General features: G+C 44.1%; 5 protein-coding genes across 13 annotated transcripts in view; 1 reads left to right on the top strand and 4 right to left on the bottom strand.

Annotated features, from left to right (window-relative positions):
• Positions 1–38,921, bottom strand: part of LOC112222231 (serine/threonine-protein kinase WNK2) — a 62,714-nt gene extending 23,793 nt beyond the window's left edge. For 2 of the 6 annotated variants that reach the window (XM_042304004.1, XM_042304005.1), the window contains exons 1-10: positions 38,639–38,920; positions 32,293–33,078; positions 15,082–15,254; positions 14,527–14,747; positions 14,246–14,403; positions 5,843–5,931; positions 5,087–5,306; positions 1,071–1,341; positions 714–829; positions 1–301 (exon numbers count right to left, since the gene is read on the bottom strand). The exon at positions 1–301 is cut by the window's left edge and continues 641 nt beyond it. In XM_042304004.1, coding sequence (XP_042159938.1) covers positions 1–301; positions 714–829; positions 1,071–1,341; positions 5,087–5,306; positions 5,843–5,931; positions 14,246–14,403; positions 14,527–14,747; positions 15,082–15,254; positions 32,293–32,922 — 2,179 coding nt within the window. In that variant the 5' untranslated portion in view covers positions 32,923–33,078; positions 38,639–38,920. Of the gene's footprint in view, positions 302–713; positions 830–1,070; positions 1,342–5,086; positions 5,307–5,842; positions 5,932–14,245; positions 14,404–14,526; positions 14,748–15,081; positions 15,255–32,292; positions 33,079–38,638 lie in introns of all 6 variants that reach the window. The other 4 variants (XM_042304006.1, XM_024384943.2, XM_024384940.2 and 1 more) reach the window with 3 other exon arrangements.
• Positions 38,922–42,617: 3,696 nt separating this feature from the next.
• On the top strand, positions 42,618–65,511 carry LOC112222230 (ninjurin-1-like). The gene is made up of 3 exons (XM_024384939.2): positions 42,618–42,763; positions 59,799–60,042; positions 63,173–65,511. Exons 1-3 carry the CDS (start codon positions 42,722–42,724, stop codon positions 63,313–63,315), a joined length of 429 nt encoding a protein of 142 aa, XP_024240707.1. The 5' UTR covers positions 42,618–42,721; the 3' UTR covers positions 63,316–65,511.
• Positions 65,512–66,170: 659 nt separating this feature from the next.
• Positions 66,171–70,559, bottom strand: LOC112222229 (caspase recruitment domain-containing protein 19). 4 transcript variants are annotated; one of them, XM_024384935.2, is made up of 6 exons: positions 70,389–70,558; positions 68,826–68,995; positions 68,350–68,509; positions 68,074–68,142; positions 67,360–67,425; positions 66,171–67,023 (listed from the first exon to the last, which is right to left on the bottom strand). In XM_024384935.2, exons 1-6 carry the CDS (start codon positions 70,393–70,395, stop codon positions 66,911–66,913), a joined length of 585 nt encoding a protein of 194 aa, XP_024240703.1. In that variant the 5' UTR covers positions 70,396–70,558; the 3' UTR covers positions 66,171–66,910. The 4 variants fall into 4 exon arrangements, with proteins under 4 accessions (XP_024240703.1, XP_024240704.1, XP_024240705.1 ...); XM_024384936.2 differs by having other exon boundaries at positions 68,838–68,995; positions 70,389–70,550; XM_024384937.2 differs by lacking the exon at positions 68,074–68,142 and having other exon boundaries at positions 70,389–70,559.
• Positions 70,560–81,258: 10,699 nt separating this feature from the next.
• Positions 81,259–90,615, bottom strand: LOC112222228. The gene is made up of 5 exons (XM_024384933.2): positions 90,072–90,615; positions 87,963–88,151; positions 83,084–83,231; positions 82,670–82,834; positions 81,259–82,574 (listed from the first exon to the last, which is right to left on the bottom strand). Exons 1-5 carry the CDS (start codon positions 90,157–90,159, stop codon positions 82,220–82,222), a joined length of 945 nt encoding a protein of 314 aa, XP_024240701.1. The 5' UTR covers positions 90,160–90,615; the 3' UTR covers positions 81,259–82,219.
• A 44,520-nt stretch (positions 90,616–135,135) lies between these two features.
• On the bottom strand, positions 135,136–270,868 carry fgd (faciogenital dysplasia). The gene is made up of 19 exons (XM_042304003.1): positions 270,526–270,868; positions 171,898–172,062; positions 167,745–167,946; positions 164,743–165,388; positions 157,822–157,911; positions 155,636–155,772; positions 149,827–149,983; positions 149,382–149,520; positions 148,606–148,664; positions 147,387–147,533; positions 145,499–145,603; positions 145,276–145,355; positions 145,070–145,100; positions 143,236–143,340; positions 141,143–141,196; positions 140,360–140,461; positions 140,077–140,211; positions 138,866–139,012; positions 135,136–136,767 (listed from the first exon to the last, which is right to left on the bottom strand). The coding sequence occupies exons 1-19, from the start codon at positions 270,548–270,550 to the stop codon at positions 136,522–136,524; spliced, it is 2,772 nt and encodes a 923-aa protein (XP_042159937.1). The 5' UTR covers positions 270,551–270,868; the 3' UTR covers positions 135,136–136,521.
• Positions 270,869–288,358: the final 17,490 nt, after the last annotated feature.

The raw sequence follows: 288,358 nt of genomic DNA, 5'->3' as shown, positions 1-288,358 counted from the left end.
GGGTGCAGTCCTCTGCCTCGGAGCGGAACTCAGATGGGCTGCTCTCTGTTTGGTTGTCTGGTGATGTGGGGGCAGGACTGGCAGCTCTCGGTGGGCTGCAGGGCCCAGAGGTCAGAGGTTGCAGGAGCATATGAAGAGTGACGTTGTTGCCCCTTAGAGTGTCAATGACAGAGGCACTCCCTCTCCTTGCCCCTGCTCCTACCCCCACTCGGAGCTCTGGCCCGAGTGCTCCTTTCCACCCCTCGCTCTTTTCACAGGAGCGGGGGCGTGCTGAAGCCAAATACAGACCACTGCGTTGATGCTGAGCCCATACAGGGACCCACGGGCAAAACATGTTACTCAAAACACAATCAAAAACAGATTGAAGAAATTCGACAAATTCACAATAAAAAAAAAACATGAAAATGGAATAGGGTGGAGATTAATTGGAGAATTCTGAGCAAATGAGCTGCAGTGACTCTTTAGGTTGGGCATAAACATAAATGTACCTATGTTATTACATTTGTAATAAAATGAGGATCCAAATGTGTGTGAGCATATGCCACATATGTGATGGGTATTACTGTGCAAATGAGGATGTACTTTATGTGCACGTGCTCAGTGTGTAGAGTGTATGTATGGTATGTCCTGTGTGTGTATTAGTGGGGTACATTTATGTTAATGACCCTGTGTATAGTGCACGTGCCCTAGGTGCGAGTGTGTGTGGTACAGACCTGCTGCGTTGCCTTGGTGATGGGCTCCACTAGGGACTGGTAGAGGACATTGTGTTGGCTGCTGTGGGAGTCAGAGTACACAGCGGAGCCCAGGCCGCTGTCAAACGTACTGTCTGCTACAGACATACAAAGATTGGGGGTTAGTCTTTACACACAAAGGAGACTGAGCGAGAGAGTTTACTCAGACACAAACAAGCACTAACCACCGTATAATAGAAACTACTGTCAAAGATTAATTCCACCACGTGCCACAAAGAGCACGGTGTCAAGTGTATGTGACAGTGGGAGGTGTAAGTCTTGTGGGGTTTCACTCGTTGCATGTCATTCCGCATGATCTGTGTGTCAGTGGTGTCTCACATGTGACAGAGGTGGCACTGGCTGGAAGGTTACACAGCCTGGCGTGCTGGTCTGCCTCTGGCTCCAGCAGAGGGGACTGTACTGCCTGTGTAGCTCCAGCAGAGGCCCCCTGGGCCGGGGCTGACTGGGCCCCGAGTCCTGCCTCTCCTATGTCCACTGGGGGTCCTGCCAATACGGACCTCTCTCTCCTCCATTTGATCAGCGCTACACGGTCTCGGATAGACTTCCCCACGATCTTAGCATCACTCTCATGGAAGAACCCAGATTCCACCTATCGGGGAGAGGAGTGTAGGAAGAAGAGTATTTTTAGAGTCAATGTGTTAGAGGAAGAGTTGAGAAAACAGGAGAGAGATGGGAGGAGGGAGCAGGAAAGGGAAGAGTTGGAGAATCTATTGTGAGGAAGGGGGGTTTAAAAAATAAAAATATATATATATATATATATTTTTTTTAAAATACTGTCAGCAGCTGGGTTCAGAGGATTCAGGCAAAATAGTCTGCCTCTGTGTAGAATACAGGACAGGTGCATTTAAACCAGGGGGTAGGCAACTAGACTCAGCCACGGGCCGATTTTTATTGGAGAAAATATTTGTGGGGCTAGAACATAATTATAATTTGTACACTGCAAATTGACCACAACCCAAACAGTAGTACTGCGCGATTAACCGAAATGTCAGTTATTTTTCACACAATTGACTAACATTGTTTTTTTTCTTCCCTTCTGTTCGCTCAATACACAGTTTCTCTTAGAGATAAATTCAATCAAGCACAAACTGCGATGTAGTAGGAAAATGTGGCAACTAAATACAAAGGCTATAATCCATTGCGCGCCTACTTGTCCAGTCTGGATTTCTTTTACGCCTCCTACGTAAAAGACAGAAGAATGCACGAATGAAAGAGAACCCACGAAGCAACTGCTCTCTACGTGAAAATACATGATCTAAGTGATTGATAGTTGGTATTCAGTCATAAAAGGTTGCCTTATTTACTCTGAAGAACTACTAAAATAGTGATTTTGTCAGACAGCAGCTCTACAGAGATGAGATGACTTGGAAAGAAATAAGTCTTAAAATAAACAAATGTAATAATATACACAACTGAAATATTTGAAAGTAATGTGAATAAATAGTAAATAGGTAGTAACAGGCAGTTATTCTGTGTTGTTTACAGCATTCAACTCACATAACACATAGCATTGCATGTTAATTTATTGGGATACTTGGGAACAGATTTCCTAAAAGTTTTTGATGTTATAATTTACTAAAAACTTTGTGGTGGCCCAAGGGCCACCTGTTGCCAACCTTGTATTTAGACCAGGGAAGATATGGAAGGCTAAAATAAGGAGTTTTTTTTTTTAGGCGGTTTGGAATTAAATGACTCATTAATAGGAATCATGGCCTGCCATAAAATGTTTCAAAAAGCTTTCTGTTTTGGCACAGGCGGGCAAATGGATTTATTTTATTGAGTACGAGTCCCATATCTTTAACACGATCATTTTGCTTTTAAGACCTTTGTTCACAGTAATTTAAGATGAAGTAATTTAATCAACACAACTGAATAAAACCTGACATAAACCATGTCCTGAATAAGAAACCAAAAGGAGCTCTGAGTAGCAGAGTGCATGACCGGAGACAAGAGCCCCGTTGATAAACTACATCTCCCATGATGCCCGTCTGTAGAGAAATTAGTCATCGTAGGGTGACAAGGGGTGATTGGAGATTGAGGATGCACCGTCTGCATGCTCCATGTGCTGTGGGCCACATTCTCCCCCTCTCCTCCAAAACGACCATTACAGCTAGACCATAATTCCCCCAGCATGGGGAGATGTCAGGATAGAGGGAGGCAAGCAGGTCAGCTTGCTGTCTGACAAAATAATCGATGGCCCTGATTCTCAGTAACACTAAGCACTGCAGCCAGACCCATTCACAACGGAAATGAACACTCACGACAGCCTGGCCCGTTGACAAAAGGACAGCTTAACAAACTGAACACACACAAAACTATGGTCAAGCGCACACACACAAACCCAAGCCTGTCCCAAACACAAATAGCCTACAGGGTCAAATAAACACTATAGAATCTATTCACAGCATAAAAACACCAGAAACTCATGAGCTCACTAATACAAACACAGACAACCATAAAATGAAGGTCACCCAGACATGGTCAAACAATGACAATGATTAGTGGCTGTTCTTCCTGACTTGATAGAATAGACCGTGATGCTGAGGCACGAGAAGAGCGATTCAAACCAGGCACATCTCTGGTGACCATCACAATGAGATATGAAGAATACAAACGAAGAGAAGTCTGCTCATGGCCGTTTTGAACAGTCGCTACACAACATAAGAGGACAAACAGATGGAGTTAATCCAGGCCAAAATAAAGACAACACTTCTTCCTTTTATACAATTAACACCACAGACAGGTGTACATGACCAAAAGTTTGTGGACACCTGCTTGTCAAACATCTAATTCCAAAATGAGGTTGAAAGCAACAACCAATGACGGTGCCACGTTGAAAAACACTGAGCTCATCAGTAAAGCATTCTAATGCCAATGTTTGTCATGTTTGCATGGCTGTGTGCTTGATTCTACACATCTGTCAGAAATGGGTGTGACAAACTGCCGAATCCACTACTCTTTTGCACTTCATAACCCTCTGCCATCTGCAAGCGTCCAGTGAGACTATTTCTAGTTTCACTACAGAGGCAGTGTTTTATCCCAGTGCTCCTCAACCTGGTATAAAGCCCATACCTGCTTTCACTTAAACAGCTTGAACAAAGTCTGAAATAAGTTAGATGTTGGGTCTGAGAACAATCTATAGGAGAAAACAGTAGCTAGGTCCATCAGAAATGTAAAACCACACCAAGAGCCTGAGCACTCTAATGTTATCACTGGGTTAATTAAGTACAGAGAGAAATATGCTACCTCTCTGGCCCAGTGTTTTGTCACAAGGCATGACCAGGTCTTATCTGATGGTGGAAAAAAAGAAAAAAAGACAACTCCTGGAAGTACAAATCGTATCACTGCCAATCTGCATGAGGGCACATTCCCTGATGAGATCAGAGCACTGTTGGCACACTGTCTACCTGGACTCAACAGACCTCTGCTGCCCTCCACGACAAGTAACCCAACACAGACCTCTGCTGCCCTCCACGACAAGTAACCCAACACAGACCTCTGCTGCCCTCCACGACAAGTAACCCAACACAGACCTCTGCTGCCCTCCACGACAAGTAACCCAACACAGACCTCTGCTGCCCTCCACGACAAGTAACCCAACACAGACCTCTGCTGCCCTCCACGACAAGTAACCCAACACAGACCTCTGCTGCCCTCCACGACAAGTAACCCAACACAGACCTCTGCTGCCCTCCACGACAAGTAACCCAACACAGACCTCTGCTGCCCTCCACGACAAGTAACCCAACACAGACCTCTGCTGCCCTCCACGACAAGTAACCCAACACAGACCTCTGCTGCCCTCCACGACAAGTAACCCAACACAGACCTCTGCTGCCCTCCACGACAAGTAACCCAACACAGACCTCTGCTGCCCTCCACGACAAGTAACCCAACACAGACCTCTGCTGCCCTCCACGACAAGTAACCCAACACAGACCTCTGCTGCCCTCCACGACAAGTAACCCAACACAGACCTCTGCTGCCCTCCACGACAAGTAACCCAACACAGACCTCTGCTGCCCTCCACGACAAGTAACCCAACACAGACCTCTGCTGCCCTCCACGACAAGTAACCCAACACAGACCTCTGCTGCCCTCCACGACAAGTAACCCAACACAGACCTCTGCTGCCCTCCACGACAAGTAACCCAACATGGTTACATTTGATAAATAATGACAACCACACAGACTTGAGAAATATTGTGATGAGGTTCAAAGAATCAGAAATTCTAAAATATATTTTTATGCAGGTCAAATTCATACTCTACCTTGGATTGTCTGTTCAACCAGTCTAACACTATAATACACACGTCTTCAACCATCCATCTTACCATCTCTTGGGCTACGCCCTCTGGTGTCTCTTTCTCCAGTTCAAAGGTGAACTCAATTGCGCCACTCTCCTTGTACTTCCCCTTCAGCTTCTTGGGGTCTTCCACCCACAGTTTCAGGGCGATAGCTTCCTTCTTCCCATCATCATCCTCTGCCAGCTCCACCCGCACCCCTGTGTCCTCTGCAAAGAAGGCATGGTTCAGCAGGTCCTTTATAGAGTACCTGGGAGAAAGGAACAAGAAAAACAACCTTCACCACTGTGATAACATGGCTCCAACTGATCTTCTGTTGTCATTTCAGAGATTAGGCCAACATTAAATAAATGAGACGAAAGTCAGTCTGAAAGTACAAAGTGACTCAATAGTTATGTCATGCACGAGCTGAAAAACAGACTCCGCTGGGCACCAATGTTTTCAGTGTTTCCGTCTGTACACAGCCATAAGAACAGGATAAGCCCTTATCTAAGAGTACCCTCCATTTATTAGCTGCCAGGACAAGGACAGAGAGCACAGCACACAACCTCAGTATGAAAACCTGAAAAAAAGGGGGTTCTAAGGGATATTTTCTCCTCCGTATCAAACCAATTATTCAACTTAGCAGAGGACACCCTACAGATCGGGAGGGTAGATTGCAATGTTGTTGAGAGCACTGACTATCATCGCTGTGGTGATAGGACGTGGGCAGGATGATGCGAGGTGCGGAGGGACGGCAGGGCACCTTGGGGGCCCTGTGGCCGAGAGGCGGGTACAGTCACTCACCGCTCCTCTTTCTTTTGGCAGATGCACTCGCCAATAATCTCCTTGATTTCAGGATCCACAACCTTGTTGAAGCTGGCAGGCTTCACTCCCTGAGAACAGAGAAAGGAAAACAAATCATTCAGAGGGAAGGCCAGACTCGGTGAGTAAGTATTGTGGGGGAAAAAACAAAGGGTAAAAACAGAGCGAGATGGCCACATATTATCATGCTGTTCTGGTGACTATGACCAAAGGTTATATGGTTTCCAAATGTGGTCTTAGTTTGCACACCTCATTTTAAGTTATTGCATCCTGACTTTGGGAGTTTTCTTGATATGGAGACATGCACAAAACGAGTCCTTAAAAACCTACATCACATTTCAGGTGTCATCTATATCACTTGTCAGATCGTTAATGTTTTAATCAAGACCCTTTCCGCAACTATATGGACAAAAATAAAAATGTATTTTCAGGAACTGGCACATTCATACAGATGCAAATATGTACTGCATGTAGTCTGGTTTATAGCTAGAGGTTTCCCTTTGATAAAGGAGCTATAAATAACCTTCTCTGGTCTCTCCAGGGCACTGATATGCATAGAGTAAAGAAGACAGTGAAACACTGCCTCTTCCAGAAAGAGGGAGTTGTGTGTTTAATAGCAGGTGGATATAGCCTGGTAACGTGGTAGCCTGGTCCCAGATATGTATAGTGCATTCAGACCCCTTCCCGCTTTCAACATTGTTAAGTTACAGCCTTATTCTAAAATGGATTAACTTATTTTCCCCTCAACCTACACATAATACCCCAGAATGACAAATCAAAAACTTTTTTAGAAATATTTGCAAATGCATTAAATAAAAATAAAATGTCACATTTGCATAAGTATTCAGATCCTTTACTCAGAATTTGTTGAAGCACCTTTGGCAGCGATTACAGCCGAGTCTTCTTGGGTAGGACGCTACAAGCTTGGCAATCCTCAAGCTCTGTCAGGTTGGATGGGGAGCGTCACTGCACAGCTATATTCAGGTCTCTTGAGAGATGTTCGATCGGGTTCAAATCCAGGCTCTGGCTGGGCCACTCAGGGACATCCAGAGACTTGTCCCGAAGCCACTCCTGCATTGTATTGGCTGTGTGCTTAGGGTTGTTGTCCTGTTGTAAGATGAACCTTCGCCCCAGTCTGAGGTACTGAGCACTGGAGCAGGTTATCAAGGATCTCTGTACTTTTCTCGGTTCATCTTTCCCTCAATCCTGACTAGTCTCCCAGTCCCTGCCACTGAAAAGCATCCCCTCAGAATGATGCTGCCACCATGCTTGACCATATGAATAGTGTCAGGTTTCCTCCAGACATGACACTTGGCATTCAGGCCAAAGGAGTTCAATCCTGGTTTCATCAGACCAGAGAATCTTGTTCCTCGTGGTCAGAGTCCTTTAGGTGCATTTTGGCAAACTGACATAAGCAGGCTGTTATGTGCCTTTAATGAGGAGTGGCATCCATCTGGACACTACCATAAAAGGCCTGATTGGTGGATGCTGCAGAGATGGTTGTCCTAGAAGTTCCTCCCGTCTCCTCAGAGGAACTGAGCTCTGTCAGAGTGACCATTGGGTTCTTGGTCACCTCCCTGAACAAGGCTCTTCTCCCCCGATTTCTCAGTTTGGCCAGCTCTAGGAAGAGTCTTGGTGATTCCAAACTTCTTCCATTTAAGAATGGAGGCCACTGTGTTCTTGGGGACCTTCAATTCTTCCTCAAATCTTTGCCGACACAATTCTGTTGTTTCGGAGCTCTACGGAGAATACCTTCAACCGCATGGCTTTGTTTTTGCTCTGACATGCACGGTCAACTGTGGGATCTTATATAGACAGGTGTGAGCATTTCCAAATCAGTTGAATATATCACAGATGGACTCCAATCAAGTTGTAGAAACAGCAAGGATGCTCAATGGAAACACGATGCACCTGAGCTCAATTTCAAGTCTCATAGCAAAGGGTCTGATTACTTACGTAAATAACTCAAGTCTGTTTGATATATTCAATACATTTGCAAAAAAATATTTAAATCAATTTTAGAAGGCTGTAACGTAGAGAAAAGTGGACTGAAAACTTTGACGGCAGTGTATATGCCTTAGCCAACTGCTCTGACTATCTTCAGCATAGGCATGTGCTTTAGAGACACGTCCTCTGATTATCATTGATAAGGCTAGTCAGACGTCAGCTAAAGCACAGATCTGAAACCAGGATAAGGTGAGTCACTCCATTCCAGCAGTGCCTGCCAAGTTTAAAGAGCGCAAAATCAATACCCGTCATCAAATATATCATGACTCCAAACCCACCCCCATCTAAAAACAGTTTGCTGCATGTGTTCTTCCTCACTGGCATATAGTGGAATACACCCTCAAGGCTGGATCTGTGAAGAACTGCTGGGGGTTCTAGATGGGGCTGCGGCGGTCACGGAATTTAGTCAGACAGTTATTTGCTTGACAATCACCGCCAGTCAAGGTAACTGGCCGTTAATTAACAAACACATTCAGCATCTCCTGGCTTGCACACATAGCGTACAAGCCCAATGAAGACCTTTGGATTTAAACTTTTTACATAGTATGAAGAATACAATTGAACAAAGCAGAAAAATATAAAAAGGATACTTTCCTCAAATCAAATTGTATTTGTCACATGCGCAGAATACAACAGGTATAGAACTTTCTGTGAAATGCTTACTTACAAGGCCTTAACCAACCATGCAGTTCAACAATAACAAGGCTATACACAGGGGGTACCAAGTCAATGTGCGGGGGTACAGGTTGGTCGAGGTCATTCAATGGACTATGCATAGATAACAGAAAGTAGAAGCAGTGAAAAAACAAAGCTTGGGGGGGTCAATGTAAATAGTCCAGGTGGCCATTTGATTAATTGTACAGCAGTCATATGGCTTGGGGGTAGTAGCTCTAAAAGGAGCCTTTTAGTCCACCTAGTATATAGGTCCTGGATGTCAGGAAGCTTGGCCCCAGTGATGTACTGGGTCGTACGCACTACCCTCTGTAGCGCCTTACGGTCAGATGCCGAGCAGTTGCCATACCAGGCGGTGATGCAACTGGTCAGAATGCCATCGATGGTGCAGCTGAAGAACTTTGAGGATCTGGGGACCCAAGACAAATCTTTTCATTCTCCTGAGGAGGAAAAAGGTGTTTTAGTGCCCTCTTCACAACAGTCTTGGGGTGTTTGGACCATGATAGTTTGTTGGTGATATACACCAAGGAACTTGAAACCCTCGTCCCGCTCCACTTCAGTCCCATCGATGTGAATGGATGCGTGTTCAGCCCTCCTTTTCCTGTAGTCCACGATCAGCTACTTTGTCTTGTTCACATTGAGAGGTTGTTGTCCTGATACTACACTGCCAGGTCTCTGACCTCCCTATAGACTGTCGCATCATTGTCGGTGATCAGGCCTAACACTGTTGTGTCATCAGCAAACTTAATGGTGTTGGAGTCGTGCTTGTCCACGCAGTCTTGGGATAAACAGGGAGTACAGGAGGGGACTAAGCATGCACCCCAGACGGGCCCCAGTGTTGAGGATAAGTACGGTGGATGTGTTCTTACCTACCCTTACCGCCTGGGGTCGGCCCGTAAGGAGGTCCAGAATCTAATTGCGGAGGGAGTCCCAGGGGCTTTAGCGTAGTGATGAGCTTTGTGGGCACTGGTGTTGAACACTGAGCTGCAGTCAATGAATAACACTCACATAGGTGTTCCTTTTGTCCAGGTGGAAAAGGGCAGTGTGGACTGCGATTGAGATGGCATCATCTGTGGATCTGTTGGGGCGGTATGCGAATTGGAGTGGGTCTAGGGTTTCTGGCATGATGGTGTTGATGTGAGCCATGACCAGCCTACCAAAGTATTTGAGGGAGTGCGCACAAACCTTGGCCTATATGTTTTGATTTTTAATATATTCTAAAAAGATACATGGATGCGATTAATTATAGTTTGAAAAAAGTTGCATGAAAGGCAGGAGCTCTGCTTTGTTTCTTGTGCAGGCTGTGAATCAGTCTCTCATTCACAATTTGACAAGCACTTGATAATGCTTCGAATTTCCCAGCAGCATCCCCATTGTGTGGCCTAATGCTCCTTAAAACAAATCCATGCCTTTTGTGGCTGTTGTGCCCTTGGGCTGCATATAATAATTTGAATTCCCTTCTCCTTTATCTATAGTTAAAGCTGTGGTATATCAGAACTTAAACCATGGGTATGACAACAAAAAATGCACTGGTAACCAGTTTATAATAGCAATAAGGCACCCCGGGGGTTTGTGGTATATGGCCAACGAATGTATCCAGGCTCTCAGTGTTGAATCATGCTTAAGAGCCCTTAGCCGTGGCATACTGGCCATATACCATACCTTCTTGTGCCCTATTGCTTAATCATAGCAGTCAAACAAGTTTAGTCAACATCCATTGATAGAAAATATAATTTGCCCTTAAACTCAGAATTTTCCCTTGCGACATATTCAAATAATTTTATTACAACGTCATAGCTCTCAATAATTCTTATTTTGAGGGAAACCAATTCTTTCGTCTAATGTCGTTACAAGTTCCTTGATTGTCAAGATAACGTTATGAAAAAGGTTGTGTAAATATGGCAACGTTTTGGGGAAAATAAAATTGTGCTAGTCCTTAATTTAGTTATGTTTTTATTTGTAATAATAAAAAGATATATTCCACTGTAACATTCAAATCAAATCAAATTTTATTTGTCACATACACATGGTTAGCAGATGTTAATGCGAGTGTAGCGAAATGCTTGTGCTTCTAGTTCCGACAATGCAGTAATAACGAGCAAGTAATCTAACTAACAATTCCAAAAAAACTACTGTCTTATACACAGTGTAAGGGGATAAAGAATATGTACATAAGGATATATGAATGAGTGATGGTACAGAGCAGCATAGGCAAGATACAGTAGATGATATCGAGTACAGTATATACATATGAGATAAGTATGTAAACCAAGTGGCATAGTTAAAGTGGCTAGTGATACATGTATTACATAAGGATGCAGTCGATGATATAGAGTACAGTATCAACGTATGCATATGAGATGAACAATGTAGGGTAAGTAACATTATATAAGGTAGCATTGTTTAAAGTGGCTAGTGATATATTTACATAATTTCCCATCAATTCCCATGATTAAAGTGGCTGGAGTAGAGTCAGTGTCATTGACAGTGTGTTGGCAGTAGCCACTCAATGTTAGTGGTGGCTGTTTAACAGTCTGATGGCCTTGAGATAGAAGCTGTTTTTCAGTCTCTCGGTCCCAGCTTTGATGCACCTGTACTGACCTCGCCTTCTGGATGACAGCGGGGTGAACAGGCAGTGGCTCGGGTGGTTGATGTCCTTGATGATCTTTATGGCCTTCCTGTAGCATCGGGTGGTGTAGGTGTCCTGGAGGGCAGGTAGTTTGCCCCCGGTGATGCGTTGTGCAGACCTCACTACCCTCTGGAGAGCCTTACGGTTGAGGGCGGTGCAGTTGCCATACCAGGCGGTGATACAGCCCGCCAGGATGCTCTCGATTGTGCATCTGTAGAAGTTTGTGAGTGCTTTTGGTGACAAGCCGAATTTCTTCAGCCTCCTGAGGTTGAAGAGGCGCTGCTGCGCCTTCCTCACGATGCTGTCTGTGTGAGTGGACCAATTCAGTTTGTCTGTGATGTGTATGCCGAGGAACTTAAAACTTGCTACCCTCTCCACTACTGTTCCATCGATGTGGATGGGGGTGTTCCCTCTGCTGTTTCCTGAAGTCCACAATCATCTCCTTAGTTTTGTTGACGTTGAGTGTGAGGTTATTTTCCTGACACCACACTCCGAGGGCCCTCACCTCCTCCCTGTAGGCCGTCTCGTCGTTGTTGGTAATCAAGCCTACCACTGTTGTGTCGTCCGCAAACTTGATGATTGAGTTGGAGGCGTGCATGGCCACGCAGTCGTGGGTGAACAGGGAGTACAGGAGGGGGCTCAGAACGCACCCTTGTGGGGCCCCAGTGTTGAGGATCAGCGGGGAGGAGATGTTGTTGCCTACCCTCACCACCTGGGGGCGGCCCGTCAGGAAGTCCAGTACCCAGTTGCACAGGGCGGGGTCGAGACCCAGGGTCTCGAGCTTGATGACGAGCTTGGAGGGTACTATGGTGTTGAATGCCGAGCTGTAGTCGATGAACAGCATTCTCACATAGGTATTCCTCTTGTCCAGATGGGTTAGGGCAGTGTGCAGTGTGGTTGAGATTGCATCGTCTGTGGACCTATTTGGGCGGTAAGCAAATTGGAGTGGGTCAAGGGTGTCAGGTAGGGTGGAGGTGATATGGTCCTTGACTAGTCTCTCAAAGCACTTCATGATGACGGATGTGAGTGCTACGGGCGGTAGTCGTTTAGCTCAGTTACCTTAGCTTTCTTGGGAACAGGAACAATGGTGGCCCTCTTGAAGCATGTGGGAACAGCAGACTGGTATAGGGATTGGTTGAATATGTCCGTAAACACACCGGCCAGCTGGTCTGCGCATGCTCTGAGGGCGCGGCTGGGGATGCCGTCTGGGCCTGCAGCCTTGCGAGGGTTAACACGTTTAAATGTCTTACTCACTTCGGCTGCAGTGAAGGAGAGACCGCATGATTCCGTTGCAGGCCGTGTCAGTGGCACTGTATTGTCCTCAAAGCGGGCAAAAAGTTATTTAGTCTGCCTGGGAGCAAGACATCCTGGTCCGTGACTGGGCTGGGTTTCTTCCTGTAGTCCGTGATTGACTGTAGACCCTGCCACATACCTCTTGTGTCTGAGCCGTTGAATTGAGATTCTACTTTGTCTCTGTACTGGCGCTTAGCTTGTTTGATAGCCTTGCGGAGGGAATAGTTGCACTGTTTGTATTCAGTCATGTTACCAGACACCTTGCCCTGATTAAAAGCAGTGGTTCGTGCCTTCAGTTTCACACGAATGCTGCCATCAATCCACGGTTTCTGGTTAGGGAATGTTTTAATCGTTGCTATGGGAACGACATCTTCAACGCACGTTCTAATGAACTCGCACACCGTATCAGCGTATTCGTCAATGTTGTTGTCTGACGCAATACGAAACATCTCCCAGTCCACGTGATGGAAGCAGTCTTGGAGTGTGGAGTCAGCTTGGTCAGACCAGCGTTGGACAGACCTCAGCGTGGGAGCTTCTTGTTTTAGTTTCTGTCTGTAGGCAGGGATCAACAAAATGGAGTCGTGGTCAGCTTTTCCGAAAGGGGGCGGGGCAGGGCCTTATATGCGTCGCGGAAGTTAGAGTAACAATGATCCAGGGTCTTTCCACCCCTGGTTGCGCAATCAATATGCTGATAAAATTTAGGGAGTCTTGTTTTCAGATTAGCCTTGTTAAAATCCCCAGCTACAATGAATGCAGCCTCCGGATAAATCGTTTCCAGTTTGCAGAGAGTTAAATAAAGTTCGTTCAGAGCCATCGATGTGTCTGCTTGGGGGATATATACGGCTGTGATTATAATCGAAGAGAATTCTCTTGGTAGATAATGCGGTCTACATTTGATTGTGAGGAATTCTAAATCAGGTGAACAGAAGGATTTGAGTTCCTGTATGTTTCCTTCATCACACCATGTCACGTTGGCCATAAGACATACGCCCCCGCCCCTCTTCTTACCAGAGAGATGTTTGTTTCTGTCGGCGCGATGCGTGGAGAAACCCGCTGGCTGCACCGCTTCGGATTGCGTCTCTCCAGTTAGCCATGTTTCCGTGAAGCAGAGAACGTTACAGTCTCTGATGTCCCTCTGGAATGCTACCCTTGCTCGGATTTCATCAACCTTGTTGTCAAGAGACTGGACATTGGCAAGAAGAATGCTGGGGAGTGGTGCACGATGTGCCCGTCTCCGGAGTCTGACCAGAAGACCGCTTCGTTTCCCTCTTTTTCTGAGTCGTTTTTTTTTTTGGTCGCTGCATGTAATCCACTCGGTTACACTGGTTGTAAGGCAGAACTCAGGATCCGCATCGCGAAAAACATATTCTTGGTCGTACTGATGGTGAGTTGACGCTGATCTTATATTCAGTAGTTCTTCTCGGGTGTATGTAAAGAAACCTAAGATGACCTGGGGTACTAGTGTAAGAAATAACACGTAAAAAAACAAAAAACTGCATAGTTTCCTAGGAACGCGAGCGAGGCGGCCATCTCTGTCGGCGCCGGAAGTCGGAAGTCTCTAAAAGGTATTTTGTGTACATTGTTGACAAAACATGAAAATTAAACACATTTTAATACTACTTTGTAACAAAATGTGAAAACCAAGGGATCTGAATAATTTTTCAAGGCATTGTATGTGTCTGCCATTCATAGTAGTCACAGGGCCACAATTTTTGTGTCTACCCTAGTTGTGAGAGTGTTACCTCTATAGCTGAATTGGTGTACATGTTAAAATGTGGACTCACGCTGGTAACTTTGCGATAGATCTGTGCAGCATTCTGGCACTCCGAGTAGGGGTACTCTGAGGTGGCCATCTCCAGCATACACATCCCAAAGGCATAGACGTCCACTGCCTCGTCATAGTGCTCCTCATACATCTCTGGGGCCATGAACTCTGGGGTGCCTGGGAGGACATGGGTCAAAGGTTAGAAAGGAGGACACTATTAGAATCTGTTGTCCATTTGAGAAAGACTAATAAACGACGAGACACCATGTGTTACTGATGCAGTCAGGTTGGATCTCCTACCTATGACACTCTTGGCGAAGGAGGCCCTCTTGAGCGTGGCCAGGCCCAGGTCTCCTATCTTTACGGAGCCGGTGGGGCCCGTGATGAAGATGTTGTCACACTTCAGGTCCCTGTGGATGATAGGAGGGTCCCGGGTGTGGAGGAAGTGGAGGCCCTTTAGGATCTGTCTACACCAACTCCTTAAGACCTTGGGTTTCATCACCTTGAAGCGCTTCAGATACCTACAGGAGGGAAGGACATCAGTATCACCACCCATACATTCTACAGTCTTGGGATTGATAATCAACTCAAAAAATTTTAACTTGGGGCTAACTTGGAGCAACTATTAAATGTGCATATCACCCCTTGCCTCTTTTTGCAGTACTAGGGATAAAAACAAAAGAGTCATCTGATCAATGATAAATAATACTCCAGCACACGTTGACTGGTTTGTTGGGGGGAATGCATTACAAAAAATATTTGTGTGTTGCGTTTATGAATAGATGCAGCCCAGTTACAGCCTGTTCCGTTAACCATCATCTCTCCCATCTCCAGCAAGTCTGACAGCACACTCACGTTTTGAGTGTTCCGGAGGTCATGAGCTCCGTCACCAGGACAATGCACTTCTTCCCTTTGAGGGGTGACTCCCAAAAGTCATAGAAGCGGACAATGTTGGGGTGCTGCAGCCCCTTCAGCATCTCGGCCTCCTCCTTAAACCGCTGACGCTCCACTTTGGTCAGCTTACGGTCCTGAGGGAGGGGAAGGAAGGCGACAGAGGTCAAATCCAGGCAATGTGGCCAGGAGATCAAAGAAAATATGTCTGTTTGAACCTTGGTAATTTCCAATGTTCTTCACAATCAAACGTTACAACACTATACAAACTGTGGACAGATCATGTGAAATGAAGAGGTAATTAACAGAGCATTTCCAGAGGGACCTATACGCAGGATGGGAGAGTGGGCCTACAGTATGTGCAGGAAGCGCTTCCCTTGCTCCGTCCGTTTGGTATGTCTGAGCACCATATTCAGCTCACTAATTGAAAAACAAGTTTGACCCAGCTGGTCACCCCAGGGCAATGACTACTTTGGGCAGTGAGGACCAGTACGGGAAAATGAAAGTTAATTACAATTATATATTTTACGGGGACTGAAGGCTGCCAGGCTTGCTAGGACAGACCAGATACAACTTCAATTAGCACTAAGGTGTGAAGCAAGAAGTGTCGAGGCCGTCGGGCCCAACAAGTGGTAGGAGTCTCTCACAACTTGCCCCACCCAAATTCAGAGGCCTTTGAAGTCCCCTTCTGTTGTTCAGAGACCATTCACTGGCATTTTCTACAAGAAATCTGCCTCCAGAAATAAAAGCTTCTCCCAAGTGGATGTCACACCTACTCCCGTTGCCTACTGCTTGGATTCCACCAGGCGATCTGTTCCGTCTGCCCTGGTCTGGCTCCCCGTCTGGTACAGGTACACACATTTAGCGGCTAATATGTTCTTTACCATTTGGGCATCAGATTTGCCACCAAAGCTCCTTATAGGACACATCACTGCACTCTACAGTCATAGCCAAAAGTTGAGAATGACAAATATTACATTTTCAAAAACTCTGCTGCCTCAGTTTGTATATTGGCAATTTGCATATACTCCAGAATGTTATGAAGAATGATCAGATGAATTGCAATTAATTACAAAGTCCCTCTTTGCCATTCAAATTTACTGAATCCCAAAAAATAATTTCCACTGTATTTCAGCCCTGCCACAAAAGGACCAGCCGACATCATGGCAGGGGGATTCTCTTGTTAACACAGGTGTGAATGTTGACGAGGACAAGGCTGGAGATCACTCTAATGCTGATTGAGTTCGAAAAACAGACTGGAAGCTTCAAAAGGAGGGTGGTGCTTAGAATCATTGTTCTTCCTCTGTCAATCATGGTTACCTGCAACAAAACATGTGCCGTCATCATTGCTTTACACAAAATGGGCTTCACAGGCAAGGATATTGCTGCCAGTAAGATTACACCTAAAAATCACCCATTTATTGGATCATCAAGAAGGTCAAAGAGCTGTTCAATTGTTGTGAAGGCGGCTTCAGGGCGCCCAAGAAAGTCCAGCAAGCGCCAAGACTGTCTCCTAAAGTTGATTCAGCTGCGGGATCGGGGCACCACCAGTACAGAGCTTGCTCAGGAATGGCAGCAGGCAGGTGTGAATGCATCTGCACGCACAGTGATGGAGGATGGCCTGGCAGCAAAGAAGCCACTTCTCTCCAGGAAAAACATCAGGGACAGACTGATATTCTGCAAAAGGTACAGGGATTGGACTGCAGCAAACTTTGGAAATTAATATTGGTGTCATTCTCAAAACCTTTGGCCACGACTGTATACTCCTCTGTAAACCCGTCATAAGACACACTGGTTGATGCTTATTTATAAAAACCCTCTTAGGCCTCACTCCCCCCTATATGAGATATCTACTGCAGCCCTCATCCTCCAGATACAACATCCGTTCTGCCAGTCACATTCTGTTAAAGGTCCCTAAAGCACACACATCTCTGGGTCGCTCGTCTTTTCAGTTCGCTGCAGCTAGTGACTGGAACGAGCTGCAACAAAACTGTCTTTGGACAGTTCTCAATCATGGATACTCTTACTGGCCTTCTTGCCCTTTGTGCTGTTGTCTGTGCCCAATAATGTTTGTACACGTTGTGCTGCTGCCATGTGTTGTCATCTTAGGTCTCTTTATGTAGTGTTGTTTAGTCTCATCATGATGTGCGTTTTGTCCTATATTTTAATCCCAGCCCCCATCCCCGTAGGAGGCCTTTTGGTAGGCCGTCATTGTAAATAAGAATTTGTTCTTAACTGACTTGGCTAGATAAATAAAAATGGTCGTGGAGAATATGGGGTGTAAACATAGCTCAAACAGACACTTACTGAAGTAAACCACATGGTACTTTGCAGCAGGAGCAAAGGCTCTTTCAGTGCGCGTGTCAGTGTGAGAGTGCAGTGCATGGTGTTGAAGTGATAGATACCACTGGGTCAGGGACAACAGACTCTTAGACACCATAGAGCTCTATTGAAAGCACACATTCTATGAGCTAAGGCTGTGACTAGTGTTGTCATGATACCAGTATCATACTTGGATGGAAGGAAGCAAAGGAAACCCAACATAAAGCAGACTGAATGAGAAGAAAAAAATGTTATAGAAAAAAATATATTTTTTTTTTAAAGAGCCTTGTTGTCACCCAGAGCCACATGTTTATTTTGGAAGCTAAAGCACACCATTTGACAAAAGTAGGCTTTAAAAAACAGAAAAAAGAACAGAGTTTAGTTTAAAACATTTTGCCAAGGAATAATTGTTATCATAGTCATGCTAGTTGTGACCCCCCCACCAGGGGTGAGGATCTGATGTCCCTGGGGGACACACATGCAGACACATCCCACTGCAGGGGAGAGAAAACATTAAATCAATATCTTCCCTCTTTCTCCCACCCCCGCTCCATTCCATTTACACCTCTGCTCCCCCATTGTCATCAACCACTCTTTTCTACTCCCATCACCTAAGCTCCCCTCATCTTCTCCATCCTTTTCTGTTCTCTATGCATCCTTCCCCATCTGCGCACCACAGAAAAAGTAGCACCAGTAGGTCTGTTGGGTTCCTGAGTGTGACGCTTTGCTTTCCCTTTAGAACACAGTGAGAGTAGTCACCCAACCCAGCGCCACACAGAGAAGCAGACCCCATTAACGATAAGATCTGATGAACATAAAACCAAGAGATCAAAATCCATTCAATTATTCAACCTACGGATTGGAAATTGGAGAGAGTGAGAACAGCGATGAGGAATTCAATGAGTGAGCGTGAGAATAGTAAAACAAAGTGAAGATTAATTTTAAACAGAGGCTGTGTGTGAGTGAGAAAAACAGAGGGTATTTTAGTAGGCCTCAGATACAATATCACACTCAATGAGGGGGACTGATCTGGAGGAGTGTGTGTCAAGTATTATTAGTCGTATGTATGGGATACACACACCGTCCAAAGAAATGCTTACTTGCAGGGTCCTTCAACAATGCAAAACAATAAATAATACAAACAAAAGTAGATGGCTCAGAATAGAGATTTTAGCATATGTACAATACAGGAAGGCACAAATTCTAGTCCAATAATTACACATGTTTTGGGGAACAGTGGATTGGGAGGCAAGTGTTTAAATTGTGCAGTGTGTGTGGGGGGTGTTTCACTGCACTCTGAAGTCCAATAAATAATTGACAGTTGCAGAGAGGCTGAGCTGTACTATGGTGGGCGGCAGGGGATGGGCTGAGTGGGGCTGTCCTCAAATGCTGCTGCACAGGTGGATCCCTGTACACTATATCCCCCTCCTTGAATGACTACCTCATCTCTGTATGCAACACATCATCTGTAAGGACCATCAGTCGAGCAGTGAATTTCAAAACACAGATGCAACCAGACCATGGTGGTTTTCCAATGCCTTGCAAAGAGGGGCAGCTATTGGTAGACAGGGTAAAGAAAAAGAGCAAACATTAAATCGCTCTTTGATCACGGTGAAGTTATTATTTACACTTTGGATGATGTATCAATCCACCCAGCCATTAAAAGATACAGGCGTATTTCCTCATTTAATTGCCGGAGAGGAAGGAAACCGCTCAGGGATTTCACCATGAGACCAATGGTGACTAAACACTTAGTTTTCTCCTATCACACTCATTAAACTCTGAGGATGGCTCAACATTGCAGTTACTCCACAATACTAACCTAAATGACAGAGTGAAAAAGTAGTAACCCTGTACAGAATACAAATATTGTTTGCATTAAGGGACTAAAGTAAAAGTGCAAAAAAAAGTGCCAAAGAAATTAAGATTATGTCCTGAATACAAAGCGTTATGCTTTGGGAAACTCCAACACAGAGTAACACTTCATATTTTCAAGGATGGTGGTGGCTGCATCATGTTATGGGTATGCTGGTCATCAGCAAGGACTAGGGAGTGCTTTTGGGGGGGATAAAAAATTTTTTTTTTTAAATATAGCTAAGCACAGGCAAAATCCTAGAGGAAAACATGGTTCAGTCTGCTTTCAAAAAGACACTGGGAGACAAATTCAGCTTTCAACACAAGGCCAAATATACACAGGAGTTGCTTACCAAGAGATATTGAATGTTCCTGAATAGCCTAGTTACAGTTGACTATGTCAAGACTTGAAAATGGTTGCCATGATCAACTTGACAGAGCTTGGAGAATTTAAATAATAATAATGCACAAATATTGTACAATCGAAGCATGCAAAGCTCTTCGAGACTTACCCAGAAAAACTCAGCTGTAGCTGCTGCCAAAGGTGATTCTATCACATATTGACTTAGGGGTGTGAATACTTATGTAATTTAACACATTTGCAAATATTTCAAAAAACATGTTTAGTTGGTGTAGATTGTTGAGAAAAACAACCAATTTAAATCAATTTTGTATTCAGGCTTTAAACAGAAATGTGGAGTAAGTCTCAATGGGTGTGAATACTTTCAAGGCACTGTACATCCTAAAAACCAAAGTGTTATTTTTGTTTTAATAGGGCTGTAGCAGTCCCTGAAATTGTATTGTAACCAATGTATCCATGAATTAAACTCAAATTCTGCCATTTTCAAATAGCTGTGCTGTAAACATTGTGTACATGCATTGAGATCACACACACACACACGTGTGAGACCCAGCTAATGTAGCAATCTTCCAGAACAGGCTGTAGAGTAGCCCAGAGCGAGCCAGGCAGAGTTGAAGGCACACAGAGCCATCCCATCGGGCCATGCGCCCTCTGAGCTTTAACTCTATTCGTACAAGATTGTAGGTGCGACTGTCCTCACTCATGAAACAATCTCACCTGGCATCCCAGAAGTAGGTGAAACATAGTTATACTATCAGTATAACTACAGAGCCCTAACATAATGCCTTAAAACTAAATCACCACCAGCTTAACCAGGCCAATGTCCAGTGCTTCATGTCTAACAATTCCTTTGATTGGATAAAGTTCTGTTACCACTCAAGTCTTATGAACGCAAACACATAACCATGGCTGGGTCACTACACATAATATGGCCCATTCACAAACAAAAGTTCAGAATGGTAGTGGCAAACATGAAAAGATCACCTGATGTGTCGCTTGAGCAGCATGACAGGAAGCAATTATTAGTGACCCATCTGAGTCAAAGATCGGAGAAACTGGAATTACACAGACAGAGGGGATGCTGGAACGAGAGACGCTCTAAAGATCCATGAGAAACAGTCCTCGTGAAAACCGTAACCATTCCAGTAGTCTCCTAGGCTTTCTGTTCAAGAACAGGACACAAAAAAAAAAAAAAAAACACACCAGAGCTTTCCAGCGGTCGTTAGTTTTCCAAAGGTTACCGACACCAAAGGGATTTTTCCACCACTGAATGGATGTTAAAATCTATTTTATGCCTTTGAGGACCTGAACAACAAAAAGCCAATTTGGCTTCAATGTTGTTTCGTGTGTTCCAAGTGGTCATTTCGTTAAGAGACCAAGTTAAAGTTAATCAATAGCTGTCCTAGTCCAGCTGGACAAAGACCAGGCCTGCGCTTTGAGCCTGACCAGGCCTGCGCTTTGAGCCTGACCAGGCCTGCGCTTTGAGCCTGACCAATGTGTTTTGAAGTAGGAACTAAAAACACTGGTGGGAGAAAGTAGTCTGTAGTTTCTAGTGGCTTCCAGCATGTCATTCCATTGATTAGACCACCACAGGGTCAGTGAGGGTAAAAAGGTTAACAGCCTTTATCATTGCCAATATTCTTGTGTGACCTACACAATTTTTTATGTATCAAATTTAAACTGCTTCGTCCAGGACATAGCTGGATAAATGAAGTCTTAGTTTAAATCAATTGAACCAAAGCAGAAGAGGGCAGTAAGGAATAAACTAAAGCATCATTGCAGGGCCTAACAGGGTTAGTGGCAGGCAGCCAGGATTATCCAACCATTGAAAGTCATATCTAACCCAGGAAGAGGGCTGTCTGTGGGGGTGGACTCAGTCAGCGATGGGCCTTGGCAGTCTCGCTGGAGGATCCATAATCGGAAAAAATATCCACACGGTGTTCAGATGATGCGCATGCGTGCACACACACAGTGAATGATGGCTTGCTGTGGCAGAATGACCTTAATCCTGCCATGGGGCTGCTGGAAAAACATGAGTTGTGTATTAAAAGGACTCCCCTACAACTTTAATCATGCACACTTCTTAACAGACGCAGTCACACACACCAATTGCTCTGTGAAGGCAATAGAAAAAAAATACACTTTTATTTATCAAGATGGATCCATTCCATTTCACAACAGCAATGTGAAGAATCTAACCTGAACAAGACAGGAATGAAGATAAAAAATTAAAAAAATAGCACAACAGTTGAGACAGACCTCCAGAAAACCCAATACGTTCCAACATTCAAAGCACATTTCTAGTTCACTAATAATGATCTAGCCTGCAGCTCATTCCGATGTAAAACATTAGCTACTAAACTCAAAGACAAGTAGATATTTTTTCAAAGGAGTTGATGGCACAGATGTTATTCACCAGTCTTGTTATGCTGCCACTCAGGAGAAGAGACAAGGAAGCCACTGCTACTTGACAATTAGGACACAAGCCTATTACACATCCCAACATCAATACCCTACATTACCATTAATCATAGGGATAGGCCTACTCCTGGGCCAGCTAGGAGTCATTCACATTTTAATTAGGATCCCCATAACGTCAGCTCATCTTCCTGGGGTCCAACACAGAATTTAAAAGACAACCAATTACATTAAGACATTACACACATTTAACAAGTAGACAATTAAAATTCCTGGGGGAAAAAAAAAAAAGAGGTAATACATTAAACATTCGTGGGATTAGTATCTGTCCAATCATATAATATAGTAAGACTACATCCGCCCCTGCAGTCTGTCCCATCAGTCATCCAGTGCAGAAAGTTTTGGCCGGCAACAGCGTACCTGTCATCTGTTACCATGGAGCTGGGCTGAGGGCTACTTATAATTGACACACTGGCATCTAGGGTGGCCCGGTGAATTATTAAATTCAGGGGTGAGATGGTGAGACTGACTACAGCAACAGTAAAAGGCCAGGAGAGGAGGAGTGTGCACATCCAAACATACAAGGGCACACCTGTCCTTTTAAAATGATGAAAGATGGGCCGATGCAAGTACACAAAACCAACCTGAGCCCAAATACTGATTAAAAACACTGACCATTGTCAGTCCAATGACGTGCCAGCTACTCTACCGGATGTGTGTGAGGGGCTGTGGCGAAAGTGTGTATAGCCTGGACTATGACACAGCCCTCCCAATAAGCCTCTCCAGTCACAGACTAAATGTGGAGGCTGGCAAAAAAGTACTGCCTTTGACACACAGCTGAACATTGGTGATAATAAGCTTTTACCCCCACACTAATGCTGCTTATGTAATGAGCTCGGCAATGACAGGGTCGCACGAGGAAATTCTGCCTGATTAGAGCGGTGTCAGAGAGAAAGAATGTGTCTGACAGCTTACAGTGCCTGTGACAGACAGCGAGAAATGAGGGAGCGTAACAGAGTGGGGGAAAAAAAGGCTGGTAATACACCAAGCTGAGGACAACGGGGTCATGTGGCCTAGAGGGGAAGAGCCATGTTGCCATCAGTGTTTGGACAGGATCAGAGAAAAGGGCCGATCAGAGCCTCAGACGGTCAGTCTCTACAGTACAGAACAGGGGCTTCCTCTCCATCCACCATGGGAGGATTAGAGCCAAATGGACAAGAGGGCAGCAGGCCTTAGAGAACCAAATTAGCCTGCTGCACTCCCACCCTCTCCACTGCTAAGCAGCAACTGCTGGACAGTTTGCCCCGTTTTGAACAATTCCATTGGTTCTAGGTGCTACTTCTGGTCACTTGGGCACTGGGCAAGCCATATGCACCCGTTTAGAACAGGACGGCGTAATGCACCCACCTCAAAGGGTTAAATACTGATGGGGGTGGGGACCCGAGTTCTGTAGCTGACTGAACCACTGACTGACAGGGGCAGATGATCCTGCCCATGGGGTTCTGTTTCTCCATGGTGCTCAGCAGCCTGCTCATGTTTTTTTACCTTTATTTAACCAGACAAGTCAGTTAAGAACATTCTTATTTTCAATGACGGCCTAGGAACAGTGGGTTAACTGCCTGTTCAGGGGCAGAACGACAGATTTGAACCTTGTCAGCTCGGGGATTTGAACTTGCAACCTTCCGGTTACTAGCCCAATGCTCTAACCACTAGGCTACTCTGCCGCCCCAAATGTTTCTTTAATAAAGACAACACCAGCAACAAAGCCGACTGTGCCACTGCCAATCCACCAGACAGTGGGGGTGCATGAGCCAGATATCTGGATGTGTACAGCCGTACATCATAGCATGTTCCAGCTGGTGTTGACATCCTTAAGTTAACTACCTGTGAGTGTGTTTTGGTTAACATGGAATAACTGAGGCACCACGAAACCCGGTGATGAGGCCTTAGCTCCAACTATCTGTTCAGGGTCAGCTCAACTCTCAGGTAGGAGGATACTCGGCCTACAAAGAGAATATGAACCATCTGAAAATCAGTCACAGTATGACAGGGGACACTCAGAGGTCTTGGACACCACTTCCAGGTCAGTCCTCTTGAGACCAAGCTTGCGTCCAAATTACAGTACCATAAGGTCTGGAAAGGTTTTCACCGTAGAGTCAGCATCTGTCAAGACCTTTCAGATGCTGAAGCCTTGAAGAAGAAAAAATAAAATAAAAACAAAAACAAACAAGCGAGCAATTATTCAGTATGATTGCCTGTCCTCCTGGTCTGAGGGTGTCAGAGCACTACTGGGGCTTTAGGGACCTAAGCTGAACCGGAAGTCTAACTCACCCCCTTGACAATTTTATTGCCTGCTGCAGTGAAGCGGCACAGAGCCAGAGAGACAGGCTTGACGCAACAACACTGTCTAACACACACAATTAATGAACAGCCCAACTCTGTTGCCCCCAACCATTAGAGGTTTCAGCTAAATATTTCTCATGGTGATTACCCTGAATGGTCTTTATGAATTACCCAATAAAAACTACCGGTAGTTGGGGGAAAAAAACAATACATGTTAGAAGTATCGGAGCCTTGCACATCTGGATTGTACAATATTTGCACATCATTTTTTAAATTCTTCAAGCTGTCAAGTTGGTTGTTGATAATTGCTAGACATCCAAGTCTTGCAATAGATTCAAGTAGATTTAAGTCAAAACTGTAGCTAGGTCACTCAGGAACATTCAATGTTGTCTTGGTAAGCAACTTCAGTGTATATTTGGCCTTGTTTTAGGTTATTGTCCTGCTGAAAGGTAAATGTCTCCCAGCGTCTGTTGGAAAGCAGACTGAACTAGGTTCACCTGTTCTTAGCTCTATTCCATTTATTTTTATCCTAAAGAAACTCCTTAGTGCTTACCAATGACAAGCATACCCATCACATGATGCAGCCACCACGCTTGAAAATATAGAGAGTGGTACTCAGTAATGTTTTGTATTGACCCCAAATATAACAGGACAAAGGGAATTGCTTTGACAATTGCTTTTGCAGTATTAAGTGCCTTATTGCAAACAGGATGCATGTCAAGAGGTGTGAATACTTTCCAAAGGCATTGTATGCTGTTAGGTAAAATGACTTAATGAGCAGCAGTAGCCATAAGCAAAGCAACCCTTGCCCTCATACCAGGCCTGACAGTTGGAGACTCTTACACAGCACAATAGGGAGTGTGGAGGAAAATGCATTACATCATGTCTTGTGCTCTCAATGATGCCTCAAATTGTGAGAGTGGATTAACAGTCATACTGTATTGCACTGTAACACTGAACACAACTGTAGGGTCTAGGCCTACTTTGAACACTATTGTGGCACAGTCCTCTTCTATAGGGTTGTTTTAGTTTTCAATGTGCTTGAGGTAGGGCAGGCGAGTGGTCTGTGGGAGCCTGTGGTCAACAGGTAGGCCTATGATGTGGAATGGAGTTTCGATAAATGATCTGAGAGGAGTTTTGCAATGGAGAGGGTTAAAGGGATACAAGATTCTAGCATTTAAGCCCTTGTTCTTCTTACCCAGAGTCAGATGAACTTCATTTCATGAATCTGCGTGCAATAAGGAGGACGTTTGTTTTCCTTCACAAAGAACACATTTCAGCAGAAAATAGCTTAATTAATCATCAGTTAACAGAAGTGCAACACTATTTGGCTAGGAGCCACACAAGTAAATGAGCTTACAATGAAAAAGCATGGTATTTGCTGCAAAAACAATGCTTGGCCATCATATTTCTAATGTTGATCATAGAAATAATGTGTAGCCAGCTACATTGCCTAATGTTTTGCTTGAAGTTAACATTGCATTTTACCTGTGAAAAGACTGCCTGTTCATGAATTCTCATCCGAGTGGAGAAGTACAACTGTGTCTGATGCCAAACAGAAAATAAATAAATATCTTAGTGCGTTGTTTGTAAATGCAGATCTAAAAAGCTTATGAGTTCTGTGTTAGAGATCCCTGAAACTTACCCCACTAAAACCAGATAAAGTACATAGAAAATACATATTTTATCATCTTTGAGAACTAACAAATCAGCAAAATAAATGCTAGAGAGTTAGGGAGAATTGGAAAATTTAAAAAAGTGAATAGAGCAGTATTGATTTTGTTATTATTGCAACATTTTCTCTTAGAGCCATAACAAAATGTGTAGAATGAGGACATTTGATTTTTTATGTTGGCATTGCAGGAAATTGCCCCCCCCCCCAAAAAAAGTTTAAAAATCTACACCAGCCAAGATGGGAGGGGGGGGGGGGTAAAGAAGCAAATAAGTGTTTGCCTCCTGAACAAGTAGGCCAGTGATGGCTGCCATTTTGTTGGCGTCAGCCAGACCAGCACTCGTCCACAAGCTGGTTTTGACAGGCTAGACAGGCTTTGTCTCACAGTCGAGTTGCATTGTTCAGATGGTATTTCCACCACAAAAATCAGTCACACATCCTGAGGTAGGGGAGGGAGAGAGGGAAGAAGACCGGTGCTCAGGTGCTCCAGGCTCTCTGATAGCAAATACAGTGCATTCGGAAAGTATTCAGACCATGACATTTTCCACATTCCGTTATGTTACAGCCTTGTTCTAAAAAGGGATTACCCCCCCCCCCTCCTCCCTTCCACAAGCTTCCCACAATAAGTTGGGTGAATTTTGCCCATTCCTCCTGACAGAGCTGGTGTAACTGAGTCAGGTTTGTAGGCCTCCTTGCTCGCACACATTTTTTTTTCTCTCTATTTCTGACTTGTGTAACTCTTCTACTAGGCTGGTTACTGTTTGTAACGATTTGTCTGCTGGGCTATGTTCTCAAATAATTGACGGTATGCTTTCGCCGTAAAGCATTTTTGAAAACTGACAGTTGTTAGGTTTAAAGATTAACTTCTTGTGAATCCATGTAAAATAGTTGTCTTTTCTGAATTTTTATAATGAGTATTTCTGTATTTGGCGCTCTGCAATCTCACTGGATGTTGGCCAGGTGGGACACTAGCGTCCCACATACCCTAGAGAGATTAACTTCCTGACAGATGTCTTGATGTTGCTTCAATATATCCACATCATTTTACTCCTCATGATGCCAACTGTTTTGCAAAGTGCACTAGTCCCTCCTGCAGCAAAGCACCTCCGCAAACATGATGCTGCCACCCCCCCATGCTTCACGATTGGGTGTTCTTCGGCTTGCAAGCAGCCCCGTTTTTCCTCCAAACATAACGATGGTCAAATAGTTCTATTTTTGTTTCATCAGACCAGAGGAAGTTTCTCCAAAAAGTACGATCTTTGTCCCCATGTGCATTTGAAAACCGTAGTCTGGTTCTTATGGCAGTTATGGAGCAATGGCTTCCTCCTTGCTGAGTGGCCTTTCAGGTCATGTCGTAATAGGAATAATTTTACTGTGGATATAGGTACTTTTGTACCCGTTTCCTCCAGCATCTTCACAAGGTCCTTTGCTGTTCTGGGATTGATTTGCACTTTTCGCACCAAAGTACGTTCATCTCTAGGAGACAGAACGTGTCTCCTTCCTGAGCGGTATGACGGCAGCGTGGTCCCATGGTGTTTATACTTGCGTACTATTGTTTGTACAGATGAATGTGGTACCTTCAGGCGTTTGGAAATTGCTCCCAAGGATGAACCAGTCTACCATTTTTTTTCCCCTGAGGTCTTGGCTGATTTTATTTTCCCATTATGTCGTTCTGCCCCTGAACAAGGCAGTTAACCCACTGTTCCCAGGCAGTCATTGAAAATAAGAATGTGTTCTTAACTGACTTGCCTGGTTAAATAAAGGTTAAAAAAATAAAAGGCACAGAGTTTGAAGGTAAGCCTTGACATACATCCACAGGTACATTTCCAATTGCCTCAATTAGCCCATCAGAAACTTCTAAAGCCATGACATCATTTTCTGGAATTTTCCAAGCTGTTTAAAGGCAGTCATTTTAGAGTGTTTAAACATCTGACCCACTGGAATTGTGATAGTGAACTTTAAGTGAAATAATCTGTCAGTAAACAATTGTTGGAAAAATGACTTGTCATGCACAAAGTAGATTTCCTAACCGACTTGCAGAAACTATAGTTTGTTAACAAGAAATGTGTGGAGTGGTTGAAAAACGAGTTAATGACGCCAACCTAAGTGGATGTAAACTTCCAACTTCAACTGTGTGTATAACATTTCTAAAAACCTGTTTTCGGTTGTGTTATTATGGGGTATTGTGTGTAGATTGCGGAGGATTATATATATTTATTTTTGTATATAAAAAATAAAAACATTTAAATCCATTTTAGAACAAGGCTGTAACGTAACAAAAAATGTGGAAAAAGTCAAGGGGTCTGAATACTTTCCCAAGGCGATGTACATGTATAACCTTTGTGGTAAAAACTCAGGATCCGACAGTAGCTGTCAGAGAGAACGACTCCAGGTCTGTGATACGGTTGGCCCACTAACAAAACTTCTGTCAGTGACTAGGCCTACCATTTCTTTACACCTGCTAGGCTTTGTCAGTTTCACCATTTCATACATATGACAAGGACTAACTCTGTCATGAACTAGTCAAGGCCTTTTCTACAGTTCACACACTGCCTTTGTGCCTTGGTCACAGTTCACATTCTAGCTACAGCTACCCCCGAGCATAGCCTGGTCCTGTATGTTCTTTAGACAACAGGACACCTGTAACGGGCTTGGCCCACTTCACCATGGCTTTGTGACAAAGGAGCTCTGACATGCTGGAGGACACAGCCACTGACTAGGCCCTGTTAGAGCCATTGTGTACCTCTCTCACTGCCCCATGGGCTGTGACCAATAACAAACTTGGAAAAATAAAACAAAGGTGTCTAACTTGTAAATTGCAGTGCACACACACACTACACAAACCACTAAGTACCTTATTGTATTTGTTTTCAATTAAAAATGGTCAAAAAACAAAAATTTCTTAGTAAAAGAGCAATTTCTCAAACAAGAATTTGCCTAGGAATTCCTGGGAGTGGAAAACTACAAACTAGCCGATATTGGCAGAGAGATTTAGAACTCTTTCTTATTGGTCAATTAACAAACGTACCACCTGGTGGTCACCAGGCAGGCCAAAACTCCATCCCAGCAAAACATTTTATGCCAACTTTTCAGACTGCTTACCCCTAAAGGGCATTATCATTTTCACACTATTATTCCAAGTGTATTTATATACATGTTCACACTTTGAAGGCACTGGGCCTTTAACAATAGGCCTCAATCCAAAACAGGAAGTCCAGACTTTTGGTCAGAGTATGCTCAACGCCCAGTAGAACTGGTTACAGAAGGGTGTGCAGTTACTGTCCTTATCTCAGCGAGAGCAAGTTTCATTCCACTGCCATGGTGTCAGCACAATCACTGCATTCAGAAGCACAACAGCAGATTTTATCTGCAGAGCAGCATGCACCCTGCCAAGTACCAGCACACACTCAACCCTGTATGTGCGCAAGACCTGATTACACACCATCTTAAAACAGAACTGAGCTAGTGTGAGTCAGAACCAAAGAACTTCCAAGAGTGAGTGACAGACCTTGATGATTAGTAGCCGAGTAAAGAGTCCGACAACGAAAATGAGACTTTACAATTTACATACATTAACATGTAGGATGCGTATGTGTGCGCCTCAGGTACACATACATGTGTGAGAATGGAATTTCTCCCTTATCAGCACCCGTCCCTCTGCCATCTGTGTGGTGCCAGGGCAGACAGAGAAAGTGATGTAGATAGAGGCAGAGACTGAGTAAGTGAGACAAGCCTGAGAGAAGAGAGCAAGAGAGAGTAAGTGAGGGGGAAAAAGACCAACAGGGAGAGATAGCACAGGACCAGATTAAACTTCCAGGCAGAAGGGCCACATGACCGACACAGGGCGGGAAACAGTGGAAAATCACTGAGACGTTCCCCTCTTTCTATCCCAAACAAGAAATGCTCCAGCAACATTCGCATAGCACCACAGAGTACACTGAACAACCCAGGGCTGGCACCACCCACGTGCCCGGTTGAGGGCCAAATGTGCACACTGATTAACGTGCACAGTAGCTGAGCCTACCATGCACTGCTGTTGAGGGTGAATGAGGCGTCGGGGTGACGGCAGGGTAGAGGGCATTTTTTCTCATTAAACTCGAGGCTTGTCTGGGCCCTTCAGACAGTGAGCTGTAAAACAGGCCCTTTATAGGCCATCCGGGCACTTTCATCCCTAGTACCCAGCATTACTGTAAATGCTGCTGAATCGAACTTAGCTAGTAGACTGTATTGCAGCACAGTCTAAGTGGATCCATGTTCAATTTCACATGCCTGTCCATAATTAGATTACACAGAGACACCCACCCACATTAGGTGCTATATCCCTCAAACTCCACTCTGGATCTGGAAGCCAGATCCACTGCATGTTTTCCCATTGTTCCCCTCTAACCAGGAACTGATTTAGACCTGGGACTCCATCAAGTACAACAAAAAACCAGCAGGCGCCGGACCTCGTAGGGTAAAAGTTCAGCACCGCTGTCCTATAGGATGCATGCAACACTGCCATTTCCAATGACTTAAGGCACCAACATGTGACTCAATCAACAGGGCCACCTCAAGCTCTAATCAATGCTTCTAATAAATTAGGCTAAAAGTCCTAGGGAAGAACCAGAAAGCATCAGCGTTCTGATGAAAACCATTGAGCAGGGCAGTATTTCTGTCAACAATGCCATTTATGAGGAACAATCTGTTAAAACCGACAATACAATAGTACAATAGGCCTACATAGAGAATTGAGGAAGAAAATGGTAGTGGGAAAATGGAACCTTGAATGGTGGTTTGTGTTTTTATAGCAAACTGCCCACTAGAGGGAGTGTTTCCACACATCTATGGGAAAACAGTAGGCAATAGAATTAATGATTTACTGTTCGACATCCGGTGTCCAATTATGGGTCATACTTTGCTTGTTTGAGTAGATATTGGCTTCCTCTATTCCATGATCACCTATATGGCATCATCATCCCAGTGAAAAGAGGAATCTGTCTCTCAGGGCCAAGCGTGTCATTGCTTGAACAATGCTGAATGTCCCTTCTCTGAATAGGAGGGAGACACACAGCTACACTCCTGAGATTTCACTTCTGGGCTAACTTTTCATGATCCCATGAGGTAGGCCAAGCAAGCAACATTATCTCACTCACACCTGAAAGAGCTTCAAGGCCACAGGGCCACCACACCGCTCCCAGCATGCATCAGCACGTTTCAGCTGCTTCCTGTCAGCAGCCCTCCTGTTGCACAGCAGGGGATTTACCCCGTATCTGCATACTGCTGGGACAAAACTCGCAAGCACTCTACCCTATACTGTCTGACTGCTTAAATACAGCCCAATATGGAAATTCTTCTTTTAGTGTTATATGAAATTTTATTCGCATATAGGCTATCTAGCACACAGGCACATTTGTATTGTTATATGGGTTTGTTTGGGTCTGCACTAGGGACACTAGGTCCATGAGGAGCCTAGTCATGGTTACTGACGGTCATTCATTTAAAACCACGCTTCCTGTGAGAGAGAGTAGTGAAGTCTGCAGCACGGGATTGAGGTCAGAAATAATTAGTTTGTGATTTTCCAGTGTCTAACACACTTAGATCAGTTAGGGTCTTGTTGAAACAAGGAGAGACTAAGAATAGAGTAAGTGTAGCCTACAAAGGCCTCTTGGTCAATGGCAGTGACAAATGCTTGTCAATCCTACAGACCTCTTATAACCATTTAAAATTGAGTGGAAACCCATTTACAACTTAGTAGATTCCCATTCCCTATAGTAGTCTAGCTGATTGACAGCTCCCCGTAGACAACACCATTATGCTGTCATGAGGTGTGAACATTCACTGACAGCATAAGAGAGAGGACTGTGAGAGCCATGCATCAGCACTCTAATGGAAATCACTCTGTGAAACCAACCAGTCGAGCAGGACACCCATATCAGAGAGAGCCAGAGGACTCACTCACAGAGGCATGTTGATACAATATGTGATGATGTTTCATAGCAGGCCTTTAGGAAAAATAGACTGAAGTGCATTGAAACTTCCCAATCTATAGTTGTCCAAATTAAACCCATAGCTGCATTACTATAAAAAAATGTTTTAAATGTATTAAAAGTTTGAGCAGATCGAATAAGTCTTCTTATTCACAACAAACTGCAGTGAAGTGCTTGAGCATCAGGACACTATGGTAAAAAAAATATTTAAAAAAAAAAGAGGTACAGCATCTTACCTGAAGTTCACACCAGGCAACTTCCACCCAGGTGTCAGTATCCAGACCTTTATAGACAGTCTTGAAGGACCCTCTCCCGAGCTCGATATCGAACTTGAGAAACCGTCCCCCAGGGGACGTGGAAACAGCTTTCATCTCAGCCTCTTCCTCCTCGCTAGCAGTTCTGACAGTGTTTTTACTGCCGTCGGTGGATGTAACATTCAATTTATCCACAGTCTTCTCCTTCTCATCAGCGCTGGCGCTCTCTGTGGCGCTGTCTTTCTTCCCCCCTTGACTCTCGGGACTGGAGCTCTCCTGTGGCCCCAACCGAGCCCCCCGTGTCCTGTCAACTATCGTGCGCAGGCTTACGTTGAGGATTTTACTCCGGTTGTCACATTCTGGCACCTCAAAGGCCTGCTCATCAGAGTCTGAGAACCACAAACTTCTCCTGATGAATCTTTGGCGCACGATCCGCTGATAATTCGATGGAGGATATGCACTTGGGTCGCTCCCACCTCTCACGACTGTCGAAGTGTCCATATTAGTGAAGTCTCCGTCTCTGATAGTCTCATACATATTTATGTTGAGTTCACATTGTGAATTGGGAAGAGATGGGTATTTAAATCCATCGGGCTCGGCACCCGATTCCATGGCGATTTAATTGTTGAGTCACTGACGTTTCCAGATGATTGCCATGGCTATTCCCAAAGTGAAGATGGAGTGGGGGCCGAATATCTGCAGCACACGCCCGGTGACAATTCTTCAGCATGGGGGTATCAACGGAACGATGTCAGTGTGCACATCAATCTAAACAGAAGCACAAAAAAATGTTTTAAAAACAGAGTGTTGAAAGATTTTAAAAAGGAGTGGAAGCCGAAAACATTAACATGGACTTGCAAAGTTTATTTCTCAAAATATATAAACCAAATCTGGTTGTTTTCTGCTTCCTGGCTCAGTCATACTGACATAGGAATAACTAGCAAAAGTTTGAGAAATTAAAAATGCCAGAGAGGAAAGATGACACTGAAAAACAAATGGTTGTAAAAGCTGGCTGAAAGGATGTATCTAGCCAGATAGCTATTTAATGAACGTAATTTACAGCATTTAGCAGGTGAACATAAAATAAAGAGCTAGCAAGCATTTGGCTAAATAAACAACCTGGACTTAAGGGTAGATGTAACATAGTAGACAAATATGCGCCACTACAATTTGTATGATATGATAATTTTTACATATTAAAATTTGTGGCTAAAATAGTTACAGGGTTAGGGGACGGTCTAGTAGTTGCAAAGTATCAAGACAAAAAAAGTTAAGTAGTTGCAAGCTGCAAATTAGCAAACATTCTAAAGTAGTCTGTGACCACGTTTACATGCACACCAATATCCCATTATTATACTCAAGTATTTACAATAACCGGGATACAAGCTTTGAGTTATGAAAAACCTGGATAAGACCCCTGGGATATGCTGATCTAAGACCGGATACTGTGGCACGTAAACATCTTATCCCGTTTACTGTTGTTTTTAAAAAGGTCTGCGCAGGCTCAGTTTCCCATATCATGGGGTGTTGTGTGAAGTCCATAATTTGCCTACTATAATTAATTTACATTTCTGCCATGTCGTATGCCATATTATAATTTCCGACATTTGGTAGGCCATTTGTCTGTCAACTATAGTTTGATACATGCAGCTTCTCTGTCATAACTTCTTTCCCCAGAAGACTAAATAAAGTGCTCACCAGAATAAGGTCTTAAGTCAATAGAATGAATGCATTGGTAATCTTGTTAACACTTGTAAAATTGTCTGTTTTGTTTAGGGAACAGGGAGAAAAAGGCAATAACTCCAGAACAATGGTAAAATTAGTCCTGTGCAAAACGTCAGTTTCACCGGTTAAGGAAATTAAAATGTGAAAAACGACAACACGTTTCTGATAAGACCTGTTTGTCTTGGGTGCATATTTTGATTGGTTGAAACATGAAAGTATTCCAACCCCTTTCCACATTGTTACGTTGCAGCCTTATTCTAGAATGGATTAAATACATGTTTTTCCTTCCTTAATCTACACACATAATGACAAAGCAAAAACAGGTTGACATTTTTGCTAATTTATTACAAATAAAAAAACAACTATTCAGAGCCTTTGCTATGGAGACTTTAAATTTAGCTCTGGTGCATCCCGTTTCCAATGAGCATCCTTGAGCTTTTTCTACAACTTGAGTGGAGTCCACCTGTGGACTAAATTGATTGGACATGATTTGAAGAGGCTCACACCCGTCTACACAAGGTCCCACAGTTGACAGTTCATGTCAGAACAAAAACCAAACCACGAGGTTGAAGGAGTTGTCCGTAGAGCTCTAAGACAAGATTGTGTCGAAGGAAAATATCTGGGGAAGGGTAGCAAAACATAACTGCAGCATTGAAGGTCTCCGAGAACAGTGGCCTCCATCATTCTCAAATGGAAGAAGTTTGGAACAGCCAAGACTCTTCCTTCAGCTGGCCACCCAGCCAAACTGAGCAATCAGGGGAGAAGGGCCTTGGTCAGGGAGGTGACCAAGAACCCGATCATCAGTCTGACAGAGCTCTAGAGTTCCTCTGGGGAGATGGGAGAACCTTCGAAGGACAACCATCCCTGAAGCACTCCACCAGTCAGGCCTTTATGGTAGAGTGGCTAGACGGAAGCCACATTACAGCCTGCATGCAGTTTTCCAAAAGGCACCTAAAGGACTCAGACCATGAGAAACAAGATTATCTGGTCTGATGAAACCAAGATTGAGCTCTTTGGCCTGAATGCCAAGCGTCACATCTGGAGGAAACCTGGCACCATCCCTACGGTGAAGCATGGTGGTGGCAGCATCATGCTATGGGGATGTTTTTCAGAGGCAGGGACTGGGAAAATAGCCAGGACAGAGGGAAAGATTAACAGAGCAAAGTACTTAGAGATCCTTGATAAAAACCTGCACCAGAGCACTCAGGACCTCCGACTGGGGAAAAGGTTCACCTTCCACAGGACAATGACCATGAAAATAGCTGTGCAGCGACACTCCCCATCCAACCTAAGAGGTGGAGAGGATCTGCAGAGAAGAATGGGAGAAACTCCCCAAATACAGGTGTGCCAAGCCTGTAGCGTCATACCAGCGAAAAATCAAGGCTGTCGTCGCAGCCAAAGGTGCTTCAAAAAATATTGAGTAAATGTTTGTTTTTTTATACATTTGCAACATTTTCTATGCCTGCTTGTTGTTTTTTAACCTTTAGTTAACTAGGCAAGTCAGTTAACAAATTCTTATTTTCAATGACGGCCTAGGAACAGGGGTTAACTGCCTGTTCAGGGGAAGAACGACAGATTTGTACCTTGTCAGCTTGGGGGTTTGAACTTGCAACCTTCTGGTTACTAGTCCAACGCTCTAACCACTAGGCTACCCTGCCGCTTTGTCATTATGGGGTATTGTGTTTATTGATGAGGAAAAACATTTAATACCTTTTAGAATAAGGCTGTAACATAACACATTTGGAAAAAGGGGTCTGAATACTTTCCCAAATGCACTGTACATACCACACAAGGGTTTCTTTATTTTTACATTGTAGAATAAACTATGAAATCATGTAGTAACCAAGTGTTAGAATGCCAAGAGTGTGCAAAGCGCGCAACCAGCTTCATGAGGTAGTCACCTGGAATGCATTTCAATTAACAGGTGTGCCTTGTTAAAAGTTCATTTGTGGAATTCCCTTCCTTCTTAATGCATTTGAGCCAAATCAGTTGTGTTGTGACAAGGTAGAGGTGGTATACAGAAGATATTCCTATTTGGTAAAGGACCAAGTCCATATTAAGGCAAGAACAGCTCAAATAAGCAAAAGACAGTCCATTATTACTTTAAGACATGAAGGTCAGTCAATCCAGAACATTAAGAACTTTGAAAGTGTCTTCAAGTGCAGTCGCAAAAACCATCAAGCGCTATGAAACTGGCTCTCATGAGGACCGCCACAGGAAATGAAGTCCCAGAGTTACCTCTGCTGCAGAGGATAAGTTCATGCGAGTTACCAGCCTCAGAAATTGCAGCACAAATAAAATGGCTCAGAGTTCAAGTAAAACATAGATCTCAACATCAACTGTTCACAGGAGACAGCATGAAACAGGCTTTCATGGTCGAATTGCTGCAAAGTAACCACCACTAAAGGACACCAATAAGAGACTTGCTTGGGCCAAGAAACACACGCAATGGACATCAGACTGGTGGAAATTGGTCCTTTGGTCTCAGTCCAAACTTGAGATTTTTGGTTCCAACCGCCATGTCTTTGAGCCGCAGAGTAGGTGAACGGATGATCTCTGCATGTGTGGTTCCCACCATGAAGCATGGAGGTGGTGTGATGGTGCTTTGCTGGTGACGCGGTCTGATTTATTTAGAATTCAAGGTGCACACTAACCAGCATGGCTACCACAGCGATACGCCATACCATCTGGTTTGCGCTTAGTGGGACTATCATTTGTTTTTCAACAGGACAATGACCCAACACACCTCCAGGCTGTGTAAGGGCTATTTGACCAAGAGGAGAGTGATTGAATGCTGCGTCAGATGACTTAGCCTCCACAATCACACAACCTCAATCCAATTGAGATAGTTTGGGATGAGTTGGACCGCAGAGTGAAGGAAAAGCAGCCAAGCGCTCAGCATGTGGCAACACCTTCAAGACTGTTGGAAAAGCATTCGAGGTGAAGTTGGTTGAGAGAATGCCAAGAGTGTGCAAAGCTGTCAAGGCAAAGGGTGGCTACTTTGAATCTAAAATATATTTGTGTGTTTCACACTTTTGGTTGCTACATGATTCCATGTGTGTTATTTCATAACTTTGATGTCTTCACTATTATGCTACAATGTAGGGGGAGGGGGCCTTGAATGAGCACGTGTCCACCCACAATGGTCTGGGGCTGTTTTTCATGGTTAGGGAAATCTTAACGCTACAGCATAATGACATTCTAGACGATTCTGTGCTTTCAACTTTGTGGCAACAGATTAGTGAAGCTCTTTCCTGTTTAAGCATGACAATGCCCCCATCCACAAAGCGAGGTCCATACAGAAATGGTTTGTCGAGATCGGTGTGGAAGAACTTGACTGGCCTGCAGAGCCCTGACCTCAACCCCATCAAACACCTTTGGGATGAATTGGAACGCTGACCGCAGGCCAAGCCTAATCGCCCAACATCAGTGCCTGACCTCATTAATGCTTGTGGCTGAATGGAAGCAAGTCATGGCAGCAATGTTCCAATATCTAGTGGAAAGCCTTCCCAGAAGAGCAAAGGCTGTTATAGCAGCAAGGGGGGAGGGACTTCATATTAATGTTCATTATTTTGGAATGAGATGTTGAATGAGCAGGTTTCCACATACTTCTGGTCATGTGCTGTACTGTCTGCTTGCATAACAGTGTCAAAGATAAACACATTACACGCATTCTCAAGAGACGCTGAAAGAAATTACTCCACTCCTGTGGAGACAAAATTAACTTGTATAATTTCACTGCAAGAAATGCATAGTTGTGCAGGAATTATTTTACATGTGAGAAGTTGTAGTCCTACAGTCAGTGTCCATATTTCAGTTACTACTTCTATTTAACCCATATTAACTTAAATTAGGAATATTCTGTTTATTCATGGATACAGGGTCACTCATGAGCAGAATATCAAAAGGTGCATTTAAACAGATGATCCCGAATAATACCTTAAGTGGGATATGAGATACTATCCAGAACTGTACACATGTAAACGTGGTCTGTGAGGAGAGTTGAACACACAACCTATGGGATGCTAGACATTTGTTATAGGCCCACCTGTCCAACCACCCTTCCCTTCATTTTGGCTTAAGTAGCTTATCTTTTGTAACCATACCAAACACCACATCATACAAATTGAGTGTTCAGGGTTTTCGTTTACCATGTTACGTGTAGTCTTAGAGACCAGGCTTAAATCAAATGTAGCCTGATAAGATTCACATCAGCAAGAGCTTGTGAAATAATTGACAATGTGATCTGGTTAGTTATGTTTTCTCAACGGGTAGCTACCGAACACCCACTCAAAATGTTATTACATTCGTGGTAATTTGTTTGGAGCCTAACGTAACTCGATTGAGCAGGCAATGAAGCTGGCTGATGCTAGCTAGCCGGCTGATGATGCTAGCTAGCCGACTGATGCTAAGCCCCAAATGAAACAACGTTGAACCCAATGACAGTATATAGGAAGGTTGAACCACGACGAGACAGCAAAACGAGAACAGTTTATCGGTTTATCCACAATTGCTTATTTTCGTTCCATATAGCTGTTAGGTCCAAGCCGTAAATAATTATAAACGAGAAAACTGTTGCCAATTCGGACGGAATGTCACCAACCTTGCTTCCCGGCCTCGACTCATCCGATGTGGGAAATACGCGTGCCGTTGATCTTTCTGCAGCTTACCTGCGCGAGTGTCTGTCATACGACTTTCAGATGCGATGAATCTTCAAGAGTTGTAATGCTGATGTCCATAGTGTCCGGGTAAATATCCTCAGTATTTAACTTGAAACGTTAATAGGTCGTCAGTGTTTCCCATCACAAAATAAATCAGCCCGGTAAATGCAACTACTGTCTACTGCTGCGAGGTCCCCTTTTTACAGGTTCCACGCCCATTGTAATGACTGGAGGGCCACCCAATTAAAGCGCACGTTTAGCTTGCGACAACAGAGGAGGCGATACGTGTTGACCCAGCCCATTTGCTTTGTCCACCAGTGAAACGGTATATCCCGCAACAACAACAACAAAAATACCCACATTGGCTATGGAAGTTGTTCAAAAAAGCTACTTCTTTAGACGTTTTTATTTGATTTAACCCTTATTTTGCCCTTAACCAACACTTAAACATCCTATGGCGTTCTGCATTAGCATCGAACAGCCCCCGTGATATGCAGCTTTTCAGGGAAGCTAGAAACCATTATACACAGGCAGTTAGAAAGGCCAAGGCTAGCTTTTTCAAGCAGAAATTTGCTTCCTGCAACACTAACTCAAAAAAGTTCTGGGACACTGTAAAGTCCATGTATAAGAACACCTCCTCCCAGCTGCTCACTGCACTGAAGATAGGAAACACTGTCACCACTGATAAATCCACTATACTTGAGAATTTCAATAAGCATTTTTCTACAGCTGGCCATGCTTTCCACCTGGCTACCCCTACCCTGGTCAATAGCACTGCACCCACCACAGCAACTCGCCCAAGCCTTCCCCATTTCTCCTTCTCCCAAATCCAGTCAGCTGATGTTCTGAAAGAGCTGGAAAATCTGAACCCCTACAAACCAGCCGGGCTAGACAATCTGGACTCTTTCTTTCTAAAATTATCTGCCGAAATTGTTGCCACCCCTATTACTAGCCTGTTCAACCTCTCTTTCGTGTCGTCTGAGATTCCCAAGGATTGGAAAGCAGCTGCGGTCATCCCCCTCTTCAAAGGGGGGGACACTCTTGACCCAAACTGCTACAGGCCTATATCTATCCTACCCTGCAGCTCTTGCTGCTGGTGAGTCTCTGATCCACCTCTACGCAGACGACACCATTCTGTATACTTCTGGCCCTTCTTTGGACACTGTGTTAACAACCCTCCAGACAAGCTACAATGCCATACAACTCTCCTTCCGTGGCCTTCAATTGCTCTTAAATACAAGTAAAACTAAATTGATGCTCTTCAACCGATCGCTGCCTGCATCTGCCCGCCTGTCCAACATCACTACTCTGGACGGCTCTGACTTAGAATACGTGGACAACTACAAATACCTAGGTGTCTGGTTAGACTATAAACTCTCCTTCCAGACCCACATCAAACATCTCCAATCCAAAGTTAAATCTAGAATTGGCTTCCTATTTCGCAACAAAGCATCCTTCACTTATGCTGCCAAACATACCCTTGTAAAACTGACCATCCTACCAATCCTCGACTTCGGCGATGTCATTTACAAAATAGCCTCCAATACCCTACTCAACAAATTGGATGCAGTCTATCACAGTGCCATCCGTTTTGTCACCAAAGCCCCATATACTACCCACCCTTGCGACCTGTACGCTCTCGTTGGCTGGCCCTCGCTTCATACTCATCGTCAAACCCACTGGCTCCATGTCATCTACAAGACCCTGCTAGGTTAAAGTCCACCCTTATCTCAGCTCGCTGGTCACCATAGCATCACCCACCTGTAGCCGGCGCTCCAGCAGGTATATCTCTCTGGTCACCCCCAAAACCAATTCTTTCTTTGGCCGCCTCTCCTACCAGTTCTCTGCTGCCAATGACTGGAACGAACTACAAAAATCTCTGAAACTGGAAACACTTATCTCCCTCACTAGCTTTAAGCACCAGTTGTTAGAGCAGCTCACAGATTACTGCACCTGTACATAGCCCACCTATAATTTAGCCCAAACAACTACCTCTTTCCCTACTGTATTTATTTTATTTATTTATTTTGCTCCTTTGCACCCCATTATTTTTATTTCTACTTTGCACATTCTTCCACTGCAAATCTACCATTCCAGTGTTTTACTTGCTATATTGTATTTACTTTGCCACCATGGCCTTTTTTTTCCCTTTACCTCCCTTTTCTCACCTCATTTGCTCACATCGTATATAGACTTGTTTCTACTGTATTATTGACTGTATGTTTGTTTTACTCCATGTGTAACTCTGTGTCGTTGTATGTGTCGAACTGCTTTGCTTTATCTTGGCCAGGTCGCAATTGTAAATGAGAACTTGTTCTCAACTTGCCTACCTGGTTAAATAAAGGTGAAATAAATGTTTAAAATGTAAAAAATTACCAGGTAAATTGACTGAGAAAACATTCTCATGTACAGCAACGACCAGGGGAATAGTTACAGGGGAAAGGAGGGGGGATGAATGAGACAAGCTAAACTGGGTATGGCCATGATGGTATGAAGGCCAGATTGGGAATTTAGCCAGGACACCTGGGTTAACACACCTACTCTTACGATAAGTGCCATGGGATCTTTAGTGACCACAGAGAGTCAGGACACAGGTTTAACGTCTCATCTGAAAAACTGATCACATGGCATTCAATTTATTTTGAGCTATATGGGCAGGAGACTATTAATTTTGATTAAAGACAGCTATTTCCTATGAAATGATCTGGTCTACATCTCTACCTATGACCATATTGTTGTCCTGCCTGAGCATGCAAAATGTAAAGAGTAATTTTGGGTGTCAGGGAAGTATGGGAGTAAAAAATAAATATTTTTATTTAGGAATGTAGTGGAGTAAAAGTGTGTGTGTGTTTGTGTGTGTGTGTGTGTGTGAGAGAGAGAGAGAGAGAGAGAGAGAGAGAGAGGTAGAGAGTGAACAGCAAAATGCAAAAAAACTGCCTCCCATAGCCTTCCTTGAGTCACCACTTCCCTCTTGAGTCAACTGACTGACAGAACTGTGGATAGGATGAAAGATTAATGATGAAATCTGATTACCCTAATCCATATAATAAGTGATGTTCTTTTGTAAAACTGTGAGTCCCTCCCAGCATTGTAGCTAAATGAAATGTACACCTTATCATTCCTTGGCTTGGCGTTGGCTCAAGATAACTACAAAGCAAATAGGTTACTGTAGATGCGTCACCACCACACACAAGGGAACCTCAAACTCCAGATTTGTAAATAAAAAAAACAAGAGAGGGCCAAACAGACATGTATATATTGAATATGCATACTTGAAAACAAAATATGGTTGAAAACAGTCTTCTATTAAGTTTTCTAGACAGTCTTTGTATAATCCACTCTTCTGGACACAGAAGTGACCAGAGGGAGGCATACTTTCCACTGAACCCTACACTAAAAGAAAGACCTGCAAGAGTGCACCCTGTGCATGAATTGCAGTAGGCCCATCTATGATAACAAACAGAGCAAAACAAATGAGTGCCTTTCTCATTGTGAAAATCATTAACCTAACCTGCAAAAAGACAATCCACTCAACTGTCCTCTGATCCAGGTTACCCTGTAGATATGATTAATTAATAATTAAATCATTAATTTGAGTTCCCTGCTCTAACTAATATTACATACATCTTTGTTTGTATAATTAATTGATATATAAAAAAAAATGTACTAGCATGATCATAAATATACACCCAGGCCTATGTTTCAATAATAATGTATTTTATTTGTAGACAACAACCCTGGACTTTGGTCTTCAAATGTGGTATTTTCAATCTATGTAGCTATGCCAGAGCAACTTTTGGTCCCCAGGCAAGCTATTATTATGGGGTGTATAATACTAGGATACATACAGCAGGATTTATGCAGTTGATCCAAATCGGGAAATTGATCCATCCCCCATTCCACAGCGCGCGCGACCCAAGAGCTCACTTTCCTTCGCGGAGCAGACAAGTTGGTTCCACATTTTTTAATGTGAAACAAAACTTGCATCTTGTTTTTGTTTTTTTACCCCTGACATTGCCATCAATATGGAAATGAACGGCAGCGCTGACAGAGAAAATGGAGGGGGGGTAAGTGATGATCTGTAGTTGCAACCTAGTTAGCATCAAAGTAACAAGTTATCTCACTTCCAAGAGAGGTAATGGACTGGCAGCAATGTTGCCATTGCCATCCACATTAGCCACTGTCGCCCGTTTAGCTAGGCTAACAAACCTGCCAATGTAGGCCTAACAATATAACTAACAATATAATAATGTTTGTAGACACAAAATACACTTTTACTGAAGCACACAATATTTCTTATTATAGTTTCCCTAAATTTAATAGCGGCTAGTCAGCTAATCTTGCTCTAAAATTGGTTACCATGGTGCCAGTGTGAGTTTATAGGCTGCTGCGCTTAAAGAGGCAGAGGCTGTGAGATCCCTCACAGACAACTGCATCACCTTTCATTCTTGGGATGTAAGCATCGAAGGCGATGCCATGATATGAAGAAGAAAAACACAACATTGTAGCTTAACTAAATATTTTATCAACACAAAACAACCTGTTGTAATATCGTGCACCATAATGTTCTCTACATTTCTTTGTGTCCAAAAGATCTCCACCAATTAATCCTTATTTGGAACCATATTGGATGCATTTTAAGAAATTTTCATTTTTTACAACCTTTTATAACACCATTTTACAATACCCTTTTATAGCACAGAGATTAGATACATAACAGCATTAAAATCTAACTAGTAAGCAACACATTTTCAGTTTAGAAACGTTTTGGAGGGCACCCCACAATGTAACCTTGGCTATTGTCATAATAAAAAATGATTATAATCCTTGTTAGAAGAGCCCTTTAGTGCTTAGGATAGATTGTGTAGGTGAGGTTAGTCAGTTGAAATGATGATTTTGTTTTGGGACAGTCTACGGATCAGATCAAGACTTGGCCTTTCCTGAAATGGCTGACATCTTTTGGCCAGGTCTCCGGTGAAAGTCTGCATCCTTTGAGGAGTTGTGCCTCTATGCACCTAAGTGGCCCAGTGAATAATGAATGCCCTTTGTGTTGGATCCCTGGCACGATGTTCCAATAAGAAACAGTTTCCTTTCTTTCATCACACATCCAGTTTTAGTGGAAATAATTCTAAAGGGCTTGGTGTACGCATTTTGCTTAATGCATTTATGCTATTGATATGATGGTGCTCAATCAAATACTTTCATTAGCAATTTTGTGTTAACTAGACCCCTGTAAAGTGTTTTTAATGACATTGTGTGTTCCCATTTCCCCAGTTATTGGGAGGTAGTTTAGTGCTACTTATAAAGCAATAACACTTTACAGAGGGAGGAAATGAGCTTCATTGTGTCATCCCAACAGCCTGTCCCTGTCCCCCAAATAGCTCCTTTAAATTTCATAGAGAGAGAGATAGAGTGTGCGCATGCGTGCATGCGTGCTTGCCAGTATGTCTAGCTACTGTCCTGAGACTGTCACAGTTGAGTCACGGAGGACAGAATATTGATATCTTTACACTCGATTCAATGTGCAATTGGTGTCATTTACAAGATGTCTCCCCACAGTGAGAGTGAATAATGCCTCATGGATGCTGTGTAAATTGCTTTCTGTCCTCTCAGAGGACTTTATTTAATTTGCACTGCCTGAGCTCAAATCCGAGCCTGGAGATCCGCAGAACTACTATGTTTATTTTCTACCTGGTAGTTAATCGACTGATAAATGTTCTTGATTAGGCATAGCCAGTGGCGATTTTAGCATGTCGATCTTGGTGGAACAAACAAAAACATTTTTGGGGGGATGCATGCCAACAAAGCCACTAAACAATACATTAACTGCACTATAACGGTGACAAACGGTGCCCACAAACTGTTAGGGCCTACATAAAGCTGTCCCAACAGCAGAGCTTTCTTTTCAGGGCCATGGAGTGAATCCTTACCACCACTACAACTTGCTATCAGGGAGCCTTGTCTGGCAGCTAAACAGTTCATTCAGCCTCATTTACTGATTTAAAAAAAACATAGCTGATATGACTGACTTGCGTAAACAAATGTGGTTTCTACTGACAATTAAGATGTACAAACTATGGCATAAGGGAACAATGAGCGGATAGGAGGCAAGCCGTCATTTCGATTAAGACATTAATGAACGAGCTAAGATGGACGTAGTCAATATAACTGTTTGTAAATCACTTTTGAAATGTACAGCAACAGAATTTAGAACATGGGCCATTCTTACAGTATTCTCCCTGTACACCAAGCCAAAACCATAGGATAAATAAAGGGGGCATATAAGTAGACAATGAAAGCTCTTACAATATTCGATGATGACTTTTGTCTAAAACAGGCTGTAGGCTACATGTGCACCACCAAGTCAGAACAGTAGGCTAAATTATGAAGGGGTTAAGGGACCAAATTATTAGGGTGAGGCACATGGGCTACTAACAGCTTACTACACAACATACACTTAGTATTCATTTCTTAGCTACAGTATACATATCTCCCTGGCATATTACATTATTTATGCAGCAGCATACAATACATTTTTGGACTCACCGTTGTGCTGTGCTCACTTGAACAGGAAGGTCCTTCTTGTGGGCAAATTTTGTCATGTAACTTTGTCATCGAAGTCTGGCATTCTCTGGATTTATGGTGCTTTCAAGACAACTAGGAACTCTGACAAAAATAAGGTTGAATCATGACGTCAGTGAGCTTCAGGTCGGAGATCTAGAAAGAGGTCCGGGTTCCCAACTTGGAATTCCGAGTTGGATGACTGTTCAAAATGTATGTCCCAGTCGGAGCACATTTTTTTCAGAGTTCCCAGTTGTCTCGAACTCACTGAAGTTAGAGATTTCCCAGTTCTGAGTTTCCAGTTGTTTTGAATGCAGCAGAAGTCATACTTGATTGTATGTATTCAACTTTTTCTAGCCCATGGTGTTGTGTGTGAATGTTTATCCTTTTAAGCTTGGAAAAGAGACCCTTAAACCCAGACTTGGACCACACCCCCTCTCCACCAAATAGAAGGCAGGGGAAGCAAAATAGTGATTGCTTTGCATCGCTTGCAGTTAGCCACTGATTCCTTCCAAACCACTCATTGTTGAATTTGCGAATTCCAACTTGTTGCGTAATGTTTATGTCCATTGTCTGATGAGCACTGATACGTTTTATCTATAATTTCTCTTCATATGATAAGGATTTGCCAGTAGATTGTTGATGATGACTGCTTGTCTAGCTTGCTAGTTAAGATTTTGAAGGTATGACGTTGACATGATCAGTCCAATCAAAGCTACAGTAGATATAACGGGCACTGATAATGTAAATCTATGGCAGCACCCAAGGGGGCTTGAACTTCCTAGCTCTCCCTGTAGATTTTGCGGTGACGTAGTGTCCCCATGAGTGATAGAACACTGAGCCAATCACTGCGCAACTAGAGAAGATAAAACATTTTTTTTACATTGTTTGCAAACTGATATGTGACACGTATTAATGCCAAAATAACATGCAAAACAGGCACATGAAAAAACATACACACACATATGTATGTATACACACACATATGTATATATATATATATATATATATATATATATATATATATATATATATATATATATATATATATATATATATATATATATGTATGTGTATATATATATATATATATATATATATATATATATATATATATATATATATATGTGTATATACAGTGGGGCAAAAAAGTATTTAGTCAGCCACCAATTGTGCAAGTTTTCCCACTTAAAAAGATGAGAAAGGCCTGTAATTTTCATCATAGGTACACTTCAACTATGACATACAAAATGAGGAAAAAATCCAGAAAATCACATTGTAGGATTTTTAATGAATTTATTTGCAAATTATGGTGGAAAATAAGTATTTGGTCACCTACAAACAAGCAAGATTTCTGGCTCTCACAGACCTGTAACTTCTTCTTTAAGAGGCTCCTCTGTCCTTCACTCGTTACCTGTATTAATGGCACCTGTTTGAACTTGTTATCAGTATAAAAGACACCTGTCCACAACCTCAAACAGTCACACTCCAAACTCCACTATGGCCAAGACCAAAGAGCTGTCAAAGGACACCAGAAACAAAATTGTAGACCTGCACCAGGCTGGGAAGACTGAATCTGCAATAGGTAAGCAGCTTGGTTTGAAGAAATCAACTGTGGGAGCAATTATTAGGAAATGGAAGACATACAAGACCACTGATAATCTCCCTCGATCTGGGGCTCCACGCAAGATCTCACCAAGTGGGGTCAAAATGATCACAAGAACGGTGAGCAAAAATCCCAGAACCACACGGGGGGGCCTAGTGAATGACCTGCAGAGAGCTGGGACCAAAGTAACAAAGCCTACCATCAGTAACACACTACGCCGCCAGGGACTCAAATCCTGCAGTGCCAGACGTGTCCCCCTGCTTAAGCCAGTACATGTCCAGGCCCGTCTGAAGTTTGCTAGAGAGCATTTGGATGATCCAGAAGAAGATTGGGAGAATGTCAAATGGTCAGATGAAACCAAAATATAACTTTTTGGTAAAAACTCAACTCGTCGTGTTTGGAGGACAAAGAATGCTGAGTTGCATCCAAAGAACACCATACCTACTGTGAAGCATGGGGGTGGAAACATCATGCTTTGGGGCTGTTTTTCTGCAAAGGGACCAGGACGACTGATCCGTGTAAAGGAAAGAATGAATGGGGCCATGTGTCGTGAGATTTTGAGTGAAAACCTCCTTCCATCAGCAAGGGCATTGAAGATGAAACGTGGCTGGGTCTTTCAGCATGACAATGATCCCAAACACACCGCCCGGGCAACGAAGGAGTGGCTTAGTAAGAAGCATTTCAAGGCCCTGGAGTGGCCTAGCCAGTCTCCAGATCTCAACCCCATAGACAATCTTTGGAGGGAGTTGAAAGTCCATGTTGCCCAGCAACAGCCCCAAAACATCACTGCTCTAGAGGATATCTGCATGGAGGAATGGGCCAAAATACCAGCAACAGTGTGTGAAAACCTTGTGAAGACTTACAGAAAACGTTTGACCTCTGTCATTGCCAACAAAGGGTATATAACAAAGTATTGAGATAAACTTTTGTTATCAGGTCGTCTACAAGTGATTTGGCACCAGGTTCTCCACAAACATGCGGTGCGCATCAGGAGAGGGGCTGCAACTCATTCGGCCGCACCCCGACCCTGTCATGAACGGCTCTACTCACCAGCCAAAAGAGGCAGGCTATCCCGGGCCAACCGAAGCTCCACGGCGCTACGGTATCATTATGTTTAGGGGCGGCAGTGTATCCTAGTGGTTAGAGCGTTGGACTAGGAACCGGAAGGTTGCAAGTTCAAACCCCCGAGCTGACAAGGTACGAATCTTACGTTCTGCCCCTGAACAGGCAGTTAACCCACTGTTCCTAGGCTGGCATTGAAAATAAGAATTTGTTCTTAACTGACTTGCCTAGTTAAATGAAGGTTAAAAAAATTGACCAAATACTTATTTTCCACCATAATTTGCAAATAAATTCATAAAAAATCCTACAATGTGATTTTCTGGATTTTTTTGTCTTGTTTTGTCTGTCATAGTTGAAGTGTACCTATGATGAAAATTACAGGCCTCTCTCATCTTTTTAAGTGGGAGAACTTGCACAATTCGTGGCTGACTAAATACTTATTTGCCCCACTGTGTATATATATATATGTATGTATGTATGTATGTATGTGTATATATATATATATATATATATATCCAATATATATATACATACATACAGTGGCTTGCGAAAGTATTCACCCTCCTTGGCATTTTTCCTATTTTGTAGCCTTACAACCTGGAATTAAAATTGATTTTTGGGGGATTTGTATCATTTGATTTACACAACATGCCTACCACTTTGAAAAGGCAACATATTTTTTTATTGTGAAACAAACAAGAAATAAGACCCCAAAAATTAAATATTGAGCGTGCATAACCATGCACCCCCTCAAAGTCAATACTTTATAGAGCCACCTTTTGCAGCAATTACAGCTGCAAGTCTCTTGGGGTATGTCTCTATACGCTTGGCACATCTAGTCACTAAGATTTTTGCCCATTCTTCAAGACAAAACTGCTCCAACTCCTTCAAGTTGGATGGGTTCTGCTGGTGTACAACAATCTTTAAGTCATACCACAGATTCTCAATTGGATTCAGGTCTGGCCTTTGATTAGGCCATTCCAAGACATTTAAATGTTTCCCCTTAAACCACTCGAGTGTTTCTTTAGCAGTATGCTTAGGGTCATTGTCCTGCTGGAAGGTGAACCTCCGTCCCAGTCTCAAATCTGGAAGACTGAAACAGGTTTCCCCCAAGAATTTCCTTGTATTTAGCACCATCCATCATTCATTCAATTCTGACCAGTGTCCCAGTCCCTGCCGATGAAAAACATCCCCACAGCATGATGCTGCCACCACCATGCTTCACTGTGGGGATAATGTTCTCTGGGCGATGAGAGGTGTTGGGTTTGTGCCAGACATAGCGTTTTCCTTGGTGGCCAAAAGCTACATTTTAGCCTCATCTGACCAGAGTACCTTCTTCCATATGTTTGGGGAGTCTCCAACATGCCTTTTTGGCACACACCAAACGTGTTTGCTTAGTTTTTTCTTTAAGCAATGGCTTTTTTCTGGCCACTCTTCCGTAAAGCCCAGCTCCGTAGATTGTATGGCTTAAAGTGGCCCTATGGACAGATACACCAATCTCCGCTGTGGAGATTTGCGGCTCCTTCGGGGTTACCTTTGGTCTCTTTGTTGCCTCTGATTAATGCCCGCCTTGCCTGGTCCATGAGTTTTGGTGGGCGGCCCTCTCTTGACAGGTTTGTTGTGGTGCCATATTCTTTCCATTTTTTAATAATGGATTTAATGGTGCTCCGTGGGATGATCAACGTTTCGGATATTTTTGGACATTTGTCATTTCACTTCACCAATTTGGACTATGGTAAACCAACAGTGCTGCGAAGCCTTGAAGGCCGGATTTAATAATGGGAGCTACAGGCTATAGGTTACAGGCTAGGTTGGTTGCATTGTATTGCCATTGTATTGTAGGTAAGCTACAGTATACTGTGCTTTGGAATAGCAGTGTTTGCATATGTTTCCGGTGGGATGTTAAACTAAAAGCCCTTCAGAGAACCATGAAAATGAAATACAGTTGTGTCGATCCCTGGGCTGGACACAGGCCAGTCTCTGAGGTGAGCAGAGGAGACTGATGGGACATGATGGATGGAGAACACAGAAGTGCTGATGCGGAGAGATAGAGAGGCAAAGAGTGACACACATCCTGTAGCAGCATCCTCTTCATTTAAAACCCAACCACGCATCCTGCAAGTCAAGCAAGAACAGAATAAAATACATGCTGATGATAAATGCAACTTGGTCTGCATAAACGCTACACTCTGTTATCTTATATTCTTATAAGGCTGGAATTTTCAGGATGTCGCCTAGTCTGGTTGCCATTCTTTTTCCTGCCAATGCAGTTGGCTAAAGAGACAGAATTGTAACCATAGTGTACAGTACGTATCCCAGAGTGTCCCTTTTGTATAGCCTAGAGCCCAACCTGCCCCTCAGTCTACTAGGGAATAGCAGACTAGCACCACAACTGTCTGGCAGCTTAGAAAAACCCCTTTCACAGATGAAAACAGCGAGAGTAGGCATAGCTGTTCATTGATGCTGGCCTGGGGTTAAATGAGTTCACTTCTCACACAGTGGATTATTTTAGTCAGAGTCAGCCCAAAGTGAGGATGAGCTTAAAGTCTGTGAAAGTCTATGTGCTTGTATGGTAAATATCAACAGCCTAGTCTGGGTACCCAGATGAAGGAAAATGCATGTTTTTTGACTAATTATACATTTTCACAACAATAGTGTAGTATTCACAACTGTGACTTGTCTTCATCAGGCTTCCCTAAGGTGAGCTGAATTACCATGCCTTCAGGCAGAGACTGACAACATTGGTGCGGTAACCCCCGAGAACATTGTGTGAAAGCTTGATCTACAGTGAAGACAATGCATGTTTTTAGATGAGACGATTCATCTATTTTCACAAAAATAGTGTCATTCACAACTGTAATTGTTCTTCTTCATCTGGCTTCACTAAGCTGAGAACATTGTGTAGAAAATGTTTTGGAGTCTGTGAAAGCTTGTACTTACTTGAACTGAATAGAAGCACTTTCAATGGGAGTTTGAGGTTGGGGGGAGGGGGGTCCTACCAGAGTGCTGCAAGCCAGGCACTGCTGCCAATATTTACTAGGACCAGATGGATTCTGTGGGGCTTTTTCAATGCCCCTGTAAATGTAAAGAAAATACAGACAAACTACAGAATCAATCAAACAAAAGTGAGACATATAGGCTACTAGGCTATACTAACAGATGTGGCATGTCAATGATAGCCAGAAGAGTTGGCTAAAGTATAGGCTACAGATCTGGGACCAGGCTACCTCAGCACATAGGCTAGCTGTCTTCCAGGTAGATCAGGTAACTGTGCTGTAACGGACTAGAGCATAGGAAACAGTTATGACAGTTATCACTAGGGACTGCTTGGGCTGCAGTCAGTGACACATTTAATTCACACCTACTGTAGTGGGTTGGGCAGGTGGTGTTGAGAGGTATGCAGACAGAGAGTGACAACATATGATTTCCTTTGAGCGTTATTACTCAACTACGTGGGCAGCTATCTCCAGCTATTCTAAATGACTGCTGCAGCGACCTTCTACACTCTCTCAGTTTCTCTCCCTCTCTCTCTCTCCCTCGCTCTCCCGCTCTCTCACTCCCTCGCTTTCGCTCTCTCTCTACCCCTCTCTCAATTCAATTCAATTCAATTCAAGGGCTTTATTGGCATGGGAAACATGTGTTAACATTGCCAAAGCAAGTGAGGTAGATAATATATAAAGTGAATATATAAAGTGAAATAAACAATCAAAATTAACAGTAAACATTACACATACTGAAGTTTCAAAACAATAAAGACATTACAAATGTCATATTAGATATATACAGTGTTTTAACAATGTACAAATGGTTAAAGGACACAAGATAAAATAAATAAGCATAAATATGGGTTGTATTTACAATGGTGTTTGTTCTTCACTGGTTGCCCTTTTCTCGTGGCAACAGGTCACAAATCTTGCTGCTGTGATGGCACACTGGAATTTCACCCAGTAGATATGGCAGTTTATCAAAATTGGATTTGTTTTCGAATTCTTTGTGGATCTGTGTAATCTGAGGGAAATATGTCTCTCTAATATGGTCATACATTGGGCAGGAGGTTAGGAAGTGCAGCTCAGTTTCCACCTCATTTTGTGGGCAGTGAGCACATAGCCTGTCTTCTCTTGAGAGCCATGTCTGCCTACGGCGGCCTTTCTCAATAGCAAGGCTATGCTCACTGAGTCTGTACATAGTCAAAGCTTTCTTTCATTTTGGGTCAGTCAAAGTGGTCAAATATTCTGCCGCTGTGTACTCTCTGTTTAGGGCCAAATAGCATTCTAGTTTGCTCTGTTTTTTTGTTAATTCTTTCCAATGTGTCAAGTAATTATCTTTTTGTTTTCTCATGATTTGGTTGGGTCTAATTGTGCTGCTGTCCTGGGGCTCTGTAGGGTGTGTTTGTGTTTGTGAACAGAACCCTCTCTCCCTCTCTCTCGGGCTAAGACAGCTGTGTATATAGGCCTAGGCAATAAACACACAGTTGAGTCTGGTCAAAGGCAGGATGTGGGGATTGTTCTCTAAGGTCTAATGACTGAAGAATTATGCTTAATATTGTCACATCCTGTCACTGAAAGATCTGGGCTTTGAGACCAACATGTTACAGGGACGTGTTTTGTTCAGAGGTGGAGGGAGCACTTGGTTTTGTTGATGAGTGGAGAGTGGATGACAATTAACTGTACATTAACTGTACATTTATAGATTTTCTTTAATTGATTATGCTGCCAAACATACCCTCGTAAAGCTGACTATCCTACCGATCCTTGACTTCGACGATGTAATTTACAAAATAGCCTCCAACACACTCAGCAAATTGAATGCAGTCTATCACATTGCCATCCTTTATGTCACCAAAGCCCCATATACTACCCACCACTGTGACCTGTATACTCTCGTTAGCTGGTCCTCGCTACATATTCGTTGCCAAACCCACTGGCTCCAGGTAATCTATAAGTCTTTGCTAGGTAAAGCTCCACCTTATCTCAGCTTACTGGTCACCATAGCAACACCCACCCGTAGCAAACACTCCAGCAGGTATTTTTCACTGGTCATCTCCAAAGCCAACACCTACTTTGGCCACCTTTCCTTCCAGTTCTCTGCTGTCAATGACTGGAACAAATTGCAAAAATCACTGAAGTTGGAGACTTATATCTCCCTCACTAACTTTAAGCATCAGCTGTCAGAGCAGCTTACGGATCGCTGCAGCTGTACATAGCCCATCTGTAAATAGCCCATTCAACCAAGTACCTACCTCATCCCCATATTTGTTTTTGTTTTTCTGCTCTTTTGCATACCAGTATTTCTACTTGCATATCCTCATCTGCACATCTACAGTGGGGCAAAAAAGTATTTAGTCAGCCACCAATTGTGCAAGTTTTCCCACTTAAAAATATGAGAGAGGCCTGTAATTTTCATCATAGGTACACTTCAACTATGACAGACAAAATGAGAAAAAAAATCCAGAAAATCACATTGTAGGATTTTTAATGAATTTATTTGCAAACTATGGTGGAAAATAAGTATTTGGTCAATAACAAAAGTTTATCTCAATACTTTGTTATATACCCTTTGTTGTCAATGACAGAGGTCAAACGTTTTCTGTAAGTCTTCACAAGGTTTTCACACACTGTTGCTGGTATTTTGGCCCATTCCTCCATGCAGATATCCTCTAGAGCAGTGATGTTTTGGGGCTGTTGCTGGGCAACACGGACTTTCAACTCCCTCCAAAGATTTTCTATGGGGTTGAGATCTGGAGACTGGCTAGGCCACTCCAGGACCTTGAAATGCTTCTTACGAAGCCACTCCTTCGTTGCCCGGGCAGTGTGTTTGGGATCATTGTCATGCTGAAAGACCCAGCCACGTTTCATCTTCAATGCCCTTGCTGATGGAAGGAGGTTTTCACTCAAAATCTCACGATACTTGGCCCCATTCATTCTTTCCTTTACAAGGATCAGTCATCCTGGTCCCTTTGCAGAAAAACAGCCCCAAAGCATGATGTTTCCACCCCCATGCTTCACAGTAGGTATGGTGTTCTTTGGATGCAACTCAGCATTCTTTGTCCTCCAAACACGACGAGTTGAGTTTATACCAAAACGTTATATTTTGGTTTCATCTGACCATATAACATTCTCCCAATCTTCTTCTGGATCATCCAAATGCTCTCTAGCAAACTTCAGACGGGCCTGGACATGTACTGGCTTAAGCAGGGGGACACGTCTTGCACTGCAGGATTTGAGTCCCTGGTGGCGTAGCGTGTTACTGATGGTAGGCTTTGTTACTTTGGGCCCAGCTCTCTGCAGGTCATTCACTAGATCCCCCCGTGTGGTTCTGGGATTTTTGCTCACCATTTTTGTGATCATTTTGACCCCACGGGGTGAGATCTTGCGTGGAGCCCCAGATCGAGGGAGATTATCAGTGGTCTTGTATGTCTTCCATTTCCTAATAATTGCTCCCACAGTTGATTTCTTCAAACCAAGCTGCTTACCTATTGCAGATTCAGTCTTCCCAGCCTGGTGCAGGTCTACAATTTTGTTTCTGGTGTCCTTTGACAGCTCTTTGGTCTTGGCCATAGTGGAGTTTGGAGTGTGACTGTTTGAGGTTGTGGACAGGTGTCTTTTATACTGATAACAAGTTCAAACAGGTGCCATTAATACAGGTAACGAGTGGCGGACAGAGGAGCCTCTTAATGAATAAGTTACAGGTCTGTGAGAGCCAGAAATCTTGCTTGTTTGTAGGTGACCAAATACTTATTTTCCACCATAATTTGCAAATAAATTCATTAAAAATCCTACAATGTGATTTTCTGGATTTTTTTTCTTATTTTGTCTGTCATAGTTGAAGTGTACCTATGATGAAAATTACAGGCCTCTCTCATCTTTTTAAGTGGGAGAACTTGCACAATTGGTGGCTGACTAAATATTTTTTTGCCCCACTGTATCACTCCAGTGTTAATTGCTAAATTGTAATTACTTCACCACTATAGCCTATTTATTGCCTTTACCTCCTTTCTTCATTTCCACACACTGTATACAGATTTTTCTATTGTGTTATTGACTATACGTTTGTTTATCCCATATATACTCTGTGTTGTTGTTTTTGTCACACTGCTTTGCTTTATCTTGGCCAGGTCACAGTTGTAAATGAGAACTTGTTCTCTACTGGCCTATCTGGTTAAATAAAGGTGAAATAAAAAATATATTATATCATGGATGCTGCACTGAATCTCTGTGCACTTCTTACATTTACAATAAAGGCTTTTTTTAAAATATATATATATATCCCTTTGTTTTCTCTATGTCTTTCCCTTATACAGGGATTGTTGAGCTGAATAATTCATAGTAACAAAATAGTGGATCGTCCGTTTTTTGGTCAGGCAGAATAACAATGGACCTACAGAGTGATTGACTAACACTGCCTCTCCAGTAGAGAACGTCAGCGCAATCATATGCTAATACATGCTTTGTTCGTTTATACTTTTCAATCGAGAGTTCTATTCAAATACAGAACTGTGTCAGTCAGTCGGTTGCTTTCTGTACTTTTAATAAAAAGTGAAGTATATGTGTGTGTGTGTGTGGGGTGTGTGTGTGTGCACGTGTGTGTGTGTGTGTGTGCGGGGTGTGCACTTGTTTTGGGACCTATGCCATTGCTTATGCTCAATCATGCCAAATTACCACTATCATTCTGTTGTGTCAGCCAGCAATGAAGAAATTGAATGAGGCAGGTTTCCCAGACTGCAGTGTCAGTCAGTCCTATGGATAGCCTACACCTTCAGAACCTGTGGTCTCACATAAGACCTATTGATTAAGGCATAAGGGCTGTCCTTGAATGCCCTCAGTGGGTTCAGTGTGTGAGAAGAGAGCAGGTGACCCTGGCAGGTTGTGACAGTGACACAGAGATCACTGTGTTTCGCTCAAGTATTTGGTATTCATTAGAATCCACATTTAAAATGCCACACATAGGCTACATACATACAATATTCAGGTCTAATACATTTTTTATTTAACTAGGCAAGTCAGTTAAGAACAATTGACGCCCTACCCCAGCCAAACCCTAACCCGGATGACGTTGGGCCAATTGTGCACCGCCTTATGGGACTCCCAATCACAGCCAGTTGTGATACAGCCTGGAATCGAACCAGGGTCTGTAGAGACACCTCTTACACTGAGATGCAGTGTCTTAGACCACTGTGCCACTCGGGAGCCCACTGTACATAGTACAGTGCAAATTACAATGCAAGATATAGAAAATGGCTGTGTCTCTTCACAGTCCCCTTTGTGCAGTAAGGTGTTATTTTATCTGTTTGCGTGTCTTCTGTTTTACCGATGAGTATCTGTCACTTATCACAAGGACACAAGTGTGACGTCAGTTCTTTAGGAACACAGAGGGCATGTTTTTAAGAGTTGTTTAGTTTGTGTGACCTTGCAATTCTTAGTGCACTAACTCTATAAAGGCTCACAGTCTGGGTTTAATATGTCTATTCAGGATTGATTCAATAGTACATCCTGATGGGAAGGATCCTGATCCAGATATTTTGTGAACATTGCACAGATGTGCAGCACAGTAGGAGCCATGCCATAAATATAGGTCAGGCCACACCCCAAAAAGCACAGGGGTACTTAAGATATTTAAATGCATCTAGCCGGGTACAGTTTCCTCACATAATTGTAAAGCTCATCATATAGCCTAACCACCTCAACATTTAAGGGATATTGGGTGGCTAATCAACACACCAGCTACTGCAGAGAACACACCCATCTCTCTCTCTCGGGTTACTGCACCAACGTTGCCAGTTTCTTCCTGAAGGCATGGTAATTCAGCTCAGCTCTGTGGTAAATTAGAGGGTTCTGTTCTCCCCTTCCTAAAACAGAACCTCTGACTGTCTCTCTCTGCTGTAAAGCCTACCGCCCCTCTCATCCACTGTCTCTATTCCTGGAACAGAGGGAAGGAAGGAAGATTGTCTGTACACAGCACTGTGACACAGCACTGACAATTTAACAGCCAGTCTTCCACAGCTGTTGGAGAGAGGGGGGATACATGCATCCAATGGTTCAATGTCATTGAATGGTTGTTAATGCATTGGAGATGGTTTAGCATGACTTCAAGTTCACTTTCCTCAGGAGGCCTAGTTGTTCAGTCATTGCAAAACATTTAGTCAGCAGCACTTTAAAGATGGAATCCGCATTAGGGGAACAGCGCCATTGTCCACCCCAGCAGCTTTCATCTAGTTTTTGTTCTGTGGACTTATCAGAGGTGTGGTGCATCGAGCAGTGTGATAAAAAAAAACGCAGTGTATATTCTGCTGTTCTATCTCCAGGCAATGATGGCCAAGGGGGAAAAAACGTTGTTCGTTGTTTGCAGTAACTGCTTTGTTGTTGTAGCATCCCAAACGGATGTGGCAGTTTCACCATGAAGGATTCCAGCTTTAAGATCAGGGGCCTCATTTAACAACCGTGCGTAAATGTGTCACGCCCTGGTCTAAGTATTTTGTGTTTTTCTTCATGTATTGGGTCAGGCCAGGGTGTGGCATGGGGTTTTTGTTTGTGGTGTGTTTTGTCTTGGGGTTTTGGTGTGTATGTATCGGGATTGTAGCTAGTGGGGTTATCTAGCAAAGTCTATGGCTGTCTGGAGTGGTTCTCAATCAGAGACAGGTGTTTATCGTTGTCTCTGATTGGGAACCATATTTAGGCAGCCATATTCTTTGAGTTTGTCGTTGGGTGATTCTGTTACGGCTTTCTAGGTGTGAAGGAGAGTCGGACCAAAATGCAGCGTGTAGATTGCGATCCATGTTTAATGACAAACACACTAAACACAAACACTACAAAACAATAAACGTAACGAAAACCGAAACAGCCTATACTTGTGTAAACTAACACAGAACAAGGACATCAGGACAATCACCCACGACAAACTCAAAGAATATGGCTGCCTAAATATGGTTCCCAATCAGAGACAACGATAAACACCTGCCTCTGATTGAGAACCACTCCAGACAGCCATAGACTTTGCTAGATAACCCCACTAGCTACAATCCCAATACATACACACCAAAACCCCAAGACAAAACACACCACAAACAAAAACCCCATGCCACACCCTGGCCTGACCCAATACATGAAGAAAAACACAAAATACTTAGACCAGGGCGTGACAAAATGTTGTACTAAATTCTGGCGTACATGGAGATTCTATGATTTGCGTGCGCAACAAATTATTGGGATTTATCAAAACTGTCGCACGCATCATATACTGTATGAATGTTTTCAATGAATAATCCGACCATAATATATTTGTGGGCTCGTGAACGAGCGCTACAACCCCGCCTGGAAAACGCCCTCCATTCACTATTTTAAGGTAACATAACGCCCTCATTTGCTGTATGATTTGGAGGTGTTGGAACTTGACAATGATCATTAAAAAAATATATATCGCAATGGCAAATGTCATCAGATTCCTGTAGAGGCGTGGGCAGAATGCTTTAATCTTTTGCAGGATTTTTTAAAAAAATGTCACGTGTAGCGAGTGCCAAACACTGGCTGCGCATTCTGCAAGATTGATTGACCTTTCGAACAATTTCTAAGTAAATGCTACTACAGCCACCACGTCTATACAAAATACAAATTCCTGTTCAATATTTAGTTTATCAATAGATTGTATTTCTATCTCCTGCCTTGGTATATAGGCTCTGAGATTAAATAGGCTATTATGTTCCGCTCCTATCGCACAGCAATACTGTAGCCTACAGTCTGTTTACTGTCGCGCATAGGTACCAACTGCAAATGCATATGTTTTATCACTAGGCAAACGAGTTAATGTTTTTATTAGCCTACCATTATTATAATTCCTGTGCATCAAACATCTTCATGTACACCTAAAGAACAATATTTGCTTGCAATGCAGTTGGTCAACTTGTGTGCGTGCACACATGGTCTGAGATTTGCGTGGAGAAGCGCACACTTTCCTGTCAAGTTCAAAATGGATAAATACCAACCTTTTGGGAAAACTGATGCACGTATTTTTTGTGCGCACGCACTTTGATAACTGAGGCCCCTGAACAGAATTCGGTGGGAGCTGAATGGGACGTAGTCATCAGAGCAGTCCTGAACTCCCCATATGCCCAGCTATCTAACATCATCAGCCATAGAGGAATCAATACCTGGAGGAACTGATTCATTTAATCATACATCCTTCATTCATCTGAGACATATAATATGGCTTTAATGTATTCATTATTCATTTTATGACATATACAAAAATATGATGCATTCGCATTCAGTAGGCTACTTAAATTATCAGGTTGACAAAGTTAATGTACAGTTCCCACACAGGGCAGGAACAAAGTAGCAGTATCCCTTCACGACCAGAGATCCCTGTCCTGAAGTGTCCTCGACCTGCACCTGGTGTTTGTTCCTCTGTCCCGGAAAGTCCTCACTAACCCCACAGCCACAGTATTGGGCCACTAGAGTGTGTTTGTAAACATAGACAGGTTTGCAATGTAAACATACAGATAGCATTCAGTGTAACTAGGTGAAGGGGTGTAGGTGCGTAGTGTGTTTGTCGGGGGTGGGGGGATACCCGCAGAGATGAGCTCATAGTCTGGGACTTAGCCAAGGTGTGTGTGTGTTCGCCTGCACTTAATGGGAGTGTTTGTTTACTAACATGGATGTTTTTTTTCATAATGCCTTTACTGTTATAATATGATAGATATGATAGTGGTGCATATGATAACAGCATTATCATATGCAAGCTAAACTTCCACCTAAAATGCAAGTCTAAATCATAAATTGATGTCAATGGGAGGTTTATGTGAAAATGTGCGTTATGTGCATGTTCTTCAACAATATAACCAGGTATCTGATTGTATTGTTGGCATGTGTTTGTTTCTCCAGGTCCCCCATACAGGTGTCTGGCATGGTGGCAGCCCCTCTGCTCTCCTGAACATGAACCACTATGCCAATAAGAAGAGTGCAGCAGAGAGCATGCTGGACGTAGCCCTGCTCATGGCCAACGCTTCCCAGCTGAAGGCTGTCCTGGAGCAGGGGCCAGACTTCTCCTTGTACACTCCCCTCATCACTCTCATCAGCATCTCCCTCAGCCTGCAGGTCACTGTGGGGGTCCTCCTCATCTTCATCGGTGAGGATAACAACATTGTATCTCTGGAGGACATTTTTACAAGAAGCATATTGAATGCAACAGTTTTGCATTTGCATCAAATAGGCCTACATTAGACAGTTGCATTCTAAACCTGCATAATGATTGCTGTATTATGGACTCTTTTGACACTAGCCCCGCTATCTAAATGGAGCCACTTTTATTTTTTTATCTTTATTTTACTAGGCAAGTCAGTTAAGAACAAATTCTTATTTTCTATGACAGCGGGTTAACTGCCTGTTCAGGGGCAGAACAACAGATTTGTACCTTGTCAGCTCGGGGATTCGAACTTGCAATCTTTCAGTTACTAGTCCAACTCTCTAACCACTAGGCTATCCTGCCGCTTGTGTCTCTCAATCTTCATAAGCCTTTTGTGTCTCATCTTCATCAGAGAACATGTGTTTTATAACTTCCTCCTCCCTCAACACTTTGTGTTGACCTTAACTGAGGACGACCTCATACCTATCAAGTCCAATGTTTCCTGACATACAACCAATTACCTACTGCAGCGTTGCTGAGGTGCTGTAGCCATGGCAACTAGGCATGTGACCAGGTGTGTGTGTGTGTGAGCGCGTGTGGATGTGTTTAACCATTCTTGTGGGAACCAGAAGTCCCACAAGAATAGTAAACAAACAAATATTTGACCAACTGGGAACATTTTGTTGGTTCCCACAAGGTCATATGCTATGCTGTTGAAGATTGAATTCTTCAGGTGTGACCATACAGGCTGACAGTGACCTTGATCTTCAGCACTGGACAGAGACTGCTCTTCATCATGTCTACATCACAGAGACTGCTCTTCATCATGTCTACATCACATAGAATGCTCTTCATCATGTCTACATCATAGAGACTACTCTTCATCATATTTACATTACAGAGACTACTCTTCATCATGTCTACATCACTGCCTTCACATTTGCTCCCATGATTTCTGCACCATGTCACTCTGATTTAAATTGTATTTTCTTGTGAAACCAGATAGTTAATGAATGGTGCAGGTCACATCACTGTAATTCATCTATTACAGTCCCCAGTAGGAAAACACTTAGTATTTCCAGCCCATATGTTTTTAACCACTCTCTCTCTGAATGAACACTCATTCACTAAGTCACAAGGCTTTACTTTTCCACTAGTGAACTCCATTTGAAGGGATCATGCACTGAACCTGCATGTCAGAGCCATCACACTCTCCCTGTTTCTCTCACCCCTCCCTCTTCTCCCCATTGACCGTTGCTCAACCCATACCTCCACTCCCCCATCCTCCCATTCTCTCTTGTTCCTCCCCAAACCCCCCCTCTCCCTTCTCCACCTTCCATATCTCCTCTACTATTCCCTTCGCCCTGCTTTTCGCCCTCTCTCCTCTCTTCTTCACCCATAATGCATCTGCTCTTCATTCAAAACCTGTGACCCTAGAACCTCGCCTCCCCTTTCCCCCTCTACCCCCACTTTTCTCCCATTCTCTTTCCCTCTGACCCCCCTGTCTTTGACCATTCGAACTGACTGTTCAAACAACTAACACACAGCTCAGACACCCATACCCCACCAAACATGCCACCAGGGGTCTCTTCACAGTCCCTAAGTCCAGAACAGACTCTGGGAAGCACAACGTACTGCATAGTGCCATGACTACATGGAACTCTGTTCCACATCAAGTAACTCAAGCAAGCAGTAAAATCGGATTTAAAAAACTGATAAAACAACACCTCACGTCACAACACGGACTGTTAAGAGACACACGCATTCGCACAAACACTCTAACACATGCACTGTACACACACACACACACACACACACACATTGTGGTGTTGTATTATTGTAGTATTGTACATTTTATATTGTACATTTGTTATAATAGATAAATAATGTAGTCATGTCTTGTATGATGTATAGTTTTATTTATGATGTAGGCTGTTGTTTTGTTGTGATGCAATTGTTTTATTCTTGTTTGGACCCCAGGAAGAGTAGCTGCTGCCTTGGCTAATGGGAGTTCTATTAAATACTCAATTGGTGGTGTGTGCTGTGAATGCCTTACATACCATCCCCCCTGGCCTGGGCCAGACACACACAACCAGAGACACAGGCAGGGTTTCTCACAACGTTTAACATCTTCTAATCTGCCCCCCACACACATGCACACCACAGGAGGTTGGTGGCACCTTAATTGGGGACGATGGGCTCGTGGTAATGGTTGGATCGGAATAAGTGGAATTGTATCAAATACATCAAATACATGGTTTCCAGTAGGTTGATACCATTCCATTAGCTCCGTTCCAGACATTACTATGAGCCGTCCTCCCCTCAACAGCCTCCTGTGGTACACAAGCACATAACATTATCAGAACATCTACATCCACTACACACATATTCATAGATGCCATTAACCATGCCCCTCTGTAAAAGAATAGACGTAGCTCTTTCCAGCAGTCAAATGATCAAATCGCCCTCTAGTGGTCTCCTGGGTGGAACGTTATTCATATTTTTCATCATTTCATAATTAATAAACATTAAAAAAACATTTAAACAACAAAAATCTGGTGTTCTATGTCAAACGCTTTTGTTATATCTCAGTCTTCTGTGATGCATATAAAGCTTAATATTGGGATGCAAACTCAAAATTTAATACATTTCAACTCTATATCTGACATGGTACAGCCCATAACCATGTGTGTGAGGTGTACAGTATGTGTTTGTTTCAAAGTAGATTTGTTTAAGACTACCAAGAAATACTGTGTGACCCTGATTTTAGCCCACTGCAGTGTTAAGCTATTCTTTTTGTTCTTTATACTCACTGTGTCCTGGTCACACATATGTTTCCTCTGAGCTGAGCAGCAGAGAGTTGGCAGAGTTCAGTCCGGGGTACATGAGGACCAGGCCTGAGAGACACTTATACAGAGCACCGAGCACAAAGCAGTATGTCACTATGGATTGGCTCCAGTCCCGGGCTAGCCGCTATCACTCAATCAGGATTATACTTTTTATGTGTGTGTAGAGTTATCTGTGTGTATGTGTGAGAGAGGGAGTCTATGTTTGCATACGTGTGTGTTTGCGAGTGCATGCTGTGAGTGTTTGTAAAGCTCATCTGTACCAATTTCCCCTGTTCTCTCCACAGTGCGGTGGAACCTGAATGACCAGAGTAAACACTTCAGGCTGAATGTAATGGAGAACCTGGCCACAGGCCTCGTCTTCGTCATCGTAGTAGTCAACGTCTTCATCACTGCCTTTGGAGTACAGAAACCCAATCAGAAAGCCTGACCAGGACACAGAAATGCATCACCACCCCCTTAGGTACACACACACTTTCTCTCTTCTCCCCTCTCTCAAACTCAAACAGGAATTGTTTGTACTTTCCCCCAATAGTTTGTCCATGACTCAGCAGCTGTCCTGTTCTCCGTATCTCCTGACCTTCCTAAACGCCCATGCTCCCCCAACCTGACCCATAAATACGCACTGTTCCAGGACTCGACAGAAACTTCCACTAGAAAACACCCCCCAACAAAACTCAACTACTGTCTTTTTACCAGTCCAGAACCCCTTTGTCCCGATGAGAGAGAGGTTTGCTTTCATAAACAACACTGTGTGTTTGTGTAGGAGACCAACAGGAAAACAGAGACAACAGCCAGGGATCATGTGACCTCCGTGTCTGCCTCCTGCCCTGTACTGTAGTTATCCCCAGCAAGCAAGCACACACACTTTCCCTATCTCTCGCTCACTCTCACACACAAATACTCCAAGCCACAGCATTGAGGAAGGCTGAGCACCAAATGTAAATTTTTTATCACATTTATGAGGTGAAAGGAGGACGTCATGGGTCTTGCTCAGACAGCCTGGGCCACTGTGCCTGAAGGGTCTGAAGAGCACATGTATGGAAAAAGAGTCTGTGCCTCACTCTCAAAACATAGAGAACACATTCATTCAGCTTGTGTCGTAGTCTCGTAGTATGCTGCATTTACTGCATTTAAATAGAACAAATCGTTGCAGCATTGAGCAGCAGTTGATGTGAAACTTGATCAATAAAAGAGCTAGCATTGCACTACATCAAGGATCTGCAATATCCCGGCTAGATGTGCCACTGATAATCTTGTCTCAGACCAAGACACATAGAAGAGCTGTGAGAAGAGTGCATGGTTATTTTGGCTGTGTAGTGACTCACTATCATCAGATGCAGATAGAGAAAGAACTGCTCATTAAAGCTGAGGCCTTGATTAGACTCAGTACTGTTACCGCATACACAATTAACATCTCACTTTCTCAGACTCTGTACATCCTTGTACCATTCCGTCTCCAGTATTGAATACACAGCTCATGGTGAAGAATTTCATTGGTTAGCTTAATGTAATAGAAATAGCTAAAAAAAATAATCTAGTTTGACGGTTCTGTTCTTACCGCTGAAAATAAGGTCATATGGCATTGTAATCCTAGGTTTGGCAGGGACTCTCATAACTACTATTGTAGCTTGATGGAGTCTGAGGGAACATGACATCATAAACTAATGATACATTCCCCTTTCTTTCTCATAGCTTCCATTGCTAACCATGGAATCACACAGACAGACCATGATCCAGATAGTGACACACAAATCCACTAACCAGGACAATAGACAGATCTATAAACATTTTGTATATCTATTGCCCTCATGCACTGTATCTGGCTCTAACTCAGTGTAATACCCCTGAGTTGGTTGGAGGAGTCTGGAATGAAAAGAACTTCTGAAGGATTTCATATTCAGATGCGCTTCATCATCATCATGGCTGCAGATCATTCTAAGTGGGATTAATAGCTGTCTGTCTGTTGGGACTGGGAGTACTGGGATTCAAACAGAACAATCACTCTAGTGACACCCTCCCCACTCCCTCACCCCTCCAATCCGCCACTCACCCCTCCTCCCCATCTGCTCTTTGATCTGGGTCTCCCTACAGACAGAAACAGATATAGAAACACACAGCTCACTGAAGCAAAGCTACTGAGAATAGACACCAGGACTCTTAACTGCCACAGAGAATCATCATCTACCAGACGTCACTCATCATCTATCTTACTGTAACCAGTAAGGGTACTAGAGAAGATTCCATAGAGAAATACACATGTTCACTTGAACTGCAGAATAGTAACCACACCTGTCGTGTAAAGCTGCTATGGCACTTGTGATCATCTTCATAGCAGCTCATTTCATAACCTCTTATCTGGCCTGCAGATGTCTCTGGGCTAGGTCATGAGTGCCCTCTAGTGGTATTTTTGGTGCTATTGCAATGATGTGAGATCTTTGTATTACATTGTCAGGTTACCACTCTCACAGATACGTCCTGCTCTGGTAATAAATGAACATCCAAAAAGCACCATACTGCCTGAAGAAGTGCTACTGGCTTCTGTAATGTGTAAGTATTTAATTTAATTTTAATTTTACCTTTATTTAACCAGGCAAGTCAGTTAAGAACACATTCTTATTTTCAATGACGGCCTGGGAACAGTGGGTTAACTGCCTGTTCACGGGCAGAACGACAGATTTGTACCTTGTCAGCTCAGGGGTTTGAACTCACAACCTTCCGGTTACTAGTCCAACACTCTAACCACTAGGCTACAAATGTTATTTGTGTAAACCAATCATATTTTTTTGTGATGTTTGTATTGTTTCCCACCCCTGATTTACTCCTAAACAAGTCACACCAAAATGAAATGTTAAAAAGGACAGCTGTTAGTAACACTAGCAATGAAATGTTTAAAAGGACAGCTGTTACTAACATTAGCAATGTTTTAGCATGTGTGTACAGGTATGTGCACTAGTCTATTCTTGTTTTTTTTCCAGAACATTCTACATGCCTAATTATGAAATGTATTTTTCTTAAATAGAATAGTTATTCTTTATTTGTCCTATTTCACACGTGTACATGTGTGTATTAATATGCATGTGTGAATTGGATATGTGTTTTTTTTTTTTGCATTTCCCACTCTCCCCGAGACATCCCGGAGAGTGGGGTCACGGAATTTGCCTGATCTTTGCTTCAACTTTTTTTTCCTCTTAAACTGGTGCAACTATCAATACGCAACCAAACACTTTCCAGTATTATAGCACATTCACATTTCTTCCCATCAAAAGAAAACAACATTCAACATAATAATTCTGTTAGTTTATTATGGTGATATTCCTCAGTTCTCTGTTAACAATGGGATAGAAACAAGCTGTAATTGTCAGTCTCTCAGTGCAACTACATGTGAAGACATGCAGGGGGTAGTGTAAGGTTGACTTGGAGACTGTGAATAAGCTGTTGATTGTCAATCACAGTGTTAGAAGGCACTGAGCGGTGAAAATGGATGTGTTGCTAAGGACACTCAGAAACTGTAGCATGTAAATGTAGTATGACAACACAGTGACAACATTCAAACAACAGACTGGTTAGGCTTTCAGTCTTTCACTTCAAACTGGGTTACAGTGCAGACTTACAGTCTCCCTCCACTCCTGATGTTTAAAAGTCATCCATTCCCTCAGTAAAAAGGCCCTCCATTTGGACTGAGCTGTAGAACTTCAAATGAAATATTTAAGGACTTTCAAGTTAGCCCAGAATTAAAGGTTCAGATTAAGTTAACCAGGGCATTTTGGTTCCCTGTGATGTTTAATAAAGCCTATATGACACTCTTACAAAGAGCACGGAGGCACTATGTTTGATTATACAAAGACATATTCAATGAATAAGTCAAATTTTCATTTAAAAATGCAGGGGTACTGTTGAAATACAATACTACTTACAAGTATGTACAAATATATTTTTTAAATAGCACCATTTTAGTTCCCCATGCAGGTAAATGTTTGGCATTGCAAAGATAATTGTTTTAGCATTTCCCACTGAATATGGCCTTATTGAATTTTGGATCCGTCCTTGGCGTGGGCTAGGAGAACCTCACTGGTCCCTCTGCCCAGTCCCAGCACTGAGAAGCTCAGAAATGGACCAGTAGCACTCAAATTACCCTCTGTTGGACAGAGACAGAGGGAAAGGAAGTGAGGAATAGAGGAGAGGAGGAATGGAGAGACGGGAAGAAAGAAATGGAGAAAAATGGATAAACGTGAATGACAGCGAGAGCATGACAGGTCAAGTATAAAAGTATTGGGGAATAAAAGTGGAGAGAGGGAGGGTGGGTGAATACATCGATGACACAAGGGCATGAAATGTTAAAACATAAAGACACAACCTTCTTTTCCTTCCATAATTACCAAATCAGTGAACGTCATTGCGCAGTGAACATCTACTTCTAAGGTATTTTTAATCATTCCATGAGAAACCTTTTCTTCCTGAATGAAGGACTTACCTCCATAATAATAGAGCAGAGCTAAGCCCACTGCAAGGCTAAAGCAACTCAGGAAGAACAGAGGTCCTGCAGAGAGAGAGGAGAGATAGTATGCATCGTCTTGATGAGGGGGCACTGGACCGTGTAAATGGTAAGACAATCCAATAACATGGTAGACAGACAAACAGAGACAAGCAGGCATCATCATACTATGATGATACCATCATGATGTTATACCCATGGCTTCCTCTAAAGAAAATATATCTACCTCGACCATGTGATCGGTAGTTGCTGGTTCATTAGAACTGTTCATTGACCTACTGTAAGCATAACAAAGTATTCAAAGGAATTAGGATAGAGGTTGTTTTGTGGGCGTGTGAGTGACACGTGAGCTGGTCTGACCTATAAAAGCAGAGAACTGGGGCTGTTCACACTGAATGGAGGTTACTAAATGGCCACATGATGCTTAGCTGAGGTTATGGAGGTGACAGGGATGGATGCAAAACAAATCTTAGGTTGGATGCTTGACTGAGCTAAAAAAAAAAATGTGCTTAACCTACTCATAAGAAGCAACAGTTCCACAAAATTCTATTCCAAACAGGTCAAATTCGTTCAACTTTGAAGAAGAAATATACTATACAGTTGTTCCCTAACATTTGCATTCTGAAGGAACTGTCAACTTGTATCCAGTCAAGTCGTTAGTTATCGTTAGCACTAGTGTAATATTGGATTTACCCCTGTCATTAAGTACATATCTCTCCATGCGGCAGGCCACAGTGTTAGTCCCCATTGGGTCTGCAGGCTCTAGAACAGAGACACACGGAACACTGTTAGTCAGTCTCCACAGCATCACACACAGACACACAAATTGGCAAACATCTGTAAATAGGAAACTGACAGTGAAAGAGACAGATATAGAAACACACAGAGAAAGAGAGAGAGAGAAACGACCGGTATACAGACAGACGGACACACACAGCAAGAGATCAGTAAATCTCCTCAGTGCTGTACCTCTTCTGCGGCTGACTCTGGTAGGCAGGTTGAAATAGACATTATAGGCGTGGATCTGAAGCCCCCTGTAGAACTCATGACACGCCACCTCTCCCTTCCCCTGCAGGTGCACCAGCAGCTCAGCCAATCGCACCACAGTGGGCACACTCAGGTTCCTGAACTGGAGCAGAATTAGACAAGCATCCAATCACAAGTGTCCACACAGCTGCCTTATGCCCAATTATCCATAGTGCATTCATGGATCTATATGGATCTAATAAGTACTTCATCCTGACTGTTATTGTCAATTATTCCCTAGAATCACAAAATACTACACAACACATTTCAAAAACAGAATAATTGAAAATTGCATGACCATTTGTGGCTGAAAAAGTAGAGGCCTGGATGGTGAGGGTTCCCTGGTGAGAGTAGTGATGTAAAGCTGTGTGTACCCTGTAGTGAAGTACTCAATCCCTTCAGACAGTTAGCATACTCACTAGGCTACTTACCCTCTGGGCCTCCTTGTCAGTCAGTATCTGAGGGTAGGTCCTGTTGAGCTGCAGCACCAGCTTGTCCACCAGCTCAGTGTGCATCCTCTGGTCTGAACACAGGAACTGGGAGTCTCTCTGCAGCTGCACATGGTAGCCGTCTGAGCATGACCAGGGAGCTAGGGAATACAGGAGATAAGGCACAAATAAATACACACTTTAATGAAACTATTTATTTATTTAGTTTTACAATGTATAGCAAACATAGGACTTTTTTTTCAGAAGCACATAAATGGTCTCTTGCAACAAAATTTTTTATTTATTTAATTTAACCAGGAAGGGCTCATTGAGATTTAAAATCTCTTTTTCAAGAGCTTCCTGACCAAGATAGGCAGCACCAAGTCATTACAAAAATTACAGACAAACAACATGAACAACTACAAGTAATATAGTAAAAACCATAGAATTCACAAGAGTATAACAAAATCAAAAACAGCAAGTTAAAAACATTGACAGGTCAGGGAATCAGTCTCAAGATCATTCATCAGTGATTTAAAAATACCAATCGGGACAAGTTCTTCCAGTTTAAAAGTATTTTGTAAGGCGTTCCAAGACGATGGCGCAGAGTACTTAAAAGCCCTTTTACCAAATTCAGTTCGGACATTTGGAACAGTTAGCAGGATAAAGTCCAGCGAACGAAGAGAGTACCCACCCCATTTCTGAACAATAAAAATGGCCAAATAAAAAGGTAGTAAACCCAAAATGGCTTTGTAAATAAAAGTATACCAGTAACTGAGCCTACGAGTGACTAGAGGAGAAGGCCAGCCAACCCTGGTATACAAAGTGCAGTGGTGCGTAAGGGTTTTACAGTTTAAAATAAATCTCAAATAGAGTGAACAACGCACACCCCTACATGCTTTAACTGAACTAGTGTCACAGGTCAGATTAAAGAGGCAGGTCTAATTGTAACTCTGAATACTTGGCACTGAACAGCACTGTTGGCTGTCTACACTACAGTCTATTCTGTAAACCATGGTTGTAGGCATTAGTCCTTCAAGAGGAAATAAGGGTTAAGAGGTTTAGTGTCCCTTTTTTAGAAACATGAATTGATCTTGCCACGCAAGGGGCACACTGCGTTAGTGAAGATGCACCATGCAAAAGAGAAAGTGTTTACATTCTGTATTTACGCTCGTTGGTTACAGTGTTGCATGCATGGTAACATTAGTTGAAGCATTGCTCGCATAACCCTTGGTACAAAGTATCAAATTGCTATTGGCATATACAGAATATTAATGTATGTTATTGCGAGGTCTACTCAAATGTAAATCATATTTACAGTGTTTGTGATAAGTGTAGGTCAAATGTTGGTAAAAATAACCAAGTAAAATACGACCAATAGTCTACTCTATCTTGATTTGTTATTGAGATTGAGAAGGTCAGCAACAGCCAGCCACCAGGTCGTGGCGGCGACGCGACATGGTGGCGATAGTGAGTGGCAGATTGTCCTCTGCTGCGCATGATTCACACATAACCAAAGCAAAAGCCCCAAAAGATTTATTCAAATTCACTAACCTGCCATGGAAGATAACGGAGATAAGGCTTGAGGCTTCCCCCTTTTCGACCGATGACTACCTGTTAGCTAACTTCCTGCTCTCCCTACTTTGACGCTCTTCCCATGTTGACACCACAACCGGCCGTGCTCTGTAGCCTTGTGCACGAAGGACTATTAAAGAGTGGCGTCACTGACTGATAAATGTACCAGAATAGTTAAATGTCTAAGCTACTATTAAATAACGTGTACCTACACTGTTATTACGCGGCGGCCTACCTACCAATGTAACTCATTTATTTAACATTTTCCATACAAACCAAGCCAACAATAGCAAACAAAACCAACAATATTTTCCATACAGACAAAACCAACAATAACACACACTGTACAGTACCAGTCAAATGTTTGAACACAACTACTCAATCAAGGGTTTTTATTTATTTTTACTATTTTCTACATTGTAGAATAATATTGAAAACGTCAAAACTATGAAATTACACATATGGAATAATGTAGTAACCAAACAAGTGTTAAACAAATCAAAATATATTTTATATTTCAGATTCTTCAAAGTAGCCACCATTTGTCTGGATGACAGCTTTGCACACTCTTGGCATTCTCTCAACCAGCTTCATGAGGTAGTCACCTGGATGCATTTCAATTAACAGGTGTGCCTTGTTAAAAGCTAATTTGTGGAATTTCTTACCTTCTTAATGCGTTTGAGCCAATCAGTTGTGTTGTGACATGGTAGGGGTGGTATTCCAAAGATAGCCCTATTTGGCAAAAGACCAAGTCCATATTATGGCAAGAACAGCTCAAATAAGCCATGAGAAATTACAGTACATCATTACTTTAAGACATGAAGGTCAGTCAATCTGGAAAATGTCAAGGACTTTGAAAGTTTCAAGTGGAGTCGCAAAAACCATCAAGCACTAGGATGAAACTGTCTCTCATGAGGACCACCACAGGAAAGGAAGACCCAGAGTTACCTCTGCTGCAGAGGATATGTTCATTATATTATTTATTTATTTCACCTTTATTTAACCAGGTAGGCTAGTTGAGAACAAGTTCTCATTTGCAACTGCGACCTGGCCAAGATAAAGCATAGCAGTGTGAACAGACAACACAGAGTTACACATGGAGTAAACAATTAACAAGTCAATAACACAGTAGAAAAAAAGAGAGTCTATATACATTGTGTGCAAAAGGCATGAGGAGGTAGGCGAATAATTACAATTTTGCAGATTAACACTGGAGTGATAAATGATCAGATGGTCATGTACAGGTAGAGATATTGGTGTGCAAAAGAGCAGAAAAGTAAATAAATATAAACAGTATGGGGATGAGGTAGGTAAAATTGAGTGGGCTATTTACCGATAGACTATGTACAGCTGCAGCGATCGGTTAGCTGCTCAGATAGCAGATGTTTGAAGTTGGTGAGGGAGGTAAAAGTCTCCAACTTCAGTGATTTTTGCAATTCGTTCCAGTCACAGGCAGCAGAGAACTGGAACGAAAGGCAGCCAAATGAGGTGTTGGCTTTAGGGATGATCAGTGAGATACACCTGCTGGAGCGCGTGCTACGGGTGGGTGTTGCCATCGTGACCAGTGAACTGAGATAAGGCGGAGCTTTACCTAGCATGGACTTGTAGATGACCTGGAGCCAGTGGGTCTGGCAACGAATATATAGCGAGGGCCAGCCGACTAGAGCATACAGGTCGCAGTGGTGGGTGGTATAAGGTGCTTTAGTAACAAAACGGATGGCACTGTGATAAACTGCATCCAGTTTGCTGAGTAGAGTATTGAAAGCTATTTTGTAGATGACATCGCCGAAGTCGAGGATCGGTAGGATAGTCAGTTTTACGAGGGTAAGTTTGGCGGCGTGAGTGAAGGAGGCTTTGTTGCGGAATAGAAAGCTGATTCTAGATTTGATTTTAGATTGGAGATGTTTGATATGAGTCTGGAAGGAGAGTTTACAGTCTAGCCAGACACCTAGTTACTTATAGATGTCCACATATTCTAGGTCGGAACCATCCAGGGTGGTGATGCTAGTCGGGCGTGCGGGTGCAGGCAGCGAACGGTTGAAAAGCATGCATTTGGTTTTACTAGCGTTTAAGAGCTGTTGGAGGCCACGGAAGGAGTGTTGTATGGCATTGAAGCTCGTTTGGAGGTTAGATAGCACAGTGTCCAAGGACGGGCCGGAAGTATACAGAATGGTGTCGTCTGTGTAGAGGTGGATCAGGGAATCGCCCGCAGCAAGAGCAACGTCATTGATATATACAGAGAAAAGAGTCGGCCCGAGAATTGAACCCTTTGGCACCCCCATAGAGACTGCCAGAGGACCGGACAGCATGCCCTCCGATTTGACACACTGAACTCTGTCTGCAAAGTAGTTGGTGAACCAGGCAAGGCAGTCATTAGAAAAACCGAGGCTACTGAGTCTGCCGATAAGAATATGGTGATTGACAGAGTCGAAAGCCTTGGCAAGGTCGATGAAGACGGCTGCACAGTACTGTCTTTTATCGATGGCGGAGCTGTTGGCCGAGGTTGGAGTAGCCAGGAGTAGCCAGGAGGAAAGCATTAGGGTTACCAGCCTCAAAAATTGCAGCTCAAGTAAATGCTTCACAGTGTTCAAGTGTGTTCAAGTGTTCAAGTAACAGACAGTGTTCAAGTAACAGACACATCTCAACATCAACTGTTTAGAGGAGATTGAATGAATCAGGCCTTCATGGTCAAATTGCTGAAAAGAAACCCCTACTAAAGGACACCAATAATAAGAAAAGACTTGCTTGGGCCAGGAAACACATTTTGGTTTTTGGTTGCAACAGCTTTTTTTGTGTGAGACGCAGAGTATGTGAACGGATGATCTCCTCATGTGTGGTTCCCACCGTGAAGCATGGAGGAAGGGGTGTGATGGTGTGAGGGTGCTTTGGTGACACTGACAGTGATTTCTTTAGATTTCTTGGCACACTTAACCAGCATGGCTACCACATCACTCTGCAGCGATACACCATCCCATCTCGTTTGCGCTTAGTGGGGATATCATTTGTTTTTCAACAGGACAAAGACCCAACACACCTCCAGGCTGTGTAAGGGCTATTTGACCAAGAAGGAGAGTGATGGAGTAAGGCATCAGATGACCTGGCCTCCACAATCACCCGAACTCAACCAAACTGAGATGGTTTGTGATAAGTTGGACCGCAGAGTGAAGGAAAAGCAGCCAACAATTGCTCAGCATATGTGGGAACTCCTTCAAGACTGTTGGACAAACATTCCAGGTGAAGCTGGTTGAGAGAATGCCAAGCGTGTGCAATGCTGTCATCAAGGCAAAGGGTGGCTACTTTGAAGAATCTAAGTTATAAAATATATTCAGATTTGTTGAACACTTTTTTGGTTACTACATGATTCCATATGTGATATTTCATAGTTTTGATGTCTACACTATTTTTCTACAATGTAGAAAATAGTAAAAATCAAGAAAAACCCTTGAATGAGTAGGTGCTCTAAAACTTTTGACCGGTAGTGTGTGTGTGTGTATATATATCAGGAATCAAGGTAAGACCCAGATGCAGACTGTCGAAGTAACACTGTTTATTGTAACAAACAGGGGTGGGCAAAGACAGGTCAAGGTAGGCAGGGGTCAAAAATCCAGGGTAAGGCAAAGGTACAGGACGGCAGGCAGGCTCAGGGTCAGGCGGGCGGGTACAGGGTCAGGACAGGCAAAGGTCAAAACCGGGAGGACTAGCAAAGAGAGGCTGGGAAACGATAGGAGCTGACAGGAAAGGTAAGCTTGAGCGAACAAGACAAACTGGCCACAAACAGACAGAGAACACAAGTATAAAAACACAGGGGATAATAGGGAAGAAGGGCGACACCTGGAGGGGGGTGGAGGCAAGCACAAGGACAGGTGAAGCAGATCAGGGCGTGACAGTACCCCCCTCCCCCCTTAGGGATGCCTGGGCGTATACCTGGTTGACTGGGGTTCCGGCAGGGGGAGGTTTGCAAAAGGGCCGGGTCCAAGATGTCTTTAGCGGGAACCCAGCACCTCTACTCCGGGACATAACCTTCCCAGTCAACCAGATACTGGAAACCCCTGCCCCATGGTCGAACCCTCAGGAGGCGTCTCACCGTGTACGCTGGCTGGCACTCGATGACACGGGGGGAAGGATGGGCCTAGAAACAGAAGACATGGGTTAGTCAGACATGGTTTTGACTCTAGACACAGAAATGGTAGGAAAAATACGGAGGATACAGGGCAACAGAGGATGAACAGCAGAGAGGCTAATGATCTTGAACCGGGGGACAGGTCTCGGCTTCCGGGGGTGTAGCAGCGTGCCAGTGCCTCAGCCCTATGGCGACGTGTCAGTGCCTCAGACTTGACCTTCTTGGATACTGGTCGGTGCTGCAGAAGCGAAGTGGACCGGGCCTTACTGAACCCCTCCCGGAGGTCCTGGTACTCTGTGGAGCTGGCGGAGAGGTCCAGGGCAATTTCCAAGCCCCCCGGAAGACATCCCGGGGCAGGCAGAGCTGACTTCAGGCAATGAGTGTGGCAGGACGGGCTACAGCCCACGATGGCACCTGTAGCCCTGTCAATGGAGGGATTGTGTCACTGGAGCCAAGAGAATCCCAATACCACAGGGACCTGCGGAGACTCAACTGGCAGGAATTGGATAGCTTCGCTGTTGTTCCCCGACCCTCGTAGGCTGATGGGGTGGTCTGGTGGTTGACCCGGCCTATAGAGCGCCCATCCAGCACTCTAACACCCATGGGAATGGAGAGGGGTTGAGTGGGGATGCCCAGCTCTGACACCAGGGTAATGTCCATGAGACTCACATCGGCCCCCGAGTCGATCAGTACCTGGAGAGACTTGGACTGGTCGCCCCACAGCATGGGGCATAGAGAGGGGGGCGAGTAAGGAGACAATAACAATTATCTTTCAGACCCACCAGTGTACTCACTCCAACAAATGAGCTAGCTCTCTTGAAGGGAAAAGTAGACACAAAATGACCGGCAGAACTGCAATACAGACAACTCTGGGTCTCAAGTCTGCGTACGCGTTCGGCTGGAGACAGCCCTTCCGAGCTGCATCAGCTCGGGAAGAGGTGAATCGGCAGTCTCCGGAGGTTCTTGGAAGGACTCGGGTAAACACAGATGCTTTGGGGAATGTAGACGCCAGGGACTTCTGGAGTTTATCAGCAGCAAGTTGGGATCCCCGAGTGAGTGACTGGGACCGCAATCGGACCTCTTGTCCTCCTACATTCCCGTAGCCGACCATCGATCCGGATGGTTAAAGCGATGACTGAGTCGAGATGCATCGGAAGTTCTTGGGCTGCCAGCTCATCCTTTACCTCCTCTGATAATCAATGCAGGATTGTGTCGAACAGTGCTTCCGGGTTCCAGGTACCCTCCGCTGCTAGCGTGCGGAACTCCACCGCATAGTCTGCCACACTGAGGGTGTCCTGCCGAAGCTGGAGTAACTTCCGGGCAGCCTGTCTCAATGTTAACAGTGAAGTGGCGACTCCAGGATGCTGGCCTTCTAGGCAGAGTTCCTTTGTCTAGAGTTCATCTGTCCAGTGTCTGTGTTCTTTCTTAATCTTTTCTTTTTATTGGCCAGTCTGAGATATGGCTTCTTCTTTGCAACTCTGCCGAGAAGGCCAGTATCCCAGAGACGCCTCTTCACTGTTGACGTTGAGACTGGTGTTTTGCAGGTACTATTTAATGAAGCTGCCAGTTGAGGACTTGTGAGTCGTCTGTTTCTCAAACTAGACACTCTAGTGTACTTGTCCTCTTGCTCAGTTGTGCACCGGGGCCTCCCACTCCTCTTTCTATTCTGGTTAGACCCAGTTTGCGCTGTTCTGTGAAGGGAGTAGTACACAGAGTTGTACGAGATCTTCAGTTTCTTGGCATTTTCTGGCATGGAATAGCCTTAATTTCTCTGAACAAGAATAGACTGATGAGTGTCAGAAGAAAGTCTTTGTTTCTGGCCATTTTGAGCCTGTAATCGAACCCACAAATGCTGATGCTCCAGATACTCAACTAGTCTAAAGAAGGCCAGTTTTATTGCTTCTTTAATCAGAACAACAGTTTTCCTTGGATTAGGTAACACAACGTGCCATTGGAACACAGGAGTGATGGTTGCTGATAATGGGCCTCCGTAGATATTCTCTGCTTATGTAGATATTCCATAAAAAGCTGCCTTTCCCACCTACAATAGTTACTTACAACATAAAAAATGTTTACACTTTATTTGTGATCAATTTGATGTTATTTTAACAGACAAAAAATGTGCCTTTCTTTCAAAAACAAGGACATTTCTCAGTGACCCCAAACTTTTGAACGGTAGTGTACAGTTGAAGTCGGAAGTTTACATGCACTTAGGTTGGAGTCATTAAAACTAGTTTTTCAACCACTCCACAAATTTCTTGTAAACTAACTATAGTTTTGGCAATCTACTTTGTGCATGACACAAGTCATTTTTCCAACAATTGTTTACAGACAGATTATTTCACTTATAATTCACTGTATCACAATTCCAGTGGGTCGTCATACCGCTCAGGAAGGAGACGAGTTCTGTCTCCTAGAGATGAACGAACTTTGGTGCGAAAAGTGCTAATCAATCCCAGAACAACAGCAAAGGACCTTGTGAAGATGCTGGAGGAAACAAGCACAAAAGTATCTATATCCACAGTAAAACGAGTCCTATATCGACATAACCTGAAAGGCTGCTCAGCAAGGAAGAAGCCACTGCTCCAAAACCGCCATAAAAAAGCCAGACTACGGGCTTGCAACTGCACATGGGGACAAAGATCATACTTTTTAGAGAAATGTCCTCTGGTCTGATGTAACAAAAATACAAAAATATAACTGTTTGGCCATAATGACCATCATTATGTTTGGAGGAAAAAGGGGGAGGCTTGCAAGCCGAAGAACCCCATCCCAACCGTGAAGCACGGGGGTGGCAGCATCATGTTGTGGGGGTGCTTTGCTGCAGGAGGGACTGCTGCACATCACAAAATTGATGGCATCATGAGGTGGGAAAATCATGTGGATATATTGAAGCAACATCTCAAGACACCAGTCAGGAAGTTAAAGCTTGGTTGCAAATGGGTCTTCCAACTGGACAATGACCCCAAGCATACTTCCAAAGTTGTGGCAAAATGGCCAACAAAGTCAAGGTATTGGAGTGGCCATCACAAAGCACTGACCCCAATCCTATAGAAATTGTGTGGGCATAACTGAAAAAGTGTGTGCGGGCAAGGAGGCCTACAAACCTGACTCAGTTACACCAGCTCTGTCAGGAGGAATGGGCCAGAATTCACCCAACTTATTGTAGGAAGCTTGTGGAAGGCTACCCAAAATGTTTGATTCAAGTTAAACAATTTAAAGGCAATGCAACCAAATACTAATTGAGTGTATGTAAACTTCTGACCCACTGGGAATGTGATGAAAGAAATAAAAACTGAAATAAATCATTCTCTCTATTATTATTCTGACATTTCACATTCTTAAAATAAAGTGGTGATCCTAGCTGACCTAAGACAGTGAATTTTTACTAGCATTAAATGTCAGGAATTGTGAAAAACTGAGTTGAAATGTATTTGGCTAAGGTGTATGTAAACTGTATAGTGTGTGTGTGTGTTATTGTTGGTTTTGTCTATATGGAAAATGTTAAATAATAACATGAATATATCTATAACATGAGTATATATATAAAAGATATATAAATTGAACAAAAATGTAAATGCAACATGCAAAAATTTCAATGATTTTACTGAGTTACAGTTCATATAAGGAAATCAGTCAATTGACAGAAATAAATTAGTCCCTAATCTATTGATTTCACATGACTGGGAAAACAGATATGCATATGGTGATCACAGATACCTTAACAAATAAGGTAGGGGCGTGGATCAGAAAACCAATCGGTATCTGGTGTGGCCATCATTTGCCGCATGCAGTGTGACACATCCCCTTGCGTAGAGTTGATCAGGCTGTTGATTGTGGCCTGTGGAAAGTTGTCTACTCCTCTACAATGGCTGTGCGGAATTGCTGGATATTGGTGGGACCTGGAACATGCTGGTCACCCTAAAGTCTTGCTGCCGTGCATGTTTGCTACTATCAGTGTTGACCTTGCCTATAGTAAACTCAGCAAAAAAAGAAACGTCCCTTTTTCAGGACCCTGTCTTTCAAAGATAATTAGTAAAAATCCAAATAACTTCACAGATCTTCTTTGTAAAGGGTTTAAACACGGTGTCCCATGCTTGTTCAATGAACCATAAACAGTTGATAAACATACACCTGTGGAACGGTCGTTGAGACACTAACAGCTTACAGACAGTACGAAATAAGGTCGCAGTTCTGAAAACTTAGGTCACTAAAGAGGCCTTTGTACTGACTCTGAAAAACATCAAAAGAAAGATGCCCAGCGTCCCTGCTCATCTGCGTGAACGTGCCTTAGGCATGCTGCAAGGAGGCATGAGGACTGCAGATGTGGCCAGGGCAATAAATTGCAATGTCCGTACTGTGAGACGCCTAAGACAGTGCTATAGGGAGACAGGACGGACAGTTGATCGTCCTCGCAGTGGCAGACCACGTGTAACAACACCTGCACAGGATCGGTACCTCCGAACATCACACCTGCGGGACAGGTACAGGATGGTAACAACAACTGCCCGAGTTACACCAGGGATGCACATTCCCTGCTCAGACTGTCCGCAATAGGCTGAAAGAGGCTGGGCTGAGGGCCTGTAGGCCTGTTGTAAGGCAGGTCCTCACCAGACATCACCGGCAACAACGTCGCCTATGGGCACAAACCCAACGTCGCTGGACCAGACAGGACTGGAAAAAAGTGCTCTTCACTGACGAGTCGCAGTTTTGTTTCACCAGGGGTGATGGTTGGATTTGCGTTTATTGTTGAAGGAATGAGCATTACACCGAGGCCTGTACTCTGGAGAGGGATCGATTTGGAGGTGGAGGGCCCGTCATGGTCTGGGGTGGTGTGTGATAGCATCATCGGACTGAGCTTGTTGTCATTGCAGGCAATCTCAACGCTGTGCGTTACAAGGAAGACATCCTCCTCCCTCATGTGGTCATCCTGACATGACCCTCCAGTATGACAATGCCACCAGCCATACTGCTCGTTCTGTGCGTGATTTCCTGCAAGACAGGAATGTCAGTGTTCTGCCATGGCCAGCGATGAGCCCGGATCTCAATCCCATTGAGCACGTCTGGGTCCTGTTGGATCAGATTGTGAGGGCTAGGGCCATTCCCCCCAGAAATGTCTGGGAACTTGCAGGTGCCTTCGTGGAAGAGTGGGGTAACATCTCACAGCAAGAACTGGCAAATCTGTTGCAGTCCACGAGGAGGAGATGCACTGCAGGCAGTACCTAATGCAGCTGGTGGCCACACCAGATACTGACTGTTAATTTTGATTTTGACCCCCAATTTGTTCAGCAACACATTATTCCATTTCTGTTAGTCACATGTCTGTGGAACTTGTTCAGATTATGTCTCAGTTGTTGAATCTTGTTATGTTCATACATATATTTACACATGTTAAGTTTGCTGAAAATTAATGCAGTTGACAGTGAGAGGACGTTTATTTTTTTGCTGAGTTCATATGTATCTTATTTTTGTATTTTTTCAGGAGCTAACATGGAGTATGAGTTTTTCCAGCTTACTAATGTCAGATTCCTCCTTATAAAAGGAAATTGAATTGGGGGCGGCAGGGTAGCCTAGTGGTTAGAGCGTTGGACTAGTAACCAGAAGGTTGTAAGTTCAAACCCCTGAGCTGACAAGGTACAAATCTGTCATTCTGCCCCTGAACAGGCAGTTAACCCACTGTTCCTAGGCTGACTTGCCTAGATAAATAAAGGTAAAAAAAAAATAAAAAAAAATTGATGAAGCTGAATGAAGAAAACAGGAACATTTTGTCTGGTAAACTATATTATTGTTGCAATTGCAGGAAAGATTAAGGGAACCATCATAAAACAAATCATTCAATGTAGTAATTCCAGCTTTGTACCAATTCTCAAAACCACTGTCTGTATATGATGAGGAAAGAAGGGATTGTTAACAATCGGAGCGCAGAATTAGTATCTACATGTCATATGACAAGCTGCTTTTGCAGTATTCCAATTATTTCATGGTGTTCGTGAAATTCTCCTTTATGTTTTAATGGCACCCATGTTAGTATAGTATTGAGTCTTGAATCCCTCAAAAATACCAAGCTTGTCTCATAGACTAGAGGTAACATAGTAAACGAAAATCCAGAACACTTAAATGAGTATGTTATGTTTGGTATGTGAAGGGTGGATGGGTGGGCATATAATGAAAATGTCTATATAATGCAAATGTCTAGCAACCAAAAGGTTGTGTGTTTAAAACTCATCATGGACAACTTTATCATTTTAGCTAATTATCAACTTTGCAACTACTTACAACTTTTTAGCTACTTTGCAACTACCTAGCATGTGTTAGCTAACCCTTCCCCTGACTTTTAATATAACTCCTAACCCCTAGCCTAGCTAACGTTGCCACCTAGGTAACGTTAGCCACAACAAATTGGAATTCATAACATATTGCAAATTTGTAACATATCATACAAATTTCAATCCAAAATGGATGATGGATATCCACAAATTACTACATTCCATACCAAACGTAACATATCATATCAGATTATTATTATTTTATTTTTATTTTTTACATCTACCCCTGAGTCCAGGTTGAAAATACAGTCTTTTCAATAATTGGTTATTTTATTAATGGCAAACCACTCATCCTAACTCGGTGGTGGCTGACATCAAATGTAGGCTACTATTTAGGTCGGATTCTATTTCTTTGGCAAAACTCCCTTATAATCGTATTCCTAACTGATGACAGCACAAGTTCAAGAATGTAGAATTTATTAAATGATTCATTGTCAATCCATCTGCAGTGGGACTTGCACAACTTGCATAATGTACCATCAATGTCAGTATCAGTTGGGTAAAGGAATATAAAAAAGCTTCAGAAAATTCCCTTTTCATTCCAATAGTACAGAATAACATTTAACAGTTATTTGTACCATGAAGTACCATCACATACTATACACAACAGGATTGGGAATTGTAGCCCTACACATGCTATCCCTGGATCCAACAAAGCAGTAGCATCAAACCTAAAAATGCAGAATACTGTACAACATTTTAAGGATTCTTTCCAGAAGCAGAATTACTAGATTTCATAACTCAGAGATACAGGATATTTCCGAACTGAACATGTTTACTACTGTACATTTCCCGGAAGAACACAGTGAAATCAATCAGTAACAATAAGTGATTCCTATGGAATAATGAATGTCCTCACCAACTCTCGGCTTCTGGCAGTGTCTAGAGGGATAGGGTCTGCGTTTAAGGCACATTTCTGATGCAACCTAAAAATGCTGCTTTGTCACTGAATGGTCTACCGCTACTGGCGTGCTGGATTGAATCCCCGAGCCGACAAGGTAAAAATATGTCATTCTGCCCTTGAGCAAGGTAATTAATCCTAATTGCTCCAGGGTTGCTGTCAATAATGGCTGATCGCCTGGCTGTGACCCCACTCTCCAAGGGTGTCTCAGGGGGAGTGGGATATGCAAAAAATACATTTCCATTTCACACCTCACACTTGTACAGGTTACCCACTTGTACATACAGTAAAACAGGACTATATGAGCGCCACCTAATTATTCAGTCATTGGTGCCTGGTTGATAATGACATAGGCATGGTCCCCATTGAGGTGGTCCTCTCCCTTTTGGATCCAGTTTCTTGATTGATGTTCAGTTTATCCATGCCCATGTGGTCTATGTCCAGTCACTTCCTGGTTGTGACCTCACACGGATATGACCCGTATGGGGCGCTCCTGGGCACTCCACTCCTCCAGAAGTGGAGTGCTCACCACGGACACACTGCCCTCCTGTCCTACATACAGTCTGGCCAAGCCTGAGCCAGGGGGTACCTCTGGGTTCCGGTACCCCACGGTCCGAGTTGAACCTGGATACTGGGGTGGGATGGGGTTTTGAAGTAGGCCTGGATTGTTTGGTTGACCTGGGGTGCGGTACAGGCCTGAGTTGTGCAGAAGAATGGGCTGGTCGTAGCCTCTGCAGGGGAGAGGAGCTGAGTTGAGGGCTGGGCCAAAGGTGGAGGCTGGGGCTGGACCAGTCAGAGCATAGGGGTACTGATGGCACCTGTGGAGAGGACAGAGACAGCGACATTGAGCTTCTCAAGGCAAACTCACAGACACAAACATACAGAAGACACACACACACACACACACACACACCAGCTGGGTCTCCTTTGGTCACACATTGAAGGGTCCTGTTGGTCCCATTGTCGCAGTGTCTTCTCCTGGGTGTTGTTGTTGTTGTTTCTGCCCTTGTGGTCATAGTGAGAGGCCCTGTTCTCCTCCTGCTCCGCTCGCTCTGGCTGGAGCCACAGATCCGTCTCCCTGGCAATGCAAAAAATCTCAATATCCGTATCAATCCCTATAGTGCAGTACTCAACCACATGGGATAATTTATGGCTCTACATCTTTTATCGCACCTCCTGACATCTTACATGCTTTGTCTCACCTTTCCTGCCTCCTCTTTTCCTCTCCTCTCATCGCGTCATTCCCTTACCTCTTCTCCTTTCATTCCTCTTCTGACTCTTCTTCCCATCTCCCCCTATAATTTATACTTCTCTCCTCTCCTCTCACCTCTCCTCCTTTTTCCTTTCCTCCTCCTTGACACAGTCGAGCAGACAGCAGGTGATGAAGGCCATGGACATGAGCAGGATGATGGCACAGCTAATGATAGAGGACACCACTGCCACACTGAACCCAAAGTCATCCGACATGGACAACGCTGGGAGAGGGAGGGAAAAAACATTTTAAAAAATCAATCAATCTATTTAGGAAATCTGCCTACAGAAAGTGATGGCTATATCATATATTTGAATGCCTTTTTCACTGTATTACATTCAGCTAGAATAGACAAGTGGTCTTTCTGTTCTTTAAATGTTCCCAGAATGTTTCATTAGGTTGTGGGAACAGTCTGGTGGGAACATCTTTTACTGATTTAAAGGTCCAATACAGACATTTTTATCTCAATTTAAAATAATTTCTGGGTAACAAAGTACCTTACTGTGATAGTTTTCAATTAAAATTGTTTAAAAAAAACAGCTATATCATTACAGTGTTACAAGTACACGGCATATGAAGAGAATGGGAACATTTTAATAATTCAGAAATAGTTCTATGTCCTGACCATAATTAGACTGAAACCCCCCACAATAACACAGATATCCCCTGGTGGTGCAGAAGGTTAATGATCTGGCTGCAAGCTAAAGATTGTAGGTTCAATCCCACATGTTCTTTAATCATGTTGCTTTTGAAAACCGCTGTGAAATAGGATCTACTGAAGGAGAGGATGTTTTTTGTTTGTCCATATTTACAGTGCTTTGGGAAGCATCAGACCCCTTGACTTTTTCCACATTTCGCTAAGTTACAGCCTTGTTCTAAAATTGATTAAATAGTATTTTTTTCTTAACAATCTACACACAGTAACCCATAAAGACAAACCGAAAACAGGTTTTTAGAAATGTTGCTATGAGCCTCGAAATTAAGCTCAGGTGCATCCTGTTTCCATTGATCATCCTTGAGATGTTTCTACAACTTGATTGGAGTCCACCTGTGGTAAATTCTATTGATTGGACATGATTTGGAAAGGCTCACACCTGTCTATATAAGGTCCCACAGTTGACAGTGCTTGTCAGAGCAAAAACCAAGCCAATGATGTTGAAGGAGTTCTCCGTAAAGCTCCGAGACAGGATTGTGTCGAGGTACAGATCTGGGGAAGGGTACCAAAAAATGTCTGCAGCATTGAAAGTCCCCAAGAACACCGTGGCACCCCAAGACAAAAGGGGTCTGAATACTTTCCGAAGCACTGAATAAATCCAGTCTGAAATCCAGAACTTAAAACATTTTGTAAAAATGTACTGTCCAGTTGTGCTGACACTCAATATAATGCATGCGATATAATTCCTACTTTAAGATGATTTGAAAAGACAATCTGAAAATTCCTACTTTCATCTGAAAAGCAAAAGTGATCCTCATCACTCATAGCCTTGTAAATATGGGCATATAAAGAGTATGGGTGAAGTGATGGTGTAATGGATCTCGTCCTCTTCTGAGGAGGAGTAGTGAAAAGGATCGGAGGACCAAAACGCAGCGTGGTAAGTGTTCATGATGTAATATTTAATGAATCAAACTGAACACTGAACTACAAAAACAATAAAGTGAACGAACGAAAACCGAAACAGTCCTGTCTGGCGACATACACAAAGACAGAAAATAATCAACCACGAAACACAGGTGGAAAAAGGCTACCTAAGTATGATTCTCAATCAGAGACAACTAATGACACCTGCCTCTGATTGAGAACCATACTAGGCCGAACACAGAAACCAACATAGAAAAACAAACATAGACTGCCCACCCCAACTCACAACCTGACCATACTAAAACAAAGACAAAACAAAGGAACTAAGGTCAGAACGTGACAGATGGTGAATAACCCAGTGGCCAGTATTTCCCTGGGTTAGCTATGTCTAAGAAGGTTAAAAAGGAAGCATGGAATTCCTGATTGCCAAACGGCTATATACTGAAAAAATAAGAAATAAAAGAGCTTCACTGGTGGAGCAGAAGATAAATTGAAACCCCACAAGGGCTGACTGTAAACACATTGAAAAAATAGATGGTTCTGTTTGTATGAGTACATGCTGTTTAAGTGTCCTCTGAATGAAATAATGTGCAGATTGTAAACATATGAATTTTGAAAAATATGTTTATGATGAAATGCTGTTCAAATGTGTGTCACTATATCGGCAACAACACCGTCCTCAATGTGAATTGCCATTAAATCTGGAGAGGAAAATAATTGGGATGCATTCCAATCTGCTTTAAGGAGCTTTAAGGATATTGTGTGAACGTCAATGGAATATTATGTTAAACCTAAAACAAATATGCTATGAACGTTGTAAAAATGAACTTATTTCATTCTAACAACATTAAGGCAATATCCTGTGCAACCTAATTTAAACATTGCATGAATGTCATCACAACTAAGCATATTTTGTGTTTTGGGAACTTTTCTCTTATACCATACCCACACTGTTCCCACAACCTAATTAAATGTTCTGGGAACCTTTAAAGAACTCAGAAAGGCTATTCTGCCAACATTCTTGCAACATCAAAGGAATGTTTTGTTCTCCCTGATACAAACATGATCTAAATGTCAGCACATCTGGACAGTTGTAGTGTTTTGTGCTCCCTGATACAAACATGATCTAAATGTCAGCACATCTGGACAGTTGTAGTGTTTTGTGCTCCCTGATACAAACATGATCTAAATGTCAGCACATCTGGACAGTTGTAGTGTTTTGTGCTCCCTGATACAAACATGATCTAAATGTCAGCACATCTGGACAGTTGTAGTGTTTTGTGCTCCCTGATACAAACATGATCTAAATGTCAGCACATCTGGACAGTTGTAGTGTTTTGTGCTCCCTGATACAAACATGATCTAAATGTCAGCACATCTGGACAGTTGTAGTGTTTTGTGCTCTCTGATACAAACATGATCTAAATGTCAGCACATCTGGACAGTTGTAGTGTTTTATGCTCCCTGATACAAACATGATCTAAATGTCAGCACATCTGGACAGTTGTAGTGTTTTGTGCTCCCTGATACAAACATGATCTAAATGTCAGCACAACTGGACAGTTGGAGTGTTTTGGGAACCTGCCTCTTGACATTTCCCCACAATGTTCCTACAACCTAACGAACTGGATGGTTTTTGTGTTTTGGGAAGATATCTCTCACCAGACGGTTCCCACAACCTAATGTCACATTGTGGGAACCTTTAAAGAACAGACAAAATATTGTTTTTGTAAAATCAGATGAATGTTTTTTTGCATCCTAAAATAAACTTTGTAGAATAATCTGCACAACTGGACAGTTTTTGTGTTTTAGGAACATATATTTTATGATGTCCCCACAATGTTCCCACTAGACTGTTCCCACAACCTTATGAAACATTCTGGGAACCTTTAAATAACCTTCAAAGAACAAATGTGTTCTAGGAATGGTCTTGCAACATTATGTGAATGTTTTAATCAAACATTCTATAATCATCAACACGATTGGACAGTTTTTGTGTTATGAATGTTCTTGGAACTATCACTGAACCAATTCTGGTTTGCTGGGGATCTCCAATATATTCCTCTATATTCCTCTTCTTCAGAATAATGAAGAGACTGACAAGCAGGCAGACACAGCTCTGGGGGTGTTTGCAATCCCTGCACTTTTTCCACTCAATGCATTCTGAATCTTTTAATTTACTCCACACACACAGAGAGACACACACTGTCCTAAGAGGACAACTTTCATTTTCACAGTAGAGTTGAGCCTGGCTCATCCATAATGTATGACTGAAGTGACGGCTGTCTCCACATGCTCTCAGCCATTGATTGGCCAGAGTCAGGCAGACAGGGTGAGAGGGACAAACCTGACAGTCTCCCATTTGGCTTTCTGGTCCTCATCAAATACAAATATGCTTTACATAAGAGGATTAGAAATATGAAAATAATGTCTAGGAATATTTCAAGAACAAACTTAACAGGCACTGTACTGATGCTGTTTCCTTTGATTGCTGTCTTTTTAAAAGATTTGGATTAAATCAAATCAAACTATATTGACAACCAAATTGACAACCAAATACAATGTAATATCACAAAATGATCTTACATTTGAAATCAACCAGAGCTTGAAACCCTATGCCTATTGCATTGTCTATTTTTAGTTGAATTCTAGGTTGAATTGAAACTATAGCTGTTGATAACATTGTAAATGCTATATAGGGCTAAAAGGCATCATTGATGATCTATGAGTGATAAAGGATGGCCACATTTTATTTGCTCCGTTAAACTACTTACTTCGATAGCAACAATGAAGCTACACTGAGTGTACAAAACATTAAGAACACCTTCCTAATATCCTTCTTTAACCTGTCTCCTGTCCTTCATCTACACTGATTAAAGTGGGTTTAACAAGTGGCATCAATAAGGGGATCATAGCTTTCACCTGGATTCACCTGATCAGTCTATGTCATAGAAAACTGGTCATTCTCATGATGGCACATTGGTAATAGTCAGTGACAAATATCATAGCTGGCTGGGCTTGGTTAAAACCCTGGATGGGAGACCAAATGGTAGCTATAGATAGATATATTCTCCAGTAGTAGGGTCTGCCCAGCATGTTTTTTTCTGATATTGGATATCCTTCTGAAGATCTGAAGTTGTTTTAAAGGTACAAATTCAACATATTTTAGAGAAGATCTGTCTACGTTGAAATTTGGTTACCATGACGACATAATTCTGTGGTAGAAGTTTCACCCTAATAACAACAGTTGATGACTTTTTTTCAAATCCAATGTATTTTCAAAGTAGATTCCACGTCACAATACATTAACAAATGATGTTGATCCAGCCAGCTTGTGCCCAGTGGGTAAGTATCCTCTCAGCCTTAGATACATACGTTTACACCAGGGAGAACCTCCTGACCACTGGGTGCTGTTGCTGCCCCAGACGCAGGACACCTCACTGCCCCCAACCAGATGGTGTCTGGACGGGCACTGCAAGGTGATCACCGTTCCCACATTGGTGCCATTCCCCTGGATAATCCTCTGGGTCCCCAGCGCAGGCAGAGGCATTGGGGTACACTGGCCTGGAGGGGGAGAACGGAGATGGTCACTATAGTATATCCAGCCATATGTAAGCAGAAGAGAACACTACTTTACAGAACATGGCACTACAGAACACTCTGCATAGAAGCCCTGTAGGGGGCTGCCCAGCATTGTGACAACAACAAAAACACCCCATCTGCAACCCTGCGCTTTGCTCTATCTAATGATGATTGTCTCAAAGCAGGAAAGATGATACATGATTAAACAAAAGGCCTGATAGCTTGGCAGAAACTCAGGACCCATCTGGAGCCATGTTAAACAGCTGGTTATCAGGCTCTGTTTTACACACTGAAATATGACTATTCACAGAATGATAGTACATTCTCTGTTTACATTATCACCTTATAACCTTAGGTATAATGGAAATGTCATTGAGGAAAATTGTCTGTGAAATCATGTAGGCCTATTACGATTGAGGACAAATTGATGTATTGTCTCTTTGCCACCACAAGAGGTCCTACATGTTCGAGAAATCATGTCTGAACTCTTCAACGGTATCTGAAAGAGGGACCGAGTTCATTTAGATAAAGTTTGAAATAGCGTTAGTAAATCTAAAACGTCGGAGTATTCCTTTGAATGAATGCTAGTGAGAGAGAGAGAGAGAGAGAGAGATAGAGAGAGAGACCGAGAGAGAGAGAGAGAGACCGAGAGAGAGAGAGAGAAAGAGAGAGAGAGAGAGAGAGAGAGAGAGAGAAAGAGAGAGAGAGAGAGAGAGAGAGAGAGAGAGAGAGAGAGAGAGAGAGAAAGAGAGAGAGAGAGAGAGAGAGAGAGAAAGAGAGAGATAGAGAGAGAGACCGAGAGAGAGAGAGAGAGAAAGAGAGAGAGAGAAAGAGAGAGAGAGAGAGAGAGAGAGAGAGAGAGAGAGAGAGAGAGAGAGAGAGAGAGAGAGAGAGAGAGAGAGAGAGAGAGAGAAAGAGAGTGAGAGTGAGGGGAGAGAGAGAGAGAGAGAGAGAGAGAGAGAAAGAGAGAGAGATGAGTGAGAGAGAGAGAGAGAGAGAGAGAGAAAGAGAGAGAGAGAGAGAGAGAGAGAGAGAGAGAGAGAGAGAGAGACCGAGAGAGACCGAGAGAGACCGAGAGAGTCAGCAAGCAAGAGAGTTATATTGCTGACTGAGTATTGGGTGTTAGGCAAATTCATAAACCATCATTTATGATAGACAGCGCTGTGTGTGTATGTGTGCGCGCGTGTGGGTGGGTGTATACGTGTGTGTGCGCGAGCGTGGGTGTGTGCATGCCTGTGGGTGTGTTAGCGTGTGTGTGCATGTGTGTGTAATTGTGTATGTGTTCAAAAGTGTAGACTGTACATCTGATATCTCAGTACAGCCGCAGTGTTAGTTGATGTGAAACTAAGAATCCTGCCATTCTGAAAGCCACCTGCAGCTTCTCAGACCATGTGATCTATAGGAACACACTCTCACTTCCTCTTTAGATTGTTTCGCCCTTTTAGGTATTACTGCACTGTTCGAGCTAGAAACACAAGCATTTCGCTGAACCTGGGAAAACATCTGTAAATCTGTGTAGCGACTAATAAACTTTGACTTGATTTGAAGCCATAGCCTATGGCTTTCATTCTTTGTTGTCATGATACTTTGTAGGCCTAAACAAATTATGCGTAGCTTTTAGAAAGTAATGTAGTTATGCTGCTTTGTAAATAATTGAGCATTACAGACACAGTACATCATATACATTTGTTTATATATGTGTGTGTGTCTTTGAATGCATTTTCTCCTAAAAAATGACATGTTGGCAGGTCCACTCTGTGATGGTGTACGCACACACAGTTTGCAGCTATACATGGTTCATGTGCATTAAAAAAAATCATAATGCCTCCAATAAAGCTCTAATTTCAGCCACTGCACGAATGACATGACACCTATGCCCATCTTGGATAGAATCTCGCTTACCTGTATAATTACGGCCGCCACGGATTCCGTTTTCGGTTGAATAAATATTTCTGGAAACATCAACCACCGAAGCTGTAACCGTTGACATGTCGGATGTAGATCTACCCAACCCTCGACAACCCCTGCAGGACGCGCGTAAAAACGAAAAGGAGGCCCACAGGATGATGCTCCAGTAGCCTAGAGCTGGAGAATTGCGGTGACTGTGCTGGATTGTGTTCGCGCTCCGTCTCACCGGCTGTTGGTGCTCAAGCGTTAGCTTCTCTCTTTTCAGGGCGCATACTGTAGTTCTCTGGCCACCAATCCAGCAGTGTGTGTTGTTTGGTCTGTCGGCACGGCTTGTCTCGCTGCGCTCTGACAATGCACTGACTGTGCCGAGCTAAAATCCGACCTTCTTTCTGTGAGAAATTCTGCAATACTATTCGGTGTGTTTGTCAGAATGTCACTACCTTCACTTGGCTCACTCGATGTCACGGTTATAGGCGTGTTGTCCGGGAAAGTTTCAGTTCTCAAATCAGTCTGAAGTCCGATATGTGTTTGTGGCCTCAGCATTATACAGATTGCAGATCAGCTCATGAGTAACGGGGAGGTGAAGAGTAGAAATATTTGAAATATCAATGTATCATAAGGGACCAACTTTTTTTTTTTTTAAATATCCATGTCTCTCATACAGTTTGTTGATTACACATTATCTACGGAAGCTCTCGTGGGCAGCAAGTATGAGACGCCGCAGAGAAGCGGTATTTGGACATGCATCGGCGAGAGACGTGCTTTGATAATGTAACATATATATTACAGAATGAAATTAGGAATTTTCATGCGAGAGGGAGACAGACAGGAGTCAGGGTTTTTGGTTTCACGGGATTGAGACTGGATAGGAAAATAGCCTAGACTGAGAAGATGTATTCCCCAAGTACATTTACACATGCTCAGAGTTTTACTTGGTGGTATGGTGTTGCTAGTGAAAGACATTTGAGACATACAGAGAACTGAGTTTAAACACGTTTACATACATTATTTCTGAGTTGTTAACAGACTTCATATCTGTGACAGAGATGCCTATGTATTGAATTGTGTATAGGCCTGTCAAACACACACACACAAATAGCAACACGCATTATTATTTTTTTAGGTTTATTAAACAGCATTCGTGTCTCGTGTGCAGTCCGTTAATGTGAATTGTGCGTGTGTTTTGAATTTATGGCGACTTTGTGTGAAGTAAATACCTTCCATGCAGCAAAGGCTTCCATGCAGCAACCTGTTTGGATAGTGTGCTATTTACATTTGGATCATCTGCTGCTGTGCATGTTGTGGATTCTGTCGATTTGCATTAGTGCGACATTCAGGATTTTAAAAAATCAAGGTCAGTGAAATCTGAGATTCCCTAAAAGCAGGCCACTTCGATACAGCTATGACTGGAAGTGATTTTTTTCAAGGCAGATTAGGAGAATCTACACAGCAGGTTAGGCTATTTAACTAGCAAGTTAAGATAATAAGGTTAAGATCAAATCCAATTTTATTGGCCACATACATGTGTTTAGCAGATGTTATTGCAGGCGTAGCGAAATGCTTGTGCTTCTAGCTCCAACAGTGCAGTAATATTTAACAATTAATATCTAACAATTTCACAACAAATACCCAAAATACACGTAAATCTAAGTGAGGAATGGATTAAGAATATATATACATATATGTCAGAGCAGCATTGGAGTAAGATACAGTGACATAGTCTAGAGTACAGTATATACATATGAGATGGGTGATGCAATATTTACAAACAATTAAAGTGACTAAGATACCATAGAATAGTATAGAGTACAGTTTATACATATGAGATGAGTAATGCAAGAAAAGGAGGAGACATTATTAAAGTGACTAGTATTTCATTTCCTTAAAGTGGCCTGTGATTCCTAATCTATGTCTATAGGCAGCAGCCCCTGATGTTTGTTTTGCAGTCTGATGACCATGCGTTGGGCGGAACGCACCACCCTCTGGAGAGCTTTGCGGTTGTGGGCGGTGCAGTTGCCGTACCAGGTGGTGATACAGCCCGACAGGATGTTCTCAATTGTGCATCTGTAAAAGTTCACGAGGGTTTTAGGCGTTAAGACAAATTTCTTTAGCCTCCTGAGGTTGAAGAGGGGCTGTTGCGCCTTCTTCACCACACTGTCTTTGTGAGTGGACCATTTCAGTTTGTCAGTAATGTGTATGCCAAGGAACTTGAAGCTTTCCACCTTCTCCCCTGTGGTCCCATTGATGTGGATAGGGGGGTGCTCCCTCTGCTGTTTCCTGAAGTTCACAATCATCTCCTTAGTTTTGTTGACGTTGAGTAAGAGGTTATTTACCTGGCACCACACTCCCAGAGCCCTCACCTCCTCCCTGTAGGCTGTCTCATCTTTGTTGGAAATCAAGCCTACTAATGTTGTGTCATCGGCAACCTCGATGATTGAGTTGGTGGCGTGGTTGGCCACGCAGTCATGAGTGAACAGGGAGTACAGGAGGGGGCTGAGCACGTACCCTTCTGGAGCCCCATTGTTGAGGATCAGCGAAGAGGAGGTGTTGTTTTCTACATTCACCACCTGGAGGCGGCCCGTCAGGAAGTCCAGGACCCAGTCGCACAGGGTGGGGTTCAGACCCAGGGCCTTGCGCTTGTTGATGAGCTTGGAGGGTACTATGGTGCTGAATGCTGAGCTCTAGTCAATGAACAGCATTCTTACATAGGTATGCCTCTTGTCCAGATGGGACAGGGCAGTGTGCTGTGTGATGGCAATTGGATTGTCTGTGGATCTATTGGGGCGGTAAGAAAATTGAAGAGGGTCTAGGGTGGCAGGTAAGGTGGAGGTGATATGATCCTTGACTAGTCTCTCAAAGCACTTCATGACGACAGAGGTGAGTGCTACAGGGCGATAGTCATTTAGTTCAATTACCTTTGCTTTCTTAGGTACAGGGACAATGGTGGCCATCTTGAAGCATGTAGGGACAACAGACTGGGATAGGGAGAGATTGAATATATCTGTGAACACACCAGCCAGCTGGTCTGCACTGCTCTAAGGACACGGCTAGGTATATCATCTGGACCGGCAGCCTTGCGAGGGTAAATACGCTTAAACGTCTTACTCACATCAACCACGGAGAAAGAGAGCCCACAGTCCTTTGTAGCGGGCCGCGTCGTTGACACTGTATTATCCTCAAAGCGAGCGAAGAAGGTGTTCAGCCTGTCCGGAAGCAAGATGTTGGTGTCTGCGACGTGGCTGGTTTTCGTTTTATAATCCGTAATTGTCTGTAGACCCTGCCACATATGTCTCGTGTCTGAGCCGTTGAACTGGGACTCAACTTTGTCTCTATACTGACGTTTAGCCTGCTTGATTGCTTTGCGGAGGGAATAACTACCCTGTTTGTATTCTTCTGTATTCTCAGTCTTCTTGCCCTGGTTAAATGTGGTGGTTCGTGCTTTCAGTTTTGCGCAAATTGTAATGAATACGAGGGAGACAGAGAGCTGGTTTCAAGCGCAGAGTGCAGCAGGTGTTTAATGAAAGGGACCATAGGAGGAGGCAGGTAGCTGGGTCCAGGGGCAGGCAGAAGGTCATACACGGTAGGTCCAAAAATGGCAACAGTACAGACAGAGAATAGGCAAAAGGTGTCATGAGTGAGGGTTGCAAAAACTATCATACACGGGAGGAGAGAAGAACGGGAAATAACAGAGCTCCGAAAAAGTGTATCTCAAAACAAACAATACCTTACAGTGATGGGGTGCAAGGAACTGAACTAAATAGTGTGGGATGATGCAGGTGTGTGAACAGGTGATTAGAATTCCGGTGATTGGGATCTGGAGAGTGAGCTTGAAAGTGGGCTGTTTTCCGAGGATCTAAATGTTTGGGAGTGTGAGTTGGACGCAGACGTTACACAAATGCTCCGATCTATCCACGGTTTTTGGTTTGGGTAGGTTTTAATAGTCACAGTGGGTACAGCATCTCCAATGCACTTCCTAATAAACCCATTCACTGTATAAGTATATCTGTCGATATTATTTTCTGAAGCTACTCTGAACAAATCCCAGTCCTCGTGATCAAAACAATCTTGAAGTGTGGATTCCGATTGGTCAGACCAGTGTTGAATAGTCCTCACCACGGGTGCTCCCGGTTTGAGCTTCTTTCTAATGGAGGGGAGGAGCAAGATGGAATCGTGGTCCGATTTTCGTAATGGAGGGTGGGGGAAAGCCTTTATATGCATTCTGGAACGTAGTATAGCAATGATCCAGGGTTTTAGCAGGACGAGTACAGCAATCAATATGTTGATAGAATTTCGGGAGCCTTTTCTTCAAATTTGCATTGTTAAAATCCCCAGCTAATAAATCCCCAGTAATAAATACAGCCTCAGGATATGTGGTTTCCAGTTTGCATAAAGTCCAGTGAAGTTCTTTGAGGGCCGTCGTGGTATCCGGGTGGATATAGACCACTGTGGCTATTATTGACGAAAATTCTCTTGGGAGATAGAGTTAGCGAAAATGCACACCTAACCTTCTACGAATAGTCACTTCAGGTCCTAGCTGTATCAAAGTGGCGTGTTTTTAGGGAGTCCCAGTGAAATATATCAGAAGGGCAAGTGTTTCATGGGATTATTTAAAATACTCATAAAAATAATCCTCTTCCATCCAATTAACGTCCAAGGCGTCCATCTCATTTCCTAATTAAAGGAGTCTGTTTTTCCTTTTCCCCCTTTCTTGCCTCGGCAGATTGTTTTGATGTGTCAATTCAATTGGTTTAATGGTAAACCATCTAATTGGTCCTGGGCTGGTATTAATCATTTAGCTCAAGAGCAATGCCCTGCTCACATCATAGAGGGACCCACACACCAGTTCTGACTGTTACGGAGACTAGTTGATAGGTATTCGACTAGCCAGACTGTTCCCCGGACTCCACGTGTAGGGATTTGTACAATGCTTAACAAGGCTATTGAACTTGACATTGGTGTCTGTCTTTATTCCTTTATCTAACATATCATACAGAAACATGGTATTAGAAGTGGCTCGGAAAACACACTTTGTTATTTTTGTAGCTAAATACAGTATAGGCGCAGTTACGTTCCATATGCGAACACACGCCGTTTCCTACTCATAACACTGATCAACTCATTGTTAGCTGGCTAGCTAGCATCACTACCTACCTCGATGACTGAAGGCAAATAAATCTCCTATTCCATTGCTATGGCAGTGAACATTCCGCCACCAAATCCCATGGTTCTCACAGGGGACTGGAATACTAATTGGGACAACTTCAGGGATGAATTCGAGGACTATGCGCTGGTGACCGGCCTACATGAGAAACCCAACGAGGTACAAGCGGCAACTCTGAGGAGTTTAATGGGCAGCAAATGCAGGTATATCTACCAGCACAATCTCATCCTCACAGCACGACATCAGTGTGATGCAAAGGCTATATTGGATGCATTGGAGAATTACTTCAAACCTGCCAGAAACTGCATTTATGAGCGGTTCGTTTTCGGAAGCTGCAAACAGGAAGACGGTGAGTCAGTACACAACTTTGTAACCCGTTTGAGAGAAAAATCCACCACTTGTGAATACGGGGGATTGAAACGGGGGATTTCTCTCCAAGGTGGCATAGCAGTCCAGACGTCTTTTGTCCTCGTCTTGTCGTGTCCTGTATATATATATATTTACAACTTTTTTCACATACATTTTATTTTTATTTTCCATCAACTCATCTTCAAAACACTCTCCTGCAACCCGCCTCACCAATTTATATTTATAAAAAAGTATTATTTACCTCAAATCTGTAATCCTCCAAGAAGCTAGCCAGAAACTCCAAGAAGCTAGCCTGAAACTAGCCAGGAGCTAATCGGTAGCTAGTTCAGAAGCTAGTTAGCTTCTTTACTGGCAAATCGTTAGTATTCAGCTAACCACGGTTTGTGGTCATCAGCTATCCTTTAGCTCGAAAATCTATCGCCAGTTCTGTACGGCGCAGCGCGGCTCGGAATGGAACGGAACATACCGGACCAATTTTTCTCTCCATGTCCCTGGATTTCGACTGCTCTCTGGACATTCATACCCGGATCTCACAGCTAGCTAGCTGCTATCCGTGTGACTATCGGCCTTCGTCGATTCCGGAGCAAACATCAATTATTCCGGAGCTAGCCAGCTCTGTCAATCACTCCTGAGTTCCATCAATCACTCCTGGGCTGCAGTCACCTATCCGGACCCGTTTTACTGCCTACGCGGAGCCCCACCGGGCCTTCACAACTGGACTGCCGACGTTATCTACCCGAAGGAGATCCGGCTGGCTCCTCCGTCGCGACGTTACCTGAACGCCCATCTGCGGCCTGCTAACCGTTAGCTGTCTTACCGGCTGCTATCTGAATAGACAATCGGACAATTTATTTATTTTTATTATTATTATGTTTTCTTCTTGGGCCTCTATAACTATATCTATTGTTTTTATTTTTGTTGTTGTTGTGTGATTTGGATTAATCCCCTCTACCACACGGAACCCCACTAATCTACTGACGGAACGCAAGAGGTGGCTAACAACAGACCTCCATCCTATGCTAGCTTGCTACCGATGGCCTGGCTAGCTGTCTAAATCGCTGTGACCCCCAACCAACCTCTCCACTCACTGGACCCTTTTGATCACTCGACTAAGCATGCCTCTCCTTAATGTCAATATGTCTTGTCCATTGCTGTTCTGGTTAGTGTTTATTGGCTTATTTCACTGTAGAGCCTCTAGTCCTGCTCACTATACCTTATCCAACCTATTAGTTCCACCACCCACACATGCAATGACATCTCCTGGTTTCAATTATGTTTCTAGAGACAATATCTCTCTCTTCATCACTCAATACCTAGGTTTACCTCCACTGTATTCACATACTACCATACCTTTGTCTGTACATTATACCTTGATGCTATTTTACCGCCCCCAGAAACCTCCTTTTACTCTATGTTCCAGACGTTCTAGACAACCAATTCTCATAGCTTTTAGCCGTACCCTTATTCTACTCCTCCTATGTTCCTCTGGCGATGTAGAGGTGAATCCAGGCCCTGCAGTGCCTAGCTCCACTCCTATTCCCCAGGCGCTCTCTTTTGACGACTTCTGTAACCGTAATAGCCTTGGTTTCATGCATGTTAACATTAGAAGCCTCCTCCCTAAGTTTGTTCTATTCACTGCTTTAGCACACTCTGCCAACCCGGATGTTCTAGCTGTGTCTGAATCCTGGCTTAGGAAGACCACCAAAAATTCAGAAATTTTAATTCCAAACTACAACATTTTCAGACAAGATAGAACTGCCAAAGGGGGCGGTGTTGCAATCTACTGCAAAGATAGCCTGCAGAGTTCTGTCCTACTATCCAGGTCTGTACCCAAACAATTTGAACTTCTACTTTTAAAAATCCACCTCTCTAAAAACAAGTCTCTCACCGTTGCCGCCTGCTATAGACCACCCTCTGCCCCCAGCTGTGCTCTGGACACCATATGTGAACTGATTGCCCCCATCTATCTTCAGAGTTCGTGCTGCTAGGCGACCTAAACTGGAACATGCTTAACACCCCAGCCATCCTACAATCTAAACTTGATGCCCTCAATCTCACACAAATTATCAATGAACCTACCAGGTACCTCCCCAAAGCCTTAAACACGGGCACCCTCATAGATATCATCCTAACCAACTTCCCCTCTAAATACACCTCTGCTGTCTTCAACCAAGATCTCAGCGATCACTGCCTCATTGCCTGCATCTGTAATGGGTCAGCGGTCAAACGACCTCCACTCATCACTGTAAAACGCTCCCTGAAACACTTCTGCGAGCAGGCCTTTCTAATCGACCTGGCCGGGGTATCCTGGAAGGATATTGATCTCATCCCGTCAGTAGAGGATGCCTGGATATTTTTTTAAATGCCTTCCTAACCATCTTAAATAAACATGCCCCATTCAAGAAATTTAGAACCAGGAACAGATATAGCCCTTGGTTCTCCCCAGACCTGACTGCCCTTAACCAACACAAAAACATCCTATGGCGTTCTGCATTGAGCATCGAACAGCCCCGTGATATGCAGCTGTTCAGGGAAGCTAGAAACCATTATACACAGGCAGTTAGAAAAGCCAAGGCTAGCTTTTTCAAGCAGAAATTTGCTTCCTGCAACACTAACTCAAAAAGTTCTGGGACACTGTAAAGTCCATGGAGAATAAGAACACCTCCTCCCAGCTGCCCACTGCACTGAAGATAGGAAACACTGTCACCACTGATAAATCCACCATAATTGAGAATTTCAATAAGCATTTTTCTACGGCTGGCCATGCTTTCCACCTGGCTACTCCTACCCCGGTCAACAGCACTGCACCCCCAACAGCAACTCGCCCAAGCCTTCCCCATTTCTCCTTCTCCCAAATCCATTCAGCTGATGTTCTGAAAGAGCTGCAAAATCTGGACCCCTACAAATCAGCCAGGCTAGACAATCTGGACCCTTTCTTTCTAAAATTATCTGCCGAAATTGTTGCCACCCCTATTACTAGCCTGTTCAACCTCTCTTTCGTGTCGTCTGAGATTCCCAAAGATTGGAAAGCAGCTGCGGTCATCCCCCTCTTCAAAGGGGGGGACACTCTTGACCCAAACTGCTACAGACCTATATCTATCCTACCGTGCCTTTCTAAGGTCTTCGAAAGCCAAGTCAACAAACAGATTACCGACCATTTCGAATCTCACCATACCTTCTCTGCTATGCAATCTGGTTTCAGAGCTGGTCATGGGTGCACCTCAGCCACGCTCAAGGTCCTAAACGATATCTTAACCACCATCGATAAGAAACATTACTGTGCAGCTGTATTCATTGATCTGGCCAAGGCTTTCGACTCTGTCAATCACCACATCCTCATCGGCAGACTCGACAGCCTTGGTTTCTCAAATGATTGCCTCGCCTGGTTCACCAACTACTTCTCTGATAGAGTTCAGTGTGTCAAATCGGAGGGTCTGCTGTCCGGACCTCTGGCAGTCTCTATGGGGGTGCCACAGGGTTCAATTCTTGGACCGACTCTCTTCTCTGTATACATCAATGAGGTCGCTCTTGCTGCTGGTGAGTCTCTGATCCACCTCTACGCAGACGACACCATTCTGTATACTTCCGGCCCTTCTTTGGACACTGTGTAAACAACCCTCCAGGCAAGCTTCAATGCCATACAACTCTCCTTCCGTGGCCTCCAATTGCTCTTAAATACAAGTAAAACTAAATGCATGCTCTTTAACCGATCGCTACCTGCACCTAACCGCCTGTCCAACATCACTACTCTGGACGGCTCTGACTTAGAATACGTGGACAACTACAAATACTTAGGTGTCCGGTTAGACTGTAAACTCTCCTTCCAGACCCATATCAAACATCTCCAATCCAAAGTTAAATCTAGAATTGGCTTCCTATTTCGCAACAAAGCATCCTTCACTCATGCTGCCAAACATACCCTTGTAAAACTGACCATCCTACCAATCCTCGACTTTGGCGATGTCATTTACAAAATAGCCTCCAATACCCTACTCAACAAATTGGATGCAGTCTATCACAGTGCAATCCGTTTTGTCACCAAAGCCCCATATACTACCCACCATTGCGACCTGTACGCTCTCGTTGGCTGGCCCTCGCTTCATACTCGTCGCCAAACCCACTGGCTCCATGTCATCTACAAGACCCTGCTAGGTAAAGTCCCCCTTATCTCAGCTCGCTGGTCACCATAGCATCTCCCACCTGTAGCACACGCTCCGGCAGGTATATCTCTCTAGTCACCCCCAAAACCAATTCTTTCTTTGGCCGCCTCTCCTTCCAGTTCTCTGCTGCCAATGACTGGAACGAACTACAAAAATCTCTGAAACTGGAAACACTTATCTCCCTCACTAGCTTTAAGCACCAACTGTCAGAGCAGCTCACAGATTACTGCACCTGTACATAGCCCACCTATAATTTAGCCCAAACAACTACCTCTTTCCCAACTGTATTTAATTTTAATTTATTTATTTATTTTGCTCCTTTGCACCCCATTATTTTTATTTCTACTTTGCACATTCTTCCATTGCAAAACTACCATTCCAGTGTTTTACTTGCTATATTGTATTTACTTTGCCACCATGGCCTTTTTTTGCCTTTACCTCCCTTCTCACCTCATTTGCTCACATTGTATATAGACTTGTTTATACTGTATTATTGACTGTTTGTTTGTTTTACTCCATGTGTAACTCTGTGTCGTTGTATCTGTCGAACTGCTTTGCTTTATCTTGGCCAGGTCGCAATTGTAAATGAGAACTTGTTCTCAACTTGCCTACCTGGTTAAATAAAGGTAAAATAAATAAAATAAATAAAAAAATATGAATTGATTCGAGACAAAATAGTACTGGGAATTGCAAATAAGGATACGCGTCAGCGTCTACTGAGAGAGAGAGGCTTAACATTAGTAACTGCCATTGAAATGTGCCGCACTGCTGAAGTCACTGACATGAAAATGAGAGCAATGGAAATCGAAACCCCACGCTCCAACATTGATACTGTTCACGCTGTTGCTAGGCAGACATTCAGACAAAACCAATCGAGGCAGAGTAATTCACCACGAATGGTGAACACAGAGAGCCCCGTAGCATGTAAATACTGTGGGAATACACACACACACGTGGCAAAGAGCACTGCCCTGCCTACGGAAAACTATGCAGAGCTTGTGGAACTAATAATCACTTTGCAAAAGTGTCTCAAAAGCAAAAGAAGGGTGAGTGAGGGCAAGATTCACTGTGTTGATGATGTCACTCAATGTCCAGAGCGTAACAGTGAAAGTGACATTTACATGCATGAATCCATTGGGGCTGTACACTCTAGACGGAAGAAATTGTTTGTGACACTACGATTACACAACAAGCAACAACAATGTCAACTGGATTCCGATGCTACATGCAACGTAATGAGCTACAAAGACAAAATCAATCTGGCATCTGACACACATCTATTGCCCAGCGATACTAGACTAAAGCTGTACTCAGGCGAGCTAATGAGCTCTCTGGGCACCTTTGAGACCGAATGTGTTATTCGGGGACGCAAACACAAGCTAGAGTTTGAGATTGTGAAAACCAACATCCTCTCCTCTCAGGCTCTACATGCGAATGGCTGGGACTGATGCAGTTCACTGTACCAAATGACCTGCACATTGTGGAGCATGTCCAGCATGGACCCCTGTCCAAAGAACAACAACTCAGCAGATATGACGATGTTTTCAACATGCCCGTTGAATCTGTGCCTGGGGAGGTACACTTTGAAGTGGTTGAGAGCATCACTCCAGTCCAGTGTGCTCCTCACAATGTGCCCATTGCAATGAAAGTGGCTGTGAAGGCCCAGCTGGACAAGTATGAGGCCGATGGCCACATGACATCTGTGACTGAACCAACTGACTGGATCAGTAATATGGTCATAGTGAGAAAAAAAACAGAGAAGCTGAGGGTCTGCATCAACCCAAAGCATCTGAACCAAGCACTGAAACGATCCCACTACATCATGCCGACACTAGAGGATGTCCTCTATAAGCTTCCCAAGGCCAGGATTTTCACCTTGGTGGATGCCCGAGATGCATTCCTTCAATGCAAGCTGGACGAAGAAAGCAGCTTCATGACTACCTTCTGGACCCCCTGGGGTCGGAAACGCTGACTCAAGCTCCCGTTTGGTGTCTCAGTGGCGCCTGAGGTATACCAACGCAAGCAGCACGAGTTACTAGCTGGGCTCAAGGGCATTGAACCCATCGCCGATGATGTCCTGATCGTAGGCTGTGGTGACACAGATGAAGAAGCAGAACACGACCACAATGTGAAGCTCCTGGCACTGATGGAGTGCTGCCAATCAGTCAAGCTTCGTCTTGGCTTGAAGAAGCTGCAGTTCAAGGTGAAAGACGTCCACTTCCATGGCCACATTCTCTCGGCAAAAGGCCTGAAGCCGGACCCAGACAATGTCCGAGCGATCCGCGACATGCCAAACCCGTCTGATGCAAAAGGAGTACAGCGTCTCATCGGCTTTGCAAACTATCTTGCAAAGTTCATGCCACACCTATCAGCAGTCTGTGAGCCTCTGCACCGGTTGCTGGACAAAGACACACCATGGCACTGGCTTCCCAAGCAGGAGGCCGCAGTGCAGGAGATGAAATCTCTGGCATCATCCATGCCAGTGTTGTGCTACTACGACGTCACGAAGCCTGTCACAATCCAGAGCAACCCCAGCCAAAGGCGACTTGGATGCTGCCTTATGCAGGAAGGCCAGCCCGTTGCGTTTGCCTCGTGAGCGCTCACCCCTACCGAACAAAACTATGTACAAATTGAGAAAGAGTGCCTCAGCATTGTCTTCTCCTTCTCCTGATTCCATCACTACTTATATGGTCGAGAGCTGGTCACCTCTGAAACTGACCACAAGCCACTCATTGCCATATTCAGTAAACCTCTCCTCAACGCGCCCAAGAGGCTTCAAAGCATGCTCCTGACTCTGCAAAACTACAGCCTGAAGGTCATTGAGCAGGGCAACAGCACACACTGAGCAGGGCAACAGCACAATGTACAGGCAGAGGCACTGTCTATCAGCAGCAGGCCATCTGTTCACTACAGCAGGAACAACAAGATGTTCAACAGATCAATCAGGCAGACTACTTAAACGTCACAGATCACCGCCTAGCCCAGATCAGGTAACACACTGACAAGGACGGACACCTACTGTCAATGAAGTCCATGGCTCTCGCAGGTTGGCCGTACCTGAAAGAGGAGACACCTTTCACAGTGAGAGAATACTGGACCTTTCGAGATGAGATCAGCATGCAAAATGGCGTCTTGTTCAGAGGTCAGAATCCCCATTATCCCCAAATCACTACGTCCAGAGATGCTTACCCCCATACACTCCAGTCACGTTGGAGGTGACGCATGCTATCGCCAGGCTCGTGAAACATTATACTGGCCAAACATGCAAGCAGAAATTAAAGACTTTTTCAGCAACTGTACCACATGCAACGAGTACGCTCATGAACAGCAAAAGGAAACCATATTGTCACACAAACTGCCCACAAGGGCCTGGCAAATAGTCAGCATGGGCTTATTCAGCCACAGACAAAAGGACTATCTTCTCATCGTTGATCACTACTCTGACTTTTGGGAAATTGAACTGCTGCCTGACTTGTCTGCAGAGACGGTTATAAAGCTCTGCAAGGCGCAGTTTGCAAGGCAAGGTCAGCATGACAAGGTAGTCACGGACAATGGCCCACAATTCATTGCACAGTTCAAGCGTTTCGCCTCAGAATGGGAGTTTGACCACTTGACCTCCTCTTCAAGACACCCAAAAGCAAATGGCAAGGCAGCTGTCAAGATTGCAAAAAACCTGTTAAGCAGGGCCTTGCGCGAAAGCAACGACCCATGGAGAGCGATCTTACAGTGGAGGAACACACCCACCGAAAACATGGATAGCAGCCCAGCACAACGCCTTCTGTCCAGACATCTGAAGACTACCATCCCCGTAGCTGGTTGGGTTGGTTGGGTTGCGTCATGGTTGGCATCACGGACAAACTGCATCACAGAAAGCCGCTCGCTAAGTGCTTCTATGACCGGACTGCTCGAGACCTACCAGAGCTGGAGGTGGGTGAAACGATAAGGATGAAGCCACTGCCGGGAGACCACACAGGACTTTGGAGGCTTGGCACATGCATACAGAGAGTAGCACTACGTTATTACCTGATGGATGTTGGTGGCTCCCTCTATTGTCGGGTGGATCTGCGCGTAGCAGAGCAGACAAACCAGAACACGCCATACACTCACCTAGATGAGCTGGATCACAGTCCAGGCCTAAGGGTAAGGGGTGCAGAATTGAGACATGAGCCAACTGAAGGTGAGGCTTCTACCCCACCAAGCTCTCCAGCTCGTGGCCCTAATCCTACCCCTGTCAGAGCCAATACTTACTCACGGGTGGGTCGGCTGTGCAAGCCACCGGACAGGCTTAATCTGTAAGCAAGAGACTTGTCCTCTGTTTTTTATTTTTTTATTTGACCCCCTTTTTCGTAGTATCCAACTGTTAGTAGCTACTATCTTGTCTCATCGCTACACCTCCCGTACGGGCTCGGGATAGACGAAGGTCGAAACCCAACCAAGCCGCACTGATTCTTAACACAGCGCGCATCCAACCCGGAAGCCAGCCGCACCAATGTGTCGGAGGAAACACCGTGCCCCTGGCAACCTTGGTTAGCGTGCACTGCGCCCGGCCCCCCACAGGAGTCGCTGGTGCGCGATGAGCCAAGGATACCCCTACCGGCCAAACCCTCCCTAACCCGGAAGACGCTAGGCCAATTGTGCGTCGCCCCACGGACCTCCCGGGCGCGGCCGGTTACGACAGAGCCTGGGCACGAACCCAGAGTCTCTGGTGGCACAGCTGGCGCTGCAGTACAGTACAAGGCTATTGAACTTAACATTGGTGTCTGTCTTTATTCCTTTATCTAACATATCATACAGAAACAAGGACTTCATTACAAAATGAGAAGCCAGGGTTGCCAACTGAAAATAATACATTTTGAGAACAAAGTTATACTGTAGGTCAACAGACAGTCAAGTTTTCCTTGGAAATAAACTCCAAAGGGTGGAGAAAGTTTTGATCCTCAGGGAACAGACAGATGCAGAAAACTTGATTTGAGAATCAGACACAACAACAAGTAGCTCACATAAAGTACTTGCCCACAAACATACAATCATCAATTTGTACAGACAGACCCAGACAGTCACACAGCCTTTTAGAAACTTCTAAGTGTTTATTATGCAGAAACCACAGTGATAAGGCACACCTTGCCCCTTTTCTCTATTGACTCCTGGTCATTGTGAATGCAGGGTGGGTATGGGCCTGCTCTGCTCTGCTTGATAAGTCTTCAGACTTGCACACCCCCTTTCACCTGAGGTACACCAGACACCACCCCAGACACCACACACACACACACACACACTCTGATTCATTGAATTAACAACTCAAGAATTTTAAAGAGTCACTTGTCAGTGGTCACCCATGGATTGAGTAGAGTTAAAGTATGCTGCCCAGCAGCACAATGCGTCTCTCTGTGGGCGAGAGGCAACCCCAGCCCTGGGCTATATAGACCTACTAGATGAGAGGAGACTGTCTTTACTTTCTTTCTCCAACTATTGCAGAGGTGGGCAGTAAAATAAAGTAATTGTGTGAGTCAACAGAGCAGCCTGTTCTTATAGACTAGATGTAACATAGTAAACGTAATTCTGGGACACTCAAAATAGTATGATATGTTACGTTTGGTATGGTTAAATAAGACAGAAGGTTACGTAAGGCAAAAATGAAAGTAGGGTTATTGGTCAGGGTGGATGGGTGGGCGTATCATGAAAAACTCAAAACTCTGGCAACCTAAAGGTTGCATGTTCAAATCTCATCACAGACCACTTTTGCTAATCAGGTACTTTGCAACTACTTAACATGTTAGCTAACCCTTCCCCTAGCCTTAACTCTTTAACTTAACTACTAACCTTAACCCTAACCCCTAGCTTAGCTAACATTAGCCACCTAGCTGACATTAGCATTAGACACCTAGCCACCTAGCTAACATTAGCCACAGAAAATTGGAATTCGTAACATATCATACTGTATGTTTTGCAAATTCGAAACATGTTGTACAAATTGCAATTCGTTACATATTGTACGAATTGCAATTTGTAACATATCAAACAAATTGTAATTCGTAACATATACGAAATGGATGATGGACATCCACAAATCAATACATACCATATGAAACGTAACATATCATACTAATTGGAGTATATCGGATTTACATTTATTATGTTACCCCTGTCTACCCCTGAGTCCAGGTTGAACAGAGAGATGGATCATATGTCTCTGAGGAGAGTGTTTTTATTGCTTTTGGATCGAATGAGGACAACTCTGTTGAAAGGAAGAAGATAAGTAGTAGAAAGGATTTCGAAGAGATGATCTCAGACATTCTAATCACAAAACCGGGGCATTCTAACTTCCTCATTTTTACACATAGATACAGTCCTAGAGATAGTGTAACTCAAGAAAGACACCTGGCTCACATGCTGTTGGTAATAAATGGTGGGATATTTCCCAGAGGATTGGTGAAATGGGATCGAAAAGAAAATGGGAGCTGAACGTTATACTGTGCTGACGCTCAAAGTGAATCCCCTAAAAGAAACATTAACAATACAGAAATGCAGCTAATCAATACATCTGCTGTTTATTGTTAATTGAAGTCCTTTAGCTTGGTTTACTTTTCCTCACCCAGCTGGAAATAATTGACACGTGGCAAGGTGTATGTGTGTTTGTTAGTGTGCAGAGCTTGACGGAGCACAAACGGACATACACACACATGCACACACAAACACACTCACACACACACACTGGTGACCCTCGGTACAGCTCTGGAGTTATCCTCTCCAGTGTTGGAGAAGGTTGCCACAGCAACAGTGGATTTGTTCTGGCGTGGTTTCTGTCCTCACAGTTTGGGCTCCCAGCATCATCCATCCAGTCATATCCTCCTCTGATCTATCCATCCTTATATCCTGCTCTGAACCACGAGGGCTCAATACAGCACAGCAGGGGAACAGAGCAGCAGAGGAGGAACCAATAACTTCCAATGAAATCAATACAGTTAGTTCTACGGTATCAACATGTTAGCCCCTAAAAAGGGACCAGCTCCCTAGCTTGAAATAGTTGTGATGACTTATTCTTATATTTTGGTAACAGCTCTCGGCTGTGCTTCCCTTGGTAGTCTGTAACAGTTTGCAAGCCCTGCCACATCCGACGAGCGTTGGAGCCGGTGTAGTGCGATTCGATCTTAGTCCTGTATTGACTCTTTGCTTGTTTGATGGTTCGTCGGAAGGCATAGCGAGATTTCTTATAAGCTTCCGGGTTAGAGTCCTGCTCCTTGAAAGCAGCGGCTCAGTGCGGATGTTGCCTGTAATCCATGGCTTCTGGTTGGGGTATGTACGTACAGTCACTGTGGGGATGATGTCATCGATACACTTATTGATGAAGTCAGTGACTGATGTGGTGTACTCCTCAATGCCATCAGAAGAATCCTGGAACATATTCCAGTCTGTGCTACCAAAACAGTCCTGTAGCTTAGCATCTGCTTCATCTGACCACTTTTTTATTAACCGAGTCACTGGTGCTTCCTGCTTTAATTTTTGCTTGTAAACAGGAATCAGGAAGATAGAATTATGGTCAGATTTGCCAAATGGAGGGCGAGGGAGGGCTTTGTATGTGTCTCTGTGTGTGGAGTAAAGGTGGTCTAGAGTTTTTTTCCCCTCTGGTTGCACATTTAACATGCTGATAGAAATTTGGTAAAACAGATTTAAGTTTCCCTGCATTAAAGTCCATGGCCACTAGAAGCGCCACCTCTGGATGAGTGTTTTCCTGTTTGCTTATGGCGGAATACAGCTCATTGAGTGCGGTCTTAGTGCCAGCATCAGTTTACGGTGGTATGTAAACACCTACGAAAAATATAGATGAGGTCTACAGCTTATCATGAGATACTCTACCTCAGGTGAGCAAAACCTTGAGACTTCCTTAGATATTGTGCACCAACTGTTGTTTACATATTTGCATAGTCCACCATCTCTTGTCTTACCAGACACCGCTGTTCTATCCTGCTGATACAGCGTATAACTAGCCAGCTGTCTGCTGATAATGTTGTCGTTCAGCCACGATTTTGTGAAGCATAAGATTTTACAGCTTTTAATGGCCCGTTGGTAGTTTAATCTTCCTCGTAGGTCATTGATTTTATTTTCCAATGATTGCACGTTAGTTAGTAGAACGGAGGGCGGGGGGGGTTTATTCGATCACCTACGAATTCTCAGAAGGCAGCTTGACCTCTGTCCTCTTTTTCTCCGTCATCTCTTCATGCAAATAACAGGGATTTGGGCCTGTTCCCGGGAAAGCAGTATGTCATTCACGTCGGGCTCATCGGACTCATAAAAGGAAAAAAAGCTTCTGCCAGTTCATGGTGAGTAATCGCTGTTCTGATGTCCAGGTGTTATTTTCGGTCATAAGAGACGGTAGCAGCAACATTATGTACAAAATAAGTTAAAAACAACTAGGCGGCACACAGGGAGTAGGAGGAGCCTGGGTGGAGGGGGAGTGAAGGTGCCCTTTCCAATGTGTCCTTCTGTACGTTTCTCTCCCTGTTAGGGGTGTGTCTCTGTTTCTCTGTTACATATAGGCTAATAGATGAGAATACACTACTGAATGGGTTTTCAAATTTGGATGTCGACTCAAGGTCCTGAAGCAGCACTGATGGTTCGCTTTCAGTCAGTCAACTTTGGTACAACATACTATGGACAACACTCTCAGTTGAAGGAAATACAATCACGCTTTCCACTGGTGATAAATGTGAGGCTTGGTGAGATTTTACTCCCCCCCCTTACTGAGATTTACTGTCAGGGCCCAGGTCTGGCAGAATATCCGCAGAAGATCTAAATGCTGCTGTAAGCCCACCTTGGCTGGTGACAGAATCACCAGATCATCAGCAAACAGTAGACATTTGACTTCAGATTCTAGAAGGGTGAGGCTGGGTGCTGCAGACTTTTCTAGTGCCTTCGCCAATTTGTTGATATTTTTGTTGAAGTGGGTGGGGCTTAAGGTGCATCCCTGTCTCACACCACTGCCCTGTGGGAAGAAATGTGTGTTTTTTGCCTATTTTAACCGCACACTTGTTGTTTGTGTCCATGGATTTTATAATGTCTTATATTTTTCCCCAAACACCACTTTCCATCAATTTGTATAGCAGACCCTCATGCCAAATTGAGTCTAAAGCTTTTTTGAAATCAACAAAGCATGAGACGACTTTGCCATTGTTTTGGTTTGTTTGTTTGTCAATTAGGGTGTGCAGGGTGAATACGTGGTCTGTCGTATGATAATTTGGTAAAAGGACAATTTGACATTTGCTCAGTACATTGTTTTCACTGAGGAAATTAATGAGTCTGCTGTTAATGATGATGCAGAGGATTTTCCCAAGGTTGCTATTGACGCATATCCCACTGTAGTTATTGTGGTCAAATTTGTCTCCACTTGTGTATTGGAGTGATCAGTCCTTGTTTCCAAATATTGGGGAAGATGCCAGAGCTAAGGATGATGTTAAAGAGTTTTAGTATAGTCATTTGGAATTTGTTGTCTGTATATTTTATCATTTCATTGAGGATACCATCAACACCACAGGCTTTTTTGGGTTGGAGGGTTTTTATTTTGTCCTGTAGTTTATTCAAGGTAATTGGAGAATCCAGTTGGTTCTGGTAGTCTTTAAAAGTTGATTCTAAGATTTGTATTTGATCATGTATATGTTTCTGCTGTTTGTTCTTTGTTTTAGTGGTTTACCCATACATCTCCATTTTGGATAGATAATTCTTTGTGTTGTTGTTTGTTTAGTGTTTTCCAATTTTCCCAGAAGTAGTTAGAGTCTATGGATTCTTCAATTACATTGAGCTAATTTCTGACGTGCTGTTCCTTCTTTTTCCGTAGTTTATGCCTGTATTGTTTTAGTGATTCACAATAGTGAAGGCGTAGACTCAGATTTTCTGGGTCTCTATGTTTTTGGTTGGACAGGTTTCTCAATTTCTTTCTTAGGTTTTTGCATTCTTCATCAAACCATGTGTCATTGTTGTTCCTTTTCTTCGGTTTTCTGTTTGACATTTTTAAATTTGATAGGGAAGCTGTAAGATCAAATATACTGTTAAGATTTTCTACTGCCAAGTTTACACCTTCACTATTACAGTGGAACATCTATAGCATTTCTTAATACTACTCAATTCCTTTGGCTTTGATGCCTCATTATTAACAATTGCTCTGTTCAAGTAGACTCTGATTTTGCTGTGGTCTGATAGGGGTGTCAGTGGGCTGACTGTGAACGCTCTGAGGTCAGTGATAAAGTAGTCTACAGTACTACTGCCAAGAGATGAGCTATAGGTGTACCTACCATAGGAGTCCCCTTGAAGCCTACCATTGACTATGCACATACCCAGCGTGCGACAGAGCTGCAGGAGATGTCACCCGTTTTTTTGGTTATGTTGTCATAGTTGTGCCTAAGGGGGCATATAGGGGAAGGAATGCTGTCACCTCCAGGCACGTGTTTGTCCCCCTGTGTGCTGAGGGTGTCAGGTTATTGTCTGGTTCTTGCGTGTAAGTCGCCACACACTAGTACATGTCCCTGGTCCTGGAAATGATTGATTTCCCCCTCCAGGATGGAGAAGCTGTCTTCATTAAAGTATGGGGATTCTAGTGGGGGGATATAGGTAGCACACAGGAGGACATTTTTCTGTGTTAAGATCATTTACTTTTGAATTTCTAGCCAAATGTAGAATGTTCCTGTTTTGATTAATTTAATGGAGTTAGTTAGGTCTGCTCTATACCAAATTAGCAACCCCCCTGAGTCCCTTACCTGTTTCACACCTGGTAGTTTGGTGGATGGGACTATCAGCTCCCTGTAACCTAGAGGGCAACCAGTGGGTCCGTCTCCTCTATACCATGTTTCTTTTAGGATGACAATGTCTGTATTTCCGATTTCTTTGATGAAGTACAGGTTCCTGCTCTTTAGGCCAAAGGCAGTTGACCTCAGGCCTTGGATATTCCAGGATGAGATAATGAAGGCTTTGTGTTCCATAAAGTGTCCAATGTTGTTGGTCATGTTGTTTGGCCTCAGGCCAGTAAGTGTGAGCAGAGCCTACTGAGCATCTGGTACATGCCATTGGCTTGGGCTAGTGTAAGAGTGGGAGTTGGGCCTGTTTGCCTACTCACGGCCTGGGTGTATGTGTGACTTCCATGTTGAGGCCCTCTTTGCGGGGGTGTGGTGCATGGGGTGGGCAGGAGGGGCATAGGTCTGATCTGAGGGGGCCTAAATGGGGTGTGGGCATGGTTGGGGTGGGGGTGTGGATGTGGCTGGTGGTGTTGTGGTCTGGATGTAGGTCCTGTTGGCGTGGGTCCTCTATGTGTAGGTTCCACCTGGGAGGGGTGTCTATTGATCTGTTGCTCATGTGTGAAGTTTTGGGGCTGTGTTTCAGAGCGATGTCCTTGTTCCTGCTGGTCCGGGCGAAGGTGGGCACTGCTGCCTTGTATAGGTGGACCTGGTCATAAAGGCTGTTCAAGTCCAGGATAGATCTGGTCATAAAGGCTGTTCAAGTACAGGATGGACCTGGTCATAAAGGCTGTTCAAGTCCAGGGTGGAGTGGTGGGCCAGGTAAACACTTGGTTTTGAGGCACAGCCACAGGAAATACTTGTGTTTACCTGCTGTATGGTAGCAGGGTGGAAGTATTTTCGTGGGTGGATATAACCACTTGTGCAATGGGGAAAGTAGAAGAAGCTTTTTCTATCACTCCCTTCAGTGCTGTGGCCACTCTTTCCTGCTGTGCTCTCTGCCTGTGTGTAGTATTATGTGGCTAGGTGAACCTAGTTGGTCCTCAGACAGAAGGTCTAGGGTGCGCTGGGTGTTTGGGCACCAGAGTTTAGACACACTGTGTTAGGGAAAAAGTTTTTTTTCTTGTATATATAAGGAGTGTATGTCCTCAGTGGGTGTGGGGGGGTTGTCAGGAGGGCTATCAGGGTGGCTGACAGGGGGGCGGTTCTCAGAGGGGGTGAGATACCCTGGGATTGGGGTTCATAATTTGTCTGTCCCGCTGTGATGTCGACATGGTCAGGGTCTGGGGTGGACTGTTCTGCTGTGGTGTCGAGACTTTTGTCGGGAGCTGAGGTGGGCTATTCTGCTGGCTTCTCTGCAGGGATGGCCTACTCTCTAGTGGGTTGTTCTCTGTCACACGCCATCCCCTACACCCTCTCCTCCAGCATTGTGATCCTCTCCTCTAGTGCTCCTGCTTTTTCTCCTGTTGAAGTTGTCTCACCACAGTGCACAGTGCAGTGCATTGAAATAAAGGATCTATTTCCCCACCTGGAGGTAAGGCATCTGGATCTGGTTAAGGGGGTGTTGTTGTGCTGGTCTGTTGTCTGGGTCTGTGCTGACTGGAGTGTAATCACCTGCTGTTCCAGCTCCACCTGCCTTACCTCCAGGTGGGTAAATAGATCCTTTATTTCAATGAGGGAGTAGGACTATGTGCTGGGATGTTGACTTTCCGCTTGGGGTTGCTCGTCTGTGGGGTTATATAATTAATAGGTCTGGTCTGTACCGCTCGGGGTTGGGGTATCTTTCCCAAGGGAGAGCTTCTCCTGCTGAGCTAATTCTTTGATTAGGTGAAAGTGTTTGGGGTTACCCTATACCAATACTGTTCCAGACTTTTATGTTAGCTGACTCAAAGTCCTCGTTGTCTAGAATCCTGAGTTTCCACCCCTCGGTAATACCCCCCCCCCCCCTCTTAACAGAGGGGTAGTGTGCTAATATAGCACTGTGCCATGCCAGGGGATGGTCTGTGTGGAAGATGAGTTTGCTGATGTTCCTATTTTTATAATAGTCAGCAAAAAGTGTCTCTTGATTTTCTATAAGGAGCTTCATTTTGTGCTCTTTTTGTGTCTTATCATTCTTTACATACACAGGGTACTGTATTTGAATGACCTCTGAACAGCGGGAGGCAGCTTCTAAGGCCTCTCCATTTGGTTGGAGTAGACAGTACGACTCTCCTGCCATTGTTGGGCTAAAGGGCTTTGACAGCTCTCACTTGACACGTCACTGCTAATTGAAGTGGTATCAAGCTTGGCAGCCTTAATTTAGCGTTCAGTCCTTATAAAGTAATGTAATATATTTTTCTTCTTGGCTTTTGAAAATAAAATATAGCTTCAGACTAAACATTACTCACTCAGTTCCAGGTTGGATGGTGTTTTCAGGTTCTGTTGTTTTCCAGAGCATTTGCTGTATAGCTTTGGAAAAATAACATTTGGTAGTTGTACTCCTTCCAGGTGATTCCGTAATTCCGTCCAAAATCAGGTTGAAGGATTTGAGTTTTGATTTGGAGTGAAGGTTATGTTGTAGAGGGTAGCATCCTGTATATGTCCTGGTGACATAGTGAAGGTTATGTTGTAGAGGGTAGCATCCTGTATATGTCCTGGTGACATAGTGAAGGTTATGTTGTAGAGGGTAGCATCCTGTATGTGTCCTGGTGACATAGTGAAGGTTATGTTGTAGAGGGTAGCATCCTGTATATGTCCTGGTGACATAGTGAAGGTTATGTTGTAGAGGGTAGCATCCTGTATGTGTCCTGGTGACATAGTGAAGGTTATGTTGTAGAGGGTAGCATCCTGTATGTGTCCTGGTGACATAGTGAAGGTTATGTTGTAGAGGGTAGCATCCTGTATATGTCCTGGTGACATAGTGAAGGTTATGTTGTAGAGGGTAGCATCCTGTATGTGTCCTGGTGACATAGTGAAGGTTATGTTGTAGAGGGTAGCATCCTGTATATGTCCTGGTGACATAGTGAAGGTTATGTTGTAGAGGGTAGCATCCTGTATATGTCCTGGTGACATAGTGAAGGTTATGTTGTAAAAATGTGTCCTGGTGACCAAGTTTAAATCCTGTATGTGTCCTGGTGACATAGTTTTTAAGGGTAGCATCCATGCTGAAAAAGGGTGCTCCTGTATGTGTCCTGGTGACATAGTGAAGGTTATGTTGTAGAGGGTAGCATCCTGTATATGTCCCTGACAAAAAATCCAAGTTTAAATCTATATTTTTTAAGTACATGCTGAAAAATGCTCATGACCTCTCTCTCTCTCTCTCTCTCTCTCTCTCTCTCTCTCTCAGGAACATCCCATTCCAAAATCATGTGCATTAATATGGAGTTGGTCCCCCCTTTGATGCTATAACAGCCTCCACTCTTCTGGGGAAGGCTTTCAGTCAAGTTTTTCATCGACTGTGGGGCTATGCACGCTCCACTAGATGTTGGAACATTGCTGCGATGGGGTTGTCGGGGGACAACCTCTGCAAGTTTGCAGACAACACACAGCCTACAAGGAGGAGGTGAGAGCAACGTCAACAAAACTAAGGAGATGATCATGGACTTCAGGTACAGTTGCATCAAAGCTGGGACCGAGAGACTGAAAAACAGCTTCTATCTTAAGGCCACCAGACTGCTAAACAGCAATCACTAACTCAGAGAGACTGCTGCCTACATTGAGACCCAATCACTGGCCACTTTAATGCAACTCTAAATAATGCCACTTTAATAATGTTTACATATCTTACATTACTCATATCACATGTACAGTGTATACTGTATTTTATACCATCTATTGCACCTTGCCTATGCCGCTTGGCCATCACTCTTCAATTGACTTACAAGTACATATTCTCATTCACCCCTTTAGATTTGTGTGTATTAGGTAGTTGTTGGGGAATTGTTAGATTACTTGTTAGATATTACTGCACTGTCGGAACTAAAAGCACAAGCATTTCGCAAACACTCGCATTATCATCTGCTAACCATGTGTACGTGACAAATAAAATTTGATTTTTAAAATTTAGAAACAGGAAAGGGCCATCTAGAATGTCATTGTATGCTGTAGTGTTAAAATGTATCTTCACTGGAACTAAGGGACCTAGCCTGAACCATGACAAACAGCCCCAGACCATTATTCCTCCTCCACCAAAATGTACAGTTGCAATATGCATTCGGGCAGGTAGCGTTCTCCTGGCATTTGCCAAACTCAGATTTGTGAGTCGGACTGCCAGATGGTGAAGCATGATTCATCACTCCAGAGAACGTGTTTCCACTGCTCCAGAGTCCAATGGCAGCGAGCTTTACACCACTCTAGCCGACGCTTGGCATTGCACATGGTGATCTTAGCCATGTGTACGGCTACTCGGCCATGGAAACCCATTTCATGAAGTTCCTGATGAAAAATGATTGTGCTGACGATGCTTCCAGAGGCAGTTTGGAACTCAGTAGTGAGTGTTGCAACCGAAGACAATTTTTACGGGTTACGCACTTCAGCACTTGGCAATCACGTTCTGTGAACTTGTGTGGCCTACCACTTCTTGGCTGAGCCGTTGTTGCTCCTAGACCTTTCCACTTCACAATAACAGCACTTACAGTTGACCGGGGTAACTCTAGCAGGGCAGAAATTTGACGAATTGACTTGTTGGAAAGGTGGCATCCTATGACGATGCCACGTTGAAAGTCACTGAGCTCTTCAGTAAGGCCATTCTACTGCCAATGTTTGTGTATGGAGATTGTATGGCTGTGTGCTCGATTTTATACACCTGTCAGCAATGGGTGTGGCTGGAATTGCCGAATCCACTAATTTGAAGGGGTGTCCACAGACTTTTGTACATATAGTGTATTTCCGTTTTCGCCTCCTCTTTTTGCTTCTGAAGAGCAACAGAGGTTACGTGCCCTGTGTCCGGTGTGAGCTTTATGCACATACATTGAATAGACCCGGGATATCTGACCTTTGTGACTAGCTTTTTGTCTGTTTTGCTAATATCCAGCTTACAGTAGGGTGCTCCTTAAACAACCTCTTTCCCACTGGAGTGTGGAGGCTAGCTCCCTGTCATATAGAAGCATGGGGTAAGGTAGAAAACTGTGTATTAAGCATTTTAGGGGCATAGGAAATAAGAATTTCTAGTGTTGTAAATGAAAAGGCATGGAGAACAGTGTTTGTAGATTAGCTTCACATTCATAAGGACATGGTAAAAACCGCTGAGCTGATGCATACAATAGTTGTGGAGATGATTGATATGCTTTATGAAGGTGTTCATCAAACAGCCCTATGAGGGAAATCTTGAGTCTGCACACATACAGTCGTGGCCAAAAGTTTTGAGAATGACACAAATATTAATTTCCACAAAGTTTGCTACTTCAGTGTCTTTAGATATTTTTGTCAGATGTTACTATGGAATAATGAAGTATAATTACAAGCATTTCATAAGTGTCAAAGGCTTTTATTGACAATTACATGAAGTTGATGCAAAGAGTCAATATTTGCAGTGTTGACCCTTCTTTTTCAAGACCTCTGCAATCCACCCTGGCATTCTGTCAATTAACTTCTGGGCCACATCCTGACTGATGGCAGCCCATTCTGCATAATCAGTGCTTGGAGTTTGTCTGAATTTTGGGGTTTTTGTTTGTCCACCCAATCCTAGTCCAGGATTGACCACAAATTCTCAATGGGATTAAGGTCTGGGGAGTTTCCTGGTCATGGACCCAAAATATCGATATTTTGTTCCCCGAGCCTCTTAGTTATCACTTTTGCCTTATGGCAAGGTGCTCCATCATGCTGTAAAAGGCATTGTTTGTCACCAAACTGTTCCTGGGTGGTTGGGAGAAGTTGCTCTCGGAGGATGTGTTGGTACCGTTCTTTATTCATGGCTGTGTTCTTAGGCAAAATTGTGAGTGAGCCCACTCCCTTACCTGAGAAGCAACCCCACACATGAATAGTCTCAGGATTCTTTACTGTTGGCATGACACAGGACTGATGATAGCGCTCACTTGGTCTTCTCCGGACAAGCTTTTTTTCCGGTTGCACCAAAGAATCGGAAAGGGGATTCATCAGAGAAAAGGACTTTACCCCAGTCCTCAGCAGTCCAATCCCTGTACCTTTTGCAGAATATCAGTCTGTCCCTGATGTTTTTCCTGGAGAGAAGTGGATTCTTTGCTGCCCTTCTTGACACCAGGCTATCCTCCAAAAGTCCTCGCCTCACTGTGCGTGCAGATGCACTCACACCTGCCTGCTGCCTTTCCTGAGCAAGCTCTGTACTGGTGGTGCCCCGATCCCACAGCTGAATCAACTTTAGGAGACGGTCCTGGCGCTTGCTGGACTTTCTTGGGCGCCCTGAAGCCTTCTTCACAACAATTGAACTGCTCTCCTTGAAGTTCTTGATGATCCGATTAATGATTGATTTAGGTGCAATCTTACTGGCAGCAATGTCCTTTTCCCTTTTAGTGCAAAGCAATGGTGACAGCACGTCTTTCCTTGCAGTTAACCATGGTTGACAGTGGAAGAACAATGATTCCAAGCACCACCCTCATTTTGAAGCTTCCAGTCTGTTTTTCGAACTCAATCAGCATGGCAGAGTGATCTCCAGCCTTGTCCTCATCAACGCTCACACCTGTGTTAACAAGAGAATCACTGACATGATGTCAGCTGGTCCTTTTGTGGCAGGGCTGAAATGCAGTGTAAATGTTTTTGGGGGATTCAGTTCATTTGCATGGCAAAGAGGGACTTTGCAATTAATTGCAATTCATCTGATCACTCTTCATAACATTCTGGAGTATATGCAAATTGCCATCATGCAAACTGAGGCAGCAGACTTTGTGAAAATTAATATTTGTCTCATTCTCAAAACTTTTGGCCACGACTGTACATGCATGGAAGAACACACACACACGCTTATTATTAATCAGCCTCATGCTATTGATATACGCTAATGTTGTGAGGCAGAGCATGTTGTGTGCCTGGTTTTGTCTCAGCAGGACTGTTGTGATAACATTTAACATGAGGTTACTGGAAACAAGGGTCATACGATACAATACAGGCCAATGGCAAAGACAGGGCTGGGACTTAGTTTCCAGAATGACCAATTTGAAGACGTGTTAGTCTCAGGATAGGGATGGATTGTGGAGGAGAAACAGTGAAACTGTTACTATAGTAAATACTTCAGTATCACGGACTAACAGCTACATTAGCTATCAGGCTCCCTTAATCACTTCAGAGGCATTTTGTAAGTGAGAGAAGTGATGAAGATGGATGGAAAGTGAGATACAGAGAGAGAGATAGGGAGAAAGAGAGAGACAGACAGACAGAGAGAGAGATAGGGAGAAAGAGAGAGACAGACAGAGAGAGATAGGGAGAAAGAGAGAGACAGACAGAGAGAGAGAGCGCGCGCGCAAGAGAGAGAGCAGATTCTGATACGCCACTAACAAGTGCACTTACCAGGATAAATTCCTCTTTCACTAAGAGCGTTTGTACCTGCTCTCTGATTGTTTTGGGGAACAATAGTAGATGCTTCTGCTGGGAACTTCTCTCTCTTCTTCTCTGGCAGTTTGCCAGCTGCTGTGTGTCTGAAGAACTCCCTGACCAGTGTCTTGAGTTGCCATGGTGATATGACTGCTTCTGTTGAATAGCTCTGAGACATGAAGGTGAGACATAATAATGTTGTTTGAGCAAGAGGGACTGTTCAATAACTCTTTATTACTTATTTTATCCAACTTCTCTCCCTCTTCGATCCATTCACCAGAAAAAAAAATATAAACACTATTGTACAAAAGTCTGGGGTCACTTAGAAATGTCATGAAATGAATGAATAGGAAATATAGTCAAGACGTTGACAAGGTTATACATAATTATTTTTATTTAAATAACAATTGTGTCCTTCAAACTTTGCTTTCGTCAAAGAATCCTCCATTTACAGCAATTACAGCCTTGCAGGCCTTTGGCATTCTAGTTGTCAATTTGTTGAGGTAATCTGAAGAGATTTCACCCCATGCTTCCTGAAGCACCCCCCACAAATTGGATTGGCTTGATGGGCACTTCTTACTTACGCTGCTCCCACAACAGCTCAATATGGTTGAGATCCGGTGACTGTGCTGGCCACTCCATCATAGACAGAATACCAGCTGACTGCTTTTTCCCTAAATAGTTCTTGCATAGTTTGGAACTGTGCTTTGGGTCATTGTCCTGTTGTAGGAGGAAATTGGCTCCAATTAAACGCCATCCACAGGGTATGGCATGGTGTTGCAAAATGGAGTGATAGCCTTCCATCTCCAAGATCCCCTTTACCCTGTACAAATCTCCCACTTGACCACCACCAAAGCACCCCCAGACCATCACCCCCAGACCATCACATTGCCTCCACCACTCCACCACTCCTCCAGCATATTTTCATTTTTTCTGCGGCTCACGAATGTTCTTCTTTGTGATCCGAACACCTCAAACTTAGATTTGTCTGTCCATAACACTTTTTTCCAATCTTCCTCTGTCCAGTGTCTGTGTTCTTTTGCCCGTCTTAATCTTTTATTTTTATTGGCCAGTCTGAGATATGGCTTTTTCTTTGCAACTCTGCCTAGAAGGCCAGCATCCCGGAGTCACCTCTTCACTGTTGATGTTGAGACTGGTGTTTTGTGGGTACTATTTAATGAATCTGCCAGTTGAGGACTTGTGAGGCATCTGTTTCTCAAACTAGACACTCTAATGTACTTGTCCTCCTGCTCAGTTGTGCAACTGATTGGAAAGCTGCTGCGGTCAACCCATCTTCGAAGGGGGAGACACTTTAGACCCAAACTGCTACAGACCGATATCTATCCTACCCTGCCTTTCTAAGGTCTTCAAAAGCTAAGTTAACAAACAGATCACCGACCATTTTGAATCCCACCGTACCTTCTCCGCTAATCAATCTGGTTTCAGAGCTGGTCATGGGTGCACCTCAGCCACGCTCAAGGTAATAAACGATATCATAACTGCCATCGATAAGAGACAATACTGTGCAGCCGTATTCATCGACCTGGCCAAGGCTTTCGACTCTGTCAATCATCACATTCTTATCGGCAGACTCAACAGCCTTGGTTTCTCAAATGACTGCCTCGCCTGGTTCACCAACTACTTCTCTGATAGAGTTCAGTGTGTCAAATTGGAGGGCCTGTTGTCCGGACCTCTAGCAGTCTCTACAGGGTTCAATTCTCAGGCTGATTCTCTTCTCTGTACATGTCAATGATGTCGCTCTTGTTGCTGGTGATTCTCTGACCCACCTCTACACAGACAACACCATTCTGTATACTTCTGGCCCTTCTTTGGACGCTGTGCTAACTAACCTCCAGACAAGCTTCAATGCCATACAATTCTCCTTCCGTGGCCTCCAACTGCTCTTGAATGCAAGTAAAACTAAATGCATGCTCTTCAACCATCGCTGCCCACACCTGCCCGCCCGTCCAGCATCACTACTCTGGATGGTTCTGACCTAGAATATGTGAACAACTACAAATACCTTGGTGTCTGGTTAGACTGTAAACTCTCCTTCCAGATCCACATTAAGCATCACCAATCCAAAATTAAATCTAGAATTGGCTTCCAATTTGCAACAAAGCATCCTTCACTCATGCTGCCAAACCTACCCTCGTTGTAACGGATGTCGTCGGGAGAAAGAAAGGAGGACCAAAGCGCAGCGTGGTACGTGTTCATGATGATGTTTAATTAAAACTCAGAACACTAAACAATAAATGACAACGTGAATTTACAAAACCGAAACAGTACCGTGTGGCCCAAACACTCACACGGAAACAAACACCCACAAACCAAAAGTGAAACCCAGGCTACCTAGGTATGATACTCAATCAGGGACAACAATTGACAGCTGCCTCCGATTGAGAACCATACTAGGCCGAACTCAAAAACCAATATAGAAAAACAAACATAGACTGCCCCAACTCACACCCTGACCATACTAAAACAAAGACAAAAACAAAGGAACTAAGGTCAGAACGTGACACTCGTAAAACTGACTATCCTACTGATCCTTGACTTCGGCGATGTCATTTACAAAATAGACTCCAACACTCTACTCAGGAAATTGGATGCAGTCTATCATAGTGCTATCCATTTTGTCACCAAAGCCCCATATACTACCCACCACTGCAACCTGTACGCTCTCGTTGGCTGGCCCTCGCTTCATACTCATTGCCAAACGCACAGGCTCCAGGTCATCGACAAGTCTTTGCTAGGTAAAGACCCGCCTTATCTCAGTTCACTGGTCACCATAGCAGCACACACCCACAGCACGCGCTCCAGCAGGTATATTTCACTGGTCATCCCCAAAGCCAACTCTTTGGCCGCCTTTTCTTCCAGTTCTCTGCTGCCAATGACTGGAACGAACTGCAAAAATCACTGAAGCTGGAGACTCATATCTCCCTCACTAACTTCAAGCACCAGCTATCAGAGCAGCTCACAGATCATTGCACCTGTACATAGCCCATCTGTAAATAGCCCATCCAACTACCTCATCCCCATACTGTATTTATGTATTTATTTTGCTCCTTTGCACCCCAGTATCTCTACTTGCACATTCATCTTCTGCACATCTATCACTCCAGTGTTTAATTGCTGTATCGTAATTTCCTTGCCACTATGGCCTATTTTATTGCCTTTCCTCCCTTATCTTACCTCATTTGCACACACTGTATATATACTTTTCTACTGTATTATTGACTGTATGTTTGTTTATTCCATGTGTAACTCTGTGTAGTTGTATGTGTCAAACTGCTTTGCTTTACCTTGGCCAGGTCGCAGTTGTAAATGAGAACTTGCTCTCAACTAGCCTACCTGGTTAAATTTGTAAAATACATTTTTTAATAAAAATGCTCCAGATACTCAACTAGTCTAAAGAAGGCCAGTTTTATTGCTTATTTAACCAGAACAGCAGTTTTCAGCTGTGCTAACATAATTGCAAAAAGGTTTTCTAATGATAAATTAGCCTTGGATTAGCTAACACAACGTGCCATTGGAACACAGGAGTGATGGTTGCTGATAACAGGCCTCTGTACGCCATTGTAGATATTCCATAACAAATCTGCCATTTCCAGCTACAATAGTTATTTACAACATAAAAAAATGTTTACACTGTATATCTGATCAAATTTATGTTATTTTAATGGACAGAAAATGTGCTTTTCTTTCAAAAACAAGGACATTTCAAAGTGACCCCAAACTTTTGAACGGTAGTGTATATAGTACCAGTCAAAAGTTCGGACACACCTACTCATTCAAGGGTTTTTCTTTATTTTTTTATATTTTCTACATTGTAGAATAATAGTGAAGACATCAAAACTATGAAATAACACATGGAATCATGTCGTAACCAAAAAAGTGTTAAACAAATCATACTACATTTTATATTTGAGATTCTTCAAAGTAGCCACCCTGAATACTTTCAGAATGCACTGTATGTCAGATAATCAGCACGGTTCATTTATTTATTACATATCAGTATGAGAAATGTATACATTCACTACTGTAAATTGTTCTGGATAAGAGCGTCTGCTAAATGACAAAATTGTCAAATGTAAAAATGTATCAACTGGGTGATGATGGCCGGGAAAGTTTCACTATCTGCTTGTCTTGTGTTATATTCTCGCTCACCAGATGTGTTCTGTCTACATTCTGTATCTTCAAGCAAAGTTATTCACAGGTACATTTTTACAGCGGGGAGTTTGAGTGTGTGTGTGTAGTGTGTGTGTGTGTGTGTGTGTGTGTGTGTGTGTGTGTGTGTGTGTGTGTGTGTGTGTGTGTGTGTGTGTGTGTGTGTGTGTGTGTGTGTGTGTGTGTGTGTGTGTGTGTGTGTGTGTGTGTGTGTGTGTGTGTGTGTGTGTGTGTGTGTGTGTGTGTGTGTGTGTGTGTGTGCGCGCATGCATTTTCTGTCTGTGCACTGTGCAGTAAGCAGGTTGTTTTCAGGTGAAAAACTCTTAGGGGGAGGCTGAAATTGGTTGACAGATGCCTTAATGTCCCATGAAATTGCTCTGGTTCTGTCCTGATAAATGTCTCCCCTTTACCGGGGTAGCTTTTTAAGTCTTAGGGTGTAGAAAGACACACACGGCCAATTTATCTTTCTTTAGTTGGAGAAATTGAATCTGTTCTAGTTCAATGGGCAGAAAAAACACTGGTTACTCTCTGAAACACACTCCCACCAGAGGAGGCTGGTGGGAGGAGCTATAGGAGGATGGCCTCATTGTAATGTCTGGAACGATTTAAATGGAACGGTATGGAACACATCAAACACATGGAAACCACGTTTCACTCCGTTCCATTTATACCATTCCAGCCATTACAATGAGCCTGTCCTCCTATAGCTGCTCCCACCAGCCTCCTCTGACTCACACTGTTAAATTAAATGGACCTCACACATCATTATTACATTCAGCTTAATAGATTTTAATTAGCACAAACTGATGCAATGTTAAGCCTCCTGCTTCAGGCTGTGAGTCTGCAGATGGGAATACATGAGCCGTGGGATGGTGTTGTATTGTGTCATTATGTTACCATCTAGTAAATGTCCCATGTATATTCAAACACAGGACCTATTTTTCAGGCCTCGAGGTCAAAGCTTGTGATTCCCAGATCTGAAAGCGGTGAGCTAGGCTTTAGCTGTTGAAAGTCTGCTTAGATTAAAACTGGCATCAGGGAAAAGACTAAATCAGTGCAGATGTACAGTAGGATCTTAATTTGACCTATATTGTCACAGCAAAATAATCCTGCAGCAACAGGATTTGAACGTTTAGTCCATAATGTTGCTTGATCCGGGGTTAGGTTATTAGCTGGTCAAAATGAGGCTACATGAAAAGTGGAATACTGTTAATATAACCATGTGTTGATGAGGGTTTTCAGTGAATTTATGTCAGTCACAAAGCTCATCTGCATTGCCTGCAGTGCACAAAAACTCTCAGCAACAAAAGAGTAATCAAATTAAGATCCTATGTATTTATGTCTGATAAATAAGAGATGAACCAGTCCAGTTCTATGATTAGGGTTTATACTGTACATGGTCAAATCTGTTTTTGTGTAAAGGCAAATCGCCTGTGAAGCTTTGTCATAGGGAGAGTCCCTAGTGACACATTAGAACAGAGAATAAAGTTTTTTTTACACCATACAGGAAATCATGATTGGAACCTAGACTGCTTCATTTACATCTCAGCATACGTTGCCACAAAAATAACAGGAAATAACTGGTTTTGTGTCTGGTATGGACTCTGACATGGCACACACACAGCTGGTAAGAGGGTTACGCTCCAATGGCCTTTCATAGCATCTGCCATTTTCATCTGCTGTGTTCGGAGAATGAGAAACATCCAGTCCACACTGCAACTCTGCAGCCCAGTACACTGCTCAGTGTGTAATAATACTGCTTGGCATGGCATGGGGAGATATTTCACAGCAGGATTAAGGCTGTGTGAAAATGTGTGTTCTTTGACCCTACTTAAAGCAGTTCTATATTGAGTTGCTGGCAATGACAGCAGCTATGTTGGACCTAGTCTTTTGTGTTGATGAGAGCAGGTTTGTGGCCTTGATGAATGAAGCCATTAGGACCAGCCTTGGGGATCCTGGTAGAGGCCAAACTAACACACTGTATGGTACGGTTCCACTGCCCCCTTGGTGGACTGTACACAGTGAAACTGGGTTAGGGACTCTGTCCAACTGGTACCATTTTCTAATGTACACTCACAAGCATGTGTGCACACACTCATTTTATAAGCCAGTCAGCTGGTTCCTACAGGGAGCAGGAGGGAAAGGATCAGTATAGATGTAGGATCTTAATTTGAGCCAGTGTCCTACAGCAGGAATTAAATCCTGCAGCAACAGGAAATGTTAATTATTATGACATTTTTGTATGAGTTGATACATTTTTTGTTGGGGAAAATCAAGTCTGAAATTTAAAAGTGAAAATTACAGACTTCAGAAGACTTTTTTAAACCTCAAATACACTATATGTCCTGCATTGCGGGAAAGTTATCCTGCAACAAGGTGATCAAATTAGACCCTACATCTATATGAAAAAGTAGCATCCCTAATACTCCAAAACAATTATGCAATTATGAATAATTATGGAAACAGCTTTGCTGGCCTACTTCCAAAGCCCCAGCCTCTAGATCCTTGAAATGGCCTTTTTTGCCTGGGGAGATAGACAGCTCGAAATCTGGCTTTACAAAAACTACCAACTCATAAATGAAAAAAAGTGTGAAATGTGAGATGTCTTTTGAAGGCAGAGATGACAAAAATGTATCTCAACATGGTCTCTCTCTGGCAGCAGAGTAGGCACAATGCACCCAATTCTCTGTTCTTACTCTAAACTATGAATCAGAAGGTAACCATCAGCATTTTTAGGGACAATCTCGCTGCACCACAGTTCACAGCTTGGGAGAGTACCCGTAATACATCACTTTGGCAGCTCAAAGTGCTTTAAAAAGACAGGGTTCACAACAGTGTTCATTTCGTTATATCTGTGACTAAAATCTGACTAGTAAATGGACTGGACAAGAGTTTTCCAAGGAGATTATAACGTTCTCCAATCTGGCGGCAACACATCTATAGCTAAATTTCTATCCAATTTGCGACAGATTTTCATGCGAATATTCTCATGATTTTCCCATGATTTTGCAATGTTAATCATGGTGTAGCTGCGACTAAATAACCCTTAATTGTCCTCCAATATTCCACCCGCTAAAACCTCCCCTCATCCCAAATTGTGTTGTCGTCCCAGTGATTGGCTGACTATCCCTGTACACATAGATGCTAGGGCCTTTAAGAGATAGGGGCCCATCCTTTAAAAAAGCACATGGTGCCACCTACAGTACAGAACCAGATCTGCAGCCAACATAATTTTGAAAGCCCTTGTCTGTGCATTTGGATAACAAAATTATATATATATAAAACAAATCTTGCATATCGTAATTTATTTCCACAATTGACGAATAATATGCTACCCATAACAACAGCCTGTAGTAGGAAGTCTACATTTTTGTCAACAGGTGTGGGATGCATACACTCACTCACCCCACCCGTCCCAAACAAACACCTCTGTCTTTCTCTCCCCTTCCACTCATAGATCGACCTACACACCCACACACTCATGCACACACACACAACCACAAGCTCAAATGTTCCCTCCCCGAGCCCAACTCAAGAGAAGACGATGTGTGAATGCGTATACAGTTTGGTTGTTTAAGAAGGCATGCCAAATTAAGAAGGAATGGGAAGAATATGTTAACCAATGTCTAGTCCTAGCTGATGGAAACCTAGTTTGGAAACCCCCTTCCCCCCAACACCCACACATGCTGTTCCATTGTTGTGACCCATCTGTGACCCAAGCAACACTGTGCAGTCAGACCATTTTATTATTCTGTGCCGCCAGGACCACATTAATATACCCCCTCTCTGATTGTCTGCGTGTGACTCCCTCCCCATGGGTTACAGCAGCCAGTGTTGCCAGCACTGCCACTACCTGGGTGGGGTACTCCACCGGAATTCCTACCGGCAAGGTACGAGGTCTTCAAGGTTCTCATTAGTAGCTTAGGCCTTTGGACCTACCCTGCAGGTCAGGCTCTTGAGGGGGCAGTGCTGCTTTAGTGGGTCTCTGATCGCGTTCACTTTTCTGTCATGGCTAGGCCTATAAAGTAGGCCTATAAAACAGATAAGGACTTCTCCTTAGTGGATGGGTCGCTCAAGTTGGTGTCTAGGATGTAGGGTTGGCACCGTTCCATCATGATAGGACAAAATAAAAAAATAAAAAACATTTTTTTTTACTGTAAAATGTATATCCCACATCTTTGCAAGAGCGAAGACTCGCTCTTTTCACAACTCCTTGCTCGCAGACACATATGGGCTCTGGCATTTGCAACCATTTTCCTTACTCACTCACTTAACTCATCACACTTTCCCATCACACAAAACACAGACACCCCAAATTCCTACACACTCGCACTCCCCTCACATATACACCCGTACATACCCACATACTGTGCCTTTTATGTCCTCTGTCATGTTTTTATTTCTACTTTGTTGATTCCTGCCTACTTTTGGCTTTGGGTACTTTTGTGTTCCAGTTCCTTTATTTGCAAATAAATTCATTAAAAATCCTACAATGTGATTTTTTGGATTTTTTTTCCCTCATTTTGTCTGTCATAGTTGAAGTGTACCTATGATGAAAATTACAGGCCTCTCTCATCTTTTTAAGTGGGAGAACTTGCACAATTGGTGGCTGACTAAATACTTTTTTGCCCCACTGTATGTGTTCGAGTTTAATTTGGTCGACAGTGTCGCCTGGGATCTGCAGTGATTTAACCATGAATTCTTTAACTGCTCTCTCTGGGTCTTTCACCTTCATCCTCTTTAATTCCGGTAAGCACCAGATTTTCGCGCATTGATCTAGTCTGTATATCATGTAGGGAGTCTTTCAACAACTTGTTCTCTCTTTTAAGTTCATTAACGTCAGCTTCTATAACATTGACTGTACCCTGTTTCTTTTTTTCCAGTGTCGCTGCTTTCTCATCACTCATTTCAAGGCTCGCCTTCATCTCATGTACATATTTACGGACTAACTCAAGTACGCCTAATTGATCATTTATAGATTTTACCAGTTCGGTTTCCACGCTTACTGTACAGGGTGGTGAAAATAGGTCATCCGTGTCAGTCAAAGAGTCTCTTATTAAACATTATTTAGTGGTTGGTTCTCCATTGTTTTTTTCTTGTTTTCCGTGTTTACCTGTCACGACCTGTTTGGGCTGCTTTCGGCGATCGATGTCACCGGCTTTCTAGACATCACCGCTCCATTTCTCATATGTCCATTTGTTTTGTCTTGTTCCATACACACCTGGTTTTCATTCCCCAATCAATCTACATGTATTTAGTCCTCTGTTCCCCATCATGTCTTTGAGTATAATTGTTTATTGTTACGTGATTCTTTTGTCAGGCGCTGCACTTTTGTTATTAGACCGTGTTTTTGGCACTAGTATGTTTTATGTGCTGTCGTTGTTGACCGGTATTCAAGTGCGCCTGTTTATTATACTTCGCTCTCCTGCACTTGACTTCGCCTCCCATATACACGCCTAACATTACCTTCCACTGTGTTTTTGTTTTCACTGCGTTGGTAATGTTTGTCTATAAAATTCTCTAGCCTTACAAGTTGTTTTGAGTTATTATCCAGTTATGATGTTGTTGCCCACGAGTGAGCACATCACTGTAAAAGTACTATTATTTGGTCAGCTTTAGGGACATACATTTCCAATCCATTGATCATTTAGGAAAGGGACAATTTTAGTTAGCTAGCTAGACACCGGAGGACAACACGAGACAATTCAATTTTTTTCTGTCACTGAATTTTAGCTTGATATGATGTGATTGGTGTGAAGCCAAATCCAAACTGGCTTCTCTTGACATTTTTTTTTGGTGCGCCAGTACCATTCAAAGTGGAGCTTGCTCAGTTTAGCTCAACTGTGATTGTCTATTATTTAATACATGTTATATCAAGGGAGGCCAAATGCTCTCCGCATTCAATGCTACAGGTGGCTAAAAAAGCATACTCTTTTTGATCAGACAGCATCAGATAGATGGGTCACACATACAGAGACAAAGGGGCGTTGTTTCGCTCACCCGGATGCTATTTCCGTTGAGAAACATTCAGCCTCTTGCGAATTTAAGGAAAACTATGAAACACAGAGAGACGATAAATAACTTATTTTAAAGTCCAGACTTCGAATCCTAGCTAGCGTACTCTCTTACTGGCTCGAGCTGCAGCTTTTGCCGGAGAGAGAATCAACACACACATTCCTCACTAATCTCACGAGAGTTGGCCAGTCTGTTTTCAGGACCTCTCCTCACACCTAGTTTTATACTGTGTCAGTTGAGTCTGGATCCTCACATCCATACCTTTTGGGGATTAGGAGTGGAATTTCCTGAGTATATTCTGATATCCATAGAATATATTATTATTTAATTCACATATTGCCCTGAGAACAGAACTACTTTATACTTACACCTGGTATTAAAGTATTGTATTAATTGGGTGTTAAACAAATGATCTGTTCTGTAAGACATATCTGTATTTCTGCTTCTGTCTAGACAGGGAGAAGATTGTCAATGCCATACTACTGCGATAAATGCAGTAGGTTGCATCTTGCCTGTGCCGCTCTGTCATTGCTCAGCCATATATTTATATGGATATACTTATTCCATTCCTTTACTTAGATTTGTGTGTATTAGGTAGCTGTTGTGGAGTTAGATTACATGTTAGATATTGCTGCACTGTCGGAACTAGAAGCACAAGCATTTCGCTACACTCGCAATAACATCTGCTAACCATGTGTATGTGACCAATAAAATTTGATTTGATTTCTATGAGCTCGGGACTTTGCTAGTCCAGATGTCATTTCCCTTGTAGTCTCGAGGAAATTATGCTACGCGCTGAGAAAATTTATAGGGGGTGGGTGGACGTAAATCACACTGTGAGTGCATAGGGTAGCATGCTACAACTGCAAGTTAAAAAAATATAAAAATACTGTTAGATTAATATATGACTACTAGCAGTGGGTATTATTGTTAGCAATCTAGCTAATATGTTTTGAGTTTTCTTTTCCTCATGTGTCACGCCTTGGTCTTAGTATTTTGTGTTTTCTTTAATTATTCGTTCAGGCCAGGGTGTGACATGGGTTTATTGTGTTGTCGTATTGGGGTTTTTGTAGGCATTGGGATTGTGGCTGATTAGGGGTGTGTCTAGCATAGGCTTGGCTGCCTGAGGCGGTTCTCAATCAGAGTCAGGAGATTCTCGTTGTCTCTGATTGGGAAACATATTTAGGTAGCCTGGTTTTCACTGTGTATTTTGTGGGTGATTGTTCCTGTCTTTGTGTTTGCACAAGATAGGGCTGTTTCGGTTTTCACTTTTCATTATTTTGTAGTTTCCGCTTGTATTGTTTTTTCCTTCATTAAAATTATATCATGAATCATCATCACGCTGCATTTTGGTCCGATCCTTGTTCTACCACTTCATCAGAGGAGGAGATAGAAGAACGCCGTTACAGAATCACCCACCACACCCGGACCGAGCGGCGTGGTAACAGGCAGGAGCAGCGAAAGGAGGAATGGACATGGGAGGACGTTATGGACAGCTGGAGTATAGAGTATACGACTTGGGAGGAAATAGACAGGTGGGCGGTCGACCCAGAGAGAGTGCCGGAGCCCGCCTGGGATTCGCTGGAGCAGTGCGAAGAGGGCTATAGGAGAATGGAGTCGAAGAGAAAGACACGGCGGTGCAGAAAGAAACCCGAAAGTCAGCCCCAACAATTTATTGTGGGGGGGGGGCTCAGGGAGAGAGTGGCAGAGTCAGGAGTCAGACCTGAGCCAACTCTCCCTGTTAATCGTGAGGAACATCGGTCAAAGGACTTCTGGACTTGGGAAGAGATATTGGACGGAAAAGGACCATGGGCACAGCCTGGTGAATATCAACGCCCCAAAGAAGAACTGGAGGCGGCGAGAGCGGAGAGGCGCTGGTATGAAGAGGCAGCACGGCGACGCGGATGGAAGCCTGAGAGCCACCCCCAAAATGTATTGGGGGGGGCTCACAGGGAGTATGGCGATGCCAGGTAGGAGACCTGCGCAAACTCCCTGTGCTTACCGGGGGCTAGAGAGACCGGGCAGGCACCGTGTTATGCTATGGAGCGCATGGTGTCTCCAGTGCGGGTGCATAGCCCGGTGCGGTACATACCAGCTCTTCGTATTGGCCGGGCTAGAGTGGGCATCGAGCCAGGTAAAGTTGGGCAGGCTTGGTGCTCAAGAGCTCCAGTGCGCCTGCACGGTCCGGTCTATCCAGAGCCACCTCCACACACCAGTCCTCCGGTAGCAGCTCCCCGCACCAGGCTTCCTGTGCATGTCCTCGATCCAGTACCACCAGTTCCAGGACCACGCACCAGGCCTTCAGTGCGCCTCGCCTGTTCAGCACAGCCAGAGCCTTCCTTCCCTCTAGCGCTGCCGGAGCCTCCCGCCTGTTCAGCACAGCCAGAGCCATCCTTCTCTCTAGCGCTGTCGGAGCCTCCCGCCTGTTCAGCGCAGCCAGCATTTTCCTCCTCTCCTGCGCTGTCGGAGTCTCCCGCCTGTTCAGCGCTTCCAGAGCCTTCCTCCTCTACAGCGCTGCCGGAGCCTCCTGCCTGTTCAACGCAGCCAGAGCTGCCAGTCTGCATGGAGCAGCCAGAGATGCCAGTCTGCATGGAGCGGCCAGAGCTGTCAGTCTGCATGGAGCGGCCAGAGCTGTCAGTCTGCATGGAGCGGCCAGAGCTGCCAGTCTGCATAGAGCTGCCAGTCTGCATAGAGCAGCCAGAGCTGCCAGTCTGCATGGAGCTGCCAGTCTGCATAGAGCAGCCAGAGCTGCCAGTCTGCATGGAGCAGCCAGAGCTGTCAGTCTACATGGAGCAGCCAGAGCTGTCAGCCTGCATGGAGCAGCCAGAGCTGTCAGCCTGCATGGAGCAGCCTGAGCTGTCAGTCTGCATGGAGCAGCCTGAGCTGTCAGTCTGCATGGAGCAGCCTGAGCTGTCAGTCTGCATGGAGCAGCCTGAGCTGTCAGTCTGCATGGAGCAGCCTGAGCTGCCAGTTTGCATGGAGCAGCCAGAGCTGTCAGTCTGCACAAAGCTACCAGTCTGCATGGAGCAGCCAGAGCTGTCAGTCTGCATGGAGCAGCCAGAGATGCCAGTCTGCATGGAGAAGCCAGAGCTGTCAATCTGCATGGAGCAGCCAGAGTTGCCAATCTACATGGAGCAGCCAGAGCTGTCAGTCTGCATGGAGCAGCAAGAGCAGCTAGATCCGCCAGTCAACCAGACTCTTCCAGATCTGCCAGTCAACCAGACTCTTCCAGATCTGCCAGTCAACCAGACTCTTCCAGATCCGCCAGCCAGCCAGGATCTGCCGGAGCCAACTACCTGCCTGAGCTTCATCTCAGTACTGGGCTTCCTCTCAGTACTGGGCTTCCCTCAGTACTGGGCTTCCCTCAGTCCCGGGCTTCCCTCAGTCCCGGGCTTCCCTCAGTCCCGGGCTGCCCCTCAGTCCCGAGCTTCCCTCAGTCCCGAGCTTCCCCTCAGTCCCGAGCTGCCTCAGTCCCGAGCTGCCCCTCAGTCCAGTGGGGTTCTGGGTGAGGACTACGAGGTCATGGTCGGCGGCGAGGGTGGACTATCCCAGGATGCAAGGGGGAGGAACTAAGACATTTATGGAGTGGGGTCCACGTCCCGAGCCGGAGCCGCCACCATGGACAGACGCCCACCCGGACCCTCCCTATGGTTTTGAGGTGCGTCCGGGAGTCCGCACCTGGGGGGTTCTGTCACGCCTTGGTCTTAGTATTTTGTGTTTTCTTTAATTATTCATTCAGGCCAGGGTGTGACATGGGTTTATTGTGTTGTCGTATTGGGGTTTTTGTAGGCATTGGGATTGTGGCTGATTAGGGGTGTGTCTAGCATAGGCTTGGCTGCCTGAGGCGGTTCTCAATCAGAGTCAGGTGATTCTCGTTGTCTCTGATTGGGAACCATATTTAGGTAGCCTGGTTTTCACTGTGTATTTTGTGGGTGATTGTTCCTGTCTTTGTGTTTGCACCAGATAGGGCTGTTTCAGTTTTCACTTTTCATTATTTTGTAGTTTCCGCTTGTATTGTTTTTTCCTTCATTAAAATTATATCATGAATCATCATCACGCTGCATTTTGGTCCAATCCTTGTTCTACCTCTTCATCAGAGGAGGAGATAGAAGAACGCCGTTACATCATGTGGTGAATTAGCCCCCAAAAGAATGTACCTAGAGAGATTAGTGCAAATTCATCTCAATTGAACAACAAAATGTAAAACATGGAGCCATATTTTAACAGTAAAATATATCAACAATACCCTATTGTCGACCCACAATTAATGGCATATCAAAATATCTTGAATCATGCATTCCTGCTTGGACATGTTTGATGCAACAGCTTATTTATTTACATCTCAGTAGTCTATTAGTAGTCTATTATACAGAATGACTTTTTAAGGTGATTACTACTTTTTTCCAGTAAAAATATTTGTGCGACCAAATCATGGTCTGGTGTCACCAACTGAAAACGTTGTTGGGGAAAATGTTAGCCTGGAGCCCTGTCAAGGGGCTGCTGAGTAATGTGTTCTTCTGCCAACTTGGCTGTTGGAAAGATAATCAAATATTTTGGTCTGACTTGGCATTGCTTGCAGTTTGGGGTTTTAGGCTGGGTTTCTGTATAGCCCTTTGTGACATTGGCTGATGTAAAAAGGGCTTTCTACATACATTTGATTGATTGATTGATGTTTGTTTGTGCATATGGAAGACAGTGATTTATGTTTACTATAGGTTAACGAGGCAATACAAATGTGATGTGACTTCCACATTTTAGGGCATTTAGGTTGACTAAAATGTTCCACTGTTATTGTCATTTTGACAATAACTAGACTAAATCATTATTCAATTGACAAAAATGTGACTTAATTCAATTTGAGTCCAAAATACTAAGATTAGACTACATTTTTTTTAAAGTGCCAAACTAAACATTAGTTCACACAATCTATCTATAGCTGTCCCTCTCTATCACCACACACATGTACGCACACACCCTCTGCTTTCTGACTGAAACCACATTCCCCTCATCTCAGTCTGTGTGGTAGTTCCAGACACCTTCACTTGTCTTCTGGTATGAAAGCAGAAGCGCGTACACAAGATGAGTCCTGGAGACTAACAGTCACACTATACAAACAGTCACGTACAGTATTGTACTAGAATGAATAAAGACCATGCAGAAAGCACATGGACAAAACTCACAATATCAGGGATGCTATTTATATCATTCTGCTCAGTGATGTTGTTCATATCATTCTGCTCAGTGATGTCGTTCATATCATTCTACTCAGTGATGTTGTTCATATCTTTCTGCTCAGTGATGTTGTTCATATCATTCTGCTCAGTGATGTTGTTCATATCATTCTTCTCAGTGATGTTGTTCATATCTTTCTGCTCAGTGATGTTGTTCATATCTTTCTGCTCAGTGATGTTGTTCATAACATTCTGCTCAGTGATGTTGTTCATAACATTCTGCTCAGTGATGTCATTCATAACATTCTGCTCAGTGATGTCGTTCATAACATTCTGCTCAGTGATGTCATTCATAACATTCTGCTCAGTGATGTCGTTCATAACATTCTGCTCAGTGATGTCGTTCATAACATTCTGCTCAGTGATGTCGTTCATAACATTCTGCTCAGTGATGTCGTTCATAACACTCTGCTCAGTGATGTCATTCATAACATTCTGCTCAGTGATGTCATTTATATCATTCTGCTCAGTGATGTCATTCATAACATTCTGCTCAGTGATGTCACTTATATCATTCTGCTCAGTGATGTCGTTCATAACATTCTGCTCAGTGATGTCGTTCATAACATTCTGCTCAGTGATGTCATTCATAACATTCTGGTCAGTGATGTCATTCATGACATTCTGCTCTCTAGTACACTCTCAGGGACACACACACTGAGGCAGAGATAAACTCAGAGAAATTATTGTCTCTCTTTCATTCTATCTTTGTGGTTTCAGAACAAAGTTGTTAATCCTTCGGCATCCTAGCCAACGATAAGGTCAAATATCTGCTGGCATTTTATATCTGATGAATGTTTGATGTATGATATCACTGATAGGAGAGACTGTTAATCCAGTCAATGCAGCATCTTACTTCAGTTATCATCCCAGGCCTTGGACAGCCCAAGAGGATTGGACCATCACTTTACGCTCACGATAAACATCTTAAATCCAGAGACATTAGAAGTCACTTACATCAAGGATGCATTGTTTGCTTGTAAGTATTCAGTACTTCTCTTCATCTATTAGTGTGTTATAGTGTGTTCATCTATAAAACGTTATACATGTGCTTTTCTTTTAACTCATTTCTGTTTTCTATTCATGTACTGTTCTAATAACCAATTTCTGTGTTCATGCAAGTGACTGACTGAACGAATCTTCACTTATCAGCATCTGCAATTTGGCAGTAGCACCAGACCGTGTTTTGAGAACGATAGATATCTCAGTTTCAAGGTCTCAACTTAGAGAGGAGAAGCCTCGTGAGGTATTGGTCTGTCACATGCTATAAACCAGTACTGGTCGGTCACATGAATGAAACAAAACAGTAATGATGAATGAATTATGCTAAATCATGCAAATATAACTTGTCTGTGTATAGCAGTATTTAAGACAACTGCTGGGACTGCCCGAGCAGAGCTCCTGACAGACGTTCACTATGGTGCATTAAGTTGGTTGGAACCTCTCCAGCGTGCTGACAATAAACTGATTCATTTAAGATTGACTTTGAGTGTCCCTGTGTAAGAATTTCCACAACAATATACCTACTTGGCAAACATTGCATGAGATCCAATATTCATACCGGATTAAACACTGTCATTAAGTTGGGGAAAAGAAATAGCAGAAGAAAGAAACCCATTTACACAGCCAAGGTCTTCAACAACTCAAAGTATGTCTGTGTGGGAGACAGGAGAATGAAATAAATATAGACAGAGATGAGAGAGAATTGAGGGAGAATTGAGAGAGAATTGTGAACACAAAATGACACTCAAAGGATCATGTTGGACAGTATGACATTGAGTGAGCCATATGTATCTTTATTGATGATGTTTTGACTACTTATCCATTGTGCACAACCCAGGGTTAAAACACGCAATACTGAGTCTGCTCACTTTACAGTACGACAAAGAGGAGAGGAGAGAGGGGCTGGGGTTTTCAGAGCACGGTATATAAATATCAGTAAGTTTATACATGCACATAGAGATGACTAAACAATCTTCTGGTTCTTTACAAGCTGGTGCCAGGGGGTTGGGGGTAGAGGGGGGGCAAGGCAGAATGCACAATCGTACAGTACTTGTATCGTTGCTAAGGTTTCTATCACATGACCAGATGGGGGCGAAGCAGGTAAGAGGGAGAAACAGGAAGTGGTAGTATATTCTCCTGGCCAAGGGGGCAGAGTTTATAGTGAGAGGAGGGAGGGAAAGAGCCCATCCAGGAGATAGGGGGAGGAGTTGTGGGATGATAGTAAGTTGAGGGTGGGAGTGTTTGGGGGATGGCTGTGAGGAGTTGGGGGGCTGATAGTGGGGTGAGGGTGGGAGTGTTTGGGGGAGGGCTGTGAGGAGTTGGGGGCTGATAGTGGGGTGAGGGTGGGAGTGTTTGGGGGAGGGCTGTGAGGAGTTGGGGGGCTGATAGAGGGAGCATCAGGTGGCCAGCCACAAGCATTCGTTCACGTCTCTTAAGTTAAATGGATCTCTTTATACTAATGACACAATTTGGTATACATACTGTACAACCACCACTGAGCTGGCACTGGGACCACAGGGGTGGGGAAAGGTGGCGTCTGTGTCTGGGGTTCAATACGCTAACATTTAATAGTGAAATAAAACACAGGAGGAACACACAGACAGGTAGACAGACAGACAGACAGACAGACCAACAGGGGTTAATGCTTCACAACATAGTCACACAATGTACAACAAACTTCATTGTTTTATAAAATCATACAGGGTTCATCTTATAAATGCCTTCGGCTATAATACAAAACATATTAAATCAAAGAGTCTTCTGTTCTTCTTGAACTGCAGAGAACACTGAGAGAAATACAACGTAACCATGCATACAATGGTGTCGAACTGGTGGCACAAGTGTGTGTGTGCATGTGTATGTGTGTGTGCATGTGTATGTGTGTGTAAGCGAGAGAGATTGAGAGAGCCAGGGAGCCAGGGAAAGAGCGAGTCTGTGTGTGAATGTGTGTGTGTGTGTGTGTGTCTGGTGGAGGCAAGGGCAGGAGAGGAGACGATTCTTCCCTCTCTTCAAAGAAAACAAAACAAAATAAAAAAGTGCCAAGGTAAAGTGAATTCAAGTAATGTGTGCTCTGTCCACAGGAGAGGGGGCGAGAGGTGGGAAGGAGGGGGAGGGTCCTGTGGCCTCAACGGAGCCTCCCTATTGGCTCTTCCTGTGCTCCGTCAGGCTGACGGGCGTGACTGTGGTTGTTTCCCCGCGGGCGGCTCTAGAGAGAAGCTCCACCCACTGGTCCTGGACTTCTGCATCCTGGGCGCTGAACAGCAGAGCCTGCTGGGAGTTACTCAGCCGGAACGCGTGTTTGAGCTCTGACTTCTCTATTGCCGATGGCGCTGCCATGTTCACCTCAAACCCCGGGAGGGGTATGGCCCGTACCCCACGAGAGTCCTGAAGAGACACAACAAACAGGCCAATCAGAATCAAGAGGAAGCATAACAGTCCATTGTTTCTCTCATTTAATGCAGGGGGCTAGATTGTATTTCATAAGGCACGTGCATAATCGCTCTCCTCTCCCCCTCCTCATTCCCCAGTTTCTATCTAATCATTAAATGCTAACAATCATTCATCCTAATCTTCTGCCAGGGGATGTCAGCTTTCTGCCTGCCTGGGATTGTTGCAGAGATGGGATTTTGGTCACTAAAATGGAATGGGGAGAGCTGGCTACAGTGACTGGTTTTTAGCCCTGGAGATGCCTGCACACTGCACCTATCCTATAAAGGACCCTGGTGAAGCACCCTCAGGAGATGGGAGAAGTAGGTAAAGGTTTCCCCAAGCAACAGACACAAGGTCAGTTCTTTGGTTCAAATTCAACCTTGCGTACAGACAGTAGGAACATGCTGTACATTACAGGGCGTGAAAAGATTGTTGATAGCTAATTTACTGAGGAAAAATTAACTTACTATGAAGTGGTTGTCCCACCTAGCTATCATAAGATGAGTACACTAAGGAAGTCGCTCTGGATAAGAGCGTCTGCTAAATGACTCAAATGTTAATGTAAGGTAAAGCACACATACAGACAGGTCTATACATGTGACCTGGGCATGGAGAAGGGATGTAGACAAGACAGCGGTACATAGACACAGACAGACAGACAGACAGACAGACAGACAGACAGACAGACAGACAGACAGACAGACAGACAGACAGACAGACAGACAGACAGACAGACAGACAGACAGACAGACAGACAGACAGACAGACAGACAGACAGACAGACAGACAGACAGACAGACAGACAGACAGACAGACAGACAGACAGACAGACAGACAGACAGACAGACAGACAGACAGACAGACAGACAGACAGACAGACAGACAGACAGACAGACAGACAGACAGACAGACAGACAGACAGACAGACAGACAGACAGACAGACAGACAGACAGACAGACAGACAGACAGACAGACAGACAGACAGACAGACAGACAGACAGACAGACAGACAGACAGACAGACAGACAGACAGACAGACAGACAGACAGACAGACAGACAGACAGACAGACAGACAGACAGACAGACAGACAGACAGACAGACAGACAGACAGACAGACAGACAGACAGACAGACAGACAGACAGACAGACAGACAGACAGACAGACAGACAGACAGACAGACAGACAGACAGACAGACAGACAGACAGACAGACAGACAGACAGACAGACAGACAGACAGACAGACAGACAGACAGACAGACAGACAGACAGACAGACAGACAGACAGACAGACAGACAGACAGACAGACAGACAGACAGACAGACAGACAGACAGACAGACAGACAGACAGACAGACAGACAGACAGACAGACAGACAGACAGACAGACAGACAGACAGACAGACAGACAGACAGACAGACAGACAGACAGACAGACAGACAGACAGACAGACAGACAGACAGACAGACAGACAGACAGACAGACAGACAGACAGACAGACAGACAGACAGACAGACAGACAGACAGACAGACAGACAGACAGACAGACAGACAGACAGACAGACAGACAGACAGACAGACAGACAGACAGACAGACAGACAGACAGACAGACAGACAGACAGACAGACAGACAGACAGACAGACAGACAGACAGACAGACAGACAGACAGACAGACAGACAGACAGACAGACAGACAGACAGACAGACAGACAGACAGACGAAAAATACCCCCAGGAGAGACCCTCAGGTGTGACCCTCAGGAGAGGCCCTCAGGAGAGGCCCTCAGGTGTGACCCTCAGGAGAGGCCCTCAGGTGTGACCCTCAGGTGTGACCCTCAGGAGAGAGACCCTCAGGTGTGACCCTCAGGAGAGAGACCCTCAAGAGAAAGACCGTCAAAAGACAGGCCCTCAAGAGAGACCCTCAGGAGAGAGACCCTCAGGAGAGAGACCCTCAGGAGAGACCCTCAGGAGAGACCCTCAGGACAGAGACCCTCAGGACAGAGACCCTCAGGAGAGAGACCCTCAGGTGTGTGTGAGGTTAACCCTTACCTGTCCGCTGGTCTGCAGGTACAGCACTAGAGGTTCAGTCTTGGTGACGGCCACCCAGGTCTTTGTCCAGCTCTTGCCCTTCTCTTGCACCTGCAGCTGGCCACACTGCAGACAGTTGTCCCCCAATAGAGACGGAGACACCTGCTTCTGGAGGGACAGAAACACACACAGGAGGCAGAGTTAAAGGCACAATCCCAATGTTGATCCACTGCAGTGGGAGCCAGTACTCACATAATATTCAGATAAATACACTATATTTTTAACCCATTAAAAAAACAATGTTTGGAACGGGAGCTCACTTTCATTATTTGCTCTACACCTAATTCAAAGTGATGATCAGTGGTGCTGGAGCCCCACTGTTACTGATGTGGTGCTGGAGCCCCGCTGTTACTGATGTGTTGCTGGAGCCCCACTGTTACTGATGTGGTGCTGGAGCCCCACTGTTACTGATGTGGTGCTGGAGCCCCACTGTTACTGATGTGGTGCTGGAGCCCCACTGTTACTGATGTGGTGCTGGAGCCCCGCTGTTACTGATGTGTTGCTGGAGCCCCACTGTTACTGATGTGGTGCTGGAGCCCCACTGTTACTGATGTGGTGCTGGAGCCCCACTGTTACTGATGTGGTGCTGGAGCCCCACTGTTACTGATGTGGTGCTGGAGCCCCACTGTTACTGATGTGGTGCTGGAGCCCCGCTGTTACTGATGTGGTGCTGGAGCCCCGCTGTTACTGATGTGGTGCTGGAGCCCCACTGTTACTGATGTGGTGCTGGAGCCCCACTGTTACTGATGTGGTGCTGGACTATGGACTGCAGACTATGGCCTGTGTGTACCACTTTTTGTCTCTATAGTGCGTGTGTGTGAGATTGAAAGAGGTGCACCGCGCTCTTTGGGGCTGTCTGGGCAGGGCTCTGTCTTCTCTGCCATGCTGGGGTGACTAACAGGATTGTTCTGCTCTCTCCAGAGGCTGGCACTGAAACAATATGCCCACTGCCAACCTCTATACTCCCCCCCCCCCTCAGACCTACTCTGGTGAGCCTTACACACCACATCTCCCTCCTGTCCATGTTAGCTGCTCAGCAACACTGTGCCATATACAATAAGTATTATGTGTGATTGTCTTATGATACTTGTGAGGGGAAGCTTCATTTAAATGAAGTTATATTCTACTATCTTCTATTGTATTCTATAAGCTGAGAGTCAGACGGTCCTCACCTCGGCTGTAGCTTTCCTCTTCATCTCTCCTTGGGCCCCTGCAGGCCCTTCAGGGACTTGGCACGTCTCAAAGCATTCAGGACACAGTCGACACGTCTTGTTCTCCAACATCTTAGAGCATTTACCACAGATGGCCTGCAGAGGGAGGGAAAGAGAGAATGAGAAATGGAGGGAGAGAAAGATATTTAGACAACTGAAAATCAATCATACAAGACATCCACTGGCGAAAATGCAGCATATTAACTGCCCCCGCCCCCACCCTCCTCTCCCTCTCTGTGCTCACCGCTCCACAGGCTTTGCAGTGGTGTTTGCGCTTGGTGAAGTTGAAGCTTTCGTTGCAGCCTTTACATGTCTGCTTCTCCTTCTCCTTCTTCTTGGAACTTCTCTGGAAAACAGAGAAACAAACAACGTATCAAAATCTGTCCAATCACAAGGTCATCTTATCTCAATGCATCTACGTAATGCCTAAGTACTCCTGAAATAGTTGGGTGAAGGGGAATATTTCCTTTCTATCTTGCCATTTCCTCACTCCATTTTCTCACTCTGTTATCTCCCCTATTCTTTCCCTCCTCCATAACAGAAAAATGGAAATTAAAGTCGCTCCCGTTTCTCTTTCAGCTGCCAGCCCTTTAGCACAGATGCATTGTGGGAGGGAATGTGAAATCTACCCCCTGATCATGTCTCATCTTTCCACAGACACCTCTCACTGCTACTAGAGAGTGAGATAGTGATGCTATTGAGAGGACTGCCTACTATTTTACAGACTGCAGACTACTGTGTGGATTATAGAGCCACTGCCATTGTAATACAAGGCTGACAGACATTCAGGCTTTAGAATAGGTGAGATCAATGTAATTCTGGTTATGAACTCAGACAGACATTCATGGTACAATGTATTCACATTCTATTGCCCATTGTATGGGTTCTAGTATTATGTTGGGCGATGCCATTGGCGCTGTAGCAAAGATAGATCAATGGTCTTGAAATCCAAAGCTGAGTCCATAACATCACACAAAAGGTAATAGAGCCAGAGGAAATGTATTGTAATATGACTTTTGACACCTACCCTTTCATGCAGTCTTTCACTGTCTGAGTCTATGGATGTGGTGCTCCAGGGGCCCTGAGGAGAGCAGAACATGAATACAGGATCAGAGTGACATATTTAACCCTGGGAGAGATGTATGAGTTACATTGAAAGTACACCCCTTGTTATTACACAGATAGCACTTCATGTCAGGTGACAACAAACCTCTAACAAAGCATTCTCCCACATTGCCAGAGAATGAGAACAACCCACTGAATATCCCCTAAAGCTGCAGTGTGTGTTTACTCCCACTAGATGGCAGCCACGCCTGAGAGAAAGACAGTAGTAGTCAGTCATGTGTTTCTAGTTTGGCATGTGTCCAGGTTCATAGTGGGTCAGTCATACAGATAGATAGAGGAATCTCCCATCTTAGTATGGGCAGCACCATTGAGGACTTTCACAATTTTGAAATAGTTAACTAGTGGGACTTCCTATAGGTTAAGAATCACATCATTCAATCGACTTCACCAGGAGAAATTAGCCAATTCATTATACTCACAAGGAAATATTCCACAATTGCAGTTGGCAGTAAATCGCCTACTTTGGCTTTACAGCTGTTCAAACAACACACTGACAGTGTGCACCCTTTCAGGTTGTTTGCCAACTCAAAAAAGTTTAAGTTTGCCTTGATGACAGCATCGTACACTCTTGGCATTCTCTCAACCAGATTCATGAGGTAGTCATCTGGAATGCATTTCAATTAAAAGGTGTGCCTTGTTTAAAAGTTCATTTTTGGAATTTCTTTCCTTCCTAATGCATTTGAGCCAATCAGTTGTGTTGTGACATGGTAGGGGTGGTATACAGAAGATAGCCCTATTGGTTAAAAGACCAATTCCATATTATGGCAAGAACAGCTCAAATAAGCAAAGAGAAATGACAGACCATCATTACTTTAAGGCAGGAAGGTCAGTCAATACGGAAAATGTCAAGAACTTTGAAAGTTTCTTCAAGTGCAGTCTCAAAAACCATCAAGCACTATGATGAAACTGTCTCTTATGAGGACCGCCACAGGAAAGGAAGACCCAGGGGATAAGTTAATTAGTTACCAGCCTCAGAAATTGCAGCCCAAATAAATGCTTCACAGAGTTCAAGTAACAGAGACATCTCAACATCAACTGTTCAGAGGAGACTGTGTGAATCAGGCCTTCATGATCGAATTGCTTTACAGAAACCACTACACCAATAAGAAGAGACTTGCTTGGGCCAAGAAACACGAGCAATGGACATTACATTGGTGGAAATCTGTCCCTTGGTCTGATGGGTCCAAATTTGAGATTTTTGGATGTCTTTGTGAGACACAGAATAGGTGAACAGATGAACTCTGCATGTGTGGTTCCCACCGTGAAGCATGGAGGAAGAGGTGTGATGGTGCTTTGCTGGTGACACTGTCAGTGAATTCTGCAGCGATATGCCATTCCATCTGGTTTGTGCTTAGTGGGACTATCATTTATTTTTCAACAGGACAATGACCCAACACACCTCCAGGCTGTGTAAGGGCTATTTGACCAAGAATAAGAGTGATGGAGTAATGCATCCGATGACCTGGCCTCCACAATCCCCTGACCTCAACCCAATTGTGATGGTTTGGGATGAGTTGGACCGCAGAGTGAAGGAAAAGCAGCCAACAAGTGCTCAGCATATGTTGTAACTTTTTCAAGATTGTTGGAAAAGCATTCCTCATGAAGCTGGTTGAGAGAATGCCAAGAGTGTGCAAAGCAGTCATCAAGACAAAGGGTGCCTACTTTGAAGAATCTAAAATCTAAAATATATTTTGATTTGTTTAACTATTGTTTTTGGTTTCTACATGATTCCAAATGTGTTATTTCATCGTTTGATGTCTTCACTATTATTCTACAATGTATAAAATAGTAAAAATTAAGACAAACCCTTGAATGAGAAGGTGTGTCCAAACTTTTGACTGGTACTGTACACACTCTGTATATATTAATATTTATACACTCTCTGACCAAGATGCAGTGCTCTCATATGAATATATATACACTCATCGTGCAGGTTGACTCATGGCTAGACAGACAGACTGACAGGCAGTCAGACAGACAGGCAGGCAGACTGACCGGTGAGTCTGGCGTGTGGTCTTCCTCCCTGGAGAAGGAGCTGTTGAAGGCTTTGTTAAAGGTCTCACTGTTCTGCTTGTGTCTCTCTATGGTGGCCAGGATCACCTGGGAGTGGAAGGGACGGGAGAGAGGGAGAGCAGAGAGGGTTTGAACGCTTTATAAAGGCCTGTAGTTACATACGGCCATCATATTCTTCACCGGTTTATAATAAAAGTCCAGAGGCGGTGACAGAGAGAAAGTAAAGCAACAGATTTGACAACAGTAACATTCCTACTGCAATCTACAGCCTCAAGGAGACAGAGAGAAAGAGAGAGAGACCTAAACATCAGCGCCACAGGTAACTTCCACAAAGCTGTGAACGAGCTGAGAGACAAGGCAAGAAGGGCCTTCTGTGCCATCAAAAGGAACATAGAATTTGACGTAACAATTAGGATCTGGCTAAAAATACTTGAATCAGTTAAAGAACCCTTTATGGTTGTGAGGTCTGGGTTCAGCTCACCAACCAAGAATTCCCAAAAATGGGACAAACACCAAATTGAGACTCTGCATGCAGAAGTATGCAAAAAGATCCTTTGTGTACAACGTAAAACACCAAATAATGCATACAGAGCAGAATTAGGCCGATACCCACTAATGATCAAAATCCAGAAAAAAGCCGTTAAATTCTACAACCACCTTTACTGTTAATTTTTATTGTTTATTTCACTACTGTTTATTATCTACTTCACTTGCTTTGGCAATGTTAACATTTCCCATGCCAATAAAGCCCTTAAATTGAGAGAGAGAGAGAGAGAGAGAGAGAGAGAGAGAGAGAGGGATAGAGAGAGAGAGAGAGAGAGAGAGAGAGAGAGGGAGAGAGAGAGAGAGAGAGAGAGAGAGGAGAGAGAGAGAGAGAGAGAGAGAGAGAGAGAGAGAGAGAGAGAGAGAGAGAGAGAGAGAGAGAGAGAGAGAGAGAGAGAGAGAGAGAGAGAGAGAGACAGAGAGAGAGAGAGAGACAGAGAGAGAGAGAGAGAGAGAGAGAGAGAGACAGAGAGAGAGAGACAGAGAGAGAGAGAGAGAGAGAGACAGAGAGAGAGAGAGAGAGAGACAGAGAGAGAGAGAGAGAGAGAGACAGAGAGAGAGAGAGAGAGAGAGAGAGAGAGAGAGAGACAGAGACAGAGAGAGAGAGAGAGAGACAGAGAGAGAGAGAGAGAGAGAGAGAGAGAGAGAGAGAGAGAGAGAGAAAGGGGGCCTCTGCCTGTCTAAGTAGGAGAGAGGAGAACAAAGAGAGACTGTGCCTGGCTGTAGACTGGACTGACCCTGCTATACACTGATGACATCATCCATGACATCAGAGGGCCAAATGCATCACAAACCTCTGATCCAGCCCAGTGGTCTGCGTCAGAGACCACTAAACAGAGAGTGTGTGTGTGTGTGTGCACGTGTGCAAATAATGAGCTCTGTATTCATATGCGAAAAAAATAGACAGTGTATGTACGTGTGTGCAATCTTTGTTCCCCCCTCTTCAAAGTCTCTTGTGACACCACACATTCCCTGTGTCTTCAAATTGCTGAATGGTCCTTCCAGACCTTTCCACATACCCAGCCCCCCTGCCTGACACACACTCCTCCCCTCCAGTCTATTAGCCTTTTTAATCAGCTTTAGTCAGCTTTAATGGGCTAAATGAGCTATAATGAGAGGAAAACTATTCCCCAACTCACAGCATGGCAGTGTGGAGGAAAGCCTCCCTAATACTAATACTGTCCATAATACACTGAAACTGTGGGGGCACAAATCCTTCTGCAAACCCTCTCATTCCATGTTAGTGTGTTTCTGTCGAGATGGTATTCCTTACCTGTATCCAATCTTCCTTTTCCTCTGCCGTGCTGAAAAGCAGAGGGAAGGTTTCAACAACAGTATTAACTGCAACACCTAACACCAATATTAAGGCTCTCTAGCTATAAATACTACTATGTATTCTAGCTGTGCCTGAAATGTTGTGTCCCATTACAAAAGGCTCAGTTCTACAGTTGTCCCATGTAACCGGTCCTTAGTTCTTACCTGGCCTGCAGCTCTAGTGAGCGCTGCTTGCCGATGATGGCGAACGTGAGAGGGAGATTCTGCTTCACATTCTCCTGAACCTGAAGACATAGAGGAGAACAGTGTCACTTTACCTCTATCCTAACGTAGCAGGCGTAAAAATACGCCCGAGTGGAGTTTCCACATCCGGTTTTCAGCAGAAAAGGACGCTAGGTAGAGTTTGTTGTATCCTTGCTTCCATTACCTCCTTCCTGATCTCCATCCCTGCGATGTCGATCCTCTCTCTCACACTGAACTTCTGACCCATCAACCTCAGCTTGGGAACGCAGTACAGCACCATGTTATTAAACTGCAGCACAGAGACACAGGGAGCGAGAGAGAGGGGGAAACAGATATAAGTATAATAAACAGATGAATACACACACACTTTGATATGTGAATAGTTTCAGGAAACTAGGTGTCGCACGTCACTAATTCACAGGAGTGGAATTTTAACGTAAACATAATTATTTAAAATCAAAATGCGTTTTTTGGTGGGAATGCCTTCTGGAACATGTGAACTTTCATGTGCCTTAATAACAGAACTGTACCCCATCCTTAAATCCAAATAAAATTGTGAAAATACGAGCTTAGTTGGTTTTGCCACAGAAAAAGACAGGAACTTTCTCGCTAGCCATGATTGGCTGAGATAATCGATGGGCTGGACATGCCGGGAGATGAGTTTGGATTGGTCTGCCAAGTAGCATGCATCTGTCGATAACGTGATCTGTTCCATATGTGTTGACAGTCCTTTCTACCACACCGTTTTTGATAGATATAATGTTAGCCTTCAAGAACTACTAAAGTTTTGCTACTTTTCTCAACTACATTGATGCCCTGAATTTAGCAGGTACTATCGACAGATCAGTTCTGATCAGATCAGATCTGCTTCTACACCTGCATTGCCTGCTGTTTGGGGTTTTAGACTGGGTTTCTGTACAGCACTTTGTGACATTAGCTGATGTAAGAAAAAATGATGCCACGGTCAGTGTGAACCAATCAGAGTGACTTGACACAACGCTGCCCAAACAAGATGTAGCTACAAACAAAACGGAGTTAAATGTTTCCCGTGAAGTGTTAATCCATGTATACGGTGGGTAAGAGTCTAAATATATTTTCAGATATAAGTTTCTAATTTAGTCAGAAAGTCATTTTTAGTTAAAGCATACAGTTAGTTAGCTAGCAAACGTTAGCTTTTCTGTAGTATATTATTCAAATCAGAAACCATTTGCATTGCTAGTTATAGCCTAATGTTAGCTAGCTAACATTTAACCTAGTTTGTTAGCTTTAGCTACCTGCAGATTGATACTACAGCTATTATGACAATGTTTGTATTGGTAGTACTGTGAGTTGGGATTATGCCAGTTATGCCAGTTCATTGTTTAGCTAGCTAGCTACCTAGCTAGCTACATGTCTAAACAAAAGACTCCACTTCGGCTGGATTATTAGATGGCCCATCAAATTAGCCAGGTGTGTCTGGGGGTGATTATGGCCATGTATTGTATTTCATGAACATGTGGACATGTCTAGACAATAGTGACCCATCCACTTAGCTCGATGTGGCTGGGGGGTGGTTATAGCATTTCCATCACATTATTATAACAGATTTTTATCGGGACACTTTCTGTTTTTGATATGGCTACTATGGAAGTAACCACTTCAGTGTAGCATTTACACCTTCTGTATCCTGTGCATGTGACAAATAAAGTTTTATTTGAAATAGAGTGTGTTTACCACATGGCTTCACATGTGAATCCTTAAAGAGATAGGTGGGGCAAAGGCTTAAGAGGGTGTGAACGATGCTGAATCGGTGTAGACAAAGAAGAGCTCTCCAGTAGGTGTACCAAAACATTCAAGTGCCATTTTCTCAAAAGTGGTGTTACAAGTTTATCTACTTTCAAAGCAGAATTACTTTCCATTGTTCCTCAACTGCAGTGTATTATATACCATTTTCTAGCTATGAGTCTCTACTTTCGTCCAATGTAAAAAACACCATTTCAAATGTTGCTACATAAGACCGAATCGAGGAGGTCAGTCACATATAGTAATCCCATTCCTACACGTTCTTCATTCCAGCTCCTCCTGCCACTCACCAGGTAGAGGTATCGGTCCTGGGCCGTCCCATTCTTGGCAGACATCTTCTTGATGTGTCCCTCCTTGATGAGTTCGTTGGCTGGGTTCACAATGTCCTCCTCTCCCCCCAGTCTCTCATAGACCTCCAGCAGTTTGTTCATCTTCTCCTGAGGAACACCATAGATGAGAAAGGCACAGAGAGCAGATAAAACGATGCATGAATATAGGTCAGTGGAGCCTTAAAAAAGCTATTGAACTAAAATGGTTGAGGCCGTATTAGACGCGCTAGAGGACAAGCCACACCAGGGGGCAGAAGTGCATCAAAGCAGGGACCGAGAGACTGAAAAACAGCTTCTATCTCAAGGCCATCAGACTAACATTGAGTGGCTGCTGCCAACACACTGACTCAACTCCAGCCACTTTAATAAGGGAAATGGATGTAAAAATATATCACTAGTCACTTTAAACAGTGCTACTTAATATAATGTTTACATACCCTACATTACTCATCTCATATGTATATGTATATACTGTACTCTATATAATCTGCTGCATCTTTATGTAATACTTGTATCACTAGCCACTTTAAACTATGCCACTTTATGTTTACATACTCATCTCATATGTATATACTGTACTCGATACCATCTACTGCATCTTGCCTATGCCGTTCTGTACCATCACTCATTCATATATCTTTATGTACATATTCTTTATCCCTTTACACTTGTGTGTATAAGGTAGTAGTTTTAGAATTGTTAGGTTAGATTATTCGTTGGTTATTACTGCATTGTCAGAACTAGAAGTGCAAGCATTTCGCTACACTCGCATTAACCATCTGCTAACCATGTGTATGTGACAAATACAATTTGATTTGACTTGATTTGAAGTGGGACTGTGTGTGTGTGTCTCAGAGACAGCTGTCACTCTTCTGCAGACTGTAAAACTAGTGGCAGGAAACAGCAACTTCCTGTCTGTACTAAACCAACCAGGGCCCTCACAACCTCCCTTCTTCCCTCCATACCTCCCTAATTCTCTCCCTCCCTTGCTACCTCTCTCTCTCTCTCTCCTTCCTTCCTTCCTTCCTTCCCTCATATACTGTTGTGAGCTACAGCACCATCACCTTAAAAACCATAAAAAGTAAGACACATGTCAGAGAGATGGAGAGACAAGGTGTTTCAAAGTGATGGAGAGGGAGGGAACAGAGAGGACTCCAAACAGAAGAAAGTAGAATTGTACCATTTTCCTGATGGCAGCATTGGAGTGGTTGGCTGCTGTGGATATGAGCTCCAATGCCTCTGTAAAACACACACAGACAGACTGTTAGACCTGTCTACAGAACCTCTACATAACTATGCATCAGGCCTACATTTGGCAAAACGGAATACTCTGTTAGAAATCGGCTAGTGTCCAACCTTTCACTGCAGCCAGCCTGTGCATCATCAGACTATGGGCCTATTGTAAATTACCATACATCAAACACACACAATGAACACCTCAAACAGTGTGTGTTTGTGTTACACAGACAGTGAGATAAAGTGTTCGTCCACACATACCATTCATGTACATTACCCAAGATCAAAGACACACATTATCCATTAAATGCACGCACACACGCGCACACACACACACACTGCATTAAAGTGACTGTAAGCCAGAGGAGCAGAGCACTAATGTGGGAGTACACCTGCAGCAGCCATCTTAATCACAAACTACATAAACAGAGCTGACTTTCCCCTCTACATGACCAGGCCTAGGAGGGCAGGGCCTCACAGAGACAGACTACTGACCCACAACACTGGGCTTTGTAGGCTTTACCTAGACACTACTTCAAACAAGGACAATGTACAGTACAAGGTTATAGTAAGGTCACAAGACATAGAGCTTGTAATGGGCCCTAGTTTAGGAAGGTTAGTGAGGGACAAACAGAATAAACCTCAACCAGATAAACCTAAACCTAGACAAACAGAAGGACAGACGGACACAGACACAGGCAGACAGACACACAGACGTACTCTCTGTGTCTTTCCTGTCCAGTGCATCGTCAGGCAGTTTCTTCAGATAGTCCTTGAGCAGGAGTTCATAGCGAGGGATCCTCTGAACAGGCTCCAACATGTGGTGCTGGAGAGTCAGGTTCCCACACACATCCTGCTTCTGTGCAGATAGTACACACACAGTACTGTTAATAGGCCTACTGTACTGTAGGTACACAACACACAATGCAGCGATAACAAAGACATACTTTACCATACATACACAGGACGGGAGGATGGGCTGGTGGTGATGGCTGGAGCGGAATCAGTGGAATGGTATCAAATACATCAAACATGGTTTCCATGTGTCTAATGCCATTCCATTCGGCTCCCTTCCAGTCATTATTATGAGCCGTCCTCCCCTCAGCAGCCTCCACTGAAACACGCACGCACACGTGCACACACACACACACACACAAACACTTACTTGTATATTCTGGACCACACTCTTGAAATGTGATGACCGTTGGCTCCAGGTGCTGACCAGGTCCATAGCACGGTCAAAGTTCTTCACGTACTCTCCGTACATCTTCATAAAGGGAGCCAGCTTCTGGAGGATATCTCCTATACGCGGGTTTGAGTCCCTAACACACAGAAAACACACACACACGCAGCTTAAAACTAAGCCAACGCTCAAAACTCTCATGGTAGAATTTCATGTGTTTATGTACTCTGAACACATATGTTGCAATGTACTTACATTATACCTAAAGTACACATTTCATTCAATGTAACATGTAGAATATGGAATTCAGGAAATAGTAACTACAGTACATGTACTGTATAAAGTAGGGCATCCACTCACTGCTGTACAATGTAGAGAAAAACAGGCCAATTCAAGATAGTGCAATGAAATGAATGTAAATTAGATTAGATTAGATTGTTCTCTACAATGTAATAACACTATATATACAAAAGTATGTGGACACTTCAAATGAGTGGATTCAGCTATTTCAGCCACACCCATTGCTGACAGTTGTATAACATCGAGCACACAGCCATGCAATCTCCATAGACAAACATTGTCAGTAGCATTGACCTTACTGAAGAGCTCAGTGACTTTCAAAGTGGCACTGTCATAGGATGCCACCTTTCCAACAAGTCAGTTCCTCCAATTTCTGCCCTGCTAGAGCTGCCCTCGGTCAACTGTAAGTGTTGTTATCATGAAGTGGAAACATCTAGGAGCAACAAAAGCTCAGGAGGTAGGGAACCGAAACCATGGTACAGGGTGTTGTCACGCCCTGATCTGTTTCACATGTTCCTGGGATTGTCTCCACCCACTCCAGGTGTCGCTTATTTTCCCCAGTGTATTTATCCCTGTATTTCCTGTCTCTCTGTGCCAGTTCATCTAGTATGTTTAGTCGAGTCAACCAGCGTGTTTTTCCCGTACGCCTTTTCTGTCCTGTCCTGACCTGACCCCTGCCTGGCTCTGGACTACTTTCCTGCCTGCCTGATCTTCCTGCCTGCCCTGACCTTGATTCTGCCTGCCCTTCAGTGCCGTTTGGACTCTGATCTGGTTTTGACCTTTTTGCCTGTCCACAACCATTCTCTTGCCTACCCCTTTGGATTAATAAACATTGTAAGACTCCAACCATCTGCCTCCAGTGTCTGCATCTGAGTCTCGCCTTGTGCCTTGATAGGTGGATGAGTTTACATATAAAATGACGCAAGGTTTATGACTGCGTGCTTTTCAGCTAAAATTATTGTCCAGAAGTCTTGCCACCAACAAAATGTTGAATATTTGGGGCATACAGTCATCGCAGCTCTGCAGATTTTGTTGTGAGGATACAGAATCAATTGTTTTGGTATTGCCCTCAGGTAGCCTGTTTCTGGTCTCAGGTTCAGGAAAGGCTGAAAAAGCATAACATGAATCTAAAATTGACACTAGAAATAGCATTGCTGGGAGATCTGGAGAGACCTGGTCAGTCAATTACTAGCACTATTAGTACAAGTATGTATCTTCAACTCGCAATCTGTGGATTCCATTCGATTAGATAGATTTAAATCTATTTTAAACATCACAACATAGTTGAAAGATACTGTGTATGGCGTAGAAATCCGAAGAGGGTGGCAAGCAGGGCTAGGTGGGATGGGCTGAGGGTGACAAGCAGAGCTAGGTGGGATGGGCTGAGGGTGACAAGCAGAGCTAGGTGGGATGGGCTGAGGGTGACCAGCAGAGATAGGTGGGATGGGCTGAGGGTGACCAGCAGAGATAGGTGGGATGGGCTGAGGGTGACCAGCAGAGATAGGTGGGATGGGCTGAGGGTGACCAGCAGAGATAGGTGGGATGGGGGATGGGCTAGGTGGGATGGGCTGAGGGTGACCAGCAGAGATAGGTGGGATGGGCTGAGGGTGACTGAGGGTGACCAGCAGAGATAGGTGGGATGGGCTGAGGGTGACCAGCAGAGATAGGTGGGATGGGCTGAGGGTGACCAGCAGAGATAGGTGGGATGGGGATGGGCTGGGATGGGCTGAGGGTGACCAGCAGAGATAGGTGGGATGGGCAGAGATAGGTGGGAGGGTGACCAGCAGAGATAGGTGGGATGGGCTGAGGGTGACCAGCAGAGATAGGTGGGATGGGCTGAGGGTGACCAGCAGAGATAGGTGGGATGGGCTGAGGGTGACCAGCAGAGATAGGTGGGATGGGGATGGGCTGATGGGCTGAGGGTGACCAGCAGAGATAGGTGGGATGGGCTGAGGGTGACCAGCAGAGATAGGTGGGATGGGCTGAGGGTGACCAGCAGGTAGGTGGGACCAGGGTGACCAGCAGAGATAGGTGGGATGGGCTGAGGGTGACCAGCAGAGATAGGTGGGATGGGCTGAGGGTGACCAGCAGAGATAGGTGGGATGGGCTGAGGGTGACCAGCAGAGATAGGTGGGATGGGCTGAGGGTGACCAGCAGAGATAGGTGGGATGGGCTGAGGGTGACAGGCAGAGATAGGTGGGATGGGCTGAGGGTGACCAGCAGAGATAGGTGGGAGACAAGTGGGAGTGGAGTCGCTGTGTGGGGGATAGAATGACGGGAAAGATACAAGTAAAACAAAACAAGTCATCAAAAAGGAGAACCAAGGCACTTTTCATATAATTCATTAAAATACCTTTATTTGTATGGAATTTTCAATGGAAACAAAGATTTAAAACATTTCAGCTGCATGACCTTCGTAAGCAGCGCTTCCCTTCCTTTTTTCTAAAACAAAAAGTAAGTTTGAATGACACTGAGGGGCAACATTGTTACATCTAATGCTTGTTTGTCTGATGCCATGCAGGTGTTTGTACAGGTGTACACATGCTTATACACACACTCTCATTCAAAACGCACACACGTGTACATACAGGGACACACACATGTAAATAGTGCCATACATGCACTGAAATGTATTCAGTTGGCCTTCTGTTATGATTTTTGTTGTCTTTAGTTTTTTGCATTGTTGTTTTATGTTTTCCTTTGTCTTTCTCTTTTCTGTCTTCTGTTCATTTTGTTGGTTGTTGATGATTTGGGGGATGGGGGCTTGGGGAATTATTTTATTTAGATTTTTTAATCTCGGTGGGACGGACTATGGGGGGGTTCTAGGATGATTCAGGGGCAGCTCTCTGGAAACTGTGGGGGGGATCTTGAAGGGCTGGTGGCCTGGCGGTTGGGAGCTTAGGCCGGTGGCTGATAGGTAACTGGTTTGGGTCAACGTTTTTGGCCTTGAGGGAGATCTGTCGACGTGCCCTTGAGCAGGGTGTTGACCCTGGTTGCTTCTGTGGGTCGCTTTGGATGGAAGTCTGTTAGATGATTGAATGTAATGTAAATGTTGAGCCGCTTCACTGCAAGTAGATTGTATGTGCTGAAATGTGTAGTGTGTAAAAACCGTCTGTCCTCGGGTTGCAACACTCACTACCGAGTTCCAAACTGCCTCTGGCAACGTCAACACAAGAACTGTTCGTTGGGAGCTTCTCAAAATGGGTTTCCATGGCCAAGCAGCCGCACACAAGCCTAAGATCAATATGCACAATGCCAAGTGTTGGCTGGAGTGGTGTGAAGCTCACCGCCAGTGGACTCTGGAGCAGTAGAAACATGTTCTCTGGTGTGATGAATCACGCTTCACCATCTGGCAGTCCGATGGACAACTCTGGGTTTGGTGGATGCCAGGAGAACGCTACCTGCCCCAATGCATAGTGCCAACTCTAAAGTTTGGTGGAGGAGGAATAATGGTCTGGGGCTGTTTTTCATGGTTGGGCTAGGCCCCTTAGTTCCAGTGAAAGGAAATCTTAATGCTACAGCATACAATGACATTCTAGACAATTCTGTGCTTGTAACTTTGTGGCAATAGTTTGGCTGTTTCAGCATGACAATGCCCCCGTGCACAAAGCGAGGTCCATACAGAAACGGTTTGTTGAGATCGGTGTGGAAGAACTTGACTGGCCTTCAGAGCCTTGACCTTAACCCCATCAAACATCTTTGGGATGAATTAGAACGCCGACTGTGAGCCAGGCCTAATCACCCAACATCAGTGCCCGACCTCACTAACGCTCTTGTGGCTGAATGGAAGCAAGTCCCCACAACATCTCATGGAAAGCCTTACCAAAAATGTGGAGGCTGTTATAGGAGCAAAGGGGGAACAACTCCATGATTTTGGAATGAGATGTTTGATGAGCAGGTGTCCACATACTTTTGTATCAGCACAAGGTGCACTTGTGTAATGATCACACTGTTTAATCAGCTTTTTGATATGCCACATCTGTCAGGTGGACCGATTATCTTGGCAAAGGAGAAATGCTCACTAACAGGGATGTAAGCAAATGTGTGCGCAAAAATCTGAAAGAAATCCGCTTTCAGAGCGTCTGGAACATTTCTGGGATCTTTTATTTCAGCTCATAAAACACAGGACCAACACTTTACATGTGGCATTTATATCTTTGTTGAGTATAGTTTTGTATTCAGTGGATTTCATTTCGAAAAAACCTTTATTTTCACAACCTGCAGCCATTAGTTAGCTTGTCAGTTGAGTTGTGAAGTTAGTTCTATACAACAGTGACCACTTTTTGATCATGCCTGTAATGATATTCCATTCACTCTAAACATGCTACGTTCTTACAGTAAATCGTCCATAACCTTTGAAGCATATATGTTAGAGATATGGGGTTTGGACTATTGTTTTTCTAGCGGAATTTGTATAAATCTTGAATGAATGAATAATTTTATGGGTGAACACTGTATATAATGTGTGCAGAATGCAACAGGTGGAATCCCTCTACATCATTTCTGAAGGACTCAATAATCTCCAGACAGAGAGAGACTGGCGTTGGCACACACACACACTGCAGATGAAGACAAGAGGATAAAGCCCCCATTCTACCAGCCCGGCACGCACTCACACAACCCCCCACTGAAACCCAGCTGTCAGAGTTCCAACACACACACTGACTGCACACACACTGACTGCACACATTATCACTATCCAGTAAGAGAGAGAGAGAGAGAGAGAGAGAGAGAGAGAGAGAGAGAGAGAGAGGGATAGAGAGAGAGAGAGAGAGAGAGAGGGAGCAATACAAAGAGAGAGAGAGAAGGATACACAGAGAAATAATGGTCAGGCTATGGAACCCTGACCTGTTCACCGGACGTGCTACCTGTCCTAGACCTGCTGTTTTCAACTCTCTAGAGACAGCAGGAGCGGTAGAGATACTCTCAATGAACGGCTATGAAAAGCCAACTGACATTTACTCCTGAGGTGCTGACCTGTTGCACCCTCGACAACTACTGTGATTATTATTATTTGACCATGCTGGTCAATTATGAACATTTGAACATCTTGGCCATGTTCTGTTATAATCTCCACCCGGCACAGCCAGAAAAGAACTGGCCACCCCTCATAGCCTGGTTCCTCTCTAGGTTTCTTCTTAGGTTTGGGCTTTTCTAGGGAATTTTTCCGAGCCACCGTGCTTCTACACCTGCATTGCTTGTTGTTTGGGGTTTTAGGCTGGGTTTCTGTACAGCACTTTGAGATATCAGCTGATCTAAGAAGGGCTATATAAATATATTTGATTTGATTTGAAACAGAGAGAGAAACAGAGAGAGAGTGAGAGAGAGAGAGAAAGAGAGAGACAGACAGACAGACAGACCTGAAACTTAACATCACATTACTGTTGTTTGTGGGAAACTAAGCATCCTATTGCGCAGGGAGTCTTACTACTGCAAATGCTAATAGAATGTTATTGAAACCCTATTGCAACATTGGCCCTGGTCTCCTCACCATTCTCCAGTGATGCGTGTCTTGAGCTCAGGGAGAAGAAACTTGTGGTGGAAGCAGTAGATGGAGGAGATGTTGGAGAAGATCCCTGTTATCACCTCCTGAGGGATTCCAGCTTCTGTCAGCTTAGTGCAAAATACCTACAGACAACAGGAAAGTAATGGTAGAAATGATTAACATATTAAACACACAGAAACTTTACTTACTACATTACTATAAATAATAAAACAAACCATGGGCTCTTCGACCTAATATTATTTTACAGAGGGATGTGTATGATGGTTAGATCTCTCGACAACACCAGGTCCAAAACCTTTCACCTTCCTGTCAGTCAACCAACCACTGGCCTGTTTGAACCTGTGTTCCCATGGAAACCGGTACCACCATGAAGAAGCAGAAGCTTGACAAAAACAGGAAGCAGCTCCGAGGTTAGCCTAATGCCTTTTGTCTGTAGTCATGTAGAGTTGAAGTCGGAAGTTAACATACACTTAGGTTGGAGTCATTAAAACTTGTTTTTCAACCACTCCACAAATTTCTTGTTAACAAACTACAGTTTTGGCAAGTCGGTTAGGACATCTTCTTTGTGCATGACACAAGTCTTTTTTCCAACAATTGTTTACAGACAGTTTATTTTACTTATAATTCATGGTATCACAATTCCAGTGGGTCAGAAGTTTACATACACTAAGTTGACTGTGCCTTTAAACAGCTTGGAAAATTCCAGAAAATGATGTCATGGTTTTAGACGCTTCTGATAGGCTAATTGACATCATTTGAGTCAATTTTAGGTGTACCTGTGGATGTATTTCAAGACCTACCTTCAAACTCACTGCCTCTTTGCTTGACATCACGGGAAAATCAAAAGAAATCAGCCAAGACCTCAGAAAAAAGTTGTAGACCTCCACAAGTCTGGTTTATCCTTGGGAGCAATTTCCAAACACCTGAAGGTACCACGTTCATCTGTACAAACGATAGTACTCAAGTATAAACATCATGGACCCACGCAGCCATCATACCGCTCAGGAAGGAGACGCGTTCTGTCTCCTAGAGATGAAGATACTTTGGTGTGAAAAGTGCAAATCAATCTCAGAACAACAGCTATATACCTTGTGAAGATGCTGGAGGAAACAGGTACAAAAGTATCTATAGCCACAGTAACACGAGTCCTATATCAACATAACCTGAAAGGCCGCTCAGCAAGGAAGAATTCACTGCTCCAAGACCGCCATAAAAATGAAATGCCAGACGACGGTTTGCAACTGCACATGGGGACAAAGATCGTACTTTTTGGAGAAATGTCCTCTGGTCTGATGAAACAAAAGTAGAACTGTTCGGCCATAATGACCGTCATTATGTTTGGAGGATAAAGGGGGAGGCTTGCAAGCCGAAGAACACCATCTCAACTATAAAGCACAAGGGTGGCAGCATCATGTTGTGGGGGTGCTTTGCTGCAGGAGGGACTGGTGCACTTCACAAAATAGATGGCATCATGAGGCAGGAAAATTATGTGGATATATTGAAGCAACATCTCAAGACATCAGTCAGGAAGTTAAAGCTTGGCCGCAAAGGGGTCTTCCAAATGGACAATGACCCCAAGCGTACTTCCAAAGTTGTGGCAAAATGGCTTAAGGACAACAAAGTCAAGGTATTGGAGTGGCCATCACAAAGCCCTGACCTCAATCCCATAGAAAAGTTGTGGGAAGAACTGAAAAAGCGTGTGCGAGCAAGGAGGCCTACAAACCTGACTCAGTTACACCAGCTCTGTCAGGAGGAATGGGCCAAAATTCACCCAACTTATTGTGGAAGGCTACCCAAAACGTTTGATCCAAGTTAAACAATTTAAAGGCAAAGCTACCAAATTCTAATTGAGTGTATGCAATCGTCTGACCCACTGGGAATGTGATGAAATAAATAAAAGCTGAAATAAATAATTCTCCCTACTTTTAGTCTGACATTTCACATTCTTAAAATAAAGTGGTGCTCCTAACTGACCTAAAACAGGGAATATTTACTAGGATTAAATGTCAGGAATTGTGAAAAACTGAGTTTAAATGTATTTGGCTAAGGTGTATGTAAACTTCTGACTTCAATTGTATGTGACTGTCACCCTCAACAACAACAAATGAAAAGGTCTCTACTATGATAGGAAGACCAGTGGTGTATCTCACAACCCATATGTGTGTGTATACCTGGTCCAGGAGGTTGAGTCTCTTGACGTAGGCCTCCTCAGTGTGAAGGAGCTCTCTGGCGATGTTCAGTAACCTCTGGGTCTCTGAGCACTGAGAGACAGAAGAGGACACACACAGTCAGACACACCAAACCATATTATACCTATAGAATCCCCTCAACTACACAAACCTACACCTCTATCATACACTACACATATGCCTCTGAGCCTATGACCTTTGAGAGAGAATATCAGAAATATTAACACAAACACATTTGCGTTTAGACCTGTTGGTGAAAGTAACAGAACTGTAACGAGTAAAAACATACAAAGAAAAGAGTGATCTGAAATGGGGATGTTCGCTGGCACTCTTTTCATCTCAGTTATTGATTGAAACTTGGCCAACCTTGTACTGTGTCAGCGTATGTTGTAGTCTTAAATTTGTCCATTTTTTTAGATTTAGTCTAGTCTAAAATATCATTAAGTCTTGCTCACAGTTATGTCTTTTGAATAATGATTTAGTCTAGTTATTGTCAAAATGACGAAAACAGTGGTCCACTTCAGTCAACTAAATGCCCTTTCCTTTTAGTCATATTTTAGTGAGAAAAAGGAAGGAACCTGCACACACTGCTCTTGATAGTATCACTGATCTTTAATAAGCTTTACGTATCAGAGCTTTGCAAAGCCCTTACGAAGGCCGTGAGGCCGATACGTAAAGCTTATTAAAGAGCAGTGATACTATCAAGAGCAGTGTGCAGGTTTCTTCCTTTTTCTCATTTAAACTGTTACCATTCACCTGCAAAACAAGATGTGCGAGTGCCTTTTGAATTAGTCATATTTTAGTCACATCACATTTTTATTGCCTCATTAACCTATAGCAAAAATAAATCACTCTCTTCCATATGCACAAACATACATTGTCCTACCAACATATTTTTCTGCATAACATCCTACTCTCTTCCCAACAGCAAAAAGATGACAAACAGACAGTATATAAGAATATCTGAGAATTATCTGTCGAGAGAGAGAGAGAGAGAGAGAGAGAAAAAGAGAGTGTGAGAGAAAGATAGAAATAGAGAGAGAGAGAGCAGCAACATTTTGGCATAGTATGGGTTGCACCTCTGACACTCGGTTGTGTCATTGCCATTGTTATCAACATTCCACAGACACCGCAGCCACATTGTTTCAAAACGTTATCGAACATTGCAGATAGAAATTCTATGAATAGAGCCAACATTATTCCTTATTCAACTTGTCAGAGAGTCATGTTTGTTCTACATAGCATTTTTCTATCTGAACCTTCCAAAATGTTGTGTCCAGCTGAACGCGCACCAGGTTGTTAGCTATACTGTAGCTAGCTAATGAGGTAACATGACTGAACAAGGTATAGCCTAAACAAACTGTCCGGTCCGCAAGTAGCCTAGTTTTAGAATGGCCCGCAATATGCTTTATGGATGTAAAATGCGGTCCGCCAATGCACAATAGAAATTTTAAAAACGTAGCGACGGTATTTTGGGTCATATCTTTTGAACGGTAAGGGCTCAAATTACCTTGAGGAAAACAGTGAGACTTGGCTATGTTGGCTACAGAACCTGGCTATGAAATCCAATGGGTTAACTGGGAGGGTTGAGCAAGACTACAATTTCAAACAGCCTTTCTAGACTCAAGGGAAAGAAAAATATAGTTAGACTGTTGTTTTACTATTAAACACTATGCTATTGTTTTTAATTTTGTAAACCTGATTGTGGTTCTTAACCAGCGAAAAGGTAGCTAACTAGAAGGCTGTTGGTGACTGGTTAGCTATGGGGAAGCAAGAGGTATATGTATAATCTGAGGAGACGAAGCAGAGCCTGTCTGCTCACACGGATCGCTTGCTCCCCCGCAGCTCACCAGCCGATGTAGGCTTTGTGTGCCGAGTGTGGCCCATCCTTCCCACTGCTGAACAGAACTGTGCTGCGCATCTGTGCTGCAAATATCAATTGTGCTTATCACTGAAAAGCTCTCAATCTCTCCAAAAGCTCTTGTCCAGTCCATTTAGTAGTCAGATTTTAGTGACAGAGATAATCATCTTTTAGTCAATTGAAATGAAATGAAATGAAAAATGTCTTTAGTTATAGACCTTTCTGGGTCTATTTAGTCAGTTAAAGTCTCATCAATTGCCACTGGAAAATTGGTGTTTGACGAATATTTTTGTCACTTTTTTGTTAATGAAATGAACACTGGCATGTTGCAGTAATCAGTCATCAGTTCTGGTTTACTGAGAGCTGATTTAGTCACCAATACTGTGTTTACTAGTGGAGCTGAGATGACATGTAAACTGCTGCGGATGTGTATTCAGTTTCACGACTTCACAGGTTCTAGAACAGAGATTAACATAATGGGTGAAATTACATTCCTGGACTGACAGTGACAGGGACCAGATGTACTATATTGTGACATTGTGTTTTGTAACAGCTGTCTGGTACACACACATTATCACACTCACAACCAGGAAAGGAGAAAACGGTGAAACATACTGTACAGACACACTATACAAACAAAAGTATGTGGACACCCCTTCAAATCAGTGGATTTGGCTATTTCAGCCACACCCTTGGCTGAGAGGTGTATAAAATCAAACACATTGTCACGTGTGCTCCCTCTCTGACCTCTAGGTCACCAGACTGCTGATTATTGTGCACACTTGTCACGAGCATCAGCGCCTAATGTCACTCCTTTTGGTTCTTTCCCCAGGTGTTATTGTTTCTGTTCCAGTTTCATGTCTGTGTGTTGTTAATGTTTTGTTTATTAAATGATTCACTCTCTGAACTGGCTTCCCGACTCCCAGCGCACACGTTACACACACAGCCATTCGATCTCCATAGACAAACATTGTCAGTAGAATGGCCTAACTGAAGAGCTCAGTGACTTTCAACGTGGCACCGTCATAGGATGCCATCTTTCCATCAAGTTAGTACGTCAAATTTCTGCCCTGCTAGAGCTGCCCTGATCAAATGCAAGAGTCGTTATTGTGAAGTGGAAACGTCTAGAAGCAACAATGGCTTAGCCACAAAGTGGTAGGCCACACAAGCTCACAGAACGGGACCGCCGAGTGCTGAAGCGCATAACGTGTAAAAATTATCTGTCCTCGGTTGCAACACTCACTACCGAGTTCCAAACTGCCTCTGGAAGCAACGTCAGCACAATAATTGTTCATCGGAAGCTTTATAAAATTGGTTTTCATGGCCGAACAGCCACACACAAGCCTAAGATCGGCATGGGCAATGCCAAGCATCAGCAGGAGTGGTGTAAAGCTCGTCACCATTGGACTCTGAAGCAGTGGAAACACATTCTCTGGAGTGATGAATCACACTTCACCACGGACTAATCTGGGTTTGGCGGATTAGGAATAATGATCTGGGGCTGTTTTTCATGGTTCGGGCTAGGCCCCTTAGTTCCAGTGAAGGGAAATCTTAATTATACAGCATACAATGACATTCTAGACAATTCTGTGCTTCCAACTTTGTGGCAACAGTTTGGGGAAGGCCCTTTACTGTTTCAACATTACAATGCCCCCGTGCACGAAGCGAGGTCCATACAGAAATGTTTTGTCGAGGTTGGTGTGGAAGAACTTGACTGCCCTGCACAGAGCACTGACCTCAACCCCATCAAGCAACTTTGGGATGAATTGGAATGCCGGCAGCGATCCAGGCCTAATCGCCCAACATCAGTGGCGGACCTCACTAATGCTCTTGTGGCTGAATGGAAGCAAGTCCCCGCAGCAATGTTCCAACATCTAGTGGAAAGCCTTCCCAGAAGAGTGGAGGCTGTTGTTGCAGCAATGTTCCAACATCTAGTGGAAAGCCTTCCCAGAAGAGTGGAGGCTGTTATAGCAGCAATGTTCCAACATCTAGTGGAAAGCCTTCCCAGAAGAGTGGAGGCTGTTATAGCAGCAATGTTCCAACATCTAGTGGAAAGCCTTCCCAGAAGAGTGAAGGCTGTTATAGCAGCTAAGAGGGGACCAACACCATATTAATGCCCATGATTTTGGAATGAGATGTCCACATTCTTTTGGTCATGCAGTGTATGTTCACAAACAAGAACACACTCACATAGGCATAATAATACCCTGCAGGTAAAATATCTCATCTACAGTGCCTTGCGAAAGTATTCGGCCCCCTTGAACTTTGCAACCTTTTGCCACATTTCAGGCTTCAAACATAAAGATATAAAACTGTATTTTTTGTGAAGAATCAACAACAAGTGGGACACAATCATGAAGTGGAACGACATTTATTGGATATTTCAAAATTTTATAACAAATCAAAAACTGAAAAATTGAGCGTGCAAAATTATTCAGCCCCTTTACTTTCAGTGCAGCAAACTCTCTCCAGAAGTTCAGTGAGGATCTCTGAATGATCCAATGTTGACCTAAATGACTAATGATGATAAATACAATCCATCTGTGTGTAATCAAGTCTCTGTATAAATGCCCCTGCACAGTGATAGTCTCAGAGTTCCGTTAAAAGCGCAGAGAGCATCATGAAGAACAAGGAACACACCAGGCAGGTCCGAGATACTGTTGTGAAGAAGTTTAAAGCCGGATATGGATACAAAAAGATTTCCCAAGCTTTAAACATCCCAAGGAGCACTGTGCAAGCGATAATATTGAAATGGAAGGAGTATCAGACCACTGCAAATCTACCAAGACCTGGCCGTCCCTCTAAACTTTCAGCTCATACAAGGAGAAGACTGATCAGAGATGCAGCCAAGAGGCCCATGATCACTCTGGATGAACTGCAGAGATCTACAGCTGAGGTGGGAGACTCTGTCCATAGGACAACAATCAGTCATATATTGCACAAATCTGGCCTTTATGGAAGAGTGGCAAGAAGAAAGCCATTTCTTAAAGATATCCATAAAAAGTGTTGTTTAAAGTTTGCCACAAGCCACCTGGGAGACACACCAAACATGTGGAAGAAGGTGCTCTGGTCAGATGAAACCAAAATTGAACTTTTTGGCAACAATGCAAAACGTTATGTTTGGCGTAAAAGCAACACAGCTCATCACCCTGAACACACCATCCCCACTGTCAAACATGGTGGTGGTAGCATCATGGTTTGGGCCTGCTTTTCTTCAGCAGGGACAGGGAAGATGGTTAAAATTGATGGGAAGATGGATGGAGCCAAATACAGGACCATTCTGGAAGAAAACCTGATGGAGTCTGCAAAAGACCTGAGACTGGGACGGAGATTTGTCTTCCAACAAGACAATGATACAAAACATAAAGCAAAATCTACAATGGAATGGTTCAAAAATAAACATATCCAGGTGTTAGAATGGCCAAGTCAAAGTCCAGACCTGAATCCAATCGAGAATCTGTGGAAAGAACTGAAAACTGCTGTTCACAAATGCTCTCCATCCAACCTCACTGAGCTCGAGCTGTTTTGCAAGGAGGAATGGGAAACAATGTCAGTCTCTCGATGTGCAAAACTGATAGAGACATACCCCAAGCGACTTACAGCTGTAATGGCAGCAAAAGGTGGCGCTACAAAGTATTAACTTAAGGGGGCTGAATAATTTTGCACGCCCAATTCTTCAGTTTTTGATTTGTTAAAAAAGTTTGAAATATCCAATAAATGTCGTTCCACTTCATGATTGTGTCCCACTTGTTGTTGATTCTTCACAAAAAATACAGTTTTATATCTTTATGTTTGAAGCCTAAAATGTGGCAAAAGGTCGCAAAGTTCAAGGGGGCCGAACACTTTCGCAAGGCACTGTATTTCTGTAGCAGAGCTAAAGACTGAAAGAAAGTACATTTCTTTATTTTCCTGTCACAATGTGCATCCCCACAACCCACATCCTCTGCGACAGCAGTGTCATTAAAACGCTATCAACATACCAGCTGTTAGTGTCAGAGAGTGGCACTGTCCCCTCACACCCCTCCCCACACACCTCCTGCCCCTCCCCACACACATTTCCTCTTGACAGTAATGCTGATATCAAGAAACATGGAGTTCCCTTGCTCATGAGGTAAAGGGTATGGGCTGTCACTACGGTGTGTGTGTGTGTGTGTGTGTTTGTGTGTCTGTGTAAGTGCGTGTGCTCACATGGGTGTGTGTTTGGGTGTGTTGGGCTGTGCCCCATCATAACAATGCTGAGGAGATAACATCACAGTGCTGCTAACACCCATGATAGCTGTCCTGTACTGATGACTGTCCTGTACTGATGACACCCATGATGACTGTCCTGTACTGATGACACCCATGACGACGGTCCTGTACTCTAGTTTCAGCTACCCCTCATCACCTCCGCCCACCCATCTGTTTCTCACACTTGTCCTCGTTAGCTAACTTTCAGCACACTCTCTCATTCTCTTGCTTACTTGCATTCTGTCTCTCTTCTTTCTATACCTCCTTTTCTCTCTTTCTGTCTGATGTTTCTTGACCTTCCCCTCATCCTGTCATTCCAATAAATAGACAGTATTTTTCTGGCAGGGGGGTTCATGTATACCGGACCGGTAAAATGTGAAGTTCTCTGTTGGAAGTGTCAGTATCACTCTCACACAGATGAACGGTGGGAAGTCAGAGGAAACAGCAGCTGAGCTGTGTGCAGGTTTCTGTCTGGTTTAGTTTGTCCTCTAGCAGTAGTCACAAGATCCTTTTACAGCCCTGGGCAGGTACTCATCTCCCTACACGCCACAGCACATCCACTTTTAAATACCGCACAGACTCTTGTGACCACCACACATACACTTGAGAGTCTGAAATAGTGTGTCTGTTTGTTTGTTTGGGTGTGTGTGTGTGTTGTGCTGTGTATAGGCCCACAGTTTCATACACAAAAAAACATCTGAAACTGATGCAGACTTTCAGATAGTTCATCCAGACAATAATAGATGGTCAGGTTACAGTTACTGCCCTACGAACTGAGAGGGCTGATAAGAATGTGTGTGTGCCTGACTCACCCTGTGTGTGTCTGTCTTCTCTCCTCCCTCCATCTCCCCACTGCTGACCTCATCCAGGTCACTGTCCTCGTCCTGTGTGGAGTCACGCTTGTTGTCCAGGGTTATGCAGCAGGACACACTGGTCTCCGTCTCCGTGACGCTGTCATAGCGCTCTTCCTCGTCGATGGCGTCCTCGTTGGGGAACACCTCACCCTCCACCGCACACGATGGGCTGTCAATCCCGCTGTCCCTGTTGGGAATCTTCCCATTTAAGTTCTGCTCCGAGGAGAGAGAGTCCGGATTGTCCTGGAGCTCATGGGAAGAGCCTCTCTCCTCCCGCTCCGCATCGTCAAGGGAACCAACATCACCATGGGCGATGTCGAGGTGGTCCTCCATTGAGTCCAGAGGAATGTCCTCGTGGCCGTCGATGCGGAGTGAGGCCAGGCGTGAGAGTTCTATCAGCTCTGTGACCTCATCAATCCGCTCCGAGACGATATGTGCAAGTTTGTCGGCGGGGGAGCGTTTCCCAGAGTCCTTTGCTCCTGCTGACCCTGAAGGGGAGTGTGCTGTGGGGTCAGGGGCAGAGGGTGGTGTGGTCTCAGACATGGCGTCCATACTCAGGCACAGGTGGAGCTGATTCTTCGGGGGGACGCCAAGAATCGGAATCCTGGGAAATAAAGAAGAAACGTGACTAAAAAACGAGGCACTGAGTGTGTATTCTGTGACAGAGGGTAAGACAGACATTGAGTGTGTATTCTGTGACAGAGGGTAAGACAGACATTGAGTGTGTGTTCTGTGACAGAGGGTAAGACAGACATTGAGTGTGTATTCTGTGACAGAGGGTAAGACAGACATTGAGTGTGTGTTCTGTGACAGAGGGTAAGACAGACATTGAGTGTGTGTTCTGTAACAGAGGGTAAGACAGACATTGAGTGTGTATTCTGTGACAGAGGGTAAGACAGACATTGAGTGTGTGTTCTGTAACAGAGGGTAAGACAGACATTGAGTGTGTATTCTGTGACAGAGGGTAAGACAGACATTGAGTGTGTATTCTGTGACAGAGGGTAAGACATACATTGAGTGTGTATTCTGTAACAGAGGGTAAGACAGACATTGAGTGTGTATTCTGTGACAGAGGGTAAGACAGACATTGAGTGTGTGTTCTGTAACAGAGGGTAAGACAGACATTGAGTGTGTATTCTGTGACAGAGGGTAAGACAGACATTGAGTGTGTATTCTGTGACAGAGGGTAAGACAGATATTGAGTGTGTGTTCTGTAACAGAGGGTAAGACAGACATTGAGTGTGTATTCTGTGACAGAGGGTAAGACAGACATTGAGTGTGTGTTCTGTGACAGAGGGTAAGACAGACATTGAGTGTGTGTTCTGTAACAGAGGGTAAGACAGACATTGAGTGTGTATTCTGTGACAGAGGGTAAGACAGACATTGAGTGTGTATTCTGTGACAGAGGGTAAGACAGACATTGAGTGTGTATTCTGTAACAGAGGGTAAGACAGACATTGAGTGTGTATTCTGTGACAGAGGGTAAGACAGACATTGAGTGTGTATTCTGTGACAGAGGGTAAGACAGACATTGAGTGTGTATTCTGTAACAGAGGGTAAGACAGACATTGAGTGTGTATTCTGTGACAGAGGGTAAGACAGACATTGAGTGTGTGTTCTGTGACAGAGGGTAAGACAGACATTGAGTGTGTGTTCTGTAACAGAGGGTAAGACAGACATTGAGTGTGTATTCTGTGACAGAGGGTAAGACAGACATTGAGTGTGTATTCTGTGACAGAGGGTAAGACAGACATTGAGTGTGTATTCTGTAACAGAGGGTAAGACAGACATTGAGTGTGTATTCTGTAACAGAGGGTAAGACAGACATTGAGTGTGTATTCTGTAACAGAGGGTAAGACAGACATTGAGTGTGTATTCTGTGACAGAGGGTAAGACAGACATTGAGTGTGTATTCTGTAACAGAGGGTAAGACAGACATTGAGTGTGTATTCTGTAACAGAGGGTAAGACAGACATTGAGTGTGTATTCTGTAACAGAGGGTAAGACAGACATTGAGTGTGTATTCTGTGACAGAGGGTAAGACAGACATTGAGTGTGTATTCTGTAACAGAGGGTAAGACAGACATTGAGTGTGTATTCTGTAACAGAGGGTAAGACAGACATTGAGTGTGTATTCTGTAACAGAGGGTAAGACAGACATTGAGTGTGTATTCTGTGACAGAGGGTAAGACAGACATTGAGTGTGTATTCTGTAACAGAGGGTAAGACAGACATTGAGTGTGTATTCTGTAACAGAGGGTAAGACAGACATTGAGTGTGTATTCTGTGACAGAGGGTAAGACAGACATTGAGTGTGTATTCTGTAACAGAGGGTAAGACAGACATTGAGTGTGTATTCTGTGACAGAGGGTAAGACAGACATTGAGTGTGTATTCTGTGACAGAGGGTAAGACAGACATTGAGTGTGTGTTCTGTGACAGAGGGTAAGACAGACATTGAGTGTGTATTCTGTGACAGAGGGTAAGACAGACATTGAGTGTGTATTCTGTAACAGAGGGTAAGACAGACATTGAGTGTGTATTCTGTAACAGAGGGTAAGACAGACATTAAGTGTGTATTCTGTAACAGAGGGTAAGACAGACATTGAGTGTGTGTTCTGTAACAGAGGGTAAGACAGACATTGAGTGTGTATTCTGTAACAGAGGGTAAGACAGACATTGAGTGTGTATTCTGTAACAGAGGGTAAGACAGACATTGAGTGTGTATTCTGTGACAGAGGGTAAGACAGACATTGAGTGTGTATTCTGTGACAGAGGGTAAGACAGACATTGAGTGTGTATTCTGTGACAGAGGGTAAGACAGACATTGAGTGTGTATTCCGTGCAAAACATTCATACTCATATAGCAATACCCACATCATAAATAATCCAACTAAATATAATGATACAGGGTGAGAACACCTTGTGGAATCTCCTACCCCCTGCAGTGCAGTAAAGTACCTGGACTTCTCAAACCTCTCGATGAGTAGCCCCACGTTCTGGGCTTCTCTTGGAGGCAGTGTGGCCAGGCCAGGGGGGGTCTGGCTGGGCCGCGTCTTGGGCGAAGTTGGGGGAGCAGGCAGTGGCCTGGAGGGGGCCGGGGGGATCCTCTTGGGCTTCTTGTCCTGTCCGAGGGCCAGCAGGTGCAGGGGCTTAGGCGGCACTATAGGTCCAGGTCCAGGAAGAGGGGAAATGGAATGAGGAAGAAGGAAAGAGTGAAAAAGACAGATACTAGGTCAGGTCACTGGTGTGACTACAGAAACAGTCCTGTTTCAAGTGCCCCGGTGTGAGAAAGCCTCCATTTCTGTATTCCAGACGCCCTTGGCTGCTGCAGCTACCCACTCACAAAACCACAGTCCAAATGCTGCCACAAAACACAACATATAAATGCTCAACTCCAAGAGTAGGTCCAGGAACACAGCACAGGAGAAGTTCTGATCCTGCTTCACAGAGCTAAGACAGCTTCCTGGTTTCAGAACAGGATGCAGTGATGACTGCTTGTAAGCCACTGTGGTTTCAAAGTCAGATTAAAAAAACACAAGCACACAGACAAAAAAAATGACAGGCCGAGAGCAGTTCAAAAACAGACTCTGCACAAATGGCCACCCACACTATCAGAGGATAACACGCTACTGTATAGCTAGCTACATGCTCTTAAAACATGGTTACTGCAGAATGCATTTAGAGGACACTAGGTTTTTTCTATATATTTTATGCAGGCCAGTCTTTGCTGTGTGCTTGGTATTGTACTAGGGCTGAATGAGGAACAGCTCTCTCTCTGAGTGTGTGTGTGTGGCTACAGCACAGCCTAAAGCAGGGGTTCTTTTTCAGCCTGGGACCCAAATGAGATATTCTGTGTTTTCCTGGGACCCAAGCTTCGGAAAATATGCAACTTTTCGTAAATATCGGTACATTTCATTGCCCATATGCCTAAAAAATGCAATATAGACAAAAACAAATAACAATGAAATACCCATAAATAACTTTTGTTTATTTTTCACTCTTACATACCTGTCTATGTTGGAACTATTGCTGTTAAAATACAATAAATGATTTCATTCTGAACTGGAATAAATGGATTGATCACATCACACAGATGTAGAGCAGAACACACACAGGCTTGTTGATCATGCAACCCTAAGTAACAGTACAGATAAAACATTATCAGGCCTACTGTACATCTTACTGTAGAAATTATTGTTGATAGAAAGTCTAGGTTGGAACTGTTGCTGTTAAAATACATATGTTTTTATTCTGAACTGGAATAAACTGATTGATCACATCACACAGATGTAGACCAGATGAGAGGTCCTAATGAGACATTTTCAGTCCTAATGAGAGGTGTGTGGCTGGTTGAAGTTTTCAGTCCTAATGAGAGGTGTGTGGCTGGTTGAAGTTTTCAGTCCTAATGAGAGGTGTGTAGCTGGTTGAAGTTTTCAGTCCTAATGAGAGGTGTGTGGCTGGTTGAAGTTTTCAGTCCTAATGAGAGGTGTGTAGCTGGTTGAAGTTTTCAGTCCTAATGAGAGGTGTGTGGCTGGTTGAACTTTTCAACAAGCAGGTCTATTATGGACTCAGTTTTTAACAGTGTAACACTGAGGTCATGCTCAGCATTGACACTGTTTCTGTACTTCAGAACCCTGACTTGCATAGGTATGTGGTGCCAAACTGGATCAGAATATCTACTGCTTTCTCAGTCAGGCAGGAGACGGCTTCCTGCTGCAGATGATCAACCCAGAACTGTGTGAGTGTTTGTCTCAAAAAGCATCTTGCTTCAATCAGTTTATTCCAGATCAGAATAAAAAATATTACTTGTAACAGTTCCAACCTAGACTTGTTTTCAACAATCATGTGTACAGTAAAATGTACAGTAGGCCTGATCACTTTTCATCTTCATCTGTACTGTTTCTTAGGTTTACACTATCAGTAGCTAGCTAACCTGCTTTGGCTAACGTCAGCTATTAGCTGTTAAACGTTAAGCGGCCAGGGGATTGTTTGAAAGAGAAACTCACATCTATTACTATGAGAGATAGTACTCCCTTATTTCTGCTTATTATCACTTGTTATAAAATGACAACAATGCTTTGTTAGTTGACTTACTTTTCCACTTTCGAAGCACTGTTTCCTGAGGCATACTGCCCTGTTCTGAAATAACTCCCTGGGTTTACTGTCATGTACAGTTGTGCCTGGATGTTTGGTCAGGGCGTGTCATTTTATTAATTTGTTAGTTTTGAGAGACTCATTACTAAGCACTTCCCCACACAAAACACATTGTGGGCGCTCCTCATTATTTCTCAAAGTTTGTATGAAAGAGACAAAACGTCATCAATGTATTTGCGTGTCATGACCATTGAGCTCAGTCAGAACTTGTGACGAGCATGAGTCCATTTCATGACAGCGGTGAGGAATAACAAGCAGTGTTGCCAACTCCTCAGTAAGGAAAGTAGCTATTGGTTGTCCTAAAAGTCACTAAATGACGTCATCACCTACTTTGCATAATTGGCCATGTACATGTAATTGTGATGGACGCTGTAGGAGAGAGGAATAATGTCGTGGGAGGAACAAAAAGTGAGTAAAAAACACCCTAAATATGTTTAGAACTACAAATGAGCAAGCTGCTGAGAGTGGCACATACAGGGAAAAGGAACCAGATATTTGAGGCCATACTCCTCCTTCAGCACTTTATGGACCCCATTGTTAATCCCCGGCATAACAGAGGCATTGTTAGTCCCTATCCCCAGGAGTTTCTCTTTTTTAAGACAACACTTCAAAGCCAAAACAGCACGGGCTATAGATTTGGCATCTCCTCCCTCCAACTCAACAAGCCCCGGAAATGTTGATACAATTGTCTGCTTGGTGTCACTAAAGCACCTTATCACAACCCCCAGGTACACTTACATCCGTGGACTCATCGAGGAGGAGGCTGAAACACTGGTTACCAACATCTGCAACCAACTTTTTCAGAAAGTATGGTGCTAGAACACCATTAATCATTGCTGTGCATTTTGTCCTGTGCATTTTGAAGTGGGTAGCAGCAGTGGAGTCTGAGAAAGCAGCTCTACATGCTTCTCCAATGTGATCACATGACAATTTTTTTTAACCATAAATGGCAGCTTTTATTGGGTGGAACAGTTATAAGGCTTTGCCTTTTGAGTATGTTTTTGAGTTGTCATGTGTTTGTTTACATCACTAAGTTTGGTGTAGAAATCAACCTTACAATACAGGCAATATGCCCATGTATCATCTCCAATAAACGGCTTCAACCAGCCTTTGAATTCAGGGTTTGATTCCCACTCCTTTCTGTATTTTTGAGTGTACAGTTTAGACTGAGACATGATGAGCTAGCAGGCTAGATGTTTAGCTTATGTCACAGAGAGGCACACACACAGTGGACAAGGTGAGTAAGTGACTGAGGCTGTGTGAGTCAAATTGGGGTGGGGCCCACGGCAGCACCCGCTGCTCGTTGAGAAGAGTAAGAACGATACGTGCTTTCATGTCAGTCTCCAAAAGTCTCCAATAACACCAGAAAAAGTCTAGATTTTTCGCTAGTCGCTTTTTTGAAAATGTGTCGCTAGAGGGGTCTGAATACTCACTAAATATAGCGACAAAGTCGCTAAGTTGGCAACACTGATAACAAGTGAGTGGCTTGAACCACAGCGCTGCAGCGTGTAGGTCGTGGAGTGATCTTCAACAAAACTGCAGGAAAAAATGTTGCTATGCACAGAGCGCACTGAACCGAGAACGCAGTTGCACTTGGCCAAATCAATTCCAGTAATTAATTAAATAATTATACATTAACAGGTCCGTGACCCCCACACTTTAAGAAACGCTGGCCTAAAGTAATGCCTCAACAGGCAGATAGCATGAAGCTATAGTTGGACTAACAACAGTCTTTGATCTGAACCATTGATCTCTTTTTCTGACTGATGTGTTTGTGGGATAAATATGTGGGTGAACGCTGACCTGACCAAATAAACATCTGGGGCCTGGGTCATAGTCATTGCCTAAGAAACGCAGGCTAATAACACAATGCTGTATATTGTACCAACATGATAATGACATTATTGTAATAAACAACTAGTTATAATGCTAAATGACAAATAAACCAACACTGTACCTTGAGGTTTCTGAGAGGTGGGTGTGGCGGTAGGCTGGGGGTGGGGCTTGACTGCAGGCCGGCCGTGACATGGTCTGGGAGGGGGCGGGGCTTTCTTTCCCAGCCGTGGGGAACACAGGAAGTCCACCGATCCACACTGGTACTGTAGAGAGGAGGGAGAGAGGTCTGAGGGAGAGAGAGGGAGATGATATATTAGGTTGACTGGTGAGTACATAACTTCTATTCACAGAACACGCAGGAATGCAACCTGTTCTGAAGGAACACAGTATTAGTTGGAGAACACGAAGAGAGTGACATAGGCGAGCCAAAAAACCCAGCAGTTTCAGCTCCATACAGCCCCAGTTTCAGTCCGAGGAGACCTGAACGAAGTCGCCCTACACAGCCCCAGTTTCAGTCCGAGGACACCTGAACAAAGCCGCCCTACACAGCCCCAGTTTCAGTCCGAGGACACCTGAACGAAGCCGCCCTACACAGCCCCAGTTTCAGTCCGAGGACACCTGAACGAAGCAGCCCTATTGCAGCCCTATATAGCCCCAGTTTCAGTCCAAGGACACCTGAACGATGCAGCCCTATACAGTCCCAGTTTCAGTCCAAGGACACCTGAATGATGCAACCCTATACAGTCCCAGTTCCAGTCCAAGGACACCTGAACGATGCAGATCCATACAGGTCCAGTTTCAGTCCAAGGATACCTGAACGATGCAGATCCATACAGTCCCAGTTTCAGTCCAAGGACACCTGAACGATGCAGCCCTATACAGTCCCAGTTTCAGTCCAAGGACACCTGAACGATGCAGATCCATACAGGCCCAGTTTCAGTCCAAGGACACCTGAACGATGCAGATCCATACAGGCCCAGTTTCAGTCCAAGGACACCTGAACGATGCAGATCCATACAGGCCCAGTTTCAGTCCAAGGACACTTGAACGATGCAGATCCATACAGGCCCAGTTTCAGTCCAAGGACACCTGAACGATGCAGATCCATACAGGCCCAGGTTCAGTCCAAGGACACCTGAACGATGCAGATCCATACAGGCCCAGTTTCAGTCCAAGGACACCTGAACAATGCAGATCCATACAGGCCCAGTTTCAGTCCAAGGACACCTGAACAATGCAGATCCATACAGGCCAAGTTTCAGTCCAAGGACACTTGAACAATGCAGATCCATACAGGCCTAGTTTCAGTCCAAGGACACCTGAACGATGCAGATCCATACAGGCCTAGCTGCATTACACTTGAGTGGTGCAGTGTGGTGTGTAACTGTAACTGTAGGAGGTGAACAAACGACCATGCTGCAGGGAGCAAGAAGAACTAGAGAGGAAGCATAGAGGGAACAGACAGGCCCAGCATCGATCCTGACACCAGGCCAGAGGAGAGAGAGAAGAGGCTTCCACCTCAATGAGTCTACAGCTAGCTCTCTGATAGGCCTGCCTATAAATAATACATGTCTACATCCTGATCCTCCATCCTTTTGACTGGCTGGGAGTGATAATGGCCTGTGTGTGTGTGTCCCACTTTCTCCCTGCATGTCTGTGATATCAGGCTGTGTGTTTAAGAAACCCACTCAACAGAACTACAAACAGATGCACTGTGGAACAATGAGGCCTTTAGCAGCTAGCTAGTTTCATCAGGGAGATGCCTGTAAGGGCTTTTTGAAATTCAGTCAACTGAATTGAAGTGTGGCCTTTTTAATGAGTGCTGTTTTGTGCAATATGTTGGTATGTTCACATAATGTATTGTTTGTGTTGAGAGTGGGGGAAGTATGTGTTTACTGTGTATATACGTGTGCTTGTGTATCCCTATGCCTGTGTGTGTACTTATGTACGACTGGGCCTGTGTGTGTGTGTGTGTGTGTGTGTGTGTGTGTGTGTGTGTGTGTGTGTGCCTCTGTGTTTGTGTCTAAGTACTGCTGTCTTTGTTCCTAGTGCCCTCATCACAGCCTGTGTTTAGCCTTGCTGTGTGTTATCAATGATAACCCTGTCACTACGTTATGATCATCTATATAAACTACCATCCACACTGCTGCTCTCTTTCCTGCAGGCTTACGGACGGTATCTATTCACTCCACACGCATCGCCAAAGGATTAGTTTAGAGATGGTAGTGAGACCACCGAGGAGCTTCTCCATGTCTGATTTGGTGTTGTCCAGCTCAGCTTCAGCCTGCAGCTTCAGGCAGTGAAGGCAGGCAGAGCTATGTCAGTCTGTAATGAGTCCTGCTTCGCTGTCTGCCCTCATGAGGTCCTGCTGCAGGCTGGCTTTCCCAACATATGATATCTAGAAGGCCTTTACCAAACCAAGTAAGGAGGGAGGGAAGAGAGAGTGAGAGAGGAAGAGGGAGAGAAGGAGAAGGGGAGGAGAGAGAGAGAGAGCAAGAGAGAGAGTGTGCTACAGTTTGCATACAACCATGGAAGACAAAGCTTTTCACTTAAGCTATAAACAGTAACTGTAATACACACAGCTACTGGGTCAATAGTTGTACAGTAGCAAATCATAAAATAGTGCCCAGTTCCCACTCTCACTTTCACTACCGCTGCAACAGAAATCCATTTGTAAACAGCAGACTGTATAGTATTGACTATACAGACACACGGCATCCCACATTATCATATAGAGGAAAGCCATTCACCAAAGAGAACTGATGACTTTGTAAAACTTAATCTAGGATCAGCTTTTCCTGCCCCCAATCTTAAGGTGATGAAATCAGATCTGACCCTGCATCAGTGCTTTGGGGCAGCATCTATCTACTCTGAAGTCCTTCAGCCAAACCACTGACCAATGAGAAACACTCTGACCATAGACACAGGTCAAGTCTTGGGAAAAACAAACAGTCTGTATCAGTAACGAGACCTACGGTGTCATAAGGGTCTGGGTCTATTGAAACTCCGTAGTCATGGTTATCTGAGAGAGAGTGAAACCTGGCCCGCAGATCAAACGTCCTAACAGTAAACAGGAACTTGACGACACAGAGGAATCACTTCCACTGAACACTCTCTACACAACACTACACAACACTTATAACTCTACACAACACTTACAACACTCACAACTCTACACAACACTCACAACTCTACACAACACTTATAACTCTACACAACACTCACAACTCTATACAACACTCACAACTCTACACAACACTTATAACTCTACACAACACTCACAACTTTAGACAACACTACAACTCTACACAACACTCACAACTTTACACAACACTACAACTCTACACAACACTCACAACTTTACACAACACTTATAACTCTACACAACACTCACAACTTTACACAACACTTATAACTCTACACAACACTCACAACTCTACACAACACTTGTAACTCTACACAACACTCACAACTCTACACAACACTCCTCCCAACTCTACTCAACACTCCTCCCAACTCTACACAACACTCACAACTCTTCTACATGTCTGTTACAATACTGAAACCTCAAATGATTCCAAAGGTCTTCGAGACCAAAAAGTAAGTGTGTTCATTTGAACATTTGCCAAAGTAAAGAAAAGAAGGATAGCAAAACAACGACCTAAACCCGATAAACAGACAGACTGGGCTTATTTGCAGAATTTAACACACAAGAAAAGACAAGAACAAGAAGGAAAAGCTACCTTGTCATTCAATGTTCCCCCTTTCCTCAGACGCCAAAATCCAGTGAACCGTTTCAATGGGAAAATCCAACACACCTTCCTTGGTCAACAAGTAAATACTATTCCCCCGGTATGAGACCGTTAAGCTCTCCGTGCCAGCTCCTTGCACACACACACACCCTGGAGCTCAGTAAAGTTCAGTCCTGCATAACACACACACCTGTTGTCAGGTGTACTGTGTTCCCTAGTCTAACTGCACCTGCCAAACCTGCTCTACACGCCTGCCCCCGGGCCCAGCTGACGTGTGTCTGTGTGTATGTATTGTTATGGCAACAAGAGGTCAACAGATTCCCTGATTATCTGTCTGTGAAACAGTACAGGGCAGGAACCAAGATGAAACGCCACAGACTGCATGGACACTATAGGCTAAGTCTCTGACACCTTACACACTCAGTCAGGTCCTGTTCAGTGGCAGAGTGGTAAAGTTATGTGCGTACATGCACGCACGCAGGAAAATGACAAAACAGAACAGAGTAAACAACTACAGGACAAACAGGATCTAAACAATGTCCGACACAAACGGAGTCATCAAATGAATTTGCTTACAGATGGAGAGATGAGATTAACATTCTGTAATTATGAGAATCAATCTATGAGCATTTTAATAAACACACACAAGAGAATAGACAAGTGGATTCATTAATTTCCTCTTCTGAGCTCCAATCATGATGAGGGACAGATCATTGGAACAGTTTGCTTCCCAGCACAACCATCACCATGGTGCTCTGAGGAGCTGGGGGTTGCCAGGGTGACGTGACTCAGAAGACCACCTCATCACCGACCATACCCCATCCTTATGGACACGCCAAGAATTGTGTCTCCTAGGCGACCCGTTGACTCACCTACCCGTTGCTTGAGAGTGGAGATGGTGATGTCATGGTCACTCTCCAGTCAGAAGAAAACAGGACAGAATGAGAAGGACTCACAGAACAGCACTAGAGAGGACAGTGTTACTGTTATAAGAACTGTGTTCTTATACACTGAAATATTCTGACACTGAGAAAGGGGATATGGAAGCATAATGGTATTGTGGGTGTGTGTGTGTCTGTGTATGTACATTTGTGTGTGTGTGTGTCTGTGTATGTACATTTGTGTGTGTGTGTGTCTGTGTATGTACATTCGTGTGTGTGTGTGTGTCTGTACATTAGTGTGTGTGTGACTGTGTTTGTACATTTGTGTGTGTGCATCTGTGTATGTACATTTGTGTGTGTGTGTGTGTGTATGTACATTCGTGTGTCTGTGTGTCTGTGTATGTACATTCTCACCAGGATGGCGTAGCAGTCAGACGTCTTGTCGTGTCGTGTCCCTTGTATATATCGTTTTTTTACATATTTTTCTTCGCATATCTTTTAAAACATTTAGCTAAACCTCAACATCTAAATACTCTCCTGCAACCCGCCTCACCCAATGTAGCGTGGATCTGCTTTTTTTTCTAAAGTATTTATATTTACTTCGGATCCGGAACCCCTCAACTGAAGCTAGCCAGCTAACTACCAGCTATCAGTCAGCAAACCATTGCTAGCGGTCATCAGCTAACCGGTCATCAGCTAACCTTTAGCTCGGAAAGCTCTCGCCAGTTCGAACAACGCGACTCTAACAAGAGCATAACGGACCTACTATTTTTATCCCCGGATTCCCACCGCAAACGGAACATTTTCAGCTGGATCTTCACAACTAGCTAACTAGCTAACCGCAACCCCGGATGATTACTCCTGGCTAGCGTTTCCATCCACTTAGCTTGAAGCTAGCCCGGCCAGAGCTCCTGTGCTACCACCGAAGCATACTCCTGGGCTACAATATCCGGACCCACGACCGGTCTATCGATGTCACCGCATGAAGAGGCATAAACAGACTCACCCCATCGCGACGTCCCCCAAAGGCTAACTTTCTAGCCCTTGCTATCTGCTTGCTTGCTAATTCGGCCTGCTAACTGCTAGCTTGTTTAGCCCCGGTCCGATAACTGCTAACTTGTTTAGCCCCGGCCTACTAACTGTTAGCTTGTTAGCACAGGCCTGCTAACTGTCTGAATTGCCGCGTCCCCAGCCAGCCCAACCACTCACTGGACCCATATTTACTTTCAATCTCTTTTCGATTTTTAATTCGATTATACCTTCCGGTAACCTGCCTCACCCAATGTGATACGGAATCGCTATTATTTTTTAATTTTTAGAACACATTCAAGAACCTCCAGAAGCTAACCAGCTAACTAGCTACAAGCTATTTAGTCATTGTTAGCCACTGCTAGCGGCTTTTACCTTCTGCACAGCCAGCCAGTTTTTTTTAACCTGGATAATACTCGCCAGTCTAGCTTCCCTGCCCCATCCACCGCTGCCCCCTGATCACTTGGCTACATAGCTGATGCATGCTGGACTGTCCATTAATCACGGTACTCCATTCTGCTTGTTTATGTTTTATCTGTCGGCCCCAGCCGCACTCAGGCTCTGTGTGTAGTTAATCCGACCCTCCCTGCCTAGTCAACGCCATTTTACCTGCTGTTGTTGTGCTAGCTGATTAGCTGTTGTTGTCTCACCTACTGTTTTAGCTAGCTCTCCCAATTCAACACCTGTGATTACTGTATGCATCGCTGTATGTCTCTCTCAAATGTCAATATGCCTTGTATACTGTTGTTCAGGTTAGTTATCATTGTTTTAGTTTACAATGGAGCCCCTAGTTCCACTCTTCATACCTCTGATACCTCCTTTGTCCCACCTCCCACACATGCGGTGACCTCACCCATTACAACCAGCATGTCCAGAGATACAACCTCTCTCATCATCACCCAGTGCCTGGGCTTACCTCCGCTGTACCCGCACCCCAACATACCCCTGTCTGCGCATTATGCCCTGAATATATTCTACCATGCCCAGAAATCTGCTCCTTTTATTCTCTGTCCCCAACGCTCTAGGCGACCAGTTTTGACAGCCTTTAGCCGCACCCTCATACTACTCCACCTCTGTTCCGCGCGTGATGTGGAGGTAAACCCAGGCCCTGCATGTCCCCAGGCTCCCTCATTTGTTGACTTCTGTGATCGAAAAAGCCTTGGTTTCATGCATGTCAACATCAGAAGCCTCCTCCCTAAATTTGTTTTACTCACTGCTTTAGCACACTCTGCTAACCCTGATGTCCTTGCCGTGTCTGAATCCTGGCTCAGGAAGGCCACCAAATATTCTGAGATTTCCATACCCAACTATAACATTTTCCATCAAGATAGAACTGCCAAAGGGGGAGGAGTTGCAGTCTACTGCAGAGATAGCCTGCAGAGTAATGTCATACTTTCCAGGTCCATACCCAAACAGTTCGAACTACTAATTTTAAAAATGACTCTCTCCAGAAATAAGTCTCTCACTGTTGCCGCCTGCTACCGACCCCCCTCAGCTCCCAGCTGTGCCCTGGACACCATTTGTGAATTGATCGCCCCCCATCTAGCTTCAGAGTTTGTTCTGTTAGGTGACCTAAACTGGGATATGCTTAACACCCCGGCAGTCCTACAATCTAAGCTAGATGCCCTCAATCTCACACAAATGATCAAGGAACCCACCAGTTACAACCCTAAATCTGTAAACAAGGGCACCCTCATAGACGTCATCCTGACCAACTGGCCCTCCAAATACACCTCCGCTGTCTTCAACCAGGATCTCAGCGATCACTGCCTCATTGCCTGTATCCGCTACGGAGCCGCAGTCAAACGACCACCCCTCATCACTGTCAAACGCTCCCTAAAACAATTCTGTGAGCAGGCCTTTCTAATCGACCTGGCCCGGGTATCCTGGAAGGACATTGACCTCATCCCGTCAGATGAGGATGCCTGGTCATTCTTTAAAAGTAACTTCCTCACCATTTTAGATAAGCATGCTCCGTTCAAAAAATGCAGAACTAAGAACAGATATAGCCCTTGGTTCACTCCAGACCTGACTGCCCTCGACCAGCACAAAAACATCCTGTGGCGGACTGCAATAGCATCGAATAGTCCCCGCGATATGCAACTGTTCAGGGAAGCCAGGAACCAATACACACAGTCAGTCAGGAAAGCTAAGGCCAGCTTCTTCAGGCAGAAATTTGCATCCTGTAGCTCCAACTCCAAAAAGTTCTGGGACACTGTGAAGTCCATGGAGAACAAGAGCACCTCCTCCCAGCTGCCCACTGCACTGAGGCTAGGTAACACGGTCACCACCGATAAATCCATGATTATCGAAAACTTCAACAAGCATTTCTCAACGGCTGGCCATGCCTTCCGCCTGGCTACTCCAACCTCGGCCAACAGCTCTATCCCCCCCGCAGCTACTCGCCCAAGCCTCTCCAGGTTCTCCTTTACCCAAATCCAGATAGCAGATGTTCTGAAAGAGCTGCAAAACCTGGACCCGTACAAATCAGCTGGGCTTGACAATCTGGACCCTCTATTTCTGAAACTATCCGCCGCCATTGTCGCAACCCCTATTACCAGCCTGTTCAACCTCTCTTTTATATCGTCTGAGATCCCCAAGGATTGAAAGCTGCCGCAGTCATATCCCTCTTCAAAGGGGGAGACACCCTGGACCCAAACTGTTACAGACCTATATCCATCCTGCCCTGCCTATCTAAGGTCTTTCTATTCCGCAACAAAGCCTCCTTCACTCACGCCGCCAAACTTACCCTAGTAAAACTGACTATCCTACCGATCTTCGACTTCGGCGATGTCATCTACAAAATAGCTTCCCTACTCGGCAAAATAGCTTCTCTACTCGGCAAACTGGATGCAGTTTATCACAGTGCCATCCGTTTTGTCACTAAAGCACCTTATACCACCCACCACTGCGACCTGTATGCTCTAGTCGGCTGGCCCTCGCTACATATTCGTCGCCAGACCCACTGGCTCCAGGTCATCTACAAGTTCATGCTAGGTAAAGCTCTGCCTTATCTCAGTTCACTGGTCACGATGGCAACACCCACCCGTAGCACGCGCTCCAGCAGGTGTATCTCACTGATCATCCCTAAAGCCAACACCTCATTTGGCTGCCTTTCGTTCCAGTTCTCTGCTGCCTGTGACTGGAACGAATTGCAAAAATCGCTGAAGTTGGAGACTTTTATCTCCCTCACCAACTTCAAACATCTGCTATCTGAGCAGCTAACCGATCGCTGCAGCTGTACATAGTCTATCGGTAAACAGCCCACCCATTTTTACTTACCTCATCCCCATACTGTTTTTTTTATTTACTTTTCTGCTCTTTTGCACACCAGTATCTCTACCTGTACATGACCATCTGATCAATAATCACGCCAGTGTTAATCTGAAAAATTGTAATTATTCGCCTACCTCCTCATGCCTTTTGCACACAATGTATATAGACTCTCTTTTTTTCTACTGTGTTATTGACTTGTTAATTGTTTACTCCATGTGTAACTCTGTGTTGTCTGTTCACACTGCTATGCTTTATCTTGGCCAGGTCGCAGTTCCAAATGAGAACTTGTTCTCAACTAGCCTACCTGGTTAAATAAAGGTGAAATAAAATAAAAAATAAAAATAGTGTGTGTGTGTATGTACATTTGTGTGTGTGTGTGTGTGTGTCTGATGAAGGGTAAGTCAAGCCCAGAAAGCACATGACCCTGTGCCACAGGTCACAGGCTAATATAATCTATCTCTATGTGTGACATATTCAGATTCCATCAGTCAAACAGCTATGAAATGACAGCGTACTGTCACAGACTGGGGCTCAACATTTCTACAACTGCAGAGAGTAGAGAGAGTGGTGAGGACAACCAACAGTGTGTATGTACCCAATGTCCTGCACGCACACGTACCCACAGACACTCACACCTAGAAAAATAGACACATACACAATATTCATTCTCCCCCTCCCCCTTTCTCTCGCTGAATGATGAACACACACATGCACAAGCAAAAGAACCCACTCACACATATAAACACACTGCTGTCAATCAATGTCAGCCCTGAGGCAACCCTGTTGGAGTCGTTTATTACCCATCCTCCCTAGAGTAAAGTCTTTCTGCCCCAGTGCTGTCTGGGAGATGGATCACTCCAGGCGTGGGAGCGTCTCATCAGTCAGTCACCACTTCTGTGACCCCCCTGACACTCCAACCCCCATCCCCCAAACACACAGCTACCCCCACATCTTTCGCTGTCCTTCCCTCAGTCAGCACGTCATTCCCTCTGCACCTCTCTTCATCTCCATCTCTTCCACTCCCTTCCTGCCTCGTAGACAGTCCTTTTATCGGACTACCCTACTGTAAAAAGAGCTCTGAAAATACGAGCTGTGCATTATTTGATTTGGTGTCGCACAGTCTCCTCACTGCACAGAGGACACATCTCTGGTCTCTCTAGCCTCATCTGATCCCAATAACAATCATGTATCTTTTGCCTGCTATCTCTCAGTCTATTACAGTAGGATGATTGAGTAAAGTGCCTGATGAAGCTAATATAAATCTAGTTAGTTATATCGTATCTCCCTTGCCGTATCTCTATCCATCCTGGCCTGGGAGCTGCTTGGTGTTGAGCTTCCTGTCATGAAGCAGTCATACTGATTTAACTTATCTACAGCACTTGTAAGTCTGCTCTCTCAAGTTCAAGTTAATCGACACCCACATAGCAGTCAAGTCATTACAAATTGTACTCTTTTGGGACAAACATATGTAATAACACTATCAACTTGTAGTAGTCTTATTTTAGAAGGATAAAAAACTCTCCTATAACTGAGTCCATGTTCAGGGAACAGTGTGTTCCATGCCCCAGGGTACAGAGGTCACGGGATGGGTTCAGGGGCATGATGAGGGGAACTGTGGGCACTGTAGCTCAAAAGGGGGTTTCTATGGGTCCAGGACATCCAGCTGTCTCCCCCTGGAGCAATGTTATCTATTAAACAATCTAACTAATAACCTATGTGACTCCTCTATCTCTCCTTCTTTCTGTCCCTCCAACTTCATCTCTCCATCTCTCCCTCTCCATCTCTCTCTCCCTCTCTCTCTCTCTCTCTCTCTCTCTCTCTCTCTCCCTCTCCCTCTCCCTCTGAACCTGCTAGTATTGATCTGGCCTCTGTTCTGTTGTCCTAACTGACTGAGACAGACTGATAATGACTGAGACAGACTGAGACAGAATGGTAAAGACTGAGACAGAATGATACAGACTGAGACAGACTGAGACAGGATGATAAAGACTGAGACAGACTGATACAGACTGAGATAGAGACAGACTGATAAAGACTGAGCCAGACTGAGCCAGACTGAGATAGAGACAGACTGAGATAGACTGATAAAGACTGAGCCAGACTGAGACAGACTGAGATAGACTGAGACAGACTGAGATTGACTTATTAGAAGAGTGCATCGTCTGAAATAAGTATCAAAATATGGAGACATAGTGAATATGGAAGAAGGGAGAAAACCATATGTACCCTTTTATATAGCCAGAGACCTCCCATGGCTCTCCCTCCCTCTCCATCCTTCTCTCTCCATCTCTCCCTCTCTCCTTCCTGTGACTCTGAGACAATAACTAGTGCTCTGACCTTCATGTGTCTCTCTCATTTATCACCCACGGCCAAACCCCCATATTTACAGAAAGAGAGCGAGAGAGACTGTCGAACACATGGAAATACGCACAAAGAGACACACACAGAGACACAAACAGACAATGGAAAACACATGGAAATAGGGACACACAGACAGAGACGCACTGGAAAACACATACATAGAGATGGAAAAAACCCAGACTGGAACTTTAGTGTAGTGTACAAAAGCAGGTTAACCTAGACTAGGTCTACAGCGTAAGATCTGGGATAGTTTGCTGTTGGTTAGGATTCATGTTACCTAACTAGAACAAATCTCTAAAAAGCAGATGCTGCTTCTCACAGACCATAAAAAGGGACAGATGTTCTATGGACACAAGGGATGTAGAATATAGGCTAGAGCTCTTCCCGATCTATGATAATTCAGCAGCAGATTTCTCCATCGAGTAGAGTACAGTAGAGTAGAGTACAGTAGAGTACAGTAGAGTACAGCACAGAAGAGTGCAGTACAGTAGAGTAGAGTAGAATGCAGTACAGTATAGTACAGTACAGCACAGTAGAGTAGAGTGCAGTAGAGTACAGTACAGTAGAGCACAATAGAGTAGAGTGCAGTACAGTATAGTACAGTAGAGTGCAGTACAGTATAGTACAGTAGAGTGCAGTACAGTACAGCACAGTAGAGTAGAGTGCAGTAGAGTACAGTAGAGCACAGTAGAGTAGAGTGCAGTAGAGTACAGTACAGTAGAGCACAGTACAGTAGAGTGCAGTACAGTATAGTACAGTACAGCACAGTAGAGTGCAGTACAGTGCAGTAGAGTAGAGTGCAGTACAGTATAGTACAGTAGAGTAGAGTGCAGTACAGTACAGTAGAGTACAGTAGAGTAGTGTGCAGTAGACTACAGTAAAGAAAAGTGCAGTGCAGTACAGTACAGTACAGTAAAGTGCAGTAGAGTACAGTGCAGTAGAGTACAGTACAGTACAGTAAAGTGCAGTAGAGTACAGTACAGTACAGTACAGTACAGTACAGTACAGTAGAGTGCAGTAGAGTACAGTACAGTACAGTAGGGTAGAGCACAGTAGAGTACAGTACAGTAGAGTAGAGTACAGTACAGTAGGGTAGAGCGCAGTAGAGTACAGTACAGTAGAGTACAATAGAGTACACTAGAGTAGAGTACAGTGGAGTAATGTACAGTAGCATTGAGTTGAGTGCAGTAGACTAGAGTAAAGTACAGTACAATAGAGTACAGTAGAGTAGAGTACACTAGAGTACAGTAGAGTGATAATGCAGCGTGCCAAGTTCACTGGCTTATCTATACATATACAGAGGGATAATGATCCCATCCAATCACATATACAGTAGCAGCTGGCCTCCCTCAGATTACTACCATAGTACTGCATATCCATTCATTTATTTCCTTGCTCTTTGATTCAACAACACAACAGCACCTCTCCCAGATTGTGTTCTCCAGGAATGAGCCATGCCTCTAAGCCTCCTCTATGGTATCATGGATTCCCAAGCTGGGCTACAGAGGAAAGGGAAGGGGGTAAGAAGAGGATCAGGGATAAGTCATCCTGCCCCTGTCAGTCCTAAATCAGGTCAGTGGACACATCAGTAGGGTAAATCAACCCAGCTCACACATGAAATAGAAGTATTTCACTAGCTCCCACAGATGAAGACAGGGGGATTTTCGTGGGATGACAAAGAGGAGAGGACAGAGTGTGAGACAGAAGGAGAGGGAGAACGAAAGAGAGAGTGTACGGTGCATTCGGAAAGTGTTCAGACCCCTTGACTTTTTCCCCATTTTGTTACGTTACAGCCTTATTCTAAAATTGATTAAATAGTTTATTTTTCATTATCAATCTACACACAATAACCCATAATGACCAAGCAAAAACGTTTATTTTTAATTTTGGAAAATATATACAAAATAAAAAACTGAAATACACATTTACATAAATATTCAGACCTTATCAATACTTTGTTGGAGCATATTTGGCAGCGATTACAACCTCGCGTCTTCTTGGGTGTGACGCTAAAATCTTGGCACACCTGTATTTGGGGAGTTTCTCCAATTCTTCTCTGCAGATCCTCTCAAGCTCTGTCAGGTTGGATGGGGAGTGTCGCTGCACAGCTACTTTCAGGTCTATCCAGAGATGTTCGATCGGGTTCAAGTCTGGGCTCTGGCTGAGCCACACAAGGACATTTGTTGTCCTGTTGGAAGTTGAACCTTCACCCAGTCTGAGGTCCTGAGCGCTCTGGAGCAGGTTTTCATCAAGGATCTTTGTGTACTTTGCGCTGTTCATCTTTCCCTCGATCCAGACTAGTCTCCCGTTCCCTGCCGCTGAAAGAGATTCCCACAGCATGATGCTGCCGCCACCATGCTTCACCGTAGGGCTGGTGCCAGGTTTCCTCCAGACGTGACACTTGGCATTCAGACTAGAGAATCTTGTTTCTCGTGGTCTGAGAGTCTTTAGGTGGCTTTTGGCAAACTCCAAGTGGGCTGTCATGTGCCTTTTACTGAGGAGTGGCTTCCGTCTGGCCACTCTACCATAAAGGCTTGACTGGTGGAGTGCTGCAGAGAAGGTTGTCCTTCTGGAAGGTTCTCTCATCTCCACAGAGGAACTCTGGAGCTCTGTCAGAGTGACCATCGGGTTCTTGGTCACCTCCCTGACCAAGGCCCTTCTCCCCCGATTGCTCAGTTTGGCCGGGCAGCCAGCTCTAGGAAGAGTCTTGGTGGTTCCAAACTTCTTCCATTTAAGAATGATCGAGGCCACTGTGTTCTTGGGGAACTTCAGTGCTGCAGATTTTATTTTATTAAATTCATTTTAGAATAAGGCTGTAACGTAACAAAATGTGGAAAAAGTTGAGGGGTCTGATTACTTTACAAATGCACTGCATGTTTAGAAGGGAGAACGAGGGAAGTAACAGAGGAAGAGAAAACGAAATGGAGAGGAAGAATCCTTCTCAAGACAAGCTGTAGTTATTATAGAGCTCTACATGACATGAAGACAATAATGTGAGAAGAGAGTGTTGACAGACAGACAGACAGACAGACAGACAGACAGACAGACAGACAGGCAGACAGGTAGACAGGCAGGCAGGCAGGCAGGCAGGCAGGCAGACAGACAGACAGACAGACAGGTAGACAGGCAGGCAGGCAGATAGAAAGACAGACAGACAGACACTTACGCACACTAGAGAAAAATGTGCTATCCAGAACCTTAACGGGTTCTTCAGCTGCCCCCATTGGAGAACGCATTGAAGAACCCTTTTTCGTTGCAGGTTGAACCCTTTTGGTTCCATGTAGAACTCTTGGAACCCATGGAAGCAAAATGGTTCTACCTGGAACCAAAAAGTGTTCTCCTATGAGGACAGCCGAAGAACCCTTTTGGAACCCTTTTTTCTAAGAGTGCACACATAGACAAAGGCACACAGACCCACAGACACACACACACACTGTAACATTAAGCAGTATGTAGGGCGCAGGCAGATAGCTAGTTAAAAATAGGGCTTTCCTTCCCATAATGATACACTTTCACCTTCCACAGAGGAGCTAGCACAAACAAGGCCTGACAAGTGAATGCAAGAGTGACATCCTCCTTCTGGAGTCACAGGCTAAATTAAGCAATGCCAGAGTGAGTGAGCTCTGGATTCCTCTGCCCTAGGGGAAACCAGTGGAACAGGGTATCGTCATGGCAACAGGGCAGATTATCCATATTGGTAAAATAGCAGGTGGGTCAAGGAGACTGGGAATAGGGAATACGATCACAGCTGCCCAGTTTCACACAGCCTATAAATGCTGCTGTTTTTCAGCAGGTACTTTTTCAGAAGGACTAGATACTGTAAACACCAAGCCTTAACCCTCTGAGCTGACCCGAAGCCAACACTTCTATTCACAGAAATAAAGCTTGATCTGTTTGCCCTTTAATGAGCAGTCCTCTTCTTCACACCAATACAGGAAAGCAATGGGGTGTGCAGACACCAGGCACTACAACACAACACTCTGTCACAACCAGTAAGACACAATGTAACAACCTCACAGCCTTTAAAAATTCTTCATGTATGTTAGTGTAGAGGGCATGGACTGAAGTCTTACATACTCACACACACACAAACTTGTTTTTGCGTGGATTCCACAATGTGGTAAGCTTTGAACAGCTAGGACTGCAATTTCTTGTCCCGGAATCCCGCTTAACAGACAAGTTGAACCCTGCTTGACAGAGACGATAAGCTGCTAGCCATCAAGCTAAGGAAGTATGTACCAAATTAGTTTTGCAATGGAGCCCTCTTTGTCTGGAGAAATAACTTAATGGTTCTAGCGCTTTAGGAGCTGTAACTACTACACTTTGTTTCGGGACAAACCGGATCACTCAGAGTTCCAATGCGGCAATTGTTTGCTTGCCGAGGATTATAGGCTTTGAGGTGGCTTCCTTGATCACGCAGGTCGCCAGCCTACGGAAGAAACTGGGGAAAACGCAGAGTGGAATGTTTACATTTTCTACGCCTGTAGCTGAACGGCAGTCATGCTTGTTGGATGCATCTCCGCCTTGTCGTTTCTCATTATCCGACTGGCCGGTGTTGCCCGGAGATCCAACATCTGGTAGTGGCGTCGAAGGAGCACAGCAAGAGGAGCAAGGCAATCAACGATGGTCGCATATAACAAACCATGGAAGCCGAAGACAGCGGGCTCCCGGAAAGTAGTCTATAGTCTACACTCCCAACGAGAGGCCCAGAGAGGATAGAAACAACTAATAGATTTGCCGTCCTTGTGCCTGATCTTCCTGCACCTTCGTTCCTGGGGGTGCCTGTGTCTGCGGCTGCAGAGCCTACTACTACGATTCCAAAGTCGACGTCGACAACCTTCCGTCGCTGCTCTGGATCGAGCGGGGCTTCTCCATCGGAGGCCTGCACCAGGTGCCGGGAGCAACGGGCTTAAGTTATCCTGCCTCTCGCCCGTCCATAAAGAGCTCTCCGAATCGTGTGAAGCGTGGGAGTGGGTGGATTTCCTCGTCCTTCTCGCCAGCCGTGATTTTCGGCAGCTTCATGGTAAGAAATGTGACTGTTCCTGGTGCTAAAACAATGTCCTATCCCGGAGCTCGAAGTAAATGACATTACTCAGCTGCTCCCAAATGTACAACCTCAGTATAGACATCGATTCTACCGTATTCCATATGGGTTTTAATGACATTATGAAGGGCAGCTCTGAACAGTTGAAACTGGATTTTAAAGAGCTAATCGACTCTCTGCTAGACACTAATAAAATACCCATCATATCAGGCCCAAAATATCTGCTCAAAATAGCCCATGTTAACATATGTAGCTTAAGAATGTGTAGCTTTGAGGGGTGCCAAGAAGCCTAGTGGATAGCGTGTTGGGCCAGTAACCGAAAGGTTGCTAGATCGAATCCCTGAGCTGACAAGGTAAAAATCTGTTGTTCTGCCCCTGAACAAGGCAGTTAACCCAATGTTCCTAGGCTGTCATTGTAAATAAGAATTTGTTCTTAACTGAGTTGCCTAGTTAAATAAAGAAACAAGGTTCCTGAAATCAATAACTTGCTAGTACTTACTTACATAATACCTTTGATGATACAGTGGTAGCAATACAAGGTTATAATATTTACAGAAAAGATAGAAATGCCAATGGTGGAGGTGTTGCTATTTATATTCAGAACCACATTCCTGTAAAGCTTAGAGAGGATGTTAAATACTGTTGAAGTAGTATGGCTACAGGTTCATCTGCCTCAACTAAAGCTCATTCTGGTGGGAAGCTGTTATAGAGTGCTAGCAGTCAGTATCTGGATAACATGTGTTAATGTATGTGTATGTGATATCAACAGAGATGTATATTTTCTGTGTGATTTAAATATTGACTGGTGCCCACTCAAGAAAAAGCTTCAAACTGTAACCAGTGCCTGCAAACTGGTTCAGCTTATCAGTCAACCTACTGTACCAGGGTAGTTACAAACAGCACAGAAATTAAATCACCAACATTCAATGTCGCCGAAGGAGATGGCTGCCGTTTTACGATCCCGTAACCAATTGTATGTTTTTTCATGTTTTTTTGTAACTTATTTTGTACATAATGTTTCTGCCACTGTGTCTTATGACCGAAAAGAGCTTCTTGATATCAGGACAGCGATTACTCACCCCGTACTGGAGGAATTCTTTGATTTGATTTGAATTCTTCTTCTTCAACGAGTAGGATGGGAAGGATTTATTCCAGATACCTTACAAGGCCCTCACAACCGTCATTCGCAGGAGGAAAAGACGGAGGTATTGTGGACGACGGTACAGGTGCCTTTTAAGGATCCGTCGCTGAGAGGGTAATCTGCATTTACAGTGCCTTGCGAAAGTATTCGGCCCCCTTGAACTTTGCGACTTTTTGCCACATTTCAGGCTTCAAACATAAAGATATAAAACTGTATTTTTTTGTAAAGAATCAACAACAAGTGGGACACAATCATGAAGTGGAACGACATTTATTGGATATTTCAAACTTTTTTAACAAATCAAAAACTGAAAAATTGGGCGTGCCCACTCAAGAAAAAGCTTCAAACTGTAACCAGTGCCTGCAAACTGGTTCAGCTTATCAGTCAACCTACTGTACCAGGGTAGTTACAAACAGCACAGAAATTAAATCACCAACATTCAATGTCGCCGAAGGAGATGGCTGCCGTTTTACGATCCCGTAACCAATTGTATGTTTTTTCATGTTTTTTTGTAACTTATTTTGTACATAATGTCGCAAGGCACTGTACCATCGGTCCTATTAGCCAACTTACAATCAATCGATTATAAAATAGACAAACTACGAGCACGTAAATCTTACCAACGGGACATTAAAAACTGTAATATATTATGTTTCACCAAGTCATGGCTGAATAAAGACATGATTAACATACAGCTGGCAGGTTTTAAGCTTTTTCGGCAGTATAGAACAGCGGCCTCTGGTAAGACAAGGGGAGGCAGCCTATGCATATTTGTAAACAACAGCTGGTGCACAAAATCTCGAGGTTTTGCTCGCCTGAGGTAGAGTGTCTCATGATAAGCTGTTGACCACACTATTTACCAAGCGAGTTTACCTCTATATTTTTTGTTAATGTATATATAACACCGCAGACCGATGCTGGCACTTAGACCGCAATCAATGAGCTGTATACGGACATAAGCAAACAGGAAAACGCTCATCCAGAGGCAGCGCTCCTAGTGGCTGGGGACTTTAATGCAGGGAAACTCAAATCAGTTTTACCTAATCAGCAATTTATTACCTTCTATCAGCATGTAAAATGTGCATCCAGAGAGAAAAAACTCTAGACCACCTATACTCCACACACAGAGACCTGTACAAAGCTCTCCCTCACCCTCCATTTGGCAAATCTGACCATAATTGTATCCTCCTGATTCCTGCTTACAAGCAAAAACTAAAGCAGGCTACAGGACTGTTTTGCTAGCACAGACTGGAATATGTTCCATGATTCTTCTGATGATTTTGAGGAGTACACCACATCAGTCACTGGCTTCATCAATAAGTGCATCGATGATGTCGTCCCCACAGTGACTGTAAGTACATACCCCAACCAGAAGCCATGGATTACAGGCAACATCCACACTGAGCTAAAGGGAAAAGCTGTGGCTTTCGAGGAGCGGGACTCTAACCCAGAAGCCTATAAGAAATCCCGCAATGCCCTCTGACAAACCATCAAACAAGTGTCAACACAGGACTAAGATTGAATCGTACTACACCGACTCCAATGCTCGTCGGATGTTGCAGGGCTTGCAAACTATTACAGACTACAAAGGGAGACCCAGCCACGAGCTGCCCAGTGACACAAACCTACCAGACAAGCTAAACTACTTCTATGCTCGCTTCGAGGCAAGTAACTCTGAAACATGCATGAGAGCACCAGCCGTTCCGGACGACTGTGTGATCACGCTCTCCGTAGCTGATGTGAGTAAGACCTTTAAACAGGTCAACATTCACAAGGTCGCAGGGCCAGATGGATTACCTGGATGTGTACTCTGAGCATGCTCTGACCAACTGGCAAGTGTCTTCACTGACATTTTCAACCTGTCCCTGACTGAGTGTGTAATACCAACATGTTTCAAGCAGACCACCATAGTCCCCGTGCCCATGAACATAAAGGTAACCTGCCTAAATGACTACCGATCCGTAGCACTCATATATGTAGCCATGAAGTGCTCTGAAAGGCTGGTCATGGCTCACATAAACACCATTATCCCAGAAACCATAGACCCACTCCAATTTGCATACCGCCCCAACAGATCCACAGATGATGCAATGTCTATTGCAATAAACACTGCCCTTACCCGCCAGGACAATAGGAACACCTATGTTCATTGACTACAGCTCAGCGTTCAACACCATAGTGCCCTCAAAGCTCATCACTAAGCTAAGGACCCTGGGACTAGACACCTCCCTCTGCAACTGGATCCTGGACTTCCTGGCGGGCCGCCCTTGAGATGGTAAGGGTAGGGAACAACACATCCGCCACGCTGATCCTAAACATGGGGGCCCCCCAATGATGCGTGCTCAGTCCCCTCCTGTACTCACTGCTTGCTCATGATTGTATGGCCAAACACGACTCCAACACCATCATCAAGTTTGCCGATGACACAACAGTGGAAGGCCTGATCACCGGCAACGATGAGACAGCCTATAGGGAGGAGGTCAGAGACCTGGCCATGTGGTGTCAGGGCAACAACCTCTCCCTCAAAGTGATCAAGACAAAGGAGTTGATTGTGGACTACAGGAAAAGGAGGACCGAGTACGCCCCCATTATCATCGACGGGGCTGTAGTGGAACAGGTTGAGAGCTTCAAGTTCCTTGGGGTCCACATCACAAACAACTATCATGGTCCAAACACACTAAGACAGTCGTGAAGAGGACACGACAAAGCTTATTGCCCCTCAGGTACAGTACAGTACATCACTGGGGCCAAGCTTCCTGCCATCCAGGACCTCTATATCAGGCGGTGTCAGAGGAAAGCCCTAAAAATTGTCAAAGACTCCACCCTAGTCATAGACTGTTCTTTCTGTTACCGCACGGCAAGCGGTACCGGAGCGCCAAGTCGAGGTCCAAAATGCTTCTTTACAGCTTCTACCTCCAAGCCATAAGACTCCTGAACAGCTAATAAAAGGGCTACCCAGACTTCTCTTGTACACTGCTGCTACTCTCTGTTTTTAATCTATGCATAATCACTTTAACTCTACCTACATGTACATAATACCGGAATTACCTCAACTAACCTGTGCCCCCGCACATTGACTCTGTACCGGTACCCCCTGTATATAGCCTCGCTTGTTATTTTACTGCTGCTGTTTAATTATTTGTAACTTTAATTTTCTATTTTCTCATTTTTACTTAACACTTATTTAAAAAAAATCTTAACTTCTTAAACCATTGTTGGTTAAGGACTTGTAAGTAAGCATTTCACTCTACGGTTGTATATACCTGTTGTATAATCGGCACATGTGACAATAAAAATGTATTTGATTAGATTTTTTAAATTGACCACATCTTTACTTAATGCTGCAGAAATTAGCTTGAAAGCAGTATCCAGATCCATTGGATGTAGTGTTCACAATATAGTAGCCATATCTAGGAAAACCAAAGTTCTAATATAGTGTATAAGCAAACAGACGCTGCACTTGACACATTTATGAAATTGCTTATTCCAGTTACTAATAAGCATGCACCCATTAAGAAAAGGACTGTAAAAACTGTTAAATTCCTGTGGATTGATGAGGAATTGAAAACGTGTATGTTTGAGAGTCGGGATGCATGATATATTGGTGAACATATCAAAATCGGGCGATATTAGCTAAAAATTCCAACACCGTTATCAGCCCGATGTCTAGTTTAGCACCCGATGTGCAAAACCGATGTCAAAGCTGATGTGCATACCTATATGACGTAGGTATGTGACGTAATGACGCCACGTAAAATGTTGTGCTACATGTGCAACACAGCATTCCTAACCTAGCCCACAAAGTCTGCTGTGTGGATCGAGCAGTCAACAATTCGAGCAGTCATTAATGACAAGATAATGGAATTCATTGCCCTTGACAATCAACTGTTCTTTGTCGTGGGTGATGTTGGCTTTGCCAACTGGTCGAGCACCGGTACACACTACCAAGTGCACTATTTTTCAGATGTTTCCCTACCGGAGTTACACAGTAATAGCGTCACTGCTATTAGCTTCACAACATACTATGGAACATCGTTTGGGTCTTTGCGTGTCAAAAATGATACACGTCAAATAACACTATTTGACACGATAAATAAGCTTTAATTTAGCAAGTCAAATAACACAGTTCTATTATAGAATGTTGTGTGTTCTGAATTTGTTTGTGCAAGCCAAGCGCCATCACTAATATCAGTAGCACTGTCAAAGCTGTACTAAAAAGTCTGCAAACAAGCAAACACCGGCCACGAACGGTGTGTTTACAATACTGCGTTGGTAATAAAGCATTTGTTTGACCGCAACCTCTGGGGTAGCTAGTTAGCTTTAGCTTGGTACTGTCATGACGTTGGCTTGTGGGTAAGGTTTATGAACCCCCATAAATACCTTTCTCCCTTTCCTCTCTTGACTCTACTGAAGGACTCTTGAAAAGCCTTTGTTAAACATAGAGAGTCCGGGAACATCAAAAGGTGGGGGGAAAGGAACCATATTTCGGAAATCCAACCAGCATATGATGTCAGTTCGGTTGTCATCTGAGACATTCTTGTTAATGATAGGATGACATAAACTGTATCCTGGAAAGTCTACACATTATAGTTATCAGATTCACATGGGATTGTTGTGCAATTTAAATGTTTAAATATGAAACTATTTGTGAAAAGATTCAATGGAATTTTAGCTTCCAAATGAGAGAATTGGGTTTTCATAAGGAAAAAGCTCTGCTCACTCAGTGGCCCGCCCATGTGAAGAGACATTGGTTGTAAACTATGAAACATGCCCTCTCTCCTACCACTATATAAAGCCCTTGACGAAAATGTAACCTCCTGTTCCGAGGACGTGAGGATGACGGTCCCACGTTAAAAGGACTAACATGTCAACTACAGGATTACGCCAACCTCAGCGTGAGCTTTGGTTGCGAATGGTATGAACTTTTAACTCTTATTCACTACAGAAGTGATACCTCCTAGCCGTTGAGTTAGCAGCGGCCGCTGTAAATGTGGGCTAGGAAAGGACGGACGACGGATCCAGACTAATACACAACGACAAAACTACAACGTATCCAGTTTACCACCAGAGACATTCTTCAGAGGACAGGAAGATCTCTGTTGGGCAACACGGCCAGCATCTACGACCAACCTATCGAAGCGCAGCTCAGAGAAAATATTTATTGCATTTGCCTTTTCCAAATGGGCGGTAATTTAGAATGCATAAGATACTGTATTTAAGATAGCATAGCTTCTCCCTTTGTTCCTCAGTCTTCCCGCTCTTTCACTCAAACCCAACACCCTTTCCTTTGTGTAACCAGCCGTCATGTCGGCTCCGTCCACCAGGGAAGTTTTCTGTATGACACAATTTGCATTCTGTGTATATGTAATTCTGTGTGATTATTTAGGTATTTAGTAAATAAATAAATAAACCTAAGTTTGTATTGCTGATTCAACTTGTTAGCCAGGGTTTGTGAAGATAACCAAGAATTTACAACTTTCAGATGAGACTGAAATAAGGTGACGATTAATATTGACTGCTATTGATCTTTAAGAGTTTATTCGGAAGATAACAGCTCTATAAATTGTTTTTGTGGTGCCCTGACTTTCTAGTTAATTACAGTTACATGATTACCTTAATCAGGTAATATTAATTACAGAGAAAGGATTTTATAGAATAGCATGTCATATCACTTAATCCGGCATAGCCAAAGACACAACAGTACCTAGCTAGCAACAATACAACCAGCCGGAAATCAATGCCCAGTAGAAACTGCAGTCATTTTCATTATTCTTAGCAATGATTTAGGAATCCTTGTGAGTAAGTATTAGCTAGGTTTGCCTATTGAAATTGAACTTCAGTTCATGAAAATAAATAGCTAGCCAGCTACTTAACCCTGATGCCTAAAGCTAACGTTATAAGCAGCCAACTAGCTTCATCTGGCTAGTGAGGCTCGACCAGACTGGGTTATGTGTTGTGAAGCTATCCACAATAAGGATTAGGGACAATACTGGAATTTGAGGTTTGCCTTCAAAATAAATTACCTCTTTGAAAGTGATGCAGAAGGTCACAATGGAATCATGCCATATTTAGACTAGATAATGTTAAACAAGGTTGGAATGTGAAGCAATGAAACGGGGTATCAGTCTACTCGGTGACACCCACAGAACACAACTGTGAAGAGTTTACGCAAATATTAGCGTTGTAGCTCTATCGCAGGATTGTGACAGTGTGAAATCACCTCCCCAGTCAGCCTATTGTGTGTATTGACATTCATATTGCACTGTACAGCTTTACCTAAGGATTGGGGATCAATCAAATGGGGTATCAGTCTACTCAATACCAAAGATGTTTTTTCCCAACAACCTCCTCAGAGTTATCAGACTCCAAAACACCCTCACAGTATTGTTTTTCCTCGGGAATAGTGTTGAATACACTATTTTACAATAAGGTTTACAATAAATGTGGCTCAAATCACAGTTATTTCCGAGTCCTGCTATAAGAGCTATGACACTAATTTTCTCTGGGTGTCACTGAGTAGACTGATACCCCATGTCATTGATCCACAATCTATAGGTAAGGCTGTACAGTGACATAAGTATGCCCCCAATGCAATTAGTTTATTTTTAAAAAAGAACAAGGTCTCATTTACAACTGCAATCTGGCCAAGATAAAGCAAAGAAGTGCGACAAAAACAACACAGAGTTACACATGGGATAAACAAACATACAGTCAATAACACAATAGAAAGGTGTTGTCTTTGGGGATGACCAGTGAAATATACCTGCTGGAGCGCGTGCTACAGGTGGGTATTGCTATGGTGACCAGTGAGCTGAGATAAGGCGAAGCTTTACCAAGCAAAGAATTATAGATGACCTGGAGTCAGTGGGTTTGGCGATGAATATGTAGCAAGGACCAGCCAACGAGAGCAAACAGGTCGCATTGGTAGGTAGTATATGGGGCTTTGGTGACAAAACGGATGGCACTGTGATAGACTGCATCCAATTTGCTGAGTAGAGTGTTGGAGGCTATTTTGTAAATGACATCGCCGAAGTCAAGGATCGGTAGGATAGTCAGTTTTATGAGGGTATGTTTGGCAGAATGAGTAAAGGAGCCTTTGTTGCGAAATAGGAAGTCAATTCTAGATTTAACTTTGGATTGGAGATGTTTGATGTGGGTCTGGAAGGAGAGTTTACAGTCTAACCAGACACCTAGGTATTTGTAGTTATCTACATATTCTAAGTCATAACCGTCCAGAGTAGTGATGCTAGGCAAGTCAGTTAAGAACAAATTCTTATTTACAATGACGGCCTACCCCGGCCAAACCCGGACGATGCTGGGCCATTTGTGCGCCGCCCTATGGGACTCCCAGTCACTGCCAGATGTGATACAGTCTGGATTCGAACCAGGGACTGTAGTGACGCCTCTTGCACTGAGATGCAGTGCCTTAGATCGCTGCGTCCACGTGTGTGTGTTAACTATTTAACTGTACTAGAACACTTAAAAGGCCACAAAAATGTTAAATATCTGTTATTGGTATCGTTTTCTTTTGTCAAGGAAAATATTGGATATCGGTATTGGTCAAAAGTGGCATATCGGTGCATCTCTAGTTGAGAGGGATGAGACAAAAAGGAATGGCACATAAGTCTGGCTGCACAAACGACTGGCAAACGTACTGCAAATTGAGAAATCATGTGACTAAACTGAATAAAAAGAAGAAGAAACTACACTATGAAACAAAGATAAATGACATAAAGAATGATAGTAAAAATCGTTGGACCACCTTAAATGAAATTTTGGGGGGGAAAATGCAAACTCAGCTCCATCATTCATTGAATCAGACGGCTCATTCATCACAAAAACATTGTATTGCCATTGATTTGTTCATAGGCAAGTGTAGCAGACCTAGGCATGGCATGCCGGCAACAAACCCTGACACTACACATCCAAGTATATCTGACACTCACTTTACGGAAATCTAAATTACAATGCTTGTCTTTCATAATTAAATTATGACTTGACTACTTATCACTACTTGACTTCATGAACTTCTGGCGCACAGCTCGGACACCCATGCATACCCCACAAGACATGCCACAAGAGGTCTCTTCACAGTCCCCAAGTCCAGAACAGACTATGGGAGGTGCACATTACTACACAGAGCCATGACTACATGAAACTCTATTCCACATCAGGTAACTGATGCAAGCAGTAAAATTTGATGAAAAAAACAGATAAAAATACACCTTATGGAACAGCGGGGACTGAAACACAAACATAGACACAGACACATGCATACACACACGATAACATACACACTATACACACACATACACATGGATTTAGTACTGTAGATATGTGGTAGTGGTGGAGTAGGGGCCTGAGGGCACACAGTGTGTTGTGGAATCTGTGAATGTATTGTAATGTTTTTAAAATTGTATAAACTGCCAGGTAGAGTAGCTGCAGCAGCTACTGGGGATCCATAATAAATACAAATAAATACACACACACTGCAAGGCTCCATCTCAGGGGGATAGAGTGTAAAAATAGAGCTGAGTCAGTATACTGTTCGTGTGGTGTGGTGCGGAGGTCAGGCGTAGGAGGGGTTACACATCCACTGTGGCAATCTCATCCTCTTCAACAGTGACTAAAGGCCCTCACTGCAGCCTAACACACTCACCCCTACCATACCCGTTGTAATATCAGAGCACTGAGACCCTTCAGTGAGGCCCCTGTTGCTTCCACTAGCTGATGATGTTAAGAGGAAAACAGTGTGTGGTTGAAAACAGAGATAAATCATCATCATGCATGTTGCTCACCAACCATGTGACTGGATGGATATCACTGGGACTGGATACTAGCCCTTTATCTTAAGGCCTGCTTCTCCAACAGCTGACTGGTGTACTGTAGGCTACACCAGGAAGACACCCAGTGCTGCATATGGTGCACTACTTTTGACCATAGTCACATACTGCATGACTATGGATATATGTCAAATGACCCTGTTAGTATGCTACTTTTAGAAGTTTAAAAGTATTCTGGGGAATAAGGAGTCATCTGTGACAAAGTCTGTGTTTATGAGGACTTTCATAAGGGTTATGGTGACTTCTATATTGGGTAAGAGGACTTTTTTATGGGGTATGAGGACTTTTATAAGGAATATGAGGACTTTGATATGGGTTACGAGGTATTGATATGGGTTATATTATGAGATATTGATATGGGTAATTGGGTATTGATATGGGTTATGATAACTTTTATATGGGTTATGATGACTTCTATATGGGGTATGAGGACTTTTATAAGGAATATGAGGACTTTGATATGGGTTAAGAGGTATTGATATGGGTTATATTATGAGATATTGATATGGGTTATTAGGTATTGATATGGGTTATGGTAACTTTTATATGGGTTATGAGCAATGCTCCCTGTAATTGTTTTCGTCACTGAGCAGATTTTAGGTCTGCTGAGTGCAAACTTGAACGTTGTGAAAATTCTGTGCCACTTCCGACACGCATTTACTGTGACGACTGAGGCTGTACCCGCTCTAAGTTACCGTTTTACCAGTGGTCAAGTAGACTACTGTGGCTATTTGATAATAATGTAGGCCTACCAGAGTGGCCTACCATCAAAAACTATAGAGAAAATGCATCCCATAACATTTTAACTTGGAAATAGCTCTTCTATCATTCAGCCTACAGTAGCAGTCAATGTGTAGTGTTCAATGTAGGCCTACATTCCATGACTCTTCTGAAAAAAAACAAGCAGGTCTGTTTATCTGTTTATCTACCTGTTTGTCTGTTTACCTGTTTATCCACTCAGGAGTTGACTGAAATGTTGTGTTGTTTGATGCAAGGAACCATTTTAGAAAATAAAATTCATCATTATTCATATACCATTATTACAGTGAATCAGAGAAATGATGCTATCCTCTGCCTATTGGCTACTTAGCTTATTCAAGCCTGTCTCTAAATACAACCCTGTCCCTTTAAGACAAGCGCGCCGTTTAGAGGGAACATTGGTTCTGAGGATCTTTAAATGGTTATGACAACGTTTATGAAGACTTTTATATGGGTTATGAGGACTTTTAGATGGGTTATGAGGACTTTTAGATGGGCTATGAAGACTTTTAGATGGGTTATGAAGACTTTTATATGGGTTATGAGGACTTTTAGATGGGCTATGAAGACTTTTATATGGGTTATGAGGACTTTTAGATGGGCTATGAAGACTTTTAGATGGGTTATGAGGACTTTTATATATGTTTATGAGGATGTTTTTGTGGGTTCTCACAGTAAAGTGTGTTCCTGTGTGGATGTGGTAGATTACAGTAGTGTAGCCTTGGGATGTACTGTAGCAGTGACAGACTCCTCTCCCCTGCCTCCACTCGGTAATTAGGACAGAGTCTGGATGGATGGACAGGAAGACAGGCAGGGGGTTTTACAAACCTCACCAATCAACTGTTCTAGAAACTACTGGTGCCTGCCAAGCACCCTGCCTGCCTTCAATGGAGCCTTTCACGGTGGAAATGTTACAACTCCAATGTCGAACTACCAGCCCCAAACAGAGACACAGCATCTCGTTGGAAAGGACACACACACACACACAGCTGGTGGAAAACAGCAGTCCCACCTTGTCCACTGTCACTAAGGGAGGTTGGCTCTACTAAGGTAAACATGAGTCATGTCCCTACCAACTACTAGCCAAGAGAAAATGGCCTATCATTTCATTTTGTTATCCATGAAATTCCATAGGATTCCGTAGATTCTGAGACTTGATTCCCTCTGGATTACATTGGTCAATATTCTGTATGCTATCGGTTACTGACTAAGGGCTTCTGAAGTGTGAAAAGATTGATTATCTTAACATATATTGACTGGTCTGATTTAACCAATCACTATGTTGTGCAGGACCAGCTGACAGACTAACAAACCAGGTGACAGCATGACTGATTCCTTGATTGATGATGGAATGTTAATAATGAATTTATGTTCACCCCCCAACTTCCTGCACCCAACGCCACTGGTCACACACCCACACACCCATGCCCATACAAACACACACACTATACACACACACTTAGTTCAGAAAAGTTCACTACTACTATTCCACAGCTAAGCCCGGTCCTCAAAGCCACCAAACACTAAACTGAGAGTGAGACCACAATATCCCCATGACACATAACTTATGTTAACATTGTTAACATTACACTCCCATAACATTTTACAGTTCTTGCTAAAGGTCCCACCGCTTACTACACAATAATATTTTACTGAGACCAAAAACAAAGCCCTACAAAGCCACTGTCTTTCACAAAGAGCCCGAAAAAACACACACCCCACAGAAAATGTCACAGACAACCTAAAGACATCTCTCACTGCCACAAAATAACATCTCACTGAAACCCCAACTTCTCTCCCACACTGTCATATTTACCAGCTATGTAACAGAACTGACAGTTAGACAAATGGCCTGTGTCTAGTACAGACTGAATCATCAATCTGAAACAGTTTATCAAGAGACCAGCAGCAGGAAATGGCATTTAAAGAGGCAATCCTAGAGAGAGAGAGTGTGTGTGTGTGTGCGTGTGTGTGTCTGTGTGTGTTGACACTGCACCTACACAAATGAGTGAGCCTGCTAGGTATAGGGTTGTTCTGTTCTATGATTACAGTATTTTTTTTAAATGTATATTTAACCTTTATTTAACTAGGCAAGTCAGTTAAGAACACATTCTTATTTTCAATGACGGCCTAGGAACAGTGGGTTAACTGCCTTGTTCAGGGGCAGAACGACAGATTTTTACCTTGTCAGCTGTTGTTGATCTAGCAACCTTCCTGGGCCAACGCTCTAACCACTAGACTACATGCCGCCCCAGTATACATGTACAAGGAAGCAGTGAGAAATTTAGAGGAAGCGAGAGACAGACAGAGAGAGAGAGAGAGAGGGAGAGAGAAAGAGAGTGAGAGAGAGGGGGGGGGGAGACTCTCAAGAGAAGACAGGCTATGTGCTCACTGCCCACAAAATGAGGTGGAAACTGAGCTGCACTTCCTAACCTCCTGCCCAATGTATGACCATATTAGAGAGATATATTTCCCTCAGATTACACAGATCCACAAAGAATTTGAAAACAAATCCAATTTTGATAAACTCCCATATCTACTGGGTGAAATTCCACAGTGTGTCATCACAGCAGCAAGATTTGTGACCTGTTGCCACGAGAAAAGGGCAACCAGTGAAGAACAAACACCATTGTAAATACAACCCATATTTATGCTTATTTATTTTATATTGTGTCCTTTAACCATTTGTACATTGTTAAAACACTGTATATATATATATATAATATGACATTTGTAATGTCTTTATTGTTTTGAAACTTCTGTATGTGTAATGTTTACTGTTCATTTTTATTGTTTATTTCACTTTTGTATATTATCTACCTCACTTGCTTTGGCAATGTTAACACATGTTTCCCATGCCAATAAAGCCCTTGAATTGAATTGAATTGAGAGAGAGAGCTAGTAGCTAACTGCTTACATGTTGTCTCTACACAGGTCATTATGTGTGTGTTTGGTGTGTGTGTTTATGTTAGTGTGCTGCTATCACTGACAGGGAGGGATGAGACCAGCTTCCCCCCTCATCCTCCCCCTTAACCTCTCTCCAGATTGGCTTCATACCCCTCCTCCCTCTCTTTTCCTTCACACGTGTGGTGGGTTCCTCCATAGGACCAGACGGGTGTCATCCTGTAGAGGGGAGTGTCACCCTGTTTGTTGACAGTCAGAATGGTCCTGTGGGGGAAGATAGATACTGTACTGCCTTGGTCTGGGGTTGGGATGAGGCCCAGGACAGGACAACCAGGTCTGTCCAGACCACACCAGGTGGGTTTGGTGGAGAAGAGACAGACAGACAGACAGACAGACAGGCAGACAGACAGACAGACAGACAGACAGACAGACAGACAGACAGACAGACAGACAGACAGACAGACAGACAGACAGACAGACAGACAGACAGACAGACAGACAGACAGACAGACAGACAGACAGACAGACAGACAGACAGACAGACAGACAGACAGACAAAGGTCACTGCACATTAACTCGCCATTTTCATTTGACGAAATTACCAAATTCAAAATGTCACTCAGTCTTTTGGGCCTCTAAATTGCAGCGTCAGCATGAGTCCTCTCGCCAACTACCGCTCCTGTTTCCAAAACTCTGCGCTGAATAACGTGTGACTCGGAGAGGAAGTTTCAACATTTGAGGTGACTCATGTACTTGAAATGATAACAAAAACATAATGGTCTTGTGATATCCCTGAAGTACTGTCCTTTTCTCCCCTAACACCTCAAACAACAGTCTACACGTTACAGTAGAACCTCCCAATAAACACACACACACACCACACACACACACCACACCACACACACACACACACACACACACACAAACACACAACATGGCCTTGGTTATAGAACACAGGTGTAGAGTAGACAGGGTAATAAAGGACCCTATTTCCTCTCTAATGACTCCAGTGTATAGCAGAGCACCACTCTGAGGCATGTTAGCAAGCCCACAGGAAACTGGGACTGGGTCTGCCAGGGCCAGTTTCCTGTTCACTCAGTCAAATCATGGAAACTGGCCTGGCCAGTGGGCTCTTAATGAGAGGTCTGTCACACTAGGCTACAGATATCAAAGATAATTTAGTATGATAGTATGTTCATTTAGCAGAAGATGTTATCCACAGCAACTTACAGTGACTGAACACATGTACAGTATTTGCAATATTCATGAATCTATTGAAAGACAGAAATCACTACATAAGTGGAGTAAATATATTGCAGCAAAGTGGCTGGGGGTGTTCAACTAACCGCCAGGTCAGGTGACTGTAATGACAGTCATATCCTATTCCATATGTCCGTTGGCAAAATCAGCCCCCACTTTAGATTTCTAAAGAGGGAACCACAGTGGATCATGGTGACATTGTCATTGATGATCTCCTGGGCTGTGTTTCACTTTCACAGACCTGTGGCTACAGCACACCTGACCACCTGTCACCTGTCTGGCACCTGCAATTGCCACAGGGGGGCAGTTACAGTAGGGGTGTAGAGGGCAGTTACAGTAGGGGGGCAGAGGACAGTTAAAGTAGGGCGCAGAGGGCAGTTACAGTAGGGGGCAGAGGACAGTTACAGTAGGGGCGCAGAGGGCAGTTACAGTAGGGGGCAGAGGACAGTTACAGTAGGGGGCAGAGGACAGTTACAGTAGGGGGCAGAGGACAGTTACAGTAGGGGGCAGAGGACAGTTACAGTAGGGGGGGCAGAGGACAGTTACAGTAGGGGGCAGAGGGCAGTTACAGTATGGGGGCAGAGGACAGTTACAGTATGGGGGCAGAGGACAGTTACAGTAGCAGAGGGGGCAGAGGGCAGTTACAGTAGGGGGCAGAGGGCAGTTACAGTAGGGGGCAGAGGACAGTTACAGTAGGGGGCAGAGGACAGTTACAGTAGGGGGACAGAGGACAGTTACAGTAGGGGGCAGAGGACAGTTACAGTAGGGGGGCAGAGGGCAGTTACAGTAGGGGGCAGAGGACAGTTACAGTAGGGGGGCAGAGGGCAGTTACAGTAGGGGGCAGAGGACAGTTACAGTAGGGGGCAGAGGACAGTTACAGTAGGGGGCAGAGGGCAGTTACAGTAGGGGGCAGACGACAGTTACAGTAGGGGGCAGAGGACAGGTACAGTATGGGTGCAGAGGGCAGTTACAGTAGGGGGCAGAGGACAGTTACAGTAGGGGGCAGAGGACAGTTACAGTAGGGGGCAGAGGGCAGTTACAGTAGGGGGCAGACGACAGTTACAGTAGGGGGCAGAGGACAGGTACAGTACGGGTGCAGAGGGCAGTTACAGTAGGGGGCAGAAGACAGTTACAGTAGGGGTGCAGAGGACAATTACAGTAGGGGGGCAGAGGGCAGTTACAGTAGGGGCAGCAGAGGGCAGTTACTGTAGGGGGCAGAGGGCAGTTACAGTTGGGAGGCAGAGGACAGTTACAGTAGGGGGCAGAGGGCAGTTACAGTAGGGGGCAGAGGACAGTTACAGTACGGGGGCAGAGGACAGTTACAGTAGGGGGGCAGAGGACAGTTACAGTAGGGGGACAGAGGACAGTTACAGTAGGGGGAAGAGGGCAGTTACAGTAGGGGGACAGAGGACAGTTACAGTATGGGGGCAGAGGACAGTTACAGTAGGGGGCAGAGGGCAGTTACAGTAGGGGGCAGAGGACAGTTACAGTAGGGGGCAGAGGGCAGTTACAGTATGGGGGCAGAGGACAGTTACAGTAGGGGGGGGCAGAGGGCAGTTACAGTAGGGAGCAGAGGACAGTTACAGTAGAGGGGGCAGAGGACAGTTACAGTAGGGGGCAGAGGACAGTTACAGTAGGGGGCAGAGGACAGTTACAGTATGGGGGCAGAGGACAGTTACAGTAGGGGCAGCAGAGGGCAGTTACAGTAGGGGGCAGCGGGCAGTTACAGTAGGGGGCAGAGGACAGTTACAGTAGGGGGACAGAGGACAGTTACAGTAGGGGGGCAGAGGGCAGTTACAGTAGGGGGCAGAGGACAGTTACAGTAGGGGGCAGAGGACAGTTACAGTAGGGGGCAGAGAGCAGTTACAGTAGGGAGGCAGAGGACAGTTACAGAAGGGGGGCAGAGGGCAGTTACAGTAGGGTGGCAGAGGGCAGTTACTGTAGGGGGCAGAGGACAGTTACAGTAGGGGGCAGAGAGCAGTTACAGTATGGGGGCAGAGGACAGTTACAGTAGGGGGCAGAGGGCAGTTACAGTGGGGGCAGAGGACAGTTACAGTAGGGGGCAGAGGACAGTTACAGTATGGGGGCAGAGGACAGTTACAGTAGAGGGGGCAGAGGACAGTTACAGTATGGGGGCAGAGGACAGTTACAGTAGGGGGCAGAGGACAGTTACAGTGGGGGCACAGAGGACACTTACAGTGGGGGCAGAGGACAGTTGCAGTAGGGGGCAGAGGACAGTTACATACAGTAGGGGGCAGAGGACAGTTACAGTGTGTGTGTGTGGGGGGGGATTATACGGCAATACAACACCAGAGGCTTTGATTTCCATACGGACCACATATTGTACAATCAGTGTGGATATCAAATGTCTGCTAAGTTAAATGACCATATTAGTGGGATAGAAGAATCCTACATTATTTAGAAAAAGGGGTTCCAAAAGGGTTCTTTGTCTGTCCCCAAAAGAGAACCCTTTTTGGTTCCAGAAAGAACCCTTTTGGGTTCCATGTGGAACACCCTGTAGAAAGGGTTCTGAAGCTGAAGAACCCTTTTAGGTTCTAGATAGCACCTTTTTTACTAAGAGTGTATTGGTCAGAGCTTGGAGTGTGGAGGATGTACGTATGTAGAGCTTTAGTCTGAGTGGAGAGAATTCCTGAAAACTAACTCATGTAGGCAACCAAAATAGTTTTTCAGAAAACTGCATCACAAAACAAACGTGGTGCCCATAACGACATGTAATGATCCTATGCTGTGGTAAAAACATAACCACATCCCTATTTCTATTCTTGCAACAGTAGCAACCACTAGCATATATAATAACAGAGCACAGCAGCAGCATCATACGCACCAACTACAATTTGTGGTCAATGAGAGAAATAAAAGGAGCTTTCTTTGTAATGTATTTATGTGGATCTATAAAGCAGCATATCACAGCTGAATGTATTCCTGTCACAGACACATATGTGAGTATAAGCACTGAGTTTCCAGCTTTAAAGCAACATTTAAAAATTCCTCCTGTTAGTGAAGAGGGCCTGGACTGAAGTCTTACATCCTCACAGACACACGCCCATCCGCACAGGCACACACACACACACACACACACACACACACACACACACACACACACACACACACACCGTGGCCTACGGCGCAGAGAGGGGATCTTTGGGTTCGTTAAATATCCTGTTACTCGCCCCTGGAACTCATCCTTCTTTTTCCCCAGACTGGTAGGAGACTAGAGTAGGGCACTACAAAGGCACAGCTCCAGCATGAGCAGTGATACCTCGCGGCTCCTGCTTCCTTTCGAAGTAAAGAAGCTCTTTAAAACAGGAGACATAATGAGAGGGAAATGGTCTCCCCTCCTAGAGGAGGTCCGAGGTAAGTAAAATCTTGGTCTGACCTAGATTGGTCTGTTCTTTCGACCAATCGATCAGTCAAAATGTTAATAAAATCAACTATATGTAGGCTACTGAGCTTGTCTGATGCTTTAAGCACATTGTGATTAAACAACTAAGACACACAAATGACTCAAGAGGGAGCCAGAGATCAAGATAGGCTAACCAGAAGAAAATACCTGTACCTGACCCTCTTCTTCTTCGCAGATTCTCCTGCTGTTATGCTGCTCCTAATAGGCTACACCAGGGGTTGGCAAACGTTTCCATTTGAAGTGCCAATTTATCTTACCATTTATCTTACCATTTCTACCCATCTGCATGCCAGTTATGATTGTTATTTGCACATTTTCGTGGAACAGTTCCATTTAATTTATTAATAAAGTTTTCTCAAAATCATTATCATGTGGTTAATCAAAATGATCAAACAAACTTCTACTGCCATTGCCAACTATGTAGAAATAGCCTACATAAAGCCAACAAATAAAAACATTGCAGCCGGCAGGTAGAAAATATCCTGATAAAAATAAATATCCTATAAATCACATTGGCTACACATGGCCGGTCTGGAAGGAACTTGAAACATTGTATCAACTATTAACTGGGGTCAGGCCTAAAGCTCACACTAGCAAACTTGCAACATTCTATAAAATATTCTGGGCCCTCAGAGTTTCCTGCTCCAGTGAGCTCCGGACAAACACAGCTGTAGGGATAAGAAGTAATCAGGTAGGCCTATTTTATGACCTAACATTTTTTCCTCCTTTCACACTGAGTGGTTATCAAATAGACTACATTGAGGAATTGTTCTTTTTCTTAATGGATATAAAAACAGACAGAAAAATTACTTTGAGAAGTTCCACGGTGTTGGTGAGTTAAGACAATCAGAAATAATATCAGATCCCCAAATGGTAGTATTTATAGGCCTACATTTGCATGCAGGCCAGGTAGCCTAGGCCTACTTCTATGTATAATCAGGTGCACATCCTTACTCAACATACAAACGACAATTAATAAATGGACAACTCCTACATGGAATGAAATAAACTAAACCTTGTTCCTCACAAGTGTAGCCTAAGTTGTGCATTCTGCCAACAATGTGTCCAATCCAACAACGAGAAGTGTAAAAGACTGGAATAATAATGTATCGAATGCATTAACAGAAATGACCGTAACCAAACCAATATTGTAGATGATAAATGATGGTAAATAAGGGTAAATGTACTACTGGTGATACTGGTGTGCCATCCCTGCAGCCTCCACAATGGATTAGTCCACTGAGACGTGTGTGAATCAGACAGGTGTCTCATGTGCCATTAAAAATAAATATATATTTTAGACTGCTCAACTAAAAAAATATTGGTCGACCAACAGCCTATGGACCAAACAATCGACCAGTGGACTAAATGGGGTCAGCCCTAAAGGTAGGAGATGTTAAAGATCCTCCTGGTTGCTAGAACTACATTGACTTGGCTCTCAAACAAACACACATGTACACTGCTCTGCTCTTTTATTTAGATGAAGGCAGTGTGTGGTGTGTGTGTGTGTGTGTGTGTGTGTGTGTGTGTGTGTGTGTGTGTGTGTGTGTGTGTGTGTGTGTGTGTGTGTGTGTGTGTGTGTGTGTGTGTGTGTGTGTGTGGGTGGGTGTGTGTGATTGTGTGTGTGTGCATGTGTGCCCCTAACACTTACAGTGTGTGTGATGTGTGAACAACCCCACAGACATACTATAATGAACAAACCCCCCCCAGACTACACTCTGATGCTAAAGATTCTCCTAGACACAACACGCATGCTTCACTAGAGTGCCCCTAACACTTACAGACTGGCTAATCAATCCTGCTGGAACACACACACATTCTATAATGAACAAACCCACAGACATACTATAATGAACAACCCCACAGACATACTATAATGAACAAACCCACACATACTATAATGAACACAGACATACACTACTGATCAAAAGTTTTAGAACACCTACTCATTCAAGGGTTTTTCTATATTTTTTACTATTTTCTACACAGATACACATGGACACATACACAAACAAACGAGCCTCCGCCAGTACCCTGGACGCAGTGTATCACTGAGTGAGTAGGTTCATCACTAATGCAAGACCACTCACCCATCATTCTGAACTATACAACATGGTGAAGGGGCACTCCCTTCCCACCAGAAGGCTTAAGCACTGTTCCATATTTGTGTACAAAGCAGTGCTTGGACTCCTCCTTACATATCTTTGCTCCCAACTAACAACAACCGCACAATCCTACAGCCTACAATCCTCTCAGTCAGTGCTCTCATTCTCAGTTCGTAGGGAAAGGATTTAAACGGGGAAACAATCATTTGGGACCCCAGGTGCCCCGTATATAAACCATCCCTGGGAAATTATAGCTGTTATACAGCAGCCTGATCATGCTGAGTGTTCAACCTGGTATTTGGGTGTGTGGTATGGTGTAGCCAGCCAGGCAGCGCCACCGCAGTCTCCAAGGTTGTTCCCACCGATCTATTCCTCCCGTCTTTCCGGATGTACCAAGGACAGGAAATCAGACAACCACTATCTGACAATCAAGGACAGGTTCATTCAAATCATCATATTCATCATGGTTATAATCTGTAACCGTGGTTCTAAATCCATGTTTGAACGATGCTGTTTACAACAACAACAGTAAAAAGATGGAAATATGGATTGATGAGACAGTGGACATAGAACGAGACGTGAGTGCAGAGACATTGTTCAGAATGGGTTTTTGATGTGAAATGTGTTGTTTCTCTGACATACTTAAGACACGTTTTCATAATGCATTGTTATCAATGGCAAGTAATGACAGAAACATTTGTCTACCAATTTTCTCTGTAATTAAACAAACTATCAAAACATTTTTTTTTTTTGGGGGGGATCAACTCCAATCACAGGAAGAGTGAAAATAAATGTAAAAAATGTGTGAACCTCTCCTTTGAAAAAGTAGAATGTTAATCCAGATGTCATTTTGTTTGACTTTATTTATAATAATTTTTACTAAAAAAGATTACTTATTAACCAAAATCTCTTTCTATAAGCAGTTGCATTAGTATAAAATGTTGTCATTTGCCCCCCAAAATTGCATACAGTAGTATTTATTTGATACATCCTGTTATGCGCATCTTTATCAAGGGTGCCAATAATTATGGACTCCACTCTATGTCCTACAGCCTGGAGGGCTTTACTCCTGATTCACAAAGATTGATCCCAGGTCAAAAGGTTGTTGATTACAGGAACACAACAGTCCCCTGCCTCGCACAGCTGGTGCCGGTCGTCATGGAAACACTCTGACTCCATATGACTAAAGACAACCACCCCCCAAGTCGGCTGAAGGATGGTGGGAATAGACAAATGCTGGTATTACCAGCAAAATAGTGGTAAATGTAATAGTCAATTACCTTGCTGTTATGGCTGGGTAATCTTTAGGGATGGTGTAGTGGACAGCTGAATGAGGTCAGTGGTGTGTCACCTTGATTCAACATGACCTCTTCCTCATTCTGCTAGTTAACTGAGATGGAATAGACCGGGCGTTGTCAAGTCATCAGGAGGACATTTTAAACTGCTGCCATTACACTTGAAAAGCACCATAAATGATCTAAACTTGAGGAGGGGGAAGGCAAAACTGTTCCTCACCTCATCAGTCAAAGAACCAGGACTATACACACACCATGCAGGAATGTAAACGGTCAACGTAGTTCACACGCTCATTCCCACACTGCTCGGCTAACATCACTCTTTCAATGCGAGGGTTCGATTCTGTAGCTAAATGATCCATAAGTATGATAGATGAATGTTAAAAACAAACGAAGATAGAGTAACAAACCAAAACACAGCCCTCCACTATAGAATTCACTGAAATAACACCTGTGGGGGAGGCTGAAGGCGGCATAAACTGTCCCCGATGTTAGTCTCTCAATAAAATATGTACACTAACATGTATATTTCAACAGGCTATGAGAAGTAGCCCACATTCCGCCGACAGCTCCTATCCCATACACCTCCACACACCCCCTCGACCCAGGCAGAGGTTCAGAGATAACATACAGTATTCACACAAACATACTTACATTATGCATGTGTACAGCCACAGTCAGTTGCTGTAAGTTAGGCTGAGTTAGGCTCAGAGCGAGAACAGAGACTGTGTAAACACTCACAAGTCAGTGATACAAGCACATACAAATATTTATCATACATTACAGTGTTCAAACATTTCCACACACACGCACGCACACACACATTCACACACACACACACATTCACACATCCATGTGGGGACTGAAAAATATTTTCCCATTCAGAATCCTATTTTCCCTAACCCTACCCCTTAACCTAACCCTAACTATAACCCTAACCACAAAACACTAAAACTTAACCTTACCCTAACTCCTAACCCTAATTCTAACCCTAACCCTAAACCTAACCCCTAAGACTAAAATAGCCCTTTTCCTTGTGGGGACTGGAAAAATGTCCCCACTTGTCAGAATTTTCCTTATTTTACTATCCTTGTGAGGACTTCTGGTCCCCACATGGATAGTAAAACCAAACCACACACAGTAGGAACTAGGAACTCACCAGCTAAGTCCAGGCTGCCATCTGTTTTCTCTCTCTCCCTGAAACCTCTATAGGCTCACTCTCCTCCAGTCCGACACACACTAACACTAATCACAGGGCTCCACTGTAGTCCAGCAGCATATCCTTAGAGCCACAAGGTTGTTGTGAGCGAAGCCTGGATGGATTTATACAGAGTGGTGTGGTTCTTCAGTCAGTCAGTCAGGCTGCATGACTTTCCTTCTCCAGGCTCTAACTCTCTCTGACTCACTCTGCCCAAGCTTCTACCACGCTACCACGCTGCCTCTCTCTCTCTCTCTCTCTCTCTCTCTCTCTCTCTCTCTCTCTCTCTCTCTCTCTCTCTCTCTCTCTCTCTCTCTCTCTCTCTCTCTCTCTCTCTCTCTCTCTCTCTCTCTCTCTCTCTCTCTCTCTCTCTCTCTCTCTCTTCTCTCTCTCTCTCTCTCTCTCTCTCTCTCTCTCTCTCTCCTCCTTCTGCTTCCCCCACTCTGCAAATGCACTGCCCTATACCCAAAAAATGTGCTCCTGTCCTCCTCCCCCTCTCTCCCCTTGTCCTGATCCCTCTCTCCCATTCAGCAGAGCGCTGGTGAACAATGCCCCCACTGCCGCTACTCTCAAAGGAGGGGAGAAGCCGTTCTCAGCCGACATTAATGCCTACCCACTGTCACCATGGAAACTAATGAAGGCCTGGCCGGGTGGGGTGGGGGGTGGGTGGGTTGTGAAAGGAGGGGTAGAGGGAGGGCGAGAGAGAGAGTATTTAGGAGAGAGAGAGAATAAGAGGAAAGGAGTGGTTGAATGAAAGATGGGGAAGTGTGTGAGCGTATGTATGTGAGTGACTGAGCGTTTGGGGGAAGGTTTGGGAGTGATATGTTTAGGTGGTGATGATATACAGTACAGATAGTAACTTGATTGTAGTCTTTATTCTCTTCATAGTATTCTATTTTTTAAAAGGAAATCCTAAATTATAACTGCGTGAATTCCATACCCCGAGCGACCAAGCTACTCCACAGCGGATTTCCAGAGTCTAGGGTGTAGCATACCCCGAGCGACCTAGCTACTCCGCAGCGGATTTCCAGAGTCTAGGGTGTAGCATACCCCGAGCGACTTCAACCAGAAGGAGAAAGCTGGCAGGATGATGCGTCCAAGCTGCTTCAGATGCACATACTATTGCACCTCTTTTTCTCCCCTCCCTCCATCCCTCCATCCCACCAAGTCTCTGTCAGGGTGAAGGGTGAGGCGCTCGTCTGAAAGAAGCGGGTGACATCGCCCAACTTCCACACAGAACCCGCCATGAATAGTTGTGATTTCCATGGAAACCGTGTCGAAATAATCACTGTTCCTAAATCATTACGTGGAATTAGAGGAGAGGAGAGGAAGAGAGGGGGATGGGTGAAATGTAGTCAAGAGATGCACGTGATGTGAAATTGAGCACATTTAGGGAAGAGAGTCAAAAGCTCGTTAGAAAGTGTGAGAGCTTGTTGATTTTGTGTTGATCCTGCCTTTGACTTTCCAGGTTGTAAAATAACTGTGGTATAAGGAGCTCACCTGTATTAATTCACATACCTCACCACCTACTGTATTGCTGCTGTCTGAAACATGGTGATTGATATTATGGCCCCTACTAGAGCTGTGGGTCAGCTGCTCTTCTCCATAGTGATAAAGCAGGGTGCTGAACCCAACACAACTAGTCAGGTAAAACCTGAGGAGAAACACAGAGGGCAGCAGACCGAGGAAATACACTTCAGACAGAGTTCTATTTACGAGAAGAAAGCAGGAGAGCAACAAGGAAAGGATTGGTTAAGAGACACTCTTCCTCTTCACACAGAAGGGAAGAATATGGAACACTGTGAAACAGAAAGGAATTCAAAAACTTCCCATCATCCTGCTACCTCCCTTTAGCTTATGCAACACTGGAGAACAGGGGCAGTGTGTGTGTGTGCGTGTGTGTGTGGGTGTGGGTGTGGGTGTGTGTGTGTGTGGGAGCGGGTGTGCGTGTGTGTGTGTGTGTGCGTGTGTCTTGGGAAAGTAGGGCTGAGCTAAATCAACTCTCCCTGGCCTATCAGTGTGCCCTCTTTCCTTACAAGGTCAACTTAACTGCTGTGCTCTAGTCTCAGCCCATCTGCAAATGTAGTCAGATTCATTATACAGTGCTGTGAAAAAGTATTTGTGATTTGTGATTTCTTATTTCTTTGCATTGTTGTGCAAAACAATAAGAAATCAGGAAGGGAGCAAATACATTTTCACAGCACTGTATCTCACAGTGCCGTGTAAGTGTTCATTCTGGTCCAAGTCATCGACATGCATACACACACTGATGGATGCACACACGTACACACACACGTACACGCACGCACACACACACACACGCAAACACACACATGCACACATGCATATACATGAAGTAGCACTAGTCTTGACCCAGAAGTGATCAAATAACACTAAAACAGTTGCATAAACACAGACAGATGGAAGACACAACTTTGAGGGTTTTTTTCTCATTTGAGGGGAGATTATATTCCTTTGGCAAGGTCTAACACAGTGGAAACAGTCAAGGTCTAACACAGTGGAAAAAGTAAAGGTCTAACACAGTGGAAAAAGTAAAGGTCTAACACAGTGGAAACAGTCCAGGTCTAACACAGTGGAAAAAGTAAAGGTCTAACACAGTGGAAACAGTCCAGGTCTAACACAGTGGAAACAGTCCAGGTCTAACACAGTGGAAACAGTCCAGGTCTAACACAGTGGAAAAAGTCAAGGTCTAACACAGTGGAAACAGTCCAGGTCTAACACAGTGGAAACAGTCCAGGTCTAACACAGTGGAAACAGTCCAGGTCTAACACAGTGGAAACAGTCAAGGTCTAACACAGTGGAAACAGTCAAGGTCGGCTAAGGTGACTGTATTTGTGTGTGTGTGTGTGTGTGTGTGTGTGTGTGTGTGTGTGTGTGTGTGTGTGTGTGTGTGTGTGTGTGTGTGTGTGTGTGTGTGTGTGTGAGCTGAAGAAGAAACTGATGTCCTGAAAGAGTGAACCAGAATTCCTGCAGCAAACCATCCCCCATTACAACATGACTAACTTCTACCCCCTTCCCCACCCCCCCCCACCCCAACACACTCACACACACTTTCCACTGTATTCACACAAATCCCCCTCACCCACTAAGATGCAGACAAAAACATTTAAACAACACTTCCTTCAAGAGCCTGCCAAAACCTTCAAAGACTGTCTGTCTGCCCCCCCCCCCGCCCCCCCGCCCCACACACACACACACACACACACTACTTGTTGCCTTTCCGTACCCACTCAGGACATAACCTAGTTCCAGAGACAGGGGACCTGATACTGAATACTGAAGATAGATAAATAACTTAATGGATTTTTAAATAGCTCATTTAAATCAATGATCTGTCGCTATGATGGCACACTTGGTTGGGCTGCCTGTGTCTGGGCAAGCTCAGTGCACCCTGCGGATGTGAGCCGGAAGGAGGACACGGCGCCGTGGTCATGGAGACCACGCTCACATTCCACAGCAGATGGACAAAACTCCAGAATTTTTACAAACCCCCCTTAGCAAATGTCCTCATGCACACTCACCTTATGCAAGTACAAATACACAAAAGCGAATGCAGAACGCAAATGCGTCCCCTGAAAAACAGAAGTGTGGACTCCGCTCAGGCATCTTTCATTGCCTGCTACGTTAGGTTACATACACACTAATAATAGGATATTGAAGTGATTATGCCAGCAGGCCGAGGATGGCATTAGTCATGTAAACACCTTCCTCTGTTTATCTTCATCTGCGTAAGGTCATAATTGAAGTAAGCATTTGCCGATTAATACACCTGGTTTTCTGAGCAATCTTTCAAAATGTAAACAGCTTAGTCAGAGTTGTTGTATTTAAGAGGCAGCACCAGCAGCACCAGCAGCACCAGCAGCACGAGCCTCCCTCTTATGAGCGAAGTGAGTTTGGAAAAACTGAAAGTATGCATCTTATAAATAGTTTTCACATACAAACTGTATATGTCAGAACTCAAACTCAAATAGGCTTCCCAAAAATAACATGGTCGCTCTGGTAGAAGGTTCATTTTGGTTGGCGATTTCCTGCATTTATCAAAATCCCTTCAGGAGGCTGATGTCAGATGTTTCTATATAAACAGATTATTAGGGAAATCGTTATTTTTGCAAAGCATGCAAACGTTTAAATCAAACTTATATTAATCTGACTATAATTATATTACTGTGTGCATGTAACCCTACTCAGAGTTTCAGTGAACACAGGCTTATCTCTGAAGGCCTGTGTGTGTGAATGTTGTCAATGTCAGAGACACAACATGCTGCCTGGCTTCTGTTCTGTAGGAGGGAGAGGTTGAGGAAGGACACTGGCATCCCAACAGGAGCAGGAGCCCCTCTACACCCAGCTACTGAGACACACACTCTTCATATACACTAACCGTCAGAGAGATTCAGGTGTACTTCTACAGCTCATTAGAATGCTATCAAATCAAATCAAACTGTATTGGTCACATACACATGGTCAGCAGATGTTAATGCGAGTGTAGCGAAATGCTTGTGCTTCTAGTTCCGACCGTGCAGTAATATCTAACAAGTAATCTAACAATTTCACAACACCTTGTACACACAAGTGTAAAGGAATGAATAAGAATATGTACATATAAATATATGAATGAGCGATGGCCGAACGGCATAGGCAATATGCAGTAGATGGTATAGAGTACAGTATATATATATGAGATGAGTAATGTAGGGTATGTGAACATAAAGTGGCATAGTTTAAAGTGGTTAGTGATACATTTATTACATAAAGATTGCAAGATGCAGTAGATGGTATAGAGTACAGTATATATATATGAGATGAGTAATGTAGGGTATGTAAACATAAAGTGGCATAGTTTAAAGTGGTTAGTGATACATTTATTACATAAAGATTGCAAGATGCAGTAGATGGTATAGAGTACAGTATATACATATACATATGAGATGAGTAATGTAGGGTATGTAAACATTATATAAAGTGGCATTGTTTAAAGTGACTAGTGATACATTTATCTTGATGTAATAAATGTATCACTAACCACTTTAAACAATGCCACTTTATATAATGTTTACATACCCTACATTACTCATCTCATATGTATATACTGTACTCTATACCATCTACTGCATATTGCCTATGCTGTTCTGTATTAACTGAGTGTTTGGAGATTACAAATAGACAACAAATAGGTGGAACGTTCCAGGCTTTGCCCAAGTGTGTATATCAAATTAAAAAGAGTCTCCAGACGATCAAACACTCAGAATGTCCACATACTGACACCCACAACCACCTTTACTTGGCTCCTCAAATATTCAGTAGCTCAAATCACAACGGGGTTTAAAACCCTGTGATCTGTCAATCTCCTTCTCTCCTTATTATGAGCCACTGCGTACCTTTAAAGGACCAAAGCCATTTTCCCCAGCTGGAGGAGCCTTTCATTAATTATTCATATTAAAACAGACATGGTGGAGGGAAGAAGAGGCCCTATCTGAATAAGAAAGAGGGCAACGTGCTGTAGAATCTCTGTCCTCCTGCTGTGTTGTCTGTCAGACATAGGAGAGCTACTAGACCTGCTATCCCACTGAGGGCAGAGGTCAGGTATGTCAGAGTGAACTAGTCTGGAATCTGGTCAACATATACAGTTGAAGTGGGAAGTTTACATACACCTTAGCCAAATACATTTAAACTCAGTTTTTCACAATTCCTGACATTTAATCCTAGTAAAAGGTCCCTGTCTCAGGTCAGTTAGGATCACCACTGTATTTTAAGAATGTGAAATGTCAGAATAATAGTAGAGAGAATGATTTATTTCAGCTTTTATTTCTTTTATCACATTCCCAGTGGGTCAGAAGTTTACATACACTCAACTAGTATGTGGTAGCATTGCCTTTAAATTGTTTAACTTGGGTCAAACATTTTGGGTAGCCTTCCACAAGCTTCCCACAATAAGTTGGGCCGATATAGGACTCGTTTTAATTTTCTGGAATTATCCAAGCTGTTTAAAGGCGCAGTAACTTTGTGTATGTAATCTTCTGACCAACTGGAATTGTGATACAGTGAATTATAAGTGAAATAATCTATCTGTAGATGTCCTAACGAACTTGCCAAAACTATAGTTTGTTATCAAGAAATTTGTGGGGTGGTTGAAAAACAAGTTTTAATGACTCCAACCTAAGTGTATTTAAACTTCCGACTACAACTGTATGTGTGTGTGAGAGAGAGAGAGAGAGAGAGAGAGAGAGATATGGAGATATTGAGATGGAGATATTGAGAGAGAGAGATGGAGATTGAGATGGAGAGATTGAGATATGGAGATGGAGAGATTGAGATATGGAGATGGAGAGATTGAGATATGGAGATGGAGATATGGAGATGGAGATATGGAGATAGAGAGATTGAGATGGAGATATGGAGATGGAGAGATGGAGATATGGAGATGGAGAGATGGAGATGGAGATATGGAGATGGAGAGATGGAGATGGAGATATGGAGATAGAGAGATTGAGATAGAGGGATTGAGATGGAGAGAATGAGATAGAGGGATTGAGATAGAGGGATTGAGATGGAGAGATTGAGATAGAGGGATTGAGATGGAGAGATTGAGATAGAGGGATTGAGATGGAGAGATTGAGATAGAGGGATTGAGATGGAGAGGGAGTTGGAGGGACAGAAAGATTCAGAGGTGGAGAAAGGGAAAGAGAGATAGAGGAGTCACAGAGGTTATTAGTTAGATTGTTTAATAGATAACATTGCTCCAGGGGGAGACAGCTGGATGTCCTGGACCCATAGAAACCCCCTTTTGAGCTACAGTGCCCATAGTTCCCCTCATCACGCCCCTGAACCCGTCCCGTGACCTCTGTACCCTGGGGCATGGAACACACTGTTCCCTGAACATGGACTCAGTTATAGGAGAGTTTTTTATCCTTCTAAAATAAGACTACTACAAGTTGATAGTGTTATTACGTATGTTTGTCCCAAAAGAGTACAGTTTGTAATGACTTGACTGCTATGTGGGTGTCGATTAACTTTAACTTGAGAGAGCAGACTTAGAAGTGCTGTAGATAAGTTAAATCAGTATGACTGCTTCATGACAGGAAGCTCAACACCAAGCAGCTCCCAGGCCAGGATGGATAGAGATACGGCAAGGGAGATACGATATAACTAACTAGATTTATATTAGCTTCATCAGGCACTTTACTCAATCATCCTACTGTAATAGACTGAGAGATAGCAGGCAAAAGATACATGATTGTTATTGGGATCAGATGAGGCTAGAGAGACCAGAGATGTGTCCTCTGTGCAGTGAGGAGACTGTGCGACACCAAATCAAATAATGCACAGCTCGTATTTTCAGAGCTCTGCAGTTTTTACAGTAGGGTAAAGAGAGCAGAACGGAAGGGTGCCTCGTCAATATCCTTCATATGGGCATATCACAGTCTCTTTTCATTTGGACAGAGAGTAAAAGGTGTGATATCCTGTTCCTTTTTAGCTGCTCCCTTTGTGCCAGAGTATGTGTGAAAAACTGTGGGATGTTGTGTTTAAAAGCACATAGCGTTGTCCTGATCCACTAGAGAAAGTGTGATATTATATCAAGTGTGTCTGTGCAGACTGTCTATTTTCTGCCTCTAGTAAAGGTGTGATATTTTGTGTATTACCGAGCTTGTTAGAATCGGTTTGGCTGTGTTTCTGTACCCAATTCACTGTGTGTGATTGTATTTGTCTTTGGGAGTTGTGTAAAGACATGTTCCTGTGTGATGTGAATAAAGGGGTGAGGTTGCGTGGGCATTGTTAAAAGTGTGACTGTGTGTGTGTGTAATGAGCCGGGTCCTGGTGGGGTTTGGTCCTCTGACGAGCTTCAGCCTCATCTCTCATCTCCCCACCAAGCCCAGATGGCCTGTGATTATACATGGCTCAGCAGAGATTAACAGAGGGAGAGCGAGAGGAGAAGAAGCGAGAGGGAGTGGGAGGAAGTGACAGGGAGGGGGAGGAAGTGAGAGGGAGTGAGAGAGAGGGAGCGAGGCTGTTGCAGTAGGATGCTGCAGGATTGGACACCTGGGACAGAGCAGGTATCAAAACTGACCAACTGTGCTTCAACGGAAGCTGACACACAGAGACTCCTTCAATCCCTCATCCTTTTCCCTAACTAACTCCCACAACCTTATTCTAACACAAGATGCCTAAATCATCCCTCAACATTCAAACAACATTCTCTAACTGAAATGTCACTTCAATCTTTCTCTCACACACAGATGTGAAGGATGTCATCGTGATGATGGAATAGAGCTCCTTTCCACATTCTGTGAGGTAACACACACACACACACACGCAGCAAAAAAACACAGCAGCCGGTGATGGATGGGGCCTGTTCCAGTGTGACTCAGATGGGACTGTGTCTGCTCAGAGTTCCACACAGGGACATTGGTCACTAAACAGCAGGGTGACATGATGGATCACACCATAGCTCCTAAAGCACACCAATATAGCACACTGACAAATGATCAGTGCCTCACTTTTACAAATACCTTTTAACTTATACAGTTTACATTAGGAGCTGGGGGCTGAAGGCTGATTCTGAAGGGGCTTTGAAAAGTTTATGTTAAAGGTCCAATTCAGCCGTTTTTATCTCAATATCAAATCATTTCTGGGTAACAATTAAGTACCTTACTGTGATTGTTTTCAATTAAAATTGAAAAAAGACACAAAAATAGCTTCTTAGTCAAATGTAATTTCTCAAGCAAGTCTGTCTGGGAGTGGTCTGAGAGAGAGGCCTAACTGGAGGAGCCTAATGGGAGGGATGTGTAAACTGAAAACTAGCAGTTATTGGCAGAGAGGAGGGCTAACTCTCTTTGTTATTGGCAGAGAGGAGGGCTAACTCTCTTTGTTATTGGCAGAGAGGAGGGCAAACTCTCTTTGTTATTGTCAGAGAGGAGGGCTAACTCTCTTTGTTATTGGCAGAGAGGAGGGCTAACTCTCTTTGTTATTGGCAGAGAGGAGGGCTAACTCTCTTTGTTATTGGCAGAGAGGAGGGCAAACTCTCTTTGTTATTGGCAGAGAGGAGGGCTAACTCTCTTTGTTATTGGCAGAGAGGAGGGCTAACTCTCTTTGTTATTGGTCTAACAGCTAAACAAGCTAACAGTTCATTATCATAATATTGACAATTTCACAGTATCATCCCAACCTCCTTGTGTGGATATATATATAAAACACAGGAAAAATCATGTTTTAGACTGCACTGCCCCTTTAAATATGAAGGGACATTCCAAGTGAAAGTCTCTGTAGACTCAGTTTATAGAGACAAATGTATGATGTGGTTTAATACAAAGACACGATAGTAGAGATTTACACGTTCTGAAAACAAAAATATACCGTGTATATAACTAGAGAGGTTTCACATAATATAGCACTATACAAACACACATTGATGCACAGGAGGCATGAGAGACACGTTATTGTTTAATGTTTACTTGTTCATATCACTCAACATCATCCGGCTCTAAAAATAAGTAGAGGACAATGAAAAGGCTGGGGAAGAATGAAAACCATGCAGGTACTACCTGGCTCTCAGACAGTCACGCACTGAAACCAAGAGTACCGCTTGGCTGCTATTTCTGTCGTTGCATAAGGTATGACAGTGACGCAAACTCGCGGTGAAACTGTCATTTGGAAATCTAGGTCCACTGGCTAATTATAGTAAGTAGGTTTGTTGTCAATGTGAAGAGTTCACCTCTGAGTGCGCTGCTGGCACATCCTTGGTACATCCTGGCTGTCAAAATAGTTGTAAGACGATAGCGTGTTGTTGTGCTGTTATTATTATCACTAGAAACAGTAACAACACAGACCAGACATATAATAACGCTGGGGAGCCACGTTAACTGGAGGGCAGATTGGATTGTGTTCTCTATAATGAGCCCAGTCATTCAGCTGCATCGTGCTCCACATTGACAGACAGCAGCTGAAGAGGGTACATGCCTTTCACATTTTAGACATACTTTACTGAGGTAATTCATTACAAGCATTTACCTGCAGACATATTTAACAGTGGAGATAGGATAGAAGCCCTGCAGGCTCTCAGCATCTCGTATCTCACAGACAGACAGACAGACAGACACAGACAGACAGACAGACAGACAGACAGACAGACAGACAGACAGACAGACAGACAGACAGACAGACAGACAGACAGACAGACAGACAGACGGACAGACGGGCAGGCGGGCAGGCAGGCAGGCAGGCAGACAGACAGACAGTGTGCCTGGCACATGTTGTTGATTACTATCACATTTTGACAGGACAGGATAGTTGTTAATCTAATGAAGTACTTGTTAGTGGCTCAATGAGAAAATAAAAGCTGAAGTACAATAGCTGGAGGAGAAAATGAATGGACAAAGGGCAGAATGACAGGATCCATCTGTATGGGATGTAGCCCTCATCCCCTCATTAAGGCCAGGGAGTTGTAGTGTTCCTGTGATGACAGCTGGACCTGTCAAGGTGTGGTGGTGTAATGGTGAGGGAAGAGGGAAGTGGACACCAGACCAAAGGGCTCCTGGTTCAAATCCCACTGAGACACTGTGGCTGTACCTCACAGGAAGGTGGAAACACATGGTGGATTGCTTCACAGCTCCATCTTTGGTAATGAGTGGTATGGTATAACATCTTTGGTAATGAGTGGTATATAACATGGTATAACATCTTTGGTAATGAGTGGTATGGTATAACATCTTTGGTAATGAGTGGTATGTAACATCTTTGGTAATGAGTGGTATATAACATGGTATAACATCTTTGGTAATGAGTGGTATGGTATAACATCTTTGGTAATGAGTGGTATATAACATGGTATAACATCTTTGGTAATGAGTGGTATGGTATAACATCTTTGGTAATGAGTGGTATATAACATCTTTGGTAATGAGTGGTATATAACATCTTTGGTAATGAGTGGTATATAACATCTTTGGTAATGAGTGGTATATAACATGGTATAACATCTTTGAGAACTAGAGAGGGTGTCTGTCTGTACCCTAAAAGGGGTTATATCCAGTATCACATAATCATTAGTGTCTGAGCTGAAAGCGAGGAGAAGACAGGGACATGATGATATATGACTCCTAATATGTGCTGGCTATAATAGGATGGGGAGAATTGGTCTGCTGTTGTCATAGTGACCTTCAGAGTGAAACACCTTGACGACAGCCAGAACCAGCAGAGCACTGCTGAGCTCAATCTGGACGCTCTTAAACGCCAGAGGACCCCCAACTCAGGATGAGGCCAGGAGCACAGAGCATTCTAACAGGCTCAGCAAGGCCAGACTACACAATCACAGACTAAAATGGCAGGTTGTAACTTCTCATACCTTAAACGTCAAGGTGATTCAGGAGATATCTGCAGTCCTCAATCCCAAAGGAATAACACATAGATTTAGAGCTTTTCTCATTAATGTTGGGTTCAGGTAGGAAGAGCAACATTTGTAGTAGGCAAGATTTGGTGAATGGAGCCCAAAGAGACCATTGGAATCTACAATAAAGGTTTTGCCATGCAGCCAATTAATGATTTCATAAAACCCCATGTAAATTGATAGAAATCCTTCCTGTAATGAAATTCCATGGTGTATTCATCATTGGTTCAGCACTGACTCAGAGTGGTCATGACCTGTAGACTGTTTCTTCTCCTTTCAAGGCAGGGTTTGTGATAATTGGAAAAAAAGGCACCATTCAGGCTGTGTTGTAGTGGCCTCTAGTGGTCAAACAGGAGCAGTACAGGTAGAGACAGCACAGTAGAACAGTACCTGTAAGTGCTTTTATTTATTATATTTAACCTATATTTAACTAGGCAAGTCAGTTAAGAACAAATTCTTACTTACAATGACGGCCTACACCGGCCAAACCTGGACGACGCTGGGCCAATTGTTCGCTGCCCTATGGGACTTCCAATCACAGCCGGATGTGATACACCCTGGTCCTACTGTACGTGAAAACTGACGCATGACTCCCCTTCCTACTATTACAAAACAATTCATATATGCCAAGAATTTGCATTTTATGTCACATTTAAAATAACCTCATCTATGAAGAGCATGATAAGTTGTATAAGAGCATCTGCTAAATGACTCAAATGTAAATGTAAGTTAATGAGCAAGTGAGAATGTGAAGGAGAGAACTGGGTAAAAGGTGAAAGAAAAGAAAGGTGAGAAGTTGAAACTGGAAAGAAAAGGAAGAACACACAGCTTTATCCTTCCCTTGAAGTCAGACACAAAGACAGTCAGACACACAGACAGTCAGACACAAAGACAGTCAGACACACAGACAGTCAGACACACAGACAGTCAGACACAAAGACAGTCAGACACACAGACAGTCAGACACATAGACAGTCAGACACAAAGACAGTCAGACACACAGACAGTCAGACACATAGACAGTCAGACACACAGACAGTCAGACACAAAGACAGTCAGACACACAGCTTTATCCTTCCCTTGAAGTCAGACACAAAGACAGTCAGACACACAGACAGTCAGACACAAAGACAGTCAGACACACAGACAGTCAGACACATAGACAGTCAGACACAAAGACAGTCAGACACACAGACAGTCAGACACATAGACAGTCAGACCCACAGACAGTCAGACACAAAGACAGTCAGACACACAGACAGTCAGACACATAGACAGCCAGACACACAGACAGTCAGACACAAAGACAGTCAGACACACAGCTTTATCCTTCCCTTGAAGTCAGACACAAAGACAGTCGGACACACAGACAGTCAGATACATAGACAGTCAGACATACAGACAGTCAGATACATAGACAGTCAGATACATAGAATGTCAGATACATAGACAGTCAGATACATAGAATGTCAGATACACAGACAGTCAGACACACAGACAGTCAGACACACAGACAGTCAGACACACAGACAGTCAGATACATATACAGTCAGATACATAGACAGTCGGACATTCAGACAGTCAGATACATCGACAGTCAGATACATAGAATGTCAGATACAAAGACAGTCAGACGCACAGACAGTCATACACAAAGACAGTCACACACAAAGACAGTCTGACACACAGACAGTCAGACACACAGACAGTCAGACACATAGACAGTCAGACACAAAGACAGTCAGACACACAGGCAGTCAGACACATAGACAGTCAGACCCACAGACAGTCAGACACAAAGACAGTCAGACACACAGACAGTCAGACACATAGACAGTCACACACAGACAGTCAGACACAAAGACAGTCAGACACACAGCTTTATCCTTCCCTTGAAGTCAGACACAAAGACAGTCGGACACACAGACAGTCAGATACATAGACAGTCAGATACATAGACAGTCAGATACATAGAATGTCAGATACACAGACAGTCAGATACATAGACAGTCAGACATACAGACAGACAGTCAGACACACAGACAGTCAGATACATAGACAGTCAGACATACAAACAATCAGATACATAGACGGTCAGATACATAGAATGTCAGATACACAGACAGTCAGACACACAGACAGTCAGACACACAGACAGTCAGACACACAGACAGTCAGATACATATACAGTCAGATACATAGACAGTCAGACATTCAGACAGTCAGATACATTGACAGTCAGATACATAGAATGTCAGATACAAAGACAGTCAGACGCACAGACAGTCATACACAAAGACAGTCACACACAAAGACAGTCTGACACACAGACAGTCAGACACACAGACAGTCAGATACATAGACAGCCAGATACATAGACAGTCAGATACATAGACAGTCAGATACATAGAATGTCAGATACACAGACAGTCAGATACATAGACAGTCAGACATACAAACAATCAGATACATAGACAGTCAGATACATAGACAGTCAGACATTCAGACAGTCAGATACATAGACAGTCAGATACATAGAATGTCAGATACACAGACAGTCAGACATACAGACAGTCAGATACATAGAATGTCAGATACAGACAATGACAGTCAGACAGTCAGACACACATACAGTAGACAGTCAGATACATAGATGTCATGTCAGACATCAGACACATAGACAGTCAGACATACAGTCAGACCCACAGACAGTCAGACACAAAGACAGTCAGACACACAGACAGTCAGACACATAGACAGTCAGATACAAAGACAGTCAGACATACAAACAATCAGATACATAGACGGTCAGATACATAGAATGTCAGATACAACAGACAGTCAGACACACAGACAGTCAGACACACAGACAGTCAGACACACAGACAGTCAGATACATAGACAGTCAGATACATAGACAGTCAGACATTCAGACAGTCAGATACATTAACAGTCAGATACATAGAATGTCAGATACACAGACAGTCAGACACACAGACAGTCATACACAAAGACAGTCACACACAAAGACAGTCTGACACACAGACAGTCAGACACACAGACAGTCAGATACATAGACAGTCAGATACATAGACAGTCAGACACAAAGACAGTCAGATACATAGACAGTCAGATACATAGAATGTCAGATACACAGACAGTCAGATACATAGTCAGTCAGACATACAAACAATCAGATACATAGACAGTCAGATACATAGACAGTCAGACATTCAGATAGTCAGATACATAGACAGTCAGATACATAGAATGTCAGATACACAGACAGTCAGATACATAGACAGTCAGACATACAAACAATCAGATACATAGACAGTCAGATACATAGACAGTCAGACATTCAGACAGTCAGATACATAGACAGTCAGATACATAGAATGTCAGATACACAGACAGTCAGACATACAGACAGTCAGATACATAGACAGTCAGACATTCAGACACACAGACAGTCAGATACATAGACAGTCAGACATACAAACAATGAGATACATAGACAGTCAGATACATAGAATGTCAGATACACAGACAGTCAGACATACAGACAGTCAGATACATAGACAGTCAGACATACAGACAGACAGTCAGACATACAGACAGTCAGATACATAGACAGTCAGACATACAGACAGACAGTCAGACACACAGACAGTCAGATACATAGACAGTCAGACATTCAGACAGTCAGATACATAGACAGTCAGACATTCAGACAGTCAGATGCATAGACAGTCAGATACATAGAATGTCAGATACACAGACAGTCAGACACACAGACAGTCAGATACATAGACAGTCAGACATACAAACAATCAGATACATAGACAGTCAGATACATAGACAGTCAGACATTCAGACAGTCAGATGCATAGACAGTCAGATACATAGAATGTCAGATACACAGACAGTCAGACACACAGACAGTCATACACAAAGACAGTCTGACACACAGACAGTCAGATACATAGACAGTCATATACATAGAATGTCAGATACAGACAGTCAGACACAGACAGTCAGATACATAGACAGTCAGACATACAGTCAGACACAAAGACAGTCAGATACAGATACATTCTCCGACTACCCCCCTCTCTCCTGTCACAGTGAGTTTGTATAATTCCCTGAGAGTGTGCAAACAGTCTAGCTATTTAGTGTGGAGAGGAATGGTTACTGGTGCTACAGAGAAGATGAATGTCTTTGGTTTCCAGCCGACTGAAATGACCTGAGGGCTGAGGCCATGGTATTAGCTTAGCTTAGCGTAGCCATCAGTGTGGAGGGGTGAGCATAGTTCATTATGTACAAGAATGTAAAGAATGTGTTAAAAGTGTTAGGTTTCATTGACTAGGCTATCTATTCCTGTAGAAGAAGCGTGTTGTGTACAGAGTGAGGCAGAGCAGTATAAATGATGGAGAGACAACAGAACCCAGGGACAGAGCTGAATACACAGAGGGGAGAGCATGAAGGATTCAACACAGACTCTTTGTTGGCTACAATCAGCAGCACTGAGACTTCATTTATTACTTGTTTTATGGCCTACATCAGGTGAGCGTGAGTGTGTGTGTGTGTGTGTGTAGCCTTGTGCATATGATTAAGCGGGTGTGAGAGAGCATGTGTATATTGTTAAAACACATTGTTCTTGACCTCCACAGCAGACTAACACAGGTGCTTCCTCGTTCTCTCCTCTCATCCTCTTCTCTCCAACCTACCTGGTTTACACTTACAGTTGAAGTCGGAAGTTTACATACACTTAGGTTGGAGTCATTAATACTCGTTTTTCAACCACTCCACAAATTACTTGTTAACAAACTATAGTTTTGGCAAGTCGGTTAGGACATCTACTTTGTGCATGACACAAGTCATTTTTCCAACAATTGTTTACAGACAGAATATTTCACTTATAATTCACTGTATCACAATTCCAGTGGGTCAGAAGTTTACAAACACTAAGTTGACTGTGCCTTTAAACAGCTTGGACAATTCCAGAAAATTATGTCTCCTCCGGCCGGAAAAATAATCTAAGTAACATTATGCCATGTCATTGCAGTCGCTGAACTCTTAATATACAGCAGAACTATGTGCTCTTAACATACAGGAGAACTATGTACTCTTAATATGCAGCAGAACTATGTACTCTTAAAATACAGCAGAACTATGTACTCTTAATATACAGCAGAACTATTAAAATACAGCAGAACTATGTACTCTTAATATACAGCAGAACTATGTACTCTTAATATACAGGAGAACTATGTACTCTCAATATGCAGCAGAACTATGTACTCTTAATATACAGCAGAACTATGTACTCTTAATATGCAGGAGAACTATGTACTCTTAATTTACAGGAGAACTATGTACTCTTAATATACAGGAGAACTATACACTCTTAATATACAGGAGAACTATGTACTCTTAATATACAGGAGAACTATGTAATCTTAATATGCAGGAGAACTATCGCCTTATGGTGAGGATAGCCGACTTGCAAGCTCGGCTTCAGACGCAATCATTAGGCAATGGTTTCTGGCAATAGAAGTGTAGGAACGGATGATGCAGCGTCTGTGCCACCAGTAAATACAGGTAGTAAGGTTAATCCCCCTGCACAGTCCACGCAGCTTCACAATTTTCTCATGGCTTCTGGAAAGAAATGCTTTCAGCATGCTCAATTGGTGTTGCTCATTCAGCCGGTATAAACTTTTAACCAGTTTAAGCAACGAGTCTGAGTCAGAGCCCGAACTTTCCTGAGATGTCTCTCTACCTGTTACGGGGTCTGAGCCGCCGAAGCCTCCCACCATTAGCTCGGAGAAATTGAAAACCCTAGTCATTGGCGACTCCTTTGCCCGCAATATTAGACTTAAAAACAATCATCCAGCGATCATACATTGTTTACCAGGGGGCAGGGCTACCAAAGTAATGGCTAATCTGAAGACGCTGCTGGCTGAGGCTAAAACTGCTGAGTGTAGATGGTATAGGGACGTTGTTATCCACGTCGGCACCGACAATGTTAGGATGAAACAGTCAGAGTGTAACGATGTGCGCTGAGAGTCGGGAAGCAAGTTCAGGGTGTGAGTGTTTTAATAAATAAACACAACATAATACAAAACAAGAAACACGAACAACGCACAGACATGAAACTGAATCAGAAACAATAACACCTGGGGAAGGAACCAAAGGGAGTGACATATATAGGGCAGGTATTCAAGGAGGTGATGGAGTCCAGGTGAGTGTCATGAGGCGCTGGTGCGCGTAGTGATGGTGACAGATGTGCGCCATAACGAGCAGCCTGGTGATCTAGAGGCCGGAGAGGGAGCACATGTGACAGTACCCCCTCCCCGACGTGCGGCTCCAGCTGCCGCCCAACATGATGATCCCGGGGATAAGGAGAGGACCGGTCACCTCTGCTAAGGTGCGGGAACCTGTCAATCTGGCTGAGGCGCGGGAGCATGACGACCTAGAGCACCGGAGAGAGAACATACATGACAGTACCCCTCCCCAGCTCGCAGCTCCAGCCGCAGGACGCCAACCACAGGGACGATCCCAGGGATCAGGAGCGGACCGGCCGCCTAAGCTGAGGCACAGAAAACTGACGAACCGGCTGAGGTGTGAGAGCCTGATGAGCCGGCTGAAACCTCCCCGGTTTCCTCGGTCGAGGCATGGGAGCCTATCGAGCCAGCTGAGGCATGGGTGCCTATCAAGCCAGCTGAGGCATGGGAGCCTATCGAGCCAGCTGAGGCAGCCAGCTGAGGCATGGGAGCCTATCGAGCCAGCTGAGGCATGGGTGCCTATCGAGCCAGCTGAGGCATGGGTGCCTATCGAGCCAGCTGAGGCATGGGAGCCTATCGAGCCAGCTGAGGCATGGGAGCCTATCGAGCCAGCTGAGGCATGGGAGCCTATCGATCCAACTGAGGCATGGGAGCCTATCGAGCCAGCTGAGGCATGGGTGCCTATCGAGCCAGCTGAGGCATGGGAACATATCGAGCCAGCTGAGGCATGGGAGCCTATCGAGCCAGCTGAGGCATGGGAGCCTATCGAGCCAGCGGAGGCATGGGAGCCTATCGAGCCAGCTGAGGCATGGGAGCCTATCGAGCCAGCTGAGGCATGGGTGCCTATCGAGCCAGCTGAGGCATGGGAACATATCGAGCCAGCTGAGGCATGGGAGCCTATCGAGCCAGCTGAGGCATGGGAGCCTATCGAGCCAGCTGAGGCATGGGTGCCTATCTAGCCAGCTGAGGCATGGGAGCCTATCGAGCCAGCGGAGGCATGGGAGCCTATCGAGCCAGCTGAGGCATGGGAGCCTATCGAGCCAGCTGAGGCATGGGAGCCTATCGAGCCAGCGGAGGCATGGGAGCCAGTTTAGTGGAGTCTGCCACTAGCACAGTCAGTGTAGTCAGATCAGCTTTCCCCATTGAGTCTGTGCCTCGATCTAGGTCGGGCAAAACTAAACATGGCGGTGTTCGCCTTAGCAATCTCACTGGAATAAAGACCTCCTCCATTCCTGTCATTATTGAAAGAGATTGTGATATCTCAAATATCAAAATGGGGCTACTTAATGTTAGATCCTTCACTTCCAAGGCAGTCATAGTCAAAGAACTAATCACTGATCATAACCTTGATGTGATTGGCCTGACTGAAACATGGCTCAAGCCTGATGAATTAACTGAATAAAAATTGTGGATCTAAATGTTTTTCCTCATAATCCTGGAATATCGGACTGCCATTTTATGACATTTGCAATCGCAACAAATAATCTGCTCAGACCCCAATTTAGGATTATCAAAAGACGCACTAGGAAATTCTCAGGCAATGCAAAGATTCATCGATGCCCTTCCAGACTCTCTCCACCTACCCTGGAAAGCCTAATTGGCCTACGTGGACAAGTTCCTAGCAGCATGTTCATGCAGGTAAAGCAAGCCAACCAACAACTTTTGATCAAACATCATTTTGTCATAGAAAGAAAATCATAAGCTTTCCACATTGGTAACACCAAAGTCAACGTTTGGTAGCAAGGCCCAGCTAGTCAAAATGTTGCAAACGTTTGAGCAGAGTTGAGTAGCCAGGCCAGGCCTACTCAACTCATCTCAAACGTTTGAATATTTATATAGTCCATTATAGTCTCAGTTAATGATATTTGATGTTCATTAATGTTTTAGATATGTGTACTAAATAGCCCTCTACTTTTTTTATTTTCAAGGTATAAATACCAGTGAATGGAGACAGCACCTGGTTTTGTTCTCTGCACCCAAGCACTACCTCTGCCCCCAGTACTGGCTGTTCACCAGCCTCAAGCACTACCTCTGCCCCCAGTACTGGCTGTTCACCAGCCTCAAGCACTACCTCTGCCCCCAGTACTGGCTGTTCACCAGCCTCAAGCACTACCTCTGCCCCCAGTACTGGCTGTTCACCAGCCTCAAGCACTACCTCTGCCCCCAGTACTGGCTGTTCACCAGCCTCAAGCACTACCTCTGCCCCCAGTACAGGCTGTTCACCAGCCTCAAGCACTACCTCTGCCCCCAGTACAGGCTGTTCACCAGCCTCAAGCGCTACCTCTGCCCCCAGTACAGGCTGTTCACCAGCCTCAAGCGCTACCTCTGCCCCCAGTAATGGCTGTTCACCAGCCTCAAGCACTACCTCTGCCCCCAGTACAGGCTGTTCACCAGCCTCAAGCACTACCTCTGCCCCCAGTACTGGCTGTTCACCAGCCTCAAGCACTACCTCTGCCCCCAGTACTGGCTGTTCACCAGCCTCAAGCGCTACCTCTGCCCCCAGTACTGGCTGTTCACCAGGCTCAAGCGCTACCTCTGCCCCCAGTACTGGCTGTTCACCAGCCTCAAGCACTACCTCTGCCCCCAGTACTGGCTGTTCACCAGCCTCAAGCGCTACCTCTGCCCCCAGTACTGGCTGTTCACCAGCCTCAAGCACTACCTCTGCCCCCAGTACAGGCTGTTCACCAGCCTCAAGCGCTACCTCTGCCCCCAGTACAGGCTGTTCACCAGCCTCACCAGCGCTACCTCTGCCCCCAGTACAGGCTGTTCACCAGCCTCAAGCTACCTCTGCCCCCAGTACTTCTGCCCCCAGTACTGGCTGTTCACCAGCCTCAAGCGCTACCTCTGCCCCCAGTACTGGCTGTTCACCAGCCTCAAGCGCTACCTCTGCCCCCAGTACTGGCTGTTCACCAGCCTCAAGCGCTACCTCTGCCCCCAGTACTGGCTGTTCACCAGCCTCACCAGCCGCTACCTCTGCCCCCAGTACTGGCTGTTCACCAGCCTCAAGCGCTACCTCTGCCCCCAGTACTGGCTGTTCACCAGCCTCAAGCGCTACCTCTGCCCCCAGTACTGGCTGTTGATCGTCCCCCAGCCCATCTCCCGCACTGAGTTGCAGTGTAAAATTAGAAACAATCTCCATGCAGGACCTGGGAAGCTCTATCCTGGGCCCACCTCCAAGACCCACTCCACTAGCTTGCTTCTTACCGATGCCACAGAGCAGCAGCAGTAGTAGCAGCGGTGTGAGAAGAGAGAAAATAGCTGGAGACTCATTCCTTGACACATCACTCGCAAAGGTCACTGCAAATGATTGAAGACATATCGCAAGATCTGGAGAACGTCATGCACCATGTCACCAGCTTATCCCAGAGGTAAATAAATACAAATCATTTCAGACTTTACTCTGATCCCCTTTCCTCTCTTCTGGTGTCCTCTTTCCTCCTCTCCTTACCATGCACACTGCTCTCCAGACACTCCTAATTTCCCCCTTCTTCTCATCCTCTCCACAGGGCCCTGGCACCAATAGCTGATTTCATGGATGAACTGTCACCAAAACTGCGGGAGGAATTCGATCACCAGCTGCGTGACTTCAAGAAGAGGAAATGGACTGTACGACTGGGACCACAGTGAAATGAACAACTGTTGTTCAGACATCTCACGAGTCAATCCGTAGACACTTGTTTACATGTCTGTTCTCAGCAGACACTTGTATTGTGGTTTACTTTCAGAAGCAAGAATAAAGGATTATTTGTGTGCTGAAAAAGCTCTGTTGGCATTTCTTCAAGGTGTTTCAATGTATTCTATTTTAACATCAAGTGCTGACAACGTACAGAAGAGCTGTGTGCCACATACTTTACAGGCTTTCTTCTACTTGTGTAATTCAATCTAATCTAAATTACTGCACACTGAGACATCCCAGAATCAGGTTTTATTTTATTAACAAGATTAAAAGTCTACATTTTAGTACAAAATACTTGGTCCTTTGTGTGCACTGTGAAGCAGAGTCTGTGCATCCAAGAATCCTCCTCATCCTTTCAGCCAAGATGCCTAACGCATTCTCTGACTGGCCGACAATGAGAGTGCTGGTAGTTCCAGGTAAGCCCATGTTTATGGAGATGGACAGCTGTGAATGAGAGGTAACAAGAACATATGTCTCATATATATATGGTAAACAAAATACACCATACCATTTTCCAGGAACCATATTCCAAAAGCCTTAATAAAATGGCACTCCTCATATAGAGGTACACACATGCTTGCTGTAACAAGGGAAATCATTTAAACTGATTCCAACATTCTATTATCAATATTCTGTACCTGGATAAGGAAGCATGAGGTTCTCATGTAGGGGGAAAGCTGCATCTCCCAGGAAAACATGAGGTTCTCATGTAGGGGGAAAGCTGCATCTCCCAGGAAAACATGAGGTTCTCATGTAGGGGGAAAGCTGCATCTCCCAGGAAAACATGAGGTTCTCATGTAGGGGAAAGCTGCATCTCCCAGGAAAACATGAGGTTCTCATGTAGGGGGAAAGCTGCATCTCCCAGGAAAACATGAGGTTCTCATGTAGGGGGAAAGCTGCATCTCCCAGGAAAACATGAGGTTCTCATGTAGGGGGAAAGCTGCATCTCCCAGGAAAACATGAGGACTTGACGTTGTGGTACCTGGCAGGACAGCTGGCGGTGACAGATCTAGGGTCTTCTGCAGCAATTTGGACCCATAAGAACTCTCTTGAAACACTCCACTAGAGATGAAACGGTATGAACATTTCATATCACGATTATAGTGACCAAAATGATCACGGTTATCAGTATGATTGCGGTTATCAGTATGATCGCGGTTATCAGTATGATCGCGGTTATCAGTATGATCACGGTTATCAGTATGATCGCGGTTATCAGTATGATCGCGGTTATCAGTATGATCGCGGTTATCAGTATGATCGCGGTTATCAGTATGATCACGGTTATCAGTATGATCAGTATGATTTGCCTGCTGCTTGCCCACTCTGTAAAGAAGGGAATAGCAAATGTATTATTATTATTGTTACATAATTATTATTTACACACACACACACACACACACACACACACACACACACAGTCTATTTTATGTGTTGCATTTAAGTATATGCAATGACCCCATGCACAATTTACATAAATACAAATAAGTCTTAAGAAGACAGTGACAGTAATTGCAATGAGCCCAAAAATTGACATAAATACAGGAGTCTGGTAGAGGAGTCTGGTAGAGGAGTCTTGTATAGGAGTCTTGTATAGGAGTCTTGTATAGGAGTCTGGTAGAGGAGTCTGGTAGAGGAGTCTGGTAGAGGAGTCTGGTAGAGGAGTCTTGTATAGGAGTCTTGTATAGGAGTCTGGTAGAGGAGTCTGGTAGAGGAGTCTGGTAGAGGAGTCTGGTAGAGGAGTCTGGTAGAGGAGTCTGGTAGAGGAGTCTTGTATAGGAGTCTTGTATAGGAGTCTGGTATAGGAGTCTCGTATAGGAGTCTGGTACAGGAGTCTGGTACAGGAGTCTGGTAGAGGAGTCTGGTAGAGGAGTCTGGTAGAGGAGTCTGGTAGAGGAGTCTGGTAGAGGAGTCTGGTAGAGGAGTCTATAGTGTTTCTCCTGTTGGAACACTTTTACAACCAAGTCGACGTCTGACGGATTTTAAATGAACAAAATATGTTGTTTGGGTGACTAAACTACATAACATGTTTTCGTGTGCAATGGGAGAATAGAGTCTGCAGACACACGACACACACAGCAGCAGAACAACGTGTAGTGTTTTTACAAGAGTAGGTAACTCTGAAAGCTTCAGTTTACATTATTGACAAGCTATTAGCAAGTTAGACAGACAAACCATGACATTTTCCCTCATTCCGAAGTCCCCACATCATGCATTGAGGTAAAAGTGAACTTACTTTGCATTCGCTATAAAGTTGGTGGTCATGGTTGGTGGTTGGCGCTACCTGGTTGGTGGTCATGAAGATGACTCGAGATGTGAAATGTTGCCCCTTTAGCAGTGATTTTTGTTGTTGTTGCATGTTCTGCAGACAGGGTGACCATCTTCAATTAAGTTTCCCTCAGCACTCTTGTAAAACCCAAAATACAACCACACTTCAGATTTGGTCCTCTTAGAAGGCTGAAAAATCTCCTGAGCACTGTCACTGCCTTCCGCCATGTTTTCACACAAAACCAAACCTATGTTGCTGGCTGCACCTGCATCAGACTGCTGCTAACTTTGGTTGATGCTGGACAGTATTTACTGTGAGTTTTTCAACCCGCGGTAATCAAACACGGTTTTAATGATCATTTAAATGTCATCCCTACATCCACCATAGCTCTCTCATCCATATGTCCCTACATCCACCATAGCTCTCTCATCCATATGTCCCTACATCCACCATAGCTCTCTCATCCATATGCCCCTACATCCACCATAGCTCTCTCAGCCGTATGTCCCTCATCCACCATAGCTCTCTCGTCCATATGTCCCTACATCCACCATAGCTCTCTCAGCCTTATGCCCCTACATCCACCATAGCTATCTCATCCGTATGTCCCTACATCCACCATAGCTCTCTCATCCGTATGTCCCTACATCCACCATAGCTCTCTCATCTGTATGCCCCTACATCCACCATAGCTCTCTCATCCGTATGCCCCTACATCCACCATAGCTCTCTCATCCGTATGTCCCTACATCCACCATAGCTCTCTCATCCGTATGTCCCTACATCCACCATAGCTCTCTCATCCGTATGCCCCTACATCCACCATAGCTCTCTCATCCGTAGGGAGGAGGTCAGAGACCTGGCCGGGTGGTGCCAGAACATCAACCTCTCCCTCAATGGAAGCAAGACAAAGGAGATGATGGTGGACTACAGGAAACAGAGGGCCGAGCACGCCGACGGGGCTGTAGTGCAGCGGGTTGAGAGCTTCGACATCCTCTGTGTCCACCTCACTAAGGATCTATCATGGTCCACACACACCAACGCAGTGGTGAAGAGGGCACGAAAAAGCCCTGCACATCCACTCGGTACTGGTACCCTAAGTTATCGTTACTCATTGCGTATTTATTATTATGTTTTGGTATTGTTTTACTTTTCTATTATTTATCTATATTATGTATCTCTGCATTGTTGAGAAGGGCCTGTAAGTAAGCATTTTGCTGTTAGTCTACACCAGTTCTTTACGAAGCATGTGACAAATAGAATTTGGTGATTCTCTTCTCTCATTCCTCCCTCCTACCTCTCTCCCTCCTCTGACCCTCTCCTCTCTCCTTCCTCTTTCTATCTCTCTTCCCACCTCCTCCTCTCTCCTTCCTCTATACCTCTCCTCTCTACTTCCTCTTTCTATCTCTCTTCCTTCTCTCCTCCTCTATACCTCTCCTCTCTCCTTCCTCTTTCTATCTCTCTTCCCTCTCTCTCCTCTATACCTCTCCTCTCTCTTCCTCTTTCTATCTCCACCTTCCCTCTCTCCTCCTCTATGTCCCTCTCCTCTCTCCTCCTCTATACCTCATCCACCTCTCTCCTTCCTCTATCCCTCTCCTCTCTCATCCTTCCTCTTTCTATCTCTCTTCCCTCTCTCCTCCTCTATACCTCTCCTCTCTCATTCCTCTATACCTCTCCTCTCTCCTTCCTCTTTCTATCTCTCTTCCTTCTCTCCTCCTCTATACCTCTCCTCTCTCCTTCCTCTTTCTATCTCTCTTCCCTCTCTCCTCCTCTATACCTCTCCTCTCTCCTTCCTCTTTCTATCTCTCTAGCCCTCTCTCCTCCTCTATACCTCTCCTCTCTCCTCCTCTATACCTCCACCTCCTCTCTCCTTCCTCTTTCTATCTCTCTTCCCTCTCTCCTCCTCTATAGCTCCTCTCTCCTCCTCTACATCTCTCCTCTCTCTCCTCTATACCTCTCCTCTCACCTTCCTCTTTCTATCTCTCTTCCCTCTCTCCTCCTCTATCCTCTCCTCTCTCCTTCCTCTTTCTTTCTCTCTCTTCCTTCTCTCCTCCTCTATAGGCTCTCTCCTCTCTCCTTCCTCTTTCTATCTCTCTTCCTTCTCTCCTCCTCTATAACTCTCCTCTCTCCTCCTCTATACCTCTCCTCTCTCCTTCCTCTTTCTATCTCTCTTCCTTCTCTCCTCCTCTATACCTCTCCTCTCTCCTCCTCTATCCTCTCCTCTCTCCTCCTCTATACCTCTCCTCTCTCCTCCTCTATACCTCTCTTCCCTCTCTCCTCCTCTATACCTCTCCTCTCTCCTCCTCTATACCTCTCCTCTCTCCTCCTCTATACCTCTCCTCTCTCCTTCCTCTTTCTATCTCTCTTCCTTCTCTCCTCCTCTATACCTCTCCTCTCTCCTTCCTCTTTCTATCTCTCTTCCCTCTCTCCTCCTCTATACCTCTCCTCTCTCCTTCCTCTATACCTCTACTCTCTCCTTCCTCTTTCTATCTCTCTTCCCTCTCTCCTCCTCTATACCTCTCCTCTCTACTTCCTCTTTCTATCTCTCTTCCCTCTCTCCTCCTCTATACCTCTCCTCTCTCCTTCCTCTTTCTATCTCTCTTCCCTCTCTCCTTCTCTGACCCTCTCCTCTCTCCTTCCTCTTTCTATCTCTCTTCCCTCTCTCCTCCTCTATACCTCTCCTCTCTCCTTCCTCTTTCTATCTCTCTTCCTCTCTCCTCCTCTGACCCTCTCCTCTCTCCTTCCTCTTTCTATCTCTCTTCCTTCTCTCCTCCTCTATACCTCTCCTCTCTCCTTCCTCTTTCTATCTCTCTTCCCTCTCTCCTCCTCTATACCTCTCCTCTCTCCTTCCTCTTTCTATCTCTCTTCCCTCTCTCCTCCTCTATACCTCTCCTCTCTCCTTCCTCTTTCTATCTCTCTTCCCTCTCTCCTCCTCTGACCCTCTCCTCTCTCCTTCCTCTTTCTATCTCTCTTCCCTCTCTCCTCCTCTATACCTCTCCTCTCTCCTCCTCTGACCCTCTCCTCTCTCCTTCCTCTTTCTATCTCTCTTCCCTCTCTCCTCCTCTATACCTCTCCTCTCTCCTTCCTCTTTCTATCTCTCTTCCCTCTCTCCTCCTCTATACCTCTCCTCTCTCTTCCTCCTCTGACCCTCTCCTCTCTCCTTCCTCTTTCTATCTCTCTTCCCTCTCTCCTCCTCTATACCTCTCCTCTCTCCTTCCTCTTTCTATCTCTCTTCCCTCTCTCCTCCTCTACCCTCTCCTCTCTCCTTCCTCTTTCTATCTCTCTTCCCTCTCTCCTCCTCTATACCTCTCCTCTCTCCTCCTCTATACCTCTCCTCTCTCCTTCCTCTTTCGATCTCTCTTCCCTCTCTCCTCCTCTATACCTCTCCTCTCTCCTCCTCTTCCCTCTCCTCTCTCCTCCTCTATACCTCTCCTCTCTACTTCCTCTTTCTATCTCTCTTCCCTCTCTCCTCCTCTATACCTCTCCTCTCTCCTTCCTCTTTCTATCTCTCTTCCTTCTCTCCTCCTCTATACCTCTCCTCTCTCCTTCCTCTTTCGATCTCTCTTCCCTCTCTCCTCCTCTATACCTCTCCTCTCTCCTCCTCTATACCTCTCCTCTCTCCTTCCTCTTTCTATCTCTCTTCCCTCTCTCCTCCTCTATACCTCTCCTCTCTCCTCCTCTATATCCTCTCCCTCTCTCCTCCTCTATACCTCTCCTCTCTCCTCCTCTATACCTCTCTTCCCTCTCTCCTCCTCTATACCTCTCCTCTCTCCTCCTCTATACCTCTCCTCTCTCCTCCTCTATACCTCTCCTCTCTCCTTCCTCTTTCTATCTCTCTTCCTTCTCTCCTCCTCTATACCTCTCCTCTCTCCTTCCTCTTTCTATCTCTCTTCCTCTCTCTCCTCCTCTATACCTCTCCTCTCTCCTTCCTCTATACCTCTACTCTCTCTCCTTCCTCTTTCTATCTCTCTTCCCTCTCTCCTCCTCTATACCTCTCCTCTCTACTTCCTCTTTCTATCTCTCTTCCCTCTCTCCTCCTCTATACCTCTCCTCTCTCCTTCCTCTTTCTATCTCTCTTCCCTCTCTCCTTCTCTACCCTCTCCTCTCTCCTTCCTCTTTCTATCTCTCTTCCCTCTCTCCTCCTCTATACCTCTCCTCTCTCCTTCCTCTTTCTATCTCTCTTCCCTCTCTCCTCCTCTGACCCTCTCCTCTCTCCTTCCTCTTTCTATCTCTCTTCCCTCTCTCCTCCTCTATACCTCTCCTCTCTCCTTCCTCTTTCTATCTCTCTTCCCTCTCTCCTCCTCTATACCTCTCCTCTCTCCTTCCTCTTTCTATCTCTCTTCCCTCTCTCCTCCTCTATACCTCTCCTCTCTCCTTCCTCTTTCTATCTCTCTTCCCTCTCTCCTCCTCTGACCCTCTCCTCTCTCCTTCCTCTTTCTATCTCTCTTCCCTCTCTCCTCCTCTATACCTCTCCTCTCTCCTCCTCTGACCCTCCTCTCTCCTTCCTCTTTCTATCTCTCTTCCCTCTCTCCTCCTCTATACCTCTCCTCTCTCCTTCCTCTTTCTATCTCTCTTCCCTCTCTCCTCCTCTATACCTCTCCTCTCTCCTCCTCTGACCCTCTCCTCTCTCCTTCCTCTTTCTATCTCTCTTCCCTCTCTCCTCCTCTATACCTCTCCTCTCTCCTTCCTCTTTCTATCTCTCTTCCCTCTCTCCTCCTCTATACCTCTCCTCTCTCCTTCCTCTTTCTATCTCTCTTCCCTCTCTCCTCCTCTATACCTCTCCTCTCTCCTCCTCTATACCTCTCCTCTCTCCTTCCTCTTTCGATCTCTCTTCCCTCTCTCCTCCTCTACCCTCTCCTCTCTCCTCCTCCTCTATACCTCTCTTCCCTCTCTCCTCCTCTGACCCTCTCCTCTCTCCTTCCTCTTTCTATCTCTCTTCCCTCTCTCCTCCTCTATACCCTCTCCTCTCTCCTTCCTCTTTCTATCTCTCTTCCCTCTCTCCTCCTCTATACCTCTCCTCTCTCCTTCCTCTTTCTATCTCTCTTCCCTCTCTCCTCCTCTATACCTCTCCTCTCTCCTTCCTCTTTCTATCTCTCTTCCCTCTCTCCTCCTCTATACCTCTCCTCTCTCCTCTCTATACCTCTCCTCTCTACTTCCTCTTTCTATCTCTCTTCCCTCTCTCCTCCTCTATACCTCTCCTCTCTCCTTCCTCTCTATCCTCTCCTCTCTCCTCCTCTATACCTCTCCTCTCTCCTCCTCTATAACTCTCCTCTCTCCTCCTCTATACCTCTCCTCTCTCCTTCCTCTTTCGATCTCTCTTCCCTCTCTCCTCCTCTATACCTCTCCTCTCTCCTTCCTCTTTCGATCTCTCTTCCCTCTCTCCTCCTCTATACCTCTCCTCTCTCCTTCCTCTTTCTATCTCTCTTCCCTCTCTCCTCCTCTATACCTCTCCTCTCTCCTTCCTCTTTCTATCTCTCTTCCCTCTCTCCTCCTCTATTCCTCTCCTCTCTCCTCCTCTATACCTCTCCTCTCTCCTTCCTCTTTCTATCTCTCTTCCCTCTCTCCTCCTCTATACCTCTCCTCTCTCCTCCTCTATACCTCTCCTCTCTCCTTCCTCTTTCTATCTCTCTTCCTTCTCTCCTCCTCTATACCTCTCCTCTCTCCTTCCTCTTTCTATCTCTCTTCCCTCTCTCCTCCTCTATACCTCTCCTCTCTCCTTCCTCTTTCTATCTCTCTTCCTTCTCTCCTCCTCTATACCTCTCCTCTCTCCTTCCTCTATACCTCTCCTCTCTCCTCCTCTATACCTCTCCTCTCTCCTTCCTCTTTCGATCTCTCTTCCCTCTCTCCTCCTCTATACCTCTCCTCTCTCCTTCCTCTTTCGATCTCTCTTCCCTCTCTCCTCCTCTATACCTCTCCTCTCTCCTCCTCTATACCTCTCCTCTCTCCTTCCTCTTTCTATCTCTCTTCCTTCTCTCCTCCTCTATACCTCTCCTCTCTCCTTCCTCTTTCTATCTCTCTTCCTTCTCTCCTCCTCTATACCTCTCCTCTCTCCTTCCTCTTTCGATCTCTCTTCCCTCTCTCCTCCTCTATACCTCTCCTCTCTCCTTCCTCTATACCTCTCCTCTCTCTTCCTCTATACCTCTCCTCTCTCCTTCCTCTTTCTATCTCTCTTCCCTCTCTCCTCCTCTATACCTCTCCTCTCTACTTCCTCTTTCTATCTCTCTTCCCTCTCTCCTCCTCTATACCTCTCCTCTCTCCTTCCTCTTTCTATCTCTCTTCCCTCTCTCCTCCTCTATTCCTCTCCTCTCTCCTCCTCTGACCCTCTCCTCTCTCCTTCCTCTTTCTATCTCTCTTCCTCTCTCCTCCTCTATACCTCTCCTCTCTCCTTCCTCTTTCTATCTCTCTTCCTTCTCTCCTCCTCTATACCTCTCCTCTCTCCTTCCTCTTTCGATCTCTCTTCCCTCTCTCCTCCTCTATACCTCTCCTCTCTCCTTCCTCTATACCTCTCCTCTCTCCTCCTCTATACCTCTCCTCTCTCCTTCCTCTTTCTATCTCTCTTCCTTCTCTCCTCCTCTATACCTCTCCTCTCTCCTTCCTCTATACCTCTCCTCTCTCCTCCTCTATACCTCTCCTCTCTCCTTCCTCTTTCGATCTCTCTTCCCTCTCTCCTCCTCTATACCTCTCCTCTCTCCTTCCTCTTTCGATCTCTCTTCCCTCTCTCCTTCCTCTTTCTATCTCTCTTCCTTCTCTCCTCCTCTATACCTCTCCTCTCTCCTTCCTCTTTCTATCTCTCTTCCTTCTCTCCTCCTCTATACCTCTCCTCTCTCCTTCCTCTTTCTATCTCTCTTCCTTCTCTCCTCCTCTATACCTCTCCTCTCTCCTTCCTCTTTCGATCTCTCTTCCCTCTCTCCTCCTCTATACCTCTCCTCTCTCCTTCCTCTATACCTCTCCTCTCTCTTCCTCTATACCTCTCCTCTCTCCTTCCTCTTTCTATCTCTCTTCCCTCTCTCCTCCTCTATACCTCTCCTCTCTACTTCCTCTTTCTATCTCTCTTCCCTCTCTCCTCCTCTATACCTCTCCTCTCTCCTTCCTCTTTCTATCTCTCTTCCCTCTCTCCTCCTCTATTCCTATCTCCTCTCTCCTCCTCTATACCTCTCCTCTCTCCTTCCTCTTTCTATCTCTCTTCCCTCTCTCCTCCTCTATACCTCTCCTCTCTCCTTCCTCTATACCTCTCCTCTCTCCTCCTCTATACCTCTCCTCTCTCCTTCCTCTTTCTATCTCTCTTCCTTCTCTCCTCCTCTATACCTCTCCTCTCTCCTTCCTCTTTCGATCTCTCTTCCCTCTCTCCTCCTCTATACCTCTCCTCTCTCCTTCCTCTTTCGATCTCTCTTCCCTCTCTCCTCCTCTATACCTCTCCTCTCTCCTTCCTCTTTCTATCTCTCTTCCCTCTCTCCTCCTCTATACCTCTCCTCTCTCCTCCTCTTTACCTCTCCTCTCTCCTTCCTCTTTCTATCTCTCTTCCCTCTCTCCTCCTCTATACCTCTCCTCTCTCCTTCCTCTTTCTATCTCTCTTCCCTCTCTCCTCCTCTATACCTCTCCTCTCTCCTTCCTCTTTCTATCTCTCTTCCCTCTCTCCTCCTCTATACCTCTCCTCTCTCCTTCCTCTTTCTATCTCTCTTCCCTCTCTCCTCCTCTATAACTCTCCTCTCTCCTCCTCTATACCTCTCCTCTCTCCTTCCTCTTTCTATCTCTCTTCCCTCTCTCCTCCTCTATACCTCTCCTCTCTCCTTCCTCTTTCGATCTCTCTTCCCTCTCTCCTCCTCTATACCTCTCCTCTCTCCTCCTCTATACCTCTCCTCTCTCCTTCCTCTTTCTATCTCTCTTCCCTCTCTCTCCTCCTCTATACCTCTCCTCTCTCCTTCCTCTTTCGATCTCTCTTCCCTCTCTCCTCCTCTATACCTCTCCTCTCTAATTCCTCTTTCTATCTCTCTTCCTCTCTCCTCCTCTATACCTCTCCTCTCTCCTTCCTCTTTCTATCTCTCTTCCCTCTCTCCTCCTCTGACCCTCTCCTCTCTCCTTCCTCTTTCTATCTCTCTTCCCTCTCTCCTCCTCTATACCTCTCCTCTCTCCTCCTCTGACCCTCTCCTCTCTCCTTCCTCTTTCTATCTCTCTTCCCTCTCTCCTCCTCTATACCTCTCCTCTCTCCTTCCTCTTTCTATCTCTCTTCCCTCTCTCCTCCTCTATACCTCTCCTCTCTCCTCCTCTGACCCTCTCCTCTCTCCTTCCTCTTTCTATCTCTCTTCCCTCTCTCCTCCTCTATACCTCTCCTCTCTCCTTCCTCTTTCTATCTCTCTTCCCTCTCTCCTCCTCTATACCTCTCCTCTCTCCTCCTCTGACCCTCTCCTCTCTCCTTCCTCTTTCTATCTCTCTTCCCTCTCTCCTCCTCTATACCTCTCCTCTCTCCTTCCTCTTTCTATCTCTCTTCCCTCTCTCCTCCTCTGACCCTCTCCTCTCTCCTTCCTCTTTCTATCTCTCTTCCCTCTCTCCTCCTCTATACCTCTCCTCTCTCCTTCCTCTTTCTATCTCTCTTCCCTCTCTCCTCCTCTATACCTCTCCTCTCTCCTTCCTCTTTCTATCTCTCTTCCCTCTCTCCTCCTCTATACCTCTCCTCTCTCCTCCTCTATACCTCTCCTCTCTCCTCCTCTATACCTCTCCTCTCTCCTTCCTCTTTCGATCTCTCTTCCCTCTCTCCTCCTCTATACCTCTCCTCTCTCCTCCTCTCTACCTCTCTTCCCTCTCTCCTCCTCTGACCCTCTCCTCTCTCCTTCCTCTTTCTATCTCTCTTCCCTCTCTCCTCCTCTATACCTCTCCTCTCTCCTTCCTCTTTCTATCTCTCTTCCCTCTCTCCTCCTCTATACCTCTCCTCTCTCCTTCCTCTTTCGATCTCTCTTCCTTCTCTCCTCCTCTATACCTCTCCTCTCTACTTCCTCTTTCTATCTCTCTTCCCTCTCTCCTCCTCTATACCTCTCCTCTCTCCTCCTCTATACCTCTCCTCTCTCCTTCCTCTTTCTATCTCTCTTCCCTCTCTCCTCCTCTATACCTCTCCTCTCTCCTCCTCTTTACCTCTCCTCTCTCCTTCCTCTTTCTATCTCTCTTCCCTCTCTCCTCCTCTATACCTCTCCTCTCTCCTTCCTCTTTCGATCTCTCTTCCCTCTCTCCTCCTCTATACCTCTCCTCTCTCCTTCCTCTTTCGATCTCTCTTCCCTCTCTCCTCCTCTGACCCTCTCCTCTCTCCTCCTCTATACCTCTCCTCTCTCCTTCCTCTTTCTATCTCTCTTCCCTCTCTCCTCCTCTATACCTCTCCTCTCTCCTTCCTCTTTCTATCTCTCTTCCCTCTCTCCTCCTCTATACCTCTCCTCTCTCCTTCCTCTTTCTATCTCTCTTCCTTCTCTCCTCCTCTGACCCTCTCCTCTCTCCTTCCTCTTTCGATCTCTCTTCCCTCTCTCCTCCTCTATACCTCTCCTCTCTCCTCCTCTATACCTCTCCTCTCTCCTTCCTCTTTCTATCTCTCTTCCCTCTCTCCTCCTCTATACCTCTCCCTCTCTCCTTCCTCTTTCTATCTCTCTTCCCTCTCTCCTCCTCTATACCTCTCCTCTCTCCTTCCTCTATACCTCTCCTCTCTCCTCCTCTATACCTCTCCTCTCTCCTTCCTCTTTCTATCTCTCTTCCTTCTCTCCTCCTCTATACCTCTCCTCTCTCCTTCCTCTTTCGATCTCTCTTCCCTCTCTCCTCCTCTATACCTCTCCTCTCTCCTTCCTCTATACCTCTCCTCTCTCCTCCTCTATACCTCTCCTCTCTCCTTCCTCTTTCTATCTCTCTTCCTTCTCTCCTCCTCTATACCTCTCCCTTCCTCTATACCTCTCCTCTCTCCTCCTCTATACCTCTCCTCTCTCCTTCCTCTTTCTATCTCTCTTCCCTCTCTCCTCCTCTATACCTCTCCTCTCTCCTTCCTCTTTCGATCTCTCTTCCTTCTCTCCTCCTCTATACCTCTCCTCTCTCCTTCCTCTATACCTCTCCTCTCTCCTCCTCTATACCTCTCCTCTCTCCTTCCCTCTTTCTATCTCTCTTCCCTCTCTCCTCCTCTATACCTCTCCTCTCTCCTTCCTCTTTCTATATCTCTCTTCCTTCTCTCCTCCTCTATACCTCTCCTCTCTCCTTCCTCTATACCTCTCCTCTCTCCTCCTCTATACCTCTCCTCTCTCCTTCCTCTTTCTATCTCTCTTCCCTCTCTCCTCCTCTATACCTCTCCTCTCTCCTTCCTCTTTCGATCTCTCTTCCCTCTCTCCTCCTCTATACCTCTCCTCTCTCCTTCCTCTTTCTATCTCTCTTCCCTCTCTCTCCTCCTCTATACCTCTCCTCTCTCCTTCCTCTATACCTCTCTCTCTCTCTTCCTCTATACCTCTCCTCTCTCCTTCCTCTTTCTATCTCTCTTCCCTCTCTCCTCCTCTATACCCTCTCCTCTCTACTTCCTCTTTCTATCTCTCTTCCCTCTCTCCTCCTCTATACCTCTCCTCTCTCCTTCCTCTTTCTATCTCTCTTCCCTCTCTCCTCCTCTATTCCTCTCCTCTCTCCTCCTCTATACCTCTCCTCTCTCCTTCCTCTTTCTATCTCTCTTCCTCTCTCCTCCTCTATACCTCTCCTCTCTCCTTCCTCTATACCTCTCCTCTCCTCCTCTCCTCTATACCTCTCCTCTCTCCTTCCTCTTTCTATCTCTCTTCCTTCTCTCCTCCTCTATACCTCTCCTCTCTCCTTCCTCTTTCGATCTCTCTTCCCTCTCTCCTCCTCTATACCTCTCCTCTCTCCTTCCTCTTTCGATCTCTCTTCCCTCTCTCCTCCTCTATACCTCTCCTCTCTCCTTCCTCTTTCTATCTCTCTTCCCTCTCTCCTCCTCTATAACTCTCCTCTCTCTCCTCTATACCTCTCTCCTCTCTCCTTCCTCTTTCTATCTCTCTTCCCTCTCTCCTCCTCTATACCTCTCCTCTCTCCTTCCTCTTTCGATCTCTCTTCCCTCTCTCCTCCTCTATACCTCTCCTCTCTCCTCCTCTATACCTCTCCTCTCTCCTTCCTCTTTCTATCTCTCTTCCCTCTCTCCTCCTCTATACCTCTCCTCTCTCCTTCCTCTTTCGATCTCTCTTCCTCTCTCCTCCTCTATACCTCTCCTCTCTCCTTCCTCTATACCTCTCTTCCCTCTCTCCTCCTCTATTCCGCTCCTCTCTCCTCCTCTATTCCGCTCCTCTCTCCTCCTCTATACCTCTCCTCTCTCCTTCCTCTTTCTATCTCTCTTCCCTCTCTCCTCCTCTATACCTCTCCTCTCTCCTTCCTCTATACCTCTCTTCCCTCTCTCCTCCTCTATTCCGCTCCTCTCTCCTCCTCTATACCTCTCCTCTCTCCTCCTCTATACCTCTCCTCTCTCCTTCCTCTTTCTATCTCTCTTCCCTTCTCCTCCTCTATACCCTCTCCTCTCTCCTTCATCTTTCTATCTCTCTTCCCTCTCTCCTCCTCTATACCTCTCCTCTCTCCTTCCTCTTTCTATCTCTCTTCCCTCTCTCCTCCTCTATACCTCTCCTCTCTCCTTCCTCTTTCTATCTCTCTTCCCTCTCTCCTCCTCTATACCTCTCCTCTCTCCTGATCTCCCAGCCTCACCCCTGTGTGCAGGAAACTTCCATTCCAGAGACCGAGCTTCTCTGAGGATCATAGAGGAAAGACACCATGCCTACAGTGTGCTAGATAGAGCACCATTCCTAAAACACACATAACCTCATAAACACACACACGCAAAGAGAAATCCAATGGAAGATGATTTTACTATGCGTTTTTTTCATTCCATAAGACTTTCTCAGGAAAATCCCCCTCATCAGGGTCGGTCCAACCCAGACAGACAGCACTGGGCCTGGAGAGGACAGACAAAGAAAGGAGCATGGAGAGCCTCTATCCTTCTCCTCTACCATTGGCCCAGATCGTTGTTTGGGTGTGCATAGAGGGTTTACACCAAGATAAGCTACTAGTGATAGCCAATAGGAGTCAAAGCTATACATTCCCCATTCACAGAGCACGTCAACTCTTTATGGGGTGGCATTGAGTAAATTACAATTTAGTCCATTTCTGGAAGGTTCCAGCAGTTGGTACCATTTAGCAAATCTAGGTCACATTCACCTTCTGTGAAAGTTTATATATGTGTGTGTGTGTGTGTAGCAGGATGTGTCTCAGCCAGACCCTACTCAGAGACCTCCAGTATAAACACATGGTACTCTGGACAGAAACACCCCTCTCTCTCTTCTCTCTACCTATCCACCCCTCTCTCTTTTCTCTCTACCTATCCTTCACTCTCTCTTTTCTCTCTACCTATCCTTCACTCTCTCTTTTCTCTCTACCTATCCACCCCTCTCTCTTTTCTCTCTACCTATCCTCCACTCTCTCTTTTCTCTCTACCTATCCTTCACTCTCTCTTTTCTCTCTCCCTATCCTTCACTCTCTTTTCTCTCTCCCTATCCACCCCTCTCTCTTTTCTCTCTACCTATCGTTCACTCTCTCTTTTCTCTCTACCTATCCTTCACTCTCTCTTTTCTCTCTACCTATCCTTCACTCTCTCTTTTCTCTCTACCTATCCTTCACTCTCTCTTTTCTCTCTACCTATCCTTCACTCTCTCTTTTCTCTCTACCTATCCTTCACTCTCTCTTTTCTCTCTCCCTATCCACCCATCTCTCTTTTCTCTCTACCTATCGTTCACTCTCTTTTCTCTCTACCTATCCTTCACTCTCTCTTTTCTCTCTACCTATCCTTCACTCTCTCTTTTCTCTCTACCTATCCATCCATCTTTCAACCTCAGTCTTATTATTACTGGTTAACGGGCAGCGACCACTCTCTCTCAACAGAATAGACTGCTTTGTGGAGGTGCCAAGCCCATAGCCGCTTAAAGATGAAAATCAAGTTTGCACTTGGTATTAAGCCATTTCTCTAGAAGGAATTGCAACATCTTCATGTCTGTAAACAACAGAGGAGGCTTCTCAGAGGAGGAAGGAGAGGACCATCCAACTCAGTGAATTTAAAAAAGTAAAGATCCCTTTTAGATAAAACAATACTATATACTAGGGCTGACCCCGACTAAAGAACATTTCGGTCGACCAACCGATTGGTAGACATTTTTAAACGTGTATTCTTCCATATACAGTATAGACACACCGTAAGTTTGAATAAAATAAACTATATGTAGGTTACTGAGCTTGTCTGATGCTTCCAGTGATTAAGCAGTGTGATTAAAATGAAGACACACACTGCTAAAGAGAGAGCCAGAGGTCAATATAGGCTAACTAGAAGGAAAAAGCCTGTTCCCAACCAGACCCTCCTCCTCCCGTTGCTGTTTGCAGATTCTGTCATTACACTCCTGAAGTTGCCGGTGATAAGCTACACCAGCGGTCGGCAACCTTTTCCATTTGGAAAAGTTATCATAGTATTTCTACTGATCTGCGTGCCAGTTATGATTTTCATCTGCACATTTTCATGGAACAGTTTCATTTCATTTATAATAAAGTCTTCATGTCTCTAAATCAATGTCATGTGGTTCATCAAAATTCTATCTCAATGAAAATGATACAAATCTAAAAGTTACATCTATTGCCTTTGCCAATAGGTACAAATAACCTACATAAAGCCAACAAATAAAAACATTGCAGCCCAAAGGTAGAAAATATCCAGATCAAAATAAATATCCTATAAATCACATTGGCTACACATGGCCGGTCTGGAAGGAACTTGAAACATTGTATCAACTATTAACTGGGGTCAGGCCTGAAGCTCACACTAGCAAACTTGCAACATTGTATAAAATATCAAATATTCTGTTTCCCACGCCAGTGAGCTCTGGACAGACAGACACAGCTGTATGCTATTAGCACAAGGGATAAGAAGTAATCAGGTAGGCCTTGCTTTTTTGTAATGATCATGCTGTTAAATCAGCATCTTGATATGCCACACCTCTCAGGTATATTTATTATCTTGGCAAAGGAGAGATGCTCCCTAACAGCGATGTAAACAAATTTGTGCACAAAATTTGAGAGAAATAAGCTTCTTGTGCATATGGAACATTCCTGTGATTTTTTATTTCAGCTTATGAAACATGGAACCAACACTTTACAGGTTGCCTTTATATTTTTGTTCGGTATATTTTGAGAAGTTCCACCGTGTTGGTGAGTTAAGACAATCAGAAATACTATCAGATCCCCAAATGGGCACATTAATAGGGCTACATTTGCATGCAGGCCAGGTAGCCTAGGCATACTTCTATGTATTATCAGGTGCGTGTCCTTACTCAACATTGACAGGAGCGCTACAAACGACAATTAATAAATAGAATAAAATAAAACTTGTGTAGCCTAGTTTGTGCACTCTGCAAACAACGTCTCCACTCCTACAATGACAACGATAATACTTGAATAATAATGTATTGAATGCATTAACAGAAATTACCATAACCAAACAAACAATGTAGATGAGAAATGATGGTAATTAACTGTAAATGTACTACTGGTGATAATGGTGTGTCATCTCCATGGCCTCCGTAATGGATTAGTCCACTCTGACAGGCGTGAATCAGACGAACATCATTTTTAAAAATAAATTTGCCACTGCTTGACGAACAAAATCTTGGTTCGACCAACAGCCTTTCGACCAAACAATCGACCAGTCAACTAAATGGGGTCAGCCCTACACTGAGTGTACAAAACATTAAGGACACCTGCTCTTTCCAGGACATAGACTGACCAGGTGAATCCAGGTGAAAGCTATGAACCCTTATTGGTGTGACCTGTTAAATTCACTTCTATCAGTGTAGATGAAAGGGAGGTGACAGGTTAAAAAATGATTTTTAAGCCTTGAGACAATTGAGACATGGATTGTGTATGTGTGCCATTCAGAGGGTGAATGGGCAAGACAAAATAAGAAGTGCCTTTGAACGGGGTATGGTAGTAGGAGCCAGGCACACCAGTTTGTGTCAAAAACTGTAACGCTGCTGGGTTTTTCACACTCAACAGTTTCCTGTGTGTGTCAAGAATGGTCCACCACCCAAAGGTCATCCAGCCAACTTGACACGGTGGGAAGCATTGGAGTCAACATGGGCTAGCATCCATGTGGAACGCTTTCAACACGTTGTACAGTCCATGTCCCAATGAACCGAAGCTGTTCTGCGGGCAAAAGGAGGGGGGTGCAACTCAATATTAGTAAGGTGCTCTAAATGTTTTCTACACTCAGTGTATATTCAAATGTCACCAAATACCTGATTAAAACAACCTGTTTTGCACGTCTCCAGTAGTCTCAACAGCACCCTTTAGGGTAGCGCCACGGTGTAGCCAGAGGACAGCTATTTTACGTCCTCCTCTGGCTACATACATTTCCATACAAAACCTAGGAGGCTCGTGCTTGTCACCCTCTTCCAAAGACCTACATGGTAATTATGAATAGGACTGTTGTGACCTTTTTTTCTGGCACACAGGCAGTCATGACTCATGACCGCAGTAAAATTCCACGTGACAGTTGAGTCCCGGTAATCTCCTCCTATGCATCCAGGACATGTGTTGTAGTACCCTAACGACCATTAGGTCTCTAATGGCCTGGTACTCACAACACCTATCAGCAGAGCCTTGTCTGGCAGCGAAACAGTTCATTCAGCCTCATTTACTTCCTTTAAAAAAACATAGCTGATATGGCTGACTTAATTAAGCAAATGTGGTTTCTGCTGAAAATTGAGATGTACAAACATGGCCGATTAATTAGGGCCGATTTCAAGTTTTTATAACAATCGGTCATCTGCCTTTTTGGACGCCGATTATGGCCGATTACATTGCAATCCACGAGGAGACTGTGTGGCAGGCTGACCACCTGTTACGCTAGAGCAGCATCAAAAGGACCTTGTGGCTGCAAGGAGCCAAGGTAAGTTGCTAGCTAGCATTAAACTTATCTTATAAAAAAAACAATCAATCTTCACATAATCACTAGTTAACTACACATGGTTGATGATATTACTAGGTTAACTAGCTTGTCCTGCGTTGCATATAATTAATGTGATGCCTGTTAATTTATCATTGAATCACAGCCTACTTCAACTTTGCCAAATGGGTGATGATTTAACAAAAGCGCATTACCGGAAAAAGCACAATTGTTGCACAAATGTAGCTAACCATAAACATCAATGCCTTTCTTAAAATCAATACACAACTATATATTTTTAAACCTGCATATGTAGTTCACTTTTTATGGCTGCAGGGGCAGTATTGAGTAGCTTGGATGAAAAGGTGTCCATATGAAACGGCATGCTCCTCAGTCATAGTTGCTAATATTGGCATATTAATAGTAGTATTGGATAGAAAACACTATGAAGTTTCTGTTTGAATGATGTCTGTGAGTATAACAGAACTCATATTGGCAGGCAAAATCCTGAGTTGAAATCAAAACAGGAAGTCAGAAATCTGAGCTTGTGTGTATTCACCAGAGTCCCCAATGAAATCCCCTTGAGATATGAATGATGTTGCACTGCCTAGGGGTTCCACTAGATGTCAACCATCAATAGAAATTATAATGAGGCTTCTATGTTGTTGAGGGAGTGAATGACAGCAGAATATATCAGCTGTCCATCAAGCAGCCATTTTGTGATCTCACCTTTTCCTCATGGTAGTCACTTGCGTTCCATTGCTCACGAAGACAAGAAAGAATACTCCGGTTGGAACTTTATTGAAGCTATATGTTAAAAACATCCTAATGATTGATTCTGTACATAGTTTGAAATGTTTATTCGACCGGTAATATCACTTTTTGAAGATTTTGTCCGATATAATGCTGACCAGAATTAGCGTTTGGATATGTATACCAAACGCTCTAACAAAAGAAGTCATTTGGACATAAATAACGGACATTTTCGAACAAAACACACATTTAGTGTGGACCTGGGATTCCTGGAGTGCTTTCTGATGTAGATCATCAAAGGCTCACATCATATATAGACTTGTTTATACTGTATTATTGACTGTATGTTTGTTTTACTCCATGTGTAACTCTGTGTCGTTGTATGTGTCGAACTGCTTTGCTTTATCTTGGCCAGGTCGCAATTGTAAATGAGAACTTGTTCTCAACTTGCCTACCTGGTTAAATAAAGGTGAAATAAATAAAAAAGGTAAGGGAATATTTATCATGGAATGTGTTGTTTATGTTGACGCCATCTTTGCGGTTGTGGTGTTTTTAAATTGAGCGCCGTCTCAGATTATTGCATGCATTTCTTTTTCCGTAAAGTTTTTTAAAAATCTGACACAGAGGTTGCATTAAGGAGAGGTATATCTAGAATTCCATGTGTATAACTATATTATCATCTACATTTATGATGAGTATTTCTGTTGAATGATGTGGCTATGCAAAATCACTTGATGTTTTTGGAACTAGTGAATCTAACGCGCCAATGTAAACTCTGATTTTTTTATATAAATATGAACTTTATCAAACAAAACATGCATGTATTGTGTAACATGAAGTCCTATGAGTGTCATCTGATGAAGATAATTCAAGGTTAGTGATTAATTTTATCTTTATTTCTGGTTTTTGTGAAGGCTATATTTTGCTGAAAATGGCTGTGCTTATTGTGATTTGGTGGAGCCCTAACATAATCGTTTGTTCGTATTTAATTTGCCTGTCACGCCCTGGTCTTAGTATTTTGTGTTTATATATTTATTTGGTCAGGCCAGGGTGTGACATGGGTTTATTTTGTGTTGTGTTTTTGTATTGGGGTTTTAGTAGGTATTGGGATTGTGGCTGAGTAGGGGTGTCTAGCATAGTCTATGGCTGCCTGAGGCGGTTCTCAATCAGAGTCAGGTGATTCTCGTTGTCTCTGATTGGGAACCATATTTAGGTAGCCTGGGTTTCACTGTGTGTTGGTGGGTGATTGTTCATGTCTCTGTGTGTGTTAGCACAAGATAGACTGTTTAGGTTTTCACGTTACGTTTGTTGTTTTGTTTTGTTCGTTTTTTCTTATCATTAAATATGTATCTAACTTACCACGCTGCATTTTGGTCCGACTCTCTTTCGACGGAAGAAAACCGTAACAGAATCACCCACCACAACTGGACCAAGCAGCGTGGTGACAGGCAGCGACAGCAACAGCAGCGAAAAGAGGAATGGACTTGGGAGGAAATAGACAGGTGGGCGGTCGACCCAGAGAGAGTGCCGGAGCCCGCCTGGGATTCGCTGGAGCAGTGCGAAGAGGGCTATAGGAGAATGGAGTCGAAGAGAAAAGCACGGCGGCGCAGAAGGGAGCCCGAGAGTCAGCCCCAAAAATTTCTTGGGGGGGAGGGGCTCAGGGAGAGTGCGGCAGAGTCAGGGTTCAGACCTGAGCCAACTCCCCCTGTTTATCGTGAGGAGCCAAGGAGGAGACCAGAACCAGAGCCGGTGTTGGAGGTGAGTGAAGCAGAGACTGTGAAGGAGTTAATGGGGAAAGTGGAGGAGAGAGTTATGAGGGAGTTGCTAGTTTGGTGCTTTAGGTATGATATTCGTCCGAAGGCGCGTGTCGGGGATTTGATGGCACCTGGGTCAGCGCTCCATACTCGTCCTGAGGTGCGTGTTAGTCGGCTGGTGAAGAGTGTGCCAGCCTCACGCACTAGGCCTCCTGTGTACCTACCTAGCCTTGCACGTCCTGTGCCAGTCCTGCTCTCAGGCTCTCCAGTACACCTTCACGGTCCGGTCCATCCTGTGCCACCTTCACACACCAGTTCTCCGGTGGCAGCTCCCCGCACCAGGCTTCCTGTGCGTGTCCTCGGTTCAGTACCACCAGTGCCAGCACCACGCACCAGGCCTTCAGTGCGTCTCGCCTGTTCAGCGCTGTCAGAGCCTTTCTCCTCTCTAGCGCTGTCAGAGTCTCCCGCCTGTTTAGCGCTATCAGAGCCTTCCTCCTCTCCAGCGCTGCCGGAGTCTCCCGCGTGTTCAGCGCAGCCAGAGCCTTCCTCCTCTACAGCACTGCTGGAGTCTCCCGCATGTTCAGCGCTGCCAGAGCCTTCCTCCTCTACAGCGCTGCTGGAGTCTCCTGCCTGTTCAGCGCAGCCAGAGCTGCCAGCCTGCATGGAGCAGCCAGCCTGCATGGAGCAGCCTGAGCTGCCAGCCTGCATGGAGCAGCCTGAGCTGCCAGCCTGCATGGAGCAGCCTGAGCTGCCAGCCTGCATGGAGCAGCCTGAGCTGCCAGTCTGCATGGAGCAGCCAGAGCTGCCAGTCTGCATGGAGCAGCCAGAGCTGCCAGTCTGCATGGAGCAGCCAGAGCTGCCAGTCTGCATGGAGCAGCCAGAGCTGCCAGTCTGCATGGAGCAGCCAGAGCTGCCAGTCTGCATGGAGCAGCTAGAGCCGCCAGTCAGCCATGATCTTCCAGATCCGCCAGTCAGCCATGATCTTCCAGATCCGCCAGTCAGCCATGATCTTCCAGATCCGCCAGTCAGCCATGATCTTCCAGATCCGCCAGTCAGCCAGGATCCGCCAGTCAGCCACGATCCTCCAGATCTGCCATTCAGCCAGGATCCGCCAGTCAGCCAGGATCCGCCAGTCAGCCAGGATCCGCCAGTCAGCCATGATCTTCCAGATCCGCCAGTCAGCCAGGATCCACCAGTCAGCCAGGATCTTCCAGATCCGCCAGTCAGCCAGGATCCGCCAGTCAGCCATGATCCTCCAGATCCGCCTACTACCTGCCTGAGTTTCCTCTCAATACTGGACTTCCTCTCAGTACTAGGCATCCTTTCAGTCCCGAGCTTCCCCTCAGTCCCGAGCTTCCCCTCAGTCCCGAGCTTCCCCTCAGTCCCGAGCTTCCCCTCAGTCCCGAGCTTCAGGCCAGGGTGTGACATGGGTTTATTTTGTGTTGTGTTTTTGTATTGGGGTTTTAGTAGGTATTGGGATTGTGGCTGAGTAGGGGTGTCTAGCATAGTCTATGGCTGCCTGAGGCGGTTCTCAATCAGTCAGGTGATTCTCGTTGTCTCTGATTGGGAACCATATTTAGGTAGCCTGGGTTTCACTGTGTGTTTGTGGGTGATTGTTCATGTCTCTGTGTGTGTTAGCACAAGATAGACTGTTTAGGTTTTCACGTTACGTTTGTTGTTTTGTTCGTTTTTTCTTATCATTAAATATGTATCTAACTTACCACGCTGCATTTTGGTCCGACTCTCTTTCGACGGAAGAAAACCGTAACATTGCCAGAATTTTACATAATTATGATATAACATTGAAAGTTGTATGTAACAGCAATATTTAGACTTAGGTTTGCCACCCGTTCAATAAAATACGGAACGGTTCCGTATTTCACTGAAAGAATAAATGTTTTGTTTTCAAAATTATAGTTTCCGAATTTGATCATATTACCCTGTTTGGGGTAGGGGGCAGCATCTTCACTTTTGGATAAATAGCGTGCCCAAACTGAACTGCCTCCTACTCTGTCCCAGATCCTAATATATGCATATTATTAGTAGTATTGGATAGAAAACACTCGGAAGTTTCTAAAACAGTTTGTATCATGTCTGTGAGTATAACAGAACTTATTTAGCAGTTGAAACCCTGAGGACAAAATATTCAGATTTTTTTTGAAGTCACTGTCTTTTCAATATGTTTTCATGGGGAATCCAGAATTCTAATTGACTTTCCTGCATTTCCAACCGCTTCCACTGGATGTCACCAGTTTGTAGAAATTGGTTGAGGTTTTTTCTTTGTGTAATGAAGAAGTACCATAGCTGTCACGCCTTGGTCTTAGTATTTTGTGTTTTCTTTAATTATTCGTTCAGGCCAGGGTGTGACATGGGTTGATTGTGTTGTCGTATTGGGTTTTTTGTAGGCATTGGGATTGTGGCTGATTAGGGGTGTGTCTAGCATAGGCTTGGCTGCCTGAGGCGGTTCTCAATCAGAGTCAGGTGATTCTCGTAGCCTGGGTTTCACTGTGTATTTTGTGGGTGATTGTTCCTGTCTCTGTGTAGTGTTCACCAGATAGGCTGTAATTAGGTTTTTACGTTTCGTTTGTTGTTTTTGTATTTATTTAGTTATTTCATGTATCGCTCTTTTTTCATTAAAGAACATGAGTAACCACCACGCTGCATTTTGGTCCGACTCTCCTTCAACAGACGAACGCCGTTACCATAGCTCAGAACAAATGTCACTTCATGTGTACCTTTTTGATAGAGGCGCGTAACTAGAAAAGTAGCGTCAGTTTGTTTTGCTCCTGTATTGAACACAGATCATCCCGTCTTCAATTTGATCAATTATATACGTTTAGAAATACCTAAAGTTGTATTACAAAAGTAGTTTGATATGTTTTGGCAAAGTTTACAGGTAACTTTTGAGATATTTTGTATCGACGTTGCGTAAGTTGGAAGCGGTGTTTTTCTGGATCAAACACGCCAAATAAATGGACATTTTGGATATATATCGACGGGATTAATTAAACAAAAGGACCATTTGTGATGTTTATGGGACATATGAGTGCCAACAAAAGAAGCTCTTCAAAGGTAAGGCATGATTTATATTTTATGTCTGCATTTTGTGTCGCGCCTGCAGAGTTGAAATATGCTACTCTCATTGTTTACTGTTGTGCTATCATCAGATAATAGCATCTTATGCTTTCGCCGAAAAGCCTTTTTGAAATCTGACATGTTGGCTGGATTCACAACGAGTGTAGCTTTAATTTGCTATCTTGCATGTGTAATTTAATGAAAGTTTGATTTTTAAAGAAATGTATTTGAATTTGGCGTTCTGCATTTTCCCTGGCTCTTGGCCATGTGGGACGCAAGCGTCCTGCCTACCCCAGAGAGGTTAACGACCAAAGGCTCGTAATTCTGTGTTTTTATATTATAATTAAGTATATAATTTAATACTTGATAGAGCAGTCTGACTGAGCGGTGGTAGGCAGCAGCAGGCTCGTAAGCATTCATTCAAACAGCACTTTACTGCATTTGCCAGCAGCTCTTAGCAATGCTTGAAGCACTGCGCTGTTTATGACTTCAAGCCTATCAACTCCCGAGATTAGGCTGGCAATACTAAAATTCCTATAAGAACATCCAATAGTCAAAGGTTAATGAAATACAAATGGTATAGAGAGAAATAGTCCTGTAATTGCTATAATAACTACAACCTAAATCTTCTTAGCTGGGAATATTGAAGACTCATGTTAAAAGGAACCACCAGCTTTCATATGTTCTCATGTTCTAAGCAAGGAACTTAAAGATTAGCTTTCTTACATGGCAAATATTGCACTTTTACTTTCTTCTCCAACACTTTGTTTTTACATTATTTAAACCAAATTGAATATGTTTCATTATTTATTTGAGGCTAAATTGATTTTATTGATGTATTATATTAAGTTAAAATAAGTGTTCATTCAGTATTGTTGTAATTGTCATTATTACCAATAAAATAAAATCAAGATCGGCCGATTAATCGGTATCGGCTTTTTTGGTCCCCCAATAATTGGTATCGGCGTTGAAAAATCATAATCAGTCGACCTCTAGTACAAAACATTGAGAACACCTTCCTAATATTGCATTGCACCCCCTTTGTCCTCAGAACAGACTAACTTTGCTGGGGCATGGAAAATACAAGGTGTCAAAAGCGTTCCACAGGGATGCTGGACCATTTTGACTCAAAGGCTTCCGACAGTCACATTGGCTGGATGTCCTTTGGGTGGTGGACCTTTCTTGATATACATGGGAAACTGCTGAGCGTTAAAAAAAACAGCAGCATTGCAGTTCTTGACACAAACTGCTGTGCCTGGCACCGACTACCATACCCTGTTCAAACTGGTGTGCCTGGCACCGACTACCATACCCTGTGAAAACTGGTGTGCCTGGCACCGACTACCATACCCTGTTCAAACTGGTGTGCCTGGCACCAACTAGCATACCCTGTTCAAACTGGTGTGCCTGGCACCGACTACCATACCCTGTTCAAACCGCTGTGCCTGGCACCGACTACCATACCTTGTTCAAACTGGTGTGCCTGGCACCGACTACCATACCCTGTTAAAACTGGTGTGCCTGGCACCGACTACCATACCCTGTTCAAACTGGTGTGCCTGGCACCGACTACCATACCCTGTTCAAACTGGTGTGCCTGGCACCGACTACCATACCCTGTTCAAACTGGTGTGCCTGGCACCAACTAGCAACCCTGTTCAAACTGGTGTGCCTGGCACCGACTACCATACCCTGTTCAAACCGCTGTGCCTGGCACCGACTACCATACCCTTGTTCAAACTGGTGTGCCTGGCACCGACTACCATACCCTGTGAAAACTGGTGTGCCTGGCACCGACTACCATACCCTGTTCAAACTGGTGTGCCTGGCACCGACTAGCATACCCTGTTCAAACTGGTGTGCCTGGCACCGACTACCACCCTGTTCAAACACCGACTACCATACCCTGTTCAAAACCGACTACCATACCCTGTTTGCCTGGCACCGACTACCATACCCTGTTCAAACTGGTGTGCCTGGCACCGACTACCATACCCTGTTCAAACCGCTGTGCCTGGCACCGACTACCATACCCTGTTCAAAGGCACTTAAATATTTTGTCTTGCCCATTCACCCTCTGAATAGCACACATACACAATCCATGTCTCAATTGTATCAAGGCTTAAAAGTCATTTTTTAACCTGTGTCCTCCCCTTCATCTACACTGATAGAAGTGGATTTAACAAGTGACATCAATAAGGGATCATAGCTTTCACCTGGATTCACTTGGTCATTCTATGTTATGGAAAAAGCAGGTGTTCTTAATGTTTTGTACACTCAATGAATATAATCAGACCAGTTGGAACTGGAGCAATGATCCAAACAAGAGATAGTACTTTAGGACTGAAAATGTGCTATATTGAATAGAATAGTAAGAATGAATGACATGTCACAAGTCAAGCAGAATCACCTGAGGGTAACACACACACACACACTGCATGACACACAAACGCAAGCAAACACACATGCACCACACACATACACACAATCCTATAGTCCATTCAAACAGTGAGTCCAGGAATGGGCTTCTGTTCCTTCCGGCCATCCAATAGAAATATTACTAGTCTAAAAATAGCATCGGTCTCCTCTTACATAGCACTGATCTGAGATTAGAGAAATCAATGTAACACAGGAAAGAGACTGAGTGATAGAGAGTGGGAGAGTGATGGGAAAGAGAGACAAAGAGAGGGAGAGAGAACAACAACACCCCCTCAACCAGACCCGGAGAACTGGAGGTGGAGAGAGACATGTCTGCACTCTGGACTGTGGTGAGACAACATCAACAGGAGAAAGAGCAGGAGCAGGAGAAGAACAGAGCACTAGAGGAGAGGATCAGACTGCTGGAGGAGAGGGTGAGGGGGATGGCGTGTGACAGAGAACAACCCATTAGAGAGCTGTCAACCCCCGCAGAGTAGCCAGCAGAACAGTCCACCCCAGACCCTGACCATAGCCTCGACATCACAGCAGGACAGAAAAATGAAGGACCCCAGGGAATCCCACCCCCTCTGAGCACCCCCCCCATCAGCCACCCTGATAGCCCTCCTAACAACCCCTGGCCCACCACTCCACCCTGGACTTGAACAGCCTTTACGACAAGGTCAATCTTCACAAGGCAGCAGTGACCACCTTCGCCAGGACCCTAAAGGTCATCGCCCTCAATCACAGCCCCAGGTCATCTACCTTTGGCCTAAAGAGCAGGAACCTGTACTTCACTAAATAAATAAAAAATACAGGCATTGTCATCCTACAAGAAACATGGTATACAGCAGTGGTTCCCAACCAGGGGTACTTGGCCTATCCATAGGGGTACTTGAGAAGACTCATGAGACCATAGGCTTACTGGTCAAATTCACATGAGGGGGTACTTCAGGGGTACTCCGGGCAGAGAGAAATTCAGTTGAAGGTACAGTAACCGTAAAGGGTTGGGAACCACTGATATAGAGGAAATGGAACAACTGGTTGCTCTCTAGGTTACAGAGAGCTGATAGTCCCAACCACCAAACTACCAGGTGTGAAACAGGGAAGGGACTTAATGGGGAATGCTAATTTGGTATAGAGCAGACCTAACTCACTCTATTAAAATGATCAAAACAGGAACATTTTACATTTGGCTAGAAATTCAAAATGACTTGATCTTAACAGAGAAAAATGTCCTCCTGTGTGCTACCTATATCCCCCCACTAGAATCCCCATACTTTAATGAAGACAGCTTCTCCATCCTGGAGGGGGAAATCAATCATTTCCAGGCTCAGGGACATGTACTAGTCTGTGGCGACCTAAATGCCAGAACCGGACAAGAACCTGACACCCTCAGCACACAGGGGGACAAACACCTGCCTGGAGGTGATAGCATTCCCTCCCCCATATGCCCCCCTAGGCACAACTATGACAACATCACCAAAAAAAAAAAACGGGTCACAACTCCTGCAGCTCTGTCGCATGATGGGTCTGTACATAGTCAAAGGTAGGCTTTGAGGGGACTCTTACGGTAGGTACACCTACAGCTCATCCTTTGGCAGAGGTACTGTAGATTACATTATCACTGACCTCAACCCAGAGTTCCTCAGAGTGTTCACAGTCAGCCCACTGACACCACTATCAGATCACAGACAAATCACAGTCTACTTGAACAGAGCAAAACTCAATCATGAGGCATCAAAGCCAAAGGAAGAGCATAATATTAACAAATGCTTTAGATGGAAGGAAAGTACTGTAGAAACCTCCCCAAAAACTATTAGGCAACGACAAATTAAATCCCGTTTAGACAACTTCCTGGACAAAACGTTTTACTGTAATAGTGAAGGTGTAAACTTTGCAGTAGAAAACCTAAACAGTATTTTTGACCTCTCAGCTTCCCTATCAAATAAATATATATATATATATAAGCAGAAAACCTAAGAAAATTAACAACAATGACAAATGTTTTGATGGACTGTAAAAACCAAAGAAAGAAATTGAGAAACCTGCCAACTAAACAGTATATTTGACCTCTCAGCTTCCCTATCAAATGTTTTAAATTCAAGCAGAAAACCTAAGAAAATTAACAACAATGTTAAATGGTTTGATGAAGAATGCAAAAACCAAAGAAAGAAATTGAGAAACCTGTCCAACCAAAAACAATGAGTCTAGGCCTTTACTATGGTGAATCACTAAAACAATATATAAATACACCATGGAAAAAGAAGGAACAGCACGTCAGAAATCAGCTCAATGTAATTGAAGAATCCACTTCTGGGAAAATTGTAAAACACTAAACAAACAACAACACAAAGAGTTATCTATCCAAAACGGAGATGTATGGATAAACCAGTTCTCCAATATTTTTGGCCCTATAACAAAGAACAAACAGCAAAAACATATACATGATCAAATACAAATCTTAGAATCAACTATTAAAGACTACCAGAACCCACTGGATTCTCCAACTAAATTGAATGAACTATAGGACAAAATACAAACCCAAAAAGGCCTGTGGTGTTAATGGTATACTAAATTAAATAATTAAATATACAGATTACAAATTCCAATTGGCTATACTTAAAGTATTTAACTATACTATACTTAAAGTATTAATCCTCAGCTCTGGCATCTTCCCCAATATTTGGAACCAAGGACTGAACCTAATCCACAAAAAGTGGAGACACATTTGACCCCAATGACTTCCGTTGGATATGTGTAAACAGCAACCTTGGGAAATCCTAAATACAACCCATATTTATGTTTATTTATTTTCACTTTTGTACTTTAATGTCTTTATTCTTCTTTTGGAACTTTTGTGAGCGTAATGTTTACTGTAAAAAATATGTACTATCTATTTCACTTGCTTTGGCAATGTAATCATATGTTTTCCATGCCAATAAAACCCTTAAATTGAATTGAAAGAAAGAAAGAAAGAAAGAAAGAAAGAAAGAAAGAAAGAAAGAAAGAAAGAAAGAAAGAAAGAAAGAAAGAAAGAAAGAAAGAAAGAAAGAAAGAAAGAAAGAAAGAAAGAAAGAAAGAAAGAGGGGAAGAAATAATGAACACTGTGAAAGCTCTGAAAGAAGCATGGTGAGTTTGACACAGTGTGAAAGCTCTGAAAGAAGCATGGTGAGTTTGACAGTGTGAAAGCTCTGAAAGAAGCATGGTGAGTTTGACAGTGTGAAAGCTCTGAAAGAAGCATGGTGAGTTTGACACAGTGTGAAAGCTCTGAAAGAAGCATGGTGAGTTTGAGACAGAGTGAAAGCTCTGAAAGAAGCATGGTGAGTTTGAGACAGTGTGAAAGCTCTGAAAGAAGCATGGTGAGTTTGAGACAGTGTGAAAGCTCTGAAAGAAGCATGGTGAGTTTGACACAGTGTGAAAGCTCTGAAAGAAGCATGGTGAGTTTGACACAGTGTGAAAGCTCTGAAAGAAGCATGGTGAGTTTGACACAGTGTGAAAGCTCTGAAAGAAGCATGGTGAGTTTGACACAGTGTGAAAGCTCTGAAAGAAGCATGGTGAGTTTGAGACAGTGTGAAAGCTCTGAAAGAAGCATGGTGAGTTTGAGACAGTGTGAAAGCTCTGAAAGAAGCATGGTGAGTTTGAGACAGAGTGAAAGCTCTGAAAGAAGCATGGTGAGTTTGAGACAGTGTGAAAGCTCTGAAAGAAGCATGGTGAGTTTGAGACAGAGTGTGAAAGCTCTGAAAGAAGCATGGTGAGTTTGAGACAGTGTGAAAGCTCTGAAAGAAGCATGGTGAGTTTGAGACAGAGTGTGAAAGCTCTGAAAGAAGCATGGTGAGTTTGAGACAGAGTGTGAAAGCTCTGAAAGAAGCATGGTGAGTTTGAGACAGTGTGAAAGCTCTGAAAGAAGCATGGTGAGTTTGAGACAGAGTGTGAAAGCTCTGAAAGAAGCATGGTGAGTTTGAGACAGAGTGTGAAAGCTCTGAAAGAAGCATGGTGAGTTTGAGACAGAGTGTGAAAGCTCTGAAAGAAGCATGGTGAGTTTGAGACAGTGTGAAAGCTCTGAAAGAAGCATGGTGAGTTTGAGACAGAGTGTGAAAGAGCTAAAGTACAGAAACAGACACTGTGTGAGTTGGGGACAAAAAAGACGGTGTTGGATGGGAGAAATTTCTAAATGTTTTCTCATCCTCTTCCTCCTCCTCCACTTCTTATCTCTACCACCTGTGTTCAGTGTTTATTTAACACGGAGGGGTGATGTTTACACAGTCTAGGTTAAACACAGGTGGAGCCAATCACTTCTGTTAATAATAAATAATGTAAACAGCCAGATGCTGCAAAGCATGCTGGGATGGCTGACGTGCCAGGCCCATTGTCCAGTATCTGATCTGACCCACTAACAGACAGACAGACATCACCCATGTTCACATTCATCCACCTCCCTGGAAGAGAGAGAGGGAGTGCGAGTTGAGAGACAGTGAGAGAGAGAGAGAGAGAGAGAGAGAGAGAGAGTGTGAGTTGAGAGACAGTGAGAGGGAGTGCGAGTTGAGAGACAGTGAGAGAGAGAGAGAGAGAGAGAGAGAGGGAGTGCGAGTTGAGAGACAGTGAGAGAGAGGGAGTGCGAGTTGAGAGACAGTGAGAGAGAGAGAGAGAGAGAGAGGGAGTGCGAGTTGAGAGACAGTGAGCGAGAGAACTGAAGAGTTTGTGTGGTCATGCAGAAGATAAGAGAAAACAGGGTCAAACAGGGACAGAGTCATCTGTACAGTAGAGTGAATGTGACAGGGGAGAAGAACTCTAAAGGAGACTTAAAACAACAACCTAAGTTATTTTAATTTTTTTAAATTTGACCTTTATTTAACCAGGTAGGCCAGTTGAGAACAAGTTCTCATTTACAACTGCAACCTGGCCAAGATAAAGTAAAGCAGTGTGGAAAAAACAACACACAGAGTTACACATAAACAAACGTACAGTCAATAACACAATAGAAAAATCTATGTAGTGTTTGAAAATGTAGAAGAGTAGGGAGGTAAGGCAATATATAGGCCATAGAGGCGAAATAATTAGAATTTAGCATTAACACTGGAGTGATAGATGTGCAGATGATGATGTGCAAGTAGAGATACTGGGGTGCAAAAGAGGATAAGTAACAATGTGGGGATGAGGTACTTGGGTGTGCTATTTACAGATTGGCTGTGTACAGGTACAGTGATCGGTAAGCTGCTCTGACAGCTGATGCTTAAAGTTAGAGAGGGAGATATAAGTCTCCAGCTTCAGTGATTTTTGCAATTTGTTCCAGTCATTGGCAGCAGAGAACTAGAAGGAAGGGCAGCCAAAATAAGTATTGGCTTTGGAGATGACCAGTAAAATATACCTGCTGGAGCGCGTGCTACGGGTGGGTGTTGCTATGGTGACCAGTGATAAGAGATAAGGCGGGGTGTTACCTAGCAAAGGCTTATAGATGACCTGGAGCCAGTGGGTTTGGCGACGAATATGAAGCGAGGGCCAGCCAACGAGAGCATACAGGTTGCAGTGGTGGGTAGTATATGGGGCTTTGGTGACAAAACGGATGGAACTGTGATAGACTACATCCAGTTTGCTGAGTAAAGTGTTGAAGGCTATTTTGTAAATGACATCGCCAAAGTCAAGGATAGGTAGGATAGTCAGTTTTACGAGGGTATGTTTGGCAGCATGAGTGAAAGAGGCTTTGTTGCAAAATAGGAAGCTGATTCTAGATGTAATTTTAGACTAGAGATGATTAATGTGAGTCTGGAAGAGTTTACAATCTAACCAGACACCTAAGTATTTATAGTGATCCACATATTCTAATTCAGAATAGAGTAGTGATACTAGTCGGGCGGGAGTGTGCAGGCAGAAATCGGTTGAAGAGCATGCACATAGTTTTACTAGCATTTAAAAGCAGTTGGTTGCCACGGAAGGAATGTTGTATGGCATTGAAGCTTGTTTGGAGGTTTGTTAGCACAGTGTCTAAAGAAGGGTCAGATGCAAACAGAATGGTGTCATTTGCATAGAGGTGGATCAGAGAATCACCAGCAGCAAGAGCGACATCATTGATATATACAGAGAAAATAGTCGGCCTGAGTATTGATCCCTGTGGCACCCCCATAGAGACTGCCAGAGGTCTGGACAACAGGCCCTCTGATTTGACACACTGAACTCTATCTGAGAAGTGTTTGGTGAACCAGGCGAGGCAGTCATTTGAGAAGCCAAGGCTATTGAGTCTGCCGATAAGAATGCAGTGATTGACAGAGTCGAAAGCCTTGGGAAGGTCGATGAAGACGGCTGCACAGTACAGTCTTTTATCAATGGCGGTTATGATATTGGTTCCTGACTTCCCTGAAAGGTTGCATATTGCGGGGGCTATTCGATGCTAATGCAACGCCACAGGATGTTTTTGTGCTGGTCAAGGGCAGTCAAGTCTGGGGTGAACCAAGGGCTATATCTGTTCTTAGTTCTACATTTTTTAATGGGGCATGCCTACTTAAGATGGTGAAGAAAGCACTTTTAAAGAGCAACCAGGCATCCTCTACTGACGGGTTGAGGTCGATATCCTTCCAAGATACCCGGGCCAGGTCGTTTAGAAAGGCCTGCTCACTGAAGTGTTTTAGGGAGCGTTTGACAGTGATGAGGGGTGGTCGTTTGACTGCGGACCCATTACCCACGCAGGCAATGAGGCAGTGATCACTGAGATCCTGGTTGAAGATAGCAGAGGTGTATTTAGAGGTCAAGCTGGTCAGGATGATATCTTAGTGGGTGCCCATGGTTACGGATTTAGGGTTGTACCTGGTAGGTTGCTTAATACTTTGTGTGAGGTTGAGGGCATCTAGCCTAGATTGTAGGATGGCTAGGGTTAGATAGGTCACCCAAAGCTATGTTGTGTTGTGGTTTATTTTTGGTAATACTTCATGAAGATCCTCTGTGCGAACACACACCCACACACACTTTTCTAAGAGGGCCCTGAGCTGGTCTTCCCATGTGAACAGTAAGGAGTACAGGGGGAGGTCTGAGAGAGGAAAGAGAGAGATGTTAACTTCTCTAGGGTAGGGTGCAGCATTTGGAATTTTGCATAAAAAGCATGCCCAAATTAAACTGCCTTCTACTCAGGCCCAGAAGATAGGATATGCATATAATTAGTAGGTTTGGATAGCAAACATTCTAAAGTTTCCAAAACTGTTCAAATAATGTCTGTGAGTATAACAGAACTGATTTGAAAACCTGAGAAAAATCCATTCAGGAAGTAGGATTTTCTTTTTTTGTAGTTTTCTATTCAATACCATTACAGTATCCATTGACTTAGGACTCAAATTGCAGCTCCTATGCCTTCCACTAGATGTCAACAGTCTTTAGAAATTGTTTCAGGCTTGTATTCTGAAAAATGAGGACCCTGCCGTGTCACAGAGCAATCTGAATGAGTGGACCTGCCGTGTCACAGAGCTTTTTCATGTACGCGACCGAGAGAGTGCCTTTTATATTGCCTTTTATATTGACTACGTTATTGTCCGGTTGAAATATTACCGATTATTTAGGCTAAACACAATCTGGGGATTGAAAATAAACATCGTTTGACATGTTTGTATGAACTTTACGGATACAATTTGGATTTTTTTGTCCGCCTGTTGTGACTGCGTTTGAGCCTATGGATTACTGAAGAAAACGCGCGAACAAAGCGGAGGTTTTCGGATATAAAGAGACGTTATCAAACAAAAGGAACATTTATTGAATAAATGAATGCCTTCTGAGTGCAACCATATAAAGATCATCAAAGGTAAGTGATTAATTTTCTCTCTATTTTTGACTTGTGTAACTCTTCTACTTGGCTGGTTACTGTTTGTAATTATTTGTCTGCTGGGATATGTTCTCAAATAATTGTAAGGTATGCTTTCGCCGTAAAGCATTTTTGAACCGTGACACCAGGGAGGGAGGGAGGGAGGGAGGGAGGGAGGGAGGGAGGGAGGGAGGGAGAGGGAGAGAGAATCGATCCCTCCCTCCCTCGAGACCCTCAACAAACATACTCTCTACAGTTCACCTCCACAACTACCTCTGTTATAGTCCTCTACCACTCTTTCTCTCTTTCCAACCATCTCTGTCTGTAGGCTACACTTCCTCTTTGTAAGAGCTATATCATTTCATCTCTATGTTAAAATGTCCCTTGTCTAATATTACAGATGTCTGATCTTAAAGAGGAACTCCACTCATGATGATGTGGCCGGTGACATTTTGCTTTTTCAGTCCAATATCTTGAAAACTTGACAGCTGACATGCAAAACATTTGGGACTGTATTAACAGTGGACTAATGAAAAAATACCAAAATATAGTTTTTGTGTGGAGTTCCCCTTTAATTTAACCAGTTTCGTTATAGGAGTAAAACAATCCTTCAGCAGGAGGAATTGATTATCCTAAAAAATAAGTTATAATTTCTAACAGGAAATTTGTTTTGACAGGCTGCAGTGGGCTATAGTTCGATACACTTATGTCGTAGTGGAGGTTAATATTTATTTTGTGTTATTAAGCTATATAAAACGACAGTTGTTGATGAGTATGGCTGCATTTCAGACACATTTTTGTACATTTGAATGTCGCAGTAGTTTGCCCTAGGCCAGTTATTCTGTCAGGTGCTTTAACATTTGAGCAAGAGAGAGCGAGAAAGAGAACTACAGGTTTTCAGTGAATTTATGTAAATCACCAGGCTGATTGGAACCACAGGAAAAATATCTGCTATTTGACAACAGGGTGATCAAATTAAGATAGATCTGTATGTTATGGTTCTCAAAATAACTCTGTCATTTAGTGTGCACTTTGAAATAAACCCACGTGAAAGGCCTCTGTAGACATCTGTAGTCACCTCTAAACAGCCTGTTACAACTGTGTGATAGCACATCTGTAGTCACCTCTAAACAGCCTGTTACAACTGTGTGATAGCACATCTGTAGTCACCTCTAAACAGCCTGTTACAACTGTGTGATAACACATCTGTAGTCACCTCTAAACAGCCTGTTACAACTGTGTGATAACACATCTGTAGTCACCTCTAAACAGCCTGTTACAACTGTGTGATAGCACATCTGTAGTCACCTCTAAACAGCCTGTTACAACTGTGTGATAGCACATCTGTAGTCACCTCTAAACAGCCTGTTACAACTGTGTGATAACACATCTGTAGTCACCTCTAAACAGCCTGTACCAACTGTGTGATAGCACATCTGTAGTCACCTCTAAACAGCCTGTTACAACTGTGTGATAGCACATCTGTAGTCACCTCTAAACAGCCTGTTACAACTGTGTGATAGCACATCTGTAGTCACCTCTAAACAGCCTGTTACAACTGTGTGATAACACATCTGTAGTCACCTCTAAACAGCCTGTTACAACTGTGTGATAACACATCTGTAGTCACCTCTAAACAGCCTGTTACAACTGTGTGATAACACATCTGTAGTCACCTCTAAACAGCCTGTTACAACTGTGTGATAACACATCTGTAGTCACCTCTAAACAGCCTGTTACAACTGTGTGATAACACATCTGTAGTCACCTCTAAACTGCCTGTACCAACTGTGTGATAACACATCTGTAGTCGCCTCTAAACAGCCTGTACCAACTGTGTGATAACACATCTGTAGTCGCCTCTAAACAGCCTGTACCAACTGTGTGATAACACATCTGTAGTCACCTCTAAACTGCCTAAACTGCATCTGTACTAAACTGCCTGTACAACTGTGTGATAACACATCTGTAGTAAACAGCCTACAACTAAACAGCCTGTTACAACTGTGTCACCTCTGATAACACATCTGTAGTCACCTCTAAACAGCCTGTTACAACTGTGTGATAACACATCTGTAGTCACCTCTAAACAGCCTGTTACAACTGTGTGATAGCACATCTGTAGTCACCTCTAAACAGCCTGTACCAACTGTGTGATAACACATCTGTAGTCACCTAAACAGCCTGTTAAACTGCATCTAGTCACCTCTAAACAGCCCAACTGTGTGATAACACATCTGTAGTCACCTCTAAACTGCCTGTACCAACTGTGTGATAACACATCTGTAGTCACCTCTAAACAGCCTGTACCAACTGTGTGATAGCACATCTGTAGTCATCTCTAAACAGCCTGTACCAACTGTGTGATAACACATCTGTAGTCACTGTGTGATAACACAGCCTGTAGATCGCTGTAGTTACAGCATCTAAACTGCCTGTACCAACTGTGTGATAACACATCTGTAGTCACCTCTAAACTGCCTGTACCAACTGTGTGATAACACATCTGTAGTCACCTCTAAACTGCCTGTACCAACTGTGTGATAACACATCTGTAGTCACCTCTAAACTGCCTGTACCAACTGTGTGATAACACATCTGTAGTCACCTCTAAACTGCCTGTACCAACTGTGTGATAACACATCTGTAGTCACCTCTAAACAGCCTGTACCAACTGTGTGATAACACATCTGTAGTCGCCTCTAAACAGCCTGTACCAACTGTGTGATAACACATCTGTAGTCGCCTCTAAACAGCCTGTACCAACTGTGTGATAACACATCTGTAGTCGCCTCTAAACAAACAACCCAACTCTATTTTAAGAGACAGAGAACATACATCTCTCACACGTACGTCAACATGTGCACACACAAACACCTCTCTCTCCCTCTCCGTTGTAATGTCATTCCTGAGGCCAGGTGACACTGCTCTCATCCAGACACTCTCCTCCAGCCTCATCACATTCCTCACCATGAGGGATTCACATGGAGGAGAGTTAGAACACTAGTCTTTATACACACACCATGTATCCACTTCAGCCTCGGACTGCCCTCTGACTGCCCTCGGACTGCCCTCGGACTGTATCCTGCACACCAGATAGCAGCCTGCATATCATTGAACTTCATCATAATCATCATAATTGTAAGTCATTGTAATCATCGTCTTCATCGTTGTAATCCTTATCATCATCGTCTGCACCATCATCACCATTCATAATCTTCAGCAGCACACATCAGAAACCAACTCACCTCTACAGCTATGGATCTATCATAATCACCATCACCACCATCTTCGTCATGCTCATCATATCTCAGTCTATAACTCCCCTCAACATCCTGTCCACCAGATACATGTCATAATAACATCCTCCCATCCTCCTCCTGTCTCTCTCCATTCAATACAATGGTTTCCCTGTAGCTTAATAACTATAATCAGACAAAACACACAGAATAAAATGAGGGAACTTTACAACAAAGAATACATTCATGTCTGTGGAGCTGTGTGTGTGTGTGTGTGTGTGTGTGTGTGTGTGTGTGTGTGTGTGTGTGTGTGTGTGTGTGTGTGTGTGTGTGTGTGTGTGTGTGTTTGTAGGGCTGAGAGAAGGGCTGAGAGAAGCATATGCCTCTGGATGAGTGGTATGGGGGCAATGATAACGTCAGAGCTGCTGCCACTTGGGGTTTGGTACCGACCCCTCTTCTTGTCTCGTCAGCTGCCCAACGACCTTGAAGGTGTGTGTGTTATGTGTGTGACATGTCATTGAAAGGTAAATGTGCTGCTATACAGCCTACTAATAACAACAATCCTTTGCTGTTGGAGGTCGTATTTCTCTCACAGACAAACTGCATAGCTTTAAAGTTGTAATAAGATAATACAACAACTCCTCACAATACAAAGGAGAAGTTTGCGCCATAAGGAGCTAGTTTTTGCCACATGTAGTAGTAGCAGCAGCACCCCCCATCCCCCCCGCGTAACTTTGTAGCACCGTACCGCCACTTGAAATGGATACTTCAAGACAACCCCCCCAAAACAAGACACCGTTTCTATTCAGAGCGGCAAACATATAAAGTAGCCGAACCAACCAACTGGCTTACCAGTTGTTGCCGAAACCCCCTGCATCTTGCCGACAGTTGTCCTTCTTGGCTGAACCCTTCTCCGATGCTCAAAGCAGATTGGAAACTGTGCCCGGACGAGCTAACGTTACAGGCAACTCAAACGAAGGAGTGTCCCGACTCGAAGTCCGCTGCTTTTTCCCTTGTCTTGGCAAAACGCTCTAGCCTCCACAGTAGAACATAACGGGCATGTAGTGATTCTCTCACGGAGATAGAAGAAGGGTTTCCACGAAGAGTTTTTCCTGCATTAGTGCACTGATCCATTCACTCCTCAGGGATCTGCCCTCCTTGCAGCAAAACTATTCCTTCCTCTGAGCTCCACTCCGCCACTGTGAAGGAGCTGCGCGTTCACGCTGGCTGGTGTAAGGCGCGCTCAAAACTACCCTGGTTATTCATTGAGTACAGCAGGGGAAAAAATCGGACTATGAGTTTTCATAATTTTGTGTTTATTGCCTTTGCTCTGTTCTTTAAGAGAAAAACAAAAACGTATATTTTACACAATAACCTACAAAATAGAGTTTATTTTGCCGTTCAATTGTCTTCAATTGAGTTTTGTAGAAATATACTTGTAAACTATATTTCTTAGTACCCTACAACGGTATTACTGTTTTATAAACCCAAATCTAAGGTTGTTTTACCATTGGTTTTGTTTTTCCGTTTTTGTAAACAGTGTTTCAATATGTTTAAACAAACTATTATGTCAATCTCATGGACTGTCAGTCCCCACCCAGCCCCTTCCGGCCTCTACCAAACAAAGTGGCAGGGTCAGGCTGTTGAAACACAGATTGTTGTGCCTTTAATTCTCCTTATCATAAAACATGAGTCTGTTTTGACTGTTAGGCAAGGTTATTATATTGGTACACATTCTAAAATGAGCATCACTGTAGACCTACATCCGTGCTCCATTTGGCCATTTGTCTAAGGGTCGCTGGGTTTTGTTCCATCACTGCATTAATGGTTATTGTTGGAGTTGGGAGAGCTTCTCCTCAGTCGCCTGACTGTATCATCCATGATGGCAAAGAGGAAAATACACACACACAAATATTAACTGACATTTCTATGTCGTTGCTTAGGCTCTCTCTCTCTCTGTCTCTCTGTCTCTCTCTCTCGATACAAGTCTTAATAGTATAAATGGCAGGGTAACATACAGTAAAAAAAACACAATTTAAGGAGGATCATTTTGAGAATGCTGCTACTGAATCTAAAAGGCCAAGTATTTCTGTGGATGGCTTGAACCTTCTGTCACTTACATAACAATGGCAACAGTCTAGAAGGAGGCAGAGGTTGTTGATTCTGCTCGCTACAAGTCTTTAGTGTCACAATGCTGATGGAAACACAATAACACCAGAACATCAACGTAAAACACTGCTGACCCACTGGAGTGGAGATAAGCACCATTAGTTGGAGCTTGGGGCTCCTGCTTGTGCCTCTGCAAGTCTATGTAGAGAGCTGTCAGCCAGCCAGTCAGTACCACCCATGCTGGCCCAAAGAATGCAGAACTACAGTCCCATTCGACAACATCCTCCGGTCCCCTGGGGGCTCCGACAGTCACAACCACAGACCAGAGCTAAATAACCCCATTCACTCAAGGAGAGAGAGAGCAAGAGGGAGAGGGGGAAAGAGAAAGTATGAGGGAGGGAGATGGAAAGAAGGAAAGAGGATGGGAGGACAGAAATAAAGAGAGTGAGAATGGGGGGAGGGAGTCAGGGAAGTGAAGATAATTGGAGGAATAAGAAAGGAAGGCAGCGAGAGAAGAGAGAGGAGGCAGAATTAGGCCGATACCCACTAATTATCAAAATCCAGAAAAGAGCCGTTAAATTCTACAACCACCTGAAAAGAACCGATTCCCAAACCTTCCATAACAAAGCCATCACCTACAGAGAGATGAACCTGGAGAAGAGTCCCCTAAGCAAACTGGTCCTAGGTCTCTGTTCACAAACACAAACACACCCCACAGAGCCCCAGGACAGCAGCACAATTAGACCCTAGCAAATCATGAGAAAACAAAAAGATAATTACTCAACATATTGGAAAGAATTAACAAAAAAACAGAGCAAACTAGAATGCTATTTGGCCCTAAACAGAGAGTACACAGTGGCAGAATACCTGACCACTGTGACTGACCCAAACATAAGGAAAGCGTTGACTATGTACAGACCCAGTGAGCATAGCCTTGCTATTGAGAAAGGCCTCCGTAGGCAGACATGGCTCTCAAGAGAAGACAGGCTATGTGCACACTGCCCACAAAATGAGGTGGAAACTGAGCTGCACTTCCTAACCTCCTGCCCAATGTATGACCATATTAGAGACACATATTTCCCTCAGATTACACAGATCCACAAAGAATTCGAAAACAAACCCAATTTTGAGAAACTCCCATATCTACTGGGTGAAATTCCTCAGTGTGCAATCACAGCAGGGAGATTTGTGACCTGTTGCCACAAGAAAAGGGCAACCAGTGAAGAACAAACACCATTGTAAATATAACCCATATTTAGTTCCCTTTTGTGTATTATCTACCTCACTTTCTTTGGCAATGTTAACACGTTTCCCATGCCAATAAAGCTCCTTGAATTGAATTGAAAGGAGGGACGGTGTGAGTTGGGCCATCAAATTCTTTCACACCAATTGGAAATCACACCTGCTTTGTTATGGAACCATGTCACTCAACATAGAGTGTGAACTGAAAGTAAAGTCTGCTGCTGATCAGTTTGTAGGCATGGTTTTTCAGGATTTCAATGCACATAACCAAATATTTTGGGTTCACACCTACAGACTTCAGAGAGAGAGCTCACTTTTGGGGTATCCATTTCTCTCATGAGCCTAGGTGAGAAGACACACACCCCTGTCCCGCCAGACTGTGTGGAATATTTGGTGTCTGATGAGGATAAGTTCATACAGTTCGTCAGAGCTGCTGCGTGTGGAACATCCTCTGTGCAGACTGGAAGATACAGTCCAGCACTAAAGTATGCAAAGCAGGCAGCCATTTAGGTGTGTGTGTGCAGCAGTCAGAGCCACAGGAGGCAGACATGGTGCTGCTGTCTATTCAGCTGTGTGGTGTATGTGTGTGAATGTGTGTTCTGTTGTTAATCAGGGTTCTGTGGACCACCTGATGTGTTCTCTGCTCCTTCAGGGTCCTCGTGTGTTCATCTCATCACACGATACTGCTCCTTCAGGGTCCTCGTGTGTTCATCTCATCACACGATACTGCTCCTTCAGGGTCCTCGTGTGTTCATCTCATCACACGATACTGCTCCTTCAGGGTCCTCGTGTGTTCATCTCATCACACGATACTGCTCCTTCAGGGTCCTCGTGTGTCCATATCATCACATGATATGAGAGAGAGAGAGGATGGGAGGGGGGAGAGTGAGAGACAGACAGAGAGAGAGATAGAGAGGGAGGGGGAGAGTGAGAGACAGAGAGAGAGAGAGAGAGAGAGAGAGGGAGGGGGAGAGTGAGAGACAGAGAGAGAGAGAAGAGGAGAGGAGGGGAGTGGGGAGAGTGAGAGACAGACAGAGAGAGAGAAGGGGAGGCGAGAGAGAGACAGAGACCATATTAGAGAGACATATTTCCCTCAGATTACACAGATCCACAAAGAATTCGAAAACAAATCCAATTTTGAAAAACTCCCATATCTACTGGGTGAAATTCCAGTGTGCCATCACAGCAGCAATATTTGTGACCTGTTGCCACGAAAAAAGGGCAACCAGTGAAGAACAAACACCATTGTAAATACAACCCATATTTATGCTTATTTATTTTATCTTGTGTCCTTTAACCATTTGTACATTGTAAAAACACTGTATATATATATAATATGATATTTGTAATGTCTTTACTGTTTTGAAACTTCTGTATGTGTAATGTTTACTGATAATTTTTGTTGATTTTCACTTTATATATTCACTTTATATATTATCTACCTCACTTGCTTTGGCAATGTTAACACATGTTTCCCATGCCAATAAAGCCCTTGAATTGAATTGAGAGAGAGAGAGAGAGAGAGAGAGAGAGAGAGAGAGGAGGAGGGGAGAGGGGAGACAGACAGACAGACAGACAGACAGACAGACAGACAGACAGACAGACAGACAGACAGACAGACAGACAGACAGACAGACAGACAGACAGATTTGTGTAGCAGCACACACTCACCAACCTATACACAGTCACCAACACAGACAAACTTGGAAAATAGAAATCATACAAGAATGAAGAATATCATCGGATTCATACGGTCACTGGTTACCTCTGTATTTGTCAGTGTTATCTTGACACCAAGTGGTCAGAGAAAATACTGCAACAGTTGCAAAAACCACTGTGAAAAGATGTTCTCACCTGCATTCTGTTTCAGGTACAATCATACCACCTGAGCAGTGGGGTAGAACATACTCCACTGACCCATATTCCTTCACATGGTATTAACAGGAAATGGGGGAGATTTCATGACAATGGAGTGACCTCTCATAGGCTGCACTAACACAGGCAGTCCAATAATTATATTTGTTTCACTATTTGATCTTTTGACCAATCAGTTCAGCTCTGAAAAAGTCCAGATGAGAAAAGATCTGATGTGATTGGTCAAAAGATCAATACGTGGGGGGGGGGGAATCAGAATTCAGCTGCCATAGTATCCTGATTCTGCAACTCAGACCTTTTTCAGTTGGGGCAAGCTTTAGGAATGTTCAGACAGTCTCTGGTATGTACTGTGGTTTATTGGTAAATGGTACACTGTACACTGTAGCCTAGTTTTATGTGATTATTTGTGTACGGATAGTGTGTATAACAGTTTTTATGTTTGAGCCCTGCATGCAAACCCATTGATTGTCTTGATTAGAGCACTTCTTCCATCACTCAGACATCACACTAACTGTTAGCTTCACACATTGCTTTTCATGTGACCGAATGTGTTCAGTACCTGTTGGGTTCCTCGGCCACCACCACAGAGACACAAAGCCAGTCATCCTCATCAGTGCCCCATTTCAGAGAGGACTAGAGGAGATAATCAGGCGTTGCAGCAGTTTCTCCTCTCTCCCACCATCTCTCGCTGTCTCGCACGCACGCAAGCACACGCACACAGCGGAGACGAAGACAAAAAGGGAGAGATTATTTAAAAACGGAATCAATGGCCCTTTTGTTTCCATTCTGCTTCTGTCAAATGGTTATTCATGAGAATTGAACGGTGGTTGGTTGCAGTGCAACTCTAAAAATGCAATTTATACATTTGTCACGGACATTATAATCAGATTAGGCACATAATACACTGAAAATAAATCCTCCTTTTTGTAGAATGCCAGCATCTGAATGGGGCCGTTTTGTTTATAATTTGTACGTTTATTTGCCACGTGCTCAGGTGTAAAACAGTACAGTGGAATTCTTACCTTGAGAGGTCTTTCCAACAATGCAGTGAAAAGAATAATAATACCATAGATAATAATAATAATAATATAGATAATACTAATACTATAGATAATAATAATAATACTATAGATAATAATAATAATACTATAGATAATAATAATAATACTACTATAGATAATAATAATATAGATAATAATATGGATAATAACAATAATACTATAGATAATAATAATGCTATAGATACTAATAATGATGCTATAGATACTACTAATAATAATAATACTATAGATAATAATAATACTATTGTTACGATAAATGAGTGAGGAGGTGTGGAGTCAGGCACAGAGAGCAAAAGATGTGGGAAAAAACACGCTTTAATGTCCCGGAAACATAACATGAACCAAAAGTAGAAAACAAATGATCAGAAATATAAACGGACAGCGTGAAACCCAAATACAAACAAAATACACTCAAACAACAAAACAGACTAACAAGCCCGCACGAAACAGAAGTGGGCTGAACAAACTATATATAACCCTACCCTAACAACCAAACAAGAAACAGGTGATACCAATCAGAGAAAACCAAAGGAACACAGAACAACGGATTGGCGATAGCTAGTAGACCGGTGACGACGACCGCTGAGCGCCACCCGAACAAGAAGGGGAGTCACCTTCGGTAATATTCGTGACAACTATAGATAATAACTGTAACGGTTTTCTAGGTGTGAAGGAGAGTCGGACCAAAATGCAGCGTGGCTATTGCAATCCATGTTTATTTAAAAATAAACAAACACGAACCTTACAAAAACAATAAACGTAATGTGAAAACCGAAACAGCCTAAACTGGTGCAAACTAACACAGAGGACACTAAGGACAATCACCCTCAAAACACTCAAAGAATATGGCTGCCTAAATATGGTTCCCAATCAGAGACAACGATAAACACCTGCCTCTGATTGAGAACCACTCCAGACAGCCATAGACTTTGCTAGATCACCCCACTAGCTACAATCCCAATACATACCAAAACCGCAAGACAAAACACACCCCAATACAAAAACCCCATGCCACACCCTGGCCTGACCCAATACATGAAGAAAAACACAAAATACTTCGACCAGGGCGTGACAGAACCCCCACCCTAAGGTGCGGACTCCCGAACGCACCTCAAAACAACAGGGAGGGTCCGGGTGGGCGTCTGTCCATGGTGGCGGCTCCGGCGCGGGACGTGGACCCCACTCAGTCAATGTCTTTGTCCCCTCTCCTCGCGTCCCTGGATAGTCCACCCTCGCCGCCGACCATGGCCCAGTAGTCCTCACCCCGAACCCCACTGGACTGAGGAGCAGATCGGGACTGAAGGGAAGCTCGGGAGTGAGAGAAAGCTTGGAAGTGAGAGGAAGCTCAGGAGTGAGAGGAAGCTCAGGAGTGAGAGGAAGCTCAGGAGTGAGAGGAAGCTCAGGAGTGAGAGGAAGCTCAGGCAGGTAGATAGATCTACCAGATCCTGGCTGGCTGGTGGTTTCAGCAGATCCTGGCTGACTGGCAGATCCTGGCTGACTGGCAGATCCTGGCTGACTGGCGGATCTGGCGGATCCTGGCCGACTGGCAGATCCTGGCCGACTGGCAGATCCTGGCCGACTGGCAGATCCTGGCCGACTGGCAGATCCTGGCCGACTGGCGGATCCGGAAGAGTCCGGTCGACTGGCGGATCCGGAAGAGTCCGGTCGACTGGCGGATCCGGAAGAGTCCGGTCGACTGGCGGATCCGGAAGAGTCCGGTCGACTGGCGGATCCGGAAGAGTCCGGTCGACTGGCGGATCCGGAAGAGTCCGGTCGACTGGCGGATCCGGAAGAGTCCGGTCGACTGGCGGATCCGGAAGAGTCCGGTCGACTGGCGGATCCGGAAAGAGTCCGAGTCGACTGGCGGATCCGGAAGAGTCCGGTCGACTGGCGGATCCGGAAGAGTCCGGTCGACTGGCGGATCCGGAAGAGTCCGGTCGACTGGCGGATCCGGAAGAGTCCGGCCGACTGGCGGATCCGGAAGAGTCCGGCCGACTGGCGGATCCGGAAGAGTCTGGCCGACTGGCGGATCCTGGAAGACTGAAAGATCTGGCTGCTCCATGCTGACTGGCGGCTCTGGCTGCTTCACGCTGACTGGCGGCTCTGGCTGCTCCATGTAGGCTGACAGCTCTGGCGGCTTCTTACAGACTGGCAGCTCTGGCGGCTCTGTGCAGATTGGCAGCTTCTTACAGACTGACAGCTCCTTGCAGACTGACAGCTCCTTGCAGACTGACAGCTCCTTGCAGACTGGCAGCTCCTTGCAGACTGGCAGCTCTGGCTGCTTCATGCAGACTGACATCTCTGGCTGCTCCATGCAGACTGACAGCTCTGGCTGCTCCATGCAGACTGACAGCTCTGGCTGCTCCATGCAGACTGACAGCTCTGGCTGCTCCATGCAGGCTGGCAGCTCTGGCTGCGCTGAACAGGCGGGAGACTCCAGCAGCGCTGTAGAGGAGGAAGGCTCTGGCTGCGCTGAACAGGCGGGAGACTCCGGCAGCGCAGGAGAGGAGAAAGGCTCCGGCAGCGCTGGAGAGGCGAGGCGCACTGTAGGCCTGATGCGTGGTGCTGGAACTGATGGTACTTAACCAAGGACACGCACAGGAAGCCTGGTGCGGGGAGCTGCTACCGGAGGGCTGGGGTGTGGAGGTGGTACTGGATAGACCGGACCGTGCAGGCGCACTGGAGCTCTTGAGCACCGAGCCCGTCCAACCTTACCTGGTTGAATGCTCTCGGTCGCCCTGCCAGTGCGGCGAGGTGGAATAGCCCGCACTGGGCTATGCAGGCGAACCAGAGACACCGAGCGCAAGGCTGGTGCCATGTAAGCCGGCCCAAGGAGACGCACTGGGGACCAGATGCGTAGAGCCGGCTTCATGGCATTTGGCTCGACGCTCAATCTAGCCCGGCCGATACGCGGAGCTGGAATATACCGCACCGGGCTATGCACCCGCACTGGGGACACCGTGCGCACCACTGCATAACACGGTGCCTGCCCGGTCTCTCTAGCCCCCCAGTAACCACAGGAAGTTAGCGTAGGTCTCCTACCTAGCGTAGCCCTACTCCCTGTGAGCCCCCCCCCAAGAAATCTTTGGGGCTGACTCTCGGGCTTCCATCCGCTACGCCGTGCTGCCTCCTCATACCTGCGCCTCTCAGCTTTCGCCGCCTCCAGTTCTTCCTTGGGGCGGCGATATTCTCCAGGCTGAGCCCAGGGTCCTTTACCGTCCAGTTCGTCCTCCCATGTCCATTTCTCCAGGTAGTGCAGCCTCTCCCACTGCAGCTGCTGCTGCTCCTGCTGCTGCTGCTGCCTCTGTTGCCTCTCCTGTGGCTCCTGCCTGTTGACACGCTGCTTGGTCCGTTGGTGGTGGGTGATTCTGTAACGGTTTTCTAGGTGTGAAGGAGAGTCGGACCAAAATGCAGCGTGGCTATTGCAATCCATGTTTATTTAAAAATAAACAAACACGAACCTTACAAAAACAATAAACGTAATGTGAAAACCGAAACAGCCTAAACTGGTGCAAACTAACACTAAGGACAATCACCCACAAAACACTCAAAGAATATGGCTGCCTAAATATGGTTCCCAATCAGAGACAACGATAAACACCTGCCTCTGATTGAGAACCACTCCAGACAGCCATAGACTTTGCTAGATCACCCCACTAGCTACAATCCCAATACCTACCAAAACCGCAAGACAAAACACACCACAATACAAAAACCCCATGCCACACCCTGGCCTGACCCAATACATGAAGAAAAACACAAAATACTTCGACCAGGGCGTGACAATAACGATAATACTATAGATAATAATAATACTATAGATAATAATAATAATACTATAGATAATAATAATAATACTAAAGATAACAATAATAATAATAATACTATAGATAATAATAATAATACTATAGATAATAATAATAATACTATAGATAATAATAATAATACTATAGATAACAATAGAACAGAAAAACATTTTTAAGTACAAATAAAAAAACACACAATAACTATGATGAGAGTGAAATAAAATAGAATGCAGGTATATACAGTTCAGTGCCAGTACCTTATTCCATGTACAGGGGTACTGCAGTCGTTGAGGTGGGTTTATACATATAAAGTGACTGGTAATGGGATATACACTAAGTGTACAAAACATCAGGAACACCGTCCTAATATTGAGTTGCATCCCCCTTTGCCCTCAGAGCAGCCTCAATTCATCGAGACATGGACTCTACAAGGTGTTGAACGTGTTCTACAGAGATGCTGGCCCATGTTGACTCACACAATGCTTCACACAGTTGTGTCAAGTTTGCTTAATGTCATTCTTGATACACACGGGAAACTGTTGAGCGTGAATAACCCAGCAGCGTTGCAGTTCTTGACACACTCAAGCCACAAATACACAATCCATGTCTCAATTGTCACAAGGATTAAAAATCCTTCTTTAACCTGTCTCCTCGCCTTCATCTACACTGATTGAAGTGCATTTAACAGGTGACATCAATAAGGGTTCATAGCCTTCACCTGGATTCACCTGCTCAATCTATGTCATGGAAATACATGTTTTGGATACTCAGTTTACATGTAAACAGGGCTTAAACGTGGATGGTAGCAGAAATATATAAATACTTAAAGTCAGTGGCGATTTTAGCAAGTAAATCTTGAAGGGGCAAACTCCCCCAAAAAGTTTTAGATGCATGCCAGCAAGCCCCTACACAACACTAAACAATACATTAATGTCACTATAATGGCAACAAACGGTGCCCACAAACTGTTAGGGCCTACATAAAGCTGTCCCAACAGCAGAGCTTTCTTTTCAGGGCCATGGAGTGAATCCTTACCACCGCTACAACTTGCTATCAGCGGAGCCTTGTCTGGCAGCTAAACAGTTCATTCAGCCTCATTTACTGATTTAAAAAAAACATAGCTGATATGACTGACTTGCGTAAACAAATGTGGTTTCTACTGACAATTGAGATGTACAAACTATGGCATAAGGGAACGATGAGCGGATAAGAGGCAATCCGTAATTTCGATGAAGACATTAATGAGCGAGCTAAGATAGACGTTGTAAATATAACTGTGTTTAGCAGTTTTGAAATGCAGCAACAGAATGCAGAACATGGGCTGCTCTTTCAGTATTTACCCTGTAAACTAAGTCAAAACCGTAGGATAAATAAAGGGGACATATAAGCAGACAATGAAAGCTCCTACAATATTAGATTATGAAATTTCTCAAAAACAGGTTATAGGCTACATGTGCACCAACGAGTCAGAACAGTTGCATTAGGCGAAATTAAGAGGTGAAAATATACCAAATTATTAGGGTGAGGCACATGGGCTACTAACAGCTTACTACTTAACATACACTTATGTATACTGTAACTAAGATGTAATACTATCTCACTGTCATACTACATCATTTATGCAGCAGCATATAAGACATTTTTGGACTCACCTTGTTGTGATGTGCTCACTTGAACAGGAAGGTGGTGCGGCAGCCCTTTCAACTCTGCGGCAGAGTTGGATGACCTTTCAAAACATATTTTCCCAGTCTGAGCTCGTTTATTCCCGACTTCCCAGTTGAAATGCTTGCGGTTAACCACTGTCACCGATTTCTTCCAAACCACTCATTGTGGAATTTGAGATTTCCAACTTATGTAATGTTTATGGCCAATGGCCAATGAGCACCAATACGTTTTATCTATAATTTATCTTTATTATTTCTCTTCATATGACAAGGATTAAAAAGGATTTGCCAGTAGATTGTCGACTTGATTCATGATGACTGCTAGCTAAGATTTTGAAAGTAAGATGTTGACATGATCAGTCCAATCAAAGCTACTGTACATATAGCATGATTTGATGTCATTTTATCTGTGGCCAATGAACGTGAGCCTTCTTGGAAGGGCAATACTAATGTAACTATAAGGCAGGACGAGGAGGACTAGAATTTTCGATGTCTACCCTTACTAAGGACTGGTGACGTAGTTTCCCCATGAGTGACAAAACACTGAGCCATTCATGGCCCGACACTCCTATTTTCTGCCCCACCACCACAGAAAGCACTGAGCTCGGCTGAAACACCTGCATTTTGGAGCTGCCTTACTCAAGAAAACAGAAAAGAGACCGTGTTTGTATGCAGCTTTATTAACTTTATTAATAAATATGTATTTTACATTGTTTGCAAACTGATATGTAACTCGTATTAATGCCAAAATAACATGCAAAACAGGCAAGCCACCTCAACAAAATATATCTATTTTTATTTTACTTTATTTATTTTTGCTATGAATGTAGGTCTTAAAGAGCTCCCCCTGCCCTGAATGATGGGTTGCCACTGCTTAAGGTAATACACTAATGGTAATATATACACGTAAACAGGAGTAATAGTGACCAATAGCAGGATAAATAGATAAATAATAATGGTTATGGCAATCAATAATCAAAGGACAACAATGTAATGGAGTAATAAGTTTAATCAATAATCATTATAGCAGAATCGTGGATTATGTCTGAGTGGGTTGAGACCTGTGGATGGGCATAGAGTCAGTGTGGATAGTCTGTGGGAGAAGGAGGGCAGTAGTTGCTAACCATTTAACAGTCCTATGGCGAGGGGATAGAAGCTGTTAAGGAGTCTGTTTGTCTGAGCCTTGATGCATCAGTATCGCCTGCGGGACGGGAGCATGAAGAACAGTCCGTCGGCTGGAGTCTTTGGCAATTCTTCAGTAATTTCTCAGACACCGCTTGGCATATACGTCCACGATGACTGGAGGTTCGTGCCAAATAATTTCAGCCACCTGAGGGAGAAGAGGCGCAGCTGTGCCTTCTTCACGACAGTTCTGGTGTGAGAAGACCATGTTAAGTCCTCAGTGATGTGGACAATGATGAACTTTAAGCTCTTGACCCTCTCCACTGCAGCCCCGTCGATGTGGATGGGGGTGTGCTCCTTGGTCTTGCTGACGTTGAAGGAGAGGTTGTTGTCCTGGCACCACACTGACAGTTCTCGGATCTCCTTCCTGTAGGCGGTCTCATCGCCGGTGGTATCAGGCTTACCAACGTTGTGTCGTCAGCAAACTTGATGATGGAGTTGGAGTCGTGGCCAGATATTGTGTATCTGTGTAAGTATTTGGTCTAAATTCTTATTTTCTTAAAAAAAATAGAGCTCTACATATTCTTGCCATATAAAACCTACCATATGTGATATAAAACTGTTGCATGATTGGACAGACATGGCAAGTCTTTATGGCTCATGGAAACTGGTCCTAATGGAACGTGGACAGGAAGTGACTGGGTGTTGAGAGGTCAAGAGTCACAGGGTTCGTTTGTATGTCCTTAATACATAGAAGAAAAATAACGGACAAGAAATAGGGGAAGGACAGAAAAAGAAAGGAAACGATGAAAGAGGGATAGATTTATCTAGAGAGTAAAATAGAAAAAAAGTGGGGGGAGAGGTAGAAGAGGGAAAATAGAGGGAAAATGTGAGGTAGAAGAGGGAAGACATACGATGAGTGCAGGGAGAGCGGGAAAAGAGAGGGAGCCAGATGGAAGGTGGGGGTGGAAGAGTTTTGTGCATAGTGTGAAATTTGATCATGTCATGGAGACTTTACAGACAGCTGGGAAGTCCCCCCTCAGTTCTCCCTCGCCCCTTGTTTCCCAGCTAGGAATCTTCCGGAGAAAAAGAAGCCTGCAGCATCGGACTGGCTCCACAGTTAACTGTTCATTTACTTAGAGTGGAAGAGTTTGTCTTTATTTTTAAAAATTAATATGTATTTAACCTTTATTTAACTAGGAAAAGTCAGTTAAGAACAAATGTTTATTTACAATGACGGACTCCCACAAGGCAAAAGGCCTCCTGTGGGGACGGGATCTGAGAATAAAAATAAATGAAATAAAAACATACATCACGACAAGAGAGACAACACTACATAAAGAGAGACCTAAGACAACAACATAGCATGGCAGCAACACAACATTGCAGCAGCACCACATGGTAGCAGCACAAAACGGGGTCCAAACATTATTGGGCACAGACAACAGCACAAAGGGCAAGACGGTAGAGACAATACATCATGCAAAGCAGCCACAACTGTCAGTAAGAGTGTCCGCGATTGAGTCTTTGAATGTTTGTTGCAGCTCGTTCCAGTCGCTAGCTGCAGCGAACTGAAAAGACGAGCGACCCTGGAATGTGTGTGCTTTGGGGACCTTTAACAGAATGTGACTGACAGAATGGATGTTGTATGAGTGAGGGGGGAGTGAGGCCTAAGAGGGTTTTATAAATAAGCATCAACCAGTGGGTCTTGCGACGGGTATACAGAGTTTCCCAGTTTACAGAGGAGTATAGAGTGCAGTGATGTGTCCTATAAGGTGCATTGGTGGCAAATATGATGGCAGAACAGTAAAAAACATCTAGCCGCTCGACCTTACCTGCCGATCTATAAATAATGTCTCCGTAATCTAGCATGAGTAGAATGGTCATCTGAATCAGGGTTAGTTTGGCAGCTGGGGTGAAAGAGGAGTGATTACGATAGAGGAAACCAAGTCTAGATTTAACTTCAGCCTGCAGCTTTGATATGTGCTGAGATAAGGACAGTGTACCGTCTAGCAATACTCCCAAGTACTTGTATGAAGTGACTACCTCGAGCTCTAAACCCTCAGAGGTAGTAATCACACCTGTGGGAGAGGGGCATTCTTTGTTTTGGAAGTGTTCAGAACAAGGTTAAGGGCAGAGAAAGCTTGTTGTAGGGTGTTTAACACAAAATCCAGGGAGGGGCCAGCTGGGTATAAGACTGTATTTTTTAAATTCTTATTTACAATACCGGGGAACAGTGGATTAACTGCCTTGTTCAGGGGCAGAACGACCGATTTTTACCTAGTCAGCTCAGAATTCGATCTAGCAAACTTTCGGTTACTGGCCCAACACTCTAACCACTACGCTACCTGCCTCCCCAGATGTATCATCTGTATATACAGTGCCTTGCGAAAGTATTCGGCCCCCTTGAACTTTGCGACCTTTTGCCACATTTCAGGCTTCAAACATAAAGATATAAAACTGTATTGTTTTGTGAAGAATCAACAACAAGTGGGACACAATCATGAAGTGGAACGACATTTATTGGATATTTCAAACTTTTTTAACAAATCAAAAACTGAAAAATTGGGCGTGCAAAATTATTCAGCCCCTTTACTTTCAGTGCAGCAAACTCTCTCCAGAAGTTCAGTGAGGATCTCTGAATGATCCAATGTTGACCTAAATGACTAATGATGATAAATACAATCCACCTGTGTGTAATCAAGTCTCCGTATCAATGCACCTGCACTGTGATAGTCTCAGAGGTCCGTTAAAAGCGCAGAGAGCATCATGAAGAACAAGGAACACACCAGGCAGGTCCGAGATACTGTTGTGAAGAAGTTTAAAGCCGGATTTGGATACAAAAAGATTTCCCAAGCTTTAAACATCCCAAGGAGCACTGTGCAAGCGATAATATTGAAATGGAAGGAGTATCAGACCACTGCAAATCTACCAAGACCTGGCCGTCCCTCTAAACTTTCAGCTCATACAAGGAGAAGACTGATCAGAGATGCAGCCAAGAGGCCCATGATCACTCTGGATGAACTGCAGAGATCTACAGCTGAGGTGGGAGACTCTGTCCATAGGACAACAATCAGTCGTATATTGCACAAATCTGGCCTTTATGGAAGAGTGGCAAGAAGAAAGCCATTTCTTAAAGATATCCATAAAAAGTGTTGTTTAAAGTTTGCCACAAGCCACCTGGGAGACACACCAAACATGTGGAAGAAGGTGCTCTGGTAAGATGAAACCAAAATTGAACTTTTTGGCAACAATGCAAAACGTTATGTTTGGCGTAAAAGCAACACAGCTCATCACCCTGAACAACCATCCCCACTGTCAAACATGGTGGTGGCAGCATCATGGTTTGGGCCTGCTTTTCTTCAGCAGGGACAGGGAAGATGGTTAAAATTGATTGGAAGATGGATGGAGCCAAATACAGGACCATTCTGGAAGAAAACCTGATGGAGTCTGCAAAAGACCTGAGACTGGGATGGAGATTTGTCTTCCAACAAGACAATGATCCAAAACATAAAGCAAAATCTACAATGGAATGGTTCAAAAATAAACATATCCAGGTGTTAGAATGGCCAAGTCAAAGTCCAGACCTAAATCCAATCGAGAATCTGTGGAAAGAACTGAAAACTGCTGTTCACAAATGCTCTCCATCCAACCTCACTGAGCTCGAGCTGTTTTGCAAGGAGGAATGGGAAAAAGTCTCTCGATGTGCAACACTGATAGAGACTTACAGCTGTAATCGCAGCAAAAGGTGGCGCTACAAAGTATTAACTTAAGGGGGCTGAATAATTTTGCACGCCCAATTTTTCAGTTTTTGATTTGTTAAAAAAGTTTGAAATATCCAATAAATGTCGTTCCACTTCATGATTGTGTCCCACTTGTTGTTGATTCTTCACAAAAAATACAGTTTTATATCTTTGTTTGAAGCCTGAAATGTGGCAAAAGGTCGCAAAGTTCAAGGGGGCCGAATACTTTCGCAAGCCACTGTAAATGGATGAGAGCGCTTCCTATTGCCTGAGCTATATTGTTGATGTAAATTGAGAAGAGCGTGGGGCCTAGGATCGAGCCTTGGGGTACAAACTTGGTGACAGGCAGTGGCTGAGACAGCAGATGTTCTGACTTTATACACTGCACTCATTGAGAGAGGTAGTTAGCAAACCAGGCCAAAAAGACCCCTCAGAGACATCAATAATTCTTAGCCGATCGACAAGAATGGAATGATCTACCGTATCAAAAGTTTTGGCCAAGTCAATAAAAATAGCAGCACAACATTTCTGACTTAACACAGTAATGAAAATACACACAGGACACCGTGTCTTTTTAGTCACATTTATTGTCTTTATCCAGTATGACTACCTTTACACAGACATACCACTTCTCTATAGGAAAACAAAACTTCATAGGATTAGTTCAGCAGTATTACATTAGACTAAACTCAGTTACTTCAACATTTCATTTTTTCACTTTTTCAACATCTTCAAAGTTATAGGTTTGTTTTCGATTCTGTGTAAAGGTTCCCATGACTGATGAACATGCATATGACATTAAATTGTAATGAATATGCCACTAATCATAATGCACATTATTGAGAAGAATACCGTACTGCATAACAATTCAAATACATACCAACATACAGATGAAGTCGTTATTTCATATAAAGGTATCAAACTCAATATGGATCAATACTGAAACACAATATGACAATATAAAGTTTACACAGCTAGTGTATTATCACAGTGCTATTGCTTCCAGCAAACAGAAAACGTTTATTTTCCTTGTAAAACAGCATTAAAATTGCACTTTATTTTCTTCTTTTGTTTTTGCTTCCCAACCGTATTTATAACTTTTTACGCCTCAACAAACGAGCATTGGCAATAATGGCACAATTCAAGCTTGTTGATGCAACATCTGTTTTCTGTTTCCTGAAATCACAACGCTTTAATAAGATGTAAAAAAAGATTCAAGAATAAAAAATAAGATTTAAAAACTCAAAATGGACAAACAAACGACAAAATGCGCTCCCTGCACATTTGCCAACAATACTATTGATAGCACATTACCTTAACCAAACAAAGTTCCAGATCACCTAGATGTTTCAATAGAACACTGATCTACCCAGAACACAGTAGTGGTGTTTGTAACATTTTGTTCAATAGGAGGCCAAAGGGATTTATTTTGGTTCCCAGTTTGATAAAAATAAAAAAGATTCTCAATACCCCTGAATTTTCTGTTAGGATCACTGACCCGCAGAATTCAACACAATATCAATTGAATTGAGCTAATTTGAAAACTATCATCTCACCCCTGCAAAAAGGGCTCATCTTGCATTTATTGCTGCTCACAAAGTCAGTTTAAACCCAAACCTCCTCACCTAAAAAACGAACAAAAAACACTAGTCTACGATTCTCCCTTGAAACAATGAAAGGCACGACTGGTCAGAACGAAGAACAAAACAGACCCAAAACAAATCTTGGGCAGCTCTAGGACAGAAAGTCACGGCCCCAAACTATACCTTTCCCACTGATGTACGGCTTGTCTTTCTTTCTGATTCTTCATTCTTTTCAAACCTAAATGATGCACCAAGATTTGGCACGATAAACAAAGAGAGAATGAAACAATTCCAATTTGGAATTTAATCGTTGCACTTGCAGAGAATTCTGTGCGCCAGTGATCCCTTATCAGTGTGACACCCCTGGTAAGAAGCTGGAAAAACCAAAATCATTTTGTCACTCCGTTTCTTCCCCCAAGAACTTCTTAACATTTTTGGAATCAGAGTGTCATCACGTTTCTCTGCGTTATCTTTGAACTA

The sequence above is a fragment of the Oncorhynchus tshawytscha genome, linkage group LG22 (genome assembly GCF_018296145.1).
Source record: "Oncorhynchus tshawytscha isolate Ot180627B linkage group LG22, Otsh_v2.0, whole genome shotgun sequence".
Lineage (NCBI taxonomy): Eukaryota > Metazoa > Chordata > Actinopteri > Salmoniformes > Salmonidae > Oncorhynchus > Oncorhynchus tshawytscha.
This window is presented reverse-complemented; position numbering and strand designations above follow the sequence as displayed.

Excerpts from the sequence above, each read along its gene's own strand:
- LOC112222228 (XM_024384933.2), bottom strand. The coding sequence starts at position 90,159 with ATGTCAACGGTTACAGCTTCGGTGGTTGATGTTTCCAGAAATATTTAT. Across the intron at positions 88,152-90,071 it reads TGGCGGCCGTAATTATACAG|GCCAGTGTACCCCAATGCCT; the intron begins GTAAGCGAGATT and ends CTCCCCCTCCAG. Across the intron at positions 82,575-82,669 it reads GACCAAAGGAGACCCAGCTG|GTGCCATCAGTACCCCTATG; the intron begins GTGTGTGTGTGT and ends TCCTCTCCACAG.
- LOC112222229 (XM_024384935.2), bottom strand. Across the intron at positions 68,510-68,825 it reads CCCAGAGGGTAAGTAGCCTA|TTCAGGAACCTGAGTGTGCC; the intron begins GTGAGTATGCTA and ends ATTCTGCTCCAG. Across the intron at positions 67,024-67,359 it reads TCTGCTCTATTATTATGGAG|AGGGTAATTTGAGTGCTACT; the intron begins GTAAGTCCTTCA and ends TCTGTCCAACAG.
- fgd (XM_042304003.1), bottom strand. The coding sequence starts at position 270,550 with ATGCAGGGGGTTTCGGCAACAACTG. Across the intron at positions 172,063-270,525 it reads GGGGGTTTCGGCAACAACTG|ACCTCTCTCCCTCCTCTCTA; the intron begins GTAAGCCAGTTG and ends TCTCTCCCTCAG. Across the intron at positions 165,389-167,744 it reads GAGAGGTTTGAGAAGTCCAG|GATTCCGATTCTTGGCGTCC; the intron begins GTACTTTACTGC and ends TTTATTTCCCAG.
- LOC112222230 (XM_024384939.2), top strand. The coding sequence starts at position 42,722 with ATGGAAATGAACGGCAGCGCTGACAGAGAAAATGGAGGGGGG. Across the intron at positions 42,764-59,798 it reads ACAGAGAAAATGGAGGGGGG|GTCCCCCATACAGGTGTCTG; the intron begins GTAAGTGATGAT and ends TTGTTTCTCCAG. Across the intron at positions 60,043-63,172 it reads GGTCCTCCTCATCTTCATCG|TGCGGTGGAACCTGAATGAC; the intron begins GTGAGGATAACA and ends TTCTCTCCACAG.